The 209,707-nt window shown below is 43.4% G+C and overlaps 1 protein-coding gene across 5 annotated transcripts; it reads left to right on the plus strand.

Moving 5' to 3' along the window:
• The first annotated feature begins 64,415 nt into the window (after positions 1–64,415).
• FYN (FYN proto-oncogene, Src family tyrosine kinase) lies at positions 64,416–209,492 on the plus strand. 5 transcript variants are annotated; one of them, XM_054194662.1, is made up of 15 exons: positions 64,416–64,788; positions 91,487–91,632; positions 126,933–127,003; positions 151,312–151,446; positions 168,466–168,723; positions 169,318–169,414; positions 172,896–172,994; positions 174,090–174,193; positions 178,860–179,009; positions 182,177–182,341; positions 186,583–186,762; positions 188,605–188,681; positions 188,785–188,938; positions 197,416–197,547; positions 206,579–209,492. In XM_054194662.1, the coding sequence occupies exons 5-15, from the start codon at positions 168,477–168,479 to the stop codon at positions 206,785–206,787; spliced, it is 1,614 nt and encodes a 537-aa protein (XP_054050637.1). In that variant the 5' UTR covers positions 64,416–64,788; positions 91,487–91,632; positions 126,933–127,003; positions 151,312–151,446; positions 168,466–168,476; the 3' UTR covers positions 206,788–209,492. The 5 variants fall into 5 exon arrangements, with proteins under 5 accessions (XP_054050637.1, XP_054050639.1, XP_054050636.1 ...); XM_054194664.1 differs by lacking the exon at positions 91,487–91,632 and adding an exon at positions 115,414–115,524; XM_054194661.1 differs by lacking the exon at positions 91,487–91,632.
• The last annotated feature ends 215 nt before the right edge of the window (positions 209,493–209,707 follow it).

Raw genomic sequence — 209,707 nt, forward strand, 5'->3', positions numbered from 1 at the left:
AATGAAGACAAATTGGGGACCCACCAAGCAAGGCAAAGAAGTGTAACTGTGCTGAGCTAACCTATTACACGCTGGAATTGGCCAATTCTGCATACAGTGCAGCAGCTCTGCTTTCTCGTTTTAATTTGATGGTGAATTCACTGTGACAGAATAAACTCGAATCAGCCCAAATCATACCCGCAAAGCAGCTTTTCTCCTCACAGTCTGGCTCTGTGGGCATCCCAATGATGGCAGTCCAGCCTCGGCTACCTTTCTGCCCCCACGGCTGGCCAGAGCTTTGCAGAGCAGGCAGCCAGCTGCTCCGCGGGGAGAAGCGCCGTCAGGATAAATATTTGAGCACGGCGGCTGATCCCACGTGGCAGGAGACATGCGAACTTCCACCGAGGCTCATACGATTCTCAAAGGGTTTCCATTGTTAGTTGTCGGAGGAAATAGTAAAGCAGCTTCCCAAACTCCTGGCCTATTTACATATGTAGTTTGTGTGCCAAATAAAAAACATTCCCGATGGAAATGAAAATAAGGTCCCAGCCAACGTCCTATCCAAACCTTCCTTGAGGGGAGGGCATGGGAGAGACACAGAAAAAGAGTTGTATTTTTTCACAAACTGGTGGTTTGGGATTATTTTTTTGTATTTTATTCCCAGTACATACTTTATTAACCTTTTAAAAAACATCCCACCTAAATACTAAATATTGGTGTATTCCCACTGCTATCGCCAGATTTATTTTGGCACAAAGTCATCCGAAAGACAAACTCAGCTTGTTGGTCTACAGGGAAAGTATATGATTCTCTCTAGAGACCTAGAGACACCCACAGATCTGTATCTGGTGCCCATTTTCATGACAAGTGTCCCAGGGTGTGAGAAACCCCCGTCGATGGGAAGGGAGGCTGCGCCCACCGCTCTCCTTCCTGCTGGTTGCAGTCACCTCCACCTCTTTCCTCCCACATACAAGGCAGCTGCTCTGACTTTCAGGGCTGAAGGGATTTGCTCCTTTATTGACTGGGTCCATTAAAATAGCAGAAGCTGGGGAACTGATGGTGGAGAGTCCGAAGAGCAAATGCTGGGTGGGGACATCAGATCTGGTGGCAGCCTGTCTTCAGGCTCTTGTAAGGGAAGATTTCAGAAAGGGCATAAACACGTTCTTGCCACGGCCCTTCGGCTGTCTCTCACAGGCTCTAGAAAGTAATGAAGTGTCCAAGAGAAAAAAATCCATACCTCTATATTGCATGGGTATGGAGAACAGTGTAACATTTCTTTATTTTTCTGTGTAAGAATCTCACCTCAGTATATGTGTATGAAAGAGTGGAAAAAACCATGGGGAACTCGGTTTAAACAGCCACATTTGGTTTCTTTTCAGTTTCCTCTGTAGAAAAAAATGTCAAAATCTACAAAATACCCAAGCAAAACCCCACATCCAGTCAAACTCTCCAGAGGGCTTGCAAGCTTGCCTGGCTTGCAAGAAAATGTTGTCGAGTTGTGTTGGGTTGACCGCCCCAGCAATTGAGTTGCATGGTTACCCTTCCTTTTTCATGCCTACAGCAGAATTCCCTGTAAACCATCAAGGAAAATGAAAATAACCACCTCCGTTGCACAGCTGTGTCCATTTATTTCATCCCAACGCTTCCTTCCACCACCACCAGGCTGATGTAAGGAGAAGAGATGGCAGGCAGGGGTTGGCTAGTGAGTAGTCCAAGCCTCGTTTGCCACGTAGGTGGAGGGGGGAACAAAAAAAAGAGCAGGAAAGGGTTAAGGCAGAAGTCTCCTAGTGAATGACTGCGCCTGGCTCAGTCATCTCCAATACGGAAAAGCCCACAGGAGAGCTCAAACATAAACAAGTGAATAATGTGTCTGAGATCCAAGGCTCTCAGTCCTATTTTGCAGGAAGGATTAATTCATTTGCATTTTCTATAAATGAGTCATGACCTACTGATAGCAACAAAAGCCTCTATATTGCTTCTGAGAAAATTGGGCCTCGGAAATGTCATCTTTTTTATTTTTTCCCTCATTAAAATTCTGGTTCCCCGTGCAGTGGGAGCCATGGCGCTGACTGCTAGTGGGAGTGCACCCAGAGTGTGGTGGCTGAGAGCAAAACCATGGGAATTTAAACAGGAAACGGGAGAGAAACAGAAGCCTTAGTGCTTCTGGAGCCAGACCATTCTTGGGCCCAGCTTTGGAGGTGGTGTCCCCCCATAGCTGCCCTGGGTGGGGCTGAGGGGCACAGGCGCTGCACCTAACACCTTGCCTTGCCTCATCTGCTGACCGGTCACCAGAGGAAGGATACCCCAGAGGTATTTGCACAGATACCCAGGAGAATTCTGGATAAAGCAGGCATGGCCCCACACTGCAAAGCTAGGAACGAATTAGGAAAAGACAAGAAAACTTTTCCAACGAAACTAAAAGCAAGAAAGATATTAGTGTTTCCTTTTATATATCCTCAATAATGCATGGATCTTTCAGTTCCTGTCTTTTAAAATCTCTTGCAGACCACCTTAAATCCACTGGAGAAGTGCTCAGTCTTGCATTAGGTACAGCCCTGCCATCTGTCGGATTTTTTTTTAAAAATTAAACGCTTGTTTAATATAAGAAAAAAAAAAAAACCTGACAGCAGTTGCTTGGGTTTTTATTTCAGTCAAATATGTGTTTGCTTTCCTAAAGGATTTCAGAAACCAGCGGTGACCCTGACATTTCCTGGGGAGTCCAGTTAATCCAGGGCCCCATCCAAACAGCTTGCGCCCAAGGCTGCGCTCCTGCCTCAGAGCCGGTCTTGCCAAAGGTGTAAAACGGCTTCAGTGATGAAAGCATCCTGCTTCTGCGGGCATCTTCCCACGTGAAAAGGAAAAGATTCCTTGTAAGAGAAAAACGTTGTCTTTTTCACCTGAGACTAACAGATCATCTGTTATGTATGTTTGTCTAGGCTCCAGAGAGACAAAGAGGAGAAGACAACCAGGGTACTAAAAGACCCTTTAGCCTAACAAAGATAGGGTTAAGAAGACCCAGCAATGGGCATCTCAAGCCAGACAAATTCTTATTAGACACAAGTATTTTAGAGAGGATGAATTATAACACAATATATGGAGGAAAGTGGTAGGTCTCTGCCTTTTTGGGGTGAGATTCCCCTAGATGTCCTCCGATGTCCTTCGATGCCCGAAATACTTCTGTACCTTTTTCTCTCGGGTGACCATGCAGGAAGCCTGGGACGACATCTGGTCAGAGAAGTGCACCTTTCATGTCTAGGCATCACTCTGTCAGAATCATTTGAACAAAACACAAATACTGATGCCTAAAGCTCAGGTGCAGTGTAAAACTTAGATGTCCTCAGGTGATTTCACGGTCCCTTCTTGCCTCGTTCTCTTTCTGTTTCTGTGTTTCTGGGGCTGGTACCACAACAGAGCCATAGGCATGGTGCAGCCTGCCACAGGGTTGTCATCAGTGGTCAGGGCCAGGCCATGGTCTCTCCTTGCTCTATGCGAGGGGCAATGGGAGGGGATGCCCCTTGGCAGTGCTCAGGGTCCAGCCACAGGAGAAATGAGCTGCAGCTACCCAGCAAGCACTCACTCTGCAGCTGCACCGAGCACAACACTCAGAACCAGCTCCTTTCTTTCAACATGAAGAGGGTTTCAAAAGAAGAAAAAAGAAGAGAGACTTACCAGAGAGCCTCTGAGCATGGAGGATATGTTCGTTACCATCATTCTGATTCAAGACTCTGATGATTTTGAATATGCTCACATTACTCATTCAGTCTGAACAGAAGAAACAAGCACTCTGGCCTCTGTTTTCATATACTTAATCTACATTCAACAGAGAAGAAGCCCCAAGTTGAGGGACCCAGGTAAGGTTAGTTAAACTGGCAACTGGATCTTTTTTCTTGTGAAAATATGAAAGGCAGGGTTTAGAAACTACTTACTGAAGATGTTCTTGCAACTGCAGGCAATGGCAGAAGACACTCCCTGAAGTATGCTGTTGGAAGTGGTTTTTTTAGAAAAGTTGGTGTGTTCACAGCGGGGAGCTTGCACTGTTCTTCCAATAGGCTTGTCCAGTCTCACACCGCAACTCCTATTGCTGTGTCAAAACAGGCAAATTTCTTCGCTGAGAGCCAGCAGGCAGCTAAAGGAAGCCACCACAGAAACAAGAGGAAAAAGCTCATATCTAGTCTGCACTTGAGAGGTTTACCCACCCTCCAGAAGTTCTTCCCCACAACAGAATCATTCAACACCTCTTGGGAAACTTTGGTCCTGCCCTGACTGCAGCTGGACCCTGACAAAAATAATGGAGAACCCCATCAAAAATGCTTCCCTGAGTCATGTATCTGATTCAAGGCAAGGTCACAGTGTGCTGGGAGACAGCCTGGGGCAAACGTGCATGGATGAGCAATGTTTCCTGATGCCCAGCGCGAGTTATGACAGTAGCGAAAAGGTGACATTAAGCGAATCACAGAACACGCACTCCAGCCTTTCCCCATGGGCAAATGCACTCTCGCAGCCATAGCCCGGAGCATGTAACTACACACATATGGAGGGGTAAAGCTCAACAGTCAATTAACATCTCAGCAAAGTCTCACTTAGCATCCATGTTGCTCATACACATGTACGTGCAACATAAACTTTGGACAGCCATGGAGGAGGCTGGAGGGGAGAACCAAAAGACACAGCAGTTCAGACAGGGTGGCCACACCACCTACATTAAGGAGGTCACACATGGATCATACTACTTCAGCTCCATGCACAGCCCACATGGTGTCCAGGCATCTTCAAAGCATTGGACTGACCTAGACATTTCCTCAGTGATGCTGGACCTCCAGCCACTCGCGGTCTCCCAGACAGAGTTCAGGGTCAGCGTGGGTCTGGCACCCTTCATGGTAGTTCAGGTGGAGACACTGATCAAGTTTTGGGGGTAAGTGAATTTAGCAGTACAGATATGAGCTGTGCTGCACCTGCTGGCCTCAGGGCCAGGTAATGGTCTCTGCTCTGTTTTGTTATAATGGGGAGACTGCCTCTGGGTCTAAAACGTAACTGAGCATTTTTCCATGTACTTTCTGCTAACAGGATCTAGAGTAGGGGCTCCTACTATGCATTAAATCGTGAAATGACTATCATTAAATATCACTTTATTCAATCATCTTTATAGTCACCTGGCAGTTACCAACTTTTGTCTTCGAGTCCACACTGAAAGCATACCTACGTGACTGTCAGCCCTTTGTAGGTCTCATGGAAATACCACGTACACCTTTAAAATGTCTAGCTGGGGTCCTGCAAACAGAGTTGCCATGGCAGCGCAGAGATCTGGCACAGCAGGACATCTTTGCTTGCCTTTCCAAAGGTGACAAACCATTCAGAGCATCTAATGGCTACTTCTTTAAAACAAACTGGGCTTAAAGAAAACTTGGGTCTCCCCACTCTCTTAAAGCATCAACCTGAGACCTAAAATCACTAGTCACATAAGAAAAGGGGTAAGCCTGTGGTGTGAGAGGCCCGTTGGGATCAGAGACCCATGAAAACCTGACACAAAATCAGAGTGAGCCCCCAGCAACGAGGACACAGCCATGTCGCTGCCGGTGGCTGGAGCAGCTCTCGGCACAGCAGTGCTGCAGTTCTCCCCTCAGCCTTCTGCAGATGGCTGTTGCGCTAGCAATTGCTGCTGTTGAAGCTACCTGCCTTTATCCTCCTTCATTACTTTCCTTCTGACAGGAGAAATTACTGCACTCAGCAAGTAGACAGTTTTTGTTGCAGTTCTCCTGAATAGCAGTGCTGCTTTAAAACATTTAGAAAAAGCACACACTATGCAGGAAAATAGTATTTTCATCGTGCCATAGGATTGTCTAATGTTTGACTGGAATTAGAGACAGCTGAGAGCATCTGCCCTCCAGGACCTCTGGCCTCAGTTCTTCAAAGGCTTCAGGACATGCTTTCATCTGCCCGGAGCAGTTGTGCTGTCTGGGCTGTTTGGTTTGCATAAAGGTTTAGGTCTAAGTATTTGTAGGGCCGGAGCCTGACCTGATGAGCACAGAAAATTGGAGAAAACTAGTAAGAGTAGCAGAGGAGTTCAATCTTGGTTAGACAAAATCGAAGCTGAGGCACTCGGCAGCGTCAAAAGCCATTTATGACCAGTAACTTCTGTCCCTATGACGGAGCAACGCAGGACCTCTTCTTAAATGCTCAAATAATAGAGTCCCATCAAGACCTGATGATTCAGAGAGATGAAAACATCCCTGGCTCTGTCAAGTTGCTTACACGATACGTGTCCAGCTGTGCAACGATGAACACAGGGAAGGAACAAGGGAATCCTTTCTGATTTATGCCCTAAATGAAGCTTGACCCATAACTTAAAATCTCTAAGGAATCTCTGAGACTCCTACATCCTCATATACAACTTCACTTAGAGCTTTATTTTGAGACAGACAGCTCCAGAGCTGAGTGCAGGAGCCTCCTTTGACCTACAGCGCTTCTGTCCGCAGAATACTCAGTCTGGGTTTGAGGAATTCTCTTGCCCTGGGTAAACAAGTCCAACACATATCCCCAGCCTGCCTGAATCTGAAGTTCAGCCACTTGACTCTCTTTCTCCTTCTCAATATTGACATACTAACTCCTGTCTGAATGTATCCCAGACATTTATAGGCCAAAAGGAATCCTCCCGTTCACCTTCTCTTCCACAGGGTTGTTGCATCTTCTTCTATATTTTCTTTCTCATTTTCTCATGGTGAGTGTTACTGAGTCAGCCTTTTTATCTTCTTGTTGTACTTCATCTGAAACCTGACCTCTGATGGAGTGAGCTCCCACCAGGATGAGTCCCAGGGAACAACCCTGTGCTGGGCAAGGGACTCCCTCTGGCCCAGGCTCCCTCAGCCACCAGTTCCCATGAGTGACTCCTTTCTCCCAGCAGGGACCACTCACGTCGGCTGCACAATAAATAGAGAAGCCATGTAAGCTGGAGCTTTTTTCCAACTGACATGTTTTTTCCTTTAAGAAATGCTTTATTTCCTTAAAAGGGAGGTGGAAGGAATAGAAAGGTGTCTGGGTCGTATTTTCTTTGTTCTTGGTCTTTTCCTCTCCTTTTAATTGGGACACATCAGTAACTTTGAAGCCCTCAGTGAAATGGTCCTGTTAACAGCCCGTGTGCTTGCATCAGGGAAACTCACTGCCAATGATTTGGACAACCATCTCTCAGGGGGCCAAAGCAGCATTGCATTTATTGGAAAAACAATAACATAACAAAAAGGTCCTACAGGTTTTCTACAGCCAAGGCTAGCTGCTTCCCAGCAGCCTGTGATGGCTTGACCCTGGCTTGACGCCAGATGCCCACCAAGCCTCTCTATCACTCCCCTGCCTCAGCGGGACAGGGGAGAAAAATATGATAAAAGGCTCATGGGTCGAGATAAGGACAGCGAGGTCACTCATCAATTACCGTCACAGGCAAAATAGACTTGACTTGGGGAAATTAATTTAGTTTATTGCCAAGCAGATCAGAGTAGGGTAATAAGAAATAAACCCAAATCTTAAAACACATTTTCCCCACCCCTCCTTTCTTTCCACTCCCAATTTCTCTACCTCCTCCCCCCAGGCAGCACAGGCAGGTTAAGAATGGGGGTTGCAGTCAATTCATCACACATTGTCTCTGCTGCTCCTTCCTCCTCAGAGGGACGACTCCTCACACTTTTCCTCTGCTCCAGCATAGGATCCCTCCCACAGGAGACAGTTGTCCACAAATTTCTCCAATGTGAGTCCTTCCCACAGGCTGCAGTTCTTCATGAACTGCTCCAGTGTGGGTTATTTCCATGGGGTGCAGTCCCTCAGGAACAGACTGCTCCAGTGTGGGTCAACTATGCATCCACAGGTCCTGCCAGGAACCTGCTCCAGCGCGGGCATCCCATGGGTCACAGCCTCCTTCAGGCACATCCACCTGCTCTGGTGTGGGATCCTCCATGGTGGATATCTGCTCCACCATTAACCTCCATGGGCTTCAGGGAGACAACCCGCCTCACCACGGTCTTCACCATGGCCTGCGCCTGGAGCACCTCCTCCCCCTCCTTCTTCATTGACCCTGGTGTCTGCAGAGTTGTTGTGGGGGTGGAAAATTACTGAAATGCAGACTTAGTAAAGAAAGTGGGAGAGGCAATGAACCAGCCCAGCATGGGTGCTTGCATGCCCAGCAGCAGCAAGGGAGGCTGTGCAGTGGTGGCTCTCCACTGGCAATGGCCACTTGGAGATGAGGGCTTTGACTCGACTGTCATTACCACTGTCTCCTGGTTTTGTCCAGGCTCTCATAGGCAGCTACCCTGGTGCGACAGTCAGGAGACTCTAAAAGCTCATGTTCCTGAGGCTGGATATTTTGTCTGGTTGAAGTGTGGGTGGCACCAGTGTGAACCTCACAGGGTTCACTGGTCTCCTTCCCAGGGGAGCAGGAGGGGAGTTTGGGCTGAATTTAGTATTAGGGGGAAGAGGGCATGTTTTGCAGTCACCTTTGTGTCTTACCAAGATCTTACACATTGCAGAATTGATATTTCTGCAGAAGGTGGGATGTCTGATGGGAGACAGGAGAGAGTGACTGCCCCACAATGGGGCACCAAGTCCAGCAGCTCCAACATTTCTCACCGCTTGGATTATCAATGCCATTCCGGAAATGTCAAACAGAGCACTGTGCAGGAGACCAAATTCTGATAATCAGGATAATCAGGAAAAAAAACACAGCAAACACGAAAGTGGCTTTGTTGTGATATTCTTGGATGGCTGCAGCTCTGAGAGGCAACCACTGAAGAATTCTTTTTATAGCAACAAGAGCTCCAGTGTCACCAAATGGGGACGGAGAATTTGGGTCATGATAAGGGGGAGCTCTTGCAAAGAGACTTTTCCAGACGTGACTCTGCTCTGCACGGTGCCGCACATTGAGCGTTGGCAGGAAGCAGAGGAAAAGGCAGCACTGGTGCACCTGAGTAAGCACTGCCCTTCCCACCCGGAAGCATTGCAACTTTTCCCATTGCAGCAGCATTAACATGGCTTGGCCAGAAAAGTTTGCAGTAGGATTTACAATCAGGCTGCTGCTTGCCTTACCTAATGAAGGACAGGATGACTGACATGGTCGGGGCATTCCTGCTCTCCCTGGGGCGGAGGAAACTTTCTTCTGAACTTTTTGTTCCTAGGGAAAAGCTATTTAGCTACTGCCTTAAGCAACTGTTGGTTCACGCTCTCAAGCATGGAGGGCAAAAATGTGCTCTTTACAAGGGTACCGGGTGGGAGTGTGCCAGCTCAGAGGCTGGTACCATCGGGTGATGGGTTGTCCTTTCTCTGCCTGTCTCCAGCCAGCCTATAGCTGTGCTATACGTGCCTCACATTAGGAAAAGGCATAGAGCCACAGCACCAGAGGAGAGCCAAGGGAAGTCTGGGACGATCGAGATGTTACAGAGGGTCTGTGTTACGGAGGGTGCCCATGGTGCAAGCCAGGGCTTTGGCAGTTGCCAGTGGGAAGCAGGCAACTGGGGCAATTTACAGAAGAGGAGTACATACTGCTGCTGATTTAGCAGCTTACTTTGTATTGTCAGAGGGAGGCAGAAAACTATTATGATATTTGCCCCAGAGACTTTTTCAGAAGCTGAGTAAGTAAAGAAGGAGGTGTAAACTCCAAATTTGCTGGGAGAAAATAAATATTAATAATGAATGAATGCTTTTCAGAGTGGAAATAGGTTAGTAAAACAGGCTGTTCATCTGACCAGCAGCAATCTGGGAAAAGATGTAGATAACGATGTGTTAATTTGGCTAAGAATAGAAATACATAGAATTTAAATGCAGCTGTAACGTGCTACTGAAGCTATAGAGGTGTCTCCACTGTGACCATCACTGTGGTTTCAAAAGAAAGAAAAGTTTAGAGGCTTAGGAGATATTTTGTGTTATATGTATAACACCTGTTCATGTTTTCTGCCTTTTCTCTGACAGACCTTACTCTTATACCAGATCCTATAAATACTGAAGAGCCCCATAAATACAACTTCTTTTATGTAGTATAGTCAAACTTGTCAGTGCAGATATAGACCATTCTCTGACTTTATCAGGTCCGTACAGGCATCGTTACCCCCTTCTGCTGCAGGCAGAGCAATGGAGCTTTCCTCTGCACGTGCCCCTGGGGCAGTGCCCAGCATAGTCCCAGGAAAATCCAGACCCCCAGATTTCTCTCAGACCTGAACCGGCTCCAGAGTTTGCTCCTGGTTATCCCTGGAGGTATTTTGTGAAGGGTCCCCAAGGCCACCTGCGCCCTTCTGTCATCCCCATCCCCAAGGAGTGGACAGGAATGGTGTCTGCACATTGGGAATCCCACCAAACAGCAAAATGTTGCAGGAAAATACACAGTAAAAAAGCCACTACTTATACTCTTTCGTTTGAAAAACTGGCCAAAATTCATTCCATAACAGTGCCGGGCCAAGGGTTGACCTGTCTTCAAAATGAAGGGGCAGCAGCCAGGTTAAATGCCCCCACCCACCTTCCTTTTAATCCGGAGCAGCAGGACAGCAGCTCTCCACCATGAAAAGACAACAAAACACCATTTGCCTGGAAAAGCTATAGGTTTGGACCACAGGCCCATGACTTCTTGGAGCATCACCCGAGTCCCAGTAATTCCTCCTCAACAGAAGGAGCAGTCCCACGTCAGCATGCAGGGGAGAAAATGCAGAGTCCTCCTGAACATGGATCAATACTGCCAAATTAACATGCTCAACAATCATGCCACAAACCTCAAAACTCATAAAGTTGTTTCGAAAAGCACATTATTTAAAAAAAATGAACATTTTTTATTATTTTTCTGTTTACTCAGTCTCTAGACTTCTGGTCCCTGAGGTCGGTTCTGCAGCCAAAGGGCTACAATTTTTTTCCAAAAATTAAAGCCAAGTTTGTCAAGGAATTGTTTAGTCACACAAACTGAGACTTTAAGAAAAAAACCACCGAAGATCACAAGACTCCTCACAATTTTCTGGACTTGGCATCACACATGATTTGTCATGTAAGCCTGCATAGAAAGATGGTTTCAAAATCCTCAGAAATGCTCTCTGGTTTTACAGAAACTCATGAAGAACTGCGTACTGGATTTTCCTTTTTAACTATTTCTTTCCCTTTTCTTTTTCTTTTTCATTTTTATTTTTATTTTTCTTCTCTTCTCTTTTCATGGATTAGTGTGCCACCTGAAGTACTTAGAGTATTTATATACTTAGCATTTCAGAATTTGACTATGTCAAGGAGAGAAAGAGGGAGTTTTCTGTCTATCCAGCTGGATTCAGCTCGGAAACTTTGACTCCTGTCTTCAGTATATTCCCCAGTTCAGATCCTCAAATAACATGAGAGTGGAGTAAATACTAAACTGCCTTCTTTTATTGTGCAACCAGACACAGGGAAAACGGGAATAGATGCATGGTACAGAAAAAATGAGTTTGTAAAATAGGTAAAAAGAGTTTTGTGACATTTTCTTATTTGCAATCCCATACACAGTTCTGTTAACCTGGTTAAAGAAATAATAAAATTACATAGCTTACCGCCAGTGGATTAACAATTGCCTTAAAAAGAAATGTGAGGCAGCAAAAATTTGTATTGTTTTGCATTTTGTCTGTTTGCACTGTCAGTGAGGTAGTGGAGAGTAGCTAGAAATCAGAATTAAATAATCTCTCCTCCAAAGTCAGAGCGTGTATGAATATATGGTGCCAGGCATTAAAAGTGACCCAACATAGGCATTTTTGAAGCTGTGGAGTTGATGTGTCTGCCATCACGAGGCCTTTCACACCAGTGAGCACTGGGAAGGAGGCAAAAGGCACAACCATCTCAATACTCCTATGCACCCTGACGTCTACATCTGGAACTGGTGCCATTGCCCTGTAACTTCAATAAAGTCATGATCACACAAGGTCTCTCCCCTCCTGCTTCCCAAGGGTTTAATAAATAAACTTCTTGTGGCATTTGCTAAGCTACGGACAAATGTGCTTTTCAGAAACAGGACTGTGAAAGCTGCAGTTCCCCCTCCACTCACCAGCACGTGTGTAAGGACACTCAATTAATTTGCCTAGCCTTAGCAAAAAGATGAAATTCTGATTTTATCATAATACTCTAGCTTGCCAATCTCTTTCACTAAAAGAAATTAAAAGCTCCACAATACCTGCCCTCCCAACAGCACGTGCACCTTCCTCAAGGTTAAATAGCTCCCATTGCACTGCTGTCTCTGCTACTTGCATGTAATTATATTTTCTGTGTAAGTCTGTGTGTTCCTCATCTCACAGCAATTCATAGGGACATACTCTGGTGGCATACTCTTGCGCCAGCCTTTGGAAATTGTCTGTTTTCTGTGAGATTAAGTTCTTCCCTCCTAATTAAAAGAATTGCTCAAATTTGGCAAAATTAATTGAATATACTATTAGCTAATTTATTTTTAGTTAGACCTAAGGGAAAATCCAATTTTAGACGATGAAGTTCTACAGCGCTTCTCCGTCTTCTCCCTTCCCCTCAAGAAACTATTTCTGGTGAGCCGAATCCTCCCAACATTTATTACCTCCAGTACACCACTACCACTGCAGGCTGGCTGGAAAGCTGCATACAACCAGCCTACAAACCAAGCTGACCCCGAGGACCTGAAGCCTGGGTGGAGGTGACTCTGGGTGACCTCAGCCACCTCCACCAGCTTACATTTTGTAGAAATCCAGTCAGTACCTCCTTACCATAGCTGCAGAGTCTGTCCCCACTGGTGCTCGTATGTGAATTTAAAGAGTTCTGTGGTGGATTAATTGAATATTTGCTTAGGAAAAATGTCTGCGAGGGTAAACATTTTCTTGGAGACTGGAGGATATTGCATTTCTCCTGCCTGATGCTTGGTAGCTATCCACCTTAATGGCTTTTAGACGCCCCAGCTGAAGCTCTGCTGACAGTGCACTGACAATTTCCCCAGCCAGAGCTTTTGTCTTTGTAGGAAATGAGGAGTATTGCAGCACTATCTGCGAGGCTCTGCTGGGACAGTCGTAAGGAGCGCTGCGCATGGACTGCATGCACACGTACTGAAATTGCCCCAGAAATGAATCCTGCTAAAAGGTTAAAGACCAAACCAGCCCCATTTTACCAGCTGGCAGGTGACAAACAGGGACATGATTCTCCTCTCATAAAGAAGATGAAGGTGAAATAAATAAAGAGTGCTGTATTAGCACTCACCTGAGAGGCATCTGGTACTCGAGGCCAAGGCAGTATGTGCACCCTGGCAGGAGCACGGTCCTTCCCAAACGCAGAACATTTTATACAGCAGCACCCAAAAGGACAATGTGAGTGATTTCAGACACTGAGGCATTATGGAAACCTGAGTCATGGGGATGTGGAGATAAGGAATACACTTCAACTTGAGAGGCTCCTCCTGCCTGAATTTACCTTGGATTATCAGCAATGCGGCTGCTTCTGCTGTTCATCCTCTTGTCAGATTCAGTGCGTGCAGAGGGAGGGAAGGAAGGAGGTTTCAGTGTCACGGTTTTCATGCACAGCTAAAAACTAGCTGTTGGCAGTAAAAGATGCATTTCAAAAGGAGGCTAACTGTACCAGAAATAGAAGATTGCCATGTGTATACATATACACAGCACTACTATGAATGTGTTGCATAGCATATATAATAGCCTGTTAGTAGCTATTATTCAGGTGAACAAAGAGGAGAAAGAAAAAAAAAAAAAAGGAAAAGAAGAAATGTGGACACTGTCACAAATGTACACAAAAATTACACCAGCTGGTGCTGGGTCCCCCTCCACAGCCTCAAGGCCAACTTCACTGCCTGTCCAGAGGCAGAAAGTGCCAATGGCTATCAGCAGGATTGCCTTTCTGCTAAGCAAAATTTCTCTGTGAAGACTAAAAATCTTGTATTAAGTAGCCTGGATACTGCTGCTCTTACCTTGCCATCCTCGGCACACAGCTTCCAGACCATGTTTGCATTTCCCTCACTGCAGGGCAAACCAGACCTTCCCGTCACCCTCAGCATAAAAGCAAGTGGCCTCAGGACTGTCCAAACCCCCCTGAGGCCGGTGGAAGCAACCCAGGTCCCCCAAGGGTGGCACCAGTAGCCACGTCCACCTGGAGTGGATCCCTCTGTGCAGAGGGAAGCCAGAACCTGGTCCCAGGGATGTCACCACCTGTCCTTGACATCCTTATGAGCAGACTGCTTAGATAAGCTCTTGAAAATGTTCCTTCAAGAGGCTAGGCTCCTCTCACAGATACAGTAGTGGTGCTGGGCGCCCATCATCTGGGTGCAGGTACCTGCAGTGCCAGCAGCTGAATCGCTTGTGCCGGGTAGAAAGAGGACTTAAGGGCTGTGCTTCAGTGGAAATGGGCTCCTGAAGCAGCGCAGGGTGAGGTTTGCTGCGTTTCAGGGGGTCGCCTGGGGCTGGGAGTAGCGTGGGCCATTGCAGGCACAGCCTTCACCAACCAGCTTCCCACAGCCGGCTCGCCAGCATGGAGCTCAGTGCAGCCGACCAGAACCCTGAGGCCTGAGAACAAAATTCCTCAAAGACTTAGTGATGTTCTGAGCAACGCTGCACAGCTGCTAAGTGTCTGGTAATTGGGGGAAGGTGGTTTGCAGCAAAATGCTCCACTGATGTCTGTGGGGCAGCAGTGACCCACAGGAGCTGAACTATTTCCTCTGTTCCTGCCATGGTGTTTTATCTGAGTGTACCACAGTGACCACCGGCTCCTGCCTGCTAGGGCTTGGCTCCTCCACCAGGAAGGCTCAGGGCTGTAATTTGTCAGACCAGATGCAGCTGTCTGTAGGTTTTATTCTTTTTTTGCAGGTCTTCATTTGCAAATGAGGCAGATGTCAGCTTCAAATGCACATCTGGGATATCCACTCCTCCTTTGTCCTCAGTGGAAAATAAGTACTTTTTGGGTGCAATTTGTCTCCTCAGAAAGCAGGGGTCTAAGCAGGTCAAATGACCTATGTGCAAGAAGTGTCTACTTCTGTCCTTCAACTGCAAGGGGAGCAAGGGGTGCCCAGGGCAGCAGTATCGGTGTGTGGTCCCATGCAAGCGGCACAGGTGCTCCCCAGTACCCCTTCTGGCTCCCAGAGACCCCCATTTTGGAACTGCACAGACATTTGCTTTTAGCTTGGTGCAGCTTTCCTTCCCAGCACCGTCATGAAGGCTGAGTCAGAATAACCGTTTGAAATGTCATGGCTTTGAGTGTGCAAATCCTATGCTGTCCTCTCGCTTTTTCACAAATGCTGGGATATTTGGGCTGTGGTCCTCGTGGAGAGCTGGAAGTTAAACACACCAAAGCAGTAACACCTCATCCAAAGACAAAGCCTAACAATAGGATAATTTATTTCCCTGGTTTTATATCTCCTTAGTTATAAATTTGCTTTTTGCTGCTGTTTCTCATCCTGTTGCAGTATCTGCAAAATGCTTTTGTTTAGATTACTTACCCAAAGGTTGGTAGTAGAAGCAGGGAAATACACAGCTAAACATGATCAAAACTTGGTGTAAAGATGAGCCTGACAGTCTAGAGTCCTGCCTCTTTAGCTGGTTGTAGGACAGGCTTTCTCCACTTTAGTGAGGTTGAACAAGTGAGGTGTTTCAAGAGAAAGCTTAGCTTGCTAGTGGTGAAGGAGAGGGCCAGTAGGCATATGGCATCATTGCTCTCTGTGTTTGTGTTTTCTGGCTGCCGTGGTACAAGTTTCACGCAACTCCTGCCCAACTCCTCTCCCAGGCTTATAATGCTCAACAGTAAGCAGGCTTCCTGTTTTATTCTATTTTTCACAGTGAACAGCTTGATCTAAAAAACAAGCACAGAAAATCCTGATTGTAGAAACAAAAATGTATATTTTTGTGATAAACTCAGTGGATGTAGTAATTACATGCATCACCTCTTTATGCATATCCATCTCCTGGCAGTTCTTCATCAAATACGATGTCTGCCTGGGTGAGATGCTGTCTCTTCTCTACTGCAAAGGGATGCATCTCTCACCATCTGAGTTCTCGTTTTCCCTGCATGCCCAGAAGATCTCACATGGCATGGAGAATAGCCAGACATCTGTGCTATGTGCAGGGTAGCAAGTGTCCTCTGTTTTCTCCCATAAGAACGACAAGGCTCTGGATGTACTCAGAAAGAACAAACCTCTTGCTCTGCTATCAGATGTTTTCCCTTATGGAAAATGCAAGCCCCAGGAAATAGTTATGGCTCTAAATCATTTCAGACAAGGCCTGGTCACAGCCAGATTTTCAAAGCCCTGTTAAAAATAGGTTTTCACTCCCCAATTTCATTTTCTATCCAATTTTCTTTCAGTACTGCACCACACCCACACTATTCCTCCTTAAACTGAAATGCTTCCCACCACTGCTTCCTTTCAACACCCCTCACAAGGCTTGTCATTTACTGTACATCTGCATTTTGCAAGCCACAGCCAGCAACCAAAAGGTCTGAGCCCTTCACTTTTTGCTTAGCACCGGAGGGGGGAAAAAGCAGCATGTTAAAAGGAGGCCCCAGCAGCTGACAAGCCACCCCAAAACGGGTGTGAGGCTGAAGGAGGGATGTGGAAACACTCTGGTGGCTCTGTAGGGCTTAAGCACAGAGGACACTGGGGCAGTCTGACACATGGAGGCCATTTAGGGCTAAGAGCCTTTCTTGAGGTAAACATTCCTCTATCGCCAAACAAGGACGACAACTTTCATAGACAAGTCAATATGGCGATGAACGAACATGATGAGATGGGCCTCGATGGATCTTTTAAAAGCCTCGAGTTCATCTCTACTTGATACTTTCATACTGTATGAAAGTACCATGTGAAAATGTATACAGTAGAGTCTGCGGATGACAGAAAATTGAGGAGTGATTTGGAGGAGAGATTTAAAATACAGGGTGAGCTATATAAATTGCAAAAATAGAGTGCAAACAAACTGAGATTTAAAAAGACAAATGTGAAATGCTTCCTATCTGAGGGAAACACCAGATGCCTAAGCACAGAAAGTAGAGATGTAGCTTTTGACAGCACAGCCCAGCCTAGAAGGAGAGCTGATCTTAGGCCATACAGGAGGCACTGGCACAAAGGCATGTGCATCCCAAGCAGGAACATTGCTCAAGCATAAAACAAGTGGGGGCTTTTCCTGAGCTTGACTGCCCCGGGTAGGCCTTGGTGTGAACACAGCATTCATCCGGGGGTGTCCTTCTGCCAGAACTGACAAGAAAAGTGTTGGAGGAAATTCACAGAGAAATGAAAAAAAAAAAAAACAAACCACAAAAAGTTTTTAAAAATCAGACAATTGAAGAAGGTGAAACTGAGAGTGTTCAAGAGGGATAAGAAGATGTCCAAAGAGGTTAGTGAGGTGTAGAAGAGCATTTCTACAATTGCACAGACGACTGCGCTATCCATTTATTGAGGACAAAATAACAATCAGGGGACAAGAAGACAAAACAAGGATAAAATGATATGTATTTTTAAGAAAACATGCAGAATTGCCATAGTTGGTGGAAATAGATATGACATGATGTGTGTTGTCCAGGCAGGACTGTGCTCCCAGCTGTAGACATCATGGGCGGACCATAGCCGTGCTCTTTATGTACAGCAGTGCTGCCCCACCAGCTTCTGCAGCCACAGGGTGCTGGTGCCCTGGCTGGTTCTAGCCGGCCACTCAAAGCCCCGTTCCCCTTCTACTCACTGGAGCCTTGCCCCATCGCCCCTCTGATAGCACCTCCCACATATCATTCAGTGTAATAATTTTAACAAGGATTTTCAACTTAGCTATCCTCAGCAGGATTTGCTTACTTTAAAATGTTACTCATCTTTCTTAGAGAGGCTTTAATTTTTATATTACAGGTATTATGCTGAAAATAACGTGAGTTTCTTTTGAGTGGAGATCCAAAGCAACACATCAACCAGCACAAAGAGGTGCAGAGGGACCTTCCCACAACATGACACCTTCAGTGGGGTCCCTCTGCCCCGCGTCAGAGCTGAACACTGTCTCTTGCAGAAATGGTGGGTTGCTGTTTCAAAATGCTGAGGAGAAATTTGTAACCCTTTTCCCAACTTCCGGGCTTAATTTTTTTCCCAAATGTTGTCATGTGGATTTTCTGAAAGGGTTTTTTTTTTTTTAATTATACAGGGGAAAGGTTATGCTATGCAGTAGCCTCCTCCCACAGCTCCCTTCTGCAGAGGCTGGGGAGCGGGAAGCCCCTTGGAGCCCTCCAATGCTCTGCAGCCCCTCGAAACCACTGGGCTTGCATGACAAAAGCAGATGGGTTCATTCATTGGAAAGCAAGAGGTCTATGGGGAAACATCTTACGGGCTCAGTGAGCAAGGACACAGGAGGACTAGATTGTATATGGCCTCGGCTGCCAAATTTTATATCTGCTTCTGTATAGTGTGGCTCATGCTGCTCTTGTCTTTCATCAGCCCCTTTGCTGTTTAGTTTTTATATTTAGACAGCACCTTCTATATTAGAAACCACAAGTGTGTGTGTGCATGTGTAGGTTATCTCACCTGGAGGCAGAGGATACTGCAGCAAGGCGTGACAGACGCCCATCAGATTTTAAATGTCTGGCTATACCAATGCAGACCCTTCCTCTGTACAGCGATAATGAGGGGACCGCACATACCATGTGGCAGCAGGAGGTGGCCCAGAATTCACTCCAACATCTGCACAATAATAGATTTTTCTTTTCCTTTTTAAAAAAATTTGTTCAGTTTGAAAAGAAGAAAACAAGCAAAACCACAGGGCACTGTAAACTGCGCAGAAGGGCAACGATCTGAAGTTGTAGAAATCATCGCAGTGCTGTGTTAGGACGCTGGGAATTCAAAATGTTCAACAATAAAAAGAGAGCTCGCATTCAAAGGTGACATTCAAAGCAATTCAAAAGGCATAATAAAGCAGTATGTAATTAGGTACACAGTTCTTATCAAAGGTCCTCCTATTAAAAAGCTGCTGAGCGTGCTATGCAAAAGGATTTAAAATAGACATTTCCAGTTAAACAAGGTCTTGTTTCTAACATATCTTCCTTTTCGACTTGTTCCTGCAGCCAGGGAGGTCATATCATAAGGCTAAATTTATGACGACATAACTGTTTCCATGGTAGCAAACTATTGTCATAAACACTGAGCTTTATGATTTCACAGCTGGATTAAGAAAAAAAGAGAATCAGGCCGGAGAGGGAGGAAGTTTTTTATTCCAATGAGAGTTAGGGGAATACAGAAGATTGCAGGCAAAGAAAATTGCTTTTTGCGTAAATGTTCTTTTTTAAGTTTACCCCAGTGTGAAAGTCCCTTTTAAGGGATATAATTTGGGTAACGATCCCTCTCCTATTTAAATGCTCATAAGGCTAATGAGAAAGCTTGTCTATTTTTGGAACACTTCAGCAGTAAGGCTGGATGTTTTGCAGCAGGAAGCCAACTGTGTTGAAATGTGTTTTCTTCAGTTTCCTGAGAGCTCCTGACCCCTTCCTCCATTAATTTCTCTAACTTCACCAACTAGAAAGCAATTTACAGGTGAGGCTAGCTTATTTATTACAGTGCGTAGACCCTACCAGTCACCATTCACCTCCTCATTACTTGGATTATGGTCAATTATGTTGAAACATTTGTGATTACTGAATGGAAATACCTGTCAAGATGGACAGACTGAAATACAATCATTTTTTTAGGAAGAGTTATTTTCCTGACATGGTCATTTATGTCCTTAAGCTAAATTAGTATTGGTAATTATCAACAGCCATTGCATACAAAAATGCAAGCAGGGAAATTTGGTTGTGGGAGGTCAGAAGTGCCCTGTGCTGCCATATCACCAGAAGATGTGATATAACATCACACCTTGGATGATGGGACTCACTCTGTCAGTGGCAAATCCTGGGCTGGCTTTGTGGGCATGAAAGCCCAATGGCTACATGCCCAGCCCTGTGGCCCCAGCCCTGTATCCCAGCCCTTCTACAGCTAAGAAGGAGGCCTGGAGAGATCTCTGGTGCCCAACACTTGCTGCTGGCAAGCTCCTCTCCAAGCACCATGCCGTTCTGCTTGCAAGGGAGATAAAGATGGGGTGGCCGTAGGTCTTCTGGGTGATCCAGGGACAGGAGTGAAGATCCAGTTCTCTGGGACCCCTCAGTGGTTCATGGAGGGAGATCTCAGGGTCAACTCTTTGATCTCCCCAAGTCACCCTATCCCTCTGCACTGGCAGGTAACTGGCCTGTGTGAGAGGCCTCCCTTCAGGCAGCTACAGTGGGAAGGACAACCACCATCCTCACTGATTGGGAAGGTGATGTCAAGAAGAAGCGTCACGTGACGAAACTCACAATATTCCTATAGCAATACAAGTGGTGAAACATCCTGTGTTGGCTTCCATCAAAGACAGAGCTCAGAGCTAGAGAAGGGTTATTACTGTGGCTCCTAGCAATTCCCCTGGAATTTCTACAGCAGAAACAAATTAAACGTAACTCATCTTACAAGTAATTAGCACATTTCATTTCAAGAAATCCCAGCTGACTTTACCTACTAGGCACTAGATTAGTATGTCCTGCACTAAAATGCACCTGAGATTTAGCTTTCTAACAAAGATTTATGCATGTCAAAGTATAAAATAACAGCACAGGCAGTGCTAGAGGCTGCAAAATTTCTCCCTGAGCCACACCGATATGAAAATGCTTTAGAGCACGAGGGCTGGGCAGCCGTAGATCCAACACACTGCTGTTGCTATTTTATCAACTATCAAAGTCTCAAGGGAGCATTTTTTTATTTTCTTTGAAAGGAATCCAAAATAAACAGAAAGGTCACTTTGTAAAGCTACTTCCTTCCCGTGAGATGGAAAATGGCCTTGCTCAGTAAGCTGGAAATGCCAGGTCTGGATACTGAGAGCTGTACACTAGAGGTCACTGCTATAACAAAGGAAAGAGCTAGCTAGCAGGTAAGGCAGGGTTTGCTCTCCACCTTATTGTAAGGTGATTCATAACGAAAAGCAACAACTAACCGAACTACACTGTACTTCATCAAATATAAAAAAATCACTGAATAAAGACTATTCAGCTATAGATGAAAATTGAGAGATCTTCAGATGTTTGGAGAAAGGGTTAAAGATGGAACTGTTGGGACCCTTCATTTTGAAACACCAATTCACTTTCATCAGCTTCAGTTGGTTTAATTAGAACTGGAAAATTATGTCAGTCTGTGGGATTTCTGTCTCACTGGTGTTCTTGCCTTTTTTTTCCCCCATTTTTTTTTTCTCTGAAGGAGATACTACTGGGTTGGCCCATCTTGACCAAAAGCCCATTGCTGCCTTCATCTCCCACATCTGAGTTCTGCTAAACAGTGCCAGTAATAAATGGACACAGGGCACTTTAATACAAATCAGAGATGCAAACCAGTGAGTAGTTAGCTGAAGATTACAGGTGAGATGCTGAGAAATAGCTGCCTGTAGAGACATTGTCATTGCTAACCATGTGCCAGTCAACTTATCCCGAGGCTTCCTAAGTCTCCAAGCATGCTCGCCTTTTTGTATCTGTTTCTGTATACTCTTAATTAGTGTCTGGGACTGTTTATTTAATGAGGCATCCCACACTCTGGCAGTGCTAACTTCTCTTTCTCACATGTTGATGCTGAGCAGACGTGATCAGCCTGAATTTTCGGTCTGTCTCTTCTAAGCTTCTGTCATAATGTTATGATGCTATTTAAATATCTTCTTCCCAGACCCAGTAAATTATTAATTTCATTCAAGATCGAGCCATGCAACCTGTCCAGGGCCTGGTTGCTGATGATTCATGACATGTTTCCTGTTTTGCTTCCTTTATAGGAGTCATGGTTCCTGATGATTTTGCACATCTTCATGTGGCACATCCTGTCCAGGGAATTTCTTATCACATTGGTCAACAATATTTTGTCAGCTGTTTCTCCTTATTCAGTCTTAGTTCCAGTATCTCATGTCCTTCTGGCATTATTTTAGCCCATTCACTTCATTTTCACAATTTTTTTTCTTTTCTTGTATCAAATGGCACATCAAGAAGGAACACGACAGGGGAAGGTATTTTCATGGTGGGCAGCTGTGATACCAAATCATCTCATCTCATCTCATCTCATCTCATCTCATCTCATATCTCATCTCATCTCATCTCACATTCCTGGCCCATCTCCATGCTAACTTCTTGTATGTTTTTTCATGTTTCATCTTGGTCAGATGTCATGCGCCAGGAGATGAACCCATCACCACTACAGAAGCCACCTAAGGTCTAACCAATTTCTGCACAGATCGCCCATCCCTGTACAACTTTCTGCCAAAGCATTCTCCGTGGAGCCCAGCTTTACATATTTCTTTTGTAGCTATGATGCTTCTTATCCCTAGGCAGTCTTCCTCTTTTACCTCTTTTCCCCAGCTAGGGGTAGCCAAAGAATTTCTCTTCATCTCCAGTGGCAACATTGTTCAAATATCTGCAAATTATTTTTTCCTTCTGACATTTGATATGCTTTTGGGCCTTTTAGGCTTTACATCTTCAACTGAAACTTACAATCAGCTTTTTAAAGCTACTTCATATTACAGTTCCAGGTCCAGTTCACCCTTTGCCTGAGCCTGTTACTTCTCCTGTGCCTTTTTCAGCATGATCATTTCCCAGGTTTCCTACCTCTACTTGAGTATCCATTTCCAATTTGTATACACCAAAAACTATAATGCTGGACTGTTTCCAACATTAATCTCATTGCTGTAAGTCTCTCCATACCCAAGAAAAATTCATTTGAAAAAAAATTTTCATGTTTTATTTCAGTCTAATAATTTTCATTTAAAGTACCATTTGTTATATACAGCATGCAGTGCGCTAGAGCAAATTTTGGGAAAAAGTAATCTGGAACTATGAGTACTGGGAGTTTTTTCCCTGTAGTATAAGATTGCTTTCTACCAAAACGTCTCTGGTCATATCCATTACCTTCCCAACACTTCTTTGTAATTGAAAATAACCTTGCTGTGATACTGTTGAAATGCAGAGAGGTTAGAAAGAGAAGTAGAAGACCAGTTCTTTTCCAGATCTTGCACAGAGTAAGCAGACTGTAATACATTGGTCATTTGGAGGAAATCTTGTCACAGCATAGTTCCCCCAGTATTGCACAATAATTGCAAAGATTTTCTAGCAAATACATGAATGCTTCCTGCCCTGCCATACATCTTCTGTGAAAGGAAGTCCCCACAACAACCCCAGCACCACCCTCTCTGATGTTCCCTCAACCGTCCCTCTGCCGCACCACCTACCCCTAGCCTTGTGATGGTGAGCCAGCTGGTCTGCTGGGGCCAGCACACCATATCCTCCTCTCCTTGTCATCGACTGCTGGCCGCCCTGCTGGGACCTAACCCTGCAGCATCTCTCTAGGTCACACTGCAATTCAAATAAATAATAAGAGGATTGCCGCAGAACTGCTGACCAAACGGTGTTTCTAGGTCAACAGTTCCCCCTCTTGGAGCTGTGAGCTTGGAAGCACTCATGCCAGTGACACGGCCACTTGAGGCCATGGAGGAGCAAGGTCATGAGCAGAAAAGTTTGAACATCAGTCCTTTAGACTGTAAATTTTTCTCAAAAGATACTTTCTTTCAAATGCTTTTATAAATTATTTCTCTCACTGATCTTTCTAATACGTCATAAGAAATAGTGGAGACAGGATTAAGGTTGGGCGTATTTTGATGTTGTTACATGCAATAAATCCAGAAGCTGACTCCATCTCTAAGATGGGCCACGGTACATGCTCTGAATCTACATGGGCTCTTCATTCTTCCTCCAGGTGTCTGAACTTGTGTGCACATGCATTTTGTTCAGCTTATGCCCCTATTCCTTTTCTTTATTTGCAGGGACCTGGGACCCTGAGATCTGAAGCAGATTTTGCACACAAGCATCACCCTACTGTTCTCTGGAAGCTTTTTAGTAATGTGCACATGACACCTGGAGAAGGCAGAGCGTTTGTCAGAAGACCACAATAGGAATGTTCCTCAAGTTTAATCACCAAACAAAAGCAGGCTAAGTAATGTGGTACTTTCATTCATTTTTCTAGTTCATACAAATTAATCCTGCAAAGGAATGGCTTGGAAGACTCTGGTAAGAATAGAAGCCAGATACATTATATTTCAACTCCATATTTTAATAATAGTTATGTTGGGCACCAATCTCCCGTTTGCATTTACAGAAATTTCAAGCTTGTGTATAAAGAGAAGAATAAATGAGTCATAACATGTGTTGCTTCATCATGAATTTACCTGGATTGCATAAAGATATGTTGGTGCAAATATAAGCAATAATTTTAATGTCAGATTAAAAAATTTCCAAAACAGGAGTGAGGGAAGGACAAACCCCCTAGTTAGCTTTAAGGTGGAGCTGGGATGAGACTCATTGCATGGCTTCCTTCAAGCACAGGGACCTGACCTTAGTGACTCCTGAGGTCCTTTCCGGGCCAGGATTTCCACATCTGCTTTATCCAAGTTCCCCAGCGGATAAGTCTGATCGTGCTGCACTTCTCCCTAAGTGAGGTCATGCTCTTACACGGTATTTGTATGGATGAAGTTCTTCATTGTTTCCAAGTGATGTCAAGGAATAGGATCGCAACTGTACACATGAAATTTCATCATGTTACTTGGCTGAATACTTCTTGGGGATGTGATAGAGGCATATGATGAATTTTTGGATGCTAAATGAGTCACTACTAACATTTAGCATGATGTACTGCTGAGTTGTGGAATTTGTGTGCAGGACTGCATTGTTTGAATGGTTTTGGCTTTATTTTTTTCCCGACTGGACTTTTCAGAATGTTAAAGGCCTGGCACCAGCCTCCTTATAACCCTCTCCTTGTTGTTTTCCAAGGAGGATTTTGGAAAGTTCTTGGACACTAATACCAGACTGCACAGACAGACCCACAAACCACAGCACTAATTCTCAGTCATTTGGGACATTCTCAGGCTTTTGGGACAGGAAGCTCTAAACCACTTTTGCATCCCCCATAATCTGGGGCTGTTTAGGGGACCAATCTGTCTCCATGGTATAAAAATAGCCAAGAGGTTCATGTGGTCCCGGAGTACAGCCCCTTTGAGAAGTATGTGCCGGCCACCATCCTAGCAAGACATCTTCACTGGAAACAGCAAGCATGGCTAGTGTGGAGCTCTTGGAAAGGTCTGAGATAACTAGAGAGGTCCTTTGAGTGGTAAGTTTTCTCAGAGGGACTTTTACAAAACATTTTCAAATCTCCTTGTGTTCACTGACTGGTAGTTAGCACAGGCTTAGGCTGTGGAAACTCCCGAGCCTCTGAGACTGCAAAGAGAAGGTTATCCCACCATTTGCAAAGGATGGGAGGTATGCAGGCTGCCGCTCAGCAAAGCCATGCAGATGCCCCATGCTGCAAAGGAAACAGCATCCTCATAAAGAATTTAATTTGGCTCTCACCTGCTATTCCTCCTTTCCCATCCCATTTTTCCCCGATTAAAATAAAAGTGTATTGATTGTAAGCATATTGCTGTCCTTTGCGTGTGGAAAACATGTCAAAACAATAGCAAGCTATCTACAAAGAGTAATATTAACAAAGCTTCTCTGCTTCAGAGAAAAGTGGAGAAGTTCGTTAATTTATTTGCAAGATGTTCTGACTGGAGTAAGGATCCTGTAATTAGCTTGTACAGTATTGCCAATGATTTTATGTGCTCTTAGTAGAAAACAAAGGAAAACATAAATATGCAAAGGGGCTCAATTTAAAATAGGACATGTGAGGGATTCTTCTGCTCACAGGTGATGTGATGCAAACAGAGATGATTTTTTTTCTAAGGTTTTCAGTGCTCAGATCATTTTCCACAGACATAGGGCATTTCATAAACTGCAGCTCCATGGCCACAGGGATTTATGGAGACAGTACAAGGTGACCCGTTGCCATCTTATCCCCCATGCCCATGTAACACGGCATGCATGAAACAGAACCATCAACTCCTTCTCAATTAGGAACAACAAAAGGGTACCAAGTGCCCTAATAAGTGCAAAGGAAAAAGAAAAGCAAAATGTAATGGGTCACCCAAGTTTCCCAATAGGATGGCAGCAGCTAACAAAATATCTCCAAAGCCTGTATCTAATCTAACAATATCACCATTCTCTCTGTATGTGATTTATGTACAACTGGGCGACTGGTTAATCAAGTAGTTTAAGAGATGCGCAGGTTAGAAGGCTTGACACCTTGGTCACTAATCTTAATTACTTGTATATTAGCTGAGCTGGTGAGGGCAAAGTCTTGAGAAGTTTGTTAATGAAATGAAAACCGTTACCCATCACCATTGACCCCTGTGTGAATCTGCATTTCTGTAAAGTTAGAATTAAGACAATTTTTCATATCAGAAGAAAGAAATTTGTTTACTACTGCATTCACACAGAATAGTGCAAGAAATGTTACCTACAGACTTTAAATGGGAAGCACTTCAGAGAAATGAGCTCAATGGAAGGAGCTGATGGGGCTCATCTTTACAGCATCTGAAGGAGATAAACAGCCTGCAATTTAAAACCAAACTTATTTTCTAAAATGTTTTTGGTAAAAAGGTGAAGAAATCCACCACAAAGCACAGGTCTCTCATGGCAAGTCCAGAGAAGCACAGAGCTTGAGCAACTTTGATTCATTAGTTTCTAAGAAAAAACCCTCTGCACAAGAACTTTTCCTCAGCAGCTGCGTACTGAGCATTACTGTACCCACTACTGCTATTCAGACTGGACAAGCAGTTGTCAGACAACCATTTTCCAGTTTGGTTTGAAAGATGTCATCTCACAAGAATATTCTTTGTCCTAACAGCTGTGCAAGAAAAATGCATATGCCAAAATAGAGGAACAGAGGAGAGTCAGATCATCAGCCCTTGTAAAATTAGAAAGAAGCACAGAGAACACTATTAATGCTACTCCCAAGCAATAGGGAGTGTAACATAAAACTGGGGCACAACAAACTGCACAAGTACAGATGAAGCATAGGAACATCTGCAGGAGAAGGAGGCCTCAGACACAATCCATATAAAACAAAGTACTTAAAAACATAACTTCTCTCTCCACAAAGTATTGGAAAAACGTAATGAGGTTGATCATCTATAAAGATTATAAAAAGCTATTCAGAAATAACAGCAGCTCACAAGACAAGAGAAGAGAGTGAGGACTGGCTCTGGGGTGGACACTGGGGCAAGAGCTTGCAGTACATAAAGGACATCATCACTTTCAAAATAAAACTGAAATATTGCCATGCAACCATACTCCCAGAAAAGGTTGCTCACGTGGCAATTGGAGCACCTATATGATTAGAGAGCATTCAAGCTGGGCAAGGATAAAAGGATACAAAACTGTGCTCAGACAGGAAAACAAAATAACATTTGCCACTGCTGCAGGTTATCAATGTGTTTGGCTGAAGCACGCTGCACGCACCTAGCAAGAATGTTGTATATCTCTAATCTCTGTTCAATCAAGAACAAAGTTAAGATTTTCAAGGTGCAAGTGCAGGATCTTAAAATTCAATCTGAAAATGAAGCATATCCCCAGAAAAGAAATTTCTATAGCAAATATTATTTTGAGGTGAACAAAGTGCAAAAGAGGAATATAACCTGAAGGACTTGATGCAGTTGATACTAACACGTCCACCAGTGACTACAGTATTTGCTCAGAAAATGCTTGTATTTCTTTCTTCTTTCCCCATTGAGTTTTAACCCACAAGAAGTAGCCCTTAGCTAACCAGCAGCATCTATTCTGAAACTACAAGTAGCATATTGTTTATTACCAGTTAAGGAACATGAACTTTAGGAAATCAAATATAACAATAAGAGAAGCAAATTAATCTTTTTAAAGATGCAGGAAAGTCAGGATACCATGCTTTTGCTATCAGAATCTTTAACTAAAAATAATTCGACTCCAAAGAGTAGAAATAATATTATAAAAGAGAAATGAGTGCTCCAAAGAAAATGAACCCAGGGATTTCCAATAAAGACTCATAAAACACAGACAAGTGTACTTCCATGCCAGAACTCCCCTGGTCTCAGAGTCATGTACAAACGCAGGAAACAGCAGTAGTAGTTGTGTGCAGACAGACTTGCTATGAATTGAAGATGATTCATGATGTCCCATAAAATGTCTAACAGCAATAGGCATGGAATCTGCTTGAACACAGGAGAATCACCTGTGAATCCAAATGAGCAGCAGGGAACTTATCATCCCAAGACCATACTTTACTCTATCGAGTATCATACTTATGATGAACTTCTTCTGGACAACAGACTGTAACACGAATCTAAGGAATTTTGAAGGTTAGAGTTTTTGGATTAGTTTTGGTTCAGAAGGAAAGGTAAAAGAAAGGCTCAAGGCATGCCACCAGAGCTGTGCAGGTTGGGTTGGGTGCCCATGGAGAATACCCACCTACAAGCAAAATTGTAGGGCCTGAGGATTGGTCTTACTTGTGCAGGGTAACACTGAAGGCACCGCCTGAGACGCTGTCATTGAGGGAAGAGACCACTAAATGTTCTTCTAATGGGCCTCACATGCACGGAGAAAACCAGACACAAAGCTACAGCCAAGAAGCACAGACAGCAGAAGATATTACTTGCAAGGATGACAGTAGTACCTTGACTAAACACAGAAAAAGATTCAAGCTCAGAGGCTAAAAGGGTCATCTGGCCTAATGGTCTTTCTTGACAAGAATGTCAGTGATTGCGTTCCCAACCTTCTGCTTTGTAAAGGAAGGAAGAAGTCATGTGTGCTTCAAAAAAATTATTTGGTCATTTGTTCTCCCTTCAGAACTGCACAAACTGACAACTTCATGGCGGCTCTGCATGTGTGTCTGTGCTGGGCCATGGAGAGCAAAGTGGGTTAGGAAAACAGATGAACAGAATATTTTTTAATTTACCCTACCCTGTGTGGAAGAGGGACCTAGCTGGTTCCTCACTGCTTATGCAGTCTTCCCCACTGAACAGTACCTCACAGGTCATACACCTCCTTTCCAAACATAATATTGCCTCATAATAAAACATGGGAAAACATATTGAAAGGTCAAAATAACAGTAAAAAGTTATAAAACTGTTTTACTTATTCAAGGTCTCAATTTTCAATAATCTTTCTTTAACCTTCCACTTTCAATATTTGCATAAACTTTTGCAAACTTTATTAGGCTGACATTTTGAGTTTGGGTGGACAGTGTTAAAGTGTTAACTTTTGCATGCATTTAAACACCCAAACCAGAATGTGTAACTAAAATATTTCCTGTCTCTAGGGCTCTCTCTCCACTTTCTTATGAGCAGTTTCCCTTAACCTAATCCTGAGTGCCCTAGCAGAAGCTCAATTTATGGTTGAGCTGTTCCATCAGCATCAGTAAGTATTTTTGTCTCATCACAGGGAGGCTAAGCTGGGGTTGGCCCAGATGAGGGAGATCCGAGTGGAACAAGCTGTCTCTCCTTCCCAACATGAAGGATTCCTTCTGATGGAAACCAGGTCATGGAGAGCAAAAAGGGAATTACCAGTGTATGAACATTGTCCTGACTAGGTTGGGAAGCTCTCCCATGTCCCACCATCAAACACAAGTTAAAATACCTTCTCATGGACTGGCTTCTAGGAGTTAATTCACAGATACTCATGGAAGCTGTATCAAAGGAAGTTTCCAATGCATTATTCTGAAAAATGTGCCTTTAAGCAATTTTCCCAAAAGCATACAAGAGGCCAAGGTAGAGCTAGAAATGGGAGTTTGGTCTTCTAAAGGCAGGCATACAAACCACCAGACTTCAGTTCTTCACAATCACTCACTCACTTTTCTGGGACTCAGGGCATAGGTACATAGTTGAGTGTTAATCCGGAAGCAGTGTCTTTAGGAGTTGCTGCTGATCTGCTGAGATGCTGCACCTGTTGTGTGCAATATTCACAGAAATTAAGGAGGCCATTGGTGACAGCCAACCTGGCTTCACCAAGGGAAAATCGTGCCTGACAAATTTGGTGGCCTTCTGTAACAGCATTACAGCGTTGGTGGATAAAGGAAGAGCAAGTGACATCGGCTACGTGGACTTATGCAGAGCATTTGACACTGTCCTGCATGACATCTTTGTCTTTAAATTGGAGAGACATGGATTTGATGGATGGACTACTCAGTGGATAAGGAACTGGCTGGCTGGCTGCACTCAAAGAGCTGCGGTCAGTGGCTTGATATTCAAGTGGCAACCAGTGACGAGAGGCGTTTCTCAGGGGTCGGTACTGGGACTGGTGCTATTTAACAACTTTGTCGGCAACATGGACAGTGGGATTGAGTGCACTCTCAGCAAGTTTGCCGACAACACCAAGCTGTGAGGTGCGGTCAACACGCTGGAGGGACAGGATGCCATCCAGAGGGACCTGGACAGGTTTGAGAGCTGGGACTGTGCAAACCTCATGAAATTCAACAAAGCCAGGTGCAAGGTCCTGCACATGGATCAGGGCAATCCCAAGCAGGCCGGGTGAATGAATGTGGCTTAGATGAGAATGTAGGAGGGAAATGGCACTAAAATCTTATATTTCTGTACGATTTTGCTATGCCCTTATTTGAGATGAGGGGTCAGGTTAAACCTAATCAGGTTAAGCAGAGTAAACCTGCCTTAGGTTAATCCACCCTCACTGAAGCTTAAAACAGCAACATTACCTTGTGCAGGGGAAGGCTATGAGCAGCACATCAACAGCTTGGCTGACAGGCAGGTATAAAATTAATTTGCCCTAACATGACTACGTGCTGTCTGTTCCTTCACATCCGAACAATGAGCTACTTATTTCTTACAGTACCACGTGTGAAATGATGGTGTTTTAATTGAAACCTAAAAGCTCTGAGTCCTTGTTGGATCCTGAGGCTTCTACAATGACAAAATCAGGTAATGAATCATATCTGAATGAAAAATTTCAAATATTAAAGATTCTGCTACAATTTCTCAGCTCTTATATTACTCCGGTTAAAACTCTCTTTAACTCCTGTGAGGAATGCAAAGCCCTATACCATTTTTGCTGCAGTCTCTAAATTCACGTGACTATTGTAAATCAAAAGCGCTGGTGGATAAGAAGTAAGAACTGTTCACTGTTCATCATCTAAAGCAGGTGATGACCTGAGCTACAAGTGGAGTTATATAGATGTTTTGGATGTGGCTCCTACATCTTCAATAAAACAATTACTACTTTCAATTGCGCATATTCAGGAAGCAAACTAAGTAACTTCATCATTCTCCTTTTGAATACCGGCTTAACAACAACGATGTTACTACAGGAAACCTTCGCACCTTTGCAAATGGGATGTTACTTTTATCTACAGAAATAAAACAAGTCATAGTTTCCCTTGCACATCCGCTACGCTTTATCTGCTCTCGGTAGCACTTCGACACACGGAATACAATGCCTTATTTTCGACAAAGAGAAGCAGCAACTCCGGGTCTAGGCGTTATTGTAGGCATCCATATTGCACCTAGAAGAAAATGGCAGGCCAAGGCGGGAGGAGGAGGAGGACAGGGGTGATTTCCAGGGCCAAGGGGAGCCCGGCGGGCACCAGAGGGAGCTCACACAGCACGGCAGGCCGGCTCACCCACACCGGCAGCACCCCCGGGTTCCGAACTGTTCCCTCAGTGTCCTATTAGCACATATGGGAGCCTGTCATCCGTGTTTAGAAAAAAGGGAGACAGGTCGGGAGAAGATGGAGCTGGACAGACAGCTCCCCACCGGCGGCACAGGGCCTGCGGCCTTCGCCTCGCCCCAGCCGCTGCAGGAGCTGCACGTTTCAGCGCTGGGTGAACGGAGGAACCAGTGCTCTGGAGACTGGGTGAATCATATTTTCCATGTTCAGCTGTAATCTGTGTAATTTCTTTATCACGGGACGAAAACACATTAAAGCCCAAGCTGCCGTGAGGTAGCAGCGCCCTGTGGGCTGCGTTCTGGTTTTCCTCCGCCATCAGGAAAATGTGCCGGCCGGGCTGCCCCCTCCTTGCACGTCTCACACAGTCCTTGGGGCACTCGAGTCTTGGCAGCTACCTTTCTTCTCTCTCTTTGATGCAGCAGGGACCAAGGGTGTTGAGAAGTGATAACTCCTGCTCACTTTGCTCACCCTCGTGCCCCAGGACCCACCTGGAAAAGAGCACGGGGAGCATTTGGAAAGCCCTTCTTTCACCCACAGCCCCACAGGGTGTTTGACTCCTCCTTTGGGACATTTTGGTTCCTCCTCCTGAAGGAGGCAGTTCCTCTCCAGAAGAAAGACCATGCTGACCTGGAGCTGCATTGTGTGACGTTCCCTGCTCGGTTGCCCCTACCTGTGTTGCCTATGGAGGCAAGAAGTGGCTGTACATCTAAACTGAACATCAAGCCACTGCTCCTGAGCACATAGCCAGAAAATGCTAGGTCTGGCTGTTGGCCTTACCAGGCCCAGAATAGCTGTAATCAGCGTGTGCCCATGTGGATTTTCCTTTTTAATTCTGTCACAGCGCTCACTTGTGCTGCTCAAGTTACAGCAAATTTTTTAGTCATTTCCTTATCTACCAGACATAAGGTCACACCGGTCACTGTTCCTTTCCATCTAACAGCGTCCTGTTTTCGATGCTCTGGCTACACCTCTACCAGTAAACTAAGCAATACTGTGTCATGGCTCCTCTACTGGGGTTTTTCCACACTGTCAAACTGTCAATGGGGATGGTGCCCAGGACCGGTCTAGGGTTACCACTTGGCAGGGGCCATCTCTAATAGACAAAATGGGTTCAGTTAGCCTGATCTGGAGGGTGAAATGTGTAACTATATGAACACAGCCCATGCTGTGCTTCAGGGACGGCAAATGGACCCTAGCTCTTTTTATGGATGGGCCTAAGGATTAGAGCGCCAAACTTCTCCTTTCTCTGTAGAATTATGACCTCCTGACCTTCACTGAATCTCAGATCCGCTTCACTGGATCTTCACTGGATCACACCTCAGGGTGAGCTTCACCTCACCAACATTTGGCTGTTTAAATCTAAACTGCAGTCATTAGTCTCCCTCCTTAGTAAAGGGACAGAAACAGGAACCTCTAATGGGCAAACCGAAATAGATGGGGTGAGTCACCAACAGGAGACATCTGTTACTATCCACTAATTAAAGACAGAGCCAAGAGGACCAACACAGACAACAGTCTTCACCCAGCTAAACTTGGGTGATGTGAATCTTGCTTTATGTGTTTTTTTCTCTAACCGTCTTACTGAGTCCTAGGACAAGGCAGTGCAATATGCACGCTTCCAGTCAAACTAGTACGCTATTGGTACAAATGTCCTAATGCAGAGTTTCCTAGGCTTTTCTGAGGTGATGGTTCCTGACTTCTGAATGATTATTTGTGTAGAATTAATGTTCTGAACACTAATTACAACCCTTTTCAGAGGGTTGTATGTCATGCCATGCAATCTACAATGTGCTAGATTCTGGATTTATGTCATAAATGAGTTTCAGATATATTTTTAAACCACATATTTGTTCCCTGAGTTATACCACATGGCTGAAGGAGAATATACACTTCTGTCTAATTCATCAGATCCAGTAAAGTTAGTCCTCCAAGCAGCTCAAGCAGAAATAGATCAGTAGTAGTGACTCTGTCCAGCATATATAAGAATAAGTTAGCAGCAACATCATTTTATACCTACGGATGGTGGCATTTGTGACAGCATGGAATAAATGAGAAGCTGGAAAGTGTCTCTGCCAAAGGCCTGTTCCTTTCTGCTGTTTGACATCTTCCATTGTTGCAGAAGAGATGAAGGAGGAGGATCGGAATAATGCATGTTTTCTTCTCCACAGGCCATAAAATATTGGAGCGTGTGAATAAATATAAGTTGACGTGGGATTTTTATGTGTGCAATAATGTGAGGTACCATTATACTTTGCACCGCCAAGCTTTTGGCATGACCGCATGTCTCATGAGGAAAGGAATGGTTCACAGGCCATGCAAGTCTTCCTAAAACACGCATCATAAAACCTGTGGTGTGCTCCAAGCCACTGTGCCTGCTGTTTGTTCCGCTTACTCCCTTCCAGTGTTCCCAAACCTTTCAAATTCTTCTGATTTTCCCCCTCTCATTGAAGCACATTGGTTACTATGGAAACTGATCTGTGGGTATGGAACTTGGTGACATCCACACCAGGGAAGGGATGCTTCCCTGGAACTAAATGTCGACTGGGTGGTTATACATCAACACTGCACATGGATTAGATTTTGTAAAAACCCACAGGAGGCCACTGAGGGAGAAGAGGTAGCAGCTGAGGTTATGATGAAAGAAACCCCAACTCCAGCCTCTGGTATGTTCTGCAGTCCCATGACCTTCCTGGTGACACAGCCCTGTGACTCAGAGGGAGAGAAACCAGAGACGGGCTGTGCTGAACCACAGGACCGTGGATCCATCCCAGGAATGGCTCCGTACTGAGAGAATCGCACAAGGTTACTACAGCTTTTGTGGCGAGCTTTGCTGATGCTTACCAGAGAACTGTTAGCAAAAGTTAAAAGTAATTAAAGCAAACAAACACCACACACAGCACACCAAAAATGACCACGAATGAGCTGTTTCACAGAGGGCCTTTGGCATAAGATAGAAATTCATCTCTTGCAGAAAATCCTTCGTGAAGATGCACTTGGCTGGGTGGCACTTTGCTATGTCACCATAAGGACAAAAACTTCTTAAAGGGATCAGGTCAGCCTGAAAAGAACCGCAACAAAGGTAGCCCTACTCTTGAGTAGGCAGCACCCAGCAGAGGAGTAAGACCAGGCAGCAGCACGAACCAGGCCCTTCGCTGGTGTCAGCCTTCACAGCTCCCTGCCGTCACTGGAAGTCACCAGCCCCACCTGGCCACGTGGGGCTGCCTCTTGGTCTCATTGCTCATTAAATGCTGCTTTCCGTTCTCATTAAATAAAATTCCTAGTTACCAGCTCCCTTGGTGCAGGCAGGGGGCTAGGCAGAGGGGTGCAGCGCAGACAACCCCCCTCTGCCCCAGGCAGAAAGGCACCTGTGAGCCAGGCGAGAGGAAGGTGGCACCGCAGGCACCCAGACAGAAAGCAGGGATGGCAGGACCGGACACAGCATGGTCTCAGCCTAGATTTATGGATTCTCAGCCCTTGTTTTTGCTAGAAGTGTGAATTGTTTTCCTGAATAGAGGCACATGTGCTGAGGAGGGGCATCATGGTGCAACCAAAGGTTGCATGTTTTGGAGCAGCAGTTGTTCATATAGGTTTTTTCCAACCATGTTTCCACCAGGGGAGTAGGAAACATCTCTGAGCATTGCAGAAGAGAGCTTTGCATCATTTAATAGATCTCACAAAAAGAGGCAGGGAGGCACCAGGGGAGAGAGGGAGGGCCAGAGCCACTGGCAGGGCAGGGGTGGGAGCAGCAGTGCCTGACAAGAGAAAACAAGAAGCTTGTGTTTGACAAGATCTGGGGGACATTTTTCATCATTGTAAAGCCTGTGTCCAGAAACCCACCCTGTTCCTGGCCCAGCACCACAGTGTCAAGAGTCTCTCCCAGTGTGTACTAGCACAAGTCACTGTCAGGGCAAATGGTGCCAGTGAGTTTCCTATTGGAGACAGCTAAAACTCTCAGACTAGAGGGTATATTTGTTTGAGTTGGGTTGGGCTTTTTCTTTAGTATGAAAGGCCTGTGGTATTTTACTTCACCGACAAACGAGACCAGTTGGCTGCCCTAAGGTACCAACAATCCTGTTTATTTACCTGGATGCGTAAGGAGAGGATGGGGAGGTGCAGGCTTCCTCCTTATCCTTTGCTGTTCACCCCACAGCCCTGAATGGGGACTGCTCAGGCTGCCCTTCCTCCGCTTGTGTAGCCCAAGCAGAAAAAGACTGTAGTAGATTTAGAGACCAATGGCTGAGAATGAAATCTGATCCAATTGCAAGCTCCTTTTGAAAGTTTGTGGGTTTTTTTAAAATGTTCTGTTTGGAGGTTGATCCCATTACATGAGTAGCAGACCTAGTATGGGCAGTAAGGTAAAGAGGTACAGATTGCATTTTTTAAGACAGTAAGTGGGACTATCCTCAAAGACAACCAAGTAATTTAACACCTTGCACTGTGCTGTCACATTTTCATTTAGCTACTACATGAAAAGTCATCATGTCCCATTTTTAGATGGCCACCCCCCTGTTCACACTGATCTTTATAACAAGCACGCAAATGCCCGTCTATATTTAAAGTGGGCTCCTCACAGAACCCTAGAACTTTCAGTGAGACAGAGATTTGGGGCTGAATGTGGACAAGCACATAAAATCCTGACTTTTGTGGTTTGTCTAAACTTTCAGGACCATCCCCCGGCTTCCCCCCAGCACTGTCATCCCCCGCACCCCACCGTCCTCCTCCTCCCTGCTCTCTCGGGGCATTAGCAGGACACAGGCTTCCCTGGAGAGGGGGCTGGTTCTAACACACTCTCCTTTCATTTCCCAATGCGTCAATTGTAGGGATTTTCCAGAGTGCTTTTTTAGATCCACCTGTTGTTTGTTCAGCCAGCCCCACAGAAACATATAAACCTGTTTTACTTGAAAAGGGAAAGCAGGCTAACCTCTCTGCGCAATTAGATTGAGCTGTCTGTCTGCTCTCAGCCAAGAAAAAAGATGCCAGCCAGGTTGAAGGAACAATTTACCTGACTGACATCTGAAGAGGAACAGAGTGAGCCTCCTAAATGAAACTTTCTCTGCAGCCACAGGGCAAAAAAATCTATCCTATTCCCACGGTTTTGGCTGTTCCCCTCTGAGCCTGCCTGAGGAATGATGGCTCTGATCTGTTCTTACTTGAAATAAATTGGCTGGACCATCCCTAACCAAAACCAGTGTTTAAAATGTGACAGAGGAGCAGATGTCCAAAAAATTAACAACGAGCTGATGACCCAATGTAATTGCCAAAATCTCAAGCTCTAAAGTACGTGTATTCAAAATGAATATTACATAAATATCGCTAGATAACAATAAAGAAGCTACAGAAACAGGCTGGAAATGGTTTTGTAGTAATCTTATGTGCTACATACACTTTAAAAAAAAAAAAGAGTTAAGCAATAGCAAAAATTGCACTTGATGGGAAATCAACTGACTTGAATTCATGCTGGACAGAAAGAGAATGATTGCATGTTACAATGAGCTGTGCTGAGCAATAATTGAGTGGAGAAATGGAAAGAAAATTGAACACCAACATCTTCCTATATTTCCTAACAAGGAGGTGTCTCAAAATTTAACATTTCTTTTGAGACAGTAAGAAATAGCTTCAGACCAATCAGCAGGAAAGGTGACACCTCGGAGCTGCAGAGTCCCAGACAGAGTGAAAAAAACAATGCTGAATATGATTGCTAACATATTCTGTCCCTATAGAAGGGACGCCAAAGGAAAAGGCCCTGGAAAGTCCAGAGCCAAGACTTGCAATAAGGTCAAAAATGAAAGCCAAAACAGGGAAAAGACGAACAAAAGGGCAGCACCATTCTCTGATCACCTGCATCAACCAGCAAGACCTCTCCTGTATTTGCATTTGTTTTTGCATGCTGATGTGAACTCCAGACTTAGAGCCGAGGGACTGAATTTTTATTAGATGCAGGCTGTCAAAGCATAGGCGACGGTAGCGTAGCAAGGATTTAAACAGCCTCAGTCTAGCTGAGCGGGACTACGACTGCTCTCTATAAATACACTGGGTGGGGGTAAGCCTCAGGGGGAGGGGAGGACTATTTCAGCTAAGAGAGATTTCGCAATAAGAACAAATGGCTGTAAAGCGTCCAGGGACGAGTGCAGGCAAAGCCTTGGCCTGCAGAGGGAATAATCGGTGCCACCCCCAGCTTGGCCACAGTGGCCTCCCCAGACGTGCACTGGCTTCTCCCAGTCCATCAGGAGCAGCAAGAGGGCTGGCACATGGCGTGATGCAGAGGACAGGCGTAAGGAGCGATTTGAAGCCCACAGGCCTTGCCAAGGTGTTTTTGGGCAGCTGTGTGCTCCCAGAAGGATGAGGACTGAGGGCAACATCTTGCTGCATGCCAGGGACACTGGGGTTCCCAGCACGGGGCTGACAGGAGGACCCACTGGCACCCTGGTCCCACATGCCTTTCCAGCAGCACCAGGTCCATGCAGGACGGCTGCACATTCAGTAAAACTTTCCCAAAGACCTTGACTTGAAAGCCCAGATTTCAAACCAGGGGATGGAGTGTCCCCATGGGGAAGCTGCCAGCCTGCCAGCAGCATTGACTTTGAAATACACAGTAAAAATAAAATAAGTACTAAAAAATACTCAGGGAAGTACTACAGCATACTTCTTCCCTTCCAGTGTTCAGAAACAATCAGCACACAACCGGACAAACTTCTTCCACTTGAACAGTGAATTGTCCGACTTGAATATTCTCCAAAAGGCTCCGGGGTATTCCTCTCCTTAGGACAGAAATGGAGCAGAAGAGTGTGTGGAGGGAAAAGAAGGAAAGCTCCACCATGAAGGATGGAAAAGAAGGTAATAAACGGGGCGTATGGCAGGGGATGAGATCCTAATGCACTGGTAGCCCAGGGCTCTGCCAGCAGCCCCAGGGGAGGCAGGCTGGGGACCTGCTGCCCTGACAGGGGACCACCCACCCCGTCTGCTCCACTGGCATGTCCCCGGAGGGCAGGAGGTGCTGGGTGCAGGCACAGCCGGCCCGTCAGGCTCCCAGACCTGCTGCCCGACTGCAGTGAGAGGGTGAAGGGACGGCCATGGACCTACAGTCGTTGTGCAGGGCAGTCCCCAAGCATCTGTCTGCTGCACAAGTTTCCCTCTCACCAGAAAAGTACTTTTATCAATTAGCTGGACTGTTACCATTACATTTAAAAGGCTGTTGTCAGCTTACAGATGGCCCTTCTTCTTTTTTCTTGTTTTCTTTTTTTTTTTTGCCAGAACTTGAAGTGAATAGAAATGTTTTAAAAGGTTTGTTGGGGGGGAAATGTTGTTCCAGTAAAAACAGCTGGGTTTAGGCAAATAAACCTTATGTTACCATGTAATAGTCACAGCACAAACAATGCAACGCTAGGAAAGTAACAGCAAAACTACCCAAATTAAAAACTGTGTTTCAGTCCCCAAGCCAAGAAACAAACACAGAACGTAAAGGGTGATTTTTTTTTTAACTCATCTCAAATTTAATAATTTTGGATATTGCTGGTAGCACTAGTAAAGAAGTATGTGTTTAAAATATAAATTTTCAATACTGAAAGCAAGAATATAGACTGCAGGGTATAAAAGCTTCCCAAAATTAAACTCTTCCTTTCCAAAACCGAAAGATAGCAGAATAAATCTGATAAACATTGGACTCTTGGGGTTTAAACAGGCCTAGTCTGAAGTATGTGTACAAAGCAGGAAAGTGATTCTTCTGTCAGAAATAGTGATCTCTAAATTGAATCCTTTTGTTGGTTTCCACCCAAATTCACTTCATTCTTAGTTGGCAAGATCACATCAGAAAGCCAGCCTTTGGCTTGCAGTCGTGGCTTAGCAGCAGCTTCATTGCACAGTGTAAAATAAAACTTTCACCAGACGTATACCATCTTCCATTGCAATTACAGAGGTCCACAATAAATTAATATAATGGCTTAATCTTATTCTGTCTGCACTGTAGGGAGCGCAGAGTGGGAGCCCCCTCAGAGGGGCTGAAGACTTCCAGTGCTAGAGTCGTCTGAACAAGTAAAGAAATATTCAATGTCAGGGATTTGTCTACATCTAGCATGCATCTGCCTTCCTGACAAGCCCGTCAATGGCATCATTCATAAAATATGTAGGTTTATAATACCTGTCTGGAAGTTGGCTCATCTAAGTAGTCTGTTTAAGCTGGTTAGTTTGCAGCATAACACATAACAAAATACTCTTCTTCAGCTATGTAACCTACAGTGAACCCAGAGTTTACCAGCCTCCCTGTCCGACTTCCTACATCCTATATCAAAGCCCTTCACTTGTCTGCTGATGCTTTCAAATCAACATAAGAGGCTTTTCCGAAACATGGGATTTATACAACAGGTCACACTGGGATCTCATTCATAAGAGAAATCATGCTGTAAAAGGGATGGCAAAGAGGGAAGAGCTAAACACCTTGCCGACTGGGGGTATGAGATGATACTATTTAGAAGGTGCTGCTGGGCTAGAGGAAGGCTTGATAAGTACCAGCCCAGCTCACCCAGGACAACCCATCTCGTGTGAGCTGGGTGTACCATACGGGTGGCTGGGAGGAGAGGAGTTTTGCTGCAACTCACAGCAGAAATCAGCTGTGCCCCTCAAATTTTTGCATTCCTTCTCGACCTTTTGAAGCTCAGTCTAACAGAGTTTTGTGGAAAAGCCTCAGGATGACCGAGCATTTTCCCTTATCTGGAGCACGCTCCTCGCTGCCGTTCACGCAGAATCAGCCTTGGTCAGGGTGAGCTGAAAAGCTGATCTAAGCCGTCGGCTTCCCATGCTTTCTAACCTACTGCACTCCCCTCTTGCCTCTCAGGACAGTGATGTTTATTATCACAGCCTATTTTGATGGCAGTGCAGGGATTTGTTTTCTTTCCTTTTAATAGGTGTGCTGCAGGGGTCCTGCTGGGAGCAACAAACATCCTCATCCATTTGCAGGGATCAAAACCCACCCTGACGTGATATTTTGGGAGTAGAAACAACCCGCTTCAAAGGAAAACTAACCAGAAAAACAGTTTCCGAGTGGCGCTGCTGATTCCAAAGCTGCAGAAAGCAGTTTGGTGGTGTTAATATGGTCCCAACAGCCTCAGAAGCTACCCGGAGGGAAAAGAAGCCCCCGCAGCCTTCGCATATGCCTCGTGGTGCAGAGCTTGGCATTGATGTGCCCCCTGCTTCTATGTGTTTGAACTAATCCATCAAAGATTACTCATCAGGGATCATGAGGCGCTTTTTAGATCGGCAACCAGCGTACCTTCAAGGACCACCTTGCCTCTGCCAGCTGTGGGGTAGAGTCACCATGCATGCACACCATGGGGCTCCCCATCCCCTGTAGCCAGCTTGCCTGCGCAGCCAGGCATGTGCTGGGCTGTCACATTTGCCTGTGTTGAGAAAGAAAACACTGCCATGGCACAGACATGGGCCTGCTCCTGCACCCACATGGCACAGCACAGGGTTGGTGCCACCCAGCATGCTCCCAGGGGAGCACAGGTACCGGGGAGCACTTCCCTGACATAGTTTGGATAGGGTCACCTTGTTTTGGATGGGACAGGAATTTACCTACTTAAGCGTGAACTGTCCCCCACCACCTGGCCCCAGGATCATGAACACTGCCTTGTTTTCCTGGCTTGTAAGTACACCCAAACAGCATTTTGAGGTCAATTTTGCCTTCTAGTTACTTCTTCAAAATTTGCACGAAGAGGTATGGAGTTACAGCAGTAAATAATTTTAGAATTATACTATTTTATAATAATTTTAAGATTCTCTTCTCACTCTCATAGGAGAATGGTAGCCCTTTAATTGAATAGGAGTGAGATGTTCACATCCCTGAACAAGGAGTGTTGGACCTCTTCCAATGACAGTTCCTACCACGTGGTCTAAAATTCCTGTTTTCCTTTCCCCAAACTTGCAGCAAACAGAAGCGTTTGTTTAGGGGGGAGCCGGTCTAGAATGACGCTGTTCTGAATAGCAGTCCCACAGAGAAGAGAGATGAAGAAAACATGGCTTAGGTAGGAGAGGTGGAAGGCTAAAAGGCCAAGTCCAATCTTTGACAAGAGGGTATGAATATGAAAAGATGCAGATAGCCCTGGGAGAAGATTAGCAGCTCCTGTTGGCTCCATCACAGGAGGCCTCCTTCTAGCTCACCTCCTGCCCTTCTGCCCATAGGCAACCAGTGGTCCTAGCACAAATGCTAGGTGTGGCTGCAAGAGGGATACGCTGCCCATTTTTTATCACTGCCAAGTCTGCATTAGTTGTATGCAAATCTAGAGAGGGAGTAAAAGGCAGGAGAATTCATGCCTGTGTTTGTGACGAGATGGTATAGCAAGATGAGCAATGCCGGGGAGAGATGTGACCCCACTGAGGTCACCAGGGCTCCTGCCTGCTCCCATGGGCTCCAGCTTTGGACCTGGGAGCACCGTGGAGGATCTGGGCATACGTAAAAAGTAAGGTGTGGAAGCATCCTTATCTTGTTAGCTGCTTTCCTGTTTTACTTTTGCTGCTGGGCTGCTTTAAACCACAACCCAGGGGCTGGGTAGGGTTAGCACAGAGCTGTTATGCCAACTCACTCCTGCCTCTCTGGCGAGGGAATCCCCTCCCTCATTTTTCATAGCGCCTGAGTGCTGCCAAGAGACCATCACAGGGCTTAGCACAGAGCTCATGTCGATGCTGTCTCACTGTAGATTGTACTGTGGTGTTATTCCTGTGCTTTTTCTGACTAAGCAACAACTTTCCACCCCCAGGTTCAGTCACTACCAAATCCAAAGCAAGATTTCCATGAGGTCGCGCACACCTATTTCTGGCCATATTTTGCTTTGTTTGCCTCAGTTAGTCCAGGCAAGAGATGTGAAACGGTGGCCAGTGAGTAAATCTGCCTTAACCTTTGGCTATCAGCTGGCAGACAGACAGACAGACTCCGGGCAGGGAGGGAGCATGCCCACATGTGTCACTGACAAACTGCCTGGTGCCAGAGAAATATCCCTTGCCATACCGGGCTTTTTTTAACTTCTCTCCACAGATCAAAAGCCCTGTAGGCAAACTAATGTCTGCCTCAAAACCATTTCCGTCAGAGGAAAGAAGAGAGTACATGCTTGGGGACATCTGCTGTACACAACCACTTCAGGCAGAACAAAGGGAACTGCAAATAGAGGGGCCTGCATCCTGAGAGGGGCAGCCGGAATAACAAGCCACGTCTTTCCTGAACCATTGTCGCCTTTCTCTCCTTTCAGCAGGCCGCCTTGGTCTCAACCACCCATGCAACCACCCATTCAGAGAGGGGAGAGGAAAGCTGGGGTTTTACACCACTTGATACCAACCTTGCGAGGGATCCCCAGCCACGTCTCTCTTTCATCATCAACCTCAGCCTCATCAGATTAACAATGAGTTTTTAAGGGCTCTCGTTGCCAGCGCCACAACTACAGTAGTCTTTTCTGTTTAAGGGTGCCATGAGATTCACTCAAGCCTGGCTGCCTGCACAGTTAGTGGGGAAAAGCAACCAAAGCCCACCTGAAGCCACCCCAAGAAGACCACAGGTGACATGAAAAACAAGCTGGTGGAAAACAGTAGGACAGGGACCGGTAGCTTTGAGTAGTTCTGCTTTTCTTGGGTGTGATCCAGCTACAGCATGGACTTGGCTGGTTCCCTCGAGGAAGGAGGGATCTCCCTGAGGTGGGATTTCTAAAAGAAGCTCAGTTTCTGAAGGCAGTTACTACACAAAACTTGGCAACTTGCAGCACAAAACCTTTTGAAGGCTTTTTTTCCCCTCCTCTCTATGCCCCTACCTCCGCATGCACATCATGCCTGGGACCCCAGAGAGGAATCAGGGCAGGAAAACAGTTTGACTAGGAAATCTTTCCAATGTCAACATCCTCCGTCCTGGGGCCTTGCTTTCCGGGAAAAGATGGGCTTTGTGTACACATGCTTGCGTGGACTGGGCTTAAAGGGAAAGACCCGTCTTGTGGGTTAAAACAAAAAAAGTTAAAAGGTATTCTACAGACTAAACACATAGGGCTCCCTGAGCAGTCTAAGGATGTATTTAGCAACATTTAGCAACATATTTATTTAGACTGAGAAAAGCCTTGGGCATTTCAATGGGCAGAGAAGGCCTGTGGCCATGGGATCCTGCACGAGACTCCATCAACACTGTGGACTGCTGCTCCAGTCCTCAAGGAAAGCTGTAGTGAGTGATTTAGGGACAAATAAGCTATTCAGATTCCCAGGATTTGGCCTAGGACACCCATGGCTACATTGACTCCCAACAGCTTTTATGTCCTCACCCTTAATTTCTACCAGCGCAGCAGCAAGCTGGCTTGATTTGCTGCCGTGACTTCTCCATGTAGCCAGTCCAGTTAGGGCAGAGATAAGAAACTGAACCAATGCCTTAAGGATGAAAGTCAAACTGTTAGCGGCTGGTCCTGAAGAGCAACCAAGCAGGATCTGCTGAACCACACTACTTAGTTGAACCAGTGGTTACGAATTGCCACAGCACCATTGTCTCTCTACCCTGCCTTGTCCCTCCTCAGTCCCAAGGCTGATGAAAGGTAGCCCTTGAAGCAAAGTTATCCAAACTGTGCTTCCCTTAGGGACACATGAGCCTGCCCAAAAGAGAACCCACAAAACAGGAACAGTCATGACTACTGTGTTGAAATATTGCCATTTCAATAGAAAAGTTATTAATTCTGAAAGGCAGGAAGGCACGAGCATTTTGAGAGTGCACAACACCAAGAAGCAGGTTACTTCACAAGACAGAGATGCGTATTATCTTGAAGGAAGCTCTGTCCTTCACTAAGAATAAACTTACACTATTTCCCTATTTGAACTTCCTGTAGATCTTTAAAGAATACAGAGACCCAACCAAGTCATTCTCTTTGAAGGAAACATTTGAGATCATTAGCAATTTGCCTGCTGGGAGGTTCTCAGATCCAGATGTCTTTGTGGTAAATTTGCACAGAGCATTTGGTATCCTATTTATCCCCTCATTTACAAACCATGTGCAACTCGTAAAGTCAGCACTGCACTGAGAGAGACATGACTGGTGGTAGCTCTGCTTACAATAGACAGGCATTGGATTAAAATGAGGTTTCATCGTTAAGTGAAAAGTTAACTTCCAGATACAGTTCTTAATTTAAAACATCTGAAAAATTAACATTCTCATTTGGGCATTTTTCCAGGTCAGATGGTAGCGCCTGGATGTTCTCTGGACAAACTATCTCATCCACAGTAAGTGGCTAAAGGTTTGACTCGCTTCTCTAATGTATGTAAATGAAGAATGATGTTTTTATTAATCATGCCAGCATTAGTTCAGCACCCCATGTCATAGGGTTTTGTTCCACTGCTGCTTCTGGCTTGCTAAAACCAGAGCATTTGTGTCACACTCTGACACTCCCCACACACTGGCAGTTTCCGACTTGGATGACTCCAGTTGCTTTCATTTTGGATAACTTCTTGAATCCCTTTAGCACTTGTGAAATCTACATCTTAAATAAGCTATTGGTCTGGGGGTTGTTTTTTGGGATTTTTTCCTAGGACAAGTTAAGATCTCTTCACTTGTTTATATTCCATGAATCCAAACACATTGAAAACACAGAGGGACTGTCTGCACAGTGCTTCCTGCAGTAGGTCCCCATTCCTTTGGTTTGGTTTCCAGGCTTTCCTTATTACATCTTCAAATAGCACGTCTGTTCATGGTCATTGTGAGCTTGAGCAGTCCATTGAAGGAAGTGACTTGCACCTCAGCTTGATGGAAACTTAGGCGTACAAGACTGATAAAATTTACATGGGGTCCAACGGACTCCAGTAAGCCATGCAGAAGAATTTGTATTAAAACATATAAAATAATCGTACTGTTCTATTTAATGTTGGTAATGCCTCTGATGATAAAGAACTTTTTTGCCTCAGTCTTCACTGGCAACCTCTCTCCCCACACCTCTCGAGTTGATGGACCACAAGACAGGGAATGGGGGAGCAAAGTCCCTCCCACTGTAAGAGATCAGGTTCATGACCACCTGAGGAACCTGGACATACAGAAGTCGTTGGGACCTGACAAGATGCATCCCAGAGCCCTGAGGGAATTGGCCAATGTAATTGCCAAGCCACTCTCCATGATATTTGAAAAGTCAAGGCAGTCAGGTGAAACAGGTGGAAAAAGGGAAACATTGCACCCATTTTTAAAAAGGGTAGAAAGGAGGACCCCGGGAACTACCAACCTGCCAGCCTCACCTCTGTGCCTGGGAAGATCATGGAACAGAACCTCATAAAAGCTATGCTAAGGCACATGGAGGACAGGGAGGTGATTCAAGACAGCAGCCAGCATAGCTTCACCAAGGGCAAGTCTTGCCTGACCAATTCAGTGCCCTTCTATGATGGAGTGACTACGTCAGTGGACAAGGGAAGAGCTACAGATGTCATCTAGTTGAACTTCTGTAAGGCCTTTGACACAGTCCCCCACAACATCCTTCTCTCTAAATTGGAGAGATATGGAACTGCTGTGTGAACTGTTCGGTGGATGAGGAACTGATTGGATGGTCACATCCAGAGGGTAGTGGTCAACAGTTCAGTGTCCAGAAGGAGATCAGTGACACGCGGTGTCCCTCAGGGGTCCATATTGAGACCAGTACTCTTCAATATCTTCATCAATGACATAGACTGTGGGATCGAGTGCACCCTCAGCAAGTTTGCCAACAACACCAAGCCAAGTGGTGTGGATGACATGTCTGAGGGATGGGATGCCATCCAGAGGGACCTGGACACCCTTGAGAAGTGGGCCCATGTGAACCTCATGAGGTTCAAGTGCAGGGTCCTGCACCTGGGTCAGGGCAACCCCTGGTATCAATACAGTGGGGGATGAAGGGATTGAGAGTAGCCCTGCTGAGAAGAACTTGGGGGTACTGGTGCATGAAAAGCTGGACTTGAGCCAGTAGTGTGTGCTCACAGCTCAGAGGGCAAACTGTACCCTGAGCCACATTGAAAGAAACGTGGCAAGCGGGTCAAGGGATGTGATTCTGCCCCTCTGCTCTGCTCTGGTGAGATCCCACCTGGAGTACTGTGTGCAGCTGTGGAGTCCTCACACAGGAAAGACATGAAGCTGTTGGAGCAGGTCCAGAGGAGGGCCAGAAAAATGATCAGAGGGCTGAAGCACCTCTCCTGTGAGGACAGGCTGACAGAGTTGGGGTTGTTCATCCTGGAGAAGAGAAGGCTCCAGGGAGACATTATTGAGGCCTTTCAATACTAAAAGGGGGCTTATGAGAAAGCTGGGGACAAACCTTTCAGTAGGACCTGTGATGACAGGACAAAGAGTAACAGCTTTAAACTAAAAGTGGGTAGATTTAGACTAAGAAGGAAGAAGTTTTTACAATGAGGGTGATGAAACACTGGAACAGATTGCCCAGAGGGTAGATGCCCCTAGATGTCCAACATTCAAGGTCAGGTTGGACAGGACTCTGAGCCACCTGATCTAGTTCAAGATGTCCCTGGTCATTGCAGGGGGGTTTGAACTAGATGACCTTTAAAGGTTCCTTCCAACCTAAGCTATTGTATGATTCTGTGATTCTATGTCAACCAGGTTTGGGCATGAGGCTTCAAAAGAGGCATAGAGTAATTGGACAGAAACAAAACTGTGAGGGTGTAGGAAACCTGACATACTAGGAAAGGTTGAAGTTGAAAAAAGCAAAAAAAAAACCCTAAGGAAACACATTAAGAGTCTTTAGGACAGGAAAGATGCAAAAAGGGAGAAAAGAAATCGTTCATATATTATTTGGAGATAGGACAAGAGTAATGCATTTTGATTGCACCAAGGGAGACTGAGGGTTGGTGTTAGAGACAGTTTCTTTTAGTGATAAGAACCATAAACAGTGGAAAAGGTTGCCTAGGGAAGCTGCAGAATATCCATCACTCTTGGTTTCTAAGAGCAAATGTGACAGATGCAAGTTGGGAATCATTCCAGTATAGCTGGGCCTGTCTTTGGGCAAGGACTGTGGACAAGTTTATTACTCAAGGCACCTTCTAGAGCTATTTATTTAATACTTGGTGATAACGTGCCTCATAGATAGAGAGGAGTCAATATTAAATTCTACAAACAAAACTATCTCAAGAAAAGTATAGTGGAAAAAAAGACCTTGAACATTGTCAAGTTTTGAGTAGCTGGAGGTGTGCTTTAGTCTTCAAAGAGTCCTCTGTTATGTTTTCATTTTCCATTAAGTTAATATAAATGACCACGCTGTAGGGAGCATTAAGAAGCCCATTGACTTCAGAGAGGCCACTAAAGGGGAAAATTTGGGTGCGTGCTGGAGTCATTTCAGATGCCTCATCAAGTTTTTCATATCTGTCCAGTGGTGGGCCTCCTGAGAGGAAGGGCATCTATTACCTGGGTGAGCAAAGCTATAGAATGTTCAGAATCCTTTTTGAAGAGATTCAAAGCTTAGAGTAAGAGTTTAAAAAAAACAAAAACAAAAACAAAAACAAACAAACAAAAAAAAGAACAGAAAAAACCATGCACAGAAAAATCCCAGCTCCAGGAAGCTGAACTAAAGTTTAAGTACCACACACAGAAAGAAGGAGAGAATTAAGCTGGCCATAAATGTTTATGCTAAAAATATTAGAGATATGATCACAGTTCAGGTCATGCAGTCTCAATTTATCATGTCTCATGCTATACACAAGGATTTCAGCGTATCTGGGTGGAGGAGGAAGTTGCTGGGATATCCCCCTTCCCATGGAAGATACAAGAAAACTGTCTGTCTTCAAGGCCAACAGGACCATCTTTGAGAATTACAGTTAGCTTCCTTTACTTCTTAAAGCATACAGTACTTTTATATAAGCCTCCTAAATCTTCCCTTTTACTTCAATAAAATCCAATACCACATCCATCACCTTAAGGTGGCTTCCCGAATAGCAACTCACTAACAGATTTTCCAAATTCTGACTTCACTGGCATACAGGACTTAATGAACTGTTGAGATTCAAAGCAGAATTCAGATGATGGGAAAATTGAGGTCTAAAACAGCAAAGACGTAAGATGATATATTTCTAAGGGCTTTACAGCCTTTATTTCTGTGAATGTTCTTGTCTGTGCTAGTATAAACTGGGAGCAACTCCACTAAATATAGCAAGTGCACATCAGTGTAGTCCCACTGTGACAGCATGATCAGTCCCAAAAGTGCTCTCATCAATTGTCATTTAGATGCTACCTTTTTTGAAAGCCTCTAGCAATAATTGAGAAGAAAACAGCTTAAATAAAGGCACTTCGCAGTTCCACTCACTGCAGAATGACATTTTATAAAATGAGAACACCTATATGTTTTCATGTATTAAGTTGATATTGCTTTCCAAATGCATAGTCAAGTCAAAGTCAAAATACAACAATACATTTCCAAGATTAATTTTGCTACTTTGGGGATATTATATGAAAAGTGGCTGAGTAGATGAAAAAATAGCATTTGAGAGGTTATGGGTGCACTGGGGATAAAGAAGCAAAGGCTTGCTTAAAATTACAAGCAGGCTGTTTTAACAGTTGAGCTTTTCAAGCTGTGGGAAGTGGACTTGTAATAGCTATTAATGTTTCCCTTTCCAACATACTCAAATCTGTCGCAAAAAGCAAAGTCCTTTCAGAAACAAACACAAATCTTGGAGAAATCTGCCTGTATTTTGGTACTAGTATAAGCATTAAACCCAGATTTGATCATTTGGAATGGTTTGTACTTCTTTAAATAATCTTAGATTAGGAATCTTATCTTTTCATCAGGCTTTATGGACCACTTAAGTCTCTCACAAACCACATGCAACTTAGCAATACTGATTTTCTTTTTCAACTGGAAAGCTCTACAGGCCTGAGTTTCCAACAAGGATAGCTTTATGTTCTTAGTTTTTTCTTGAAACAAAAAACTAGGTTTTGAGTCCATTCAGTACAGAGCAAAAGGGTAATCGTTAAACATATCTAATCCACAGCCTAAATCTGCCAAGTTTGCATAACAAAAAAAAAAAGGGGGAGGGAGGGGGAAGGGGAAAAAAAAAAAAAAGAAAGAGAAAGAGAATGGCTTCCTAGCTAAATGACAGCAGTAGGTGAAGATGAATGAAGAAAAGTGAATGCAGTGTGTTTGTATTGTGTGGAATAATTTATGGGGCTTGAATGCCTTTGAACGCTCTTACCATTGATATATGAATACTTTTGATCGAGGAAAACACCCTTGGTGAAGAATAAAGAAATGACTAGATTTCAGTATTCCAAAACTGCATATGAAAAAGCCATGCTGCGTAACAATAAAAATCACAGATTCTTATAAATGAGTACAATTAGTCATAGTTATATAAACGTAAGTATACATTCAATTTGTATGTACGTATTAAAGGGAAATACGTTAAAAGAGAAAACTGTTTTTCATAATGAGACGTAACATACTGAGCAAATTTACAGCACAAATAGGGAATTCCATTCACAGGAGAAAGCCTGAATGCCATTGTAACAGGGGACACTGGGGCTACCAGCATGGACTGTACTGGAGTGAGAGATCAACAGAGCATGTTACTCCTTCTTGACCACAAGTGAGGATGCAAACATTCTTGTCAGCTTCACTTATGTAGAAGTGCAGATGGCTAATTCCGGGTATGTTAACTATTGGAGTCAAAGAGGGTAATTTTCTTTTTTTTTTTTTTCTCACTTCATTTGGCTCAATGAAGTAATTCCAACAGCCTGCGCACAGTTCAGGTGGCCAGGCCAGCTCATTCATAGGTTTTTAACACTGAACAGAGGCTGTTTAGGTGAATGAGAAGAGGTATCTATTAAGGCAAGGGACTTCTTGGTCCCTTAATTCTTTTTTCATTAGTTGTTAGGTATTCTGGAGTTCCCAAAATTTGTGACTAAGCTTCCTATTACTATTCTAGGTCATGAGTTGATCAAGCTCCACACAGCTGCTTCCACCACTCTCTTTATTCTTATGTGAATGTTTAAATGTAAAATGTAAATGTTGTAGTTACTAGATATGTGATACATCCTCAAACGCTATTTATCGGACATTTTTGAGCATCTCACCCAGCTTTTGACTGACCAAACACTCTTGAGAACTATTTCTAGCATTTCATTAGTAACTTCATGCCGCTACTAATTTTAAAAAAAAAAAAAAACAAAAAACAACAAACCAACCAAAAAAACCAACAGTTGCTACAACGTGTTCGCTTCCTTCCTTGCAACTTTGAAACTGCTCTGTAATTGTCCTAGCACAGATTACATCACTGTCAATAACTGACCCTTGCATTTGAAAATGACAACGTTAGATGTGCAATGTAATACCAGCTACCACATTTGTTGACTGCAGTTCCAAAACAACTTTGCTCCTGGGTGTACAAGTTGGTGTTAGTGCTAGGAAAGCTGGCTGGGTTTGTAATTCTGCAAAGGCCCCTTTACACTTGCAGTGTGAGTGCACCTGGAGTAAGCCTGGTGAGCATGCCAGAGTCGGGGCCATCACAGGGATAGCGACTGGCTCTGGACGCATGACGGGAGCTGGTGGCGGAACGGTAGGTACCTCCTGTGCTCCTTCCCCACACAGGAAGAAAGGCTTTGGGTTTGAGCCCGCTGTGAAATGTCAGCAAGAAGCAAGAGTTTTTCCCAGGGCTGTTTTTTCAACAGCCAGGCTGAGTGCAAATTGGGATACATACCACAAATGAGTGAGGTGCTATTCAAACACCGTTTTTCTAGGTCTGTCCAGGCACAGCATCTCCTGCAGACATCCTTTAATCCCAGGCCACAAGCTCATAATCCTCTCCAGTCAGTAAAAGGAGAGAAGGACATTTCATGCTTTCTATAAGGAGGCTGGAGAAGGAGCAGCTCTGCTTCTTCTTACTGCCCAGGGTGTGAGACACAGCCAGGTCAGATGTGCTGCTTATTCTCAGATTTTGACACGAAAGGCATAGCAGGCCTCCATGAAGAACTCCTTCCGTCTAGCAAAGCTATCCCAGCACATACGCGTCACCACAGCTGCTGACTTCCAAACTGATATTAAGGACAACAGGAATTAAATTCTGCTAAGGGTATGGACAAAATGATGACTATAGGCAAGTTTCAGTTTTTACCTAGGCCAGCCCTCCAACCTTAGTGTCTGCCTTTCTTTTCCAGGAGAGTCTTACATTTGGCAGTTCTAGTTACTTTTACAGGTAGATCTACTCCTAAGAGCAGAGCATTAACATGCCTGAACCCACCAGACACCAAAATTCTTGCTCCGAAATTGCTGGTATGTGGCACAAGGCATACAAAGTCCCTAGCAGAAACCTTTGTCTGGGTTCCCAAAGCAACACTGCTTCGCCAAAGTAGCAATTTTTTTCAAAAAAAGCAGCACCATGATATGGCTCTCCCATTCCAGAAGAGCTCATGTGATGCTAACTGGTGGAGCTCTGCAGTGTGCTGCACAGTGTTAACTGGTAAAGCCCTTAGTTTCCTGGTGTCATTAGTACTGATTTGATCTTGTGTCTCTGCACTTAAACAAGTTGTGGGACATGACACCAGTACTGTGCCAGCAACAGCTCAAAAGAACAGCCCAGGTTAGAACAAGGGGGAAAAGCCATAGACTGCTGATTTTCTGGGCATTTTGGGATTGTTTATGGAGGGTTTCCCCAGCTCCATCTTTTTCAGTGATAGTATTTGGCAATGTGCATTTTGCAGAGAAAACCATCCACAGAGATTCAGGAGAAGACTTGAAGTGAATAAAGTGCACACCACATACGGTGTGATATAAAATACTGGTTTAACCTAACTGATCCTGTTTCTTTACATCTGTGAGACATGTTCATAGCGAAGTCCCTTGTTTTTTTTTTCACTGTGCTGAACCTAAGGATTCCTTTTTTCCTGCGGCAACCACCTCAGGGGGGCAATTAACGTGGCTTTTTGATCTCTTTTTTAGGGGTCAGAATCTGGCCCATTTGACTCCAAGCGTCTGTGAGGTGTTGAAACACAAACCTCTGAAAATTAGATTGCGTTGTCAAAAAATCAGCTTTCACTTAAAATATTCCAAAACCAAGAGATGTCAAACTAAATTTTGTACGCCTCAAAGAAGAACAAAGTAACAGGCCCCAAAGAGAAAAGGGAGACTCCTGGCTTGAGATTTAAATTTTCCTTTCTTTAAATTTAAATAACAAAAATATTTTTTCAAAGTATGAATCTCTTGGGCACTGTCATGTTATGTCGCCAAATAATTCATTAAAGAATGTTAGCTCTACTGCTGCTGTTTGAAGTGTCAGAGGTTTCTTCGCCTGAAACGGCCTGTTATTCCCAAGGATGGAGGGAGGAAGAGGGTTCTCTTTGTATTTTTCTTTCAGAGCACAATGGATTAAAAACAAAAAAATAATCCTTAATAGTGAGACAACAGTGAGGGAACCCATTCTAAAGGATTCTAGAGCGCTGTAATAGTATGTCACCATCCACAGTAGGGCAAGACTCTGCTCCCTCCCTGTGCACAAATTGCTTGATTGCACTCACTGCCACAGTTTGTTTCCTAATATTCAGCATGACATTTACTGTTTCTAGCCTTGGGCTTAAATGGGTTTGATCCAGCCTGCCCTGAAATTAATGGAAAGAGGCTGTTTACTTCAGTGCCCCCTTTTTCCTCTTGCCGCAGTCCATTGGCTGCTCCAATGATTTCTCTCGCTTTTGTTTTGGCTGGCCTTCAAGTCCTTCCAAAACATCATGCCTCTTGTTCTGTACACAAGCACAGACAGAAAGAGGGAGAGACAAGATAACAAGCTGCTCGGCTCCAATCCCTTCGCTGAGTGTGCTGGCCAAGGGGCACAGAGCGGTTCATGTGGCAGTGGTGGAGGGAATGGACCGGGCCCCCCTTTCCAGGAAGCCCTCAGCAGGTCCCCCAACTGTCCCCGGTTACTCCCATTCTACTGCAGTTGCCACTACCAGCGTAGCCAAGAGCTACACTGCAGCTCTCTGCATTTATCAAACACCACACATTGAGTTTCTGAGGTCCCTACAAGTGATCTGTCACTCAGTCCTGGTATAATGCCCCCTACTTGGGTGATTTTCCCTGTAATATTTCGTTTTTTCCCCAGAAATGAGAGAAAGCGTGAATACTGCTCCTTGTTTACATTGTAGTACTTAACCTACTATCTATAGAGATAACCTCTCTTTGGGTGACCTGCTTGCTTGGCTGCAAAGCCCTGGGTTTCTGAGCTACTGTAAAAAGTCAGATGTCCACTTTCCGGGTGCTCGATACTGAAACACGTATCAGGTTTTTCCTCCCACTGGTAATCAACAGCCTTGCACTTCTGGTGCTGTGATGTTTAGTCATTGTGGGCTGATATTTTTTTGTCTGGCTTTACCAATTTATCATAAGCTCTCAGAGGACTGTGGCTTGCCCACAGTGGCAGGTTTTGGGCCATAGTTGTTTCCCCTTTGTCCTATTTCTTGCTCTTACTACTGCTGCTGTTTGCTGGAGCTAAATACGGAAGGTATATTCACCTTGACTGCAAGCATTTTTACTAAACTGCTGTTAACGCTTTCTGCAGGGAATGTTTCTCCATTCAGGAGTGGTTTGACATATGTTTTCTTTTTAGCAGCTTTCTTTAATAAGGCTGCAGAGATAAGCTTTGTCATTGTAATATGATGGTGACCTAGAACTCCTCTTCCAAGGTAAATCATCTGAACAGAGCGGCCCAAATCAGGGCCATTCTCTGAAAGCACAAGGCTGAGGGTACCAGGGCTGCTGGAATGATTCCTGCTGTGGTCAGTGCAGTGTCTGACAGTCGTCTGCTTCCCAGCATCCTGAAAGACAGACCACAGTGTGTGCACAGACAGGGAGGGATGAGCAGCCAAGGCAATTTCAGGGCATTGGTTAGGTCAGCTCTGTTAGGCAGCAGTGGAAAGCATCTGTGGTGTGGATGGGAGGGGATGAGCAAGCTTTAACTTTTGCCCAAGGCACCTGTATCTGTCTATGTCAACACCGTTGAATAAGGGAGGGACAGGGACTGATCCCTGGTCCCGATTTTCCAAGTGGAACAGACTAGATCATGTCCACCCATCTGCGGGGTAGTCACATACACAGAAGACTGTCCTGAAGAAAGCTAAGTTTGAGTCACCCAAGAGAAGCCAGGAGTGACCATTAAACAACGAGGACAACATGCTACCAATGCTTAAGTTCATTCCCACACCGTCGCTTATTTAGAGTGCAGGCAAAGCAAATGCTATGTACATTTCATCAGCTTTGGGTTGGTTTTGCACATTCCCATATGAACCCCAACTGCTTAACAGGTCTTTGATATCCCTGGTCATGTCTGCCAAACAGTGACATCTCCAGGTTTTTGGAGACACACTTCAGTTTCAGAAGGTGCTCTGAGGAAGCTTCTGTGAACTGAGCACTTCGAGCCAACTGCCTTTAACTATGATGCTATCTCATATGCTCAGACTGTCTCGATAATTCAAGTACTCTATGCATGTGGGTCCGAGTTCTCCTTTGGCGTGTGCCCAGCTCTACAAAATGATAGATGTGAGCACTCGTTTCATATGTTTTTTTCTCAGATTCCTTTCAGACGCTTCCTTGACAATGGTAAATAATTGGCTTGCTTGCTTTCTGTGCCTTTCTGTTATCCATTTTTCTAGCAATTTGAGGGTCTCATATTTTGGTTCATTTGCTGTACTTTCATGACCGGGAAATGAAGTCAGCTATGTATATCTAATTCCCTCTTTTCTTTGTGTACCTCAAAATTGTAGCATTGCCGTTTCAGCATCTTGAAGAGTCACTAGCAATAACTCATTTAAAAAGTTCTCCAGTGATTTAGTGTCATTTTCTACTTCAGTTGCTTTACATCCTCAAACTTAATGATGAAACAACTCACAGCAAACACAATTACTAGACGTTTCTTCTTGGTTTGGGTGTCTCATGGTTCTGTGGCGATACTGAACTCGGTCCAAAATCTACCAGCTGTCTCTGCTGTAGAATTGGTACTCCAAACTACAACTCACTAGCATCACATCCTGTGGTTGCCTTTTCAGTCATACTGCCATATTTTGGGACAGGATAAACGATCCCCTGTTCTCTAGTGGTATTTAATGGTTATATGTGGTAACCATGTCTATGCTATCTTTTTTTCTTTTTTTTTCAGAACTCTCCAGCTGTCTGATGGTGGGGAAACAGTAGAAAAGTAGTCAACTAGTTTAAAAATCTAATATTAAAGCCCTTTAGAAATTACCTTTAGATAGAGCTGTGTTGCTTTTATCTCTTCGGCACATAATCCTCGGGAGGTCAGCAAATGCCTGTGAATGACATGGCAGAAAACTGCATTTTACTGCATTTTCAGCTAAATTTTAATCCACTTCCCGAACCCCCTCGAAACAGGTTGTGGCCATGATCAGCTCAAGGTGCTGCCGTGCGGTTTCCTTGTTGGTGCAGCAGAAGGTTGTGAGACACATGCTGCTCCCAGTAGATCCAACAAATCCCATTCCTATTGTTGCAGGCATTACTCAGTTCTTCTGCAGATGGGATCCTAAATGCCATTCCCAACTTCCTGTGTCCCATAATCTTGCAGAGGAGCTGTTTGACTTACCAGAGCCCTCTTGCCATTACCACTGTTTGCCATGAAGCGCTGGGAATTGTTCTGCTTCTCCAAAGTAGATAATCCTCACACAGGAAGGTATTTAGTCATGTACTCCACTTGTCTGCAAATGTGCAGCTTGTCTGCCTATGGTGCTTGCCTAGCTTTTCCTCATCCAGTCGTAGCTTGGGAAAACTGGAAGCACAGTCACAGAAGTGCTTCACGGACACACAAAAGGCGCTTTTGGGCAAAGGTAGTTTGATTACCAGCCAACTCTTCTAAGCTCTCAAACGAAGGCCGCACTGAAGTGAAACAAAGCATAGGCATCTGAAAAGAAAGAGCATCCTGTTGGGTAGGAAAAGTGCACAAGGCAAGGGTGCAGTGAAACACTCATGCAAAGACTCGTCATCTATGTAACAAAAGATGCTTATCCTGCCCAAGTTGGTACAGTCATTCACATGGTGACACCCAGGACAGCCCTCTTGACCTCACTCTCGGGGGACTCAGAATAATTATGACAGTTTGAATTTTATACCATCCTACCACCATTATGCTACTCGAGCTGTCTCTGGTTGACTGAGTTCGTCTCTCAAACGACGCTGAGGAAGTCTTTATCGCTTCACATGTTTGCTATCGCCCTACTGCTTGTTTTGTCATTTCCTGAGGGGTTTTTCTGTTTGTGTCACAGGGTTTGATTTGGGGCAGGGTTTTTTGATGCCATCTTGTATTTGTATCATGAGGTTGTCTGAGGCTTACAGCAGCGTTTCTTTTTCCACACCTTTACATTTTATTAATATTATGTGCCTGCAAAATCTAACTCGATCTCACTTCCTGCCTCATTGACAATATTATTTTTTATTTTTCCTTTTATCAGTACATTTGATCTCAATTACTCCTCTTTCCATGGTTATTGTATTCAAAGTCTATATGCAGGACATCCTTTATTACCCCTCAGATTATTAGTGTTTTGGTTTTAATTTTGTCTACATTTTACCTCTATACATTAGGTTTTTGGGTATATTTTCATGTTTTTTTCTCTTAGTGGATTAAAAATTCTAGGTTTGGTCTATCTTAAATCTTGCAGTTACATGGGAAACTGCACCTTACTCTTACATACAGCTCCAGCTTTTGGAGGCTTGTTGAGGAATCTTCTTTTAAGACTTTAAATCCTTTAAGATTTGATAATCACATGAATCTTGAAGTGTTCAGCAAGATGATTATCTGTTGCAGTCTTTTGGTTGCATGCACTGAGCAGATACTCTTTCTGGGCGGAAGCAGTCTTAGAGAGTTTTTAGATCTTCACTTGGGTACTCACCAGCTTAGTGCTGATGCATCTGTTCAGCACACGGCCGCGTGTCTGTCTCAGAGAGCAGTGTGGCTGCCTTAATTTTGTTTCTCCTGCCTGGCTTCACTATATCCTATATCTGTTTTCCATTGCAAGCTAGGGAATGTCCAAATGATGAGCATGGTCTATCTGCATACAGGCAGCCCTGGCACAGTGCCATGATTATTGTCTTTCTTTAATTGAAAGATCCAGAACTCACCCTTAATGATGGGTGCGATTACAATTCCCCAGCAAAAAAGGCTCCCAGTTAGAAATTAAGCTGGTAAGGGCACACGTTCACTTTGACATTGTCAACAAAATAGTCAATTCAAAATACTACAAGTGGAGAATGAGGCAAAACGAGGGCGGTGGCACTCAAGCCTGCAGCTTGACAACAGCAGCCTGTGGTGCTGCCAGCGTAACGACAGCCAAGGTGATGGCTGCTTCATGGGAGATTCGCGCTGAATCACATCCGTTTACAGGCGCCAGCAGACACAGTGTGGGCAAAGAGCACAGTGAGCCCACTGCTGGCTTGGATGTGTTCTCCTTGGAGATAACAGCAGCAGGAAAGGCTCCGATTAATAAGCTGGAAGCAAATGCAAATCTTATCAATCCTTACTTGGAATCCAGTCCACATGCCAGCATGTTGCTAGAAATAGCGTTAGTATCAGTAAAGCAGTGCTTCAAGGCCCTAGGTATGTGACAGGGATGAATGGATGTTCATCATTCTTCACTAGATCCCATCATCATCTTCACTAGAGCGAAGACAGCCTCTATGAGCATGAGTAGAAAGGGGCAGATTTAGGAAAGAGAGTAAGATAATTTATGAGAAGTTGGGCCCAAACCGCCCACCAGCACTCCACTGTCAGCAGACAGCTGGAAACGCGCTGGTAAGATGTGCACTTTGTACCTTCCTAATGGTTGTCCCAGACAGATGATGACAGCCCACTGCTTCTGGGTGGGAACTTGGCGGCCTCCAGGAGGAGGAGTGCAGGCAGCCAAACGACTCTCCCAACCCTCTAATAAGCTCATTAGCATATGTCTTTGCTAACGATACATATGGAACCAGACTACTCCCATATGACAGATCTCTGGGTTATTTCACCATTAAAAAAAAAAACAAACAAAAAAAAACACCACAAAAAACTGGGAAATCACATCCGAAAATGGACTGAAAGAACATGAGAAGTGGAAGGTCAAGCGTTCAACAGTTGGGTAGTGCCAGAACTGGGACAGTTTACATAACCTTGCTGTAGCCTCCCTGCGTGGATGCAATAGTTAGTCACAGGATCGTGGGGCTTTTTTTTCCAGAGAATCCTGACTCATTTGGTGATGTAATGGCCAAAAGGGGTAAAGAAAAAAATAGAAATATTTCTCTCCTCACATTCAGGAGGTGGCACTATGCAGAAATGCAGCCCACAATGGAAACAGAGTTATTAATTTTCTTCATGAGCTTCTGCAGTACAGCCTGCTCAGAATATCTTTAATTCTTTACAAATAGTAATTAATCTTCATGCTGCGCAAGTAAGAATATATTGTTATCCCCCTTTTATATGCTGGGGACAGAGGCACTAAAATCAAAGTTTTCCCTGGGTTAATCTGAGGTATCCTTATGGGGTAAGTTATTTCTTAGCACCTGCTTACCTTTTAGACCTGAAGACCACTATGTTAGTTCTCTTACACAGTGTGGCTTGGAGACAAACAGTGAACAACAAGAAACAGTTTAATTCTATTTTTTGGCATTTGGGAATAATTCTTTGGAAAGTATATGCTTCTGGAAATCACAGAGCCCTACGTAGGCCTAGTTTTTTGGAAGATGGAGTGTATGTCTGCAATTTGTCAGTGCATCTGCTACAGGATTGGTCTCTACAAGCAAAAGAAGAAAGTGATATTTAAGAATAAACTCAGGATTTTTCTTCCAGGTTTATTCCACCACAGGAAGCCAGCCTTCCCAGCATTCCCCTGATGCTCAGCAGAGAGCTAATGTTGACAGAAGAAGGAGGACAATGATGCATCTTTAAGTGTATTACCTGTGCTTCATTTCTACAAAATCATGTAATGTAATATACACACTGCCTCCTGTATCTTCAAAAAGATACTGTCCCCAAAAAAGAATTAATATATTCCTTGGTTGGATTATATATGCCCCTGTTCCTGGTGTCCTTCTCCTGCAGGCTTCTCGCTGTCATTTAAAAAATATTTTTGCTGAAAGTCAATACATTATAGCAACTTTCACAGAGAGCTTAAAATGTTTATTTGAGTAAGTAAAGTAAGAGTAAGAAATCTTTTGGTGACGTTAGTAGGATGCAACTTTTAATAAGTCTGGAAGTTATGAAAAGATGGATTTAATATTTTATTTCTGGAATTCCTCACATAGCCCCATGTGTGGTTTTTTTTTCCCTGTGTCCATGTGTAGCCTTAGAGAGTGCAAACACATCCAGAGCTTATAAGCACAGACAGTCAACCTTTAGAAAATGCGTGATCCTACTTGAAGATATTATTCTTAGAGTTTAGCACCTGCTTTTCTGGTTTGAGAAAACCTCTGTGCAGTGTCTGAGGAAACACCTCTTCCAATTTGTGTTTTAGGGATATTCTGGGACAATGAGAAAACCAGGTTGATATGAACATAAACATTTGAGATTCGGCCCTCTACTGCAATAAGGAAGGCCTCTTCTGTTTCTTCTTTAAAGATATAATTGTGATCCAGTTTCCTCCATCTACCTGCTCCCACAAATGGTCTATCTTTTACACAAAATGCAAAAAGCTCTTTTCCTATCCCTGCCAATATCCTTCCTTCAGCTTCCACGTATTAGCGTGATTAGCGCTGACGAGCAGGATGAGGAGCTCAGCTCAAATCCTTCCCTTCCGCTTCCAGGCTGCGGTTCCCACCTTGAAGAGAGTCTCCCCAGGGGAGCCAGAGCTGCCACCTCAGCATCCCCTGGCACTAATCACCTGTGAGTCAGCAGGACCCATTTAGCACTCCTCAGCCCAAGCACCTCCTGAAAACACAGTGGGATGTTTCAGGCAAATACTGTCAGCCTCTTAAAATACTGTAGGCAAGTTCAGATCCTTTTTTTTCCCCCACTACTCTGTAATTATTATTATTATAATATGGTATACTTGACAGGCTATAGCTGGTAAAACACACAGACAAAACCAAAAATCAATGGAAGCGTCGACGAGTTAGCAATGTAGAAAGGAAGGAAGCATAAGAGAGGATATAAAATGGGGAAGCCAATTAGTGACCTATTAGTCTGTGATTAGTGTACTGGTCTGAAGTGAAGAAATTGAACATGGCATTTGGTTATCCTTCTGAAAGGTAGTCTCAGTTAAAAAGTTTGTGATTTAAAAAGACACTGTGAAACTTACCACCTTGGGGATCTTTTAAAATACAAGTTTCTCGGGTTCTCATTTTTGCAAATTATGGCTCAGAAGAAACTAGCAAGTGATGCTGATGGGTTTTTCTGAGAGACAGCCTAGTTTTACCAGCAGTGGTTTGAAACAACTAAGAAAACTGAACTGATGTCCTGCCCTGTTCTACAGAAGAGCTGCCTTTACATCCCCTTGCTATTACCAACTTCAGCATGTTTTGCTTCTCAAAATATTGCCTTCCAGTACAAACTGTGGCTGTTATTTGTTCAGCATACATTTATGATATCTGTCACTGATTTCTTGCCCGCTGAGAAGTCTGACAGGCACTCGTGTCATTTTGTGACTGTTGCACTCCATTCCCAGGTGCTAAATTATCAATACAAATAAATCCTAATCAGACTCTGTAATTTTCATATTGCTCACCTGCAAAAATGGCATGGCTTTTTGCAACTTTATAGGAAGATAGGAGTAGGGAATAGGAAGGAAAGGGGAAAATCTTGACACCACATCATTTAACACGTGACTGATGTGACTGCAGAATTAAGGTTTTGACAGTATTTTTTATGTTTTCCATGAAAAAGGCTGATGGGGAAGTGGCATTTCAGTGGACATTATTTCAAGATTTTTATGAATAAGTGTTTTAGGGTTGGGGAAATAAGGAGAAAGTAGTTTGGCATGAGGAGGAAGGCCACATAGCTGAAAAGTGGGAGAAAACAGTGTTATGGACTTAAGGCTAAGATGCTTAGAGAAGTTGAGGGAGTAAAAGGAGAATGTAAAGAGCTCCTCCTGTATTAGGTAGGCAAATTTAATTATTTCTGCTCTTTAGCTGGAAGGATGCCTGTCAGATTTTCTGGGTGATTCCTGAAGGTAAATATCAACATGGTCAGACCATGGTGGTGAGGACCAAAGAACAAGACTGGTGGGAGGAGGAGCTGCTATGGGCATGCATGGGCTCGACTCACGCAGAGGCAACTCTCCAGCACGTCTCACCTCTCCCGCGGGGGCTGTAGGAACTCACAGCAGCTCTGCTGGTCTTTACGATCCTAAAGAAATTACAGCTCCCCTGTAGGGGAAACTCAAGTCTTCTTCCCATGCTTCCCATGCAACTACCAGCCCTTGGTTTCTGACTCCACTCCTCGCCCCTCTCCAGCAGTACCAGCTCAGAGCGTCAGACTTTCTACAGTGTATTGCCAAGCCACTTTATCTGCCCAGGCTTAGAGCAGCTCTGTGGCTGATGTCTGAAATTGTTTTGGTCTGCTTTCATTGATTAGTTGGTTATTTTCTGGTTTGGCTCAAAAAGGAATGGCTCATTGTTGTTTGTTTGTTTGTTTGTTTGTTTGTTTTTTCTTTGTGCCATTCTGGTTTTAATTCACAGCAAGAGCGTTCAAAGTTTTGGACAAGGATTCTTTATTCTCACTTTCTTGATTATAAAATGAAGTGCATTTATTTCCTATAGCCCTTGCAGGAAGAACATCTGGTTCTTCAATTAGTTTCCAAGATGCCTAAGATCCCCAAGAATATAAACCTCCATTGATTTGTGGGGAAGTAAGAAAGATCATGCATAACCCTGTACAAAAGGCAAACTTAGGGCATGCAAAAACGCATCTTTTCCTAGAGCAGGGCACTGTTTTTTTGCTGAGGAGCCTGGGGTATTAAGGCACCATTTGCAGTCCTGATTGATAGTCTCCAAGAAGAAAGTTTGTAACACTGCTCTCCCTCCCGACTTGGGCTGGGCCAGCTGAGACTGGTCTTTGGCCACCAGCTCTGTTCTGCCTGAGCCGGTACCTGCTGCTGGCCCTGCGGGTGCAGCCTCAGCTCCTCAAAGTCCATAGGACCAGGGTCCCACTTGGCGTTTCTGCAAAGGCAGAACCAGACCTCTCCACTGAGCTGCTGTTATCATCCAACAGGATAAAAAGCAAAAATTGTATTTCCAATTGATTTATACATTTCTGGTCTTGTGCTGTTTATATCTTCTATATGGTAAAATAATATGTTTTAAAAAAATCAATTTGCATGGAAAGACTAGAAGGGAAACTAAAACAGCCTGAAAATTTTGGTTTTTTATACATCTACAATCAGGTTTTAAATGAGAAGTGACAGGAGGGACACTATCTTTTGGAATTCCCATCCTCTCCAAATTCTTTATATGCATTAGTGGAACAAAATCTGTAGGGTCCTGAAATGCAATGACCAAGAGTCATCTACACAGAACCTACACAGTCACCTAGACAGAGAAGAGAAACTTTTTTTTGTTGTAAACAGAGCTGTAGACATCCTCATAGGAAACAAGGTTACATTTGAACCTGTAAAACCGTAATTTCGTGAGGAAATCAAATCATCAAGATGAAATTCAATACCAGCAGCCAAAAATGATATCTAGGGAGGAGAAGGGAGATAGAAATGTAAACCTTATTATTGGAAACTTTTGTTATAGTTCTCTTAGCTATTTCAACATGTTTTATTAAGTTTCTCTCCCTCTGCACCTGTATTTTATGTGTCTCTTTTTTTTTTGTTGAAGCTTAAACTGGGATTTCTTCAGTGCTAAGGACAGGGAGCTTTCCAAGGAGACGAGTGACAGTGAGGTGTGCTAATCTGTCAACACGGGAGCATCCGAGGTCATGGGCAGGGTGGTGCTGGAGACGGAGCCTGAAGGTGGAGTGTGTGACACTGTCAGTGGGTGCTGGAGGTGGCTGTGAACACCTTGAGAAACACGGGAAGAGTTACGAAGTTGCTTGAGGACATGAAGGGAACAAAGTGTATGGACACCTCTTTCTGATCACCTGCCTGTGGAGGGAGGTGCACGGCACCAGGAGGGCAGCAAAGCCAGCGCGTCTTTGGGGGCTGAGCAAGACCGAGGCCCCAGCAAAGGTGCCCAGCTGCACTGCGGGGTGTCCTGGCTTGTGGTAGACACAGGGACAGTAGGTACAACCCCTGGAAGATGGCCACGGCGGGGCTGACGCTCCTCCCAACACAACCGGATGAAATTCCCTATGATCAAACACGACAAATGGAATAAAAACTTAGTTCTGGAAAACCTCTGCATACTTCATTACCACCGTTGCCGTATAACCCACTATTGCCAAATTCAAGAATTGGGGATAAAAAAAAAAATGATAACAAACAAGACGTCGTCTTTCACAAAGAGGCGTAATCTGCTTAAGGTTGTTCTCCCATTCATCGGGGATGTCGAGACGCTCCGCTCACGCCTCCCCCGGGCGCCCCGGCGGGGCCCAGAGCAACGCGAACCGCTCCACCGTCGGCGGCGGCTGCCGGCCGCGACCCCCGCCGCGGGCTGGCTGGCGGGCTGGCGGGCTGGCGGGCGGGCTGGCCGGCCGCCCCTCCTCTTCCTCCTTCTTCCTCCACTTCGCCCCCGGCACAGCCCCGCCGGGCTCCCGTGGGCCGCCCGAAGGCGACTGCCGTTACCCGGGGGCGGCGGCCGAGCACTGCCCTCAGAGCAGCCGCGGCGAGCGGGCGCTGAGGGGGCCGCCTCGCCCGCCCCGCCTCCCGCCCCGCCGGCCAATCGGAGCGGCGACGGCCGCCGGCCGCGCCTCACCATAGGCCGGCGGCGCTGCCAGTCTGAGGCCGCCCCCGCGTGGGGCGCGGCGGGCGGGGGGAGGTGGCTTGCCGGCTCCGTGCGGGCGGGCGGGCGAGCGAGCGAGCGAGCGAGCGAGCGAGCGAGCGAGCGGGGCCGGGCGGCGACGGCGCTGCGGTTGCGCCATCTGTCAGGAGCCCCGGTGGGAGGGGAGCGCCCGAGCCGCGCTCGCCCGGGCTGAGCGGAGCGAGGGAGGCAGCAGCAGCGGCGCGGAAAGACCGTGTGAGCTCATCCCTGCCCGGCACGAAGCCGTCGCCGCCTCCGCGCCCGGCCGGGGCTCGGCGCAGCGCGTCTGCCCGCCGAGAGCAGAGGCAGCGGCGCCCCTCGCTGCGGGCGGGCGGGCGGGCGGACGGGGACAGCCGGCGGAGGAGCAGAGCGAGGAGGAGGAGGATGTGAGTGCGGCGGCGCCGCCCCGGCCCCCGCGCTGCGCCGAGCCCAGCCGAGCCGCCTCAGGTAATGGAGGGGACGGAACCCGCCGCGCCGCCGCCCCGGGGGGAGCCGGGGAGCGGGGAGGGGGGGGCAATGGATGGATGCTGCGGCGCGTTTGTTTCCTTTGTGCGCCCGGGCGGTGATGAGGTGCGGGGGCTGCGGGGGAGGGGAGGCGGCCGCTCCGCTGCGGGTGTCCCCCACGCACCCCCACGCATCCCGCCCTCCCCGCCGGCCGCGGCCTGCGGCGCTGGTGAGCGGCTGTGCGGGGCCGGGGCGGGCGGGCGCTGCGCCCCGGCGTGCCCGGGGGTCGCCCGTGTCCGTGTCGTCCCCCCGCTCCGTGGGAGCAGCCGGCCGGGGAGAGGGGAGGGGGCACAGCACAGGGCTGTGTTTGTTGCCGCCGAACTGCGAAAAAGGGGAGGGGAGGAGGGGGGGGTATAAATAAAAAGACCTTCTCTCCCTCTGAAATAAATGGTATAGGATTTGCGCGTCTGTGACAAAGGCCTCTTTCAGGGAAGAAAGAAGGGACGCACAAAATGCCCAAGGGTGGTAGGATGTGAAAAGAGGCTTGTTTCTTGTCTTCCCCCTAGAGCCTCTCTGTTCCTCCCCAGATGAGGCCGCTGATCTGGTGCCAGATCCTTTCCAGCCACATTTTAGATTAGCGAGAGATACCAAACGCCACACCATGGGTGCCAGCATTTTGCTGCGTCTGCAGAGCTACAGTGTACGTGTCGCCCGACCTCCTTAATAATGCTCGGTTTGGTCCCTGCTTCCTCGGGAACTCCCCTTATTTCTGCTCTGTGTAGATTTTGCCTGTGCGTGAGCACTAGGACAGGGCCAGGGAGGGAAGGGGGGCACTTTGTGAAAACAAGACCATGATATCTTGGTCCGCTCAGTGGTGACGGGGAGGGCAGGGCTGAGCCGGTGCTGGAGCAGAAGGTTTAGGCTGAGTGGAAAGCAACCCTCTGCAGTTGTTCATCAATCATTCTGGTACGCTCTGATTCTTAAAATGCTAAATAACAAGTGGGAATGGACTGGGCTTTTGAAATGCATGCACGGGACTGGGAACGCCTTTGAGTTTGTCATTTTCCTCCTTGTGTACAACCTCCTTAACTCCCACATCCTTCCTTCCACCATCCCTGCAGCTGTAACACTTTCCAGTATCTCCTCCCCACACACCCTTTTTTTAAATATTTTTTTTTCTTGATATCTTTTTAACTAGCGTTCTGTGGCCAAAGCTTAGAACAATTGCAGGTGAAGATCTGTTTGTTTATGTGCTGGTAGAGGAAGTGCTTTCGTTAGGGTTGACTCTTCTGATCTCCCATGAGGAGGAACAGTAAGCTAAAGGGACACTGTCAACTTGAAATCCAGAGAATGTGCATGATGAATGGAGAGCTGTGTCCAATATTACACCCACCGTTGAGCTCCCTGCTGGAGATCTGTGTTTTTTATAAGCCTGTCTTCTGACTGTGTGGGTTTGTCATGCAGTGAAGGAGTAAAAACACACTTCAAACAAAGTTCCGTTAAGTGAACAAAGGAGGCCAGAAGAAAAATACCAGAGTGGGAAGGGAAGGCAACATCTCCAACTTCTCAGTTACATGCATTGCAGCCACTGCTTGACCTGGTGGGAAACTGGAGGGGAGAAAAGTTAATTTTTACAACAGAACATTTGCTTAGTACCAGTACAGAGGAAAGATTATTACCTTCCCCCAGTGATACAGTTTTCTAGCACCTTGATGTATATGCTCAGAAAACTGGTAACACTTGGTGAATGTCAGCAGATGGGTGCCTTTTCACAATTTTTAAGAACAATTTTGATAAGGTAATCTCTCGGAAAAAACAATGAGTTCCTTTTTGAGCCTTTTTTTTTACCTCACAAAGCTGTGATTTTGATGAAAAAGAGAATGGAAGATTGCCTAATTAATGCCTTAAACATTTGTATTTCATTGGCAGTAGGCTGCAGATTTCTCTTAGTTTGTTAAAATGTTCAGATGCTTCTTAAAGGGTGCCTGTAAGCCTGCTTCTTCTCCGGCTCTGACAAATTACTGCCTCATCTGCATGGCTCATCTTTGGCAAAAATAAGAATTTCCAATATGAGGTTGTCTAATGGTAGGCCACTGACTGTGGTGTTTTGTGGTTTATGCTTCAGGCATGTTGTTTCAGAAATTCTGTGTTGCCTGCTGGTGGAAGATGTAGTGGTGTGAAATACCAGTTAAGTGTAAAACCCTGAACAGGCTTCTCTAGAAATTGTTTTGATGTTGAATAAATCCATGTCTTCAGTGAAGGGTAAACAACTTTGGCATATGGGCATGGCAGTTGATGTAAGGCAGACATGACGAAAGCGGTACAGAGAAATTGCTTATTAATCATTTTCATTTTAAGTATCTTTAAAAGTTGGGCCCCATTGAAACATTTATATTTCGTTTGAGTAAGTAAGCATTGCTGAGGAACTAGATATTTATGAGGTACTGTACTAGATTTCACAATAACTTTATACGAAATGCCTGAATAGTGTCATCTGAAATGCATGGGTGGAGTCTGACAGAGAGGACCCCTGTGGTCACTGGCCCTATGTCTTAGCTGAATTAAACCAAATATACTAATCAGGACATGGTATGGTCTGCACTGGGTTTACTGTGTAATAAAATTGTGGCTAGATGAGTGAAAACTGTTCAATGCCTTTGTGATGATTTAACACTGTAATATGATACATCTACAATACCATATATTTAGTTGTGTTAAAGAAGGCGGAGAGCTGTTGGCCACCTTATGCCTGATTACTTTTATTTAACCAACATCTTCGCTTTGCTGTTGTGCTGCATTATAGTGCTTTTACTTCAGGGAGAGAAAGAGTTTCACTGACGTGTTTTCCCTTCCTCCTTCACTCTGGGGTGCACATTAATATTTGATTCAAACTTGTTTTGTAAAGTTCTGCTTAATTCCGTTTGGGCACTACTTTGAATGTATAATAATGGTGTTTGTTTGTGTCGTGGACAGTGCTTTGTAATTTACTTTATGGGCAGGTCTGTTGCTGGCAGGGTGTATTGTCAAAGTGACCTTCCCTCGAGAGGGAGAAAACCAATAACTTCTGTCCCTTTCCCACCCCTGCAGCTCCCACAGAAGTGTCTTCACAAGTGATTTTGACCCATTACTCCAAAAACAGGACTTGAACTGACAAATCTAATTCACCCGAGCAATCTCATTGAAAAGTAGCAATAAAGGACTCCTTTGGTGACAAAAGGCCTACAGATCTGTATCGTGCAAGTCAGCGATTTACTTAGGGGGCAGCCCACAAAAGGGTTAGTGTCTTCAGTGTGGGGCATCCTGAGGCCTCACTACCAGGGCGGTTGTGACCCCTGTGGATCTCACACCCCTGAGCAGGGGATGTAGCTGCTTGCTGTGCTGTGTTGAATACATTACGCACCTTGGAGCTGCACTCCCAGGTGCCGATGTGCCGGGGGAAATGCTGCCTGGGCCACCGAATACCAAGTGCCTCAGAAAGAGGTGGAACTCCAGTGCTGTGTCTGCCTACTTGCTGGGTGTCTCACTTGGCACCGCAATGGCTTGCTCTTATAGTTTAAAAACCCCAAGCTGCACTTGATAAGGTAGCAATAATTTAAAAACAACAACAAACACAACAAAAAACCCCCTTATATCTTACATTTCAATAGGTGACAAAGATGCAGGTGTAGAAGAATTGGGATTTTTAGCATTTGCATCCTCTCACAGATTTTGCCCGTAGTGCCTGACTTCCTTCTAAACTGAGAAATGAGAGGTCCGGATGAAAGGTGAAAGGTTTAAGTTCTTCCAGTACATCCAAGAAGCCTACAACACTCCTTAAGGAGCACATGGGCCTCGTTAGCACTGAGCTGTAGGGCAGTCTCCCTTCTTAACGTGCTCAAGCACTGGTTTGGTTTCAGGCAGGTAAGCTCAATTTGAGTAGTCCAGTTGGACCTGTCTGCAGGAGGTGTCCTTGAGCCCTGAAACTAGAAACAGGCTTGACCTTATGGGAATTTGCAACCAAGGAGAAGTGCCCCGTTGTTCTCCTTACCACTGGCCGCAGGAAAACAATGGCATTTTGTAAAGGATTTTCAGAACTCTCCTTCATTTGGAATGGGAACAAAACTGAACAATATCAGCACTTTTGCCAGGGAAAGTGAAAAATATAATTACTTCGAGTCAATCAAAACGTGTCGCCTCATCTTGCTTCTGACTGTTTTGAATGGTAACTTGCTATGAAAGCAAGGATTTCAACTTAAAATATTGGTACCTGTTTGGAACAAAGTAGAACCTTTGACATCTTGACTTTTTACTGAAGTATAAAGTCAGCAACAGTTTTACAGAGGTTTTAGATATGGATAGAACTAAATTTTCCTGCAGAAAATGACTGTCATATTTTTCCTGACCAGCTCTACTCCTTGTATACCATGAGTTTGAATGAACACTTTTCATCTGGAAAAGCGACCAAAAATCTAGCCTTGCAATATCAACTGATAAGAATTAGATGGCCTGAGTGAAATCATTTTTTCAACAGGGGAGAGGATAGCAAATGGATTTTAAACTTGATGTCCTTCCCAAAATGCAGCTCCTTTTTTGTATTAAAAGCATCCCAGCTTGAGTGAATCTACTGTTGTTGTTTGTGACAAGGTGGTATGGGGAGAGTTTTCCCCACGCTTTCCAGCTCAGCTCCTTCTGATTCAAGGAAGTCTTGCACCTCTGAAAGTTGCTTGTTCCACACTATAATTTTCTAGACTATCTGTAAGTAATAAGTCCTACTTGATTAAGCCAGTAACCTAAATTCTTAGAGCAAGATAGTTGATGTTCTTTACGCTGAGACATGGTTTAATGTGATGAACTATACAAGGCAGCTGCGATGTGAGAATGTTTTGATGGGAATAGAGAAGGTCACCCTTCTACGCTTATTTATTTTATTTTATTTTGGTGGCCTTTTTAGGAGGCGGCAATGACTGGATGCCTTTTCTAGCCTAGGGAAATTCTTCGTCCCATCCTGCTCCAGGTACGCTGTGGCTACAACCAGAAAAGAGGGATGTTGAAAAGCGGCTGTTGAGTGATGTGCTTAGTGCTTTGAAGTACAAAGCAGCCCAGCCAGAGCTCCTCAAAAGAGATACTTTTAACGGTATCAGATCCTGTGCTGTGAGAGCAGTTACTGAGCTGTCCCCAAAACGCACGGCCCTGTGGTTGGTGGCACTATCGCCAGCCAACCCTGAATGAAGGCGCCACCTCACATAGCACAATTTGCTTCACAGCTCTTGGGGTGGCCTGGGGAGGAGCTTCTTTGCATCCTCGATGCTGCCTTGCAACAGATCTGGGAGCTCTAAAAGAAAGATAAACATCTAAAGCTTTGGCTGTGTAAGGGCTTTAACAATTTATTTTAACCTGAAATCGAGACCTTACATTTCAGGCAAAATCTGCTGTCAGTACTCAGGCTTCCAGAAATGCTTTAAAAATGTTGTTTTATTCACCAAAGCTATGTCACTAAGAGTGATGAATTTGGAAAGTGTTTTGAAGCTGAAAGTGACAGTAATGGCACCAGCACAACACATGAAGAAGCAGAGAAGCACCTGGGGTGGAGGTACATTGAACAGCCCAAGTGAAGAGCTGGCTGAAGCAGGCAGAGGAAGCTGCTCTGGTGTGTGTGAGTGAGAACGTTTGCTTTAATAGAAAAAAAGTGTTTGGCACCACTTAAACTTGCAAATGACTCTTGTTTCAGCGATTTTTGGAGGAGGAAGGAGGAAACCTCAAATGATTGGCTTGACTTAGATGAAATATCTTCTCTGTTTGAAATTGTCCTTTTCCTCTTGGCTCCGGTTCTACCATGTTAAGAGATTTGACCAAAATAATTCTCGAGCATTTTTGCTGTACTCCAAGATGAAAATATTATTGTCAGATAATTTTTACCTTGTCAGACTTCAGTTTGCTATATGAAACTATACAGAGAAGTTAAATGGGATGTGAAAATGAAGATTAATATTAAATACCCATCAACTTTTTTTTTTTTAAGAAAAACTTTTCTGTTCCATGAGAGTTCTCTAATGACCATATGTGGTGGTTCCTAGCATGCTTTTTCTTTACAATTTCTATTATTTTACTTGTGTGGGTTTTTTTTTAAACAAATAAACTTTAACATTCATTTGAAGGCTTTTTATTGTATTAATAAAGACCTTCCAACCTCCCTTGTTTTAGAACAACCTGTGTGTGAAAGAGCACTTTGCTTAACGTTGATCTTTGACTTGCAGCTGTACCAGTTACAAAAGAAGCAGCTCTGAAGGTTTTCCTGGCATGACATTGGAATATCACGTAGTTCCTGATATCAGTGAACAGATAACTGTTGATTTTTATTTTTTTTTTTACAAATATGTTGTTTTTTTCCCTTTTGTGCCTAACCTTTAAACTGCAGAATTGCCCTGGGGATTATAGTTGACATTAATGCTCTTGCTCACAATAATTGGGCAATCTTGTTGCTGGTTAGTTCAGAAGTTTTCCAAGCTGGAAGCTGTGATGGTGTGCTGCGTCGCAGCATTGTGGTGGGAGACGAAAGAGCTGGGCATCTAGCTGGAGCTGAGATTAACAGTAACATTGGTGAATGACCTCGTGTCGGCTCCGGGCCATCAGTGAGGCGCATAGTAAGAGTATTAGTGAATTTTTTCTCTCCATTTTTAGCCTGTACAAACTTCACGACTATGTTAATGAGGGCTGTAGCTATCTCTGTATCAATCAACATCCTGTGACTCTGGGGGCTGTGTTATCTGTCAAAAAAAATACAGCAGAAGTTTGTGTGTTCCTTTGTAACTTCTGGACTTGTATCACTTCTCCACAAAAGTACTTTTCCTTCTTCTGAAACAACTCAATCCCAGACCTGGTAATTTCTTAGGATTTAGCATAAGACTAGCTGATACCCCTGTTTGGAAGACGGTGATGGTTGCGTCCTACAGCCGGCTGCTTTTACCCCAGGGAGAACAGAGCAGGTGTAAGAGAAAGCAGCTCTCAGACTGTTAAAAGAAAGAATATTTGTTTGTTCCTGGGACTGAGTTTTTCTTTGTGGACAGCCTCTCATTAGGAAGCAATTATATATTTTCCAGGAAAAAAAAAAAAAGCATCTCTCAGACTTGTAATGAAAACCTCGATTGTCTGACTAGGCAATGAGACTGTTTCTTGTCTTAAACTATATGTAAACGCTCAGTGTTTATTTTTAGTGGTGAGGTTAACGGTGGTTGGGGTTTTTTTTATAGTGAGGTTAATGACCTCTTGCATGTTTTTAGACATCTCTGTGGACAGGTCCTCTTGCGCGCTGTCACTGTATGCTAATAACATTTGAAAATGGGCAGGTCTGAATAATAAGATTTCAGAGGGGGAGCCCACATCCAGTAAGATTTTTCTCTAAAGATGAACAAAAATGCCAGTTCTGTTGCCTGCCTGCCTTGCTCGGAAGTAAATGAAAACTCCTAAACTTCCTTCTGGCATTTGGATATGAAATCACCAATAGACAATGGCATTTCTAGTTGTTGTCACTCTGGGGGGCATTTGAATTGGTGATTTTTGGTAAAAGACGTTCTAGGTCCCATTTCCAAATTCATTGATCGTGTTTTGCTGGTTTCACTAATCATGAAGGAAGAAAACTATTTCAGCCTAATCCTTTGAATAGCATAGTATCTGATGTCATTCATAATTTTCATTTAAAGCCTTTAGCCGAATATGCAGGTCATTTGTTACAAATATTAAGTTCTCTGGGTGTCTTTGAATGGTCAGCAATCTTATATTCATAAGACCTCATACTTTGGACTCGTGAGGGGAATAGCAACTGGATTTTGATTTTATTTTTTAATCTCTCTTTCATTCAGAAAGACTGACGCAAACCACCTTTAAAAGAAAAAAAAAAAAGAGCCAAACATGTTTAATGCAACCCATTTTATTAGCTGTAATCACAGTTGAAAAACTTTGTGAGCCCATCGGCCTATAATTCACATAAGGTCATTGTACAGAAGCTGGCAAGCTGAAGAGGCAGATTTAACTCTCAGTCTAATAGGCTGTATGCTCTCAAAAATACATGCATAGTGTTGGCTTTGATTTCTTTTGACCACCTTTCTAACAGTTTCCTTTTTGTAGGAAAAGCAATGAGCCCAAAAGTTTGGCCGAGAAGAGAGACGCTAAATGATGTGACCTTGTGAAAGGAACATCTCTTAAATCTGAAGGTCAAAAATTTCCTTGTGTGCATTGGGGAAGGTAGGAGAGGAGTGTTGACTATCTTTCTTGCTTAGGGCAGCATTACTAACATGCTTAAAAACTGCAGAACTCCTTGTCCTAATGTTCAAGTGGGGCTGCCAAAAAGGAAAAAATAGGGCTGTGGACAAAGTGCACAGGGAAGACTGTGTCCCTCTTCCTCCTCCTCAGTCGTCGCAGGCAGAACGGGGAGAGCATTGGTTTGCAATACTTGATGACTTGACATTCAGAACAATTTGCTGCCAGTCCTGTAAAAGGTTAAAAAACTTCTTTATTTTATAGGCTTTTTAAAAAAAAATTGTGGGCTTCCTCTGCCATCAGTGTGTTTCAGTGATTTCTTCAAGGGTGAGGTGACCTTGGCTCTGCTCTTGCTACGTTTTCAGCAAGGCTTAATTTGAACTGTTGTAAGGTTATGTTGTTTGGGTTTTTTTTTTTGTTTCCTCCCCATGCAAAAGAGTTAGTTCTGCTTTATGAAGCTGACTGTATAGCTGTAGGTGTTAAACAAGCCAGCCAAATTTTTCTTTCATGGTCAACTCCTCCACGATTTGCTATGCAAGTTCATGTCTCACAAAAGATAGTCGTCATCCTTTTAGAGCTAATGTGGGACAGCAGGACTGAGCTGAGAATAATCTGGACCTGAATGTGGACAAGTGGGTCAAAAAAGCATTGCTTTGGTTTTACTTCCTTGGGTAGATCATGCCTCAGACTTGGGATACATCTGCATGGCACTGTGCTGAGGTGGATAGAAGGCATTGTGTGTGAGAGTCAGGGTAGCCCCAGCAGCTCAGGAGAAGCATCGTGCTGATGTGCCTACACGGCTTCCAGGACCACCGTGATGTGTTCGTAGTTGTTGGGAGTGTGTCTGCGCAGCACTGTGTGGTGCTGTGGAGGCTGTACTTTACTTTTTGACACAAAAAAGAAGAGACGTGAGAGCAATAACCTGAAAGAGTGGATTAACTAGACGAACATTCATTTTTACAGCACCAAAGACAACTCAAACTATCTTTTCAAAAAATTGGTACTAAACTTGAAAGAAATCTTCTGGTTTTGTTGTTTGTTTTTTTTTTTTTTTTTTTATTTTACATTATCTGCCCTGCTGAAGAAGAGTGATTGTGTTCCTCAGGAGCTCCATCTATAACAGTTACCCACAAGCTTTAAAATGACATGGTGCTACAATTGTATGCAGCATTTATTTTCAATCTTTTTTTAAAGAAGGATGCAATCGCCATTCAAATTATGTCACCATGAGAGTGGGACAATACTTCCTGATGAGGGAGATCTTTTCAAAGTAAACTGTCTCAAATTTAATTTTGAAGTGTTAATACATTTCTGTGGATTTTGCCACAGACCATTGTTAACATTCTCTTCCAAAAGTGAAATATCACAGATCTTTAAAAAAAAATGCAGGTATGAACAACCCCGCAAAGGAAATAAGATCTGTGTTTGCCAATAATGTAGTCACCCCAAACTGCAATAATAAGAATTTATCCCACAATAAGTTGCTGCTGTGAGGTATAATTTCTGAGAAAATATCTTGAAAATTTCAGTCAAACCGCATGATGTAGATTAACTTTATGATTGTTGGTATGGGAACTTGCTAAACGTGTGTATATCATGACAAGCGTGTAGCTTTGGATGCTTTTACATCCTGCTTTAAACCTGGGGGGCGACCTAGTTTTATTTGAAGGAATGATCACCTACGATTTTGGGGGTTTTGTTTGGTGTGCTTTTTTTCTTTTTCTTCTTCCAATCATATTGAACAATTTATTTTCTGTGACTGAGCTCTCTCTAGAGCTAACAGATTTCTCTTCTAAAAGTACTTTTTAATAGAATCACAGAATGGTTTGGGTTGGAAGGGACCATAAAGATCACCCAGTTCCAACCTCCCTGCCATGGGCAGGGACACCTCCCACTAGACCAGGTTGCTCAAAGCCTCATCCAGCCTGGTCTTGTACACTTCCAGAGAAGGGGTGTCCGCAATAGTTCTTCTATTAAACCACTTTTTAATAGTCCTCCTAACTTCTCTGAGATGAGCTCTTCTTCCTTTTAAAATTTAAACACAGAAGAATCTGGGTTTGAAGGGACCTCTGGAGATTACGTCCCTGCACAGAACAGGGCAAACTTCAAAGCTGGGACCTCATCCAGTCAGGTTTTGAGTATCTCCCAGGGTAGAGTGAACAAACCCAGCTCTCTCGATCTCACCTTCATATGTCAAGTGCTGCAGCATCTTGGTGGCCATCCACTGGACTCACTCCAGTATGTCAATCTTTCTTTTCCCAGGACTCCCAAAACCAGACTGAATACTCCCGATGTGGTCTCACAAATGCTGCAGAGAGAGGAATAATTACTTCCCTCCACCTGCCGGCTAATTAAATTGTTTATTTGATGCCAGATCTTCATCTGCTGTCAGTTGTCTTTGCTTCCCTCAAGTTGGAGTGGTGGAAACTCTCCCTTGCAGGGGAGTACTTGTAGGCTCCTCTGTCACCTCAACAAAAGCTGGAACAGAGATGGCCCCTTTCTTCAGTTACATGAAGCAGATGACCAAACCAGTGTTTACATACACAAAACTGCAAAGGTTTCCATTTCCCTGCAGTGAATTTTTGCACCAAACTTTCACACTGCACACAGCAATATAACCTGGAGCAATAAGATTGTATCACAGTGATTATTTTGGTAATACAGTGAAGAAAATGCATGGTAAACAGCACATGCAAAGAGATGCATTGTGTGCATTCTGTTTGTTTTCCTGGCAGTACTTTAGCTATTAGCTAAGCTACCCACTTTAAAGTGAATGTCTGGTAGGAGATATGAAGACTGAAATAACAGGTGTACCACCCAGATGAGCCTTGTGGGAGCTGTGGGACAATAACCATGTTTAAAATTTTATACCCAGAAGTTGTTCCTTCTCTGCTACGTTTCTGAGACTCTGTCATTGCGAGTTGCACTATTATAGGTGACTGAAGTACGTGACTAGTTAGAGTCTGTGCTTTTTTAAAGGTTAATCTTCCTACTATATTTTTTTATATATTTTTTTTCAAACACATACAAAATGAAAGTTTTATGATTAATGGTTTAAGTACTTAAATTAATATTTGCCTGAAAAAAACCTCCAGAACAACTGGAATACAAGAGAAACCCACCAAACTTGGGTGCCACCACCAAACCCGTGCACGTGGGACTTGTCCTGCAGTTGCTGCTGCTTCGAGGAGCATGTGGCTCACCTCTCCTAGCTCAGACGTCCTCATGCCCCAGTGTGGGAGACCAGCTGAAGGCATAAATCTTCTACATGTGCATGCCTGCTTTAATGTGTGAGCTATTAGTATTTAGCTTGGGAAACTCTGTCTCCCAGGACAATTCTGTCTGCCTCTCTGTGGCAAGGTAAGTGTCTGGGGTGTTGAGCAGATCCTGACTGCTGCTCAGCTGACTGGTGGTGAGGGACGTGGCTGGGCTGAGCAGTTGACGTGCCTTAAGGACCTCCCAGGTATCTTGGTACAACCAAAGAAGAAAGAAGCCTTAAAAACCCAAAAGGAGGCATTGGTAGAGAGGTTTGTATTGGGAAGGTAGACTGTCAGGCTTTTTTTTTTTCTTCTTCAGTATTTGTCCCCACCAGGGAACTTCTTCAAAGCCTCCCTTTCTACTCTGGTTGTTGCCCCCACTGTTTTCCTCCTGTGATTTTTTTTTTTTTCTTTGGGTATTTGTTCTAGCTCTGTGGCACTGCCTGTGGCCAGAAGAGGCTCTTTTAGAGGTCCCTCTTTCACCTGTTTTTTTTTCCTCATAACGCTGTTTACAGCAATCCTGCCTTCATGCTTGCTTACTTCAGTCTCCTCCATTGCTCACCTTCTTTTTCTTGCCCGCAAATCCTCTCATCTCCCAGCACAAATGAGCTGTTTATCCCTGAGCTAATGGATGTTCACAATGCTCCGATCATAATACCGCAGAACTGCTTATATTCACGGTGATTAAAAACTGAAAAGGTGGATTATTTTTTGCCCTGCTCTGGAGAATTAGTTGTGTATTTTCACTCTGTACAATTGGAGTGAAACTCCATAGGTTGAGTTGAGTGGGGCTCAGAGGTGAGTAAGAAGCCTCTCCTGGTGTGGAAATGAAGCTTGGTTTCCACAGCTAATTCAGGTTACCTAGGCATTGATGCATAGCAGAAGGACTGTGTGTGAGAGCTATAACCAAAGTGGAGGCTTACTACTAAACTAATCCCTGTATTAGGTGGAGAAATGTGGAGTTTTCCCTGTTGATAGTAATAAATGCACCCCCGGGACCCCTCAGGGACACTGACCTTCCCCAGGTACCATGGGCGGTGCTGGAGAGCGGGTCTTGCAATGGCCGCCCAGGTGAGGTTGATCAACCTGGGAGGGTGCACGCTCCTTCCAGAACAGAAAAGCCACATTTATTAGCTTTTATTTTCATCAGAAACTAGGGTCACTTGGTGCTGTATATAAGCTCTCGGGGGTGAGACAGTGAGAGTTTAAAGCATTTTGAATTTTTGTTCTGGTTTTGACTTAATTCATGTGAAAAGCTTACCAGCTTTCTGGTGTTTGGTGGCAGCTTGAGTGAAATAGTTTCAGTGGGAAGATGAGGGGGATGTATATCAGCTCATACTTAATATTTGTTTAAACAAGTTATGCAAGATAACTCAGGTTATTGTTAGCAAACTAGAGAAGTCACAAAAGATATCCTTCCCCAAATAAAGTGTAAAGTATATTATTTTGGTAGAAGCTCTAGGAGGTGAGGCAACAGCACCAAGCGCAGATCAATGCCTGCTCCAGACAATGCCAGTACCTTCAGTCTGCTGCATCCTGTCCATGACCACGCATTTGAGTAGAATTTGGATGGTGGCAGGACTGGAAGCAAGTGTTACCAACCCCAAATGTTTAAATATTGCAGCGAGTTTGGAGGAGAGGAATAAGGTGCTGGAGTTTAGAGCCGGAGTTACTGCATGGGTTCATTGGGCCACTGAGGTCCAAGCCTGGGCTGGTGGGAGCTGCTGCTGAAGATCTGTCTGCTGTCTTTTTCTTATGGAACAAATGTGTTTGTGCTTGTTAACACCTTCTAATTAAATCTAAGATATTCAAATCATGTTGGAGATCAGTTCCACCAGTGTGACTCACGTATTTTTAATATATGTATTTTGGTTGCCCTGTCTGGAAGGCTAGTTGGTAGAGTTGATTTGTGGCTAATATATGCTGTTTTGAAATTGCTGGTACATAGACGGGTGTAATAGAGGCTGATCCTAAAAATGTTCTCAGTTTTCTTCTTCTGTTAATGTTGGCAGATGTTCCCAAGCAATACACTGACTTCTTTGTATATAGTTTTTAATCTCTTTGGCAAAAAAAAAATTAAAGAAGCAAAAGCATCTATAAAAGGAGTGGTAAGAGCTGGGGCATTGCTCAGTATGAGGCACTTGAGGCCATCTCAGTGTGCTGTTTAGGAGGAATAAGTAATTTAAAAGCACTTTCTCTCCTCTGTTTTACAATAGTTAAAGCATTAGCAGTGCTGCTCAAACAGACAAGCCCACCAACTTCCCCCCCCACCCCAGCTAAATATCAAACCCTGTTGAAGATGTGGATGCCTTCCAAGATAACTGACCTTGGGCTGTTCAAGCGCACCTGCTGCTGTGTGCAATATGTGTATGAACCAAAAATGGCAGAAACGGTCCTTTAATGTTATAGATGTGAGTCAGATCTTTTTTTCCATCAACTTGTGACTTTATTCTCTGACAAGCTTGCGGTGGTTTACGGCTTGAAAAGCAGCTCCTTAGTCTTTTGACCCTAAGCACATCACTTACCCGCTGCTGCTTTAAGGTCTCCTTATTCCCTCTGGTTCTTTGTTGTAGGAATTTCCATGTGTCAATCTTGTCAAGAATTACTTTTTAGCAATTTAAAACCAATTATCACATTTGCTAAAGAGGCAAAGCGAGGGTTACAATGTATTTAAAAGTGATACAATGTGGTTTTTTTGTTTTGTTTTGTTTTTTAAAAAGGGGATAGGGAGGGGCTCCAATCTCTAAACCTCACTCTGAAAATTGCCTTAGCTGATGCACTTAAATTTGAGTATGTGCCACATGCTTGGACTAGAGGTATAGTACATGCCATTAGCTTTTAACAGTTCTTTGGGTTTTTGGGGTTGGTTTTGTGCAGGATGGGAGAACACGTTTAAGAAGGAAATTGACCTCCTTTTGACTCAAGGGAAGAGAGAGAACTGGATGATGATTTTTACTAGTTAGCAGTGGCTGTCCTATAGAAACAGCATAAGCTTTCTTCACAGTAGTTCTTGATTTTTTTTTTATTTAAGTATTTTCTTTATTGTTGTTGTTATTTCTCTCTACCAGATGTTCAACAAGAAACTGCTAACCTAATTTTGGTATTCCTATGAGAGCTCATTTATGATGAGTTGTCAGAATTCCCCAAATTAATTTTAAGTTCCTTGTTGGCACCTGTGAGTTGGGTTTCTTTGCTTGAGGTTTTTAGTACCATCTCATTTTTTCCTGATGTACAATTTCGCTTTCTTTAGGAGGAGTATTTATCAAACCAAGCCTAATAATATGGAGTAGAATAAATTCTTCAGGTCTACATGATGACTACTTAAAGATTTGTGCTGCTTTTATGGCTTCCTGAAACTACCTGCAGTCTCCTGTCCCTCTTGCTGTAGTGTCAGAGACCACACAATACAGTTGACTGTATAGTACAAAATTTAAAAAGAATTTAGAAGTATGATATGGGGTGTTGGTTTGTTGTTTGGTTTTCTTTTTTAATGTAGTAAAGAAATAAATGTTAAAAGCATGGATATTTTTATATTCCGTATTTCCTGTAGGCATAAGCCTTAAGCAGTTCGTTCACTTGTCCCTCTCAAACTTGGAGCCTTTTGATCTCTCGGAGTAAATTTGAAGATGGCTGTGAATGATCTTCATGACTGTTTTTTTTCGGGAGAGGCAGGTATGCAGAGGAGACACTATGCTTTTAACCCTCCTGGAGGGACAGTCAAACTCGGTGCCTACAGATCCCAGACAACTGAGTGCTGCCAAACCGAGTCAGCACGTATGTTTTGCTGGACTAGCTGTAGCTCTTCTCTAATCTCTTCAGGGTATCAGGAGACATGGGAGATGGCAGAAAACAGTAGATGAAAGGGAAGGCACAAGGATCCAAGCAACTAGGAAGGGGCAACAGGAGGATAGGAAACATTGATAGCATTGATAGGAAACAAAGTTTTGTTGCCCCAGTGATTACAACTTGGTTTTTAAATTCAGTGACCCTTATTTCTCAGAAGTTCAAAACTGCAGCCTCTCAATACCTGAAGAAACAAATACATTTTTTAAATGAAAAATCATTGTCAGTAGACTTATTTTCAGACTTTTATAGAGCAAAAGTAACCCAAGCTGCTTGAACTGGCAATGCTTAATAGAGGATTTTAAAACCTGATAGCTGATTTGCCTTCTAGGCATACCCAGCAATCTCCCAGACTCGCTCTACCAGCCAGTTGCGGCATTTTAGTGGCACGAGTTGACTGCATCTGCATCTGAGTAATGTTCCTCCTGAAGTCTGTCGGAAAAAACGTTGACTTGTGTGTAACCAGAAATAATGCCTTACTATATTTAAATTCACGTGGGTAATATGCAGAATGTGTAAAACAAATTTTCAGTCTCTTCTTCCCAGGAGTACGGATTTTTAACATCTTTAAAGTGAAACTTCACTTTATCTCTTGCATTCTCCATTCCAGGAACTGTCTGCCTGGTCTCTTTAAGGTCTTGCCGGTCTGATTTCAGTAAAAATTATGGGGGCTACTTGATGTAAGAGAAATTTGGGGCTGAAGAGAGAAGAAAGGGGAGCAGACAAAACTTTTCATTCTGTTTTCTGGGCTGAGGTTTCTATCTCTGCATTTTAATCTAGCAGTTTTGACTAGTGCCAGCCCTTTCCTCTGAGAGTATCAGGCTCTGACCCTTCATATTTGTTCTGCATTTCCAACAGCAGCAAAGGTGCCAGTCAACATGCCACTCTTTTCTGCACTTTTCCTGCACTTTTTCTGCTTTTACTGGACTTCTTCAAGATAAATGCATCCTCTAGAGAACAGGAAGGAAGGAGGAGTCAGGGGAGAGGAAGAAACCTATTGCTGCAATTTTATTTGGGTGAGAAACTTGGTGTTTGTGGGAGCTCCTGTTAAAAATTGGATGATTTATCAGTTTTGTTTAACTGTCTTTTACCCCTTTTATGTTTTGTAGGTAAGTATCCTGTGTTAGTTCTCACTAAGAAGGGATGGACAAATTGTGCCGCCTTGGCTGAATTTGATATTTCCTTTTGTTAAACTGATACAGTGAAAGGGATTTATCCACCTACTATATCTAATGGATATAGTCAAGATTTGACAGTGTCTTTTTTTTTGTTCTTTTCCTTAGTGTGTTGCTAGTCTGGGGCCCGCCTTTCTGCCAGAGGCTGCTGCCCTCATAGGGGCGATGAAGTAGCGCTTTTCTGTACAGAGCTCTGAGTTGGACCTTTATGGTTATGCTGAGGCACGGTTTGTGTTGGTTTTACTCTCTTCTTAAGTACAGGAGCCTATGAGAGAGTGGAAGGGATGTGTCTGCCCATCGCAGGCTGCTTGCTCCAACTGGAGTGGTGGCCCTGGTCTTGGTGAAAAGGGTAAAGGGGAATGTAGGTGTCTTTCTCTCCACACCGCTCTTAATAGAGTACCTGGGCTGACATTTTAGTGCAAAGGCATCCTGGCAGCTGTAGGCTGACTGAGCTGCAGTTCCTTACGTTGTGGACACCTACCCTCACCACAGAGATGAGGGCACCCTAAACTCCAGAAGGTTTAGCTGTGTCTACTCACACCCAGCACAACCCCCTTCTTTTCTTCCCAGTCATCTTCACCTAAACCGCTATGCAAAAGCGTCTAGAAGGAAAAAATCCTGTTCATAGTCATTTGTTTTTATAATCTTCTCTGTGTTATATATTTGTGTGGGCTGCTAATACGTGTCCAGAACAGATCATTTCACAGCTACTTCAGAGAGTTAGGAGCTTGCAGTTGCAATAGCTCTGCTGCTTTTTGAGAGGGACTTGCTACACTCCTCATAAAGGAGAGTGAAGTGTTTGGAGAAGTGTCATTCCTAAAGTATTGCCAATACTTCTATACTAATGACCTACTACTTCCGTAAGGGAAATTACTTTTTCTAAGTACTGGTATGGCAAAGAATAGTCTTTTATTGCCAGCTCGGTTGTAAACACGTGCCCAGAGCTTTCTGGCTGCTGTTAGAGCGTGTACATGTTCAGTAATGGGTGCTAAGTGGGAGGAGTGCCTGCCTATAATCTCTACCAAGTATCTCACTTGGCTTTTTGCAGTGTCTGTATCCAGTACTGCCACAACATGTATGTATTTAAATCTGCGTTGACTCAGGCTAGGTCTTAAACCACAAAGCACACAGGCGTGTTGAAATAAGGGCAGGCGGGTGCAAGGTGAGGTTTTGTGAATCTTGCTTTTCTGAGAACAGCTTCGGAGAGTGGCACAAAGTTGTGTATTGTAGAAGCTTAGGACAGGGAGGGATCTTAAATTATTCATGCCCTACAGTACAAGTTACAGCATGGTGAACGTAGTCATTACTGACCCCTAATAGCCTAACCCAATCCTAGAAGGTTCAAGGAAAGAGCACCTCCAACATCTCTTGTACACTTCAGTCGTTGGAGATCTTCTACTGTCCAACTGACATCACTATTCATACAGAGCATCTCTATTATCTTCAGTGTACGTGGAGAAACAAAAGACTGAAAGGGCATAGGTCCTGAAAGCCTGTCTGTTATTCTTGCCTGCGTTACTTAAGATAGTAAAATAGACTGTCACTTTGTGCAAAATTTGCCTCTTTGTAAAAGCCTCCATCTTTCAAGGCTGCTCTTGTACTTCCTTCCTGTTCTCTCCCCTTTTGAATTGACTTGGCCGATTTCTCTAGCCGCTCTCCGTAGGTCATGGCAGGGAAAGGACTTTCAAGCGGGTTGAGGAAGAAATCGCAGATTTCAGTCTGGTTTGTCTGATCTGGAGGTAATTGAACGAGGATTTGAGGACTCGGATTCTTCCGTTCTTCTGGTAGCAATAACCCATGAAATCTGTTGATAGATGGAGTGTTGTGTGCCCCCGTCTTCCACCTCAATTCTGGTTAGCACAGAGATAGAAGCAGCATGAAGTTTCCAGTTTCTCCTGGAGCTTAAAAAGGGGAGACTGTGCCTCAGCCTTGCTGATTAATCACAGGCACTCATGTGATGAAATTTCTCAGGGGATGGGAAAGGTTAGTTTGCTTTTAACAATCTTAAAATAGCCTCATTTCAAAGAACGTTTCCATGATTTATTTTTTTTTTTTTAGTCAAGGATGCATAAGTACTTGCAGCATTAGTGTGCATGCGCAATACAGTTTGGGTTTTAGTTGCGTGTTGCGATCATGGGTTTTTCAGCTGAGAAGATCCTTGCTTCTTTCAGTGCACCCGGGAGCAGACCGAGACTGTAACAAGAGAGACTGGTTCCTGCTGAATCACAGCTTCATCTGTCACAGGAGCTGGGAGATGCCATGTGAAAGAGGTGGGGAAGTTTGTAGGAAGGAAAAGGCAAGGATCTGCTAGGCATCTGGGAAAGAAAATCTACTTAAGCACACACCGTTACAAAAAGTGACTTATTTTGCTGCATAGTCATGCTAATAGACTGTGGGGTGACTGGAAAAGTGTCCAGTACGTGCAACTGCAAAGGAAGTCAATGGACTCATTGCTGTGAGCGTACTGAATAGTCAGGCCTCGGTTGTCTCAAACTGGGCACCTAAATAAAGAACACTTTTGAATTTATGTTCTCTTTGTCATAAAGTGCCAATAATACTCCTGGTGTCTTAGGATGCTGTAAAAAAAAATGCATGCTTTGTGAGGAAAAACTCAGGCGCTGAGCAGTGCAGGGACCCATGAGTGAACTGGTTGTGTTTTCAGAGTAGGCTGGGAAGAGTATTCTGTGAAATGACAGTGAAAGTCAAAAAGAAAAAAAGTATTAAATGACTGCATTGAATAAACACCAACTGTTTTAGGCACTGAAGGAGACTGGGCTCTTATGCAAAACTTTCAGTGTGATCATGTAATTAAGAAAGAACTGCATCACAGTGAAGTCCGGGGCAGGTTAAGGGAGGGCAAGTCGTGCGCGAGCGGCACAACCAGTAACAGCTCTGGAAAGTCTAGCGTTTGCGTGCATCACTTCCTAACCTTAACATTTTTGTCATGCAAATGCGTCTAACTGATCTTTGAATATGAATCTGCAGTGAGACAAGAAGGGGGAGCAAAAGCCGAGTAGCGAAGCTTTACGTTGTTCAGGTACGAAGGAGCACGCTCAATAACCGGAGAGGTCCCGCTGGTAACTGGTGTTGCAAGTCAGCACATGTGAACCGCGCTAATTCGCTGCTGCACACAGCGCTTGTGGCGAGGATGACAAACCAGCCTTTGTGCGAGCAAGAAACCAGAGAGGCCCAGTGCAGAATGGAAATTTGGTGCTGTTGGGACTGTAGGCGTTCACAGGCTCCTTGTCTCTCCGTTCCTGCAGGTGGGACGGTGTTGTACACGCGTTGGGGGGGTGGGGAGGGGAAGGTCTGAGCCACAGGTCGGCTTTCTGAGGCGCCCAAGTGGGTTAGAGACATTGCGTTTTACACTGCGAGGAAGCCTCCCACCCTGCAGGATCTTACAACTCAAACTTCTATTTTTCTAACTCTCTGGCTCATACCGTGTGGTTTTGGGTGACCAAAGTGGCTTTGCTTTTCTTTTCTTTTCTTTTCTTTTTTTTTTTAATACACTGATATTTAGGAGTCTGGTCTGTACTGTGCTAAGAACTCAGTTTAAAGAATGTGAAGCAGCTCTTTAATGGATATATATTAAACCTTACTGTCCTTTACAGGTAACACAAAGCAGAGTCAGAACATAAACAAGCGGCCCCGTGTCTGTCAGCACTGTTACTCTGTTTTATTTTAAACCTAATTATACTTGAAAGGTGTTGGGGAAATTGAAAACTTGACTTTTGGCACTTATCAGCACAATCTTAATTAACCATCACCACCCCTTTTCACGCATTTCTGTGAACAGCTCCAGTGCTATGATCTCACTTCCCTCATCTCATCTGAGAGTTAATACTCTAATGTTAATTTCTCTTAACTTTATAACCTAGGCTATCTTCTGTTTAAAAATTAGTGGGTAAAACACTTCTCAAAACTGTTTGAAGGCCCCCCTGTATGTCAAAGCATAAACTCATCAAGTCATCATTGTCCTTTTCTGACTCTCAGCAGGAGACTTCAGGGAAATACCTAAAACTCTGGAGTGCTTGCAATGGGGGTGATAGGACATTATGAAATGCACTTGTGCCGCTAAGCGAGATTACAAGATGCACAGAAGGCACAAAAGGAAAAAAACTACATACGACTTCTACTTGCTAAATGAGGTGGTTGTAGATGAAGCCTTTGTTAAATGAGAACTGAATTTTTTTTCATCATTTGTACTGACAGAGTGAAAGGAAATATAAGGCATAAAGGCATAAAAAACAGCTGGCAGTATACAGTCAGAAAAAGTTTATAAATATGGATAAAAAGGAAAACTTAAGTTCTTTGTGTTTTCTGAAAAATTTGGTTTCTCAGTGCCATAACAATTTTTTAAATTAAACATGGTGGGCTTGACAAATTATTGGAAAGAGTTCTGAAAAGTTATTTTATTAAATATTATTTCCTTTTTTTTGTTACTACTACTTGGTTTTTAGAAGGAAAGGGGAGATGATTGTTAGAGGAGATTAGGGGAGAGAAGATCTTGTTTGGCGATACACTTTTACTTGAAGTAAAAATATTTTTAAAGCCACAAAATAGCATTTGATTCCTATAAACCTCGGTGTGCTTGTATAAGCTGCTTAGGAATTATAATAAAAAATAGAAAAAAAAATCCCAAAAAGCCCTTGGTCAGAAGTATTTGGAAACTTGATTAAACATTTCAAGAAGTCTAAAGAAAAGAAAAAAAAAACCCAACCATTTCCTGTGCCCATTAACATTATTGTATTAATAAAAGCTGATTCAGTGCCCATACTGCATGTCCCCAACACGATGTTGATGACATTTTGAGAGAAGTTGGTAAACATTTATACTGTGCTCTGAGAAAAGGTTACATGAAAGCCTTTTGATGGAACTTGGATTTGCAATTTTGTTTTTGCTTCTTTAAACAGAAAAAAAACCAGATCAGATGCGCCTGTGAGAGGTTTTCTTCTTTGGGCTTAGTGGAACAAAGTAAAGCAGGTGATAAGTGCTGTGTGTATATCAAATCGGTTTTGTATCATTGCTTCTAGACTTAAATATATGTATATTTATTTAAGAATGTATTCATATTCTTTAACGTACAAATAGTAAGAGGGTCTGCAAAATGTGTTGTTGCTTGTGGTTGTAACTTTAAGAAAAATCCATTTGTATTTCAGGACACAAGTGGACAGAGCATACACTTAACTTACTGAATTGGAAGGGGCACATCCTGTGACTGGTTTCCTGCAGTCTCCAGAGGATGGTGGTCTTTTCCATTGTCATTTTGTCTGTCGGTGTAAAATAGAGATTATCTGCCGTCTGCCATTTCCTATTCTACCTCCCTCTCTGTTTCTGTCTAGAGAGAGGGGGGAAAAAAATTCTGCCTCTGGCTTGTGCAGATGGTTAGCGCTGCATGGAACTGTTCTCACTCCAGCTGCAGGAAGAATTTCCCAAATGGACCGTACGGTCCTTTGGTCTTATTCTGTCTTTTTGTTTGTTTTTATTTAAGACTGTCAGTGTGCTGGTTTTGTGCTGGTTCACTACAGTAGTGTGTGTTTGTGGAGATGTTCTCATTTTGTGATTCATTTTGGAGGCACTCATCTGTTAAAACAGCATGTGAAGGCAAAATTATTCAATAAAAAAATGTGTGAAATATATCTCTAGTCCACTTGCATTAGAATCCATGAAAGATGCTTTTAAGCAAGATTACAGTAGTACATATTGTACTATTGTGTGACCAAAGCATCCCTGACACAAAAATACTGTGAAAAGATGACAGATGCCCATGGTATTGAGGGTTTTGCTGCTTTAGTAACAGAAATTTTCTGTCATCTGCCATCCGTTGTTTTAAGACCCGCTTTCATTCTACCCGGGGAGCACAATGAAGCCCAGACCTCAATCTTGTTGTGTCTCAGTACAATGAAAATCTCGCTTGCAAAACTTCACTGAAGCCTACAAAAAGGAAATGCCACATCTGTAGTTTTCTGAACACTTTTAAGGATCAGAAGGATTAAAAAAAGGGATTTCAATTTATCTGTGTATGCTTCTCCTTGCCTTCTCCCCCACCAATCCACTGGCCTACGATACCAATGTTCTGTTTCCACTCCCAGAAATCGCTGCCACCCAGGCTAACTGGAGCATCTGACCGCTGCTCTGTTGGAGAGGTCAGGGAGCGAACTGGTGTGAAAACCATGCTGACTTACTTTGTGTTCAGGGAAAAAGTGGTGTTAGTGGAACAGCCTGGGGAGATGTTGCTTGTGCTGCTCAATCTTCGAAGAAAATGTAGAATTTATCCACAAAATGAGAGATCTCAGCACCAGCCATCAGCCTTGAAATAACCAGTACTTGCACCTTTTCATTCCACTTTATCCTTTCTGTGCTTACTTGCAAGCAAATTGCATTTTAGTAGTGTATCTCCTGATCTTTAGAGCTCACAAAGCTGAAGTGGTAAGTGGAAAGCTTCATGTTTGCTAATGGAGTGGATAGTAAAGGGATTGTGAGCCCTTCTATGAGCCTGCTGAAGTCAGGAAATCAGCTGTGAGGAAGATGGTGCTGTTTCTTGCAAACTAAATAACATCTAAGTAGATCGGTAGTGTAGGCTTTGCAGGGAGTGAAGAAATTAAGATCCACTGACAAAGACCTTACTAGAAATGGTACGTTTGCAATTTTTCCTTTTCTTTCCTTTCCTTTCCTTTTCTGTGCTGCTTTCCTCCCATCCCCAGTGGAGGCTGTTTCTTTGCTTGGAAATAAAACCCGTTTCCCTGCTTGGGGTGGATGGATCCTGTCTGGGAGACCATAGCTGCAGCCTGCCCATTTTTCAAAGGGAAGTATAACTCTGGTGGAATGCTGCGCTTATACGGTAAAGGCGAAAGAGCAGCAGTGCCCAGGTGGGTGGGCTTGTTGGGTTTTTTCCCTCGTCAGTGTGTGTTACAGGGAGCTTGGGGGAGCAGAGCTGCCTAGAAGTGCTCTTAAGCAGAGCGTGCAGAAGGCAGATCGCAAGCAAGCCTGGGAGTTTGAGCGGGTGTCTGTTGGAGCGTGGGTGAGGTGAGGAAGAGAATATGGGTGGTTTTTTTTAATAAAGGTTGAGGAAAGGTTCTAGGGAGGAGGTGGTGGAGGCAGAATATATACAGCCAGGACAGGAAAGAGTCTGCAGAAGGCAAAATTGTTGAAGCTAAATCAAAAACCATACCCTTGGAACGAGTGTAAAACCCACAGTACTTTGTAATATGGATGAGAGTGGATTGAAGCCAAGAGGTCAAAAAGTTTCTAACAAAACCACTGGAGGTGCCGTAAGCTCGGTTGTGTTATAATTAAATGCGTTAATATGCATTTTGATATTTCAGAATGTGCCTGCTTAAGATGTGGCAGTGCAGAAATTATTTTTTTTTTCCACTCAGGTTGTCCTTAAAGAGTGGGGTAATGGTTTTTCCGTTGTCCCAGTCTGAGCATGAGGCTGGTGAGACAGAGGTGAAGATGCTGAGATACAGAAAGGCTGAACCAAGCTGAGGTCACAACGGCTCAGAAAAAGAGGCAGAAAGGTGGCTGCAGGCAGAAGGAGGATACAAGCCCTTGGAGAGGGACTGAACTGGGGAGAAGGAAGCAGGAGGGAGGTTAATGTCTTGTTCAAGTTGTAAATCTGTTCAGCGACTTATGAATACTTGCAAGCACATTGACAAATATGCTTAATTTAAGAGGGCTCTGATAGTTGGCAGCTGAAGTTTCAACTGGTGGGAGAAAAGATGAGAATTTTTACCTGGGAGATGCAAATTGAATGTGGTACGGGGAGCAAAAGTTGCTGCACAGGGGGTTTTTCTGAGGTCTGTCTGGGACAGTAAAATTAAAAAAATAAATAAAAAAGAAAGAGAAAGATGCTTTGTTAAAGTGTGAGGGAAGAGATTCGGGCAGTGAAGGAGTATCTGAGTTCAGGCCCATTAGTTAGATGAGACTTGCTCAAGCTGTTGTGGTGTTTTTTCAAGACAAGTTGTTGGAGAGACGTAGTGACAGGGAAGTGGAGTACTGCCTGCTGGAGAGGGATAGGGATTCTCAACGTGGGGAGCAGGAGACAGCCTCCTTTCTCCTGCAGCACTCCAGGGAATGGGAGAGGACCTGGACTTACTGGAGCTGCAGCTTATTGTGGGGAGGATCTGATTAAGCTGATAGGAGACACGCTTCAAGATTCAGTTTCACAAACCAACGCGTGAGCTATTCTTGAAGAATCAGACCCTGTTGCAGAAGGCAGAGTCATCTCTCGCGTCTGTCTGAAGCAGAGGAGGCTTTGGCTTCCAAGGAGATTTTGCCAGCCACAGCGATGGTGGAGCTGTGGTGTGAGTCTCCCTCTGTGAGAGGGACGAAGTTACATCAAGGTGAAGAGCAAGTTATACTTCTCTGAACCAGAACTGCAGGCCAGGTGCCATGGCGATTTACATAGGAGTTACTCGGGATATGAAAAGATGGCAACCTCTCTGCCTGCTGGTCCATATGTGCCGTCTTTGTGAAATGCACACATGGTAATATGTCAAAACACTTCTGTGTATTTTTAACTAGCTTGGAGTGGGAGATGTACAGGTTTAGGGCTCTCATGTTTGTTCTCAATTGCTTCATGGTTTTTCCCTTTCTTGGATTAACATCTGGAGGGAGTGGTTTTTGCATTTTGGTAGGTGGGTTTTTTTTTTTGGAAGGCTGTGGTCTGCAGCAGAGGGCCAGTGAATAGTGTCAGGGAATGGGAGATGGATTTAGCCATAGAAAAACCCATCTGTCCATCTCTGTTAGGAAAGCAAGCATAATGGCAGTAAAACACACTTTCCTTTAATCTCTGTTTCTATGCCTTTATCTCAAGATAAACTTTAAAATTCAAAGTATCAAATAAAGGAATTGGATAAAGGGCAGCTATTGCCATACCCTAGAGCGTGGTGTGCAGCACAATAGGAAACTCTTTAGCGAACCTGGAAATCACAGTGAAGAAATAGGACAAATGTTCAAAAATGCTCTTAATTAACTTGCATTATCAGTAACTGCACTGAGTTGGTTTCTCATTTAAATTTTCAATCTAGAGCTCCTTCTGACTGGAGTATTTCATTATTACTGCTGCAATTTAGCCTTTGCAATTGGAACACTTCAAAAATGATGGGCTTTCCTATCTAAGAAAAAGCTGCACCAAATTCTGGCTTTTAAAGCTTAAAACTCATTCTGATATCAATGAGAAAAGTGTAGCTTTGCTATGAATCTTACTTTTTTGAGAAAGTTGGGAGGTTTTCATATTTATTTAGATAGTGATGTTTTAAAATTTGCATACAGTTCTTTGAAATTCCACCTTTTGTTGCTGCAAATGTCATTTTTAGTTTTAAATGAAAAATGATAAATACTTTTCCAGGAGTCTGGAGCTCAAGGATTAACATGGTTGAACTAGTTAAAGGTTAAATCTATTCAAAGTAAAACTGCATAGAGACTGCAAATGTTCTTGCATGCAAGTAAATCCTTTTTATATTGAGTCTGGTCTGCTAAAGACGTAACTGCTCTGCCAGCTTGCTCTGTACAGATAAGCTATGTATGTTATAGGCATTCTATCTTAGGATGCTATATTTGCTGTCCCCATTAATGCTAAGCTGAGATCGCAGTTTAATTCTGCTTTGTATTAAAATGGGAATCAGCCTTTTTGAATGGAAGGGAAGATGCTGTAGAACACAGTATATTTTATACATAGGCTTCATGTCCTTGGCAGGTAGAAACAGAAGTGTCTCAAGAAAATCACATGGACTATGACAGAAGTTTAAATATATCTCTCGCTTCCTTCAAGTAAATATCTCTTTAGACTTCATCTGGTAAGAGTCCTCGATAGGCTTTAGTTGAACTTGGTTACATCTCTGAGATGAAAGTATTGCGCATCCCAACACCATCTTTTTGAACCAGAAAGTGCTGTTGAAACTTGTGCTTATCAAATGACTGAGAAGTCTTAATTTTGTTCCTTGATTTAGCAGACTGGCCACCCATTCCCTCATACCTAATTTTAAATAGGAAGGTTTTGCAAAACAGTGGTCAGGATGATGTTTTTATTTCATTTGACTTATACGAACCCACAGATAAAACACTGCGGAAGAGCTGCCTCGGGATTCCAAGTTCAAGTACTCACAAGTTGGGGAGTGAAAAGCGTTTGCACTGGGCCAAGTTTCAATGCCCTGTGTTCTGCGAATAAAAGGTTCCTTTTTTTTCACCCAGCTACATTCTTGGAAGTGACCGGGTTGTTTTGGCTGCAGCTCCTTGGAAAACTCAGCCTGAACTCAGTGCATACAACTTCAGTACAAAAGGTCTACAGTTGCAAAGGTTTCCTAAGCAATGAAGAACAACGTGTTGGGAAGCTACAGGTACCCCCAAACGTAAACTGCTGTGTTTTTTTTCTTTTAGATTTGGGATTTTAAATTTGCATGTCAGAATTCAGTTTGGGCTATTTCTTCCTTTTCTGCTGGTATTATCATACAGCCTTTTTTTTTTTTTTTTTTCTCCTCCATATTAAACAAAAGCCAGAGATGCTATACCTGGGTCATACCTGGGTCACAATAAATCCAATAGCTAGTCTCTGACTTAACCAGATCATGGTGCTTTGGGAAAGATTTTTAATACCACAGGAGACAAGGAGGAGACAATGAGTCTTCTCTTACCTCCTTTGTAATTAGACTGTAATAAAACCTTACGTGTGATGTTTAATAGCCCTTCTAACACCATTACCAGCAATACAGCAAAGCTAGGTGCTGTTCTGTGTATAACAGAGTACGGAGGAGAAATGGACCTACATCCCCAAGCACAAATACAGGTTGGGCAGAGAATGGATTGAGAGCAGCCCTGAGGAGAAGGACTTGGGGGTGTTGGTGGACGAGAAGCTCAACATGATACAGCAATGTGTGCTCACAGCCCAGAAAGCCAACCACATCCTGGGCTGCATCAAAAGCAGCATGGCCAGCAGGTCGAGGGAGGTGATTCTGCCCCTCTACTCCACTCTCCTGAGACCTCAACTGGAGTACTGTGTCCAGCTCTGGAGGTCCCAACATAAGAAGGACATGGCCCTGTTGGAGCGAGTCCAGAGGAGGACCACAAAGATGATGAGAGAGCTGGAGCACCTCTGCTATGAGGACAGGCTGAGAGAGTTGGGTTTGTTCAGCCCGGAGAAGAGAAGGCTCTGGGGAGACCTTATAGCGGCCTTCCAGTACCTAAAGGGGGCCTACAGGAAAGATGGGGATTACACTCTTGATTAGGGAGTGTAGCGATAGGATGAGGGGTAACAGTTTTAAACTGAAGGAGAGTAGATTTAGATTAGCTATAGCTATTTAGGAAGAAATTCTTTACTTTATGGGTGGTGAGACACTGGAACACGTTGCCCAGAGAGGTGGATGCCCCATCCCTGGAGAGGTATTCAAGGCCAGGTTGGATGGAGCTTGGACCCACTTTAGTGGGAGGTGTCCCTGCCCATGGCAGGGGGGTTGGAATTAGATGATCTTTAAGATCCCTTCCAACTCAAACCATTCTATGATTCTATGGTTTCTGGCCCACTGACTTCTTATGATGGTGACTTCAAGAGGCTGCTAGGTTATAGGAAAACTTATTCCTTCTGCTGTGGCTTAATTTCCATAATGCCTCTTCTTCCTGAGTTTGAGCCCCTTAAGGGGTTGCGTGATCAAGAGATGAGACAAGTTATGTCCCATGTTCACTTCACCAGCAACTAACCTGCCTGGATGGTTCTGCAGGTGGCAGATGTTGTCAAGCGCCATCTCTTTACATGGGCTTTTCTGAAGGGGATGCTATTCTGTGCCTTGGTGTTTTGATGTGGTCCAGAAGTAATTTTTCCAAATAAAACACAGGGAATATATGCAGTTAATGAAATCTCTGATTGCAAAGATGGGACCGAAGATGTAAATGTAGTATCAGTTTTTCAGACTGGGGACTCGATGGTTATGTAAAGGCTTAAGATAAGAGGATATATATACATACACACATATATTAAATCAGGAAAAGAGAATTCATGTAATTTGAGGCTGTTTCTAATTGCTTTTGCCATGTGATATTGAAAAGAAGATAATGACTTCTCCCACTCGTGGTTGCAAGATCACTAAACTGCAGCCCAGTCATCTATAAATGGAAACTTCTGTAATATTCTTTGTTTTCCTGACTAGTTCTGAGTACTATGAGAGGTGTACAATTACTGTGATTGAATCAAACAGAAACCCATCCAAGAGGCAAGCAGAGTGTTTCCAAAAATGATCCTGGTTGGGGTATAATAAGTTTTAAATCTGTGCTGTTATATATAAAATCTGTGGCCAAAAACTTGGTAAAAACTTCAAAAACATTGTTTCTGCTTCAAAGAGAAGATTTATTTAGCTTTCAAGTAATCACAAGGCAAACATGGCTGTGGCCTGTAATTTTTATGGATGTAGTTAAAAAGTATTTTTGGAGGTTTGAGAGCTGTTGATAAAATGACAAACTACTTGTGCTTCATGAGCATTTCCCTCACTCTGGAAACTGTAAATACTCTAGATGGTAGCAGCAATAAGTTATACCCATAAATAATACATGTTTATGTTAATATATTTAATCATTAGTATGGTATCTGTGCAGGAATTATGCCATCTTCAGCCTAACATTACCCTTTTTGCTTTCTGTTTGTGATTACTTAAGTGCTTAAGAAGTAACATTCTGCTTTGGGGGAGAAGACTATGGGGTTGATGACAGTCATCTGTCATACCCCTGTCAGCTCCTTTACGGGACTTACAGGCAATTCCTGTAAGAAGTGGCTTTATCTTGTAAGTGTGTCATGGCGGGAAGGGGACTGTTTGTGGATTTCCCTTTCAGTGTTGTGCTGTCTGAAGTGACATTGCCCAGTTGCAGCTCGCTGGGACCTGGGTAGCAAACAAGTGTGCAGAGGTCCTGGAGCTCACCTCGTTGAGGAGTGCTGGTGTACTGGGGGAGAAGCAACCTCTGCCTGCAAAAGTGTGATGTGTGATACTTGATTTCCATGCCTAAATGTTCCTATTACTATATCCCTCCACCCTTCTGGGTGTCTCGGGCTGAAGGCACTTCTTAACCACCTGCTGGGTAGGTTAAAGCAGCGATATGCAGGGTGGGTGAGACCTCTCCATCAGAGCCCTCTTTGGCTGCTGTACACAGACTACAGCTGGTTTTAGATTTCCAGGAAGTCGGGGCAGCTCCTCCTACAGTGAAGTAATCCTCCTTCCCTTTCTTTTTTATTTGGTTGGGTTTGCTGCTGCCGGTTTTTTGTTTGGTAGCATTTTTGTTAATATAACCAGGGAAGCTTCTGAACTGCCACTAAGAACGAAAATAGGGCTTGTAAACTTAATCCTGTCAAATATAAATCTTTCAGCAAAACCACAGAATTTTATTTAATTTTAATCAGACCTTATTCCTCCCACATTTTTTAGAATTTTGGGAGGGTGTTGAAATGTAGCAAATTGGATACACTTTGGCCGCCTTACTTTCTTGGGATAAAAGAGCCCCAGGGTTATTCTGTCAAATTAGCTTTGTAGGTAAGATAAAGATATAACATGGAAAAAGATACACCTTTTAACAGACCTGAATGTGCATGCATTCGTTTGCAAGAGACTTGTGTTGCTTCTGTCACATTTTTCTTTCTTCCATACTTCCTTTGTTGTATCTTGCCTTAATTATTTTTGAAATCCCGAGAAGCAGCTGTATCTGTACCGTATCTTATAGGACAGAGACACAGTGATGTCTTGGAGCTCTCTGAAGTGCTGCGGAATAAGCTCTAAGAAGTAGAAATGAGAGAGTATAGGCTTCAGCTGAGATTCCTTTCATCAGAATATTCAGTGCTGCAGCCATCGCATAAATGGCAAAATCAGGTCAGAATTGCCAGACTTCCACTTTCCGAAAGAAAATTTTGTGTAAACCTACCGCTTTAAACTTTTGAAACAGAAGACTTTATAAACAAGTATCATTATGGTTTATAATACGGAAACCAGTATTACAATAACTATGTTGCCGCAGACAGCTTATTTCAGAATTTTTCATCGCTGGATTTTGTAGTATTTGTGGTGCCTGAATAATGTCTGTGTTCTGACACTTCAGTTTCTAATTGTTAGGGAGATTGCAGCGATATGCTTGCTCACGTACTCTTTGGTGTTGTCGGGTCTTCCCTTGGGCTGGCTCTTTGATTTTTACCCTGTTAAAATGAGGCGAGTGGTTATGGCTTGGCTAAGCTGGTGCTGAGGCATGTGGTCAGAGCCACGGAAGAGGCTCCTTCTTCTCCTCTTCCTCTGCAGAGGGTGTGACGAGCTGGAAGGAGGGGAGAGAGTGTGATCTTCTGACATGACAGATCAGGGTAAGGCTGGGGCAGCCACGTTGAAACAGATGGGTGAATAAGCCCCTGCTCCCTCTCTTCTGTCAGTGGTCTTAAACATAGTAACTCTTGGGAAGCCAACTGGGCAGAAGAGACAAAATTTGTGGTTAAATAACGTCGTGAGCTTGGATTGATATCTCGTGGAGGGGAAGCTCCCACACACCCCTGCACAAGGCGCAAAGTGCTGGTGGAGCTTGTGGTGGCAGCGGCAGCAGCAGCAGGGTGGATTCAGAGTTTAAACTCGGCAGTTGTGAAGGGAAATGCTAGTGCAATGCTCATGACTAGTTTGTAAAATGAAACAAGAGATGTGGCTGTCTAGCGTGGTGCCTGATGTTGGAGAAAGCGCTCTGCCCTCGCGCCCCCCCACCCCCCCCAATGTTCTTGTAAGGCTTTATTCGCTATCCTGGTCTCATCAGTCTGTATTTTTGAGATTCCTCAGGACTCTCAAGTCCTGGGAAATGAAATCAAGAGCTTAATTCCAGCAAGTGTTTGCCTCTACGTCGGAATTGGTCTAGTGGTTTTATCTAGTGGTTCGCTTTAGGACATGGGGCAGTGAGACAGGGAGCTCAGCTTCCAGTCTTCCTCCCAGTCAGCATCTCTGTGTCAGCATCGGCTTCTTCCCCTCCTCCTCCCGTGAATTTATTCATACCAAATTTGTGTGGCTTTGATAAAAGGGAAACAGTGTTTTCCACCAAACTCAAGTATTTGCTGAAGGTCTCTGCTTCCACTACATATGTCACTGGCAGCCGTAAGAAAGCTAGAATCATCTTGGCTACTGAAGCAATTTAGTAATTTATTGTGCGTGTTTCAGTAGCACTAATCAGAGCTAGATTTGGACAAAACAAATTTAAATTTCTGTTTACTTCTTCTCCAGTCAGTGGAAACATAGGAATGTCTTCTGGGGGCTTGATGAGATTTCATTGCACAAGCCAGGATTTCTCTTAATTGAATTTGACCTCTATTAGTTCGCTGTTTTAGGTTGCTTTCCTACTTTTCTCTTTATGCCTGGGAATGCAATCTTGATAGTCTGCAACCTAAGTTGAGCCTCGCAGGCTGCACGCACACAAAACGCCACAACTTCGGAGGCATTTCCTTTGACAAGACGACTGATAGATTGCCCCATTTTTGCACGGCAGAAGCATTTGTAAGTTTTTCAAGAGCAAAAACTGTTGCGTATAGCAGTTTCTTAGTGGATGGATTTGATTTGTTTCTTTTTGGGTGTGAATGGCACTGGAGATTACCTTTATGTTGTTGACATGTAAATTTTAATTTAGCAATATGTTTAGTAATGCTTCCAGATGGTTTTCTATTTTATTTTAGAAATTAGCACTTAAGGGGTTTAATTAAAGCCTATGGGATTTTTTTTTTCATTTTTGGTTTCTCTATTTTGTTTAAAAATATTTTATATTAGTCTAAAACCTTATTTTTAGCCTTTAAAATACTTTTAAATGGTTGGTTTCTGAATCTTAGTTCTAATGAGTTGATATAATTTTATTTTTAAATTTGACCAGCAAGATGAAGAGCAATTCAAAATTTTCTGATAAGCATGCATGAACTTTTGGTTATTGCTTTCTTTCTGTGTATTCTAATGAGTACAGTTTCGTCCTTTTGGTTGCTTCCAACTGGGAAATTAAGTTCTAAGACACTTGCCATCAGTGGATGTGTGCAAGTAAAAAACTGCTTGCAAAAGTTTTTTTAAAGGTGATTTCAGCACTATCTTTATTTACTATAGCCCCCATTAAATGAGTGTTGGGAGCACTATCCACTTAAATGGGTGTTGGGAGCACTATCTACCTAAGAGAAACAAGGCATTAAGAGGGAACAAGCCAGTATGGGGTAAGTTGGAGTGCATGCATGCAGCTTGTGGGTTTCTGAGCAGCAGCTGCTGTATTAAATGCTCAGCTCTTTGCCTTGGGTAACTCCATACTCTCCTGCAACTATAATGCAGGATAAAAGTGTGCTTGTGGATAGCTAACACACAATATGCACCTTCTAGTAGAAGTTCACAAGCTACCACAAGTTATTACGTAGCATTTGGGATCGTAAAGTGGCCCAAGGTTCATGAAATTTAGGCTGCACAGATCATGTTTCCGTCTACAAACAAGTCTGTGTTAAACGTTTTCCATGTAGCCGTGTTGGTCCAATCTGCATTTTAGGATGGATGGTTGGTTTGAAGGGGGCCATATTCTTCCCTCATAGTAAACAATGTTTCCCAATTAATCAGGGTAAGGACTGTAGTTTTCTTTGTATGCGTGTTCAGTTCAATTCCAAATGGCGATGACATTTGAAACTTCTAGATAAACTTGCATCTATCACCAGTTATAATATGTGGATTCAGGATCTAATCACTCTCTTCTCTTGAGCTGCCACTTTTTGTTGGTCTCTGGCCATGCTGGATGTGTAACTTTAAGACTGAGCCCACTTTAAAATAGCCCATAAGTAACCAGACACTTGGTTTTGTTTGTTTTTTCACTGTTTCGCAATGGCAGTAATCTAAGATCAAAACTCAATTTTATTTTTTTATTGCCTTTCTGAATATAAATAGATAGCACAAATTTCATTCCTTGATAATGTGTCAAGCTGACATTTATCTTGGTGAAAACATAGAGGAGTCTCAGCTTTGTTGTGGTGAGGAAGCCAAAAACTTAACACTACTTGGATCTGAAGTGGTGAGAGGAAGGACCGAAATGAGAAGGAGAATTAAACCTATTCCTTTTTTTCTTTCCACAGAACATTCTGATGTCCTGCTAAGTAATTGTTAATGAAAAATAATTTTGCTACCACATTATTAAATCATTTTGCAGTTTAGTAATTTGGATAAAATTTGTTGGGTAACATATACATATGATGAACTTATGCTTGTCTGAACGTAACACAGGAGCTGGAAATCAAAGCAGCACCATTAACAACTGCCCTGTATCCAGTTCAGAACCAGTGATACTCAACTTCCACGTGAACCTTCCTTCACAGCACTGAGGGGGGCTATAAACCCTCCTGTGACGACGTAAAATTTGGTACAGGCCGTTATACGTTGCAGGGTGAGAAGCTGCCAGCCTCAGCTATAAGATGAGATGAGATTCTTTGCCATCCTATTTTAAGTCTTTCTAACAACAAAAATCTGGAAATTGATGGGGAGCTTACTGAAGTTAATGGGAAGACCTTAAATTGACATCAGTGGGACTTGAACCAGGCATTTACAGTGCAATTTCTTTGACAAAAAGGTCCTTCTGTGGTATTCTTTCAGGGTACTGCTGTAAAAGCAGTGCACCTATGGCTGCGTGTAACCATTTTCAGTCCCTTTACATGTGCTCTTTACCATGAATAGTTAACAGCTCTTTGTGTTTGCTGTGTGCATGGCTACATGTGCAGTGCTATCGCTGGCTGCTGAAGAGCAGATTTCGAGTGAAGCCTTTGGGTGTGTACTGAGAGCTCGGCTGCAGATGGGAAGTGCCTTTCCTGTGGAATTTAGATTAAAATTGCCATACATAGCATATAATTCTGCACTTTGAAAATCTAGATTAGATTGTAATAAAACATATTGAAATGTTAAAGATATAATTTTGCTGGATTATATCTTTCTTCCCCAAGCTCAGCGGTGTCTGTTTATATTAAAGTAACTTCATGAAATTTTTACAGGAAAAAATTAAGCGGTGTTTTGACCATTAGGTGTGAGCCTAGGGTTGAAATATTACTGCATATTATTTCCCGCAAGCTCTCTGTTCACGTATGGGTGTGTAATGCTTTTTTTTTTTTTTTTGAAGTCCGGATGTGTCTCTGGATATCTCATCAATCATGCTTAAAATGAATAGGTTTTTAAAACATATATATCACATCACGTGTTTTTTTGTGTTTAATTAAACATGAATCTAATACTACAGTTGTTAATCTGTCAAACTCACATTGGAGCTTATAGCCATCTGATCAAGTAAAGGAGGGCTGTATAAAATCTCATATAAGGTCTCGAGGAAGTGCATGACAAAGAGAAATCTTTATTCCTAATTTTAAATAGTATTCTAGAACTGCGTAAGCATTTGGTTATTTAGCGGTTAAAGTGTTTCCTCCCATTTTGACGGTGAATTGCTGTATCTGTTTAATTTTCCTTGGATCATTTCCTGTCCACAAAAGACTCTATCTTAATTCTCAGCCTTTCTAGTAAACACTCAATAGATAGGAAGTTATAGCTTCATAATAGTCCACATCCATGTGGAAATCTGTAAACATCCTTTTATGTCCCTGTTTTTTGAGATTTATTCATTAGTCATTCCTGCTACATTGCTTGCTTTGTTTGACAGCTCGGCTAGGCAGTGCGTGTAAGATAGAAACCTTCTGTCTCTATCGATGCACCAAACTAAAGCTATACAGAGAAGGTGTATCCATTTGAATGCTAAGGCGTCGTATGTAGCCTAAAAAGTAAACAGAATAACCCCATAGGCATTTTTTATGGACAAACACAAAAACTACCTACTACCCTGGAAATATTTCTTTCCCTCATTATCACTTTGGAAAAGATTAGTATCAGGAGTGGAATAAGTTGATGACCATAGATCGAATACCTCTAGTGGGCAACCTACGGTTTTACAACACGGTAAATTTTGTGCTGAGCTGGTAGCCCTGTCCATAAGGTGATCAGAGTATTTTCCTAGTTTACAGCTTCTTGTTTGCACATTGAAGGATATCGGTCTTAACCAATTAGGTCTCCAATTCATGAAGTTTTGTGCATGAGGTTCTTCCCACAGTAGAAACCCTGTCCCGTTCCATGTCACAAGCTCCAGGAACCTCAGCAGAGCAGTGAGTACCTTTGGGTCTGGGACCCCATGGCTGACCGGCCCACCTGCCTACTGAGCCTGGCATGCCTGGTCCTGGTCCAGAGGGAAAACGCAGCATCATGAAGTAGCTGGAGGGATTGTGCTTCCCTTCAGCCATAGCTTCTCTTTGGTTTTGCCCCATTATACATCGCAGTGAGGAATACGTGAAATAAAATTCTGTCAAGGGCATCTGCTCAGTTGAACATATCTCTTAATTACTTATGGATCAAGACAAATAGAAATTATCTCAGTCCAGATGAACTTTTTCTATACCTGTTAGCATAATTTCTTATCCTTATTTGGTTCAAAAGTTGAGATTTATTTCCAAGGAATTCATGTGTGTGTGTTTATACATAATGTATTAATGATTTCATCATCTACTTTCTCGTAGTCACTGACTTCATTATAATGGCTCCTAGGAGAGATGCACAAAAGATTCTGCCTGAAGTTGTTTGAATTAAGACTTTAAGGCCTGAGAACCGGACAGGTCTGTGTTTCTAATTCCAGATACCATGCTGTTGACGTTCATGGTTTTAATTCCTTTTCTAGATAATTTGGCAAAGTGATGGTGAGGTTATTTTCACTAAGAAACCTCCAAATCCTGTCAGTTTTGGGGATGAAAGGTGTCTATTTCCTTTCCCCTGTGACTTCTAATCTCACTTAAGAGCTCCTAAATAAGTGGCAACCTCAGAGATGGCTGATGTAACTTCTCTGGAGCCCAACAGCATCACTCTCGAGGCAGTCACGTCCCCTCATCTCAGCTCAGGGAATGCGACTGTTCCTTCTGCATCTCTTCTTTCTCATGCTAGCCAAAGAGCAAAGGAACGTGTCACCTTCATCCTGACTGAATTGAGATTGTGAATTCAGTATGTCAGGCCTTATTGTGCTACTGCAATGCAAACCAAAAGAGGTAACTTCTTCAGCCTATGTGCCGTAAAAACTAGCTTTCTTTGGAGAGCTCTCTTGAATCTCAGATCTGTCTGCTTTTCTGTTCTTCCTTTCCTGTTTCACTTTCATCCTTGTACTCTGTACAAAATACTTGTACTTCTGCATGTCTGCTCTGTATTATTGGATATTTGGCAAAAAAGGAAGCATCACTTTCCCAAATCCTTTTGGACAGCTGGTATAAGGAAGGCCTGATTCTTGTATTTGAATTACTGACACAGTCTCCCAATACCTCAGATTGCCAAGTCAGGAAAATCTTTGCAATGAAAACTGTTTCAATGAAAGCAATACTTCAGAGAGCTAATTCTTTCAAATAGATAAACCATGCAGAATCATAGCTATATACTACTTTCTGATAGATCTAGTGTTATCGATGAATTAGGAGTTTGGTCTTTTAAAAGTGAATTCTGACTGTCCTTTCCCTAAAGTTCACTGTAATGCAGAGTGTCATGTTGTTTGTGTTTATCGAGAATTAGCATTTTTTCTCATGTTTTGTGCTTTCCATGATCCAAAAGAACTACAGCTGGTTGGGGTTTTTTCTTTTCCCAGATAGCATTCCATTTTCATTCCTGCATGAATTAGCAGCCAAAGACGATTCTATAAGTCTCCTGTTTCCTAGACTCATTTGGGGCTAGGAAAAAGGAAGTAAATGTAAAGCTAGCCCAACTTTGCCACTGTTCTTTGCTCTGACGTTGACAGTCCTACACATCCTGATATGTTATTTCCTTAAAACATTCAATCATGAATGCCCTTTTCCATTTACTTGAATACTATTAAGTATAATAAAAGTTGCATAAAGACTTAGAGATCAGTATCCCATAATAAGTAAAAAAAAAATAAATAAAAAACAAACCCCAAAAAACCAAACACCGAAAACTTTATTTATGAGAGGATTCCTTGTGTATTTTCCATCTTGAAAATAAATGACTCTGCAGCTTGTATTATATGAATCTGTTAATAATCTAGCCAAGTTCTGATGAACTTGAAGTTCTACAGGATGCTGATTAACTACCTTAGCAAAAGCTGGACGCAGAGTTGTTACAGTAACCAAGGTCTTATCCCTACCTGGAAATAATACTGTGTCATCACATGGTTTAGTAGAAGTGGTGGTGAACATGGTTTTGCATGAGCCTATATTGACTGTTTGAAGCTGACATCGATATGCTCAGCCCTGTGAAGTCCAGCTAATGTGCTGAAATAGTAATATTCTGGGTAATATGTACTCATCCTTAAAGATGCTCCTTCCTGCATGGTAGTGTTCACTGTAACTCTTCTGTGCTCAAGTGGGAGACTGGTCTATGAGGTGTGACTCTGTCACCCTTACACAAAAGTATCTCCTTCCCACACAGTATCGCTTGTGCAGAGTTGCCTCTTGGCTATCTGTTGGCATAAGTGTATCACTATTTCAGACGTAAACATGTGACTTTCCAGTTGCAGATGACTTGTTTCCCGTAGAAAATGCTAAAGCTGACTTGTGTTGCAATGTCCCCTGTGCAATCCATGAACAAATGTTCCAAAGAAACTGCCTGTGTTCACTTTACTGGGGAAAAAGCGAAGCATGTCAGAGATCATTTCTATAGAGTTGCCATCCTACACACAGCTCTACTACTGACTGTTGAGTAAGTCATGGTAACTACATGTAATGGTGGACTTGAAGTGGGTAGAAGTGAAGAGGACGCACTGGCATAAAAGCTCTGATCTCATGGCACATGGTCAGTATCTGAATTAATCATATATCACTATCTTGCTGCTTCTTGAGCGACTGCAGAGCAAGAGATGATGGAGCTGAGAGCAGCAACTCCTAACTAGAAACAAAATTTGGTTGCTGAAGAGAATTAGGAGACTGTTTATAGGCAGAGCTGTGTGAAGACAAATCTGCAGATAGGAGTTAATACTGCCTACTGATTTGTTTTTGGGGTTTTTTAAACTGTAAAAGGAAACTGGTAGAAAAGATTATCTGTGTCTGTGAAACGGTTCTTGCCACTAAGCGTGAAGGGAGTTAGCTGCCATTAACCTCCTGCGTAGGAGCTTACAATTGATGGTGCAATAACAGCAGCTATCTTGAGAATCGTGTGGCCTTGAGGAAAAAGAGGTAATTGCTTCAAGTCTTCGGCTGTCCTTTGGTGCAGCGGTGCCTTTTGCGGTGCTGCTCAAGAACCTGCTGCTCAGGTGTGCAGGAGGAGAGCCGTTTGGTGGGCAGTGCCTTGGCAGCACAGATCACTGTCCCGTATTTGAGATATGCACCACAAGGCAAGCCAGCCTGGGCACATTCAGCATATGACTAATCTGAGTGCACATTAGATTCTTACTCTGATTGTACAAATGTGTGTCTTGTACGACATTCAGATGAGCTTTTAAGATTTTTAGGTTGTTCTCCAACTACCTTTTTCTGCATCAGGCTTCCTAAGAAATAAGGATGCTTATGATTATCTCTAGCTGTTTATGGGGCACCCAAAGGTGCTGCCGTCACAAAATGACCTGTGCTTCTTGGGGCTATTTGAGAAAACTGCCTGGAAAAATCCAGCCTCATCCAAATGCCAAGTTGTATGCCTGGGGTAACTAATCACTTTTTTAAAAATGAAACTTATTATTTTCATATAGAAACTTACTTTGTTTAGTGTTTTAGAGCTGTTTTGTATAATATTCAGTTCCTATTTGCATAGACCTCAGAGTGCTTCACAGACTGGGTATGCTTTTCTAGCATGGAATAGAATCATTTCATAGCAACTTCTTAAGTGGGATTTTATTAGGAGTAGGAGATATTAATAACTTTTCCATTTGAGGCTTTGAGGAAGCTTTATATAAGCAATTTTAAATTGTGCAAGTGCTGTTTCCCAGGATATACACAGTGAATAGTTTGGGGTTTGGGTTTTTTTTGTTGTTGTTTTAATTCTCCCATGTAGCCTTATAGGCAGGCTGAAGCCTTGAGTTTTTATTATCATATGTGTCTGAGGAAAAGCACACGTATGAAACCACAAATTATTTGCCCTTTTCCAATATTGGTCTTGAGAGCTGGGCAAACATGTGGACTACATGATTCCTTTGATATTTAATGTAATATTTTCCTTTTTGGGACACCATTTTCTGTTAGGAACAAGGAGATGCTCAGGTGCTTTCAGTGGGATCTCGGTGTCAATAGAAATCTCCCATGAAACAGCACTCCAGTGAGGCTTTTGAAACTGGAAGCTCTTTTCTTTCGTGAGATATCTGGCTCAACATACTAAATTACAGGCAAGAGAACATTGCGAAGCTAAAGTTGTTAGTGCCTGTGGTGAGCCCTGGGTTATTCTCCCTCTTCCTCTATCCTACAAACACACGGCTGGGGGAATTGGCATCTCAGATACCGCATAACATCTGGAAGGGTAATGGATTGAACAGTTTGTTCCTTTCCTCTCCCTTTTTCTCCTAAAGAATTGTTGGTCCCTAAGGGTTTGTCAAGGTTTCTACACTTGCAAGGAAGGAACCTTAATTTCTTTTTCTTTATCAGTGAAAGGTAACTAATAACTGCTGTTCCTCTGACTCCAGCACCATGCTCAGGCGATCATTAGCACCTAAATTCCCCACTTCAAAACAGGTGGTGTTGTTTAGTGAGTTGCCACCCCCATTAGTTGCAGAAGCCTATTCAAGTACTACCCAACTTTGTTTTGGGTGCTCTGCTGAACATAGTGAGGTCCAGAGGATGTTATTTTTGGGTGCATTGAGGAATCTGTAGAGTGACCATAGAAATAAATAGCATATGGACCCACTGACCGTGCTGTGCTACTAAGTGATCTTTGTCTCCCAAGCACACATGACTAATCACAGCTACTGAGAACTGGAAGGAGGTGAGCTCAAAGGGAAAGAGAAAGCAGACAGACACAGATGTTTCACAGGCTGAGAGTTGCATGGTCACCCATCTCAATCAGGTTACAAATAATGAAAGCTTCTGTGTTTTACATGCATGTATAAATCTCATGGCTGCTTGCAATTGTGTTTAGCTGTCTGGATGAGTGTTTCTGATGCAGATTACCTTCAGAACTACAAATGCCAAATATTTAAACTCCTTTTTCAGTCACTTGTGCATAACACAGACTTTCTCATTTTTTATTTAAATAAGAAGCATAATCTAGTTATTTTGCAACATTCTCTTTCATGGAAGTAAGAATGCAAAGTTGAAAGAACACGTGATTACTCAAAATGTTTTGGGGCTTCCCTGTTAAAGTTGTAGGGCTAAGGCCAAAGAGGTGCTTAAGGATTTAAACCTACATTGAATAAGATTTAAAAGCCAGATTCCTAAACACCTTTTTTTTTGGATTTGTCCCTAAATCTTTTAACAACAGTAGCTATGTTCATCTTCACAGCTTGTCACAGCTGAGAAAGCTACAAACTATTCTTCTGCATATCAGAGGGATGTAGTCCAGAGGGATGTGCTAGCTGCTTGCTCCCTCCTCAGAAACCACGTACTCCTTTGAAAAAGCGAGTAGCGGTTTCGTAGCAGGAATGAGTACCTACCTGGAAGAAAACGGTGGCATGAAATAAATGATGCTATAAGTTCACCTTTAAGCAATTGCTTGTCAAAGCACTCGTACCAACCTACAGGGGCTCTGCCTTCCCATATTGCCTGACCAGAGTCTGGGTATCTCTTGCTGGTGAGGTTCTGCTTTGTAACCATTCAGGGCACATGCATGTGCACGCTGACATCCTAAGATGTGGCTGGTGGAGTCTTAGTTATGAGGTCTGCAGCGCTGGAGGGACTCTGTAAAAAGTCCCACCACATCTCCCCGAGAAGAGATGGGCTTCAGTATTTCGAGAACCCATGAACATTTTTAACCTGCTGGTTTTCACACCTGCTGCCAGCGGTGCCTCTCTGCCCTGGTCCCCACCAGGGGAGCGTTGTGCAGATCTCTGCTGAACCACTTGTAGATCAGATACTACCAATGGTAAGCTGTTTGTGTTGCTGTGCAAGGGAGGAGTGTTGGTGGGGATTTTTTTGTGGCGATACATCCCCCCCGCACCCACCCCTCCCCTTCTTCACTGTCCTGGGTTCCCTCCAGTAACTGGGCAACATCACCTGCCCTTGACTTAAACCGAAATTACTTTTCCTTCACCTTCTTTCTGCCCGTTCGTAGGTTTTTACTCCAGTCCTCTCTCTCCACAGTTTAAGATTCTTCTGAGGTTCCTACACAGGGGTGAATGTTTGATCCACTATCGGCCTGCCTTCAGTGTGTGTCCTCTTTAGTTCCTCTCCCACTGCCTGGGTTTTTGTAACTAATGTTTCTACTGAAATGTTGGAAAAGGAAGGGGATGGCCAAAAAAATCGTCTTTTTTTTTTTTTTTTTAAATGTATTCTTTTCAATATCGAAAATGTTCTGACTCACGGGGGGGCACTTAGTTTCATAATAATGTTGGTATCTGTGAGAAAAATCAATCGATAAATAAAAATCTAGACAAAGGTGATGCTTTGCATGCTTTTTCTGAGCATCCCTCAGGCAAACTGAGTCTCTCCCCTCTGAAGACCACAGACAGCAAGAGCTGTCAGGCGGGCAGAAGGGACTGCGGCTGGGCTATGTGCCTGCGGTCCCTGCTGAGAGCCCCTGGTCCTGCCCCGGGGGCGTGCAAGGGACCACAGGTCCCACTGTCACCTCACACATCAGCCTTGCTGTGAGCAATGGTGGTAATGGACGAGGAGTTTTCCCCAGCTGGGCATGGACTCGCTACGGATGCTCTCTGGCTTCAGAGCTGGAGAGCAGCATCCCTGGCAGAGTGGCAATCAAGAGAGTCATCTGGAGCAACACCCAGGGTTACTTTTCTGGTACATGCTGGGGTTTGCTTTTGTTCCGGGCTTTTGGCTCGTTTTCTTTCTCTTTCAAAAGTTTGCTTTGCGTTAGGATTCAGACTACCACGGTAGCGATAAGGTGAAATGAAAGGTTGCAGTTCGTGTCTGAGGTTTTCAAACAAAAAGGTTTTACCTTTTACCTTTCCAAAGGCCTGCACTATATTTTCACTAAGGTGTTGTATTTTATGTTAGAAGAAAATAGTTGTGATTTTCTGAATGCAGCCTTTCTGATGGATTTTGCTATCCCCTAAAAAGGAACCTCTTCCATTTTACTGACAGTAGGAAGCAGCTGTACGTGCTTTGTGTTTTTTTTTTCCCTGTCTGCTGGAGCCTGCTCCTATAGAAATGAGTGGGAATTTTCCCATTGATGTTGGCAGGAAGGATGATCAGAAAAATGCAAAGCTTCCGCACTAGGAGTCCTTAGTGGTGTTCGTCCTTTTGATGTAAAGCATCTGGCTTTGTGCCTCTGAAGATCCTACTCCATAAAATCCTTGGCAATGAGAATGTGAGTTCTGGATGCAGAATAAGGACAAAAAGCACATTTTTCCTCTGTGGCAGAAACTTTGAAATTGCTAGCACAGAGAGATATTGTTAGAAACTCTAAGAGACGGAAGGTGTAAAAACCTGCAAGAGGGGAAAACCACACATAGCTGATGATTATTTGCATCATGTGAACACAGAACAGCATGAAGTGGGCTTTACAGGAGCAGCCAAACTAAAGTTTGTCTGAAAGTGGGTATGGCACTCTGACATCCCAGAGACCTGCGATTTAACTTGTTCAACTCACCCAAGTATAGAGTTACAGCTTTTTAATGTGATGCGGAAGATCAGGTTTCATGTTTAAAGGAAAAAAAAGAGTATAAAAGCTATCTTTTTTTCTTGCTGGTATTCATTTAATGACAGTTTATTTTGTGACTATGGATGTGTTTAATAAAAATTCTGCACGTGGTAGAGGAAAATAATAGAACTTGTCAAAGTTCATCTGTGAAGGCACTTTGTTGTGGCTTACTGAATGTAAAGGGCTAGCAGATAAATTCAGTCATTCAGAGTCTAGAGAGGCTAATATTTCAGTTTGCCCAGAAACCTCACTCTTTTACGTCCGAAGCTCCAAGAAAAGTTATTTGCTGTGTTTTGTGTGTACAATAAGTATGGGAGACCCGGTAGGACTATCTGTGCAAGATGTGTCAGCTGGAGCATTGCTGTATTCATCTTCAGTGCCAAGCAACTCCAATTACTCTTTGGTCAAACAAACTTTTTATTCATTGAGGTGCAGTTGTTTGCCAGAGCTATTTGCAACCATGTGGCAGAGGGGGTACAATTAATACATTGTAAAAATGAAATTTTTTTTGAATGGTATAAGCTATGGAGATGTAATGGAGCCCCACTGGCAGTGATCTGAGGATTTGCCAGATCATAGCAGAGCACTTGAAATTCTCCAACCGGCAGGAAGGAAGAAATGTACACGAGGGAGCCCGTGGGAACTGTATTTTGATTCAGCAGTGTCCGTTAACATTGTCAAACTGCCTGTCTCAAACTGTTAAGACTGATAAACTGCCAGTAATTATCATTTAGAAAATTAGCGGCTGCCAAGACCATCACGCACATTACATGTGTTGGTTGGATTACTTTGAAATTACTTTGCTTAAAAAAAAAAAGGAAAGAAAAAAAAAAATCCTGAGCCTGCATCTGCTCCAAGAATAGCATTGAGGTTTGACACATGACAGTTGGTGCTGGCAGTAGTTATTTTTGTTGTTCGGAGTAGGCTTGGGGATGCTTTCTTGGAGTGCGTCACTACTGCTGTTTACCTTTTGGGTATCAGGGCTACTGAGACCTCTGAATATTTGCAGCAAACCTAAATAAATAACTAGTGGGGTCGCCCTTTCCTTTTCTTCCTTGCCTATCACACTGGACAGAGAGAGAATTAAAAATACTGCTTGCTAGAAGGAAAATTTTCTCATTTTTGCAGTTGACTTCCAGGAACCGTGAAGAAACAGTTTGAGTGGAAGGGCTGCGTAGGGCAGGGCAAGAGCTTAAAAGCAGCTTTGGCTGCTCACCACCATTGCTTCGTCTCCTCCCAACCCTCCCAAACAGCCCATACATCAAAACTGTGGCTTGAGGCAAAGCAAATGTCATCCATTTCCTCCTGAAGGAATCGGAATGCAGCCATGACTGAGAGCTAGATATGATACAGGCACAACCATATCACACAGCCATTGCTGGAAGGGGAGATGGGGATGGTGAAAAGGCCATGTAGAATCTTGCACGGATGTTTTTCATGCAGAGGTTTGTGATTTGGTCAGTCAACAATGAATAAGCTCGTGCAAAGTCTGAGTCAATGATCTGTGAGTCTGAAGGACTCCAAATTTGAGTTGTCAGATGGCCCAAGAATATATCACTTACATTTTAGCTTACATTTTAGTGTGTGTACCTTTCTGCTTATATTGAGTGCAAGGGTCTTAAAACTTTGGGTGCTCTCTACTTTTCCCTCTGGAGTGTGATTGAGGACAAGTCTTCTGGGGTGGCCTAGAATCATAGAATCATTTAGGTTGGAAAAGACCCTTGGGATCACCGAATCCAACCATCAACCCCACTCTACAAAGTTCTCCCCTACACCATATCCCCTAATACCACATCTAAACGACTCTCAAACACATTCAGGGATGGTGACTCCACCGCCTCCCTGGGCAGCCTATTCCAGTGTCTGACCACTCTTTCTGTGAAGAATTTTTTCCTAATGTCCAGCCTAAACCTACCCTGCTGCAGCTTGAAGCCATTCCCTCTTGTTCTATCACTAATTGCCTGGGGGAAGAGACCAGCACCAGCCTCTCTACAATGTCCTTCAAGTAGTTGTAGAGAGTGATGAGGTCTCCCCTCAGCCTCCTCTTCCTCAAACTAAACAGTCCCAGCTCCTTCAATCACTCCTCGTAAGATTTATTCTCCAGGCCCTTCACCAGCTTCGTTGCCCTCCTCTGCACTCGCTCCAGCACCTCGATATCTCTCTCGTATTGAGGTGCCCAAAACTGACACAATACTCAAGGTGTGGCCTCACCAGTGCTGAGTATAGGGGGACAATCACCTCCCTCCTTCTGCCGGTCACACTATTTCTAATACAAGCCAGGATACCATTGGCTTTCTTGGCCACCTGGGCACACTGCTGGCTCATGTTCAGCCGCTTGTCAATTAGAACCCCCAGGTCCTTTTCTGCCAGGCAGCTTTCCAGCCACACTTCCCCAAGCCTGTAGCGATGCATGGGGTTGTTGTGGCCCAAGTGCAGGACCTGGAACTTGGCCTTGTTGAAGCTCATTCCATTAGCGTTGGCCCATCGATCCAATCTATCCAAGTCTCTCTGTAGAGCCTCGCAATCCTCATGCAGATCAACACTCCCGCTTAACTTGGTGTCATCTGCAAACTTACTGGTGATACACTCTATGTCCTTATGAAGGTCATCAATAAAGATGTTAAACAGAAATGGTCCCAACACTGAGCCCTGAGGAACACCGCTTGTGACCGGCCGCCAGCTGGATTTATCTCTATTGACCACCACTCTTTGGGACCGCCCATCCAGCCAGTGCTTGATCCAGCAGATCGTATGCTCATCCAGGCCATGAGCAGCCAGTTTTTCCATGAGAATTCTATGGGGAACAGTGTCAAATAGCCAATCTCCAAAGTTCCTGCTCATGCTCACTCTCCTGCGCAGCTCACCCACCACTGTTTCAGAATTTAAAACTAAACATTTTGGAGTGACTGACTTAAATGCCGATGTTTCCAGGACCCAGCAGTCAGAGCAGTGTAACCAACAGGCAAATCATTTGAGCTGAGATAGTGAGGAATTGCAGCAGAACAGCCTCTGCATCTAAGGGATAGGAACAGCTCAGGGTTTTTCTTCATCAGCACTCCCAATTTGTATTGGATCTACACCTTTAAAATAACTGATGTCATATATCAGATTAATCTAATTCTTTGTGGAATACGAAGGAGAAATTGCTCTTTTCAAATAATATTTCAAATACTGTGAAGGAAGATGCTTGCTTGTGACTTGGAGAGTACCAGATATTATGTCATGAAAATAAAAGGAAAACATATCATGTTTCCTTATTTCATCTATGTGAACACTTTACTGTGTTTAATTCTATTAATCTAAAATTATAAACAAACTTACCCTGATATAATCTAATTTTTATTATAGACACCAAATGCTATTATGTTGGGCAACAAATTGGCTTAAGATAATTCTGTCTTTAGAAAATAAGACTGTAATCAACAGATTTATAGTTTAATAACATTTCATGATATATGTATACCCTATAGCTTTTAGAGCTTTATTTTCAGTTCAGGGTTCCCATTAGTCTAATTTAGGTTTATTGGTGCAATCAGTAGATTTAAGATACGCCTTTTTTTAACCAACAAAGAGTGTCAGTGTGAGATACTGTAAAGAAGCAGTATGCGGGAACCATCTATGAGGGATTTTATTGCAAAGCTGTCGATGGATGAGATTTAGGGGGGGAAAGGGTATGGAGCAAGAGCCTGTGTTTTGTTTAGTTTGGAAAGGGCAGGGGACAGTGAGGATATGTAGGGTCCCAGCTGGAAAAAGTGAGGTTATTTTAGTCTGAAATAAAGCTTTTGCCGAAAAGTAAAACCTTTTGTAGATCAAAAAATCTTTTTTTTGTTGTTTTTCTTCCCCACTAGTCAGATCTAAACTGTAATCTCTGAACAGTGTGGTACAGTTTATAGCCCAAGTAGCTCTGGTCTCGAGATTTAAATGCCCAGTAGCACAACTCTCCCAGATATGTATGTAGAGAATTAATTGTATCTTATTTGTGGAAATAATTAAGCAACAGAAAAGAGGGAGAGCTAAGTGGAAATATTTCTTATTTGGTTTGTCTGTTTGCATGTGCATGTTTTAGTTTCTGATTTATTTGTTTGTCTACTTTTTTGTACTTCGAAACAGCAAATCTGCTGGTTTCATTTTTTTCTAAAACAGCTTTCTGTTTTATTAAGAAAAGTCGTCTGTCTGCAGTTTGCTCAGCTTCTTGTCTGAGCAAACTTGCAGAAATAATTAATTAAGCTTGGATAGTAAGCAGACCGTGGATCTGGGTCATTTGTAACAAGTAGGTGAGATTTTGTGCGATGATTTTGCGAACCTGATGAGGTGTGTATACAGGGGTGTGGGTTTCTAGCTGGCTGGCTGTGCGTGATTAAAGTATGTATACTTTTATTTCAGAGCGTGTATAAAATGTGAGGATAAGTGAACATGCTCTGGTGTGGGATCTTCTGAAGGGTTCTGGCTGGGGCAAGGCCGGGATCTCTCCTTCCTGGTTTGTCCCCTTGCTGTTTCAAGATAATGTAGTCTTCCTTAGGTATATGGGATTTAACGTTGGCTAAGAGCTGGTAATTAAACGCGTGTGGATTGAGGAGCCCGGGAAGAGCAGTCCGTCTCGATTATGTGCGTCTGTTGGCAGGATGGGCGCAGCTCGGAGCTGCCAGCGATGGGCTGTGGCACGGGCAGCTCTTTCACCAACGGGGCTGGGGAAGAGCGGTGTGACTGCACAGGGGCTCAAACCATGAGCGTGACCTTTTGTGCCAACAGCACAGGGACACCTTATCTCCAGTATAACCAGAGGCGGCAGGGTGTATGTTGGTGAATAGCTTCCCTTTCCCCGTTTGCGCCCCTTTGCCCATGCTTTTAGAGTAAAGAGAGGGTTTCTCTGGTTAGAAAGCTGCATTTCACGAGGACAGGAACCAAGAGACAGTTCATTTCTGTGGAGACTTTCTATAAATAGCTTGCTCTGTTAACATAAATTCTTTCACTGAGTGAATCCTACAAGCAGGGGTTTGTTCCAAGCCTACAAAATGCTGTGCATGCCCTTGTCACTTCATACGTGCTTGTTCGGATGCCGGCACTTCCCCCCTTAAAATGAGCGCTAAGCCTGACACTTGCAGGGTGACGCTGCTCCACTGACGGAGTGAGGCAGTCAGCCTTCATAAACGGACCTCTTACGGCTTTAATTTTTTACATCATTGATAGCAAAAGGATCATTGGAAGTTCTTAAGGCAAATAGGGCAGAACTTGCTGAAGTCCCTGCTCACTGGTATTTAAACCTTCAACTAGGCTGCGATGTTTTCGACCACCCTGCTCTCTGCTAATGCTTGCAGTCGGTCTGGGTCAGAATCTGTAGCTACTGCAAGCCTTGAAAGCTTCACAGGGCTTTTAGGAAACTTGTAATTGCTCCACTGTGAATCCTAGAGTGAGAAAGAGCTTGCCCAGGAGGAAAAAGTCTTCAGTTACTGCTAGTGCAGTGGAAACTCTGTGGACATAAATGGTCCCAGCTGTATGACACGCATCTGTCACTCTGCAGAACTCCAGCTTTTTATTTTCTTCCTCTTACATATTCCTGATACTGGAAGCCCTCTCCTTTGGAGAAGATTTTTCTGCTTCTGTTTAAACACGTTTCTGTGTCTGACTATCTGATGTTCAGTCCCCATCCCTTCCCCCTCTTCGCATGAAATGGCAACCAGTGAGCTGTTGAAATTTTAACACAGCTGAAAGATGTGACCCAGAGGTGTCTGTCTGGAAAAGGGAAGTGAACTGGAGTTCAGGCAGTTGATAAAACACACGTGTTTATGAGGAAGCATGCTCGCTCCTACTTTCTGTCCTTTTTTTAAATGCGTCTGTCTGCTGGCGGAGGCCGTACTGTTTTCACTACCCACACACATGTATGGCAAGGTCAAATACAATTCCCTTTTTTGTGTGTGAGGTGCTTCAAAGTACTTGCTGTAGCTGTATGTCTGTGCTGGTGGGTTAGAAGTGGAGTAAGCAGTGGACGGGGACGTATGTAACATGGCGAGAGGAAGCAGAGCAAATAAACTGGTTGTCATCCATGGTGGATACTGCAGTGTATGGAGAGGAGGGCATGTTGGATGCGTCAGGTAGGTTTCTGCACAGGCTGTCCAGCTGCAGTGCCAGTGGCTTTGTGGGACTGTCACAGACCCAGATTCTGTTGACGCTTCGCCATTAGATGTAAAAGTATATGTGTGAGAAACGAATTTGACGTTTTTGGCATGTAGAGTTTAGTTTTAAAATGTGACTATTGATTTAATGGCTCCCTTAGCTGTTGCTGATGATGTCTGCTGTTGAAGTCTTCACAACTGGCCCTTGCAACAGCTCCCAGATTGTGCAAATTGGTTTTGGAGGGGAAATTAACTAGCTTATTTGCATACACAAAAAAAGTCCTGGCTCCGTGGCTTTCAGGTATGCATCCCTGTTTTTTTTTTCCATAGGATTGTTATGGATATGTACTTCCAGGGATTGTATCATCAGCCCGTACCATTCATACGTTTTGCAGAGTTCATAATCGAATGCATTCGCGGCTGCAAGTGGCACACGTGCTGCTCTGAATGCTCCTTCTCAGATGTCTCCTGCTTCTGGTAACCCACATTCTGCAGCTGGAGGCTGCGCTCCGGGCGCCGCATGAATGGCGCGTCTTGTGTTTCAGCGAGGCGGAGTGAACTTGATTCTAGGTCAAAATCAAATGTGACATTTCCTAAATGTGCGAGTCCAAACTAGTTACAGAACTAAAAAGCGGAGCCTGTGAGTGCTTTTTGTGTGTTATTTCTCAGCAGTTTATAGTCTATTTATTGGGGGTGGGGTAGGTTGAATGTGCTTTTATAACCCTGATTACACCTGCAAAACTGAGAATAGGAAGAAAATAAACCAGTGCCATCTCATCGCTTAGGGGTGCAAAAGTCTTACCCTTACAGAACTGAAAATCCACTTTTCTTGTTCAGGGTGAAGGTATCCAGTTTATGGCCAGTGGCCTAGATAAGACCTGCCAGCTCCTCAAATCTGCAGCCTGCTCCTCCCTACTCCACTCTTCTTCCCCAAGGTCCTCACAGGCACAGCGAGAGCAGGCAGTGACCCAGATGCGCTGCTCTGAAAGTGCCATTTGTTTCCAGGGCTCAGCGTGCTGGCGGATTTGACACATGGCTACACACGCATCCATCACTGGACCAAAATACACGTCCCCGGCATTGTAAGGGGTGTTGTATCAGCTAAGCGACTGCTGACCGGGCCAGTAGCTCCTCGCACGTCCCGTCAAATGTGTGAGTGTGTGGGACTCCTGCCCCCCAAATGTGGAAGGATTTGTTGAGCTGCAGGATGCGGAATCTGGCTACAACAAAGATTTTTAATATATTTTTTTTGTCTGCTTAAACTTTCCAGGGAGTTAACAGGCAAGCAATTTGCCGCTCCATGCTTTGTTACCTGTCAAGCTATGAAAAAGGAATAAGGGGAAGGACCTTTTTATACTTCTGGTTTTGGCAGGGAGTGCAGGTTTGTGTTCTTTCTCTTCTCCTATTCTTCTGACTATAATTATTTCAGATTCCTTTGCCTACAGACAGAACTAATACATGTATATATGTAAATATGTATTTATACACAAATATATATAAATCATCATAGATACGTAGATATACATATATATGATTCTTAAGACTGGTACGTAAGACTAGTCCTCTCTCCCCTTGTCCAAGCTATAACTTCAATTCGTCTTTCTTCACTTCTTTGTGGATACCAAGCCATGAAGTCTCATGCAGCGTGGCTAAACAGATATCCATTGATACATCCCTTCCTCCCTCCACCTGCAGCTCTCCCCGTTATCTCCTGCCTCTGTTGCCATGGACAACGCCAGCGTCCCTCAGTCAGGCAAAAATCTGTCCATCTCCCAGTTCGCTCTGTCTTTACTCTGAGTTCAGCAGATTCTTCCTGTGCAATGTCTCCTAAGAAATGCCCTGTGCTGTCCACACCACGCAGCTGAAATTCACATCTAAGCACTCATTTGATGTCTTGAATTACTGCAACATCCGTTTCTCTGGCCTCTTCAAATTCTAATTCTCTCTGTCCAGAATGTCTTTGCAAAAGGAACTTGTCCCGTTTCCTCATTTTTTAACAGCGTAACCTCCCCTATGTGTTCCTCTACAGGTTTCTTCGTTATTCAGCACAAGGTGCTCATCTTCATCACCAAAGCCTCTCACTCCCCCTCTGCTTCCCATCTGTCATCCAGCTCCGAGTGGGCGTCTTTCTCCTCCGGCCACCCATGATGACCATCTCTCCGGCACACATGACTTGCTTTCTAACAAGTAGTTACGTGTTTTCTGCTGACCTAACCCACCCCATTAATGTTGGCAGGACTACTTTCTTCTTGTCCTTTAGGTATCTCCTTTAAAATACTCTTTTTTTTTTTCTTTTTCTTTTTTTTTTTTCTGGGATGCAGGTGATGCAGACTCCCTGCCTGAGGCAGCTCACCACCTATCTCTTGCTTTCAGAGTGCAGCAGTTGTACAAATAGTAAGCACTCATTGGAGGAATTTTAGACCTTATTGAGATTAAGGCCTTAACCAGCACCTCCTGTCATTGCAGGTTTTTAAAAATAGGCTCGACGTGCATGGTAATAGCAACGTTGTAACCATGGCAATGCAAGGCAGACAGGGTTTTCAGGCAGGGATCTCTTATTAGGCCAACCGGCATGGCTGCAGGCTGGACCAGGGTGACACAAGAGTGAGGTTTCAGGCGCAGGACGGGACTCAGAGCCCCAAAGCATATCTGTTTTCCCCCAGCTGGGTCAGGTGGCCTAATAAAAAGAATAACATAAGTGTACTTGATCCTGCCTTGAGCGGGGAAGCAGCCTAGATAGTCATTCAAGGTCCGTTTTAATCCTGTGGCTCAGTTTTAATGGGGAGAGCTGACTTCTCCTTCCCTTCGTGCTGTGCGTTCAAGCATATGCTGATCTTCTGCTGATACCAACAGAAGGTCTCTGAATATCAAGAAACCAGAATATCCTCATTAAGGATCTGCTTGGAGGATGTGAGAGTAATATATTGGTCTTTGAGCGGAGGCTGACTTTGTGCAGCTATAAAACATGAATATTAAACAGGAAGCCAATGACACTTCTGAAACATGCCTGAGACAGTAATCCAGATGCTGTTCGGGGATATAGTATAGCCCTTAAGCCTTACGTTTATGCTTTTTTTTTTCTTTTTTTTTTTTTTTTTTTACTGCATCTGCATAGTTGTGGGTGGGGAGCAGGGGGGCACAGCAAGAGAAAAACCAGATTTTTAGCCTGGTTTCCTGAGGAAGTGGGGGTTAGGCTGTTAACTCGGTGTGTCTGCGCGCCAGTCCTCTTTATAACTTTGCAGGCTGTCTCCAACCAGGGAGGGAGGGTGCTTCGGGGACAGCATCAGCCTTCCCAGTCCTTTCTCCGATGCAGTAGCTGCTGCCAGGAGGTGGGCTGCGTGTGGGGTGGCAGGGGCAGGGTGCCACGGGCACGCCAGCACCAGTTGGCCAGCAGCTACATCAAGGCTTGCCCAGCAAATGTGGCTGGGTACCAGGCACCATGGGGCTTGGGGTAGCCAGGAGCAGCCCGGGAGGGGCTCCTGTAGTAAATTTAGCATCACGAGCCCAAACAAGCTGGAAATCCAGTTTCATTAGTTCCACCACTCAGGCATTTGCTTAATCTTGAAAAACAAAAGACAAAAAAAAACCCCAAAACAAGTAGGGGAGGTTATACTGAATAGTAATGACATTTTAAATCCATAGAATATTTCAGCAAAATAAATGCTTTTGTGTGGCTTTTGTATTGCAAAGAGGTTTATATTATTGTAGCACAATCCTGGAATTACATGAACCCTGTGTTTACTCTGGTTCACACTGGGACACTCGCTTTCTAAGAGGAGACCTGATGTATTTAAGGGCAGCGTGAAAGAATAAAGACTTGATCCTGCACTCGACGCCGAAGCATTATGACACTGCAAAATCTTTTCGCTTGTACTTCTAGTGTGTTGTCCTGAGAATATAATTTCCTGTTTTTCATTATGGGAGAGGTTTTTTTGGAAGTCACTAGAGAGCAGGGGTGTTTTTGGAAAGTAAACTGTCAAAATATGGTGACTTTCTTGACTTGTTCTTTTTTTCTTTCCTTTCCTGGATATAGAACTCACCAATATGAAATCTCATAATTAAAATAAGTAAATAAATAATCAATGAAGCAGCATGAGAGACAGCCCACTTTTTTTCACTCTTCCCCACCCTTGGCCCGTTGGTGATTTTTCCTAGGTTTTGCAATGATGCTTCTCAGATTAGAAGCTTTTATTTCCTTCCGCTTTGTGTTGTATGACAATTAAGGACCTTTATTTATTTATTTTACTTGTCTCACTATAAAAAAAAAAAAAAACACACAACAAAAAAACAGAATGCAATGTTTTCTGTTCTTCCATTTCTAGTACTCTTGTTTATTTTGAAACTTCCAGAAAGAGATAAAAACAGCTTAGGAAAAATGCTCTCCAGAGCAATCCTTTAAAGAGCAACAAACAAACATTGCAGATTGGTCCTGAAGGCTGTGCTTCCTTTCTGGGGAGGGAGGGAGGTGTGGAGAGAGGATGTTTTCTTCTTAGCTTTGCTCTAATCATCCGATCTGGGATTTGATAAGCTCCACAAGTCTGACACTGCAGCCTCCTCCCGTCTTCCCCCTTCCTGCCTCTTAGCAGATTAAAGAGAACATGGCAAAAAGGAAACAGTTTATTTTCGACTCGCAGTCAATAATTAGTTTACAGTGCAGCATTTTCATTGTTTGTGTTTTAATCGTGTTGCTATGTTCTTTTCTTACACAGTTTACTTTTCCCTTCAGAGCCTTTCTTTGATGCAGAAATAGGTTTACAAATAGCTCAGTCTTGCAAAACTTCAGCCTCTTTTTCAACATTTTTGTATTTCACATCAGGAAATGTGACCACGTGTAGGTGGCGTAGCTTCTGCAAAGTGCCTTCCTCCCCCCAACCCCCTCAGCTCATGGGGCGCAGTTGCAGACCACGCCACGCTTTCGTCTCACTCTCAGACATTTTTGGAATTACAGTAATTAAGGAAAACTAAATGTACAAAATAGGGAGTGATTAAATGCACTAAAGTATTACTTGTACATATAAATATGAGTTGACATACGCAAAACTAGCTAAATCTATGAATTGTCTCAAAGGCAAGAAGTTCTTAGTAATACACTTAGTAATTCCCGTTGCGCCCCCAATTTGTCCTAAGAATACAGGATATATGCTGAATTCTTTAAAGGTTTAAAGCTTGCAAGTATGTTGTCCATGACATGAGACTGTTTCTTCCCATGCGTGTATTTTTATGATTTCTTGCACAATGGGAATGAATGACATTGTATTGCAACATTAGCATATATAGTCTATATATACACCGTTCATTTTCATTGTATGTCATGGATATAATGTCCTAAATGAAAGCCCTGGGCACTGATTTAAAGCACAAAAATGTTTATTGCATGAGTAAGACTCTCTCTTAAGAGGGAGAGGAAAAATTGTTTATAAAAACAAGTTTTTGTATATAAACCCCAGTATTTATGTTGCAATGTATTTGTACTTCTAATTGGCCTTTACTGCTTCTATAGTGGGTTTATAAATTTGCTGTTTAGTCAGTTTCTGCTAAAGGTTCTTTAGGGTCAACCCAGTATCTTCAGAAGAAAAACATTTTCTTCTTCAAGACAAACTGCAAAATCAATTATTAAAACAAAAGCTTCTAAAATCTTACATTATGCTTACTTTTTTTTTCCTTGCTATTTTTTTTAACTTTCATAATGATGTGAGTGCTTATATCTGGCCGTAGAGGCGGTTCACTGATGCCACTGGGATATCAGGCAGGTCAGGATGTGCAGGCTGAGGGTGCAGCAGAGGGACACAGTGCTGGCTCCAGCCACCACGTCCCAGCCTCGCTGGCTGCCCGTGCCCTCCCTTAGCTCCAGGGGTGCCCAGCAGCGTTCCTAGGAGCCAGCTCAGAGGGTTGGAGAGTGCAATCTATTTTTAGGACTATGGGCTCCATTCATTTATTTTTAAAAAAAAATTGTTTGGGGCATAGTACTTCTCATTTTTCCACAAAGAGAAATGCGAGCACTCTTCCCGCAATTAATGAAGTCATTTTTCTACTGTTTTGAGAACTGAAGTATGTTGCTGCAATCACATGCTCCTCATGTATGAGTAACAGTCTAAGTGCATGCTCACTATTGAGCTCGCTAATGGCTTCCCCTATTGATTGCTCGGCCCTGGTGATGGCTGATGGCCGCCTGGCACGGGGGCTGGCAGTTCCAACGGGGCGGCCAAGGTAGGCAATACACAGGCTGGCTTATCAGCGTATAGAGAGAGAAGTGCTTGCTTCTCTCCCAGGCAGTGTGGATGGCAAGGGATGCCACAGATCGTGGGATCTTCTCAGGACGATTTCAAAAGACAGGATTTAAGAATGGGCTGTGAGTGCCACTGCTTTTGCCTTTCTGCGGCTGGTACCCTCACAGTGTTGTGCTCTACTTGCTCACCTTAACCACTACCCGTCCCACCGAGTGTTTCTTAATGCTTTTGGCATCTTCTGATTTGTTGCATCCACCTCTGCTACCTCTCTGTATGCATCCCCTCGCTGTACCTGTATTGGCACTTTCCATGCTGGAATGCTTGGTTAGATGGTGCCTTGATGTTTTCAGAGCCCAGCTCCTTTATGCTTTCAGCTCTGTGCTGTTGTTGCAAAGCAAGCTGATGCCTGGAAAAGCGGCTGTGAATGTAAGGAAGATTTAGTTTAGTTTATCCTGCTTGAAAGTTGAGCGGAAAAAGGTACTAGTATTGCCAATATTGACCTGGCAATATCGAGGGGCTTAAACTGCCTGTGAGAGTGAAGCATCCCGGGAAGAAGGAGAGCAAGCGGCGTGCTTCGGCAGGGCTGGAAGCCGCAGGACACAGGACATGGGGACCAGCTGACAGCAGCACGTCTGCTAAGGAAAAGTCAATGGATCTGATGTGTGAGGAGATTAAAGTGGCACAGAAAAGGAGCAGTTTGGCTTATGATCTTTAACACAGTTTGTGGTTTTTTTTTCTCTTCATATCTCTGTTTATAAGAGTAGAAAAAGTTCAAGCAAAGTCTCTGTATTTTCCTGATGTTTTTCTCCTGTGTTTCCTGTTTCTTAGGACTTGCTGCTGCTGCAACAGTGACTTTGCATTTGAGTTCCTCCTGCTCCAAAGTGAAAGGGCAACAGTTCGAAAGATGTGTTTTTAGACAGCTGCAAGTTTGATGGTGCACACAAACGTATTTTTTTTTTGAAACTACTAATCTCCTTTGGGACTCCTTTCAGAGAGGGACGTAGTTATCCTTATTTACATCCTGCAACTGCATGAAGCTTTCAAGTAACTGTTTTAGAAATCCAGTGAGTGTCACATGAAAAAATGCAGGGTGGTTGTCCTGTAGCCACTGTCCTCTTTCTAAGTTTTGGCACTGTTGCATGGGAGGAGGAACCACCAGAATGGTAGTGTTTAGTCTTTGTAGAGTCTTCTAATGATGTTACTGGGGTTTTTTCCCCTCTGCTGGTGTCCAGGCTTGTGTCTGTCCTCCTTGCAGGAGTGGCTTTCTGTTGGCGCTCCCTCTTTCTGCCGCTCAGCTCTCCCCCCGCTGTTGATGACCGAGCTTTTTCATATCCTGCGCCTGCTATCTGGGACCCTCACTCAGAAAGGGGTAGTTTCAGGGTAACAGGGAGGCTTCTGTCTCTGTCTAAGAGCAAGCCTATAAGCTTCCCTTAAACTTTAAACATTTCATTGTTGGAAAGCTTTCAGATGTTCTTTAGCTTTACATATAAAGAAAGCTTTATATGTAATCTGGCATTGTGTAGTAAAAGATTGCTTTATGTAAGTTAAAATGTGCAGTTCCTTTATAAACTGGTCGTATAAAGTCAGCACGCAGGAGATTGTTTTTCTTCTTGTGTTCAGCGTTGCCTTTAGAAGGTTTTGGGTTTTTTAATGCTTTTTTGGGGTTTTAGTAGGATTAGAAATCTTAAGGTGGTAGGAATAGGTGGAAAATACTGCACCCTAGGCAAAACTGAACATGCACCCCTCTCCACATTTGTCGAAACACCAGCGTCAGCAGCCTCCCAGGTAACAGAGTCCTGAACCTGTCTAAAAAGGGTGACTGAAGACTCTGTTGCTGTAGGGCCGTACTAACCTACTACTGAAAAATACTTTCTGGATTAATTCACGGCACAGCCCAAAATCTTTGTAATACAATGTGTTGTAAAATAAGCACAAATGACATTAGAACACGTGAAAAAGGAAGGCTATTTCTCTGCAGACTAACCCAGCACTTTTTCTACAAAGTGGATCCAGCCTATTTACAGGTTAGACATCCTGACCCAGATACATCCATTTGTAAACTGTTCTCCAACCTGAAAACCTTCTTCCCAGTTTTTTGCCAAGTAAAATAGCAGCGCAAAAAGCAGGAATGCCTGCTTCTACTTGAGGTTTGAAAAAAACGGCATCAGAAGCATGTTACTAATAGAAAACTGACAGATGCTTATCATTATGTAGATTTTCTTCTGTGTTTGAGTATCATAAACTGAATTGCATCTACTAGCGTTTGAAAAGTATTTAAGACCACTTACAACTTCAGCCAGCCCACTTCCTCCACCTGGGTGACGCTCGCATGAACTGCAGCAACTGCAACATGTACCAGACCAGAATCCTCCGTGGAACTGTTTTTATGCCTTAAATAATGTTTTTATCTCTTTCAAACGTTGGGTAAATTGTCACCTAACAATGTTTTCCTCTAATGAAAAATAAGGGGGGTTTGTGGGTTCTTGTCTAGAATTGTTCACGGTGGACTTGATCCAGAGATCCTAGAAGTTGGTGGATGTTAACAGAATTGGGACGGCAGGCTTGAAAAAACAGTAGTTACTATGTCTCCTGGCAGTGATTTCTCTTTTGCCCATGGTAATAAACTTAATTCTGATCTCAGTATGAACTGACAAAAACGCATGTGGAAGCTGATGGGAATATGCAGGGATTGTCTCATGAAGCAGGCAACGTCATGAAACACAATACACGAATGACGTGTGGGTGTGCTACTCACCGCATTGTTTCAAAAAATACTTTTTTCTTTACAAAAACAAAGTAATTTTTACACAAGGCTACATAAAAAGACTGCTGGTGTATGTGCAACGCTGGGGGGGTGGTATAATTTTTTGGTAAAAAAATCCAATTTGTTGAAGCTGGTGCTACTTAGAGGAAAAAGGCTGTTCCTGGCATGTAGTAAGCTTAATTATCTCCTAAGAGTGTTTTGTTTCTCTTTAAAGTTTCAAATCAAGTTTTTTTGAGCTTCAGAGCAACTTTTCATGTCTGTTGGTGTGCTAAGTATTTTACCATATCTTACCATTTAAGAGGAGATGCTTGGACAGCTTTCATTTGGTCACCACTTCCATATTGGCAGTGGTGTGTGTGTCACCGTTTGGGGTGACCCTGCTGTAAATATTTTGGCCTGGGATGGGTAGCAAGTTGCAGCTACTTGCAGGAAGCTGATGTTGCTTAAATCTAATACTATTCAATTGATCGTACTCTAAAGCCATTCTCATTCTGTACTTGATTTTAGATGGTAAGCAGAAGGGGAGTTCAATGTGAAATTTTTCAGAAAAGGCTTTCATTCTCAATGCTTTTCCTTTGCTTGCAACTCCTCTTCTTTCCCCACTCTTCCCCTGTCTGGGATAACAAATAAACTTCAGGTTTTACTATATGCTATTCAGTTGGTGCCAGCAGCCTGTTGGATATTAGGGTATACCTTTGAACACTCATAGCCAAGTCTTCATAACAGAAGCAAATCAAAACCTTTTATGGTCAATGCCTTCTTTTAAAAGAACTGTTTATGAATATAGATTTATCTGAAAGAAGTGCACCTTTCACTGAATAGTCAGATGGCTACTTCCAGGTTTTCATTTTTCCCAAGCACAGAATCTTGGGAAGGCAAGCTCTCTTCCATTAGTAATTCTATTCAGGCAACCCTTTTGTCACCTCTTCTATTTATTATACTAATTGCAAAAGAAGCCAAAGTTGGTGTGCCTTGAAGCCTATATTAATTTATTTTGCATTTCCTACGCTGTGTTTTCCAAAGTCAGCAAAGCTTTTCTAAAAAGTGCTGGTCAGAATTTGGAGATAAGTAACATTATCCAAAGCCTTCAAGAAAAATGAATATTCCTCCTATGTGCTTAGGTAGAATGAAAATCACCAAGGCTAAAACTGAGTTCTGTACCGACCCCAGGGTGAATACAAAGCAAGAGTGAATAATCTTTGGTTTTCTCTGCAAGCCATGTCCAGCCCTCGCCCCCAGTTATACAGCAAAAAACGTTCCCTTCCCTTCTCCCTTCCTGCCCTGCTCTACACCCAGATACCTCATCTCCTTTGTAGCCAGAGAGACAGGGCATGTTTTGCATCATCTACCAAAATCAAGCAAAACACATCCCCTGGAAAGATTTCAAGCTTTCAACCCACCATCCCCAAAGTTCAAAAGATCTGGCAAGCTTAGAAATGTGGTAAATCACGTCTCTGTCCCACATTTAACTCGACAGCCCTTTACCTAGTCGTCTTACTAGTCTTCGTCGTACACGGTCTCAACCGAGGGCTTGGACTTGACTCCTTTAGCATGTGTTAAGGCAGCTGCCTGCAATCCAGTACCCTAACAGTGGAGTTTACTGTTGGTTGAAAATAGCACTGCAGCCAAATAAGCCGACCTGCCATTCCCCAAATCCTACATCTGTCTGTCCATCCTTTCGTCACTTTTTCCCTAGTGACACCTTTTTTTTTTTCTTTTTTTTTTTTTTATAGTTAATTTGCAAACTGGGCTAAAGAATTCACTCAGTTCATTTTAATCCCAGTTGCTCCCCCAGCCCTGTTTGCTGCACAGGCATTTGTGCTGTGGGGAGGGAGGGAAGAAAGGAGGGAGGGAGGAAGGGAAGGAGGGAGCGCTGCTGGGGACACATCCAGAAGCTCCGCACCAGTGCTGGGGGGGGCTCAGCCCCTTTTGGCAGCAGTGCCAGTCCCTGTCTGTCAAATGTTCATGGGACCAGCAGTGTAGAGTACAGAGTTTCCCTTACTTGTCACTTCTCTGGGGAAATTATTAAATCAGTTTCTTGGTGTAGAAGAAAATAATGAGCTAATCTGGAGTCGAGGTGCTGTTGGATTGTTTCGGTCCTGGCTCGTCTCTTAAGCTCCTAACTTTTCTGCATGCAGATGTTATCCAATTAGTTCTGAGGCAGAAGTAGAGTTTCTAGACTTGATTTTTTCTTTCCGGGCCAAATGCCTGGAAGCTAGGGAGGGAAATGGATGACACTGGAATAATAACCACCTTCCCCAAGCTTGAGCAAAGCAGTTAAGACCCATCTTGTTTTCAGTGTTTTCACAAATTCTGCCAAGCTGTACAAAAGGTTTTGAGGGAGGAGGGGGTGTTGGGTTTTTTTCTTTATTTCTTGATATGCCCGGGTTTTTTTCTCAACTACTAAACAAAGAAAGCAAGTAGAAAAGAAGACACTATGGTTTGTAGTTTTGTGATTAAAAATGTCTCTTCCTAAAATCTTTCACTGATTTGTAATGATTTTTTTTCTTCTCTCTCCACCCTGAACTCTCCGCCCAAAATGAAGTCTTAGCCTTATGAGATCAGAGGTCTGCTTACTAATCACAGGATTTAGAGCAGTGTAATCCAGTTGCCGTGTTTTAAGGAAGATTTATTTGGTGATTCTTTAATAGAAATTTTATTTTCCTAGCTACCTTTCATGTAACGATGAACAGTAAAAGTCATTTTTGACCTAAGAAGTCATTCCCCCTTCCTCTCCTGTGAATGCCTACAGCATCCTTCAGGAGAGATACTGCTGCTTCTGCAGCTGAGGCAGATTTCTGCGATCAATAATGCAGGGCTCCAAGTTTTCCATGTATAGCTGTAAAGTTACTCATCCACCAGTAATTTCACAGATGCCTCTCTCATGGAAAATTCAGCATGTATTTGGGAGGGAACGGGAGTTTAAAGCAATTCAAATTCAGTCTAGCTTCACTGGTGCGGACTTCTGGGCGCTGAAACGTGTGTCCTTCTCCGTTTGCTTTATAGTTACCGTTCCCAAACCTGAACACCAGCAGAATCATAGCCCCTTTGTCTTCTAGGAGTTTACAGACTAAACGTTTTAACATCATTGTTAGTCTGTGCTCTGTGAGTTGTTCTTTCAAAGATTTTGCCTCAAGGAAAGATAAGGAGTAGCTGTCATTTGAAATTTACTCAGGGTTGGCAAAATGATGGCATTTGTCACTTCTGCTCTCCATCTTCCTCAAGCTGGCCCTAGTGTGTGTCATACTAGATATTGCGTTGACTTACTTCTTCTCCCTCTTTGTTCTTCTAGAGAACAACGAGTAATTAATACAGTCTAAAAAGAAGTGTGGCATAAACCCTTTTTTGTGTGTGTGTAGTTTTCAAACAAGGAGGCTGTCGAGAGCCTTACGTGCATGCTATTTCAAAAACAGTTTGTCAAAGCAAAATCACAAAGAGATACTGGGTTGACCAATTTTTTTAGGGCTGGATCTAAAATAATTGGCACGCTTGCTGTATGCTGCTGCGTGTTTCATGTTGTTGACCTCGTCTCCCTGAAGTCTGAATAGCTGTCGTGCCAGTGACAGTGATGTGTCTGAGCAGTCAGAGGGAGTCTTGCAGTTATTTTAATATTTTGCATAATACCGGTGGAATTTAATAATTAGTTGTGAAGGTTCAAATCCAATTACCTCCTTCCCTAAAACAGAAAAAATGGTGGAAGTTTGGTAATAAATGCTAGCAGAGTGAGAAAGACATGTAACATAAATTGTCGTGTTCCACTCACTAACGTTTTCTTTCCCTTTCTCTGTTATTTTCCAGGGCATGTTTTCGAGCCATTTTTGAGGAAATGTGGTGAATGTAAACTTGCTCTGTTTTGGGGGGAAATTCTGGTAAGTGCTGCTTTTGATCAATTTTAGTTTTCAATGAGAATTTCAGAAAGATTGTTTTAGCTTTTTTCAGTTTAAATTTTTTTTAGCTGATGGGAAATACAGAGACACAGTTGATTATATGTGGTTTTCTTCCTCTGCTATGGAGGCTCGCAGTATGAGAAGCATTGACAGAAAACAGTATGCTAGGCCTCAGGGCAAGGAATGTAGTTTCATTTGCTCCAGTGGCATCCGTTTATTGTGTTTGTAGCTGTTATATTCTGCTGAAGAGTGGTTGAGCTAAAACCTAGAGTAGAAGAAACACAAAGGCCTAATTTAAAACCAAGGGGAACAAAAAAATGGTATAGTGGTATAAAAAATCAGGAGCAAAAATAATGTAGAGGGAGCACATCCCTCCCTAAGTGGTGGGGGTGTCCAGTCACCCTGAAATCTTTCCATCCATTCCCAGAATGTCTGACTGGCACACTTGCCACATGGAGCTAGGGTGATTTGTTTATGCCAGAGAGATAGGGAGGTAGTTAATGCTCCTGTGTGCTATACCGGTTTTCCTGTTCCTCCTTTCCATCCCACGTGACAAGCTTTGCTGCTTCCCTGGCTGTTCTGTATGCAACACTTCCAGAGGCCCCAACTTCCTACAGACTTCTGGTCCTACAGGCACTTTGGGAATATGGCACGTCATGTGTGGTGTGTCTGTGCTGCTGAGTTGCCCTGCTGCGAGGAGAAGGAAGCAGAGAAGAATGGGTGGTAATTAGTGACATGCCCCAACTGGAGGGCAGCAATCCTGAGAAAACTCTTCCAACCTGCAAAAAAGCAGCAGATCTGGAGCAGTTTGTAGGCTCATCTTGCTTTTCCCTCTAGGAGACTGACAATATATACAGTTCTGACTGGTGCCAATCTATCACCATCGCCCTTGGGGAAAAAAAAAAGCCAGCAGAAGATTGTGTCCCTTCTTTCCCTTGGACAAGCATACCCTTGGACTGGCATTTTTTCTTCAGCCAGCACGTGCAGATTGCAGATGAAAACTGGCTTATTCTCCACTGGCAGAAGACTTAAGAGTCGGATAGCCTGCGGGGTAGAAAACTGAAAATCAAAGACCGGCTCTGTGAGAACACGTGTTCTTTTCTGCCATTTAAAAAAAAACAGATGTTGTTACATCATACAGAAAGATCTGGATTAGCTAACAGATGTTTAAATGTAAATCATTTAGCCTTCTGCAGAATTTATAGTCTTAAAGATAAGAAAACACAAGATAACCAAGATCAGAATTTTACAAAGAAGTTGGCCAAACGCGTGAAAAGTCCTGTACAGTGGTACCTAGGTAAACCCTACTGTAGCTCATTCTTTTAAACAATTTTCTCTCTACAGTTGGGCTTTTCTGACCATGTCATGTTGTAAGCTTGCACCTATATCCGTATACTGGGAAATAAGAACAACAATTATTTAACTAGAGTTTAGTTGTAGGGTCAAAGATGAGCTACAGACCAGCAGTATGAGCTCATTAGTCCATGAGATTTTGTGCTGACTTCTGTTACTGCAAAAGAGGATAGGAGCTATACTTAGTTTTCTTTTTGGTGGTAGTAACAATACTTTGATCCTCAAAGTTGTCCAGTGTCCTTACAGATTAGCTGATCTTTGTGTGGGGTGTGACAAAGCCATGGTGCTCACAGGTAAAGGGAGTAGAGTCATGATTCAGAAATAGTGATGCCGTGTAACACCATGGAAAAAAAGTTTATTGTCAGACCTGGTAATAAGACTGTTGTGTTTTAATTTCCCTTCAAAGATGCATCAGCTGAGACCAGCCTCATCTCCATAGCTGCATAAAAAAGTGTAGTTCAAGAGCAGCAAGGGGGAAGAGACAGAAGCAGCTTGTTTCTTAGAATCATAGAATAATTTTAGTTGGAAGAAACTTCCAGATGTCATCTGAAACAGGTCCTTTTAGGTCAGGACCTAGATTTTTAAAATTCAACTGGATGCCAAGGCTGGAAACTCTGCAGTCTCTCTGTTCCCATGTCTGACCATCCTCAGAGTGAAAAAGTGCTTCCTTGTTGTTTCTCATCGTTGTTGCTCACTGTCAACCAGTGTGGACTTTGCATCTTCTGTGACTGTGAGAGGGGAGTCTTAGAGAAGACCCCAAAATCAAGGAAGATGCTTCTTGTAGCTCCAAGGAAATGTGGTGTCACATAGATGCAGTAAGCTTGTTGCGGTGGGGGGAAACACAATCTAGTTCACAGAGGTTCTACTTAGGCAATGTTTCTTAACCTATAGTTCACGTTCAGGCTTGGAGAGCATGGCTGCTTTACTTAGTTGAATCTTGAAACTTGGGAGAAGGTTAGCTGACAAACTGATGCTCCTGAAAACTACATGTTTTCCTGACTTGGTTAGAGATACAAGCCAATAAAAAGAAACACTTCTCACTGCTGGATTGTAAACATCCTGGAATTTCTTCAAGCCAGTCTGGAGCTGCGTTTGTACCATTCCATGCTCCAGGATTCTGCCCTAGAATTTAATATTGTTTTCCTGTAGCCATTATAAACAGACTCTTCCAACTTTTCTTATTTTTCCAGCTGTCCTTTACCCTCTTCCCACTTCGAACTGTTTGCAAAATCTTATTTTGAGGTAGAATGATCAGGAACCTTGAGTTTCTTATCTCTAAGGATCTCTGAAATATCTCTGACCCTACTGTAGGTTTGACTATGGCATTCCAGATTCCCAGAGAGTTTAAAAATAATTACAAAAAATCAGTCACAGTCTCTCTTCCTAACCCACTGAATCCAAGAAGGACTGGACATCAAGAGAACATTTTGAATTTATCTTGACGTAGCAGCTGAGCTCAGAGGCTCAGCAGTTATTTATTCATCTTGTATCAAAGTCCTAGAAAAGGTCATGCAACCTCCAGATCAAAAATTCATAGTGGTTTTAGGTTAGATTAGAGAAGTATACTTAAATGCTGGGAGGAAAATCTTGGCTGAATTTAAAACTCCCTCAGCTAAGCTGATGATATCTTTGAGCACTGTGAGAAGAGACCTCTTTGGATGAAATTTCTGTAAAGCAGCCTTGCGGATGTCAGAGCAGATATTTGCATGGCACTACAGGTTTGACCTGTCTTGTGTTGAGCACAGCGTTCGGTAGGCGGCCAAAGAACAGCCATCGCTCCGCATCAGATACTTACACAACTGAGAGGGTTCCCAAGAAGCATGGCTGATGTAGGACAGAAAACCTTGGGATGATCTGTGTTTTAATTTTTTCCCTAGTCAGGCTGCTCTTTGCCAGTTCAGACTCCCCTTGAAACTCTTGCCTTTCAGAAGTGTTTTTTGTATTTCTAAGCGTGACTTATGCTCTCTTATGGTGTTCTGTCCCTATCGGCACACTTTTCTGTAGATCAGAAGCAATTGCACACCTTAAACAATGGTTTCTGTTATTCCTAGTTGCTTATTTGTATTGTGGAAAATTTGGATTTCAGCTGCTAAGACACTCATCTGGTGTTTTGGTTTGGGTTTTTCTCCCATTAAGGACAGTCACATTTTTATTCTCTTTATTTTAAACAACAATTTAGCAGGCAGTGCCTGCTTTGATTTTTAGAAGTTATATAGACACAGGTTTTTGGTATCTTTATGCATATTAAATTTGTTTGCCTTTAGAAATACTGTGATGTCCTGTGCATTCTTGAGTGTCCGATTTGTATGATACAATTATTTACATCCTTGATGTCTACCAAAAATTATATTGAATTTCTCTTGGTGATTCTTCTTCTTATGTCAGGTTTCTGACATAAACTATTGTAGAGCAACTATGCATTACCTGCAAAGAGCTTGGAATATGGTCTCTAACTGCAAAAATAACCCGCTGCGCTGTAACTTTTGCTTTATTACCTGTGTTCTGCCATGCCCACAAGAGGCTCTGCCAGAATCATTAGCTGTTCTCTGTAATTAGGGCTGACCTGGTGCATTTTGGTCCTATTTCTAGTAGCTCTTCATTTTTCAGAGTCATTAGTTTGGGCAGCGATGTGCCTCATAATGTGCTTCTGGTATGTATCTTCATTATTTCTTTCTATGGGCTGAAGATTGTCATGCATCCTTAGGAAAGAAAGTGTGTGGAAATGCTTGAGCATTTTAAAATATCTTGGGGTTTACCAATATTTGGTATGATACGGTTGTAAATCCTTCTATTTTAGTCTGTTTCTTTTCTTCCAGTCTAATCTGTGTAAAAGATGAGCATGTTGGTGCCACTGGGTGTGGTAAATGTTAAATCTGGTCCATAAGATTTCTAAGGAATGGGGCCTGTTCCCTGCCCAGAACTGCATGTCTCCAGTCCCGATCAGGTTGGATTTAGTCTGCTCTTTTAAGAGATGTGAAGCATTGTTATACTTGTGTTCATTAAATCAGATAACCCTACACAGGGACGTTATGTTCCAGTTTCCTGCAGAAGAGATCTTTGTGTCTGTCATTTTCCCAAGTGTCTTCCTATATCTCACTGGTAATCCCTTTAGTTTAACTTTTCTTTTTTCTTTTTTTTCTTTTCTTTTTTCCCCTGAAGTTGAGGTGATCCAATTGTTGGGATTGCTCAGCAAAAGAGAGCTGGTCTGTGGGCCATCCATCTGGATGTCCCTCTTGCTGTAGTCCCTGGAGAAGAAACAGGGAAGGACAGTTAAGACAGCAGATGGAGCAGAGCACTACATGCAGCTGTACCTCCCAGCTTTCTTAGCTGGCTCAATGGCAGAGGTGTTTGCAGTGGGTCATGATGTCACAGCAGCTTGAAGATCCATGATAACATTTTGCAAGTGGTAAATTGGTTGGGTTTTTTTTTACATCTAGATAGCAAGTCCTCCAAATGCTCTATTGAAAGAAAAAAATTAAATTTGAAAGTTCAGATGTTGCTTTAGGAAGTGTTATATCAACTTTGCTCTTTTTTATATGTGCATCAAGGTATTTTTGTCACTGTGCAGTTGACAGAAACTCCTGTTCCATCATGTTCTTATACCTTCTGTTCCCTTTCCTCCCCTCTAGAGGACTGAAAAAAAAACCTGTATGTGATAGAATGCAGGGGCCACTACCATCCAACTCGTTATGAGTTCAGATTTAGATATGGAATAGCCTTGCACCTGGTTCCACGCCCAGCTCTGATGATTTAATATTAAAGTGTAAGTGCAGCTTGGACCAGGCAGGTCCCACCCAGCTGGTAGCAGGATCCTGGGGTGTTGTAGGTGGGATCTCCGGGGACTTTAGTTGCTAGGAAGCATTACCTCCTTAGTGAGCTCATGAAAATAGAGATTTATTTTTTCAGAAGTTAGTAATTTAGTCATGTTTGGGAGTTTTCTGCAGAGATCAAAATACAAAGATTTTGCCTTGACACCTTGCAAGTTTATGGTCCAAATCACAAATCACGAAATCTCTCGAGCTGTTCAAGGGATGACCAGAAGTTTTTAACATGAACAAATCACTCCAGTTTCCCATGCTTTGTTCCAGAATTAGCTTGAAAAATTTTGGCTGAAGTCATGCCAAAAATCCAAAACAGCAACAAAGCAAGGGAGAAAAAAATATCTCCCAGCAAGCATCCAGCATGGAGAATATTGCCAAACTTGGGCCTGTTTGTGCCAAGTTTATTATCAGGCAGCAACAGGGTCTTAGTAGGTAACGCTCTCGACCTGCAGCTAATGAGCCCCGCAGCGCAGGGAGCGAGGAACGCCGCAGAGAGAGGCAGGGCTCTTAGCTGGCGCCCGGTTTGCATAATGAGCTGTGCGCAAGACACGAATCATACCAGAGATTAAAAGGAATAGAGGCGTCAGATAAGGTTGTTTCTGTGGATAAGACTCTTACTAAATGAATACATGTTGCAGTGATAAATAAGTCTATAGGTAGAGTTTAAGGTGTGTGGACGGATGTAGATTTTCCTGACCTGAGTGTGCTGTATTTTGTAGCACAGCCACAGTGCCGCTTTACTCCTAGAGAATTTCTTTTATGAAATACAGGGGAAGGGGGGCAGTTAATGTAATTCTCTCGACATTAATTCTGCCTCATCAATACTTCATGGATTTAATAGATTTTAGAGCTAGAATCATTTGGGAGATTATTTTATCAGCCAAGCACAGTGGAGGTTGCTGAAACTAAATGGAGGAAAGAAAGCATGTGTGTGTGTGATATAGGATGCTGTGGTATCAAGAAGATTTAATTATTGTGGGATTTGTTTAGGAGATTTTTCTGTGCCTTTTGTGAATCTTTATGTTGGGCACTAAATACTATAGACAAGTTATCTCTTCAATAAGAGTTTGGTATGGATCTCTAGGCACAAGTGTCTGTTTCCACCTCACAGCATAAGCACGCTGCGCTAGTTCTTCATCTCTCATTACGTCTCCCTCTCGCTTAAATGCTCATCTGGCATGAACATAATGAAACTGCATATAAAGGAGCACAAAGAAGAGGAGAGATCTCATTGCAGATTACCAAAGCTGAATATTTTTGGACATTGAGTTATTTATATTAATCAGTTTGCTAAGCTCAAAGATAAAAGAAAGCCTGGGAAGCAATCCAGAAAAACCAAGAAGAGAAACTAAAGAAGATAGTGTGAAGATCATGCATTAGTGCCTGGTTCGAGAATGCCTGCAGTACTGTGTCACAATACCCATTTCAAAATAAAAATGAAGATGGGTGGATCTTGAAGGGCAGTGCTCAGTGGTGGGGGAAATTCCTGCTTGACAAGTCACTCTCCATCAGCTGAGGTGGAAGGCTCTGTCGAGGAACGCTCCACATTGTCCTGCAGCAGCCCTGCTAGCAATGGTGAGCAGCATTCATGGGCTCCAAGGGGTCCCACACAGCCTTCACTGGTCTGGGAGAGTCAGCTCTTCCCTAGGCACGTTATCAGGGAAATCACTGACAGTGATTTTTAAAAAATATCCAGTGAGCATAAATTCATGAGAAGTTTGTGTTCATGCTGAAGGTATCACCCTGGAAACCTCAGAGCTAACAGAGGTTTATACAGCCTTCTAATAAATAGTGTTTTGTCCTTGTGGCCTTTATACCTGTTCTCTGCCCACCTATAGGAATATATCCAACAGAGCAAGTCATATTGCTTCTTTTTTTCTTTAAGGGAAAATAAAAGATTCAACTGTGTAAATGTCATTCCTGCCCAGCCCATTTAGTATTATGAGGCAGGGAGAAGTCTGCTTTGAAATTTTCCCTCTGGTAAAAGCTTGAAAAGCCTTGAAGATTGTGTGCATCCTTGATCATGTCATGCAACAGCAGTAGTGAGAAATATAAAATCTACTATCTCGGTCTATTAGGGTTTTGAATGCTGTGCTGAGTGCTGAGAATCCTGCCTTTCTAGTCTTACAAGGTGGTATCTAATCCTCTAACAGCCTTTCAGACCATATTAATTTACCGACATAAGTTTTGCCCTTTTTTTTCTCAAACTGCATTTCTTACCTTGTATTTTATTTTGGGCAAAAATCATGATAACTGAAGTAAGTGGCTTTACAGGCAAAAGGATAAAAATACAAATAGCATGTGACTTTTTAGATTCTTTGTAAAATTATTAGTTAGAAAATATACGTAGATCTTAGATGTGATCTGAATTGTTAACTGCTTTGTTCCCTGGTTAACAAACCTTCCCGTTCATGCAGTTAAGACGGTAGTTAGAAAGAAGAGCCTGTGAAAAGAAACTTCCACTGCCCGCTTCAGAAACAGGCGTTTAGGTCATTTCTTTGCCCTCTTTTGCTGCTTATTAAAAGTTAAAAGTTTCTCTTTTTTTCAGTGGTAACATACGCCAAATTATAGTACAGTATACTTAAAGGTAGTGGTTGCATCAGTGCACCAGCACCCATTGCTGTGATGGATTCTGGGTCTAGTCAGCTGTAGTTGGACTGAGTCATCAGTTTAGGGAAGTCCTCATTTTGCTGTGGTAGTTGTTGGTTGTGTATGACACTTAGGAGTTGTCCATTTTCCCCCTCTCGGCTAATTCTTCAATATTGAGGCATCAGTCTCTCTCTGCATGCCGTTTACCAGCAAACATAATCCCCTTTTCTCCGCATTTCTTTCCATTTACGTCCTTTGATGTTAAATATTTAGGCAACTACGTGTCTTTATTCTTGTAAGACAGAGGCTGATGGAAGATCCATTACATGAAATTCTGCTCTGTCTGTAGAGCAGCATATCTCCAAATACATCTGTAGATATATAGAAAACATAGAGATTGACAACTCATAGATGCTGTAGACTTCTCATTGTTTTCTACCATGGTAATTACGCCAAATGTGTCAAAACACACAGGAAAAAAAATTGTATATGAGTGAAATCGCATATTTTTTGGCTAGGAAGACTATGCAGCATCCACAGTCTTATTTTTAAGAGATCCACTATGGCCATTTTGGTATATGCTAAATGCTTTTGCAGGAGCCCAAGATCATACCATTTGCTTTTTTAAATGTTTTGCTCTTGAGTTTTGCCCTCTAATTGACTGTAATTACACAGGGAGGTTTAGTTTGAGCCTAACCACCAGCTTTCCTGTATGTCATTAGATGTTGTTGGGGGGATTAGCATGCACAGTTGTAAATGACAGTATATACATTCGTTTTCTTTTCTGGATTAGACTCTTTATAAGACAAGTGTTTCACATGTCAGAGAACACTATTCAAAGCTGACAAAGCAGAAGAAAAGCTTGCGTTGAATCCAGGGGCTGCTTACTAACCCCAAGGAAGTAAGAGCATGCTGAAGACACAAGCTGCATAGCTAGTGTAAAGCAGAATTCTTGCATGTTGATACTAAAGTATTCATCCTTTCTGTGTTAGCACGGCATGTGCCTTCCACGTGTGTGTCATCCTCTGCACGTGGTGTAGATGTTATCCAGAAGCAGTTAGTTGGAGGAACTTGTCTGGTCATGCGTGTGGAATATGCCATTGACTATTATCAACAATAGTGAATCTTGCACGTAACTGTGGCTCCTGTCTTGCTCTGAGGAGTTTGACGTGGCTCATGCTCAGAAGAAGATGTAGCATCCTTCATCTAGTATCTCTTGCAGCAGCGTGCGAAAGCACTGTGTGTTGCATAGTACGCAGAAAGACATTTCAGAAAGTGGATGTTGGGCAGAAGTCTGAGAAAGGAGCTCCGTTTCCAGGCAGAAAGACCAAAGTACTCGAGCTGCTCACTGTGCACAGGCAAGGAGCGGTCTTTGGGAAGATCTCACACTCAATCGTTGTTGTTATTTTGCTTTCCCCATCCAGTGTAGGTCACCAAACCTGCGTCTGCTTTTACCCATGCTTTTATGCATGGATGATTTGGGTGAATGTATGAGACCTGAGTTTTAAATTTTGTAGAAAACGCAGACCTGTTACTCCAGTAACAGACCTGCAAGACCCCTTTTACAGCACCTTTAAGTCTCCAGAAATCAAATTATGTTTTTCCTTTAAGGCATATATTTGAGACATCGTTGAAAGTCACCTGTATTGCTGGGGACTTCTAATTGCTGTATTAAATATTTGTGTTGCTTATTATCAAAAGTTTCTATTACTGTATTAAATATTTCCCAAGTTGTACTTCTGATTAAAGGAAAAAAAAAAAATCATAAGCCATGACTTTTAACCACCTCTTCTTCTTTAAGAAAAGTCTTCCTCAATACTATGAGAGACCAGTACCATTCCAGGCCACCATCCTGCTTCAGCAGGAACTGTAAGAGTGCTGCTGTGTAGAGAATTTTTATGTCAAATTATCACTGCTGCCCTCAATTCCATTGTAACCAGCTATTCTCACAGTATTTTTTTCTCAGAATATAGCTCCTTTAGAAGCTACCCATGAATATAGTCAATGTCTTGCTATCTTCTTTTTCTTTTGGATCTCCTACGTCTGGGATAAATTCCAGGAGCTTTAAGGTGTAGCTCTAGGCTGTTCTGGGTTGGAGGTGCTTCTACTTATCACCCGGACAAGAATTTTCCTTATTTAAAACAAGAAAATAGGGGTGGGGAAATAATATATAGAGAGATATAAATAAATCTTCAGTTCCATAGTGGAGGACGAAGACACTCTATGCACGGCTGACAATTGCTTGTGTAGTTTCTTCAGGTTGATAACCATCTTTGGTAGAAATCTGTTCTTTGACAGACAGTTCTCTAATGATATTGGACAGGGAGAGCAGCAAATTTAATATGCTCTGCAAGTCAGGGTTGGTTGAAGCACCAGAAAACTGTGAAAGTCTGAGAGAAATCCCCTTGGAGCTTGCTTTGTCTGCTCGCGACTTGCCCTTTCTTGTATTTAACCAGTTTGAATCCAGGTCATCTGTCCTCGGCTCATCTATGTCAGTGGAGTGGTGGAGTGTGAAGGGAGCTTTTTTTTATTTTTCCCTTTTTTTTTAAACACAGAACACATGAGCAAAATAGCAGGCAGTAAGCAAGTCGAAATCATGACAGTCCACACAACGTGTCTAAGTAGCTGTTGGTAACGGCACCGAGAGAAATCTGTTCTTGGTCAGTTTGGACATAAACTAAAAAGTGATTTTCCACATGTACTTCTGTGGTTATTTGGCAGGTAATGCTGTAGGTTTACTGTACTAACAAGCTTGACTGTAGCTTAACATGTCCAGCAGTCTCCAATTAAACTTTCTGTAATTTACAGAAGTAATTCCTTCTGATGTTGTGTACTGTTTTCCTGCAAGGGTCTGGAACCATCTAAGCCATCTCAATCCGTTCATTGAATTTTATAGATGTTGCTCATTTTATGATTAAACAAAAGCATGAAAAATAAGATTCTTCAGTGGAGACCAGTTAAATCTTTTGCAAAGGCTGTTAAAGATATGGTTTGCAAATTGCAGACTGACGCTGCAGATTATTTAAATCTGTGTGACATCATCATGTAAATGTATTCAGTAACCGGTAGAAGGCTTATGTATGTCAGAAATCATACTTTTGTGGACTGTAAGTCATCTCACCTCCGTTATGTTTGTTTTGAGTGGAAAACAGTGACTGGCTCTGACTGGGAGTCTCTCCAGGGAGCTCAAATCGCCGCAGCTGTGATTTACAGGAACAGCCTTGTGAAGCTTCTTGAACCTTTTGGAGCTTCCTGCTTCTTTGTTGGTATTTCCAGGTCTAAGGTAATTTTAGCTACTTCTTAGCAATTAGATTAGGCACAGGCAATTTCCTTGTAAAATTGCCTGAGCAGGTCCTTTGGTAAACGGTAATAACCTTGTTGTGGCTCAGGGGTGTTTGGTAGGATAATTAAACTGGACTTCACTGCCGCAAGTAGGTATGCAGTGAAACTCTACAGATCTGCTCAGGTGCTTGGTTAAGTTTCTGTATGCATAGGCTCTGTCATGGCCATATGTGTCTTCTATTTATGATTTCTGCTGCAATCTACTCTGGAAAATCATTATTTTAAGTACACTTATTGATAAAGCACTTGTATCTCATATCCCACAAAAGCTCCAACAATAGATGGGTTTGCACTGATTTGTGCCGTATCTATCTGAGGTGTTTATTTTAGAACTATTTTAATCCCTGAACATCTAGGGGGTTTTAAGACAGAGTAAAGAGAGGACAGTTAAAGGTTTCACAGAAGTTGGGAATCACCTTTGTGAAGATCTTTCCAAATCAGCCTAAGAATTGTACAAAACCAACGATTATCTTTTCATGCAGGGTCCGTATTGATTTTGTGCTGCACGACACATCCTACTAGGGCTTTGTGCAGAACAAACCGTGCTAACCTCCTGCCACTTCCTCCGACAACCTCATCGCTTTCCGACGGCCTGTGTCTGGTGCCCCTGCAGCTCTCTCCATAAACACTAATGCACCTTTCAACGTCATTTCTTGAGCTTTTTCCTCTTCATTTCGGAGAGCACAGAAAAAGCACAGTGTCCCTGTCCACACACAGACATACCCTCGCGTTTCCAACCAATAGTCTGATTGCTGAAAAATACGCATGGGTAATTAGTACTGTGTGTGTAGTTAATCGATTTAGAATTAAATGCCACCAGTGCCGGCAAAAGGTCATAATAGGTTTTGTTATGGCTTTGACAAATCTCCTGTTTTACTGAAAGCTCTCTGAGAAGTGATACTGTTTCTTTGTGCGCTGCCTGTGACAAAAGAGGAGCAGGGGGTGCAGTTTTCACAAAGGGCGCTGGAAATTTTACTATCACGTTTTCATCTAGGTCATGGGTTTTCCGTGATGATTTTAAGAAAGCAGCCCTTCGATGTAAGGAGGCTGGGTGTATCTTCTTACGCACAGCAAAAGGAGCTGGTGTGCCAGCGGTCTTGTGGGTGAGATAGGAACCTCATCTCCGGCTTCCTAGTCCACCATCCTCATCATTAGACGATTCTGCCTCCTAGGCAGACAGATTACTTCATATTTTCATTCATTAATGATTTATCAGACAGCTCCTCCCCTAAAGGCTCATCTCTTCTATTATATTCACAGCCCACACGCAACCAGCAACACGTAGCTGCCAGCTGGCACTCTGGCATTTAAGAGTGCAAGCTGCTAGCCCTTTCCGCATCTCCTGCTGCCCCCTCCTTCCCTCCCTTCCCAGCTGCTCGGCTCACCTGCCCACTCCTCTCCATCTCAGATTGCACCAGAGCCATCAAATATCCATGTGTCCTATTCTCCTCTCCCATTTCTCCAATTTGTTTGCTTAATGTGCTTTTACGAACTATAATTAAAAAAAAAAAATCTGTTTTTGTTATGGAAATAGGGGCGTCTTTCAAAGCACAGCACATTTTGGTGTGAGGATACACTCAGTGGTGACTTAACCCGTTAGTACCAGGTAGCATTAGTAGAGAAGAAGGAGTGCTGGGGAGAAAATGAGTGAGCTGTGTCTATGAGCAGGAAGGTGTGGGCTGGCTTCAATTTCAGGTTTTGCTTGGCACACCACCTCTTTTGAAATCTTTCCCCAGTTGCCTGTGTGAGAGTGATTTTTATCACATCACTAAAGATTAACTCTGTTCTTGTTCTCTGTTCTGCTCCCAGAAATCGGGCATGCTCTGAGGTCTGGGAAAGAGAGTCCAAATGAAATCTCATGGTGAAGGGGGAAAAATCCAGAATCGTTCACCACTCTCCAACTTGTCCATTGCAGGCGGGTTGTGACCGAGTACAACAGGGGAACAAGGGCTGTAGAACAGGAGGAAAAAAGTATAAGGTAGAAGAGAAGGAATAAATGAAACTCCCTTGAGTCATTTATACATGAATGTATAACTCCTGAGTGCTTAATCTACTCTTGGCAAGTGGTGACTGATAACTAATTTTCTCTCTTCCCTCTCCCACACCCTCCCAGCGTCTTCAGAAAGGGCATGTGACAGGAATAACAAATCTCATTATTTGAAGAGGCTACAATGGAAATTATGGATTAAAAGTGCTATGGATGCCTCAGCAGAGAGAAACTGGCTGTTCCTATCATGCCAAAAATAAATTTTCACTTACATTGCTTTCGAGAACTTCCTGAATTATTCAGGCCCCTCCATGTACCCCTTTGGTGCAACACTTTTAAGTAAAACAGTTTAAAGGCATCAGGCTCCAATCAAGCAGCCTCGTTGTTCTTACGGCTTGAGGACAGCGAGAGCCTGACACCAAGCAAGCTCAGGCTTTGGTGGAAGTCTGGATCTAAATCCGGGCCCGATTATCTTTACTCTAGGTCTTTGAGCTGGAGCTTTGCACTGCTGTTTTAAGGAGAGACCTTGAAGGAGAAGGGGAGTTCAGACCGATACACATAATGGTGTCGCTGTTCTGTTGTATGCCGCAAGACTAATCAATTTGGATGCCTTTGACTTTAAAGGGGAGAGAGGTGGGTGAGAACAGTAGGCGCTTGTGTGTTTTGGACAGCCAGGTGTCTGGAAAACCAGTGTCAGCTCTGAGGCAGTAGGAACTCTTGCTGCTCCTCCGTGGCCTCCCTGTTGCAGCCGGAGGAGGCTTCAGGGCTCCCATGGGGGTGAGTGGGAGGCTGTGGCAGGGCTGTGCTCATGCAGGACCAGAAAAGAGGTCATTGTACAGTGACTCAGGTCAGAACAGAGGGAAAATCAAGAAGAAACAAGTAACTGATTTCAAGAGGTAGTTTGTGAGCAGAACAGGGACTTGGGACATGGATCTTGCAGGTCCTCAGACCAAGCACGCAGACCATCGGTTGCTGGACCATGGCTGTCCAGAACCACAGTTCATCCATCCCAGAATTGTGGACGAGGATGGCAGCAGAGCTGGAGAAAGCACTTCCATGCATTAGCAGGTGCGTCAAAACTTCTTCCAGCTTTCTCAGTCAAACCTGGCACATGACTGTGACCAGAATTAAGGGCTTGTTTGCCCTGGGAGGTTGCCATCAGTAAAGCCAAGTGTAAATTTACAGCAACGTACTACTTCCCTGTATATGGAGTATGTTACCTCACGCATAGCATGATTAAGTGTGCGAGAAGTTGCTGTAGCATAAAGAGTATGCCCTGAATTTCCACCTAGTGCTAACTAAATCACAGTTTACCAAGCACTTGTTCGGCGCTTCTTGCATGCCATCTCTTAGCTTTACCACTTGGATGAGAGCACAGGTTCCAAAAAAAGCAGGAATTTGAACCACGCCATTTCCCTGCAAAATGTGTACGGTGTTTTTGTTACATTACTTAATTGTTGCATTTGTCTCTAGTTTCTAAAAGGAGGGAAAGAATGAGTGCAGCAGGCCTGAGTATGACCTGACAGAATCACAAATCGCTGTGGTTAGAAAAGGCCTCTGGAAATCATCTAGTCCAAACCCCCTGCTCAAACCAGGGTCAGTTTAAAGTTATTATCTCAGAGCCATGTGCAGTTAGAGATTTTGAGTATCTCCAGCAACGGTGACTCCACAGCCTCTCTGGCCAGCCTGTTGCAGCGTTCAACACCTTTACAGTAAAAAAGGGGTTTTTTTCTTGTGTTTAAGTGGCATTTCCTGTATTTTAATTTGTGACCACTGCCTCTTGCCTGTTATTGAGTACCACTGAGAGGTCTTGCCTTGTCTTCTTTGCTGCCTCCCATCAGGTGTCTGTACACATTAATAAGATCCCCCTGAGCCTTCTCTTCTCTGAGCTGAACAGTCCCAGCTCTCTCAGCCTTTCCTCATAGGAGAGATACTCCAAACTCTTAAACGTCTCTGTGGCCCTTTCCTGGACCCGCTTGAGTAAGATCATGTCTTTTCTGTACTGGGGTGCCCCAAAATTTCAGGGAGGCCCAAACTGTAAGCAGCACTCCAGACATGCCTCACCAGTGCTGTGTAAAGGGAACCTCCCTCATCCTGCTGAAAATACTGTATCTAATGCAGGCCTGGACACTGATGGCCTTCTTTGCTATAAGGGACTCTGGAGATATTCAAAACCTGTCCAACCTGCTCTAGGTGAACCTGCTTTGGCAGGGGGGTTGGGCTAGATGATCTCTGAAGGTCCCTTTCAACCCCTACCATTCTGTGGTTCTGTGATTACTGGTTCATGTTCGTGTCCACTGGGACACCCAGATTTTCTCCCACAGAGCTGCTTTCTAACTGGTCAGCCCCCATCATGCACCCCCCAGCATGGGGTTATTCTTTCCCAAGCACAGGACTTTGCATTTTTCGCTTTGTTGAACTTCGTAAAGTTCCTGTTGGCTCATTTCTCCAGCCTGTCAAGGTACCTGCGAATGGCAGCAAAACCACCTTGGGTATCAACTACTCCTCTCAAACCTTCTAAGGATGTATTGTCTACCATCATATAGATCATTAATGAAGAGGTTAAACAGTATTGGCCACAGTATCGACTTCAGGGGTACACCACTAATGCCCCATTCAGCAGCAGGCCCACATTTTCCCTAGTCGTCTTTTTGCTGCTGATAATACCTGTGAAAACCCTTCTTGCTGCTTTTCACAACCCCCACTGGGTTCAGCTCCAGGTGGACTTTGGCTTTCCTAACCCTATCTGACCATGCTTCCATCTTTTGTACACTTTGATTTCCTGTTTGAGTTTAGTCAGAATCTCCTTGTTTGTCCATGTGGGCCTCCGGTTGCCTGTGCTTGACTCCCTGCATATTGAGATGGACCCTTCTGGAGCTCACAGGAGGTGATCCTTGAAAATCAATTATCTCTCCTGGACCCCATTTTCTCCAGGGCTGTATCCCACGAGGTTCTTCTAAGCAGATTCTTGAAGAGGCCAAAGTCTGCTCTCCTGAAGTCCAGGATTGTGATCCATCTTTTTGGAAAAAAGACCATCCACCATCTCATGGTCAGTGCTTGTTTGCATGTGTAAGGTCCAGGATAGCGTTTCCCATTATCGACTCTTTGGTCACCTGTCTGAAGAAGTTGCCATCGATGCTCTTCAGAAATCTCCTGGATTGCTTGAGCCCTGCTGATTCAGGTTGGCATTTTCAGCTTTTTTCTCACGTTCAACATTTCTGTGGCTGCTGCTTCTTTGTGCAAACTATTCAGTCACTTTACATGATTAAACTTTTGAACCCCATCCTGAAATTACGTCCCGTGGAAAGCAGTTCGCAAAAGAAGGCTGAGTGAGGCTTGTACCAAAATGAAACATCTAAGCCACCTAACGCATTGGGTTTTATTTCCTCCCCTTTTCTCACGCTTAAATGTAAAATAAGCATTATACTGTAGGAACCAGGCAAAGGCTAATTTGCCTCATTTGAATGTGAAAAGGAGCCCACATCCTTCCTGTGCCCTGCAAAGAATGCAAAAAGACTTTACAGAGAAAACAGATGTACTAATATGTATCACTTGTTTGGGGGCAGGGGGAATCCAGGGTGCTGCCATTAAAGCAATGCTGAACTTGCAAGAAAACAAAAGCACTAGCACACAAAATATAGTGCCGGGAAGCTCACAAAGTTGGGACTGTTTTCTTTCACTTACATTTATGCTCCTGGCATCTGAAAAACTGCTCTGAAAAAATATATACAAAACATGCAGCCTCATTCTTCACGCTCAAGAAAATCTTCACTGAAGATGGTTAGGTACCCAAATGCAGACAAAAGGCAGAAGCTCCAGCCCAGCCGTGGGGAAATCTTCTACATTTCAGAGTCAATATTGCCTTGACAGAAGAGTACACTACTCACATCATAAACAAAACAAACATAACTTTTTGAAGTGTCCCTTGATTTTGTGTATATTTTTAACTCCCCTAAGTCTCTAGCACATAAATACGAAAGAGTAAGTGCTGTCAGCTCACCAAAAATACAGGATATAGTGGGGAGGGTTTTAAAGGTTTGATGGTTTTTAATGGAAGATAGAGACAAATGAACCCTGGATGTTAATTCTACAGCTATGCAATCCAGTTCAGAGTCCTCTCCTTTCCTGACCCTGCCTAAGAGCTCCGGCAATGAGCAGTCGGCACTGATCGGTCAGCTTGCAAATCTGCTGGTGCTCAAAACTCCCCAAATTCACCAACCTGCCTGACGCAGATTTGGCACCAAAGCGGTATAGAGTTTCTTGCCAGCTTTTAGCTTGCAGACAGGAGGCAGTTGCATGTGGCCATTTATAATTTATTATATACATCTATTTATTATATACATCTATTGTCGGTCACAGTAATAAATGGGATAAGTATAAGAGAATGCTTTAAAGTCTTCTCTTAAAAAGCTACCTCAGATTTTCTGAATTAAAAACTGGTTTTGCAAAAGCAGAGAAGTGAAGCATAGCAGTCAGTCAGGTTTCTTTGTTTGGCAGTGGTAGGTGGGTAACATCCATGGATGGGTGCAGCGCTTCATGGAGGTGTTGTGCTGTTTCCCTAAATGCAGCACAATGGCCATTTTCTTAGAGTCTGTAATATTGAGGGTCAGGACCACAACAAAGACCCTTCAAAGTTGATGCTTCCTGCTTGATGTACTGTTTGCATCTTCGGGAAGTGTTCTTAATTCACAGGGGGGTTAAAACTATGTCATTGACACAAAAATTACCAGCCATGGACAAGGCAGGCTCAATAACCTTGAAGAGATAAATTTTAAACCCACTTACATAAATGTGACTGCAGTACAACAGCTTGAGGTGTTTGAATTGCAGTTTAGCTGCAGGCTTGTTTTGTAGGATCAGAGTAAATAAAATCTTGGCCTTGAACTAATATCTGTGTTTTGGAACAAACATCTCAATGCAGCACGCTGCAGAAGGAAGGAAGCACAGCAGAAATTAGATCACTTTCCTTTCCTGCATTATTTCTTGTAAGTGTAGTCTTCTTAGGTATGGAATACACATTTCCTGTTGTAAAAATATTGTAACTGCCTGCAGGAGCCAAACAACTGATAATCTACTGTCACTGAAAACTGGAGTCATATTAGGCGAGCATGTTTAAAAGGAAATGTTTGAAGCCTGCAGATGATTGGATCTCTTGTGCTCTGAAAAGATAGTGAGCGTGAACTACATAATAACTGCTGTGATTGTCATAACAGCTGTAGCTTTACAGTATGGAAGAAACAATAAACTTCAACTCTTCATACAAATGGCAATGAAAAGATATGGGTGTATTTGCTTCTTGCTTTTTGTTTTGTAATATCTATGCATTTAGAGAAAATCATGTGGGTAACTTCTCTTTTTCATGTGCCTTAATGCTAGAGTGCAGGTGCTTTATTTACCTCTGTCTACAGTAATACTGGTTTGTAATCCTGTTCCACAAGTTGTCTTACAGCACCATTACGTCCTAGCTGCGCTAACTGCATTGTCTCTGTATTGTGATAAGTGTCATGGAGGTGGGAATCCAATTTAATAACAGAATCGTCAATCATAGAATGGTTTGGGTTGGAAGGACTTTTAAAGATCATCTAGTCCTACACCCCTGCCCTGGGCAAGGACATCTTCCACTAGACCAGGTTACACAAAGCCCTGGCTAACGTTAAACATTTACAATGTTGGAGCATCTGCAACTTCTCTGGGCAACCTGTTTCATTGACTCACCATCCTCATCGTAAAAAAATTCTTCCTATGTCCAATCTAAATCCACCCTCTGTCAGTTTAAAACTGTTTCCCCTTGTCCTCTCACTACAGGTCCTGGTAAAAAGTCTCTCTCCCATCTTTCTAATAAGCCTCCATCAAGTATTGAAAGACCTTATGTCTCCTTGGAGCCTTCTCTTCTCCAGGCTGAACAACCCCAACTGTCTCAGCCTGTCTTCATAGGAGAGATGCTCCAGCCCTCTGACCATTTTTGTGGCCCTCCTCTGGACTCACTCTAGCAGGTCCAAGGTCTTGTGCTGAGGACCCCAGAACTGGACACAGTACTCCAGGTGGGGTCTCATGAGTGGATTAAGGAGGAGAATCACCTCTGTTGACCTGCTGGCCACGCTTCTTTTGATGCAGCCCAGGACACAGTTGGCTTTCTGGGCTGCGAATGCGCATTGCCAGCTTATGTCCAGTTTTTCGTCCACCATTGTCCCCAAGTCCTTCTCGTCAGGGCTTCTCTCCATCACTTCATCCCTCAGTTTGTGCAGATACTGGTGATTGCACCGACCCAGGTTCAGGACCTTGCACTTGGCCTTGTTGAACCTCATGAGGTTCACAGTGTCACACTCCTCAAGCCTGTCAAAGTCCCTCTGGATGGCATCCCTTCCCTCAAGTGTATCAGCTGCAGCACTTGGCTTGGTGTCATCTGCAGACTTACTGAGGTTGCATTCAATCCCACTGTCTATCTCGTTAATAAAGATATGAACAGTACCAGTCCCAGTATCAACCCTTGAGGGACACCGCTTGTTACTGATCCCCATTTGGACATTGAGACGTTAACTGCAAGTCTTTGGATGTGGCCATCCAGCCAATTCCTTATCCATCAAATAGCCCATCCATTAAATCCATAGCTCTCCAATTTAGAGACATGATGTTGTATGGAACTGTGTCAAAGACCTTACAGAAGTCAAGGTAGATAGTAAACTTTTATTTTGGTTAAAGCCTCCTTCTCATTGCTAGTATTAAAAAAATGTTTCAGCCATACTTTTGCATCTTGACAAATGCTTTAAAAAAATATAACATGACAGCATGAGAAATTAAAGGAATTCATTATGACATTCAGTCACGTTTTTGATCAGCCTTTTTCCTCTGACTCTCTAGCACAGTGATTCCAAAGTTTTCTCTCTGGAAGATTACGCAAGGAGCAGGACACCACATGCTCCAGGGACTAAAGTGTTTGATAATTCCTAATGATTGGTGGTCTTAAAACTCTTATTCCCTGAACATCACAACATTTACACAGGTCCCAACAAAGCTGAAAAGGTCCTGCAGACTTTGATCATCAGCCAAAGTGTGGACCATGCTTTGTGACCACATTTTGGGAGCAGATCACATAAAGGGTGAGAGATGAAGAAAGACAAAAGTTTGGTTTTTCTTTGTGTAGGGTGACTTGTCGTTCTAGATCAAGTAGTTTCAGTGGCTGTAACACAGGATCAGTCTTCTCTCGGAGACCATGCTTCTTATGGACACTAAAAATGGTAATTTTTATCTCTGTCTTCATTGTGGTCAGATAGCAATGCGGACTTTTATTGTGGTAGAGTGACTCACCCAAGTAGCTGCCGAAAAGGGAAGTAAGAGTACATTTCTTCACAAGACTTTCTCTTCTTGGAAGCACTCTAGGCACACAGAAAGGGGAAGTCTTGAGGACCTCATCTGGTTTTTGCGTGATACCATTACAGACAATCTGTCTGCACGGAGTTGATGGGGACCTGGAGGAACAGAAGAAAAGGAAAATTGCGAGTAGCAGAGGTAGAAGACTTTCTTTGGAGATGAAGTAAAAGAGGGTGGAGGGAATGAGCTTGGGATCTGCTTCTTCTGTTTTCATTGTATAAAGTTGAGGGACAAGCCACATACAACCCTGGTATTTTCCCTTACGAGTTCTGAAAAACCATACCATTGATGTATGTTTTTTTTCTTTTCCTTTAATAAAAATGTTATTTCAGGAGCAACAGCAACCAGGTAGAGAAGAAAATCTTTAGTTTAATCTTTTATTCTCAAGAGTCATCGTGGCTTCCTTGATCTGGTTTCCTACCGTAATTCATCTTTCCCTTGGAAAAAAATATGCTCAGTTAGTATTCTTGCAGTCCCTATCAGTGTTGCCTCAATGTTCTCTGATATCGAACTATGCAGCCTCGAAGTTGCTAAAGCCTGGGCATTTAAATGAATGGCAAGGCAGGAAATTTTCATCCTGACAGTCAGATTGAAAGCAGGTCCATGGAATCCCCTGAATTTTAGAAGAGTAAGAGAGAAGGAAGAAGAACAGTTTGCTTCAAGGTGAGGGTACTATGTTAGGAACTCTTTTGAACGTCCAATGGCCATAAAGGACTGAATTACGCTGTTCCTGGGGTTGTGGATTAATATCCTCTATGGAACAGATGTTTCATGTGTGTTATGTGCAAAGAGCCAATTATACATACAAGTCAGGTAAATTTAAGCTATAAATTAAATGCCCTGTATACATCCAAATGATACGTTTGTCTTGGTTCTCCCTTTATTAGACAGGATGTATTAGTTTTGCTGCTGAGAGGTGGGCATGTGTTTGGCTATGTTTTGGGTTGTGCTATGTTTTCTCCTATTGTTTTCTTCAGTGAGAAAAGGAGGTCGGGTAAAACTCTTTTCTGGTCTCTGTTGACATCAGCACATTCGATCTGCCTGCGTCCAAAAGAATTATGTCAAAGCAATTGCCTGCATTTGTTTCTTAGCGTGTTCTCGAGCAGCACTGTCGCTTGAGGGTCAAACTGGAATACATTAAACTGGAATTGGGGCAGAAAGTGCAGCCAGCCTCGGGTCAATGATGCCTCTTGAGATTTGTGAAAGTGACACTTCTGAGGTTCATTGCATTAACTTCCATAGCATTTCTGCGTCTGGTCTGGGTGACTTACAAAGGCAGATGGGATGGTTAGTCTCACATTCTCCCATTTAATTCCTTTTCTATGTGTCTGGAGTAAAAGGACAAGGCTTGCATCTGACTTGTTTCTTAATATTTCAAAAAGATTTTTCAAATCCATGTATTAGAGTTGTTTGCTTCTATGTGTTTTTTATCATTTATGTTTAGGAAGATTACCACAGCTACTTCATCTGTAAAAATACATTTGTGGAGTCTAGCCTGTGTGATCTTTGTAATGGTACATCTTTTGACATAAGCAAGCCTTTACAAGGCTTAAAAACACAGTTGGACATGTGCTTAACAGAACATCGTAATGCTGTAGGATGTAGCTGGGATTGTGACGGAGGAAGAGGGAGAAAAATGCATCCAGGAGGACAGAAAGCATTAAGACGCAAAAATGCACAATTCAAACTGTACATTAGCAGATACTGATTCATCTTTATTAGTAGCTCTGAAACCTCACTCTTGGATCAGCTTTCCCAAAACTTTCGCTCTTTTAGTTACTAAAGAGTTGCCAATCAGAGTGTTGAGTCTTGAGATCTGTTGATAGGAATAGCAGGTACAGCAGAGACCAGGTGGTGGGGGGGGGTGTGAATGCATGTGCATGTATTTATTTTTACACCACACTTGGGCAGGCCTTCTTCCTCCCTGAAGTTTTCACAAGCTTTCTTGCTTTAGTTCACGCTGCAGAAGTTTTGTACTACAATAGTTTGCTTAAGATGGGATGTTTCTTTTTATGTTTGTAACATACCACTGAGATTTTACTATGCTATGTATGTTGTGGTTTAGCAGGCATCACTTACTGAAAGTGACTGGAAGTTTGAAAAACAGGTTTTTTTCCCACCTGTTGAACAGAAAAATATCTGTAGAATCATAATTAAATATAATTAAATGTTGTATGAAATAATGCCTTGTAAATCTCTAGAGTGGCATATATATGAACCAATGATGAGATCAAGTAATTGAGATTATTTTATCTGTTTTATTTGCAGAATTTACACTGCAGCATTCAGTCATAAGTGGGTTCATTCCAGAAGCTTAAAATGAGCTGATGCCAGCAACTGCCACAAATCAAACACTCCTCTGCCTTCCCCACTCCTGCACATTGACAGGATTAATACTTTCTGGCCAAAGGCCCAGGTTATGACAGACAGCACAGACAAAAGCTTGCGCTGCATCCTTAAAAACCACCAGAATTAAATATTGGCAGGCTGTGGGATGAAGCAAATTCAGTAGCCAGGGCCCCCTGCTGATCTTGTGGTCCTTAGGAGCCCACCTGCCAGACCCTGTCCTTGGGATGCAGAGCCAAAAGCTTTCTTGGCAGCACAAAATTCCCTCAGCAGCGTGAAGGGGAAGGAGAAGTCATGTGGATATCCCGAGTGAGCAGGAAGGTGCTCCTGCAGGAGCGGTGCTCACATCCACTCACCCCGCTTAAAGGCTCTAATATGTTTTCCTGAAGAAGGTAGCCAGTACATCAATTCATCCCGAAAGGGTGAAGTTAGGAGAGGAAATATCTGTAAGGAATGGAGGACTCCTTCCCTCAGCCTAATTCTCTGAGATCACCTTCTGCGTCTGAGGGATCCCGGGATGGGATCCCAGGCAGATCCCTGGGACTAGATCCCAGTAGCAGTCTGCAGGCAAAGTGAACTGCTGAAACAAGGAGTCACCGGTACTCTCTCAGTGGTAGATCTGTAATAGCTCCCATTGGTTTCCTAAAAATTGTTTCCTTGACATCTCAGTGTGAGGAGCTTTGCACAGCGAGGTTTTGTGTGGAGCCAGGTGCTGGGAATTCAGAGACGGCTGCCTGCAGATCCTGCAGAAAATGGACAATTGGATGTCGTCCATACTTAGATGGCACCTCAGCCCCAAAAAGTTGGGGTTTCCCCTGGAGGCATTCTATAGGCCATGAGCAGGAAGGCTGCCAGGATTACTACCCTGAGAGGGGAGTGAGTGTTTCTTAGTGGAAACACAAAGCACAGTCTGATGCAGTGACCACTCACCTGACCCACAGCTTTATGCAGGCAGTAGATCTCACCTGCAGGAGTTCCTGCTTCATGTCTAATAACCCAAACTGCATGGATGGGCATCCTTTTTAAATCAAGCACTGTTATTTTCACAACTTTGCGGAGACAGACAGTACATCACAACCTGTGGTGTAAAGGGTTAGTTACTTGTTAATTGCCCATAAGAGTTCATTGCTGAAAAAGCAAAACAAAATTGCCTGTTCATAATCTGGATTGGATTAGTTTCTAGTTCCAATGCATTTTCCACCTTTGCTAGATTAGAACCCGCTGGTAGCAAATTTATTCCCCATATGAATATTCTTATACAAAATTCCCTTTAAGCTTTTTGTTTATTACGAAGCCTTCTACTACACAGTGTTTTCAGTTCTTTAATCTCTCTCCCCTGAACACTCTTCCAGTTTTCCAACACTTTATTTGAAAAATGGAGCAGCAGAATCTGATGCATTATTCATGGAGCAGAGGAACAAGAGCCAAACACAGCATCACTGTAACCTACCTACTCATCTTTTGATTTTCATTTGTTTGTACAGCTGGGGCTCACATTAGCCCTTTTGGCCACAGCCTTGCGTGGGGAGTTCATGTCGAGCTGATTGCCACCCAGGACCCCCGGTCTCATATTCAGTCTCTGCTTCGGAGGATAGAGTCCTCTCTCTCCCTCTCATCCTGTAAGTATGGCCTGTATTCTTTATTCTTATAAGGTGATTCTGCACTTGGCCATATTAACACCTAAACTGGTTTTTCCCATCTTTCTACAGACCCCAGTTGCTGTGTCAGGTTTGTCCTTCCATTGTTTGTTTTCTGTTGTCCCCAGTCTTGTATGTAACTATAATGACTTAATTTTCCAGGGCGCTGATAAGGCTATTAAATAGTAAAGGGATGATCACCAATACCTGTGGGAACCCAGTAGGAACCCATCTGTTTGCTAATAAATACTTTCCCATTTACAGTTACACTTTGGTTTCCTTCATTTATCAGCTTTTTAATACATTTAATATGATTGTGGACTAAGAAGTGACTTCAATAAAAAATACGTTTGAGATTTTTGTCTGGCCTCATACAGTGCTTTCCACCTATGGAGTCCTGCTCTCCTTGTACAGATGGAGCACACGCCATACAGGCTTCAAATCGTTCGATTTCTTCATAAAGATGTTCTACAGAACAAGTCAAATGACTTAGGCTTGTAATACTGTCAACAACGCTGCCTTCGTCAAGTGAACTTGTAATTTTTGCATGAAATGACGTCAGATTAGTTGACGGGATCTGTTTTCCTCAAAGACAAGTTGATTGACTTTAATTATAGAGCTGCTTTTTTTTTTTTTTAAGATTTTATTAATTGAGTCCAATGTTGATTGTTCTAGCCTATGCAAAATACTGGAAACTCAGCTAACTGTCCTGTAATTACTTTTTACCCTTTTCAAACAGTCGCTGAACATGAGCTTCCTCCTGCCCCTGATCCTTCTCCAGGGGCCCAGAACTGCCTTAGATGCAGCAGTGAGCAGCTCTGAGCTCTCGTAAACCTTCTGAGACAAGTTTATTTCTAGCAACTAATCGGAAACACCTAGAATTGTGTACCTGCTGCTTAACATCCCCTCTCCCGGGGCTGCTGTGGTGGGAAGTTACTTCATCATCATTATAAACAGATAGTCTGGCCTTTTACCTGTGTGCTAATCAGAAATATTTATTGAATAACTTCTGCCTCTGTCATGCTGTTACGAACGATTCTACCACTTATGTTGTTCAGGATTCATCTTTCATAATCTGCTTAGAAAGATAAAAAGTTACATTTTTTAGAGTCTATCTGCCTTAATTTTTCCTAGTATCTTCACGCTTCCTCTAGATAATCTCTATTTTAGTTTTTTTACTCGTGATTATCTTCTTCCTTTTTGCTCTTCATGTGTTGATTTTGTATATAACGCTTTATATGTTTTTTCACTTCCCTGGTAAACCCAGCTGTTGGGTTTTTTCATTGTGTGTTATTTTTATCTAGCCCAGTCTTCTTTTCATGGTTGTAACATTGTAGGCATTTGGGAAATGTCTTAAACCATTCGCAGATGTCAGCAACTTTCTGTACGTTCTGTCTTCAGCCTGATTTGACTTCCATTCACTCTAGTTTTGTGAAATTGCCTGTCAGGAAGCATGCACTGTGATTTTAATTTATGTATATATGAAGAGGATATGTTCGTATATTGCATAAATTTTTACCAGTCTGGATTTGATCACAGACCATGTTAGTTGTTTGCACGGAAAGCGTTGGTCCTTTTCAGTCTAAACAACCAGTAACGTTCTGCTTTGTGACTCATTTAGCTAATTGGCAAGAGCTTTTAGTTCACAGGGTTAGGAAGGCTGATCTTTCCTTTAAATTACTAGTTAGTAACTAGTCATTCATAGCTTTTTGGAAAGTCCAGGCATGTTTTAGTGCAGTGATACAAGGTCTCCAGCATAAATTGTTCGGATTGAATGGCCCTGACATAACGCAAGGGGTTTTTTTGTGCTCGTTGTATGTAGGTGTTGAAGAAGCCCGTCATCCTGTGCTCTGCAGTGATTCCAATGGTCTGTAACAGATACCAATACCCCATCTTGTGTGTATCTTGATTTATAAATATCCAAGGTTACTTACTTCCAAGTTGTCAGTCACTCAGACATCATTTGTGACATATAGTGCCTGTCAGCTCCCCTCTTTCATTTGGACATCTTAAATTTGTTACAACTATTTCTTTTAATTTTCTAATAGTGTAAATCTAGCTACTAGTTTTCTGGAGTATTATTTTGCATTGCTATTCTGCAGGCAGAGGGTTTATCCATTTTTTCAGATGCTTGTAATTAGCATATAGGAAACTGAAAAGGGTCATCTTCATAGAATCGTAGAATAGTTTGGGTTGGAAGGGACCTTTAAAGGTCATCTAGTCCAAACCCCCCTGCAATAAGCAGGGACATCTTCAACTAGATGAGGTTGCTCAGAGCCCCGTCCAACCTGACCTTGAATGTTTCCAGGGATGGGGCATCTACCACCTCTCTGGGCAACCTGTTCCAGTGTCTCACCACCCTCATTGTAAAAATTTCTTCCTATATCTAATCTAAATACATCCTCTGTCAGTTTAAAGCCATTACTCCTTGTCCTATCGCAACAGGCCCTACTAAGAATCTTGTCCCCATCTTTCTTATGAGCCCCCTTTAAATATTGAAAGGCCACAACAAGGTCTCCTCGGAGCCTTCTCTGCTCCAGGCTCTCTCAGCCTGTCTTCGTAGGAGAGGTGTTCCAGCCCTCTAATCATTTTTGTGGCGCTCCTCTGGACTCAATCCAACAGGTCCATGTCTTTCCTGTGCTGAGGGCTCCAGAGCTGGACACAGTACTCCAGGTGAGGTCTCACCAGAGCACAGTAGAGGGGCAGAATCACCTCCCTTGACCTGCTGGCCACACTTCTTTTGATATAGCCCAGGATACAGTTGGCTTTCTGGACTGCAAGTGCACATTGTCAGCTCATGTCCAGCTTTGCATCCACCAGTACCCCAAATCCTTCTCCTCAGGGCTACTCTCAATCCCTTCATCCTTTAACCTGTATTGATACCAAGGATTGCCCCGAACCAGGTGCAGGACCCTACACTTGGCCTTGTTGAACCTCATGAGGTTTACATGGGCCCACTTCTCAAGGTCCCTCAGTATGGCTTCCCATCTCTCAGGCATGTCAACCACACCACTCAGCTTGGTGTCAACTGCAAAGTTGCTGAGGGTGCACTCGATCCCACTGTCTATGTCACTGATGAAGATATTAAACAGTACTAGTCCCAATACACATGAGCCTCCCTTGCAGATCATTCCCTGAGCAGTATGTGTAATGACCTCAGGATCGTGATGAAATCAAATTCTCTCTTCTGCTTGCCCTCAGACATGGACATAAAACTTAAAAATAGAACTACCATATGCTTAGTGATTCTTAGGTATTTTGACCAAAGTGGAAGGAACTTCTGTCTGTTTGCTGGCTTCCTTTGGAAAATCACGGAATCACGGAATCACGGAATCTTCAGAGTTGGAAGGGACCTCTAGAGATCATCTAGTCCAACTCCCCTGCTAGAGCAGGATTGCCTAAAGCACATCCCTCAGGGCTGCATCCAGGCGGGTCTTGAAAATCTCCAGAGAAGGGGACTCCACAAAATCCCTGGGCAGCCTGTTCCAGTGCTCTGTCACCCTCACTGTAAAGAAGTTTTTCCGTGTATTTGAACGGAACTTCCTATGTTCTAGCTTGTGCCCGTTGCCCCTTGTCCTGTCGCTGGGAACCATTGAAAAGAGCCTGGCTCCGTCCTCCTTAAACCCACCCTTTAGGTACTTGTAAACATTAATCAGGTCCCCCCTCAACCTTCTCTTCTCCAGGCTAAAGAGTCCCAGCTCTTTCAGCCTTTCCTCATAAGGGAGGTGCTCCAGTCCCATAATCATCTTGGTTGCCCTACGCTGGACTCGCTCCAGTAGTTCCCTGTCCCTCTTGAACTGGGGAGCCCAAAACTGGAGACAGTACTCCAGTTGTGGCCTCACCAGTGCAGAGTAGAGGGGGAGAATGACCTCCCTCGACCTACTGGCCACGGTCTTCCCTATGCAGCCCAGGATGCCATTGGCCTTCTTGGCAACAAGGGTACACTGCTGGCTCATGGGTAATTTGCTGTCTACCAGGACCCCCAGGTCCTTCTCCTCAGAGCTGCTTCCCAGCATGTCCGCCCCTAACATATACTGGTGTTTGGCATTCTTCCTTCCCAGGTGAAGGACCCTACACTTGCTTTTGTTGAACCTCATTAGGTTCTTCTCTGCCCAGCTCTCCAGCCTGTCCAGGCCACGCTGGATGGCAGCACAGCCCTCTGGAGTGTCGGCCACCCCTCCCAGCTTGGTATCATCAGCGAACTTGCTGAGGATACACTCTGTCCCCTCATCTAGGTCATTAATGAATATATTGAACAAGATTGGTCCAAGTATTGACCCCTGAGGGACACCACTCGTTACAGGCCTCCAACTGGACTCTGTGCCGCTGATCACAACCCTCTGAGTTCTGTCACTCAGCCAGCTCTCGATCCACCTCACTGTCACCTCGTCTAGCCCATACTTCCTCAGCTTCCTAATGAGGATGTTATGGGAGACAGTGTCAAAAGCCTTGCTAAGGTCAAGGTAGATGACATCTACGGCTCTCCCCTCATCCAGCCAACCCGTTATAACATCATAGAAAGCTATCAGACTGGTCAGGCATGATTTGCCCTTGGTAAATCCATGCTGACCGCTTCCAATAACTTCCTGTTCCTCTATGTGTTTGGAGACGACATCCAGAATGAGTCGCTCCATTACCTTCCCAGGGACAGAGGTGAGACTAACCGGTCTGTAGTTCCCTGGGTTCTCCTTCTTGCCTTTTTTGAAGATTGGAGTGATGTCAGCCTTCCTCCAGTCCTCAGGCACCTCTCCTGTTCCCCATGACTTTTCAAAGACGATGGAGAGTGGTCTAGCGATAACATCTGCCAGCTCTCTCAGCACTCGCGGGTGCATCCCATCAGGGTCCATGGACTTATGAATGTCCAGCTTGGCCAAGTGGTCTCTGACCCAGTCCTCCTCAACTGAGGGAAAATCTTCCTCTCTCCAGACCTTCCCCCTTGCCTCCAGGGTATGGGATGCATGAGGGACGGCTTTATCAGTGAAGACCGAAGAAAAGAAGGCATTCAGTAACTCTGCCTTCTCTTTGTCTTCCACCACTAGGGCACCCGTCTCATTCATCAGTGGACCTATATTTTCCCTAGTTTTCCTTTTTCTGTTGATATACTGGAAAAATCTCTTCTTGTTGTCTTTAACTGCAGTGGCCAAGCTGAGTTCTGATTGAGCTTTGGCCCTTCTAATCTTCCCCCTGCATAGCTTGGTTATATCTTGATAATCCTCATAAGTTGCTAAGCCCCTTTTCCAGAGAATGTAAGCCTTCCTTTTTTTCCTGAGGTCCAGCCAAAGCTCTTTATTTAGCCAGGCTGGCCTTCTTCCCCGTCGGCTCGTCTTTCGGGACATGGGGATGGCCTTCTCCTGTGCTTCTAAGAGCACCTGCTTGAAGTATGACCAGCTTTCCTGGGCACCTTTGCTCTTCAAAACTGCCTCCCAAGGGACACTCTCGACCATGCTCCTAAACAGGCTAAAGTCTGCCCTTCGGAAATCCAAGGTGGCAGTTTTGCTGGCTCCTCGCCTCCCTTCACCAAGAATTGAAAATTCTACCATTTCATGGTCACTCTGCCCAAGACGACCTCCAACCTTTACATCCCAAAATGCTTACTAATGCAGCAGAATCTCTTTTTCATGGCCCTTTGACGGCATCTGATCCCTTTTTAAGCCCCATCTTCTCTGGACTTAACAAAAGGGACATTCCCTCATGATTTTCCCACCATCACCCCTTTTTTAAACCCCAAATCCTTTCTCTTGAAGCACCTTAATATTCTCACGTGTTTCTTGTTGGCTTATTCTCCTCCAGGCTGTGACATTCCTATTCAAGCAGTGCAGCCACCTAAGAGTAAGGCAAGCTGTGGGATTAATCACCAAAACTGGAAACTTATCAGTCCTACAACCATATACATGGATAAAAAGACAAAGAGGACAATACATCGAGGAGAGAAGGCATCTGTCCAGCATTGTTGTTTTGTGTGCCTCTGTTACTGCTGCTGGTATCTTGAAAGCTGGTATCTTTTGAAGAGACAGAAGGAGAGGGAGACAGAAAGAAAGATGGAGACAGACAGAGAGGAGCAGGCCATTTGGGGCATACGTCCATGTGTATCAGTTTCAGTACCACCTCCTAGAGTTCCCTGAGGTAGCAGTGCGAGGTAGGCAACCTCATTGGGCTTTATGATACTGCAGAGTCCACTCTGAACTGAGCAGTATTTGGAGGCAAAGGGACTTTACTGTGGGTCACTAGTCTTCAACAGAAGCCAAGGAAGGGGACAGTAGTTTCTCTTTTTCCTCCCATTCTTGTGGATTCTGTCTCAATTCCCCTCCTGTTACTTACCTCCTGCTCTGCCGATTGCCCCATCCAGATTTCTGTAGGTTGTCTCTGTTTCTAGGGGCATTTCCCAGCTCTTTTTGGCGCTAGGGGCTGTGTATCACGGAATCACAGAATTTTCAGAGTTGGAAGGGACCTCTAGAGATCACCTAGTCCAACTCCCCTGCTAAAGCAGGATTGCCTAGCGCACATTACTCAGGACTGCATCCAGGCGGGTCTTGAAAGTCTCCAGAGAAGGGGACTCCACAACCTCCCTGGGCAGCCTGTTCCAGTGTTCTGTCATGCTTACCATCAAGAAGTTTTTCCGTGTATTTGAACGGAACTTCCTATGTTCCAGCTTGTGCCCGTTACCGCTTGTCCTGTCACTGGGAACCACTGAAAAGAGTCTGTCTCCATCCTCCTTAAACCCACCCTTTAGGTACTTGTAAACATTAATAAGGTCTCCCCTCAGCCTTCTCTTCTCCAGGCTAAAGAGTCCCAGCTCTCTCAGCCTTTCCTCATAAGGGAGATACTCCAGTCCCTCAGTCATCTTTGTTGCCCTTCGCTGGACTCGCTCCAGCAGTTCCCTGTCCCTCTTGAACTGGGGAGCCCAGAGCTGGACGCAGTATTCCAGTTGTGGCCTCACCAGTGCAGAGTAGAGGGGGAGAATGACCTCCCTTGACCTGCTGGCCACACTCTTCCCTATGCAGCCCAGAATTCCGTTGGCCTTCTTGGCAACAAGGGCACATTGCTTGCTCATGGATAATTTACTGTCTACCAAGACCCCAGATCCTTTTCTTCAGAGCTGCTTTCCAGCAGGTCCACCTCTAACCTATACTGGTGCCTGACATCCCCAGGTGCAGGACCCTACACTTGTCCTTGTTGAACCTTATTAGGTTCTTCTCTGCCCAGCTCTCCAGCCTGTCCAGGTCCCACTGGATGGCAGCACGGCCCTCTGGGGTGTCAGCCACCCCACCCAGTTTGGTATCATCAGCGAACTTGCTGAGCATACACTCTGTCCCCTCGTCCAGGTCATTGATGAATACGTTAAACAATACTGCTCCAAGTATTGACCCCTGGGGGACACCACTGGTTACAGCCCTCCAACTCGACCCTGCTCCATTAATCACAACCCTCTGAGTCCTGTCACACAGCCAGCTCTCAGTCCACCTCACTGTCCTCTCATCTAGTCCACACTTCCTCAGTTTCCTAAGGAGGATGTTATGAGAGACAGTGTCAAAGGCCTTGCTGAAGTTAAGGTAGATGACATCTGCTGCTCTGCCCTTATCTAGCCAACCAGTTATAACATCATAGAAGGCTATGAGATTGGTCAAGCATGACTTACCCTTGGTAAATCCATGTTGACCACTTCCAATAACTTCCTGCTCCTGAACGTGCTTGCATATGACATCCAGCACGAGTCGCTCCATTACCTTCCCAGGGACAGAGGTGAGACTAACCGGTCTGTAGTTCCCTGGGTCCTCCTTCCTGCCCTTTTTGAAGACTGGAGTGATATTGGCCTTCCTCCAGTCCTCAGGCACCTCTCCTGTCCTCCATGACCTTTCAAAGATGATGGAGAGTGGCCAAGCAATAACATCTGCCAGCTCTCTCAGCACTCGCAGGTGCATCTCGTCAGGGCCCATGGACTTATGGATGTCCAGTTTGGCCAAGTGTATGTACATAACCAGTGTATGGTTAAAAGGAACGAAAGACTGACCATAGACTTCCTAGAAGACATCCCTGGTGGCACAGATGCAGCCTGTGGCAGCACAGCATTGTAGAATATGGGGAGCTGCAGTTTGTAGGGTAGTTGGCAAAACAGAGTTGAGAATTACTGGTCTTAGTGGCTTCGTGGTTGGACTGTATGCATCAACACCGTCACTCTTCTCTAAGAAGGAAATTAGGACCTGTCTCCTTCCACATCCCGTTGTCCAGGGTGTTTTTTACTGTCACCTCAACCTCCCACTCTCTTTGTTTTTTAGATTTCAAAATCTCTGCTAAAAATGGACTAGATGGTAATGTGTCATATTTGTTATCCTGACAAATTCATCTCCAGGCAGTATCTGAATTCTTGCCTGTCCAGTTAACATGCTTAACCTGTGTGCTTCTGAAGTTATTTTCTGGACCAAGAACATCACATGTTACTCACTGTGGTGGGTTGACCCCGGCCATCATCTAAGCCCCAACTCTGTTACTCGCTCACTGTCCCCCAGCAGGATGGGGGAGAGAATCATAAGGGCACAAGCAAGAGAACTTGTGGGTTGAGATAAAAACAGTTAAATTAGTGAAGGAAACACAAAGGAAACAAGTGATGCAAAAGCACTCACTCACTCAACACGTCCCACTAGCAGACCGATGCTCAGCCAGTCTCTGAGCAATGATTGCTTTCAAAAAACTACCCCCAAGCTTTTATCTCTGAGCATGACGTCATATGGTGTGGAATATCCCTTTGGTCAGTTGGGGTCATCTGTCCCAGCTGTGTCCACTCCCACCTCTTGCCCACCCCCAGCCTACTCACTGCGGCGGCACAGTGAGAAACAAAGAAGGTCTTGACGCTGTGCAAGCCCTGCTCCGCAGCAGCTAAAACATCTATGGTTCTGTGGATGTGTTATCAGCAATGTTTTGGTCACAAATCTAAAGCACAGCAGGGTTCGGGCTGCTATGAAGAAACCTAACCGCATCCAGACCCAGGACACTTATGTAAACTGTCATACCCTGAAACCACAGGGGCGACAGCTGGGTTTGAGAAAACAGGTCTCACTAGTAGCACTTTTTTCGTCGCGTGTAACTGTAAGCAGAGTTTTCGTGTGTTCCCGTTACTGATGTAATCAGTACCTTCAGCACTCTGGTTGCTCGCTGGCCTTTGTCACTATGTGGCTGGCACCTTGTCTGGGGTCTCCATCTGTAAGCACCTTTGCTGTTGTAGCTGAAGCCAGCTGCAGCGATGGTGAGAAGACTGGGGATTTTTTTGTGAGCTGGCCACAGGCAAGTTTTTGCTCCTGTTTAGGAAGGGGAGTATTTTTTTCCCCGATGTAACCTTACAAATAAGAAATTTAAATAACGCTTCTAAAATACTAGCAGTAGCAACCTAGGTGAAACGAGAGCCCCTTTGGGAGGGAACGGTGTCTGGACTGGTCTCAAAATAAATAATCTCCTAATTTGAGACTCAGCTTGCTCCCATTTCCTTACTGTCACATCCTCCAAGTTCTTTAGTCATAAATCAGAAATCAGACAAGGTGGAGAAGAGGTTAGTTTCATTTGTGCATAGGCAAAGGGGGATGGGGAGGAAACAATGGGGTTTTTTGAGAGAAAATCTTGCTCCATGCTTCTTACATATTCCAAAGAAGCAAACAGGCAGAACTTTTATACCGCTTCCTTTCCCCGCTTCCTTCCCCGTCCATCCTGATTCACATCTTGCATTCTGCTCCATGCGCTCCCATACTGTGGATCAGATGAACATCCATTAATCCCAGGTAGATTCTAAAAATAAGAATTGAAAGAAAAAAAAAATCACAACAGTGTGAATCAACCTGCAATCATCTTTCTGTTCTCTTAACGAGGGAAAAGAAAGAGGAAATCAGTGGAGACACTGTTTCACTTCTCTTTCCAAGATGAAATGATTCTGGCATTTGCAGCAGTTGTTCTCTTGATACAGGTTTTCTAATTTATATACTTAAAAGGCACTTTAAAATTTAGGCGCATTAGCTCAAAATGCTTATGCAGACCATCCACCCACTTCTTTCTGCCCGTGAATAGAGCTACCACAAGCAGCCTGATGAAGGAGGAACGTAGCTTGAAATCACGCTATTGATTTTACATGGTGTTCTTGGGTTTTGCTCAGAACCACGGATAGACCTATCCTTTGCGGTTTAGCTGTAAACTGTAGAGTAAGCGGTGTGCTTACTGTGTGTAGCTGCTGCCTTTAGCTGTTAATTTCAAAGCTTCCTTTAACTCATTTGAAGAAAAAAAAAAGAAATCTTAAGTGCAGTTTTGATTCTGACTTGCTCTTTGGTTTATGAACGTAAAACCTGCAGGCCTTCCTTCTCAAGTTAGCTGTACATAATCTTCTTTCTTTTAGATTACAAGTGAAGTTTGGATGTTGATGCGAAAAATGAAAAAAACACAGAAGAATCTTTCCTCAGGACTGATCTTCCTGTGCTGCGCTTTTCTAGGGCATCTTTTTTTAATGTAATAAAAGTCCTGAGACAGTACAAGGCGTAACTCAGTTACTGTTACTTTAAGAGATTGCAGGGTGAGACTCTGCTTTAATTGCTTCTTATATTTTGTTCTGTTTTGGTTTTGCTGAAAGGGATGTATCACAGACAGTGGAAAAGAATTCACTAGTTTTTGAAAAAGATGAGGCCATGACATTCACAGACTCGGCTGGCAAAGAAGCTGCAGAAAACTGGAAGGGTGGCGATGTGTCCTTTTGTGGACAGTTTGGAGGGTCTGTCTCCTCTTCTTGCATCGGTTGCATTGGGGATCTTTTGATTACTGCTGCTTGAACAGCTGCATTGTGCTAATGCATCTTCTTATGGCCTTGCCAGGTGACCTCCCCACCAGCCAGCTACCAGTTAGTCCCACCACCACAACTGTCCCTCCAACAAGAACCACAGGTGGACATGGTTATTGTCCCTCCTGCCTGGCTGGAACACTGACTTCCTTTCTCCTATCTAGCTTGTAATAAATAGGTTGTCTAGACTGTAATAAATCTCTTGCCGGAGAGGGACTATACCCCACCAGCAGGACAATGGATCTGTTTGTCAAGACGTTCATCTCTCTTTCATCCTGGCATTCAGTGGCCACCCACTCTGCTCCATGGACAGTTATGCTCACAACCTCTGGCAGAAGCCAAGGGTCTGGTTGTAGTTCAGTGAAATCCTTCAACACACACCTTTGCTGGTCCTGGCCACTGAGGCTGGCTGAAATTAAACAGGCAAGAAGCCCAAATCTTCATCTTTCAGAAATGACTTTTAGTTCAGGTCCCAAAGGGGGAAAAGAGGAAAGGCAGGCACAGTGCTATACTTTGCAGACATGTGTTACAACTTAAACATCATCTGTAGTGTCAGGAAGTTGTCATTTCCAGGGCCACATCCCCAGTCACTCAGTAAATGGGGAGGAACAGCAGGGCAGAATATGGCACTTCAAAACTCTATGCAGGGTCTGCTCTTCTTATGGCAGCAGGAGCTGCTCCTTTTCCCAAGTCCCTTCTGCCACCATTGTAGAAGACTTCCAAAGCAACTGTATGCTGACAAGAAACAATAGTAAGAGCACTCCAGCACTGTAAAAGGCATTTGCTTTGAGTCGGAGATGAGCAGGAGCTCATCTAACACTGCTCTTCCTATTCCTCCGGCTATGGATGTCCATTGACACTGAGCAGTGGCCTGACTTTTGACTGCTGCAGGCAAACAAGCAATTAAACTACTGAGATTTTTCTACTCAGACCACTAAAGCAAAATCTGGGAGTGAAGCATTAAAGGACTCCCTTCAAAAGTCAAATTAATGCAGGCCAGGCATTTTTTTAGTGCTCTTTTTCTTATGAAAAAGCTGTTTCAATGCAGTCGCTGATCCTGCTATATACTTGACTTGAAGTTTTGCCCTGGTGTTTCTGGCCTTTTGTTCAGGAATACCACATTGTGTCTGTGAGATTTTCTGCATATCTCTAATAGTCACAGGATATCCAGCGGTAGTACTGCGTCTTCTCTGATTTACATTTTTTAATGCTGTATGACAGGTGCGGTGCACATGTCGATTTGAAGGCATTCTACACAAATCCCCAGTCTCCAGCCTCTTTCAAGGATGAAACAGATCTATCACATTGCAGTAGAATTCTGTTCTTTCTAGATCGGGCCATTAGTATAAAAATTATATGTATATATATAGTAAACCACAAGCCTGAGAAATAATGAATAACACCCAAGAGTTCAATTATTTTAAAGTATTTGTTGTGTCTTTCTGACCTGTTTTATGATTCCTAACAACTGTGGAATCACTGATCAAGCTGGAATGAAGGCGATCCTCTAAAAGGTCCCAGAGTTAACAGATTAAAAACAAAAAATAAGGCAATAAGTGTTGCTGTTTTATTCCGTCTGTTTAATTTGAGCTGGCTTGAAACTGACACAGAATTAATTCTGGAAATCCAAAATGCTCCCATCAGCATAGATGTAAGCCAAAGAGAGGTCAACAAGCAGACAGCATGAGAATTGCCGACCTACATAGGACTAGTTTTAAGTGCCTATTTGTTGCCCAAGTTGGAATGCCTTCCTAAGGACTTGTAATAGTCAAAGTGGGTGAAAATTGGGGGATTTAATGTGTCTTAGGCTTATGTTTCAAAATACGTACTCCATCAGTTTCTCTCTAGAGAGCTACTAATGGTGGCATGGAAAGTAAGACATTTCAACTTCAGGGTAAATTTCTGTGTTGATTATTCCCCCTCCCCAGCCTGCAGGAAGAATTCCACAGAAAATTAAAATCTCTCTTAAAAATTCTTGTAGTTCTTATTCTTGGAAAGCCTTTCTGTCCTTCTTGCATCTTCACGGTAAATGAATTCTACTCAGAATGTAGCATTTTGAATATTAAATCCTACTGTAGCTCATGAAATTTGGCTTATTTGATGTCACAGGCTGATACTTCTGTGGTGCTCTCAGCAAAACATAAAACACCAAGAAGATATCCCTTAGAGAATATATTTTTCACAGCCATGCTGGATACAATCCTTGGTTTGATTAACAAGCATGTTCACCACAGAGACTGAATAAAAGCCAAGGATTTTGTTGTTCTGATTCCCTTTTAACACAACTGTTTCTTAACTCGGCTTTTCTGCTGATGCTTTCCAGACAAGATTTGTAAGATTCAGTCAGAAAAAGACAGTTGACAGTTACCAGTCATCCAGCATTTCCCTTTCATGTCTTTCACTGAAAGAAGTTCTCCTAAAATATACCATCAAATTTCATTCCAGAGAAAACCAAGAGGAAGGAGAATGTGCCCTGCTGGGGCTGAACCGCCTCCACGTCTCTTCAATGGGTTGAAGCCCTCTCCCTTGGTGGTCTCCTTTCCCATGCAAGGGGTTGGAGGACAGAGGCCGTGGCATAGCTAGGAGGGTGCAGAATAGACAGGTGTTTCCCTGCATCCCCCTGTACCCCTCTCTCAAACATTTTAAGGACCTGTTCTCTCCTACAACACTCAAAAAGCAGGTTCTGAAGAAGTATCATAATTCAGAGTATCAGCTGTGAGTTGCAAAATCTTATGGAAAAACTTCTGATGCTCTGAAGGAGCAAATTTACATCATCTGTTCCTGATGGCTTGCAGCTGCAGAAGGTAGACAAAGCGAAGGCTTATCGATAATTTTTGCTGTTCAAATATCGAAATATCGACTTTTGGTAGGTTTTGATTAGCTAACAGGAGAATGGTTTTGTTTCTGTTAATGGAATGGATGTCTGGCTTTGGTGGGTGTTTCAGTCTTGGTTTCCATTTCATCGAGAACCAACAGAAAAACTGAAGGAGGGTGATTTACAATAATAATAGTGTTAATAACATCTCCTTGGCCTTCATCTGTTTCTTAACTGAAAGCAATCAAGGTGCTATGACTATATAAATAATTAATAATGATATAATTAATTTTATGTCTTTGTCAAATAGTGTTTCCACCATGTGGGAGGAAACCACTGTTCTGGTTAGGCTGATGTTGGATTGCAATGTAAATGCAATGTAAATGCAGTGTTAGAGTCCAAGAAGTATAGCAAGGATAAAAAAGGAGACAAATAACATAATGGTTATTTTCATTTGTCTCTAAGGAAGTCTCAAAAACCATGTAAAAGTTTTATGTTTTTATGAAAACACATGTTTTATATTGCCCATAAAAACACAACTTTAAAATAAACAAACACAACTTGCTTGCATCAGAAAAGTTCATTTTAATTAGGCTAGTAACGTACCTTTTAACAATATCATTGTCAAATTATGATAATGCTGCGTGACCCATAATTCACACATCTGAGAAATGCTGCCTTTCCTAATGGAATTGGAATAAAATCTTGATCCTTTACTGTAAATTGCACAGCATGTTGGATGAACAATGTTGTGTGCTCGTCTCCAGAGAGTTTAGTGTAAAACAGCTCCAGATTTTGTTTGGTGATCTCAGAGCTGGCTGAATAACTCCAGCCTTCCACAGCTCCAAATGCTGACATGCAGGGAGATGAGACTTTCGGATATTAAAAGCCCGCTCTGTGATACCGAAGGAGATTAGTTTTTGGAATCCATTCATTGACACAAAGGCCAATGCTGAATGGAGGTTATATTTATTGTCTATGAAACCCCTGAGTTAGCTGAAATCACTTTAAGCATGTACATGCAGACATGTATTCTCACACATTGAGCCAAATCCCCGTGATGCCGCTTTCTTTGAGCCAGGAACAGACAACTTTCAGGGGCTTGGCTTGAAAAGATGCGTGCATGTAACACCCTCTGTCACATTTTACAAGAGGCAACCTTTATGCTCGGATTGTCTAGATGCTGTGACAGAGTGGGAGAGGGCAAGTGAAAGAACAAGCCCTTTTTGTCAGTCATTCACTTTGCATCAGATTCTTCTTCCCTGTGTGCTGCCATTGCCAGCAAAAAGATAAAGGGAGCAAAACCCAAACAAAAATCAAGAAAATGATAATTGGCTGGTTTTCTATTTATATAATTTCTAGTAAAAAGAAAACCCCAAACCACTATTTTTCTGAAACTACCAGTACATATATTTACCATCTCCTGGTTTATTCACTTTTTTCGGAATTAATACTTTGAACAGTTTTATTTTTGCGCCTGGTTTGTCGTTTTAGCGTTTTCCCTCACCAGTGTGTAAATGAAGCATGTAGGGCTGTCTTGTCAGCGCTTGTGAATCGGTATGTGAAATCTTACCAGATTTCAGCGATTTTTTTCCCTGCTCAGCTGAATGTTTGTGAATGAACAACAAGAAAACCCCTTTCCCCCCACCGCTCTCCCAGATTTCCTGTTTGCCATCTCTTTTTTTCTTTCATTTTCTTTTCTATTTTTTCCCGTGAAAACACATGGGAAAAAATAAGAGGAGAAACAGAGCTGGGAGGAGAAAGGGAGGAGGCGATAGAGTTTCACAAGGAGGTGAGTTTGCAAGCCAACAAAAAGACTGTGCACTGTCACAGACAAACAGGGAGCTGCTGCATAATTTTTCAAGCATTAGCAGCAGAGGAATATGCTTTTTTCTGAATCCCATGAGTTTGTCAAAACCAATTTTTTGTGTTGATGTTGGGGTAAGGCATACAAAATAGCCAGCCTGGCAGCTACAGAAAAATGAGGATATTTGAAAAAGGATAGGCTTTTTTTTTTTTACTCTAAGTGACAGATATTGGCTGAAATATGAAAAGAAATATGGAGGGAAAAAAATGTGCTTTGCTATGCTATGTATGCAGAGTTCTCTGCATTCTCTCCATGTCTATTTATATATTCTGGACAAAGTATGTCTAGTAAGTCTAATTTTGTAAAGATTTTTCGATTGTCACTGCTCATCCTGCAGCCCCAGGGTTTAGAGTATGTTGCTTGTGTGCCAAGTTGCATGTAAGCATCACCATACCAGTTCAGATCAAGGGCGCACCCAGACGAGCATCTGTTTCCCTAGATTTGTCACGCCTGGCTTCAGAAACTCAGGTTTTGTGTCTAGATTCATCTCGAGTCAATAAGAAAGAGTTTGGTAACACCAGCAAACGGATTACAAGACGTGAGAGCTCACAGATGAAAAGCAATACCAGGTAGCAGGACTAACATTTCAGGGCTGCTTCTAAGATGTGGCGAATCGCCTGCTGTCTCCCTCCAACTAGAGAGAGGTAGGCACCTAAAATTAAGAGAGATTAACCCAGGCCCTGGTAGTGCCCCATGAGGGGGCTGAACAAGAGGTTACAAGAATTAAAAAACTTAAAGCAACCTTTTCCAAGCCATACCCTCTCGGTTTCCTCCTGTCTGGGATCCGGACTTTGGGATGCTCTGCATTTGATCTGTTAATTCTTCTGGGATTTTCTCTAGTTTCTTAACTCATGTAGACCTTTGGCAGCCCCACCGTCTGGTACCAACAGGTTTTACCCTTCTGTTAGGTACTGCATAAAAGGGCGCTTCCTTTTGTTTTAGTTGTGCCATCTGATAACTCTCTCCTACTTTCCTGTGCTGTAATAACCATCGGTTCATTGTGTCTGCTTTGCTGCCTGTCATGCAGAGCTCCATCAATGCAAAAAGGTAATATTGCCTTTAGAGGAAGTCAGCTCTTGTGTAGTTGGCAAGGTCAAACATGAAGCATGAGCTAAGTGCTTCGCTCTGTGTTTTGGGGGCAGACTTGGACACCTCCAGCTGCATGTTTTGGCTGTGGCCTTCGTTTGCCAGTTGTGCCCTTCTGGCAAAGGGTGAGCAAGCGGGGAAGCTCCTGCTGCCTCCCCACAAGCCATTGCCCCATTGCCCGCAGGGCTGGCAGAGAGCTGCCACCACCTTAAGAGCAGCCAGAACCTCCTTCCCCAGGCCCTGATGGGAAACCACCGCAAGGAAGATTTTGCGTGAGCTTTTCCCAACATGTTGCTGCCTATATTCAAACTACTGTGGGGTTTTTTTCAAAGTACTTCACTTTCAAGCAGGGAACTTAATTTGATCCTCATCATCTGCAGGTTTGGGAGCATCAACGGATGAATATCTGTCCTTTCTTTCCTCTCCTAGGATTTTAGATAATGGGCTGTGTGCAATGTAAGGATAAAGAAGCAACAAAACTGACTGACGAGAGGGATGGCAGTTTAACTCAAAGCTCAGGCTACCGCTATGGGACAGATCCCACGCCACAGCACTATCCTAGCTTTGGTGTGACTTCAATCCCAAACTACAACAACTTCCATGCCACAGGAGGCCAAGGACTGACTGTGTTTGGTGGAGTCAATTCCTCCTCTCATACAGGGACGCTGCGTACAAGAGGAGGAACAGGTGAGTTTCAAAGTCTTCTTTCAGTGCTGTGAGTATCAGTCACGCAACTACAGCAGGGGCACGACTCTCAGCATCCTGGTTTGGGGAAGAGTTATGTCATGAAATAGTGCAAAGAATTGAAGTCAGGGTGGAGCTGGATCCTCAGCCCTACCTTTGCTAACTTGCAGGTGCTAGTTCACTTGGGAGTTGAGAAATTAAGTATTCATGCCCAATTTGGCCTACTGACTGCCTCATCCCTCTACCAGGGAACAGAAAGTGTGGTCTGAGCCACCTCAAGTAGTTAACACGAAATACTTGGCACGGTTATGTCTAAACCCTCCCTCCAAATCCCCTTTGCCTGCGTGGGATCCTGCACTGTGTGTGGGTACCAAACCAAGAGGACTGATGACTCTACAAACTGAAGGCAGTGGTGTGCCTGCTGGCTGCATAAAAGCAGAGGGATTAGAATAGTCAACCAAAAAGTAGGAGTCTTTGGTTTATTTTGCTCCTCAGCAACCGGAGTAACTTACATTTGTCTTAGCCACCTCATCTCTTGAGGCTCCTCTCCCTCCTGTTTCTTGTGATGGAGTGTAACTCACCTATCTTCTTCTTTAGGTGTAACTCTTTTTGTGGCGCTTTATGACTATGAAGCAAGAACAGAGGATGACTTGAGTTTTCACAAAGGAGAAAAATTTCAAATACTTAACAGCTCGTAAGTTTTAGGCTTGGGAATATGCTTTTTAATATTTTTAAACTTATAATGTTGACAGTCATATTTGTCTGCTTATCTTGTTAGTAAAATCTAATATTGGATATTCAAGATATGGAGGGGTTTTACTCTATGCTTACTTACTTGTCTTTGCATTTTGCAAAGTACTTTGTTATTTAAAAAACCCAAACTTCAAAGACATGTAGCTTTACTTCGAAAATAAGTGTTAGATTGTGTGATTCACTGCTTACGTTTCACAGTAAACTCACATTCAGAACTGAGAGCACCAGCTCTGTACTTTACCAGTTGTCACAGAAGCTCTGCAAGGCACATAATAACACTTTTTGCGATCTGCTGCAAGTATCTCTACACAGAAGCAAGCTAAAAATCGATTCACAAAAGAGATGTTACCCAGACTTGCGTGCCATGAGTTTAAAAGCATTTTTTTTTCCTTTAAAACGTAGATGATACAGTCGGAACATGCTAGGAAGTTCTGTTAAGTGAGAATGCACCATAGTACAGTTGCATTTGGAATGAAAACCACACTTCCATCCTGGAAATCATCGACTTAAAATTCATTTTATGAGCTGCCCATAGAAAAAAATCCCTTAGCAAGTTAAAAATAACATCTAAAAGTTACTGTGCTACTGACCTATATCTGAACATCTCATAATTCTTGGCTAAGAATATAAAGTTGAAGGCTCTGTGTTATGTTCAGTATTTCTATCATGTAGAGGTGAAAATGGGTTAACAACCAAGTATGTCACTTTCTAGAGACTTTGTGATATTGTTCTGATCTTTTTTTCTTGCACTATGTGACAGTGAGACAAATTCATCCCTGGTGCAACTCCTGTTAATTTTAATAGAACAACTCCAGGGTTGGAGTTGGCTCAATGTGCATTAAAGTTAAATAATAAAAAAAAAAAAAACCCAACAGGTAATTCTGTGGAATATTTCATGAAGCCATGAAGCCGAAGAGCTTTGATGTAGATGAAAGCACGAAAACTTCAGTTATGACTTGTAGAGGGAGCAGCAGTTTAAAAACCTCTCTACTCCTAAATTAGCACTTGGGAAAAAACCCTTTCTTAACCTAGCAATCCATTTTTGTTCATGTTGCCTGCTGCTTTCCTAACCTTGCACAAACTATGCCATAACTTGAAACAAAAAGAAATTCCACCCATTATAAATTCCTTACACGTGCCAGGTGATGAAATCAGGGGCTCACCGGGACTTGTGGAGCAATCATACTTGGAGTCAGTGGGACGGAGAGATTCCCCTGCATGTGGGCGGTTTCAGTACATGCGTTTTGATACAGGTAATTACTGCCTGGAGGAGGGTTTTCTAAGAGAAAAAAAAATCAATGATTTTCCTGTAGGATTATAGAAGCTCAGTTCCCATCATAGTCAGCTCTGTCTGCTTGTAAACGTGGACCTAACACACTTCTGGAGTGCTGACAGTCAGGCTGAGAATCTCCAGAAAGCAGCTTTTCTGTGGGAATGCTTCTTCTCTTCACTTTTATCAGAAATTATATGAAAGAAGCCTGCTTTTTTAAAAATCTGCTGATGCTGGTTGCAGCCAGAAAGCATATATGTGCACAAAACTGGTTTGTCTGGAATTTTTGGAGGGTTTGGATTTTTCCTTAACTCTCAACAAATGAAATTTCATTTGCGCTTTGAATTAAAAGTTCCGGACAGCAATACCTGAGATGGCGCACAGAGAGCTATTCCGGTGATTTGAAGTCAGGTACGATACGAAGGGCAGTCTGGGGAAAAGAGGTAACTGCAGGGATGGTTCAGAGCAGAGCCTGCCTCCAGGGCTCAGGAACACCCGGCCGTGCCCAGCATCCCCAGCTCCGCCGCCACACACCTCGGCTAGCCCCATTGACTACCCTCCTCCTACCTCAGTTGGGTGCCTAACGTAAAGAGCTGTGAAAAAACAATGCGTTCCTCCTCCTCCTTTCTGGCAGTGCTTTGAGAGATTTAAGCTTCTCTGTCAAAGCAGAGGGGGTTTGTTCCTGCTGTTGTGATCACCTACGAGACTGCTTTTTTCCGCCCTAGACATGATAAAATACCTCCACCTAGTGGACTCTCTGTGCAGTAAGGAGAAAAAATGTAACGGTACGATTTATCCACCACAGTATGGCATAATCTCTCAGAAATATTCTACAGCAACATATGGGGAAAGGGTTAGCACTTCAGCTGATAAAATTAGGGACGTAAACAGACAGGGCCATTTGCCTGACATACTAATGCACACAAGATGTATTAAAATAGTGTCAGCTGCCAGCCTCTAGAAAAGCTACTTGTTCTTCACTTTTTTTAACTGTAGAATTGGAAACTTCTCCTTTTTGACTAATCACGGCCATTTTCTAGTTGTTTTCCATGGAGTTCGTACTCCTTCAAACTGTTAAAGTGGAGTTGAGAGTTTAAAATAAGAGATCACCTTGACACAACCATCCCTGCCAGTAATAGCTTAGACAATGTGTTTTCTGTAACTGGTTGCTTACAGAAGAGGCTGAATTCTCTGGCCATGTTTGATAATAGTGTTTTATTTAGTGAACCAATCTCTGTTTTACAGAGAGGAGAACTGAGAAAGAGTTTCTAAGCAGTCCAGAAATAGAAAAGAGGATGCTTATTAGTAACGGTAGGAGTTAAACATCAGTGAATCTGTTGCTGAGAATGAAATACAAATTGCTAAATTCCAAATCCTTGCATCCTGTAAAAAGCTGAGGAATAAACTTATCTTAAAGCTGTGCATTCTACAGCAATGTGCATTGTCTGAAGGGCAGTACCGTGTACACACATGTGTATGGCCAAAATTGACACTAAGCCTGTGGAACACTGCCATATAATGGTCCTGTATGGACATCTTTGTATTTAAATGTTGGAGAAGAATTGTTTTCTGTAAGTATTTGAAAATGCAGATAAGTCCTTTGCTACTTCAGATACCTCCTCTAGGTGACCAGGAGAGGGAATCTAGACAATGAAGTGTGATCCTTAAGAGCTACCTAAAACTCCATGTTGATAGATAGCTTTCTGATGCCTTCGGGTTTCAGATTAATTATCCCCATAGAAGTTTAAAATTAGCAGTGGATGTGACAGTGTTCTGTTTGGCAGTTTTTCTATAATATCTCTCAAGGGTGTGTATTAGAATAATTGCTATGGAGACGGTTTTCAATTTTCTAGTCCAAATCCAGCCCTCACCAAACCTGATTTCACTGGGTTGTTATGCCTGTTTATGCCATTATGCTACGTTTGGAAGGCTACATTACTAATCATTGCTGAAATAATAATAGGTGTAAAGAAATGCGTATATTATTTGGGTTTAGATGCAAACAGCTCTCTCAGAAGCATGCGGGTGGTAAAGAGGTGAGTTGCTGTGGATTCGTACACCGCGCAGCTGCGGGTGCTGTTAGCAAAGTCAAATCACTGTCTTTACAGCTGTGTCTCGCTCTCACTTCTCCTCCTCACCTTTGTTTCTGCAGGGAAGGAGACTGGTGGGAGGCCCGGTCCTTGACAACAGGCGAAACTGGTTACATTCCCAGTAATTATGTGGCTCCAGTCGATTCCATCCAAGCAGAGGAGTATGTTTTCTTTTTGTTGTAAAGACCCATTAGTCCTGTATTTGAAGGAGGTTCGAGGAGTTGGTTTTGATTGATTGCAGCAATTTTTCAAATGACTTACATTACATTATTTTTATTTCAGTTCTTAACTGCACTGATAAATAATTAGGTAATTAGTAACAAAAGAAGCACAAGCTCCGTGCTTTTTCAATGTCAAAACAAAGGAAGGAAACCTAAAGGAACATAGGTCTCCTTCCTTTATTCCAGTGTCAACTAATTTCAAAGGTGCCCTTGCTTCTCCTGAACCAACTCGTAAAAATATTTGGAGTCAATTAGTGTTCAAACTGTGTATTAAAAGGGGCATGTTCTATCAACAAATACCTACCAATAGGTAGGAGGCCTACAACAGTAGGCAGCATAATGAGGACATATCTATGCGAAAAATGGAGTGCCGTGTGTATCCATAGTATTTCCAGTATAAAAGGTACACTGGAGGAGCTTATATAGCTGAGCAGATACTACTGTAGTCTGTACTCCAGCTGGTACTTGGTTGATTGTGAAACCAAAAAAAAAAAAAAATTGCTGCAGGAAGGAAAAAGGTATCGAAACTCTGAAAGCCTTATACAACCACAGTAAAGTGGTTGCATCTGGTCCTTCTGCTGAGGTTTTATAGCTGTGCTGCAGCAAAAATATTGAATACTGATACATCACTATGTAAGTCAAATATGTAGTTTACAGTAACATCTGTAAAAACGCTACTCTTCAGCAGCAATGCATTTTTCTGCCCTTTTCTGTGTCTGTTCCTTCCCCCTGCCAAGTCTTGCTCTCTGTTTCTCAGTCTGGCCTTTGTCGTAAGACACCAACCAAACAAGCATTCTCAGCATCTACTGATTATAGGTTTAATGCAAAGTGCTACTGCACAACATATACAACATCTACTGCGCAGTTTGTTACATTAGCGTCCCACCACAATAAAAGAGACACAGTATGACAAAAATGGTTGAATATACTTGAGTAACCATAGTTTCTGCAAATAATCTTCCATGTCTGAGCTCCATGACACTACCTAGTAATCCTATGTAGCATTTGTCTTACTATTTCTGATGTTTCCCTAAGGTGGTACTTTGGCAAACTTGGCCGAAAAGATGCTGAGAGGCAGCTGTTGTCATTTGGAAACCCCAGAGGTACCTTCCTGATCCGGGAAAGTGAAACTACCAAAGGTAGGCCGGCCAAAGCTATTCTGACTATCAGTGAGAAATATATGAGAAAAATTGTGCTAAGTTTCTTACTGTTTCCAGTGGTATGAAGGTAGAGACAAGTGTCATCTTGCATATATGTGTGCTAGGGAATTAGATGTCTGGACATCCCAGGTCTTAGAGTGAGTGTTCAAAGCAGAGAACAATCCAAGTGCAACCCATGCCACACTTAACCCATGGTACCTGCAGTGCAAGTCATGCACAGGCAGGGTGCTCTGCTCTGCTGTCACATTCTGAACATCACACTGTCTCTCTCCATGCATGTGTTGAGGATACTACCATTGCAATGGTGTTGGGTGGAGAGCGGCCCCTCAGAACAGCAGCTGTGGGGCTACAGGAGGCAGACCTCCTGGTGTCCATATTCAAGTCCAGGCATAATCAGCAAGCTTACTGTGAACAGATGCTCGGAATCTCCAATTTAGTTTGGTGAAAATTACTACTTACATCTGAACAAGCAGAATATTTGAACCTTCTTGGCCTGGAAGATGTAAAATAAGATGGTGGGAGGGAGTTATTGGTTTGGGAAGATTAAGGGATTTTTTGGCCTTTCCCTTTTGAAATGCTGCATCGCTGGGGGAAAAAAAAAAGAAAAAAAAAGATATAGTCGTTTTAAATTCATAGCTTAACAGTGAAAAGACTTGAAAATATTTCTAATTAATACATTCATAAAGTATTCAACTGTATCCATTCTGTTGAAGTCAAGTGGAAGGATGTATTCTCCTCTTTCCCTCTGAAAATATTGGAAGAGTTCCAGTTTCCTTGGTGGGTGCTATCTTTGCTTTTACATTTTGCTCATGAGGCCTGTCAACATCTTCTTCAAAGCTTCAAATGTATTAAAAGATCTCTCTAACTCATAAAACGATCGAGGAGAAAACCTGCAACTAAGTGAAAACAAACCTGGCCATTTCTCAATTAACCAGCAATCCAAAACAATAGCTGTGGGAAGCATAAGTCACTAGAATTAATTCCATGTAAGTTCTGAAGTCTAATGATGGTTCATGTAATTAAAGCACTGACTTGTCAGTGCTTTGATCAGAGCACACTCTGACAGCTAGAGCTAGCATGCAAAGTGGTTGGAGTCATGGCTGGTAAAGAGGCTTAAAGAAGAGAAGCACTACTTCCCACTCCTCTCTACCTGACCTACCTTCAGATGATGCATTCTGTCATCTAAAATTGTAAGTTTTACATTTTTGCCTCCTGCAGTCACTGGATTCATCCTTTGCTGCCTGTAACTCTGAAAACTCTTTCTGATGCAAAATCTGAATAGACACGCTGTTGTTTCAGACAGCTAATTTCCCATCTTGTCACCCCACAGCTTCACCATACCTCATGTAGCAGTGAGACATTCTCACCAGGAGCAAGACAGGCTCTAACTTGCTCTTTTTCTGCAAATAGCCTCCACCTGTTCATTTTCACCAGCAGTTGTTGTGATGTGCGCGAGGAGGAGGACTTCATTCCATTCTGTGCCGAGTTTAAAAACTCACTCGTATAGGCATCCATGGATCCTAAAAACAAACACAACACTTTCTCTGAACCACATTACCAGTTTAGTCTGTTTTGACCATTTTTTATACAGTGATAGGGGATATGTTTTGCAGGGCTGTTTACTTAGCTAAGTCAGGGCTTTTCTCTGGAGCTTCTTGTGAGGCACAAAAGCATTGGAGAAATGGAGAAAGCATTGGAGAAATCCATCATGGACAAACTTATAGCAGCAAGCTTAATTTCCCTCCATTTGAACTTCAGGCTTTCTACATCTTCAGGCTAAGTTTGCATCAAAGCCGTTGGAAAAAAAACCAAACATGCATGGTTTTTGTCAAAAATGCCTGTTTCCCTTCTCATCCTTGTGGTGTTTCAGTAAGTTGTTAGAAGAAAGCAGAGGGAGCTTGTTGTTCATGAGAGAGAAAAAAGTCAGCTGGGAGGGCTCAGATGGTGCATTCTCCTGTGAGTCTTCTCAAAACGCCTTACTCCAACTAGTCTTGGGCTTGAGGCAGGAATTGTTTTGTGACCTAGAATCGTCCCTTCTGCTTTAAATAATAACAATAATAAAATTAATCAGGATCATGTTAAAAGTATCATCATGGATGACTTCAGCATGAATTTCACCTCCCCTGATCATGGTTGCCTTCTCTTCTTACTTCCAAAATAAATCACATGGAGCCGGCTTTTCATTTTTTCAATGCCTGACTACCCAGGTACTTCATCAGCTCTTGTCTGTATAATCCTTCACCTGGTTTCAATCTGCACCCTCCAAGGCTGTCTGGTTTTAGGTTTGTTTTTTTAAAAAATTCATTAGTATGATATATTGTAATGTCGTATTTCTACCCAAATTTTTATTATGTACATCTCTTATATTTGAATTTATCACGAGTTTATAATGAACAGTATAAATAACCAACAGCCTAAATAAATGAATAATGAAATCCATCTTGGATCTTGTTTTTGTCCAGATTTGAACTAAAGCTCCAGTCCTGCAACTTGATCTGAGGTCAGTGGGGGTCCACAGAGGGCCACCCACACAGCTCTGATTGCAGACCTGGAGCCGCAGATTGTTTACGTTTTCCTAAAGAATCTAAAATAGTGACCAGATAGGCAAGGAGCGTGACTAAAGAAAATACAGCTGCTGCCAGTGGATCAAAACTCACAAATGCGGAGGTGGAGAGCACTGCCTGGAAAATTTTGAAAGTAGGCTGGCTAACAGTGTACAACCCAGAGTGGTGGTACAAAGCATACACAAGATGTCCTTGCAAATCCCCAAAATACTTTGAACTCAGAGGTACTTACTCAGTGGGAGAACCTCCTCAGAAAAATATCCTAAACAAGCAGTATTTTTCTACACTTAGAAATAAAAACCCTGTCATTCCTCTCGGGGTGTCTCCCATTCGCATAAACCAGAATCATCTGTGTAAGTGCTGGCTCTTTTCCTCTTATTTAGAGGATAAAGAACAGGGAATTTGAGAAGTCCTTGGAGTCAGGGTGGAGACGTTTTGTTCACTGCAGCTCCCTCAGCAGTGAGCCACCCACCAGCGCGACTTGTTGCAGGTTAACATGGTTGGGGAAACTTCTTCCTGGGGAGACATCCAGGAAAGACATCTTACACCAGGAATCTCAACCACCTAACTGTGGGTGATTCTTTAAACCATTTCACTTGTCTGGAGGTGGTTATGGAGGATGTCAGTCTGCCAGGTGTGTTGAAAAGTACCTGGACGGGGGGTAAGCAGCAGTCGTTGCTGTTTCCTATTAGACCTGTAGGAAATCACTCCACCTTTCACGTTGTCCAAAATTGTCTGCTGGTGGTTTTCCTTTCCTGCCCTTAGCTGACATGGTTACCAATGAAAGCAGCCCAGGCTTCAGAAGGAGGACATTCCTGAGATCTCTGCAGATGCCAGTTACCTCCATTTTTTTTTCTTTTTAATGCCTGAATTACCTTTGAGTAAACACAATATTCTTCTGAGCCATGAGTGAAGACATGTCTTCTCCACTGCCTTTGAAATGGCCGTGCTTTTGCTCAGAAACTGCATTATGCTGTAAAATGTGGCTTTGCTTTTGACACTGTAGAGAACCAACACGTGGGCATCACTGTATGTAGGACAGGACTGTGCTTCAAATTAAGACACCTGAATGTGCAGGTCCCCATGTAGGTGGCCAAACTCCCTTTACAGTCAACGGGAAGCTGGGGTTCAGTTCAGCTGCCCACGACTGCAGACACCAAGTACTCAAACCTGCGTTATGCCATCGATGACTACAGTGCCACAACACTCATTGAAACTAGGCTGGGATTCAGCTGCCCTAATAGCACCAGAAGCTTATGTGTGGGCATCGAAATCGAGCCCATAGCCCACCTGCAGACAGACATCGCTACACCTAAAACTAAATCCAGCCCCTCAACTGGGTTCCTTTACCTGGCCGTGAGCATCCCAGAGCAATTTGAAATGCCTGCAGAGCATCCACGTGGATCGGACAAAGGTGAGGCCGGTGGGAAGACTGCAAAGCAGAATGTCCTCGGGCATCTCACGTGTCACTTAACCACTGTGTTTGGGCATCTGAATCCCACCAGTAAGCTCTAGAGCTCCAGCTTGGTTTTGGAAAGTGTAACATGTAGTTCTTGCAGATCTACTGGTGCACAGTCTTGGTGCAGTACCACCTTCCAAAGACTGTGACGTGCAAAGTATGCTAGTTTGGTTGTTTAGTGTTTATCAAGAAGTTTGGGATCCATCTGGGTAACAACACTACACACATATGAAGTCATTATCTCCAGCGCTTCCTGTGAAAATCTTGATATTTAAGACCCACTGGCATTTACCTAAAGTGTAGTATTTGCGGTGTAACCTGACACTTAGAATAGGAAAAGTCAATTTAAGAACCTGAAGCAGTAAATGTTAAAATGTTAGTTTTCATTTACATAGAAGTCCTGATTTTTTTCTAGAAAAGTGTGAAAGGGACATGGTGTGAACATCATAACATTTCTGTCATACTCACTTCATTGTGTTAGATTCACTTGATCTTTTTGAAGGTACAGTAAGCATTTTTTGGAAGTAATTTCTCTTTTACTTCCTAAAAACTGAGCAGCAAACCAAAATCTTTGTGTCTAAAAGCTACTTACAATTTTTTGTCTCTCCTTTGCTTGGAACAGGTGCCTATTCCCTGTCTATTCGAGACTGGGATGATATGAAAGGAGATCATGTCAAACATTATAAGATTCGTAAACTTGACAATGGTGGATATTATATCACAACTCGGGCACAATTTGAAACTCTTCAGCAGCTGGTTCAGCATTATTCAGGTAATTTTTCAGATAACACGTGGCATTCTGAAGTATTTTAAAACAAAAGTATTTGCTGCTGAGCTGATGTATGTGTAAGACACCCTGAAGAGTCATTTGAGCTATGTCTCTTGCTTGTTGTAATGCATCTTCCATTACCCCTTTCCCATTACAGTTATAAATGGCTTTGAGTGCTGTTCACAGTGTACAGCAGCAGAGCTTATAAAGCTACCATTCTACTGAGGTAAAGGTTTTGCCCGCTCTCCCTCTTCTAAGCAAACAGAATTACTGAATTTGACTTGCACATCTCAGAGCATGAATTCCCTGTGCAGAAGCCAGTGCTAATACGTACCGTTTTGCAGCACAGTATTGCTAATAAAGCAAATAGGGAATTGCGTTGTGGAGCTCAGTCACCTAAAGCAATGACCAAAAGGTTTGCATATATTACCTGACTCAAATTTTCCCACCGGATTTGTGTTCAATGTGGAAAGTATTAACATTTAAATTATAATCAGTCTAATTTTAAAAATAAATATTTCAAGGTGGGTGTTTCTTTATGCACACTGTTTGTGTCTACCCGCCAGACTCTTTTTTTTTTAAATTCCTGTGGTTAAAATGTCCTGTGGCATGCACTGTTCAACTCAGAAGTGCATCCTGCTGTCACTGGTGATTGGTGTACAACAGATACAACTTTAAAGTCCCCCAAACCTCTGTGCAGGACAACCGATTCTTACGTAGAAGGCTGCTGCCGTGCTTCTCAACATGGTCATTTTTTAAGCAGAAATTTGTAATTTGAATTATTTTGCTTTTTATTTTTTCCTTACTTTAGCTTTTCATAATATTAACAGATGACCCCAAATGCTCGCTGCTCAAAAACTTTTCATAATTTTTACTTGGGAAATCAACTTCTCTGTGGGGTGTTTTTTCTGTATTCTTTGTATTCTGTCTGCTGTATTCTTATGCTATTCATACTAGACATCTGGCTGTCTTCTCCGCCCGATTTCTGATGGGTGTGTGCTGCCTGGGAGAATTTCTAGTTGTTTCTGGTGACTCTACATTAAACTAAGCTAAATAATCTATAAAAAGTCACATCTAAGGAAGACAATTTTCAACCCCACTATACCAGCTGGTACATGCCAACTTTTACTTTTCTGTGATCAAATTATTTGGGTGGTGTATTTTCCATGCACAGACACGGAAACAAATAGATATGGACACAGCTATTTCTGTGCAACACAGGGGCATAATCAGTAGCATCCAGGTAGGGTAGCTCAGGAGGGCATGATACAGACTCCAGAGGTTTCACCTGTGGTCTCCCAGACCCAGGTCAACACAGGAGCCCTCGTTCCATGCCAGCCCCAACTGACTCGAAACATAAAGGCTGCCTCTAACCACCTGCCCTGCAGTCCGGATTGTGGGAGGTAGATTTGCACAACTCCTTGTGAGTGCCTAGATTTACTTCTAGGGAGAGCTTGAAGATGCCCAAATGACTCTGTAAAGACCAGCATGGTTCCTGAAGAACCACAGGTCAGTGCCTTCACAGCAGGACCAGTATGCTCTGCAGCCCAGCCTTCTTCAGCCTTGATCTCATAGCTGTTCAGGCTGGAGGACCCCTCCTGTCCAGGCAGCTGGAAACCAGGCTACCCAGGTAGACAGTGTGCAGTTTGGTCTCATATAAGTAGTCCTGGCTCGGGAGTTGGAAGTACAAAGTGTACCTTTGTGTAGACGCAGCACAGGTATCCCTGCACTGCACTCCCATTGCACTTCTAACCCAGACTTCCCTCTAATCCCGGCCCCTTCTTACCTGGGTGATAAAATCAACTGCAGTGTCTGGACTTTCACAGATGAGATTTACAAATGAAAAATATTGAGATCCCCAGGGTGTCCTGACGTCAGACTAAAGTCCAGTAACAGCACGTCTGCAGTCAAAGCACCGTTCATGCAATCCCTAGCCGCCGGCCTGTCAAGCATAAGCTCTTGTGCGTGCAGTCTAGGCTTAGCTAGAGCACCAGCATGCCAAGCTTTTTTTTTCAACTAAAGAAAACAAGGTCTTAAAACCTCCAGTTTCTTTCTCCAGCTTTCCAAACTCTTATGGAAGCTTTTCAGATACTATCCATATTTTGAGTTGTCCCTCTTCTAATGTTCCCATCGGAACTGCCTTGGAAGAAGACATGCCAACTGGTCAGCTAATCTTCCCTGTTTTGTGGTCTTTGTTGTCTTGCTACAGGAGACACAACAAGGTCCACGACATTTGTTCTGAGGAGGCAGAGCTTGGTGTTGCAAGGAGCTTCAGTGCTTGCCCACCTTGTGATGCTGAAACAAACTGTTCATTTGCCCAGAAAGAGATCTTGCACAAGAGAATAAAGATTACTTTTGAGTCTCAATTACAATTGCAGTTCCCCACCTTGTTCTGCTCTGCTGCAGCTGTTCTAAGATACAAGTTGCTGTGCAAGTTTTATATTGTAGTCTGCTTTGCACAGACTACATATATATCATTGTTTATATATATGTGTTGTATATATATAATTGTAAAATACCTTGTGACTTCCGTCACAGTTCAGTCTTCTGTGAAGCTTTGCAAGAGATAAGTATAATGAATCTGCCACGAATGATGTAGGACTGGCTGCATATGCTAATAAAGGTTTGCTCTAGAAAGAATGGCAGAAAAAGTCTTTTACACCTACAAAAGCACCTTTTCACAGAGTAGAAGACAGAAAATTCCTTTTCCCAGGATAACTAGAAAAAAAATTAACAAGAAAGTCCGCCAAATTTTCATTGCTGTGATTTTCAGAAAAAGTGAGTCTTCACCGTGTTTCTTTTCCTCAGTTCAGGAACAATCCAGTTTGTGACCTACAGATGATTTTTACAAGCTATACTGTAGCATACCAGTTACTCATGAAGTTATCTTAACGCAGCATTGTGGGAGAAGGGAAATCCTGAGTCCATAAGAGAAACCATTGTCGGTCACCTTTCATTCCAGGCTGTGGAAGCAGAGACTAAAATTTTTCCTGTTCTGTCTCAAATGAATACGTTTCAGTGTTCAATTTCTAATCTTCCAGGATGCTTTGTGGTATGCAACTAACAGCTGTTGTGAGTAGCATTGTTTTTATGCTTACTGTTTTTGTTTCATGTCACACTTTTTTTTCTTTCCTCTCCTTTGCTGTTGGCTTCACTTCTGGCTCCATCAGAGAGAGCTGCAGGTCTTTGCTGCCGCTTAGTAGTCCCCTGTCATAAAGGAATGCCAAGGCTTACTGATCTGTCTGTCAAAACCAAAGATGTCTGGGAAATTCCACGAGAATCCCTACAGTTGATCAAGAGACTGGGAAATGGGCAGTTTGGGGAAGTATGGATGGGTATGGAGCAAAATAATTATTCTAAAATAGCTCTCTGTGTGGGGATTACAAGATGGAAGGTGAAAATGTAGGACACTGATCCACAAGAAAAAAATGAGCAAAGCTCAAACTGTTCAGAAAAATACCTTTGGAAACATCTCTTTGACTTTGAAATTCTTTAATCTTCGACTTTCACTGTAATTGATGGCAAAATAAAACTGAAATTCCATGTTTTCTTGGAAGGTTTCAATTTTGATAAATTACCACTGTCTTAATAAGAAATCAAGGCTCACATAGTAATCTATTAATTATACCAAGGAGCCTTTTTCTGCAAGCTAACAAAAACGTCCTTACCTTCAGTATCCAAAAATCAGTGTTTGGCAAATGAACTTTAATGCAGCACTGAGAGAAAAGTCACCTTCCATCTTTCTCAATGCATGCGTAATTTTGGATTATAAGTGTGTTTTTTTTATTAATTTCCTCTCCTATAGAGAAAGCTGATGGTTTGTGTTTTAACTTAACTGTGATTGCTACGAATAATACCCCACAAACTGTTGGATTGGCTAAAGATGCATGGGAAGTTGCACGTGATTCATTATTTCTGGAACAGAAGCTTGGTCAGGGGTGTTTCGCTGAAGTGTGGCGTGGTAAGGCAGAGAATATATTTTGCTTTGGATGGATCTTTTAAGGCCCTCTTGGCAGAAATAAACATTTCAAGTAGAGATCTTAAAGCGTAAAGATCAGAATAGTATGAAATGTTAGTCTGTATCACCTAAAACAGTCAGATCTAAATACAGTAATCCAGGGGGAAACTTCCTTTCATTTGTACACACTGGTATGAGAGGTTAGGGCACTAAACTTCATTAATTGCATTGGGCTTATTTGGGTGACTACACAATCACTAGCTATTAAAATAGGAATGATGTAAGGAAACTCGCAAGGCAGAATGGCTAGCCAGAAATTAATCTGGTAAGTAGACTTTATTTTTCCTCGTGTGTTTTAGCATGGATGGGGTCAGACCCTGAGCTTCTACCCGCTTTCCCAGTATAAAAGTAATGGCAAGTATCAGCAAGCTGATATTGTCAAGCTAGCATTCCCATGCATCCACTTCTTTAAGTCTGTTTTGAAGTTTGTGTCTGCAGCAGAACCCTGTAACTCAGTACAGAGAGCAGGGACAATAGAGGCAAGACTTGCCCAGCCCAGCTGAACCCTCACTTTGAAGTCCAGAAATACTGACATTTTCCAAATCCACTGACATTGTCTTCTGCACACTTGCCAGCTTTACTTACTGCTCCCCTCTCTGTGGGCCTCATTCTTTTAATGACTCTAAAACAATAGCAATTTAAAATATACATAAATCTTAGTATAGCCATAGCATTGAAACACAATATAGTGGCCATTTAATGAGAGGTGGGCTCAATTTTTGTGCCAAATTGCGTTCTGTGTAGCCTCTTTAAAATGACCGATTCAAATAAAGAATTGCTATATGCCCTTTCTTTATGTCAGAATCATTTGGTGGAGCAGTTTGGACGCTCTTTTTGTTGCAGTGACACAAAAGTATGTACAACCAAAATAACCAGCAGGCTCTCCTGGGTTCTTGCAGCTGTTTGCCTTTGCAAGACGACAGCAAGGAGCATGGCAGCAAGTCTGTGAAATGTATAGAATTTATAGAATAGAAATACAGACATTTATGTAATTTCAGAAAATTACTTTGACCTGTTGCAAAGAAAACTACCTGTGTTTTATATTAGCATCCCCAGATAACTGCAGTTTCACCGTCTTGTTCTCCATCTTGAATGCATGTGAGAGTTCCAAGTGGATGTTAATACTTAGTGGTCAGCCCTGTGTGCCATAGTTCTTAAACTGTTACAATAAGCTAAAGTAGCAAATACAGTTTAAAAAAAAAAACAGCCATGAGAAATACAGTGCCAAGTATCGGTACCAAATATCTGTCAGAAATGCTTAAGTTTCTTAAAGTAAGATATAGTAAAAATATGTTAACAGCCCTGAAGTATTACCAAATCGGAATAGATTAGCACAGTAAAAATTAACAAAAAATGCATTAACTATCTACATATGGGAGGAATTCAGAGGGAGGTCTCTGCTAATTTTTCTATTAGAGAGAAAAATATTAAAGCACAACAAGGAAATTTATCAGTTTAAACTGAAATCTGGGCTGAGAGAATTTTCTTTTTTTAACTGGAGAAATTCATAAAACTGTTTAAAAATAGGACTGCTGAAAACACTTCGCAGTAATAGAATGAGTCCTGGGATTTTTATTAAGGCAATGCAAACAGATAATACACGGTTAATCCTGTTAACATACCAGGTAAAATCCTAGTTGATTAATGCCAGTGACAGAAACCCTGGCGCCATGAGACCAGGGTTTCATTCCTGGTCCGTATAATCTGTGGTACCTCTGCAAAGTGGCTGTGACTGATGGAACTCTGCGGTCGGAGCCTCAGTGGCTCCAGATAAAACACGCTTCCTTTTACCCATCAGGAAAGATTTTGTCCACCCCGCTTGAAATTAGAAGGTGAAACTGCATCTTTCACAACTTACCCAGGAGTGACACAAAAGCAAAGTCCTGATTCAGCTCTGATTTGAAGGACTGAGCAGAACTAAGACCTCAAGAGACCTCCTCAGGCATGCTGGGGTAGTGGTGGTAGTAGCTCAAGACGTTACTCCACACCGGTAGAGGTGACAGCATCGGGGACTGAGCTGGCAAAAGAAAATCAAGGCGTAATGAAAACTGAACTTACGCTGCACACTTTTGGCTAATACATGCCTCAAGCTCCCCTCAGACAGCGTCCTGTGCTGCTGCAGGGATTGCCCTGCAAGTGAGGGACGACACAGGAGGTGGCTGTCCCCCACCGCTCCTCCCCTGTCCTCGGCTAGGTGAGGTGGCAGCTGGGACCTGACCACTTGCACAAAATCCAGCTGATTTTATGCTCTGGCAGGTTGCAAAAGCTCATGATGAAGTTATTTTGGCTTAACCAGTTCCCGTGCAGCAGCTGAGCCCTGGTAACTGTTAGTGTGCCTTTAACAAAGACAAACCAGGCGTATTTTACATGTTACCTTTTTTGATGGCTTCATAATTTATAGTAACTAGATCTGAGTCTTCATGTACTTTGTAGGCCTTCTGCTATCCTCATGCTTAAGTGCAGAGGAGTAATTTTTACCCAATGTGATTAATTCCTGAAGTCATTTAGTATTGTTCTGCCTTATCACACAGCAGCTCCCTATCAGCAGATCACACGTCCCATTCAAAGCTATTTTGGCCCTGGCTCTGGACCAGGGTTCTGGCAAGTCTAGGTGAGGGACAACCAGAAGGTGCTGGGAAAGTGATATTTCTGCCTGTTTTAATTTTCCTTCCTTTCCCTTCCCCGCTGCCTCATCCCCCCCAAAAAGCTGTTAACGTAGGTAGGTGGGGTTTTGTTGGTTTTTTTTCTTTCCTGTCCTCCTCCCCCTTGCAAATACCTGAGTGAAGCCCCACCTCTTGTGGTATGCCTGCCACAGCGTCAGCCTTCCCCGGCTCTCTCCAGGTCCTTGTGCAGGCTTTCAGGTGTTACAGAAGGCTTGGTAGATGATGGCTGAAAAATGATGCAACTTGTCCATTTCAGTGCTGACCACAAGTAAAGAACAAAGTGAAGTGGACAGGAACCACCTTGGTTTCAAACAGCAGCTGCTGGGCTTCTGGGGATGAGGAGGGGAAGGAAAAAGACGCATTTTGGTTTGGAAACACACCCGTGTTTCTAAAATGAAATCGATTCAGAATTTGTTTCTTGGGAATTTTTCTTAGAATTTTTTTTTTCCTCTGACTCAGAACAAAACCAAAATGTCAAAATGTCTTGCAAATGGAAAGTTCTGGGTTTAACCAGTTTTGTTATCCAAATCCGTGACTGCAGCTGTGTTGTTTTCTGGAGCAATTACTTGTTAGCAAGGGAATACATAAGATGGGTTTCAGCAGTCCCAAGTTTCTTACTCAGAGAAGGTTTCTGTGGTCATCAGTGGAAGCATTGTCTGAGTAGGATAGCAGAGACTGTGCCCCAGTGCCAATGGGAGTATTATTTTTCAGTATAATAGAAAAAGACTAAAATATGAGGGAGGCGTGGGAGGAATATGATGATAAGGCAACATGGGAAACCACATTTTAAAAAAATAATAATTATATTAAGTGTCCTTGCTAGTTTATTCCTTGGTTACATTGGCAGAAAAACGAGCAGGAGATGTTTAATCTAACTAAGTATCTGTGCTTGTAGGTACGTGGAACGGAAATACTAAAGTGGCTATCAAGACCCTGAAGCCTGGCACTATGTCTCCAGAATCCTTCTTAGAGGAAGCCCAAATCATGAAGAAGCTAAAACATGACAAACTGGTCCAACTTTATGCTGTGGTATCTGAAGAACCTATCTATATTGTCACAGAGTACATGAGCAAAGGTGAAGCCAGAGCTGCTGCCCTTGATAACAATATTTTTTCTTTGTTGATGCTCCTTGGGGATACACAGGGAGGCCCAGTGTGTTGTGTGAACAGCGTGTGAGGAAGGAGAGAAGGAACAGGAAGCTAAATTCACCTCTGGCTTCAGAAGAATTATGAATTTAGCTCTGAAGCAAGCCCAAAACCTGCCATCCCCTAGATGTACAAAGAAAATTTGCAGTAGGTGGGGAAGGGAGATGTTGGTGCAGCCTAAGTACTTCCAACTGCATCAGCATCTAAGCTTCCCCGACAAGTGGAGATTTGAATTTTCTAGATTTGAATGATATTACATGCTGCTTCCTGAGATCCTAGCTTTTCCTGGTGCCAGCGAGTTCATATGGCATCTTCTTTCAGTGTTTACATGTCAGCCTAAGATTTCTGTTTCTTGTTTCAGCAATCCTGAGTTCTGTAACATGCACCTCGCTCCCAGATCACAGCTTCATTTTCAGTTTACCCCATTTATCATTTTAATATCATTGGCACATATGATTCTTTCCTCCTCTTTCCCCTTCCCTTTACCCTTTTGCCTTCTCTTTTTCTTTAAGCTACTTAACTGGTAATGATACAGTAACTGGTAACGATACAGTAAAATGAGAAAAGGAAAACTTTTCGCTCCGTCAGATCTCCAGCAGGGGTGCTGAGAGCATAGCAAAAAATCTGCTTGTTTTGGAAAAGCAAATGAACCAAATAGGAAACATAAGTTCTCACAGGGAAGTTTCATTGTACATTGGAGGATACACTCTGAAATTTTAAGTGCATTTTTTCAGTCTATTTGGAGTTGATTTTTATTTTCCTGGCAGGTGCCTGCCCACCTCCCTCCTCAGAGGCATCCAAGCCCTGACTAACTCACACTTTAATCATATGTCTCAGTGACAAGCATGTGCTTTTTCCCCTTTAAAAAAAGACTTCTCAAAATCCTTCTGAAGTACGTGGTTTATTTTGGCTTACTTTGCTAGTTTTTACAGTAACATTTTACATCTTTGGATCTGAGCTTGAGGCTGACGATTTATCAAGGGAGAAACGCCTAATCATCTGTCTTTTCCTCTTATTTGTTAAACCAATTCACTGACCTTATTTAAAGGAGACTGCCGCACTGCTTTGTTTGAATACATGGTTGGGAAGGCAGCTATAGCATCCTAGGCTTTTTTTAAAAGCTGCAGGGAACTTCCTACCTTTCTTTTGCACAGGGAAACTGTGTCCTTATTGCTTTTGCGAAAATTGCTTTCATTTGATCTCTGCTTTGTCTTCTGTAGTTTTGCATAGTGGTCTTCTAAAATTAATGGTTCATGCTACACTTAGTTATGGGTTACCTAGAGAAGGAGCGGAGGAGAGGAGAATTAGCCTCTGTTAATGCTAGCCCGTTTGGGCTTACCGGGCTCCAGGCTGACCTTTCTTTTGGAGCAGTTTGAGCTGGGATCTGACTTTCCATAGCTTGTGTGGCTTGGAACTGAGCTGATACTTTGTAGCTAACTGAGGCCTTTAGAGATCAGCAGGTATGTAGTTTCAAAGAGCACTGGAAAAGTTAAGAAAGATCAGTTTTCTCAGTAATGGTCAGGAAAATTAAAAACAATGTTGTTTCTTTTCCCTGCAACTCTCTTTCGCCTAGTGACGTGTTCTTCTGCAAGCCAACCTTAAAGCCAAGTGACACAAGTATAATAGGAGAATTCTAAGATATTGTGGGGTTTTTTTGAAACTGTCCACTTGAACTTGAAACATTGCGGTCTTTAATATTGCTGCACCTCCATCTTGATGAATAGCTGTTGTTTTACTAACATCTCTCTATTGTGTCAACTTTGCATTTACAGGGAGTTTGCTAGATTTCTTAAAAGATGGAGAAGGAAGAGCTCTGAAGTTACCAAATTTGGTGGACATGGCAGCCCAGGTCTGTCTTCAGAGTATTGAGCACTTCGGTGTATATGTTTTATAGCCCGTGTACGTCTGAGTCTGTTTTAAAATGCACCAATTGTGTTTCACGCTTCTTGCAGGTGGCTGCAGGAATGGCGTACATCGAGCGAATGAATTACATACACAGAGATCTGAGGTCTGCAAACATTCTGGTCGGGAATGGCCTAATATGCAAGATTGCTGACTTTGGATTGGCAAGGCTGATTGAAGACAACGAATATACGGCCAGACAAGGTAGATACAGCGGCAGGTGTAGCACTGAGGGTCATTCTTGGGACAAGGGAAGAGCAGAACATGGCTTTAAAAAACTTTCTCTCCTGTGCTTTGGGGTTGCTTTCAGTAAATCCTGAACTCATATTAACTCCTAGCCCAGAACTTCACTGCTGAATGCATGGCCTAACAAGAACGTCCTATTTAGTTGTCTTCCCTTTAAATACTGACCACAATGAAACAAAGATGATGAGTGGGAGCACAGGTGGGTGAAGTGACAGGAAGGACAAGATCCTCATGGTGCCAAAACAAAGAGGATACTTAACTTACCAGCCTTAAAAGCCTGAATGGGGTAATTCAGAAAAGCCTATATAAGCTATTTCTTTTGTAGTGTGCCTTCTAGTATTTACTAACCGCTATCAACATTGCTGTGCTGGTCTTATTTTCTTTATTTCAGATGGGTCAAAGAATTGTGTCTCTGTGCAATGGAACTGTCTCTCTGAGCACTATGTTTTCTCTGGGAACTTAAAATGTTACTTTAATAGAAAAGTCATTTTTCAGTGCCACACAGAGTGCTGGGCACAGCTGACCACTGATACACTATAAAAATGTATCAAAGAGTATTGTAGCTTTTTTAAAAAAGCATGTGTGTGTTCAGACTGAGCCATGACACAGGCTCTTTGTAGTTAGTCATTCTTTACAAGTCATGCTTAGTTGTCAGATGTTGGTCCAAGTTTGCAGAGCTACAGTTTTGTTCTCTTTCTGTTGGCACTACATTGGTAGTGCTTGCTCAGTGTGTGTCGGTAAATACCACTCCGTCCATTTCAGTGCCAAAGCCGAGGAGTGTCCCGTTAAACCCTGTTGTATGTCATCAGAAAGCACAGGTCGGTTAAGTACTTCATAACCTGCATTTACCCCTTCCAATTGTGAGGTTTTTTCTCTTGATCAGAAGCCCTGGTTTCACCATGGATTTTGCCATTAATTCTTAAGAAAGAGCTAACCACTTTCTGTAACTTTCAAGTGTTGACAGAAGAAGCCAGAGAGTTTCCAGCATGCCTTGGCTTGGCCTGGGAGCAGCAGCTCTCACGCCATTCACACCCCCCTCAACCGCTGTCAGCAGTACCCAGTCGCAGGGATGTGGACCACAGCCTCCGTCCACCCTAAAAGTTGCCCGCTTCACATTCGGATGGCGGTGAGGCCTGATTATTTTAGGGGGGCCCTTGAAGAACCTGTGGTAGGTACAAATACAGAGAGTTAAGCACTATTGATTTCAGCCTGAGGGTGGGAATTGCTTCTTGCTAGGAAAAATAGCCTCATGTCATTCTCTCCAGAGTAACAAGAGTGTCTGCAGGCTCTGGTAGACAGAAAGCTGCCTGCTTGCCCTTCCCCTGCGTAAAATGAGACAAGTTTTCCTTGAACAAGGCAGCCAGATCCAGCCTGCAAAATGGCTTTGAAACAGTGTCCTATATTATCTCTATTTCTGTCTGGTTTATTGCCATGTTTTTGTTCCCTTTGGAAACCACCCGACATATAGTTTGACACGACTAATTATTTGGTTTAATAGACAAGTATGTGACCTACTTCTGGCCAGATGTCTTCAGGCTCCTGATCCCTAGGAAATCCTCTGATGACCTGTTTGCTTCCTGGTTTAAATCTCTCAAAATAGTTTTGCCCTCTTCACATGTTAGAAAGCCATGAAAACCTGCCTGACTGATGTTGGAGAGAAGCTTAGATTTTTCAGACAATAAAAATTACTGGATTTTGGGTGGGAAAACTTTGATCTGAGAAAAGCATAATGCTGGGACTGGCAGGGAGAGGGAGCGTAGTCATGGGTATCTTCTGCCTTCTTCCGTGACGGAAATCACTTGTATTGTGGAAAAAGTGGCTGGGAAGAGAGAATTAGTTTGGCTTTTAACCTGCATGACTGATGATCAGGAGATGTGAATTGCGTTTGCCTGGCTTCATCTCATGGTGCAAGAACGGAGAAGTCACCCATACTTCCCATACTCCAGGGCAATGGACAAGACTTCCTTCCCCTGACCTGAGGGTGTCAGGCTTAAGTCCTTCTACTTGAGAGCTACGGAATTCCTTGAGAGAGAGACCCACAGAGCTGTAATCAGAGACACCTTGTAGAAAGGTTTTGCTACTTTCACTAATGTTTTTTTGACCCTTTCTTAAGCAGTAGCTTGTTCTAGGGAGGGGTGCGTTTTTGACCGAGCAGCAGACTCTCAATTTACATTTCATTGCAATTAACCTGGCTTCGAAGCCAGCTGGGCAGCCAGGGTGAGCCTAGGACCTTTAATTTATTGAGGAAGAAACATGGTTTCTAATGTGCCACTGGAATTTTTCTTCCAGTGGGATTCAGTCCTGATTTGTTTAGTTAAACTTCAGATTCGAGCATTGCTTGATGGAGACCACAGTATCAGAAGGAAATGGTTGCCTCTGCTTGTTTCCCATGACCTATTACTTTAGCCTCCAAGGGGATGCATCTGGGGACTGCTGTGTTTATCTAGCTGACTACTGCTTCAGTGGGAATTTTGACACGGGAGGAGAGCCTGGCCAGCAGAGGGGAGGGGGAGAGGGAGCACTCCAGCCTGGCAGCTCCTATGAGAGAAAGAAAATGTTTTGCCTTACAAAATATGAAGATTAAAGCCTTTGGTCACTCTCTCCTCAGCAGTCATCCTTCTCTTGGCTTAAGTGTGTTAGTACAGAGCTCACTGTTGGCATGGGGCAGGGGTGGTTTTCTCCAGCCTTGCTTGATCTCCTGCTCCCTTCCCCCACTGTCACTTTTGTCTCCGATTAAATATTTTGAAAGGAAACAGATGGGGATACTTTGAGCCCCAGCGGGCTAGAGTGCAGGATTCCTGAACCTGTATGGGTATTACTGAGCCTGGTGGTAACGTTTTACTGACCGGTTTATTTTCTTTTTGATTTGAACAAAGGAGGCCTGACTGCTCCTGATTTATGAGAGGTAAATAAAAAGCAGTTTGTTGTCTGCACTGCTATTTCTCAGCAATCGTCAGGAAGGAAAGAGATGGTCATGCCACTAATGATTTAAAGTGTGTGACTAGCAGCTATACACTGCCATTAAATAATACCAAAAAAAAGTTCTTGGCTTGTAATGAGCATTTGGCTCCTCTTGCTTTTAGAGGAAGTGAGTAATCAAAGGGGAAAAACACGCCTGTTAAAGTGACGCCCATTTTAAAGGCTACACTGGTGGACTGTATTGCAGCCTGCACCATCAGGGCTTGCTTCTTTTGGCTGTTGCTGTTGCAACATCTTCCCCCCCACCACCACCACCAGTGTCAGGCATTCAGTCTTGTTTCCTTCCCTCCGTGATGATGCTTGTGTCAGTCCTGTAAGGTGAGCCTTAAAACCTCTGGTATCCAACAGGACAGAGCGAAACTTCCCATCACCTCCAACGCAGGATTTCCCATGCAGTTCTGCTACCCTTACGGTGATCTGGTTCACAGCTACATGGAGTTTTGGCCAAGCACATGGCATTTTTGTGGAGAGTGCCGAGTGCTCTACAGAGTTGCTGGGGAAGAGTTGTTACTATTCTAAGCAGTAGCAGCTGATACAAATTTAAAATTGCCTTAATAAAAAAAGAACAGAGTTATTTTCCAGGCCTTGTTTCTACTGCATGCACTGGCAGCACTTGCAGCAATGCCGCTCCAAGCACACATGAAACAATAAGGATCTTTCTGATGCCTTCCAGACAAGTCAGAGCTATTCTGGGAGCTCTAGTACATGTTTGTAAACTCTCAGATCATTTTTGCCTCCTTAACACTTAGAAATATCTCCTTCCTGCCCTGCTTAAAAACAAGTGACGCTTCTTATTTTGATTTCCTAGACATGAGTGGGGATTTTTTTCCCCTTCCAGGCTCTCCCCAGTCCTTTTGTAGAGGCTTGGCTCCCAGCTCACCAGCTAATCAGATCTCTCTTGTTCGCGACTGACTGTACTGCAGGCTGTAACGTCCAGGGCTTTGTTCTTGCTCTTTGCCTGCCATTCCACAGGCAAGCCGTGGAGCAGATAGGAGGAAGGACTGTTGCTTCTCAACAGCCAGCCCCTGGCGTCCCAGAGGGGGATCGCTCATAAGGCTCCTACAGAGACGCCATCTGCTCTGCGAGAAGGAGCGTGGCCAGGTCAAGAGGAAGGGCAAGGGGAAGGGGGGCGTGCTGGCAGAGGGCGAGAGGGGTGTTTAGACCCGCAGTTCCGCCCCTTGTCCCCCGCTTCCCGGGGAGGGGGTCAGCCTGCGGAGCCCGCTTCTGATCGCTGATGTTTTGCCAGGCTTGTAATTTCATGTTCGTTCTCACAGCACAAACGAAATGTAATTGCGCAGTCCCTCCCACACGGCACTCATCATCGCCTACCAGGGCTGACTCGTTTCCTGTTACATGCTTGCTTCAGCACTTTGTTTTTACCTTTTGTGGCTTTCCCTTTCCAGCCCCAGGAGCAATTCACTGCTGTGCTACGTTCTCTGGTCACTAACCCAAGAGTTCCCGTGGGTTTTGGGTCTTAGTTGCTCAGGGTGCTGCGTTGGGTTTGGTTTTAAGGTACGAGAGGTACGAGAATTTGTAGCAATTCTAGAAACAGGATCATTATCAAGCTGGCAGTGGCTCTGGGGCATGAATTTCAGAGGTTTCTGCCTGATCGAGATTTAGATTTGAAAAAACAAAGCTCTGAGGGATTTTCGCTTGCCTCAGAAGAAACCATGCTGAGAGTTGTACGTCAAGGTCACTCAGTTATCCCAGCCCGCTCCACTCGTTCTCATCATGCGACCTGGTTATAGCCGACGAAGAGTTAAAGCAGGGACACGGATTGATTTTTCCCAAGGAAATCCCCCGGGGAGATAACCTGTGTGAATGCCTGGGCAGAGCTGGGCAGCGGTCCCAAGAACAGGTTTGAGCCTCACAGAAATCCTCAGAGGTAGGAGGCAGGGCCGGCTGCCCTAACAGTAAATCGTACGAGCAGCTTTGGCTCAATGTGGTTGCAAGCAGTGCAGAAACCCAAAAAAGGCTTTCCCCAGGCTGAAATGTTTCAAAAAAAAGGACAGAGATAACAGCTGCAAATTATTACCTCACTCTGGGGCAAAGACAGGCTATCCTGACCTAATGAACGCAGTGCGTGGTTGGTTTGTACGTGTGGAGTTACTGACCTGCTAGTTTGTAATGGAACGGGTTCCAGCAAAAAAAAAGAGACAAATCCCCCCCCACTGATGTAAAATCTGCCTTCAAAGTAGGAGAGAGGCTGCCTTGTCAGCTGGGGTAATTTGGCTTATCAGATTTATTAACATGCTTGTCAGTAATACGCATTTTATCTGATGTTGTGATGCTGTAATTTGTTTGCAGCACAAACTCAGCTGTTTTAATAAGCTGCTGAGAGCTGGGCAGAGGGAGGGGGTGGGTTTTTTAATTGGTGTGTTGGTTTGAGAGTGAGTATGGAGACTATGCGTCGGTCAGGAGCCATGCGCAGCCTCTGGCCTGTGCGAGCGCCTGGTACAGCTGTAGCAATTGGGAGGCTTTGGAGCAGCGCCCAACAGGGACTTTTGTGTTTTCAGTGCTAGGCGTTAGATGGGAGGTAGCACCTTGGGGGGCCCCGTTGGACACAGACACACACACACACGCTGTACCTGCAGCTGTGCAGGTGGCCAGGCCGGTACATCCTCACTTGTCTGCTGTCCCCTTACTGGTGGCACTGCCATACTGGGTTGCAGGCTCTCTTGGACAATCTAGCCTCCAGCATGCATCGCAGGGCCAGAAAACCATGAGGCAGGTCCCTACTAGCAACTTCTCTGCCAACCTTGCCTGTCCCTCCTCCCCATCTATCACTTCAAACCAAAGTTCAGCAAATACTGCACAAAAGGCAGGACACGGGATTTTTGTATTAGTTGTTTTAGCCAGAGAATCACCCTCAGCAGGGGCAACATAGAAATGTAATGAGTAGCTATCCTGTCATCGGAAAATCCACAGCACAGACCCCATTTGTCTTCTCCAGCAGTGCTCATCACAGTCCAATAGTGTTTGTACTGCTTTAGCTCTCAGGAGAGGGGATGTGATGGAATTGTCCCCGCTTCTCACCTACTTAGCTTGCTTCTCATCTTCCCATGGGCCCCGGACATTCCATGTACTCAGCTCCCAGTGCCACACTGTCAGTAGATGAGGAAGGCAAAAATACCAGGGGAGTTGGCCACAAAGGAGTCTGAAGAGATTTCTTTTCCCCAAAGATGGGTTGTGGGTGGTTGCTACCTTTGGATCTGAGTATGAAGCATAAGGGAATTAGACCAGGTTTGGCTCAGCTTCTCTGGAAAACACAGCTGCTTTAAAAAAAATAAAAATAAAAATTGTTGAATAAAATGTGTGCAACAAGTGAATGAGCAAGCCTTCATGTTTGGCTGTCTCACATACCACCAGCCAACGTCCAGGCCTTCAGGCTACTGGCCAGCCTGGAGCTATTCGTTCAGCTGGCGTGGAGTTTGTGTACTATCTCAGCTGCACGTATGAGAGAGCAGAGGGACCTTAGCCCTCATATTCATGGCAGGCCTGCATATAAGCCCATCTAAAGCCACGCACCAGATACACGCAGCCTGCAGTTTTTCCGGGGACTGGTAAGGGGTGTATATCCCCAGGACCTGCCGGTGGCAGGGGGAGCCGGTTGCCAACCCCATGTGGCTGCTGGTGCTGCGGGAGTGGGGACAGCTTCCAGGAGAGAGGCTCAAGTGATGGCAGGCTGCTGCTGCAGAGATCACAGAATCACAGAATGGGTTGGAAGGGACCTTAAAGATCATCTCGTTCCAACCCCCTGCCATGGGCAGGGACACCTCCCACTAGACCAGGCTGCTCAAAGCCTCATCCAGCCTGGCCTTGAACACTTCCAGAGATGGGGCATCAAGGTGAATTTTAAGAGAAGATTAAGTAAATTTTGAGTCTTGTAAACTAAGATTGGTCCCATGAAGAAGTGTAAGTTAGGGAGACTGAGACCAAAGCCGAGCACCCAAATTTTAGCTCCTGCCTTGCATATCAACTAATGAAAATACAGAAGAGACAGGCTTTTTTGAAAGTGAAGGCATCCAAAAATCCTCCGGCACCTTTGCAAATCTAACCACTGACGTGTTGATGCTTAACCAGACTTAAGTTCCTGTCTTCAGGCACTAAGGATATGAAACTTTGTTTTCCGTCTTTTAATTTAGCATGGCGTACTTGAGCAACTGCCGTTTTCCCTAGAAAAACGCGTTTGTTTCTGAGTAATATTCTCTCTTAGGATCACTTACATGTAGAGCAGGAAAAACTTTAGCACACCTGATGTTCTACTAAGTAAGGAGATGAGAATTACTGTGTTTACTTTATACTCTGAGTCAAGTCAGATTGCGGCGTATAGCAGAAGATACGGGGCATCAGGCACTGGATGTGACGGCAGAACAGCGCCGGCAGGAACTGTAAACAGTGCCGTAACTTCACTCCCTGAAAGTGATTTGTCCATGTTGTTACACTTTCCACACTCCTCCTGAAAGCTAAGGGAACTTTTATGAGAGAGTGGTGAGAAGTCAAAGTCAGCCTGTTTCCAAATTCAAGAGTGTTTGTCACTAGGGATCAGCAATAAGCAATGCAACTCTTTTGCCTGTATGTTAATACAAGGCACCAGGGAAATGTCTGCATATTTTTTCGTACATACTATGAGTTAATTATTACCACAAGACTTTTCTTTAAAGTCATACTGAAAATATTTTCCCTAAGAAAACAGTAAATGATTGGAAAAGCAAATAAATCAGCATTTAAAGGCTTGTTATCTTACCATCCTTACCACAACTGGCTCCTGCAAGCTCTGATGATGGATGAGCACATTAGAACTGCACGTATTTAAGGCCCTACAGGCTTTTCAGTGCCAGGAGCTTAAAGTACACTGTCAAGTTATAAATCACAGGCCAAAGTCGTGCCTTGACATCATTGCACTCCAAGCAACTCAAATGGCAGTATTATTTTTAAGTCCTTGCATGTTTCTAATGAAATATTAGGTTTGTTTTCAATTTACGTTTTTACCATGTTTGTTTGTTTTGCATTTTGCTCAGCTTGAGCAGGGAAACTGGGAGGTACATTTCTAATAAATCTCACTTCTATTCATACATGCTAACTGTGTTTGACTTGCAAATATCACAGGGAAATGTTAATTTAAAACATTTCGCGAGAAAGAATTTCTATTATGTTGGGCTTATTGGTTTTTAAAACTTTTTTTTTTTTCTTTTATGAAACTTCAAACCTGAATTAAAATGTCTTAGCCTTCTCTTGGGATGTGGGACAAACCCACCCCTTCCCTGCTAAGTCTTTCCTTCTGCCCTACACGTTCCACCCGCCCGTCCTCTCTGACCGTAGTCCATGGAGCTGTTTGTTAACACTTGCCTGCAGCTCTGTCCTCCGGCACGTGTTGCAGAACACAACACTCACCTGCCAACCGGTACTTTGATTCTGTCTCTGTTCTGATGAAGTCTCATTTATTCTTTCATTAGGTGCAAAGTTTCCCATTAAATGGACTGCACCAGAAGCAGCATTGTATGGAAGGTTCACAATAAAGTCAGATGTGTGGTCTTTTGGCATCCTACTGACAGAGCTGGTAACAAAAGGGAGAGTGCCATACCCAGGTAAGAAAACAGCCCTGCGTCATCTGGGGAAAGGAGTGGGAACGAGCCGTATGCTTAAATTGGAATGTGTATTTATTTTCATTGGGCTCAAAGGAGGATGGTTACCATGCATAAGTTCTGTGTATGCTTGAAAATGGTCCTGACTGAAAGCCGCTGTGTGATGGTCATGATAAAAGTGTCAAGAGGACAGAAAATCCAACGTATTCATTTCTACATTTTTTAATTGTTCTCAATTGAACTAATATGCTTTCTAGCCAAATAATGAAAGCAATGTAAAATTACTATACTGTGGAGCAAAGAGCTCTCCACAGTATCGCATTCACTTTAAGATACCAATGGTTAAACTCACAGAGTTTATTCTGCCATTTATTCTGTCAGTCTGGTTCTCTACAAGGTTTGATGACTGTCTGAATGTCTGGCATTACCAAATCTCTTTTTTATAAACTCTTAAATTTCAAACCTTACTTTCAGGGCAGATGGGAAGGAAAGAAAATAATTCTGTAATGTGCAGGCCGGAGCTCATGGCAGGGTCACAGCGGGGCCAGATTCTCTGCATGGGGGAACCGGAGGCCCCATGGCTCTTTGTTGAAACCCTGCCAAGTATCCAATGGATTAAGATTTGTAGGAGGGGTGATTAGATCTGCCTATGCAGAAAGAGCTTTTCATTCTGTTGCCCCCCTTGAAGATTGTAGGCATTCAGGTGAAGAGGAACGGGGTGAGGTGAAAGCAGTGCCTTATACGGAAAAGAATTTAATCCCTTCATTTTCTTATCAGCACAGATATTGAAAACATAGCTGCATCTGTATTCTTCTATTATTTTTTTTAATGTCTCCAAATACTCACCAGTACGAGTGTGTGCACTGCAGATGATTTAATGGAAAGTGCCCTAAAGCAGTTTCGATTTTCCAGTCTGTGCTATAATCAAGCAGTCAGATCTATACATCAAATTGTGCAGGAAAAGCATCAAGGTGGAGTTCGGTTTATCCCGTGGTATCTCACGTCACTTCAGAAGACTGAGCTCCGCAAAACTAAACTCCCAGAGTTTTACCAGGAATTTCAACTTTGCTAGCTCCTAGCAGCCAGTAGCTGATTTTTGGGAAGAGAATATGGGGACTGGAAGGCTTCTCGTGATCGGCAGTGAATTTTGGCATGATTAACAGGGAGCAGCTTAATAAAGATGTCACAGTGACAACAGAATGAGGTAGCAGAAAGTGGGATGACGTGTTTCTGTGGGATGGATGAGTCCCTCTGCCCAGCACTTCCCCATGCAGTTAAAGAAAAGCAGGTGTTGCCACCCCACAGAGCGGCTGTGTCAGTCGCTGGCACAAAGGTCTTCTTGCCATGAGGATTACTGGCAGTGGCGTGGGAAAGACGTGATTTCTGCGGGTTTATTGAGGGTTAAATGCAGACATGGCACAGTGTGCAAAGGTGGAAGACAAGATGTGTAAGACTTAGGCTGATACAGTTTCTCCCAGAGGGTGGGCAACGCTCCTCACTGAGCTGCAGGAAGAGGAAATTGCTCTACCAGTCACTACCAGCAGAGTGGGTGCACAGGGGCTCTCGCCAGCCAGGGCAGAGTTAAGGTGAATTTTTTTCCCTGAGCTCCACATTGGTGGGGCAGAATTGCTTGGTGACTAGCCTTCTCACAGGCACACTCAAACACGCAGGAAAAATACTATTTTGAGCAAAAGTGACTGCCTAAACCCCGTGTTAACTCACGCGTTTGTAATTGAATACAGTGTTGGCCATTGGCAGCAGAGGATGTCTGCATTTCCCAAGTGTTCCTTTCCCTCCCTGAGGCAGAAAGAGGCCACTGGATGTGTGTTTAAGTGCTTGCAATATATAACTTCTTGTAGGACCCATGACAGAAATCTCAGGCATGGTCTGTGTCCTGAACATGTGGACAGTTTTATTATGTGGCAGTTTGAGCACATCAAAGACAACTAGCGGCATCTCTCCGCTTTCAGCGCCGCCCTCCCCCTTCATCCCTCACTGCACAAAGCCCTCACACACTGAAAGTCCTTCCGGCTCGCTCTCCCCCACCCATGCTAGGAAGACATCAAGTAGCTGGAAGCATCTTTTTTGTGTGTTACATACCACAGAGACAGCAATTTCTCTGGATGGTCATGTACTTCCTCAGTTACACACTGCCCAAACTCTATACCAGGGCTATTCCTCCCCACCGGGACTCCCACCGGCCTCAGCCAGGAGGCCCTGAACATCCTCATGGTCACCATCACTCCCCTCTCTGTCAGTTTTACCTAAGGGCAGCCTCTATTTTAAATCTGAATTTCCAAAGTCTTTAGAGATTTCAATGCAATCTCTTTCCCCAGACCCTACTGGGAAAGCTCTGATAGGCTGAGGCAATGGTGGAGGGGAACTGGGACCTTCTCAGAAGTGTCTGTCTTTGCATGTGGGTTGAAAAGAGGGCTCAGACTTCCCAAGGTGACAAAGACCTCCTGAGCTCCTCAAAAAAGACACTATTTTCCCCTGACATAAAAAGGATCATTCATCTCCTGCTTCATGCTGGGGAGAGGCAGGACCTCTTGGAAGGATAAGGTTTCATAAATTCAAGTCCCTGTCTGGAGCAGGGAGCAGCGTTCAGATGCACCCACAGGGCTTTTCCTGCCATAGCGGCATGGCTTGCACAAGGAGGAAAAGATGGGAGTTCAACCACCCTGAGAGGCAAGACTCAGCCCTCTTCACCCAAGTAGACAGCCTATAGGTGAGAGAATGCAGTTTGTAGGCACTGCCAACCACTTTCACAAGTTTGGATTTGCAAGCTCTGGAAAGGGTCAGCCTTGAAACAAATAGGGTCATGAGGCTGTCACTCATCTGTTTCTGAAATAGTTGTGGACTTGTTCTCCTGATGTTCCTGCTTACAGCTTGTAGCAGGCCAGGGGTAGCAGGGAGAGGCCCTCAGACAAAGGGATTGCTGTCTCACTTGACAAGATCTTTGTGCCTGGAGAGGTTATTTATAGCACACACCCCAGTCCTGTGGTGGTAACCATGCCCACAGGGCATTGTACCTCATGCCTTGGGGAACCAGGCATTATTTTAAGCTTCTGTAGAAGGAGGGAAAAGCACAATGAGGAGGACAGAAGAAGAAGGCAAGCAGTATATAGGAGGGGAACAGACTGTGTGGAACAGGACTTGACATTCATTGTCCCCCAGATTTCAACCAGTTCCTGTCCTGATGACTCATTTTGGAAGACAAGCTGGAGCAGTGGTGGGACATGTGAGCTGTAAAGATTTTGCTGGCAGAGATGAAAATCAGGCTAGAGTTCATAACCAAGCCTTGTCCCAGACCCTACAGCTCCCACAAGCAAGACTGACTTTTTGACAGGTGTCCTCATCTTTGTCCTTCAACCAAGCCCGTTCCTCTGTCAATGGATGTGATGGACCACTATGATAACTAATTTATTAGTGCTTTTCCTAGCCTTCCCTAATGCTTTCCCAGTTTTTTCACAAGGCAGCAGATTGAAATAAGCAACTTTCACAGTCTTTCTGGGCATTGAGGTTCTATTTCCACAATTACAGTGGGGAAATAAAAACTAGATATGGGCAGAAGAGGAACCAAGTTTAAAAAACAGTCTGCTTAGTCAACCTTTTTCAGTGTCTGTTTCTTTCCCCTTTCACAAATTCCCCTTGAATCTTAGTTTTGGGTTTTTTAGTGGAATTTAAGAGTAGGAGGCTGCATTTCTCTAGCAGTAGTCAGAGAATTTGGGGGGTTTTAACATGTTGCCTTTTGGATAGGCAAAAATCTCAGCTGCACTGAACAAGCACCACTGAACTCGTCCCTTCTGCTTTCTGCTGCACTTGTCACATCAAAAGCATTTACATTTTATGTCAAGTGTGACAGCCATCACGATGCTATCCACATTGCTGCCTCCGGCCAGGCAGGTCTTTGAGTTTGGGCTCCCAGCAGGTCCATAGTCCCTGGAGAGCTGTGTTCAGCCTCCTCATCCCTGGGGGAAGCCGGGTCACAAGTGCCAGAGAGCGGATGGTACAGCTGCCCAAGCCTGGGGCTGAGTACACATCAGTGTGTACCGTAACCATGGATGGTAGGTAAGGAGTTGGGAGAGATGCGTACTCAGCACATAGCACAGATAAGCTCAGGTGGGTTTATTTGTAAGCAGGAAAGCTCCACTTACAAATGCTGTGGCTCAAAGTTGCGTCTCTTATACCAAGCAAATAACAACTTATTTTAAAGAACAAAACCAAAACCAAAACGAACCACCCCACCCCCAACAGATATAGATAGCCTAACTTTGTGGGTGTTTTGAGTATGAGGAGTTGTTGGGGGTTTTCAGGCCTTAATTTCTAAATGAAGTGGCATGACTTCCAGATTTTTAAAACTTGTTACTACTTTTGCACAGAAATAACGGAATTGCACACAAAATAACTATTGTATTCAGTAAGAAGAGCATTATGCTTCAAAGGCTGTCTTCCTTTAGGAGCAACTATTGTGCCTCTGTATGGAATAATCTCCCTGCCTAAGGCCCATAACCCATCCCTGTGCCCTCACCTCTGGCTTTTCTTTGGCGCTCACCATGGAAGGTAGAAATTCTGCTTCTAGATCAAGATGAATAAAACCCCAAAATCAACCTGTCTCCATTGTACCTCTCTCTTTTGAGAGCATGCTCTGAGTCCTAACATGATCCAGCCCCTCTGGAGGACTACACAGTTTTACCTTCTCAACTGTACTAGAGAAGGGCAAACATGTCTGAGGAACCTTCGAACATGAGCAGAGGCACAGCTCTGGGTTCCTGGAGAATCTGAAATACGGCATTTCTGGGGATGGACAGCAGCTGAACTGTTGCTTTAAGAGTCCTGCTTTGAGCATTTGTGTCTGTATTAATTTGATCTTTGGTCTGAAATCATGCAGTGGGTCCTGAAGGAGCATAGTTCTCAGTCTGACAGAAAAAGTGGCTTAAAACCATCACTGTCCTCACTGGACTTCACGTTGCCCAAAGTAACCTATATAGCCTATTAGCTCTGGACGTGGGGACGCTGCCTGGTTACAGTAATGTTTCCTGTCTTCTGGAAGAGCAGCGTTGCCCAGATCTGTGCTATTTGCACATCTGCTGCCCTCCATCTAATCAAGGTCCTCAGAGCACTCCAAAGCACTTTCCGGTGTTTTCTTTAGCCCCAACTGGAAACTTTACATCTCTTTTATGTCACAGTAACTCTTACTACTGCAGCTTTTCTAGGAAAAGTCAAGTAGCATTGCATTTCAGTCCCCAGGCTATATGGGCAGTAGATTTTTATTGTATTGAGCATTAAAGTGGCCATATCCTGCGGCATCCTAAGACTATTGGAGGTTTCATTAATAAAGCTGAATGGTGGGAGGTTATTTCATTTTTACTCTTCTCAGGGAATAAAAAGCTAATGGAAAAGCCATCTTTTGGAAATTGGATGTTTCCTTCTTGGTCCAAATGGTAGTTCTTGAAACATCATGAGCACAAACTGATTTTCAAGCAGGTGAAATAGCTGTAGTCTACAGAAGAATATTGCTGAGTAGTTTATTCCACAGATTTAAGGATTTTAGGATAAACTTTTAAGGGGTCTAGAAGTGTACTGTAAGCAGAATTTCATTTATTATTTACTAAAAGAGTTGAAACTCTCGGGTATTCATTAGGAGAGAGAAGTGGTACAGACTGCTCAAATATTCTGTCTGTGGTGTTAGAAGTGCAGATACAACAGGCTCCTGCTATCAAAAGAGAAACACTAAAACTTGTAGAGTAAGATAAGGGAAACTAGATAATAGGTTTGTAAACAAAAATAGACCATTTAAGAGATAAAAAGTATACCCAAAACACTGCTATCTTTATACGTCTGACAAATAATCCAATTAATTTCAAAAAAAAAAAAGTATTTGAAACTCCTTTTTTAAATTAGCAGCACATGTCAAAACCGACAGAATTTCTTTGGCAAATCCTAGATGCCGCAGCCCTTACTGGCTGTATGGATTCCAGTAAGGAACATGAGGATTACTTGGTTTAGTTTCATATCTGGGTTTTACTGGGAGGGAGGGGAAAGGAGAGAGGAAAAGAAGGGTATTTTCCTGGATTATACTGTGATGAGGAAACCTGGCTTCACTGACTTCCCAGAGACAAAAAATGACTATGATTTCAGACAGCAATGTCTCTTTCATGTTCTTTTTTCCATGGTTTTTTTAACAAAGGGAAGTGAAGAGCTGTTGATGTTTTTCCTCCCCCCTCTCTCTCCTCAGGGTTTTTGTTCCAGCATACAGTTCGTTATCAAGTTTCAGAGTGTGCTTTGCAGCACTGAGTAATACACTGGATAAAAGTACCAAACATTTGATATCTTAGAATAACAAATCAGTTGGGAAGGACCTTTGCTGCTGCTGTTGCTACCACCCATGTTGTACTTAGAGGTGTACTGCCAAAATAAAAACAAAGAACGCAGTTTGTGTTTTAGATATATAAAATAGATGAGTTACTGGTAATGCTTATTTTTGTAGCCTTTAATACGTAAGGGAAGCAAAGCACAGCAGAAGTTCTTACCCCAAAACGTGAGGTAAATCAGCTGATTCAAAGACAAGCATATGAAAAAAGGGTGCAGATTTTTGTTCAAAATACGAATTAAAAAAATTAATATTGAGAACAGAACATGAGAAAAATGCCCAGTTTTCTCTTGTAGCATCATGAAAACAGCAAGGCCAGAAGGTTTGGGTTGATGCTGCCTTTGGGTTGGTGATGACTAACAGACCACTAGCGTTGTTTTGTAATTTAATAAAAAAGTAGAATATGTTTGGATAATGAGGAACACCCAAACGTTTGTTCAGTGTGTGGCAAGCTTTTCTGGTTTGTTGTGAGCCTGTGTGCCCTAACAACATCAGTTTGGAGTCAGTAATACAGGAGAACCTTAGCTCTATGCAGAGTCGGATGTCTGCAGAGGACCATTATTACTCTATGTTCATCATTCTGTGGAGTCCTAACCACGGACCACTTTAGGTGCTGTACAAAGTGTTTGCTTCTACTCATAAACATGTTAACAGTGGGTGGATGGAGGTGATCAATCAAACATAAGAAACCAGTGCTAAAGTGTTGGTCTGCAGGTTAGGAAATACTGTAAATGAGAAACCTAACCTTTGTTTTTGCAATTATCACTGCTGAAGGGAATGGTTTGTAGGAGGATGAAGCAGTTTTCCGGGGAGGTTCCTCCATGTGCAACAGGCAGCGTAAGAAACAGCACATCAGTGCTTGTTTGAAAATGGAACATGCTGCAGTAGGCTAACCAGAACTGTGGATTCACCAGGGTGTGGCCAAATGAGAGTCTAAAGGCTGGCGAGGTGGCCTGTGAGAGGCTTCGAAAGTGAAGACACGCAGCTTGTATTTCATGTAGTAGGCAACGAGGAGCAAGCGGCAAGACCGTGCAAGGAGTGGTTACAGCAACAGGCTAGGAAAATGATCTTTGCAGAGACCTTGCAAATGGATATCAGCAGGAGGAAACTACCCTGTCAGGATAAGAGGAAAAGGTGTTTTGTAATCCTAACCTGAGATGAGAATCTAAATATGGATGGTCAGGAAAGGCTGTATTTTGCAGATGCTTTTTTAAAACATCTTCAAGAATTAAACACAGCCAGGATGTGAGGACACAGAATAAAGACCAAATGCAAGGAAACAGCGAAGTTACGAGCCTGAATGCCATGCAGCGTAAGCATATTATTCCCTCTAGTCAAGGTGTAGAGTAGACAAATGATTCTGTATTGAAGAAGGTGGTTGGATTATTTCTCACAAATAAGTTTACAAAAAATACAGGGTAGAGGGAAAAGAGACGATCCCCTGGGTCCTGAAGGTGGGACAAGAAAATTCTTCAAGAGGACCCCCTGAAAAAACAGAGTGGAGGAGACCCAGGGAAGGATGGTGCCATGGAAGACAGGGGGAGGATAAGCTAATGGAAAGAGCAACATCAAAGTGCTGGTTTCCAGATTCGGTCATGGAGGAACTTAAGCGTCCCTCCTAGTTCTCCTGCAGAGCTGCTTGGCAGGACCCACTAAGACAGGGGAGTGGAGCCTGCAGATATTTTTCAGCAGAGGACTGGGGCAGGGCTTGCCAACTGGCAAGCCACAAAGCTTGCAGTCAACGTGCATGCCTTCTCTGAAATACTTCTGCATGCCTGCGGTGCTAGTCTTACTCCTGGTACTGCTAAACAGCCAAAAGGATTACTGGAAGAGCTATTTAAACTAAAGTTGAGGTTGACTGCAATTAATGTACGGCAAAAAAACACTTCATCAGAGGAATCAAGGATTGAAGGGGTAGCATAGGAAAGAAAAGGTAGCGAAGGGCCTGGCTCGCCTCTTAGAGACAAGCGTGATGGTAATATAACATTTTACCTTTAGTGAGAAGAACTGTGGTTCTGCAGTGGAGCTGTTTTTCTTGGCAATTGACTTGTCTTCCGAGCAACTTTGTTCTCTTCTGGGTTGGGATGCAACAGTGGAATACGGTGGAAACAATACTAACCAGCACAGATGGAGGGAGCGCAGGTTATCAGCAGTAGTAAGCTTCTGAACCAGTGTTGAAGGTGCGATGCTGCTGGACATCCTTGGTAGCCCAAAGTAGCAGAGTTTGTCTCTGCAGCGTGACCTCACAGAGCACTTCAAGAAAGGCCCACGCTCAGTTTGAGGGTGTCAAAAATTCATCTTAGTTTCTAGAATTTGGAATAGTATTTGTTATTTTCTTTAACCACTTAACGTAATATATTTCACAGCTACTGTTGTTGGGGAGGGAACATGCCAAATCCTGCCCGTTGTGAGTCAGCCAAGAGGGTAACCATGGGAGCAGCGTTTTACTCATCACTGGATCCTAAAACCCTCTACCAAGAAAGAAAATAATCCAGGTTACCTTGCAGTAGAGGAAGAGCTGAAAGAGGACCTTGGGGTGTTTTTTTTTCGTGTGTCTGATCCAAAATAAATTGGTACGACTGAGAAAACCATATGTATTGTAGATATACTTAGGTTAATTTTCCTGTAATTTAACCGTGGGGATTTGTCTGCCCTTTACAGGCATGAATAACCGTGAAGTCTTGGAGCAAGTAGAGCGTGGTTATCGGATGCCATGTCCTCAGGACTGTCCCATCTCCTTGCACGAGCTTATGATCCACTGCTGGAAAAAAGACCCGGAGGAGCGCCCAACTTTCGAATATTTGCAGGGTTTCCTTGAAGACTACTTCACTGCAACAGAACCCCAGTACCAGCCCGGCGACAACCTGTAAATCCCTGGTCTCCAGACACTGTCATGAATTACCAGGTGTTTCTCAGCCCTGCCCCACCTGCCCTTCAGCTTCCAACTCCATGATCGGCTTCTCCAGAGTGCAGCATCTTCCAGCACCGCCGTGCACAGGAGGGGCTGGAGCTGGGAACTTCCGCAGCCCTTGCCTGTGACCACTTGTCCTAATGCTCTGAATGTCCTGGATGAAAAGGAGAAAAACACTTGTTTTTTCTTAATCAAAGACTCCAAAACTGCATTGTATTGATGTTATGTAAACTGCAAAACCTCTGTTCATTGTAAATAGTAACTCAGTGCCAATAACTGATCCTAGTGCTTTCCTTTTTTTAAAACGCAAAATCTATGTGATTTTAACTAGTCTTCTCCTGATTCAACTAAAAGTATTATTTTCCAGAAGTGGCCTCTTTGTCTAAAACATTTTTTTTCATGTTTTAACAAATAAAATAAAAAAAAGTCAGGACAGGTGTTTGGTTTTTTGCTTTTTTATATATAAAATATATATAATATATATACATACCTGTACATACAGTATATGGGTGCTATTGCAGAGGAAACTCATTTGGGATTGAATGAATCCTGCTGCAGCAGTACCCAGAAAGCGATAATTTTACTGCAGACATGAAAACACTGGTGGGATTCTGAAAGCCAGTGATCTAATTTTTGGCTTTTGCCAAGCATGATTTTTTTAAATTGGATTGCACTTTTTGTTTATGATTATGTACCTGTAGATGGTTGTAACTTTGCTCTTTCAGGAATCATGTACTGTATTTACAGTAATGTTTCCAATGTTTGACAAGTGTGTGATGATTTGTTCTTGAAATTAAAACGAACATATTTAAAGCAAGAAAACTACACCATCACCGTTTGAACTGGAAAATTGAAACTGCAAGGACTTCTTGTATCAAAACATGTATACTGAAATGTTTCAAAAAGATTTATTAAACAGTGTAACCACATTCAGATGGTCTTAAAACCATAGCATTTTAGCCATGTCCACCTGCTAAACTGTTGGTCATGCAACTAGGGCTTTTCTGTTTTATGTGTAACATTTTTCCATTGTAAAATAAGTGTGTTAAATGTCCTGTACTGCTAATGAAATTACTTTCTCTGTGTCTGCAAGTTCTCCAGTGGAATTACTATGCACTTCTTTACATTTCATGGGGGATGCACAGAACAAAGTATTACCTTTTCAGTTGTCTGTACCAGCCTTGAATTACTTACGTTTAACCAAAAAAACAAAAAATTCCTTTCTATTTCTATTGAGTTTTTAATACTGAGTTGCAAATTTAAAAGTCTTAATTACATTTTGTTATGGTTTATTTGCAAGTTTACATTTTAAAACTGTTTAACTTTCTTAATTTAGTAATTAAAAAAAAAAAAAGAGCATTTTACATTTGGATAGTTGTTCTTTTGTTTAACCTGTGAAGATAATGGTGGAGATGAGATAAAACTTCAAGAAGGGGTGTCGTGCCATTTGGGGCATCATATTTCATAGGAGTATGCAGACCAGTTACCTATGGGGCATCGTTTTCCAAATTATTTAGTCGATATGTTTTTAAGCAGGTGGAGTTCAACTGCAAGGAAGATGGTTGAATGCATAGCTAGTCTCTCATTTCTCTGTTCTGTGAGCAGTTTATTCTTTAATAGTTCTGTTGCATTTAACGTGAGTAATTTTACATTTACAAGTGCTGCAGGAAAAGATTTTCTGACTTGTATTGCTGTTATTACTTTGAAATATTGCAACCAAGTAAGACTTCCTGACAGTTGAAACTTTTTTTTTAATTATTTAATACGTAGATTGTGAATTCATATTCTGACTATTCATACGTTTTCTAAAGAGAACCTTTTTCCGTTCCTCAAAACTAACCCAATAATGAATTGAGATTCAGAGAACAAATTATCATCGTTGTTTTAATATTTTCTATACAAAACACTGACTGAAAATCCTCTTGCAAAGGAAGGTTCCACACTTAGCCTTTCTTGAAGCGTGAATTTATATGGCAATGTTGCTTGTTACCAGATTTCCATGATGAATTGGTTAACGTTCTACATGTAGAGTCTGTAAGTAATGTTATGTACATGATATATTCAATGTTGCTGTACCTGTAGCTGTGGAGTACTGAGGAGGCCATAGTTCTTGTTGGACTTTTAGCTTCCTCTTAGTACTTACAAAGCAAGTTGTGGTCCTCTTTTTTCCCACAGCTACCCCCCTGCCTTAAAACGTCATCCACTGAACTGAGGACTCCGTAGTAACCCAGCGGGCTGGCGAAGCCAAAATGTCACGTACTCAGCCCAGTGCTCGGTGGCAAAGCGCGGCCATTCTGCCAAGTTCCTCAGCAGCGAACTTAAGCGCAGTTTCCATCTGTAATGCGGGATGAGCCTAAAATATTAGTTTTGCCTATGTCTCTCGTTGGAAGTAAGACTCAGATGGGGCGTTGTTGGGGTTTTATGGCCTTTACTTCTGATTCTTGGGTTTGTTGTTTCTTGTATAGCATTCGGTCTATGAGTACCATGTTGGTCTCTGCCGCATCTCTGCCTGCAGCTGGCTTGTGCGCAGACTGGTGCCGCTGTTGAGTGGCAAATCCAGACCATTTCTCATCGGTAGCACTTCTGCTTCTTTTTCTTAATGTTGGGAGTTTTGTTGTTTGGGTTTTTTAATCTCTCAAATAAAAACATCAGCAAAAATTTAAACCAGGTTGTTAGCATTTTTGCTATAAATTAATAAAAAAAACTTTTCTTAAGCACTGTGTATGCACCACAGATACCTGTGTGGTGACTGTTCGAGTTGGATTATCAGATTAAAAATCTCCTGTTCCCTCCAATAATTTTTTTTAATGTAAGGCTCAGTAAATCCTACCCAGATAAAAACAATTGGCCAAACGCTCCCCCCACCAGCCCACCTGACT

The sequence above is a fragment of the Rissa tridactyla genome, chromosome 3 (assembly GCF_028500815.1).
Source record: "Rissa tridactyla isolate bRisTri1 chromosome 3, bRisTri1.patW.cur.20221130, whole genome shotgun sequence".
NCBI lineage: Eukaryota > Metazoa > Chordata > Aves > Charadriiformes > Laridae > Rissa > Rissa tridactyla.

What these genes read in the sequence shown, in the direction of transcription:
- FYN (XM_054194662.1), top strand. Translation starts at nt 168,477, where the DNA reads ATGGGCTGTGTGCAATGTAAGGATAAAGAAGCAACAAAACTGACTGAC. An exon ending in GATTCCATCCAAGCAGAGGA is followed by an intron (nt 172,995 to 174,089) that starts GTATGTTTTCTT and finishes TGTTTCCCTAAG; the next exon opens with GTGGTACTTTGGCAAACTTG. An exon ending in TGGTGGACATGGCAGCCCAG is followed by an intron (nt 188,682 to 188,784) that starts GTCTGTCTTCAG and finishes CGCTTCTTGCAG; the next exon opens with GTGGCTGCAGGAATGGCGTA.